The sequence below is a fragment of the Prionailurus bengalensis genome, chromosome D1 (assembly GCF_016509475.1).
Source record: "Prionailurus bengalensis isolate Pbe53 chromosome D1, Fcat_Pben_1.1_paternal_pri, whole genome shotgun sequence".
Classification (NCBI taxonomy): Eukaryota; Metazoa; Chordata; class Mammalia; order Carnivora; family Felidae; genus Prionailurus; species Prionailurus bengalensis.
In genome coordinates this window covers 96287887-96576244 of record NC_057346.1, presented here as the reverse complement: position 1 = coordinate 96576244, position 288358 = coordinate 96287887, and the positions used below count along the sequence as shown (strand labels likewise).

At 41.0% G+C, this 288358-nt stretch overlaps 2 protein-coding genes and 1 long non-coding RNA gene across 5 annotated transcripts; all 3 read right to left on the bottom strand.

Annotated features, from left to right (window-relative positions):
• Window positions 1-30137: 30137 nt before the first annotated feature.
• Window positions 30138-31265, bottom strand: LOC122483720. The gene is made up of 2 exons (XR_006297455.1): window positions 31012-31265; window positions 30138-30807 (listed from the first exon to the last, which is right to left on the bottom strand). It is a non-coding gene; the product is annotated as an uncharacterized LOC122483720 (long non-coding RNA).
• A 49422-nt stretch (window positions 31266-80687) lies between these two features.
• On the bottom strand, window positions 80688-209684 carry TTC17 (tetratricopeptide repeat domain 17). Of its 2 annotated transcripts, XM_043580995.1 has the most exons (25): window positions 209497-209684; window positions 186331-186420; window positions 178233-178402; window positions 177471-177582; window positions 177088-177219; window positions 174649-174758; window positions 173884-174028; window positions 173289-173428; window positions 171718-171878; window positions 169927-170039; window positions 167981-168127; window positions 165543-165658; window positions 165221-165386; window positions 163951-164028; window positions 163591-163815; window positions 152897-153083; window positions 132874-133044; window positions 121409-121668; window positions 120814-120967; window positions 113978-114098; window positions 111654-111813; window positions 110429-110512; window positions 85706-85825; window positions 83928-84071; window positions 80688-81855 (listed from the first exon to the last, which is right to left on the bottom strand). In XM_043580995.1, the coding sequence occupies exons 1-25, from the start codon at window positions 209653-209655 to the stop codon at window positions 81724-81726; spliced, it is 3597 nt and encodes a 1198-aa protein (XP_043436930.1). In that variant the 5' UTR covers window positions 209656-209684; the 3' UTR covers window positions 80688-81723. The 2 variants fall into 2 exon arrangements, with proteins under 2 accessions (XP_043436930.1, XP_043436931.1); XM_043580996.1 differs by lacking the exon at window positions 132874-133044.
• A 9880-nt stretch (window positions 209685-219564) lies between these two features.
• On the bottom strand, window positions 219565-246953 carry API5 (apoptosis inhibitor 5). 2 transcript variants are annotated; one of them, XM_043580993.1, is made up of 14 exons: window positions 246723-246953; window positions 239587-239748; window positions 238359-238452; window positions 237171-237236; window positions 236082-236233; window positions 234492-234698; window positions 233686-233790; window positions 232683-232772; window positions 231192-231373; window positions 229922-230015; window positions 228892-228948; window positions 226649-226725; window positions 226006-226142; window positions 219565-221702 (listed from the first exon to the last, which is right to left on the bottom strand). In XM_043580993.1, exons 1-14 carry the CDS (start codon window positions 246789-246791, stop codon window positions 221620-221622), a joined length of 1575 nt encoding a protein of 524 aa, XP_043436928.1. In that variant the 5' UTR covers window positions 246792-246953; the 3' UTR covers window positions 219565-221619. The 2 variants fall into 2 exon arrangements, with proteins under 2 accessions (XP_043436928.1, XP_043436929.1); XM_043580994.1 differs by having other exon boundaries at window positions 219565-221697; window positions 246723-246949.
• Between the last annotated feature and the right edge of the window lie 41405 nt (window positions 246954-288358).

Below are 288358 nucleotides of genomic sequence, written 5' to 3'. Positions count from 1 at the left end.
ATTTAAAAAAATAGTAACCTTGAAAATAGTGCTTATTATGTGCCAGGCACTGTTCTATGCACTTGGTACAGATTAATTCAAATCATCCTGATGCTTCTATGAGGTAGGTATTACAATTATTTCTATTTTGCAGATGGAGAAATGGAGGCATAAAGAGATTAGGCAACTTGCTAAAATTTTACAACTAATAATATAAAGCCAGGCAGAATTGAATCTGTCTATTAAAAAGTATTCTCTGGGTTCTAGAAATACTGAATGCAAAACTCACAACACCAAAATATAACACCAAGGATAAAGAAAACTTCTTAGACATTCAGTCAGAAAATGTAAATTACCTACAAGGAGAAATGATCACGCTGACAGCCGTCTCCACGATAATATTCAATGCCAGAAAGATAATGGAGAAATAACTACGTAGTTCTTTAGAAATAAGGTGTAGCCCAAGAATAGTATGCTTATTCAAATATAAAGGTGATATATATAAAAGAACTCAGTGAAATGGTACCAATTAGTTATTTGGAGAGAAAAAAATGTTTGCAATGAAATCTAGCCAATTAAACAATAATAAATCCAAATAAAGAATTCAAGGATGGAGAAGCTATGGTAACAGATGATAACAAAAGGAACAAACCCTAGACAATAGCTATGAATTATGGCTATAGAAATGATACAAAACTTGAGGATGTACAAGCAATAATAAAATGACTAAATAACAATCACACGATAATGTAAATGACATACCAATAAAAATCAAAATGAGGTAAAAGGAGGCGGAAGGAAGAAATTGTGATTGCCCGGCAGGGAATAAATCAATACTGCCTAAAATGGAATCATTTAGGGTGAAAAATAATGGGGCAATATGTTAAGGTACTTCATAATCTCTTCTTAGCATTAGAAGGGAGATTTTAAGAAATGATATTTCCCATGATAAAGAAATGTTTATTTGAAGTTTAGTAATTTCTCCAATTTCTTTTCTTCTGTTTATCTAAGCAAAATTAAATGTAATAATTCTATTTGAAATAGTCATATGATCTCATTTTGTATGAGAGTAATAGTATCTTGAGTGTCTATCTCCCATGCATCCGTCCATCCATCCACCCATCCATCCATCTATCTATTGTCCTATTTATATGTGCTCAGGAAATCTTTAAAACCACAAACTATTTTAATGAAGCATAACCTATCTTTAAAAGCAAAAACAATAAAATGATTTTTATATAAAAGAAGAAAGTTATGATGATAGATTTGGGGAGCTGTCTGGGGTTTTTTAAATCTCCTCCTCTTTTATATATGAAAAAGCAAACAGAAAGAGATTATGTAGTAAGGGACACATAGGGGCTGTTGTGATCTTAGCCAACATCCATTCCACTCTGGTATTCTGATTTCCTATTAAGAATTTAAGCAGTGCTGAAAAGCATCAAAAAGGAAGTTTAAAAAAATCACACCAAGTCCTACCATCTAGAAATAACCATCATTACCATTAGGTGAGCATTATTCCACAGAATTTTATCCAGATATCCAGATGGAAGAATTAGTGCGTAGATAGTTGAGCAGATAGGAATAATATTATTAAAATGAAACAAGATTGTGTGTACTATTTACCAACAAAAAGATTCCGTTTAATTCCTAAACCAGTGATATCATCCAAAGTGATGCAAAAAATCAGACCCTGATCTTTCAACATCCAGTTTAGCGTCTATGTCCTCAAGTATACTTGCTTCACTAGACACATACACCGTCAGGCAGATAGATGTGTAGATGTGACATCACAGTCCCACCTCCACACACATACATAGGGCCTCCTCCCCTGATGACGACATCATCCTGAGGTCTGACTGAGTCTTGTCTACACCTGCAGAAGGGACTTCCCTTGCCTGACTTGTCACACCCCACGAAGGCACAATACAGAGACATCAGAGCTGAGAGCTGAGATGCAAACATGAGAAGTTTCGAGGGGAAGGGCAGTTGAAGCCAAGAGGACTAAGAAGCAGAGGGCTTGAGGACAATGATGTGGGTACAAAGGAACAGAGGCAGGCAGGCACAGAGTGCAAAAAGACAGAGCATGAAGGAAGAGAGCTTAGGGCGCGGGAGGAGACGTGAAGGAAAAGAAGGGCCTGGTTCCCACTTTGAGACCCACAGAAGGACACTGTCCCACCGGCACAGACCAGTATGAACAGAAGTGAGGGTGCAAGACAAGCAAGCCACCTTCACCGAGATTAAGTTCGGAGGGAAAAAAGACCCCGGATTAGGAAACCGATCCACAAGGAAACAGATGGTCAAAACCAAGATTAAAAAGAGCTTTTATCAGAAAGGTTTATATCTAAGACACCTGGAGCAAGATGGTGCATGGACACCAGACAGGTTAAGCGTCCTCATCCCGGGGGAGGAGGCACTACATTATCAAACGATGCAGTTTAAAAGGAGTGTAAGTGACCCAGAAGACCAGACACATGAGACACATAACATAACTCTGGCTGAAGACATTGGATATTTGGAAGCCATTCTTTCACCCAAACCACAATAAGCCTCTTCACCCCAGGAGGGACACTTCATAACACCACAACAGCAGCGTGCCCAATAATTTGACTGTGTCTTGGCAGGTGCTGACTGGTACTGGGTACCCTGAGTTCTACAGGGAAGCCTAAGGCCCGCACGGCTTCTCAGACCACCAGGCTCTGTGATCGCATGAATGGCGTCACCCTATTGAGTTTATATCAAGCACTCACAATGTCTTGACTTCCTTCGAAGTAATACAAGAAAGGCAGGTCTTTTCCTAATGACCCAAACTAATTTGAGCCACCTGCTTTCATTATCTTGCTCTTCCAGACCACCCTCTAATGTCATCACCAGACGTCAGGTCAACTCCCAAGCCTTCATGGCTTCTGTGATGCCCTTGGATATTTAGTACAAAGTCTTTTGCTTCAACATTCAATTCCCTCTATAATCTGGGCCTTAACCATCTCTGTAATGTCCTTTTCCTCCTTATTATTCCAGTCACCCAGTGCTCTCATCACAGCGTATTACCCAAAATTTCTAGAATACACCATGCACCCACCACTGGAGGCCTTTCCTGTGGAGTTCCCACAGCCCGACATGCCTTTATTCACTATCTGTCAAAATCCTACTCAACTTACAAGGCACAGCTCACATGTGCTGAACCCCTGAACTCCCGTCAGAATTATGCATTCCTTTCTTTCAGTGTCACGGCCATTTGTTTTGAGCTCTAGTTAAACTTAATATATTTTGCCTTGTATTAGTTGCTGTTTAAATCGGTCTTGATTTAAACCTGTCCTTACAGGTCGTGGGTGAATTTATTGAACATCTACTATGGATGCCAGGTGTCTTCATAGACATCATCTAATTTATCCTTCTGTTGCTAATACGTAGCAACATGCTTGCATGCTCACACGTTGGGTGTTCATAAATGTTTGTAGTATTATTCTATGAAGAGGCGGGGAATAGTTTGATTTCTGAGCTCGAGAAGGGAGGTCACTAAATTATCCTCCTTTGGGAGACTTAATGAAAAGAAATGAGAGAAATAGCTATGCTGATCAATTCTACTGGATGGCACAAAGATGGGATGAAAAATGCTTAGTTTTTGATAATCCTGTCTTTAAAAAAAAAAAATGCCCTAACCAGAAACACAACACCATCTATTTTTCTGCTTGTCTTTCTTTTCCCCACCCAGGAGCTCAGCATCATGTCCATATTCCACCCAGAGCCAGACCTCATTAGGCTTGCTGGTTGTAACCCTAGACTAGTCACTAATTCTTTGTGGACTTTAGGCAAGACAATGTCTCTCTCTCTGCCTCAGTTTCTCCTTGTGTAGCACGGACAGTTTGGGCTGGATGAGCTGAAGGGTGCTTATCAGTTCCATAAAATCCTGAAGTTCTGTGTTGAATGAGCATATACAAAATGACTTGGTAATGGACTCATTCTTCAGACCCACTCACAAACACCAAAATATGGAAGATTATGTAAACAGGGCAATAGATTTCTGTGTATGCGTATTTTGTGAGTGTTTTCTGTGCGCATTGTGGATGCGAGGTGGAAAGCTGTCAGTCCATGAAAGTACGTTTTCAAGGAATTTTAAAATTTATTCAGTGAATGTATGAATAGTAAAAACATTGCTTGGTTACCCCCCACTAGGGTTTAACCATTTTTGTTGTTGTTAGGAGATCACTAGGAAACTAATGAGGATTAACTGTATTTAAAATTTTATATACATTAATCTGAGGGGTGCCTGGGTGGCTCAGGTAGGCGTCTGACTTCGGATCAGGTCATGATCTCGCTGTTCCTGAGTTCGAGTCCCGCATAGGGCTGTGCTGACAGCTCATAGCCTGGAGCCCGCTTCCGAATCTGTGTCTCCCTTTCTCTCTCTCTGCCGCTCCCCTGTCCTCTCTCTCTCTCTCTCTCTCTCTCTCAAAAATAAACATTAAGAATTTAAAAAAAAAGTTTACATACATTAATCTGACAGTTGTGGATCACTTTAAAAATTTACAGACCTATAGAACACGATGACCAACATTAACAAGTTAAGTTCTCTTCATTTACATGTAACATCTGACTAATCATCCAGAAGGATCTGTTGAATAAATGAATGAATAAATCAACGGTGTTGCATCAACTTCTGCATGGGGAGAGGGAAGATGTGACAATTGATTTTAGTCAAATAATCAATGAAAACATATCACTCACTGCTTAATAAAAACCAGCTGATCTGGACTTGACTATTCTTTGTAAAATCATAAATTAGACTGGACTAAACCTCCTCTTAGACAGTGTGGGTAAAGAGATGCAGTTCATAAACAAGATGTGTGCCTATATACATAGCAACATAAACCTGAGGACCTTCCCCTTTTTAAAAAATTTTTTTTAATGTTTATTCATTTTTTGAGAGAGGGAGGGGCAGAGAGAGAGGGAGACACAGAATCTGAAGCAGGCTCCAGGCTCTGCGCTGTCAGCACAGAGCTTGATGTGGATCTCAAACCCGAGATCGTGACCTGAGCCGAAGTCAGACACTTAACCGACTGAGCCACCCAGGCGACCCGAGAACCTTCACCTTGATTCTGGAGGAGACCACCACAGATCTCTGCCTTCCCCCCTCCCCCGTCCTAAGGATACACAAAGTCCTTTGCCCCCTCTGTTGTCAGAGACAACCAAGAATAAACAGGGGCTTCAGCACTGCTGGGATCAAGGTCAGATTCACACCTTTTTTTTACATCAAATGTTTCCATGGTGCAGTTTGGATATTTCACCAACACGGTTTCACCCAAAGCTGCATAACGATAGGTCTCAAATGTACAAATACCACAGTGGTCCCAATAAAAATGCTCTGACTATATAGAAGGACTATTAATTTGCTGGAACTAAAAGGTCTTTGCCCTGTGAAGGAAAAAAAATCTTTAAAAATAAGAAAAAGAAAGAAAAGGGAGACAAAATATTTTTTTGATTGGACAATTTTTGGTGGGATTGGGCAGCATGATATGAAATTCTGAAGAGAAAGAAAATATCCAGAAAGAAAGGAGTAAAGAAAAACAAGTGACAAATGTACTCTATAGGGTAAAACATATTCTTAATGAAAACAGATGAGGAGCAGAAGGCTCTCCTAAAACAGAAAAATTCCACCTAAATGCAGTCAGTTCATTAAGCCTTGAGAAGGCCCCAACAAGCCAAAGCCAGCCTACAAAAAGGGGCACAGTTTTGAGGTCAGTGTAGTTGTATGAATACAAAATTTTTAAAAAGCAGTATAAAACTCCTTAAAAAAACAAAAACAAAAAGGAAAACCAAATTGGTTACTAAAATTTTGAGCAAAAAATTCAATACAATATATTTAAGATTCAACTTCCTCATATAATTTAATAGCCTTTCACTATATTGATTGCCTTCCTAAAATCAAATATGTATTTTATTTACTGAAAACTTCCCCCCAAAGAACATTTCCTCTAAATCTATGTTTTCAACATATTAATAAAATAGGTTCCACATTTTAGTTTGTTTTTATAGAAATTTTAGTTTGTTTTTATAGAAAGTTTTATAGAATATAGAAGCTCTATAGAAACTTTTTTTTCCTGAAAGATTCTTCCTCAAAATTGTATTTTTTTTAAATTTCAGGTATTTAAAAATGATTACTACTTTTTAAGGATTGTGTCATTATGGAGTAGTTAAGATTTTTAAATTTACCCATCTTTATGATTTGGAAGGCCCTTAATCCAATTATCAGGGTGAAGGATGAATTGACCTTTTCCCCTTACAATCCCTGTTTCTAGTTTGGAAAAAAGAAATCTCTTCCTGAGAATACTGATTTCTAAATTTACCAAAATATGAGGGGCAAATTTAACAGCAGTGAAATTTTAAATAAGCTTGAATATCAATTAAAAAATTCTTGTTGTGTATAAATTTTGTTATTTATGTATGTGCTCTCCTGCAAGGAGACAGTGTGGCATGAAGAATAGTCCTAGTCCTCTAAATAGTCCTAGTCCTCTAAATGTGATTTCCTATCATCAGAGTTTTCTTTCCTTTTTTTTATATTTTACTTTTTATTTTTTAAATTATACTGCTATACATATTCTTTTCTTTTTTGCTCACTGGTAATATTTTTAATAACAACATCAGTAACTAATGATGCTTACAGCACCATTGAAGGTTATAATTGTATTACCCATTGCTTTCCTTCTAAGGATCTCAAGGTAGTTTACTGAGAGAAAATAAAATCTGTTCTTTCTCTTTTTACAGGATTTAGAAATTTGACAATTGTATTTTTTTTTATTTTTATTTTTATTTTTTACTAATACTGATGCTAAACCATTTTAGGTAGTGCCTTTCCTATATCATTGTTGGGACTTCCCCCATGTTCAAGGTTGGAGATTAAAATTTTATTTACTCAAAGATGTTTTGATTCAGCATTGTCAGACAATGACAACTGCACAGCTCCATAATCAGTCTTTTTTAAGGAGGCAAAAAGGGTTCTAAGGTTTAATTCAGAGTTGAGAGTAACCTACTTTTTAAAAAAGACTATCTTATGTCAAAAATGATGTCAATATTTATCTTATTTATGTGGTAGAGTTCACTTTAATTTTAAATGAAACTTAGAGGAATTCATATCTTCTGGGATACTAGTCAGCCTGTCAGCATGAGACATTGTTTTAACATTAGGATACTTTTAGATACAAATGGCTAAGTTCAACCTTCTAAGTAAGAAAGATGTAATATCTCTGCTTATAATAGCATATTTGTGTGTGTCTGTATGTGTGTGTGCAAATACACATTTACAAAAAAAATACCATAATGAAATTAGTATGTGGACAGATGTTCGGTATACAATTTGGGGGGGGTTGATGGCATCACTGGGCTAAGATGTTGGAATAAACTTCCTATATCTTTCCTTATCCTGTCCTCTCGATGTCACGAATTAGCTGGTGACATTTTTCCCTCATCCTTTGAGGATCTTTAAGATCATAGTATCCCTTCCTTACTTTCGGTAAATGTATATTAGCCTCCAAGAGTGAATGGCATCGAAAATATAATTCTGACCCCCTTGAAGAGAAAGAATTAACAGGCATCAATTTCCCTTCCTGACTGACATAAACCTCCATTAAAAAAAAAAAAGTGCTGCTAGCCATATTTTTTCCCACAAGGGTGCATATTAACAGGCAACAGGAAGAATAGGAAAAAAACCAAAAAAACAAAACTTGTGTATATGGGAAGATGGCCCCCAGGCTGTGCCTGTCCACCCAAGAAAATGGCAGTGAGAAGGGGGTGAGTAATTACTCAAGAAATTTATTTTAATTACTTCAGGTCTCCTGTCTTTTTTACAGCAGACATAGCATATTTAAGTGCAACAGGTTGGTGGTCACAATGCAATGTATGAGAAACAATGAAAGACTTGTGAAATCTATGAAAAAATTTAATTTGGAGCAATTCTGTGGCCTGGGTTTTTATACTTTCTTTTTGGTATGTATGATTTCTTGAGTTATAATCACTTATGGAAAATTCCATAAATGTCATTTAATTCTCTAACATGACTCCCCAAACAACTGTCAGAATCTGCTACTTTAACTTCTTATAAGGCTCTCCTACATGTAAAAATAAAAACCACAACAAAAAATATTTTTGCCAAAAAGCAAAGCAGTAAATAACAGTCTCTATTTAGTGTCATGTATAATCCTTTTATAAGTATTATAAATAAAACAACCTATTCTGATGTGTTATATTAAGATCTATAAATTTTAAAATCTAGGAGCATATACAGAAAGGAAAAATAAAGATGAAATCATGCTAGTGCTAAAACATAAACTCTTACAATTTATGTTAGTAAAAAAAAAATCCTTTCAGTTTAAAATTGCATCTGGAAAAAATATTTTGATAACAATTATGTTTATAACTAAAAATTAACTCAAAAAGAGATCTTATTTTTAAATTAAGGAATGAATTTATGAATAGTAGAAGAATCATCACATATCCCTCTGGAAAGTTATATTTCCTTTGTGCCATATGAAAAATTAATGTTTTATGTTCATAAATAAAATATCTTCTTAGATATTTGAGCTCTGGTTAAATGATGATCTTCACTGGGGTAAACTGTCTTAAGTGTTGTACAAGTTGACTATACAGAAAACAAACAAACAAAAAGAAACATAAAATTTCACGTTAAATCATAGCTGAGAGGTAGCTCACTGAAAAGCAAGATCTTCCATTATAAGATGAAAAAAAATTGTATAGTTTATGTTTTTAAAGTCCCCCTTTTTTAAAAAAAGATTTTCCTTTCAGAATTCTAAAGCATCATTTAAAAAATGTTAAGAAGCTAATAGCTAATCCTCAAAAAAGCAATAAACTTGTATTTGTATTTTTAAAATATCACTTGTTATTTTGAGAGATAGCAACTGTTTTCATGACCACTTCATATTTAAATGAAAATATTTCTTGTGTAAAGCTATGTGAAACAGCTTTTTTCTAGATAAAGTCCCTAAAAGGTAATGTCAAGGGGGAAATGTCTATGAATTGGAGGATTTTCTAAGCCTGCAAATACATTAAAATATTAGATGAATGTTAACAGCTTTAAATGTTTTCTTAGCATTCTAATTTTAATTCTTTAACATTTTAATGACCCAATTTTAATCCAGGGAGCTGCCTATCAATAAAATTTTTTTCTTTCCTTTAAAAAATTTTATTATAAATGACTGCTTCTATGTTCCATTACTTACATATGTTTTTGGTTGTTGTTTTTTTTTTTTTAAAGAAAGTTAGGCATAAGGAAATTCACTAGAGGGAAACTATTTTCCTCTTTTATTTAAATATTATTTCATTGAATGTGGTGTTAAGGTTCAGAGGTGGTGGGAGTCTAAAGGATAAAGTTTGGAGGGCTATATCTAATTCATTCTTCCTTTAAAAATTAATTTATAGGCTGCCAATTTACTTCCTGCCTCATAATCAGCTGAGAATTATAGACTTTTTTTTTCTTGAGAATTATAGAATTCTCCAGATAATTTCACTTTGGTTCATCAAACCCCTACCTGTAGCAAGTATGTTTTCTGCTCTCTTTTTCTTTTCCCTGACCCAGTGTTCTTGCCAGAAATTCAAAGAGTAGAGAAGACCCCTTAATTTAAGAAAAAAAAAAAAATCACTCACTCCACCTTGAAACAAATAGTGAAAGTATTTCTTTACTTGATTTTTTTCAGATCTGGGCCTGAAAGATGAGTTGACCTGGACATCATAACTCCTTTACATGGTTCATCTAAGTTATTTGCTTGTCACGGTGTGAAAGGATCACTGTGATGTAAATCATTGCAGTTTGAATGAGCAGCTCTCCTTAGAGGCTGGGAAGCCCTGACTGAGCAAGTTCCCCTCTTCCTATCACTAATTTTCAACTCCAGATGAGTTCACAACATCTGGAATATCCTGGTATGATCAGGACGCTCTTTGACTCGAGACTCATCTCCTACCTCACGACAGTTGGTGACTTTATGTTTCTACTTCCTTATTCGTATTTCAACTTTTCCAACTGGTGCTGGACTATATCTTGTCCTGGGTCTGCAGGGCTCTCTGTCTTAGCAATAACAGTTAATATTGAGTATTTCCTACGTGCCTGAAGTACTAGACTGTCTGTTTACTGACATCTCATTTCACTGCCCCAACAACCTCATTATGAAATAGGTACTTTAATATCCCCATTTTCCAGATGAGGAAACTGACTTGGAGATACAAGTTGGTCAAGGGCATGCAGCTGAAAAGAGCCCAGCTAGGGAGTAAACCGAGGTCTCACTAGCACCAAGGCCCATGACTCTCAACCACTAGGTTTTGCTGCTTCTTCAAATCATGTCGCCTTTATCCTCCCCTTAAAAGGCTTCAAAGAAGAGATGCAGAGACTGCTTTTGGTTTATTCCTGAGATGTTTATTATGATTTTTTTTAAAGAAAGAGAAGATATGTCACTGAGTAGAAGCAATGGGTAGACTCTGAGTTGAAATGGGGAATCTGTGCATCAGGCTCCAGTTTTTATGAAAATTAAAATAGATTAAAAAAAACCAAAACCATCTTTTCCTTTCTCCTTGGAATGGCCTCCAGTGTGCTCCACAGGTTTGGGGGGCCTTGGCCCTTTTTTCTCTAGTGTTACCCAGAAATGTAGAGACCACATCATATTCTTCCTATCATCATGCCTGCAGTTTGCAGCCAAGACTTAAAAGAAATGCCTGATGGGATGCTAAGTGGATCACAGGAAGGAGAGTAAAGATCTTTTCTTTCAGGGGGTAAGTGGAGACAAAAAGAATTATAAGACAGTGAAAAGTGAAGTTCGAAGAAGGAAAGAATGAAGACAAAATATGTGTGAAACGGAAAGAGAAAACATCATGTATGACAGCAAACAGTGTTATCCAGCCCTGCCCTTCTGTTTCACTGTTTCCTCGGTGGGAATCACCTAAGCTCTGAAAATTTAGGACTAGATAGAAGCTGAAAGTCAAAGGTGAATGGCAAGCATTTGAAGTGAACTACTTGTCCCCCCATCAGAAAGTTAAAAAAAGAAGTATAAAGAGAATGATACGCAGAAACAATTGTGGTTAAATTCAATAGATTTTTTTTTTTAAGAACCCGAAAAGCCAGGAATTAAAGGGGAATGAATTTAAGGGGAATGAAACCACAAAGAGATAATCTTTGTGTAGGGATGCATGAAGTAGAGAAAAAGATTTTCCTATCAGCCCTTCTGATTTGTTCCCAGCTGGGTAATCCTGGGCACTGGCAGTCTGTGGGGCAAATGGACAGATGCTTCCAGAAAAGATTATCTTTCATCTGTCACTCAGGGAATAACTGTGTCTCTATGACTGCTGATTCTGTGATCTAAGCCTGATATGCCATTGCTATATGTGTCAAACAGAAAAAAAAATATTATTGTTATTAATTATAATAATAATAATACTAAAACAACAGCAATAATAGCTAACATTTATCAAACACAGACTAGGTACGAAGCACTTTCCGTGCATAAACTCCTCTAATCCTCACCTGACCCTTATGACTGGTATCATTATCCCCATTTCACAGATGAGGAAATTGAAAAATTGAAAACGACTGGCTTGTAAGGAGACGGATTTTTCTACACATTAGCCACAGCCATAGCGATCTGCTGCTTCCTTGCTCGAGTAGAAATTCACACAATTCTGCCCGTCCTCCCACAGTCTACCTCAAAGTCTTTCCAAGGTCAGATCCTAATCCGGGCAGTGGCTTACACTGGCTACGCCCCCTCGGCGTGTGGAGTAAGAGCCTCCACATCTCCCTGAAAGTGAAGTTCGCCTCAGTTTTGACCAGTACTACTGTCAGTAAACGGCTTTTGCCCTAAATGAAAAAAGCGAGGCCTTCGTCATCAGGAGGAAAAAGGCTGGGGGCCCTGAGCACAGGGAAGGAAGAGGCTGCGAAGCACGGCACCAGGATAAAACCTTTGCACACTGACCGCTGCATGTTGAGCCTTAGGGACTCCCAACTTCTCCTTCACCGAAGGCCTCAGCGGAACTGCCTGCGATAAATCCCCTTGCTGCGCTATGCGGAAGCCTGTCTACCATCCTACAATGGACTGTTCCTTTCCCTCGAAAGGCATCCCTGTCCTGTCCAGCTGGGATTTTCCCTGGTGGTCAAAAGTATTCAGACCTTACACTGTCCAGCTCCGGCACAAACCTCGCTTCCCTCCACCAACTCACCAGACTCTACCAAGAACACGTAGCCTAGAGGAAGGATTGTCTCTTCGAAATTCTACAGGTCCAGGCTAGGTTGGGTCATGAAACTTCTCATCTGCTTCTGTCCCTGGGCTCCATGCCTGCCTTGACTTTTGGTTACTCATTTTCTGTTCAACATTTATCTAGCCCTCTGTAGTATTGAGTAAGTTCCAAATATTTGTTCTCCAATAAAGGGGGGCCAAAAATCATGACAAAAATGCCACTGAGTGCTACTAGGAAAAAAAAAAAAAAAGAAGCACCTAAAAATCTACCTTTCACAACGTACCCTAAGCTTCAAACCTTCATATTGTAAAATGTAGGCCTCAGAGACTAATTAGACAAACCAATTTTAATTTCATGGAGCCTAGGGAGGTCATGAACCCTCTGGAACTGTATGTAAAATATCTGTGTTGTTTTTGTTTTCCTTTTCTATTCTTTTTTTAATGTTTATTTTATTTATTTTGAGACAGAGAGGGAGCATGAAGGGGAAAGGGCGAGGCAGAGGAGGCAGAGAGAGAGAGAGAGGGGGGAGAAAAAGAATCCCAAGCAGGCTCTGTGCTGACGTAGCTGGAACCAACTCGGGGCTCAATCTCAAGAACTGTGAAATTGCGACCTGAGCCAAAATCAAGGGTCAGATGCTTAACCGACTGAGCCATCCAGGGGCCCCATTTCCTTTTCTATTCTTGTTTTGTTTTGTTTCTTTTCTAGGAAGAAGTTTCTAGCTTCATTAGGTTATCCCAGGGAGAATGACTTATTTATATCTCCGATGCCTAGAATAAGGCCTGATAGATAGTAGGAACTCAGTAAACATTTGTTGAATAAATGAATGGATAAAGGATCTGAGCTCTGAAGCACCTAATTTTAAACATGGAGAAATTAAGACTTAGAAAGGATATAACTGTTTTTCTGTAAGGTCATGAATGTCAGTAGTCAGGACCAGACAGAATTAGCTGTTTCAACTCTTTCCACAGCTGGTCAGTCCTATTGTTTTGCTTTTTAACCTAGTTGTATCTTTCACCCCATTTCATTTTTCTTCCTCCCAAACCATTGCTTTTTAAGCAAAGAAATGCATCTCATTTCCTAGTTAGAACCTGCCAACCAGTAAGAACCAAGAGGGGAGAATGTGGCGGAGGGGACCAAACAGTGGGGAGAGTCTATGAAAAAGGCCACCAGAATGATTTATTTGTGGTGGCGCAAATAACATGGCTATGATTCCCATGTGATAAGGACATGATTACTACTATGGCATCGAAGTCGCTGTCATTGATGGAAATACGTAAGGCCGAAATAGTGGAGTCAGATCTGGAGGCTGGCAGTAAATCTTAAGCTTAAAACTGACCAGGCCAAGCAGCTGTCCTACAAGCAGGTGATCTGCAGCGTTCTAAAAGATGTCTGAAGGACAGGGATCAAATGATCCCCTGCTTGGTTTGAAAGCTCCTTTGGGGGTGGGGGGGGCAGTCTTCCTCACGTGTTAAGTGATTAGGAGATCCTGGGAAAATTCAAGTCAGGCCTTACTATCCTCCTAACAACTCAAAATCAAGCCCAGCAGGCAAGAAGGAAGAGATTCAAACTGCCACCCAGAGAGGAGAAATAAGGGAGAGGGGCCTAAGCCACACGGAGCTGCTTCATGCTGGAAGAATTTGTGAAAGAGACCAATACTTGAATTCTATGACACAGCAAATTTCTCGTGTTGACGACTTCCTCAGCAGACTGAGGCCAACATGGAGGCTCTGAAGTCCAGGCCATAACAGAAGAGAGAGAGGAGAGCCGTGCCTAACCGAGGGATACGTCCAGAATGCTAATCACCAGAAGAAGGAACTTTCAGTAAACTCTTCTTTGAACCCTGGCATCCTAAATGCAAGTCATTTTGGAGGGGAATCTGTTACAATGCCTTAGATTGTGTTTATTGATTATCTTATTATTTGGTAATGGTAGGAAATACTTAGTAAAAAGAAAGAACCCAGCTTAGACAATAAACAATCTGAGTTTGAGTTCCAGATGTGTGACCTTGGTAAAACCACTTAACCTCTCTGAACCTCAGTTTCTTGATTTATAAAATGAAGGTATCAGTCTATATATCCTTGACAGCTCTTTCTAACTTTTACATGCTATTTATTATATCTAAATTTGTGGTTCAACCTGTTGGCAGATTTCTTTCAAACATGATTAGAAGAGGTTAACCTTTCAGGCAAGACAATCCCTCCCCCTGTTATTCTCTTAGATTTCTCTACAATGCAACTGAAATACGAATTAAATGCCAACTAAAGGGGGGAAGAGGGAGATATTAACCTCTTGGAATGAACAACAATCCTATTGCTATAAACTTCAGATTCTTATACTAAAAACGGGAATTTAAGGAAGTTGGGTTCAGTGAATGATTTGAAGACCTTGCCCTCACTGTACAGGGTGGGATTATAGAGGAGTCCAGTCAGTCTATTTATTATTTGAGTTCCACTTTCAAAATGTAAACATTTCAAAAACTCATGTAGCAGTCACTTAATTAATACAGAAAATAGGTCTGTCCTATAATGATCTGAAGGTCTTCTGTGTCATGTGCTTCTGTTCTGCCATGAGCCCCAAGTTTCCCTCTAAGATTTCTGCCAGTTTCCTACATTTTGCTCACATAACATCCAAGGATTAGCCAGGTAGCTCACTTTCTCCCTTCCTTACAAATCTAACAGCTCTGGGCTTTCAAAATTCTCTGCCGAGCTCCAAATTGAATTTCCCAATAAGAAGGCACAGTAGGACTGTGAAGGTCAGAAAGGCAGCTAAACAAAAGCTCTGTAGCAAAGGATTTTGCTGGTTAATAGAATACGTAAATGTATTTAGAGTTGAATGCCTCACCCCTCAAAAAAAATCAATAACCTAAAACTTTTCCTACCTATCCTACGCTGAACTTTAGTTAAGGAGAAATAACTCAACATTTCGGTTGCCTCAGAGAAACTGAGCTCAGCAAATAACCTTTCCACTCGACACCTCCCCTGGGCCCCTGAGAGACCTTAAACAGCCCAGGAAGTGAGGGGTGGAGAGGGAACCACGTGCCCCACTGAGGAAGTCCTGCACTCCTCAGTACTGGGCGCCTCCAAATACCCAGGCCCAAGTCCAGCTAGTGGATAAAACAGGAAGGGGGCCTGTCTCAGAGGACAACGTGTCCTTCCTGACGACCTCCATGATGGGCGCCTCTCTTCGCCAAAGGCTAAGCCATTGAGGACAGTGCCCCAAGCACTGGATCCCTGATTTCCCTGTGTTGCATCACCAAGGGAAGAGCCTGTGTGGAGTCTCCTTGGTTTTACCCAGGCCAAGCGGCCATGGGCTGAGGTATCTTTGCACTCACCTGGGACTCCAGAGCTCATTGGTTCAGACTCTTCAGTTCCCGTGGCCTCTGAGATACCCTCCTTCAGTGGCCACCCCTTGTGCAGACCTCCAGTAGTCCAGACAGGTTCAACTACCTGAAAGGGTGAAAAAGATGGGTAGGGTTACTATGCTGGCTCAGGAGGAGAATGAGAGAGATTGGGGATGGGGATATTTCATAGGAAATCAAGGAGTGGATTGGCCGAAGGACAGAAAAAGGGCAGAGGGGCACATCTGGGCTAAGAGCTACACGGCAGGGATGCTGATGTCACAGGAGAGCTCTTCAGAGATACCCACAAAGCTTCCCTCCTGCTGCGTCCCAGTATGGGAAGTCTCTGGGACAGAGAAGAAGGTCTTGGTCTGAGATTGAAGCAAGTGTGCCCAGTACCTTTGACTCAATCTCAATCCCTTCCTTTGCCTCCAAACTAAGGCAAATAAGGCAGAAGGACTCAAGACCTGAGGTCTTGAAAAGAGATAGCTGGGGCAAAGGATCCAAAGGGAAGAAGCCTGGTTCTCACCATGGGTAAGGAAGTAGGGCAGGTGCATAGTAACCAAAAGGGGGCCTGCCGGTGACAGCTGGCAGAACCCTTTAGCCTGGCCCAGCCACTAGGGGGCAGATGGCTTGGGGCTGGGGAGGGGACTCTCCGGTGCCTTCACCCCTTCCTTAGCTCCAGAGACAACCTCTGGTCTTGATTTTCTAACACGGAGACTAAGCTACTTGTCTGGGCAGAGGAGCCAAGTTTCCCCAGGGACCTCTTGGGCACTTCCCACTCCCCAGGGAGAAACAGACTGGGGTGAGGAAGGGTCTCCAGCTGCTACCCCTTACCCCCTTCTCTATAGGTACTCCAGAGGTTGGCATCAGATGCAAGTGCCTGGAAGTGTCCATCAGGCCCCTGGCTTACTAGGTGACGTGGCATTTTTCAAGAGGGGTGTGCATTGGCAGTTTGAAGGTTGTAAGAGATTACCCCCCGCCCTTTGCCCTCCTTCCTCAGCAAAGGCAAAGTGGGGACAAAGGGGGAGATCAGCTCCAACCCGCCCCAGGCTGACGCAACTGCTTTGAGGAGGAAGGAAAGATGCACAAAGAGCCACAGATTTTCACTTATTGTGAAGGGAAAGGGGAAGGGGTCCTTTCCTCTGCTCCCGCCCGGACTGATAGCCCTCTCCGCAAGGACCGCCTCTCCCCGGCCCCATCCGAAGTGAGAGGCCCCCGGCCCCGGCCCGGGCGTGCAGCCGCCCCAGTAGCTGGGCTGCAGCAGCTTCCTCAAGGCAGCAACAGTTGTCTGGCTGAGGCGAGGCGAGGCGAGGACTCGCTCTGGCGCGCACGACGCCGGCTTCGGCTGGTGCTCCTGGGCTCTGGAGCCCCTGCCCCAAACCCAGCCTCCGGGGGAGAGGTGTGGGGACCAGGGACGCGGTAACCCTGAGCAGCCTGCGCTCTGCTCGCTCAACGTCTTCGGTGCAAGTTCACTTCTCTTAGGTCACTTTTCTCCCAATCTGGTGGAGGAGCAGGCTTTTGGGGGAGAGGAGGGCTTTCGGGCTGGGGAGATGGGGGGGATGTAGGAAGCAAAAGACAAAAGAGAAGCCCAAGGGACACAGGGGGAAGCTATTTTGAGTCTAACGTGGCTCTTACGCCTCTCCTTCCGCCGGAGCTATCGCTCCACAGACGGCCCCAGGTGAGAGGCAGGGAGGAAACCCCCCCAGGGGTTTTGCTTTTGCTCCATCTCCTTTGCAGATCTTCGAGACCCTTTTACTCTCTCAGAAAACGCCACCAGGGAGGGAAAATCTCCTTTATCTGGGGAGAGGGGCTCTCATTTAGCCCTAGAGGTTTGAGTCCTCGCCTTCCGTGCCTTCTCGGTGCCTTCTTGAAGGCTGAGCCATAAAAGACTGACTCTGTCCAGCTCTCTGGGGCTCCGTAGCCCTTTTCTTACTCGGCAGAGGGTAGAGTCTGGGTGCTCGGCTAACGGGGAGGGGAATGATGGTGGGCATTTAGTTTGCTGGAAGAACGGTGGCTGGGGTGCGGGGAGAATTCAGGCCCTCCCCGAAAACAGGAAGCTTCCTGGAGCTCGGGTCCTGGGCTTTCGTATTCCCAGACTCATCCTCTATCTGTGTCCATCGCTGTGGACGCCTGTGTATGTCTGTGTGTCCTTCTAGTCCTGTCCCTGAGGGCGTCTAGCACTGTTTCTAGCTGGCGAAGGGCACGGGGCGCCAAGCATGGTGAAGGCCTGATTCGTGCCACTTGTAACCGAAGCGGTAACGACTGCAAGGGGAGGAGGGGGACCCACAGACGATCCTCAGTCCTGCAGCTTTGCCTCCCTCCCCAGGACGGGGCGCCTGGAGAGGCCAGGACTGGGCTTCTGCTGCTACTGCTGAGCTCCTGAGTCGGGCACAACCACATCTCTCAAAAGCTCCTTCTCCGCGGGGGTTTCCCCAGCTTTCGCCTGTTTTACCCCCTTCCTTGCTACTTAGTTTTGAAAAAGATAAGATGGGGGAGACCCGAGGCTGCAAAACGCCTCAAATTAGGTTGGAAGTAGGTGCGGGGGGGAAGGTACTCCGGGGAGCGGGCGGTGCCTGCGTGTTTCCCTCTTTTTCGGAGCTCCCCAATTCACCACGTCTCGCCTCACCTCCAGGTCCCCCACGCTAGGACAGAGAATGCTGAGGGCCTCTCGCCCCTCCCTCCAGGGCTTCCCCACCCCTAGACTGCAGAGTTGGATCATTAGGGTCAAAAATGACCAGAACATGTCCTAAACTGATTCATATTCCAAGTACTGGCTTGGCCTTAAGATCGGATCCCTTTTTTTGCAGTGGGTGAATGGGGTTCCTCGGGGTGTGGGGCGGGGGGGTGGGGGAGACACAACTTCTGTAAACTTTTATTGTATTTTAGCTTCTTTCCACTTGGAAAACACACGCACACCGCCTGCTTCAATTCCCCCTGTGATACAAAGTCGATTTAAAAGTTGGGGGCGGGGGAGCCGCTCGGAGGACAGGCGGGTGACCAAAGCCTCAGGGAGCGCGGGAAGGACGAGAGGGAAAGGGTTGCTTCTTCCGTGGAAAACGGGGAAAGGGTTGGGAAAGGCTCGGACCGAGCCGCTTCGGGAAGGTGCGGGCTTCGGCTATCGCTGCTGGCTGCGGTCTTCTCGACGAGCGCGCCCTCCGCGAATGCTTTTTGGGGTAAGGGCTTCCGGCTATTGAGTTATGTACAGCAAGCCCAGACCGCAAAAAGATTCGCGAAGGGCAGAGTCTGCCGGCTTCTTCAGTCCGCCGCCGCCGCCGCCTTCAGCCCAGGATGTCTCCGAACCCCGGAGCCGAGCCCGCTGGGTCTCCCCAGCGCGCTCCATCGCGGCTCAGCCTTCCCACCCCGCGCACCGCCCGCCCCTCTGCCGCCCCTCCCCGCACCCCCCGACTCATCCTTGCATTTCTCCACACCGTCCGCGATCCCCCAACTCAGCCCGCACAGACGCGAGCGAGGTGTGTGGAGGACGAGAAGAGGAGCGTGGAGGGGAACCAGAGATCCCGGCGCCCTGCCTCCACCCCTCTTCCGTAGCCCCAGCACCCTGAGCCTCCCCTCCTATCTGGCCTATCACCCCCATTCCCCTCTCAGGGTTCCGCCAGCCCTGGCTGCAAGGTCGCGGATCTCTGAACAGGTACAGTTCGGATTTCCCCTGAACCCGCTCTTGTCCCTTCTAGTCCCCCAGCCGAGGCTCCAGCCGTGACTACAGGCGCTGCGTAAAGAGAAAAACTCCCCCAGAGCACTAAATAAATACAGACGAGGCCGCCAGCTCATTGGTGCGGACTAAAATCGTCACCCACCAATCAGGAAAGAGCTCACATTTTCCTTTTTTTTTTTTTTTTTTTTTCAGAAGGGGGAGGGAGGAAAAAAAATATTTCCATTTCTAATTATTCAACAAAATCCAGACTGGAACACGTTAAAATCTTGTTGTTGCAAAAAAAGCTGCCAGGACCCCTACCTCCATTCCAGTCCAAGTGAGGGGAAGCGTGCAAGATATTGAGCAAGGGAGGGTTCAAGACAGAGACCTCTCCCAATGGGACCCAAGCCAGAAGATTCAGACAGAAAACGACAGGCAGAGATGAACATAAAATAAACCCAAACTCCACGCTAGTCAACCTATTTCTAGAAAAATGAGAATGTCTCAATTCCCCCCCCCAAAGTTCTGAATGCTCAAGAGAAATGGTGAAGCTCCTCCCTCTGCACCCTCGCCCAAACCCGTCTAGATATTGGGTGTCTGATGGCCCACTCGTCTCAGGTGCCCTCTCATTGCTGCAGCCCCCCTTCCTCCCCATTCTGCAGATTGTTGAGGGTAACAACAAGGAGCGAGCCCCTCACTGATCGCCGGCTCCCACAACGACGGGAGATTCCAGCATCTTCAGGAGAAAAGAGAGGGGAGGGGAGAGGAAGGGAGGGGAGACTAGGGTGAAAGGAGGAGGGTGATCTTTCTTTCGCTCTCCCTCCTTCCCTCTCCCCTCTCTTCCTCTAGGCCCCCTCGGCCATCCCATCCATCCAAACTTTGAGGGTTGCCCTAATTCTTCCCAGTGCAGCGCCACCCTTCCCATATCCGCTCTTGCCCCCCCTCACCAACCACCCCATCAGTATCCAAGAAGGGTGTGGGCAAAAGAATGTTCTGACCACCTCCCTCTCCAACAGTAGTCCCCCAGTGGGGAAAAACTCAGTCAAGGTGGGATGCTGCAAACATTGCAAGAAAGTTGCCATATTTGTTCTCTGCCACCCTGAAATCGACGTGCGGGCGGGCGCGGGCGCACACACACTCCAGCTCAGCAAGCCAGAAGAAAACGTATCTAGACCAAGTAGTCACTGTCTCCGAGTGCCTGTCGGCCCACCCCCTCCACCCATCCATCACCCTCCGCAGAGCTGCGACCCTCCCACCCTCCCACGGCATCCCCTCGGCTAGGCTACCGACAGACGCACGCACACTCCCCCCGAGCGTCGGCGCGCCTGCCGCGCCAGAGGGGGCTCCACAGTCTGCGCCTGCCGCCGCTGCAGCGCGGGGCAACTGGGAAAAAAAAGTTCTGCTCAGCAGACCAGTGAGCCTACAGACCACCGGCCGACCAGTGTACCAACCCCCTCCTCCTTACCTCGGTCCGCAGGCCCCGAGAGCGCGCTGGTCCCGTCCGCACTGCAGCCAGCTTGAAGGAGTCCCTTTCCAACCGGCCCGCTCCCCTCCCGCCCCTCCCTGCCCCCAACGGGTGTTTGCCCAGCGGCAAAGCAGGCTGTTCCAGGTAAGTATATAAGTTACTGTACTGTGTGGGAGGGTCACGATCTTGGTAATTGCTGCTTTCCGAGCTTAACCCCTGCGTTCCTGCCTTCCTCCAACTTGTTGAGGACTCGTCGGGTAGCGGGAGAGCGAGCGAGCGCGCCGGAGAGCGCGCCGGCCGGGAGGGGGGGAGAGAGGTGCACCCGGCAGAGAGGGGAGAGCGAGACAGCGAGCGGCGGAGTTCAAATGCCCCCCTGGCAGCGGTTTTCATTGGATAGGTCTTCCCCCCACCCCACCCCCGTCTCCCCTGGCTTGGTCCCCCCCGCCTGCACCCCCCCCCCCCCGTCTCCCATGTAGGGGACGTCTCCAGGCAAAGTCACGATTCCTTCTCAGTTCGGAATGAACTGTGACTAGAGCCATGACGCAGCCAGCGCGCATTACTCACTTTTTGCAGTCACGACTTGGGAATCCGTGCTGGTTCCAACCAAAATTACACCGCTACCATTGAATTATTTAATAGGATCCAGTTCGGGGGTAAACTTATGCATTGTGCCAAGGGATGGAGGACGAGAGGTGGGGGGGGGGAATGAGGACAGGGGCATCTTCCTTCCCCCTTCTCGACTCTTGGACCACCCTTCCCCACCACCACTCCACGTGCTGCAAGTGTTTTATTGCGCTACTACCCCTCCCAGCCCGGCTGCTCCCCACCCCTCCACCCCGTCCCAACCATTTCCTTTGCAAATGTGGCAGAATTTGTAAACACAACCACGCAACTTTCGGGGCTGAGAGGGGCGAGGCTTGGGAAGGGAAACGAGTAGGTCTGGGTGAATGACGAGGAGGCCTAGGGGTGGGCCGAGAGGCTGCGAGCAGCTTTGGTTTGCGCTGAATTGTCAAGACAAAGTGTGGGATGCAGCGTTATTTGTGTTATTCTCCACAACATCAGTAACAGCCCTTGTTACTATTATGAGTTGACGAATACTCAGTTTCAGCCAGGGAATCTTTCCAGAGAGGGACTGCTTCTGAACTAAAAATAACTCGACCCACCCTCTTCCCCCCTCCCCAACCAGGGCTGCGCGTTGGGTGCCCTGCGTGGGGGTCAGGTCACTAAAGCCAGAGGCTCCTGCTGGATTAGAACGGGGTAGAGGGAGCAGAGAATACCTGGGCTCTCTTTATCTCTGTCCTGAAGACTGTCCCCCTCAGATACTTACCTCACAATCCTGAGTTTGTTTTTTTTAATTATATAGAAAATATCTCTGTATGCACACAAGCTTATTGCAGATCTGCAAGATTCATTTCTCCTGCCGTCCACAGCCCACCTTTGTGGGCCAGTTTGAGGATCCATTTTTATTATTCCTCGCGGAGGAGTTAATCAGTATGAATGTCTTTGTGTGCGCGTGATATTCATCCCCCTTCTGGCCTCTAATAACCTTCCTCCCTCCTCACCTGTCTGGCTACAGGTTTGGCCAAAGTGTCTGGGGCTGATTGCAATGAATCTCACTCCGGTTCGAGTCCATAACCCCAGGAAGTTGACGGTCTCTCCAGTAACATTTGGCAACTTGGAGAAGAATCGCCCCCTCCCAGTTTCCCTCGGAGCCGGTTTTCAGAAACCCTTTGGCTTTTGACTTTAAAGCGCCTCGCGTTGTTCCCAAGCCTGGATTCTCTGCGTATCGCACCAGCAACTCCTGTGCTTTGGTTTCTAATTCATTCATTCCACAACTCATTTGGGGCTCCTATGACTAGGACGCGAAGGAAGGGGGAATAGTAAGAAAAATGCCATAATGCACAGACACATCCTTACACACCTCACGGGAATTGCAGAATGTGGGAGCGTGGGGGCATGAAGTGGGAGGCGATGAGGGTCTGAATAAAGCAACCTATAGCCTCTTATTTTGAGAGTCACCATCACCGGAGAGAAATCTTTCAAACCCACTGGCGGGAAGGTGCCGGAGCCTGGGAATGGAGACCCAGATAGAGACTGGCCTCTGCGGAGAAAGCCGGCGAGCCACCGGCTTTCGGTTCCTGGAGCGCTGGGCCTTGGCTCATCCTGGAATCTAACACTTTGCTCCCCCCTCCTTTAAATTTTTTTTCCCTTTCCTTCCCACTCACCCCTCCTTTTCCCCAAAGCTCTCACCGAAGTCACGACTCTCCCCTTTGAACATCCTTAACCCCCTCCTCTCCGCCTCCCTCTCTGCATCCAGGGCGGGTCTATCTGCAGCTGGCGCCAACCCCGCCCCCTGGCGCTTGGAGCTGAACTCGCGGAGGACCAAGGAATTTTCAGCACCTGCCTTCTATGGACAGCTACCGCGCCCTGAGCCAGCCCGGGCCAGGGTCTCAGTCCTCGGGCTCTAGGAGGGCTCCAGGAACCGAACGAGTAAAGTTTGTCAAAGGAAGACAGATTTTCCCCTTTCTTTACCTCCCGACCCCATCCATGCAATTTTAATCTATATCGCATTGCCTCCATTAATCTCGCAGAGAGATGGTCCATTAAGTGGTATCTGGGCACCCTTTAAGACAGAGAAAACGGGGAGGGGAGGGGGGCAGTGGAGAGAACGGGGCTCAACAGCGCCGACCCATAAAGAGAAAGAGAGTTGCAGCAGCTATTGATTCAGAGATTCGTCAGGGTGATTCCCGGCTCTGCAAGAATTCCCCCTTTCAGTTCCTTTGCATGCAGCCCCAAATTCATTATGCACACTCACAGCTGTACCCCTCACCCTCCACTCAGTCCCACCCTCTTCTTCAGAAAGGGGTAGAAAGGCAGCCAGAAAAAGAACCCCAGAGCATGCACAAAGTAAGCCTGGGCTCATACTCACAGTCTGCGGCATGCACATGACATAATATTACTTACCCAAACGGGAACTCCTTAAGAGAAAAAGAGAAACATAGGGGGAGGGAAGAGAAAGTGGAGAGAGGGAGACAGGAGAGGAGAGGAAAAATCCAACAATTAATTTCCAGACATAGTTGGGGGGGGCAATGCGGTGATGTCCAGGTTTTCTTCCACCCGCGCTGGCTTTTTATCCAGTACAGCCCTCGGTCTATTTCTGGAACACGATCAAACCCTGATGCTATTTTTAGCAAGTACTGAAAAAACCTCCACACACAAAGGCATTTTGCTGGAACCTTAAGTCCGAAACATTAAATGTGCATTAAGCGCCCCCTCCCCACTTTTTTCTGCACCACCAGGCTCATTTGCGTTAGTGCAGGTGATGTTTTTTACAGCAGAAAAATACCCAAATATTATATTTTCCCTCCTTCCCATTAACTCCCGTCTGCCTCTGCCTGTTGCAAGCTCCTCGCAGTCTCCCCAGCAGAAGGCTTTGGAGTGGTTGTATTTTTTAGAGCTGCATGTCTCCATTGACCAGATTCCCTGCATGCTGGGGGTTGGGGTGGGGGAGAGGGGGCACTTAGGCCCCCTCCCCAGAAGACCTTCTCAAGAAAGCTCTAGAGTCTAACGCTATTCACGATGGAGATTCCCAAATGAGGGGGGGGGAATCTTCCGTACCCTTCCCACGTTTCCCACCCATGCTTTGCAAAATCGCGCTGTTTGCAATACAACGCCTTTGGAAATGTATATTTGTGTGTGTGTGTGTGTGTGTGTGTGTGTGTGTGTTTTGCGTTCTAGTAAATTCACTACGAGAGGGTTGGAGAAAATAGACTCATGAAGGCAGCGCGGAGCAGCCGCCTTGAGTCTCCTTTGCCAGCCTGCGTCAGTCATGAGCTACTGACGTCACGTGCAGATTCTCCTCTTTGGTGGGTCTGGTTCAGCCGAGAAGAGGCTTCTGCTCGGAGACAGCGCTTTGTGTTCGGTACAGCCACTGAGCAGACGAGGCAGCTGAGGCGGGCGCCACCCCAGGCTTGGGCTGGGCAGCTGCAGAGGAGGCTGCGGCCGCCGCGTCTGCTCTAGGCGTGCGGGGCCCCGCGGGCGTGCGGTTCAGGACAGCCCCCTCCCCAAATGCCCTCCGCCGCCCAGTGCAAAGTCGGATCAGCACTGACTCGGGCGAGCGTCCTTTCCCCGCCCTTTCGCAACTGGCCACTGTAGCAAAGACAGCTATGGCTATGACTCGGATTAATTCTGTGTGTGTGTCGGGCAGATAGCCCCGGCTCCTCGAGTGACGCAAGTAACAGATTCAACGGCTCCCGCTGTCTCCCCTGCTCCCCTCTTCTCCCTCCCTCCTTTCCCCTCTTCTGTTTCCTCTGCCCACGCATCCTGCTTGGTCTCCCACGGAATCAGTCAGCTACAGCTTCCCAGAGAGCAATAATCCGAGTTACAGACAGACAGACTCCCAGAGCACGAACAAATAAGCCTGCAGTTTAACGCGCGCACGCGCGCGCGCGCGCGCACACACACACACACACACACACTCCTTTGTAATTGGCCAGCAGCGTTTAGGGGCTCCCCTGAATGGGGGGAGGGAGAAGCTGATTCACAAATCCACAGGCCGCGGAGGAGTCACTGCTGGGGGAGAGGGGATCCCGAGAGGCAAGGGACAGGGCTCACTGCTCCGGCTTTTCCCTCTCCTCACCACGCAGAAAGGAAACCCACCTCTATAAATATAATGATGGCAGGGTGTTAGCGAATAAACTACTTTTGTTGAATGGTAGAGGAAGGAGAAAGTTCAACAGACTGCAAATGCTTAGTATCTAGCGACATTACCAGAACTTTTTAAGACTAGGTGAGGGTTTACCCTTTCTCCCTCTCAAAAACCTAGAGATCTCTTATTTTTTCTTCTTGAAGTAATATCCCTGAAAAATAGGCCCAGTGAATTAGTGCTATTTTTAAACAATTTGAATGGATCTTGCTTCATGAGGGTGACAGTGTGTGTGTGTGTGTGTGTGGGCACGTACATGCCTCAATGTGTTGTATCTGAATCTGAGTGTTTCAGCAGAAGACATTCCACACCTCAGGATGACAAAGGGTTTATTGATTTGCTGGACTGATGGATGTGGGAAGAATTGCCACAAATTGGAAGATCTGAACAAGATCGCACACACAGAGACCATCCTTCCCAAATCCACACAGCATCACAGTGGCACCTCACATAACCTCTGCCCAGAAAGGGTGGGGGACTGGAAACTGAGGCCTGGCTTGACGCACGGTTCATCTCTTTTATTAACCCTCATCCTCAACATTCCCTGACAATGGTTTTCCTTGATGCCAGTAAACAGTTTTCCAGAGGTTACCACTAAGATTTGGGGTGCAAGGCCTGGGAGTGATCTTTAATCAGTGTGATCTTTAATACCCTCTCATCTCCCTCTTCAGGCCCTCCTAGGCTTCACAGCTTGCCTCAGAGATTTTGATTTAAGCTTATGTCCTTCTTGTACCTTCAATTCCTGCCTGTGGCTTAAGTTTTGCCTACTAAGAGACAGAGGACGACAGCTCAGCATGGAGGACACCCTCTGGTAGCCCATCGGTAGCTGCTTATTTTTAGCCCCGTGAATGCATGTATGGATGTGTGTGAGAATGGGACTGCAGTGGGGAGGTGTGCAGTCAGAAGAAATACCAATGGGAGATAGGCGGCCCTGGGTTTTGCACCAAAGATGGCTTATCGCAGGGTATCACCAGATGTGGCCTAATGGACAGGAAGCTTCCCCATCATGTGGCAGCAGCATTTCAATGCAGTATTCTTGGATTAATGAAAATGTCAGGCTAAGGATGTTTCTGAAGGCACAGAGTAAGTATGTTTCTAATGATATGTGACTAGGTGTGTGTAAGCATAAATTCAGGTATAGGGGCACATTCACAGAAACCATATAGTTCCTATATATACTACATAAACTATATAGAGAAGAGACCATTTAGAGTAATGTGGCCTGCCTTCTGTGCTGGTTAGATGCTATTGTGTCTATGCTGAGATCAAGGCAGGTTCATTTGAGGTCACTGTGGGGGTCCCTTAACATATTCCAGCAAACCCTGTATCTAGCTCTAACAAATGAGGTAGAGCTGGAAATAGAATAAATGTGCTCTGCACCTCAAAACTCTGAGGGTCGCAGCCAAAATTACACTCATCTAACTCTAGTGGACTGATAGACTCAATGTCTCTGCTTCTCCCCCTGCCAGAAGAGGACATACTTCTGCCATGTCCCTGTTTTGCTACTGTAATCAAGCTGACTGGTCAGATTGCTGCTGCGGGGCTGGGGAGGGGGGTGGGGGGGCTGCCTAGGAAGCTCAGGAGAAACATTTGCAGAAAGTTAGTCCTTGGTAGCCAGCATCTCCATCTCTCCGACATGTCAGGTCTTTTGGTACATGATTGGCCTGGAGGTGGTGTCCTTGGCTTTCTGAGCTGTCTCACCATTCTTTGTTAAGTGCCATGGTGGCCAATTCCTGTCTGAGCATTCAAGCTAAGCACCTAGGGAATTAATAGACTGACATGGAACCTGTCCAAGATGAAAACCGCCTTCTGCACTGCCAATCCATCCCTGGGCCATCCCAAGCATGAAGAGGACTCGTTTCCCCTAACGCTCCCCCCGAGGGCCTGTGGGGGTAAGCTACTGTCACCAAGCCCTTGAGAAGAACTGAATCTCCTTTCTTTCAGGGTCACTGAAACCCAGGATGTCCGCCTGTGTCTCCTGTCTCCTCTCCAAGCACCAAGAAAAATGCCAGTAGGTAAAGTACTAGGTTTGGAGAAGGGAATAAAAAATGCAGCTCCCAGGAAGTCAACCAAAAGGGAGTGTATCAGGGAGTCCAGGAGAGAGATTCCTCTTTGCCTAAAGCCATCTCCTTTAGGGAGCAGAACTATTTTGGCTTAAATAAAGGATGGGATGGGAAAGAAACCAATAGTTTTTCAACACCTACCATGTGACAGACACTGTGCTGGGCACTTTTACATAAACAATCTCACATAATACTTAACGCAATTTTATGGGTGTCATAATAACAATGTTCCCTACCCCATTGGATTATTTGTGCAGAAATCACTCCAGGAATATTAGTTATTATGTTTCCTATTTTAAGGCTAAGGAAATGGATACCAGATAGCTTAAGTGACTTGTCCAAAAGTCTTAAAGTTTGAAGTTGGTAAAATTTGGGATCCAATCAAATTCATATCTGTGTAGCTTCAAGCCTCATGCCTATACCACTCCATCATGTTGCCTCTATTCAAATATCTGGTCTTTTATATTCCAGTTTTAGGGACCATCATGTAGAATTGCAGACATCTGGAACTTTCTCAGCAGTGGCCTGAATAATGAAACGGATTTATTCCTTCTAAGGAGCCCTTTGGCCAGTAGAACCACCCTCCTAACAGGCCATCTGCTTGCGAGAAGAACCCCCCTCCATCTTCTACCAAGGAAAGCACCAGGGGCAACTGGGTGGCTCAGTTGGTTAAGTGTCCGACCTCGGCTCAGGTCATGATCTCACAGTTTGTGAGTTCGAGCCCCGCGTCAGGCTCTGTGCTGACAGCTCAGAGCCTGGAGCCTGCTTCAGATTCTGTGTCTCCCTCTCTCTCTGCCCCTCCCCTGCTCATGCTTTCTCTGTGTCTCAAAAATAAATAAAACATTAAAAAAAAAAAACGAAAAGAAAGCACCAGCTGGCTCAGCCTCATCCCGAACTCAGGAGAACTATCCAAAGCCAGCCAGTGTGGAGTGGAGATACAGCGAACTTTACGTCCATTCAGGCTGCTATGCCTAGCCCTAGCCACGTTTACATTGGGTGGCACTAGGGAGGGGTTGAAAACCTCTTGTAAAAGTCTTCTGAAAATCTGTCTTAAGGTGGAAACAGCAGCAAATCTCCATTTGGGTTGGCTAGTCATCCAAGTCTTCTTTCACCCATTTAGAAACTGGCATCCCTGATCATATTCCAGATTCTGAAAACTTTAGAAACTAAGGCATTAGCACTATGGAGGGGATGAGCCACAACATACACAATACAAGCTATTCCATGATCCCATTCCCCTGTTAAATACATGTTTTCAACACTTACCCTGATCAAGAGGTACATTCGGTCTTGGGAAACACTTCTTAGAAGCCAACATATTTGGAGGTTTGAGGGTATATTTTTAAGGACCACTTGCATGCTGGAAGAAAATGACTAGAATTCCACCCCCTCTTTTTTTTCTTGTTGTTGCCACCAGCATTCAAGTCTCAACTACCTCCAAGTATTTGCAGTGTTCAGCTTCAGAACAATTAAGACAGTATCTGCTATTCGCATACCTTCACTATCAAGGAGCAAGCTCTTTTAAATGCCCTTCTCCCTCCCTATGCCACTCTGCTTGACACCTTGGAGAACCAGATGATAGGTTTCCCCATGCCTTGTCAGATGAAAGGCACATTTGGGAGAACAGGGACTTAGAGGGTCACTCAGGAATATCTAGAGTGGGTTTCATGGTGAGGATCTAAGCAAAGACAAGGAAGCCAGAGCAAGCACATGATAGGGGGCTGAAGCTAAAGGGGTAGGGTGGGTTGGGGCTTGGGATGCCAGCATGCTTTAGTTTAGCAGAGGCTATACAGAAAAGGATCAGAGCTTGAAAAACAAGGACCACAGGGAGAAAAGAACTATCTCAGGGTGCTTCAAGATGGCTGCCTGAGTGTGGTCTTAATCTCATGCTTGGTAGACAGTTGTCTACCCTACCTGAACTCAGTGGGCAAGGAGAGCTCAATCACGAGTTCATGTGGAAGGTCTGAATTGGCTAAACTTTTTATCTTTTCACCATTAAAAATGCCTTGAAACTAGCTGCTTGGATCACTATTAGGCCAACGGCAAAAAATGGGCCTCACATTCTTTAATTGGTAGTCCAATAAATATAGGCTATGGAACAGAGGAAGAATGGACTAACATATCTGCTGGATTGGCCAGTTTTTTGTACTTATTGACAAGGCTAGGAGTTGAATAACAAATTGGGTCTGGGTCTTGCCATGAGAAGAGAGATTTTCAGCTCACATGTGACAAATTTCCATTAGTTCTAGCTTACCACTCAAAAGTGGAAATAAAATGGCAGGGTAGGGGTGGGTGGGTAGAAAATACAATTTCTAGGGGTAGTGGGTTTTCCAAGAACCACACTTTTTGTAGTGATTGTTTTTGAGAAGGAGAACATTCACTGTGACTTCAACAAATTCTGATATGGTCAAACCTGGGATCTGTTTTATTTTGTAGAGGCGGAGATTAACATTGTGAGGCTGGACTAACATCTATGGCTGGACTGGGATCCCTGAAGGGCATTTGGGTCAATAGGAACTGATAGAAGATGAACCTTAGAGCCTAACAGGGTGACTCTGGCTCATGAATACTGGGCTTCTGAGATCGCTACAAATCACCCTAGACAGTGCTGGTAAATGTCACTTACCTCACCATCCAGGAACCTGTGGTTCAGAACCCATGAAGAAAAGCCTTGGGTTTCAAATGAAAATGTCTAGAGTGAAGCCATCACAATGTGGTAGAATGAAATGCAAATTTAATTGGAGGAAAAAAGTCTGGATGATTCCATCCTGTATTCAGGGGCAGTCCAATTCTGAGGATCCTTCTCTTTCTCTTCTTCCTACCTCCACATTCTTAATCAGTCCAAACAGTCATGAGTAAGCGCTTTCACTATATCTGACTGGGACTAAGGGATTTCTGGTCTTTCCATCTAGTTTTAATTACATCACACTCAGATACCTTGAGTATCTTCATTGAGTGTGACTGCTCTGGCAGAGTCTTGCAACTTCATTTTGGAAGAGGTAGGATGTACTGTGGTTTTCCTCACCTAGGGACTGAATGCTGGGCTGTTGGACATGAGGCAGGGGCTGTTGGGCATGAGGCAGGGGCTGTTGGGCATGAGGAAAGAGGGAAACCAATGTTAGCCATCTGGACATAACTCAGAGGGGAACTTGCCAAACAGAGAACAAAGCCACTGCCCATAAGACGGGCACCTTGGAGAAAGAGCTGAGTAGGTAGTGAATGGAGGAAGAATGGTGATCAGGAAGGGGTAATTATGGCAAGCGTTAATAGGAAGATGAATGTGAGCAGCAACATTGCAGAAAGCATGAGGCAAAGGATGAGGTGTGTCCTGGGTGTTTGAGGACTGCTCTGAAAACTCATCTGGTCTCCTCTTGATCGTTGGCGCTCCTACAACAAGCAAGAATGAAAGGGATATGGTGTCAGCAACCTATATTCCATCACTCACAGTTCTCTGTGAGCATGCAGTTCCAGACTCTCCCGTCCCTCCCTCAGTTATATTATTTTGCCTTCCTTGAGGGTGGTAGGGACACAATGTTGGTGGTAGGGCAGATGTTCAAGGCTACAGTTAGATAAAGGGATCCTCAGCCTTACCAGCAGACTGCCAAATATGAGTTCACTTCAAATTGGCAGGTCTGGACCAACTTATTCATCAAGAAGTCACATTTCTGGCAAAGTAGAGTCTGTGGTATTAACAGGTCGAACCAGAGAGACCTGCTTCCACTGGTAGCTGAGGGCCAGGAAGTTATGTCATGGACAAATACTTTTAACCCAGCTACTCCGTTTAGGACAGTGACAGCCCAATTGCTCAGAAGGTGCTGCAGAAAGCCTTGTATCTGTTGCGTTATTATCAGCAGATACCATTCTGATCCCATTATGACATCACTTTGCCTATAGGAGAAGGGGCAGCTCACAGGAAATCTTGAGGAGGGGTGGAGGAACTAGGTGACACCTGGTGTGGCTGATGTCCCATTATGGAGATTTAGAGACACAACAGAGAAATTGGAGATTAGCACCCAACCCAAAGAGGAATGGGAATCCTGTGATGTACCCATGTCTCAAATCCCCACAAAGAACCCATTTGGAAATGCTTTGAAATTCTTCTGCATTAAGTGAAAAAGTTTACATCTTTGCATGGTATAGGAGAGTTGAAATAATATTTCAGATTCTCTCAGGGACCTAGATAACCTTTGAAATGTGAGTTGGTTAGAGATCAACCTTGAAAAGATACGTGGCTGTGTAATTCCTAATTCCCAAATGACTCAATATCAAGAGTACTCGATTATGAACCAACCTGAAAAAGGGGAAAGGAATGACTCAGGCCAGAGTCTATATCTAAGGATCAAGGAGGTGGTTTCACAGTCTTTATTTGCTACAGTTAAAAAGCCCAATCTAGACCTCAGTTTCAACCGATGCCAACCAGAAAGTCAGAATTTAAGCTGTGAGTGAAGATTCTGGTCTTTGCTATTTGCTCCTAACCAAAATCTGGAACACATCACTCAATATCTTGAATTCCCAACTTATAAAATGAGTGTACTGCTATGTGCCCTATCCACCTCACAAGATTTTATTTTTAAAAACGTAGGTGTGAACATGTTCCACAAATTAAAAAAGGCCTCACCTCTGTAATGGAAATTCTTCTTAGTCACTGTGGTAGTTACTCTGCGTTCTTCAGTCTGAGCATCACAGTGAGAGCACAGATTGGGCAAGCATTGTCATGTAATCAGTTGTCTCATGGGCTGAATTTTTTACAAAGCAAGGTTGAAATGCTCTAGAACCCAGGAGGTTTATGGAGCAATCCCAGAGCCAGGTATAACCTACATATGTTTGGTGGTGAGAACAAGTTCCACACCCAATTTCACATCATCCCTTGGTGTTTCTTCTCTTGAGTTCTCACTCACGAGAATCCTAAAACAATGAGGGTCACTGAGGAAGTCTGCTAGGCTTTGGTGATGCCAGGAACTTAGTTAATGTTCCAGGTCATGGCTGTCTTGTTTGTAAAATCCTGCCACATGCAGTTGTGTATTAAATGAGATCATACAAGTAGGATGCCTAGCACTGTGTTGGCATCCAATAAATGTTAGATGAAATTATTAAGGAGGCAGAAGAGGCCAACCTCTGGAGTTTCATCTTCCTTGGTGCCTCAGGATACCTTATTTTCTCCCTGGTTTAAGGCACCAAGAAGCTCAGATGCCTCAAACTGATACCCACAGGGCAGGGCAAAATGACTGCTAAGGAATTTCTACCAAAGAGCCAGTAGAGGGAGCTCCCAGGTAAAACTGCTCTTCTCTAGTCCACTTTTGCTTCATTTCTCTGTAAAACAAATCTATGCTCAGAGGCCACAAACTTTTATTCTACCAGAGACCTTTTTACTTAGAGAAAACCAGATCACTCAGAAAAAGACCTAGATCCAATCCTGCTTTCAGAGAACCCAGGTGTTCTTGAACTTTAGAGACAGGTTGAGTCCCATGGCAAGGTTCAACTCTTGGGCTCCATTTGCAACTTGTAATAGAAAGGACAGTTCCTCTATGGGGGATGATCTGAGGTGATATGGGACTAAGACTTTGAAGCTAACCCTTCTTTGACCCTTGAAATTTTGAATGTGCTCTAGCTTTCCAGCCACCCTCTCCCGACAAATATCTGGATTCATAGTCACTGAAGGACCTTTTTTACAAACTTGTTATAAGGCAGTCATGGAGCCTGGCCACTGTTAAGCAGAACAGTGAAGGAAAGAGTCCTTGCCTGCTGTTAGGAGAAACAAAATGATGGACACGGCATGTGTTTAGGATAAAAGACCTAAAATGGCTGCCAAAGGGTAGCAAGATGGATTTTAGTGAGGATCTGAGTGGAGCTTTTTCCACAGTTCCTTTTCTGTTCAGATTGCTCAGGTCAACCAGGTGGCCTGCCATCAGGGCACAGACCTTTTCCTCACGCTTATTTTCTGGCTCACAGTTAATCAATGCAATAGTAGGAGCCCCAAGAGATAGTGGGAGATATTTCCAGTCTTTCTTACAATTAACATTTGCTCACAGCCTGATTTTGATTAGCAGTGGCCTCATTTCTTTTAGGGTACCCAAGGGGCTCTGTGCTTCACCTACTTACAGGATGATACATAGCTCAGGAGGAACCCAGAATAAGGTGAACACTTGCCATCCAGGAAGGTTAAAAATATATGAGAGCTCCTCTCCCTCCTGTTGGCATCACTATCGTTAATTTTGATAGTGTATCAAATTTGTTAAATTTGACAGTGTAATTTATTGAGTATTTAGTAATCTCAAGTACTGTGCTAATAGGTATGTACCATCCCATTCAATCCTTACAGCAACTAAGTGAAAAGGTTCCTATTACAATTTCCATTTTTAAGCTGAAAAGCTGGGACTCTGAGAGGCTAAATAACCTGCCCTAAGTCAAACAGCTGTTAAGTGTAGTAGCTGGTATACTGAGATACAGAGCAGCCCCTCTTTGAGCCCTAGCTGGGTTTTCCAGAACAGACATTAGTAGAGTTCCCTTCAGCATTATAAGTTTCCACAGGTAAGGGAAGCCTAGGCACACCTTAAGTCACAGGACTGATGGAAATACCTGGTGTTCCTTCTTATTCCATTATTTCATTACTATAGGGCAAGTGTGACCTATCTCAAGAGGAAAAACTACCACCAGGGTGAAGCAGTTCACCTCCTTCTCCCTCTCTAAGATAAACCTTTAGACACTGGACCTAACCATAGAGGGAAAAAAAAGGAGCTCATTACTCCTTGGCAAATGCATTGGACTTTTATATTTGGGATGAACTAAATGACTGAAAGCTGGGGACCTAGTCCAAGGATAGAATCCTTTAGGGCTCATGTCTATAAAGAAAAGACTCTTTGGGAACTGCCATTAAGAATAATCTACGGGAGAGGGATAGGATATGGATTTTATCAGCAGCTCTCAAACCACGACTCCATCTAGATCTGTAACTTTCCTGGGCTCTGTTTACCCAATTCTGGTTAAGGCTCATTGCTGGTTCCTTTGACATGGGGTCTTGAACTAGGTAGGGAAAGTACACGCTGTAGAGCTAATATCACAGGAAGTACTTTTCCTTAATCATAGATGACAAAGACTCTGCCTTCAGTCACCCCATAAGCTTAGCTGCTACTTCTCATCCTCCTCTTGAAGTCATCAGAGGGATGCTGTCCAGTGAGAAGGTAGGCTTCTGATGACAAGGAGGAGAAAAAATGAAGGAGCTACTGCCTTGAAGAGCCTGAGAACCACTGGCCACAGGAAGAAGAGAGGGTTCAGGCCCAGTCCTGTCTTGTCTTTTCCTTTAATCCCCTCATCTTCAGGGCTGACACCAAATGTTTTGACTCATGGAATAACTTGCTGCTGTGGGCCACCAGTATTAGTGAATATAGGTTCTAATTAGTTTAAAAGGATATGTTCAGTTGCAAATCAAAACACAACTTTGGTCTGTATTGTAACTCAGTAGAATTATTAATGTTTTGATTGGATCTCAGACTCATGCATATGAAGGTCTCATTATGATTAGGGATTTATGGTCTGGTTAAGTTCCAGGCCCCTAAAGGGATGCATCAAGCCCTCAGCAAGGACCATCTGCAACCTGCTTCATGTGCATCCTGCTTAGAGCCCTCCAGAGCCAAAGTAGTTATAGAGCATTTATGTTTTACTTGAAATCCCCTTCATATGCATAGCAGTCTTCCAAGAGGGACCTGAAAGGGTGGCATATTAAGGACAGAGATGCCTTAAGAATGGGGGAAACACTAATAACAACAGCAAGCATTTAACTGAGCACTTTTTATATACCATGCAATGTCCTAAGCACTTCTTATGTATTGATTGACTCATCATAACTCTGGGAGGGGGGTACTATTATTATTCCCATCTTATAGATGAAGAAACCTAGAGATTACTGAACTTTTCTGAGGCCTTTGAGGTATTTAAGTTGGAAAGATTTTTATCCTGATTTCTGCTCTGAGCCCCATGTTAGATTCTCACCTCTTAATGGAAAGATCTCCAAAGTGTTGGCAGGAGCTGGACATGAATGGGTCCCAGGTGAAAAGGAATCCAAAGTCAGTCTTGTGTTGTATTTGTTGTGAATAGTCTATGGAATGCCAGACACCATGGGGACTAATGGGCCCAGAGAAACCTGTTGCCTAAGGCCTGAGCAACCATTGAACCCTCCATACCAGGACCATAGAAGACTGGTAACAGTGACAACTACATTCAACTCATACATGCTCACTCTTCCAAACACCTTAGGGGCTCCTTAAGGACAAGAATTCAATTTGCTCTGAGCAACAGTCAGGATATTGCATAAAGTATGGAGCTGGTTGACTCTGACCCTTGCTTTAGAGATGAGGTCAAGAGGGGCCAAGTGAATCACCTAAGTTCACTATGTTAGGTCAGCAGAGCCTGGGCTAGAACCCACTTGACACCTGGTTCAACCCATCTATCTAATCACAGCGTCTCTGAATACTGGGGGGACAGGTAAGAGAATATAGTGGTTGCTGATGAGGGAGGCTACTAGTACTAGGAAAGAAAAGGAAGGTATTCCTTTAATCTGTGTGAGGGAAATAAAGCCTGGAGAAAGAGTCAGCTTGCCTCAGGTCACAGGCCAAGTTTGGAAATGAGCTCATCAATTTCTGTACCCAAATATTCAGCTCACCAGATTCCTTGAACATAATATAGATGGTAAAGCTTTTCATATCTGAGAGTTTATAAATAGTAGCTTAATGTAGAGTAGGAGAAATCCTTTTGCCTTGATGGAAATGACTAACAAAGGAGTGAAAGGGAGGGATAAAAGCTATTTTGCTATTCCTTTTTTTAAACATCACCTCCCCAAATGATTTGTTTTCTAAGTCTGTGTGAATATAGAAAAGTAAGTAGAAGCAAATAACCCTTGTAGTGAATTGGGATCCTAACTCCTGCCCAAGACTGAGGCTAGGTGGAGGCCACTCCTTGGAAATCAGATCTTCCCAAGATCAGTGGTTTTTAACACCCAAGATATGGGTATTAAGGGTAAATCCTATAGGTCTGATACCCTTGAACCCTAATGTAATCATCCCACAAGCTTCCAGTAGGATGAACTGCCACAAAAGCCTGGCCTCCTCACTAAATATTACCAAGTCTTTAGAACTAAAAATCTGGACTTTAATTGATGGAACTTCTTTTCCAACTGATATATCCACACCAATTAACATGCTCACATAAACTCATGGGTGAAAGGATTCCTGATAGAATGGGACACAGGACAGATAATTTTGGAACAGGGAAAGGAAACTTGTGGTGGATTATTGGTCAAGCAAGGGCTTTATAAGTTCCTAAGAACTTAGGGTTGGCAAGGGTCTTACCAAAGGAAGAATGTGAGTTGCTAAAGGCCTCTTTCACCTTCTGAACTATGAGTGCCATGATGGCTCTCAGGATCCATCTCTTCATTATCTCTGGATCTTCAGAGCCTACTATATGGCCTGCTAATCTAGTGGACTCTCCATAAATTTTTGTTGCGTTCCCAATTTGTCATGAGGCCAGAAGGACTGGGTAAGGGATTACTTTCTTCTGTTCTCCACTAGGGAATGAAGTCATTGAAACTCTAGATCTAGATGAGGAGTAGACAGTCGTACTTGCCTCCAAGGAATCCCTGAGAGACTCTTACAATGTCCAAGGAGGACTTGGAACATTTGCCCCAGTGGAAAGGAGGAGACTCAAGCCTAGCCTCCGGGCTCCAGTGAGTCAAACACAGATTATCTTCTCACATTTATACTCATGAGATCCAGACTTGTGCAAAGTACAGACTGAGTCCATTTCTCCCTACTTGGATGCCTCTCTCTCAGGACTGGGAGCTACTGGGAAAAAAGAGCTTATGGGCCCTGAGCTGGAGTGAAAGGTCCAGGAAAGTTTCCCAGGCCTGTTCCTGGCTTGGCAGGGTCAATGGAGAACATCCTTTGGCTATCAGAGTGTAAGGTAGCGGGGAGATAGAAGAGGAGTCCCAGTGTATATGGAAAGGTCTCAGAACAGCCCTGCTATCTTCAGAAAATAAAGAATCTACCCAGGAAAGGCAGGCATATGGTAGAAATGCCACCCCACAACATACCATAAGAAGATTCTCCCACTACTTCTCTGATGTTTCCTTGGCTCCATCAGTGGTCAGAAGTATGTTAATAAAAATAATAGTATCGGGGTGCCTGGGTGGCGCAGTCGGTTAAGCGTCCGACTTCAGCCAGGTCATGATCTCGCGGTCCGCGAGTTCGAGCCCCGCGTCGGGCTCTGGGCTGATGGCTCAGAGCCTGGAGCCTGTTTCCGATTCTGTGTCTCCCTCTCTCTCTGCCCCTCCCCCGTTCATGCTCTGTCTCTCTCTGTCCCAAAAATAAATAAACGTTGAAAAAAAATTTTTAAATAATAGTATCAAATACTTGGTATATTCCAAGCACTGTGCCAAGTCCTTTACAAATAACTCAATACATCATCATCATTAGTCTTTGAGGTAGGTACTATTATTACTCTAATTTTAAGTGTCAAGAAACCAAGGCTTAGAGAGTTTAAATAACTTGTCATAACTCACATAACCAACCAAATACAGGAGCCAAGATTTGAACCCGGGTCTGTTTGGCTGCAAACCCTGAATTATCCACCATTATACTGTATTCAGGAAACTGTTTTGAGTCCAGCCAATCAGAGACCTATGTCGACCTCTATTGCTAATTGAGATGGGAAAGAGGAAAGCATGATTTAAAAATTTTTAAACATCTGCCTATGTGCACACACACACACAGGTGCAACACATGTGTCACATATGTAGAATATTCTAAAGTGCTTTTGGATAAGCCATCTAATTTCTCATTTCATTCTTAATGGGGTAGGTATTATAATGTGAATACTCCTACTGTTCAGGTGAGGAAAGCAGGTCACAAAGAAGCTAAGTAATTTGTCTAAGATCATATATCTCCTTGGCTCCTTGAATCTATGTGATTTGAGGCCAAATCCATGGCTCTTTTTTTTTTTAATTTTTAATGTTTATTTTAGAGAGGGAGAGAATACAAAACGGAGGGGCAGAGAGAGAGGGGGATAGAGGATCTGAAGCAGGCTCTGTGCTGACAGCAGAGAGCCCCATGTGGGGCTTGAACTCATGAACTGTGAGATCATGACCTGAGCAGAAGTCAGATGCTTAACTGACTGAACCACCCAGGCGCCCCCCAAATCCATGGCTCTTTCAACTATAGCATATTGCCACAATAATAAGCCCTACCAGAGTCAGCTAGCATTTATTAAACATCCACCACAGGTCAAGCACTGTGCTAACCTCATTCACAAGCAGTAAGTAATTATTTATCAATTGGTCTTCCAGTCTACTAACTGGGCTGTTGCAGCAGCAGCCTCCAAGTCCAGTAAAGGTTATATAAAAGAATAAGAGTAATTCCTTTCCCTCTTTTCTCTTGGTACTCTTAGTAGCTTAGTCTAAGTTAAATGTTTCACAAAAGGGTGTTCTGTCACCTAAAGAACCAGGCAAGGAAGAAAAACTAGATTAAAGCTGAAAACACAATTCTCAAAGTCCCTGAACCAATGATGGAGGGTCAATAGTGTCTTAATTCTGTAGGTTGGATGCATTTTTAATGCCATCTGATTTCCACCCTAGTCCACCTCACATTTCTGAGGTCCCCTCTAGCTTTGCTCCTTAGAGGGTAAGGAGTAAGGAGGCAACGGATGAAGGAAAGGAAAATTCCCTTCCCGTTGGGGTCCATCAGAATATAGGACTGTCTTTCTCTTGACTTTTTGAGCCTTAAGTCCGACTTCTTCTATATCAACATCAATTGAACTTACTGCCAAAGTCATTTTTGAGAACATGTCATTAATTAAGTAATTAGCACAATTATTCATGAAGCAAGCTAAGTTTTATTTTATTCATTTGTAGGTGGCGAAACCTAAGTATATATGAGGCAGAAGTTCTGCTTGATGGAGCCAAGCTTGGAAGTGGTGGGTAGGGACTGGATGGATACTTCCTTTCCAGGCCTGGGCTCTAACCCAAGGCTTCAGCAGACCCAGAAGCGACCAGCAGATGACTTTTAACACCGTCATCAGGAAGTGGTGGACTTTTCACAGAGTGGGACTTGGTTAGAAGAAAACCCCAATGGATAAAAAATGGAGGCCGCTGAATTTTTGTGCTGCAGTAGGATTATTGGCTTGATGAGAGAAGATGAGCAACAGTGTTCTCAGTCTGGGATCTGGGTTACTTCTAGCCTCCTCCTGCTGTGCAACTTCATGGGTGTGCAACTTGTGTAGTCACACATAGCCCTGTGCTCAGAAGGGCCTCATGCTTGGTTTAATACTCTGATGTTACTGTCTTGAAATTCATAATAATTTTGCCTTTGGACTTGTGTAAGTAAAGTCTGTTGGACAGTGGAGAATGTGTCAGAAGAGAAGATCTGTGCCACGGATGTGCTCACCATTCCTTGCTGCCCCATGGGTTGGTACTCCCCCAAGAGTACAAAACTCCAGTGGGAGCTCAACGAGACTCAAAGCAAGTGAAAGGTAAGTCTGTGAGTAAATGGGGGATTGACAGTACCAAGAGGTAGTGCTATTTGAACCAGAACTTGCTTCAAATGCAGAAAGAAGGCAGTGGGGTTCTTTGAAATACTAATGAACAAGGAACCCTATTGTACAGTTTCTTATTCTCATTCCTTCCCTGTATTTGCCAACCATCTATGCTGAAAATGATGATATAGGAGGAAAGGGAAGCATAGGACAGCTAATAGTTCTTTTTCCTTTCAGTCCTTCCTTATCATTAAGCTGAAGCCAGAGAGAGCTGGGAGAATGTTTGCATATAAAAAGTGAAACAAAACTAGTTGAGTACATTTTGTTCCATGTTTCCCTTGCTCAGGTAAGAACAAAATACCTATGCACGTATGACCCATGAAATGTGAATTGTGTAATTTTGGTGATTCTGCAAATGAATGAAATGCTCTTGTACAGCATTGAACAATATAAAGATGGGTGGTAAAATTCATGCTAATAATTTGAAATTTTTATTTTTATTTAGCACATGAAACATCAAATAAAAAACATCATGACAAGTTGAGAGAAACACTCAAGGAAAAAAGTTTTACATTTTAGTATCTCTAACAGCACTTTTTTCCTACTTTTTGAACAAGGAGCCCCTCCATTTTTGTTTCATGCTGGGCCTTACAAATTATGTAGTTGGTCCTGTTCCTACCCTTATTTTTCTTTTGAGAAACAAAGGTGAAGCACCCAGGCTCAGATGAAGGGGAAAGGTGGACTTCCTTCTTCTCCTAAGTGGATAGACATCTGCTTGTGGTAATGCTCTCCAGCGTCGCGTGAAGGGGGAACTGACACTCCTGAATGAGTATGAGGAAACCCAAGACAAATTCAGGTTCACCACATACACTCAGGGATGTCAGATCCACCCCTAAACCAGGTGGGACAGAAGATGAAGAAGGTCCGCTCTTTTGTGGGTTGCCTGTGAGCTCAAATGTGGAGAGAGCTCTGCATAAGTGCACATACTTATGCATCATTGTGGTCTTGGCGCGCATATGTGCATGTACTTTGCGCATATATACTTGCATGTGATGTGTGCTTGAGCACCTGGGAGAACTTGAGAGAAGTGGTCTTTACATGGATCTTGGGGGAGTGGCTGACAGACATGAAACACTGTTAAGGCTAGGGTGAAAATGGTGTCCTTCTGGAACTTGGTCCTCAGGAGATCACAGCAGAGTAGAGAGTGATACTGATGAGTCTGGGGGGGCTATGGAGGACATGTGGCTATATTCCTAGGACCAGACTTTTCTTTTTAAAAAATTTTTTTAATGTTTATTTATTTTTGAGAGAGAGAGAGAGAGAGAGAGCGAGCAGGGGAGAGGCAGAAAGAGAGGGAGACACAGAATCCAAAGCAGGCTCCAGGCTCTGAGCTGTCAGCACAGAGACCAACATGGGGCTCGAACCCATGAACTGTGAGATCATGACTTGAGCTGAAGTCAGACGCTTAACTGACTGAGCCACCCAGGCGCCCAGACCAGATTTTTCTTATAACCACTCTCCTCTCCCTCTATATTGAGGGGACAAACACCTGTTGACTTAGGTATAGAACAGAAACAGTTTCCTTCTGAGAGGAGTGACAGTTTCCCTTCCAAGGCTAGGAAAGCCTACCCCTCCTCCACCCCTGGACAAAAACTGAGGGGGCAGTTCCCTGACCTGGGACTTCAAGTGATGCGGACACTGGATGTCGGGCATGCTGGCCTGGTTTTACTCCACACCAGCAAATCCATAAGGATGGACAACGCTTCACACTAAGAGCAGGCTTAGTCCGGACTGTGCCCACATCTCACTTCCAGTTCTGTTTCTATGTCTGTACTCATTGCCTTCGGGTTATTCTAGCTTGGAGAGCTAGAATATTCTCTGCCTTGCTGTGACAACAGATGTTGCTGATTCTAACTTCCAAGCACCCCCCTCAAATCTCCCAACCCCCAAACCTGCTGAAAGAGATTCACTTCTCATGTGAATTTGGTAACCCAGCACCCGCTCCCCCCCACCCCCCGCCATCCCCTCCCAAGTCAAAAAGATACTAACTCACTGCTTCAGAATCACATCCTCATCCTGGTGGTCTTCACTACTACTAGCCCAGCCCCGTCCAGAGAACCATGGCCTGTTACCTTCCCCATATTTCCAAGTGCATTTTAACTTCACGTTCAAATGGTGCCCCCACGTCTATATTTAAAGGCCGTGTGTGGGGGGTATTCCCTCCTCTAGAGACTTGTATTCCACCTCCTGGAGTGGCTGCTCTTCAGAGTGGAGGTGATTCAGCTTTCCTAGAAGATCATTTGCAGGGAAAAAAAAATACAGTACTACTGCTGAGAGTGCTGCCTGCTTCCCTAGATTGAAAAAAAACAAACCCTGCTCTCAGACACATGGACTTCCCACTGACGAGGTCCAGCCAGCACCAGGCACTGAATTTTCACATTAAACATAAAGCTCAGTATCAACGGTATGGGGGCAGCAAAAGGGGTAACCTTCTTTCCAGCCTTTTCAACTCTCTGGAGGATTTGAACTCTGGCCCCCAAGGTCAAATGGCTGATGTTCAAAAGTACCCCCTCTCTGGCGCTCCACCTCTCTTCCCCAAGCTCCTTCCTAACAAAGAATGACTCTCTTTGCTACACACAATAAAGCCCTGGTGGATTTACCCAGATTAGAGAACCCCTTGAAGTCTCTGTCAAAACTAATCTTCTCAGGAGAAACACTTGTTGATAACCACCTTGCTTTGCGTGGCAGCAGGGAAACCAGGGCCCCGCTGGAAAAGCTGGCCTCTGCCCTCGCCATCTCCACCAGGCACCAGGCACCACACAGCCCCTGACCTCACGGAACACTGCCTCCCCCCGCCGTCACATATGCCCTGCAAGCCCCTGTCCCCTTGCAGCTTTTCCACTCCAAACTGGACCCCTCTTCGGATCAGGTTCCCAAAGCAAGGAGGCCAACTCTGCAGCTTCCCAGGCTGTGAGAGACCCTGGCCGGGCGCCAGCCTTTCCCTCCTCTGCCGCCCCCGCGATATAACCCTCCACCCTGCTGAGTTCAGCCTCCCTTGTCTTCTTGCTGCAAAGTTTGCCAGGCGCCTTTTCAGGCGGTTTTCCTCTACACAACCAGCCCTAAGAAATCATGCATAAAGATTTCCCTCTACAGGTGGTTGTGAGCTGTAGCAGTTTTTGCTTTTGCAATGGAAGTGTGTGTGTGTGTGTGCGTGTGTGTGTGTCTGTGTGTCTGTGTGTTTAATTTCATTTTACCCACTAATAGGGTTTTTTAAAAATTATTTTGATTGTACCCACAAAGGGTTAGCATTTCCTCCAAATCCCAAGAAGAGAGAAGATTAAATTCTCTGTGCAAGAAATGTTACCACTACCATCACCACCACCATGCTCTGACTCTTTATCTCCCCACACTCCCCACTTTGCTCTGACTTCATGAAGCCTTTTTGCAACTAAATTTTCATGTGCAAAATAATTACAAGAATGAAGACACTTAGTGAATGAGAACCAATCCAAAATATGACAGAGTGGAGGAAGCACTTGCCCACTACAGAATCCCCCCTCCAAAAAAACATCAGGGTGGGGGGAGGCGAGGCAGCATCCTCCCCCCAGCTTAACACCACAGGATCATCTTCCAACTGGCATGACTCCTGCACAAATCACACACACACCACCACGGAAAGCCTGCTTAAGAAGTCTAGGCAATTTGTACAAATATAATTGTTCAGTGAAAAAGACAGTAATCATGGCCAGTCACACAGATCTACTCCTCCAAACATCCACCAACTGACATCATAAACTTTGCAAAAGCCAAACACAAGACAGTGCACGGTATAACCTACCTTGGCGAGCTCCTTCACTTTTTGTGCAAATGTTTCCCCTCCACACGCTTTACATAGATTTCTAGGGAAATTTGGAAGGACTGGTGAGGGGGTGGGAGAGGTGAGGGAATGAGGGTAATATAAATAAGGAAGCATTTTAAATGCACCACGCAAAAAGCTCGGGATTTCACGTTATGTGTCTGCACTCTTCCCGGAGCAAAGCAAAACAGTTCGCGTTCAGTGCCAGACTTGGAGGGAGAGGGAGAAGAGAGAGGGAGGGGGAGACAGGGAGGGGGAGAGAAGGAGAGAAGAGAGGGAGGTGGAGAGAAAGAAGGAGAGGGGGAAGGCTGAAGGAGAGAGAAGAAGAGAAAGAGGAAATGAGAGAGGGATAGAGGGAGATGCGAGGGGAGGTGAGCGAGGAGGGAGGGGGAGAGAGAAAAAGAGAAGAAAGGAGGGGGAGAGCCAGAGGAAAGGAGAGAGAGGAGGCAGCCCCCCTCCCACGTTCCCACCCCCACACATTCAGGCACCTCCTGAGTAACTGATCAGAGCAAAGAACTCATCACCCACGTTCAAAAAGCCCGTTTGAGGACTAAGTCCCCATGCATACACTCTCGGGATCTATTTATAGACAGACCCTAATAATATGCATTGCATTCTGAACGTAAATGTGTGTGCACGGATTACATACAGTTCCTTTGACAGGTATGATTTTTTTTTTTTTTTTTTTTTTTTTGGCACTGCAGTGCGGTCTGATTGTATCTCTTTGGATTTTCTTCTTTCCTTTTTTGCATCAGGAAAACATGCATCAATTTTGAAGGTGTTGGGGGGGAGTGGTGGGGGTCTCAATGCTAATAAAACCCTGTCTTTTTTCCCCCTGCAAAGCTGGGATATTTGCAGAGTTGGGGCTGTTTGAAAAGGCTCCAGCTCTGGCTCGGTGTAGCACGCCCAGTTCCAGCAGTGTGTGCTATTGACCTGCATTGACGTCAGTGCGTCATTAGGTCTCCCTTAGAAACACTGACTTTCAAAAATAGTATCAAATTAATTCAGTTGGAGCCTGGTGAAGAAAGGCTACTAGCTGGAATCAGCCATAAAACTCCAGAATTTTCAGCCCTAGATCTATCTCTTCTTCTTTTTCTAGGAGCCAAACAGAAATCAGATTGTATGGAAAATGCCATTGATGGGATTTTTTTTCCCTTAAGAAAAGGGACCAAATTAGATTGCAAAACCCAGAACTGCTTTTTTTTTTTCTTTCCCTTCTTTTTTCTGATCTAAAAATAACCCTTTGCTTGAGCTGACTGCGGTATCTTTTGTGTTGCAGCTCTCTGTTTTTAGCAGTGTGATCCCAGTGAAGGGTAGAACTCAAGTACAGATATTGATCTATTGTTATTTGCAAAGCCAGGAATTAATTTTAATAAAACAGGTGTGCCTTTTGGTGGCAGTGGGTAATAGAGAAGAAGGGGCACCATGGGAGAGATTTATGCCATTCACACTTTTCCGTTTCATTTTTTCAATTCATCTTTTTAAGATATAATTCCCACCCCACGTGTCTCACGTGGCCTCTGACCAGCACATGCAACCCCCATTCATACAAACACAAAGCACCAGCGCATTCACACTTAGCAGAGACAGTACATTCATAAGCAAAGGCTGTGCGATGTTCCTTCCTCTCATGGCTGCTTGGCAGAAGAGGCATAGTAACCCACCAAAATAGGATTAGGTTTAATCTGGGGGATTTAAGTATGCAATCTGATAATTATCTTGTATTGTTAAAATCTGCATTTATTAGACTTTTATGGGGAGCCCCTTCACATAGCTAACAGTAGTTTTCATCCATCTATTTTACAAGCATACATTTTTATACATACCTATGAATTATATACATGAATATAAAGGGTGCCCTCCAATGGAAGCAAGATAGATGCTATATAGTGACTCTCAAAGCTTTGGCGGGGCGGGGGGGGGGGGGTGGATATTAGATTATTCTATTTCCAGAGGAGGCAGTTCTGTAGAGTTTTCATTCCCCATACTTCTTGCTCCCCGACCTTCTCTCTCTGACCCACTCTCCCCAAATGTGCTGTACTTGTGTCTCTCTGTGATAAAAGAATTTGGTTTCTCTGACCCATTCAGTCTTTGGCCTCTGCAGAGACTGTTAATGAGGGGACTAATTAGGGCCATTGTGTACAAGGGCCCTCTCAGGAGGCCACTTGGATGACAAGGGATGTGGGGGGCCTTGGGTGGAGGAGAAGGAGTGCCCAAGATATATTTAAATCATCTGACTTAAAATTAAGTGGGCCTTAAAATCTTTTTTGATACATCTACGATGTCAAGTTTCCATTTCACAATTACCCGATCATCTATGTTTATCACGATTTCCTAATAGAATGCGGACCTTCCTTTCAATCCCTGAAGTCTAGCTGAGAGAGCGAGAAGGGGGTAACATGTTTTCGACCTCAAGGTTTTCAGACAAGGACAGAATATGCATAATTCTACCATGCTGGGCTGGTAGGTCAGGGAAGTGGAGGTCAGAGAAGAATCATACCCCCAGCTATTACTCATCTGCCCCTTGCTCAGCCCCAAGGAGGAGCACTGTGGGCAAGTCAGGAGGCTGTGGGGCTAGAGTTGATCTAAGGACAATTTCCGGTGTTTGGAGGAAACTTCAACTGGTAACAGACTGACCACATGGTTTCCCTTGTCTTTCCCTGCCTTTCTTTCCTGAGGATTAAGGGAAGACAAGGCAATTGTCAATGGTTTATGCTGCCACAGCAGCAGCAGCAAAAGGGAGGTGCTCTGAGCAAATTGAGTGTTCCCCCTCTCCCCTAACCCAGCACTTACAGACTGAGGTATAGACACTGATTGGTGGATGCTTCCAGACTGCCAAGCACCTGCAAACCACTATCCCAGCTTGCAAGGGCTCCCATACACACTTCATCTCAAATGCATTCATTCACAGAAACATACAGTCATTCATGCACCTGCACACAACCATATTCATTCATATTTTAGCCACAACTGCAGCCACACATTTGCCTGCAAAGGCTGGGCAAGTGTACACAGAAAGAACATCCCTTTATAAGACTGCATTCTACTCCTCCCCTCTTACACACACACACACACACACACACACACACACACACACACACACCAGTTTACTTGCTGGTTCCTTCTCCCAGAGATGGGATTCAACTCTGAAGTGTGCAAAATCCTGGCAGGAATAAATTTCCACCACTCAGATAGTGGCATCTCTAGCCTGTATAAAGACCTACTGACCTCGTCCATGATTAAGTCATGGATGAGATGCCCAAGTGCTGGCAGAGCTGCAAATGCCTAGGTGGATGAGGGGGGCCAGTCCTTTTCCTGGCCTGGTTTTTCTCCCTTGGCAGCCCAACGAATACAATGAGGGCCAAGGGAGGGGCTTGCAACATGTCCCAAGACTGCACAGTGCCCCAGTTGGCTGGGTCAGTTCTTGTCCTTTGGGAAGAGGTAAGCATTATGGAGAGCTGTCAAGCACTGCTGGAGCCAAGACTCGGCGTTTCGAGGCACTGGAGATTCTCGTTGGTCCAAGAACAGGGAGCTGGGGATGCTCATTTGCCTTCCCCCCAGAACCACTCTGCACTCTCTCCACTCTGTTCTGTGCCCTGCTACGAGGTTGACCTCTATGGACTACATTAACAGACTCTTGATCTCTGGCTCAGCCAATGGGGGTCCCTGGCATGGAAACTGAGGACAGGAAGGGAACACAGCAGGGTATTTAGTCCCTTATCTCCCTCTTATGGGTTCTCTGTGGCTATGTCCTACTACTAAAAGCCACAGCTCCTGTCAGCTACAGTTATACAGTTACAGCTCTAAGTTGCGTGCGTGCGTGTGTGTGTGTGTGTGTGTGTGTATGCATGGATGCATCTAGACCAGAGATTCTTAGACTAAGGGTGTAGAACTCTTCAGCAGCACAAAAGTTCCAAATACATATACCTCATTGGCTCCTACTTGGTCATCTACCAGAATTCTCAGTAAGTAGTGTTTGTTGTATATGCATAAAACAAGGTGAGCTTTTTCAGTGAAATATACAAAATTAAAAGACTAGATGCTGCTGGAGATACTGCAGGGGAGTCCTTAAGGAGAGCCCTGAAAGTGGACCACCTGGTTAACTGTGGCTCTGTGATCATGGCCAAGTTACTTAATTTCTCTAAGCCTCAGTTTACCCTCTGTAAAATGGGAATCATAATAATAGCACCCCACTCTTGGAGTTGTTACAAAGAGTGTATGAAATAATCTATGTGAAAATGTGTAATATAGTACCTGGTTTAATGCACAGTAAATACAGCTATTTAACTACTAAGAGTATAATCATGCATTCTACAAGTGGCCATCTATGGGGTATCTAGAACTTACAAAGTTTTCGAATCAGGGCCAGCAATAAGATATTCATTTTATACCATGACACAAAGACATACAGACAGACACATACACACACATACACCCACACATGCACATGCACAAACTGAAAGATATTTGGCCTTACAGCTTGTAGTGCACTTTGATATTTCATTTGCTCTATTTCATCAAAAAAAAAAAGTGCAGGTCACAACCAATTAAGGGGAAACAGTAATCTAGTGGACCTTCCAGGGATCTATGTAATGAGGACATCCTTGAAGGTGACAGAATAAATAAAGACCATTTCCTGCTATCTTCTAAATGGGTGTAGCCACATGAATGGGAAAACATCAGTTGGAGAAACTGTACAGAATGTGAAATTCACTCAAAGAGTATTTGAGTGATCTTATGTGTAAGAAACTAGGAGACAGGGAAGGGGATCCAAATGTACAAAACATGATGCTTGTACTCAAGGACCTTCTGGTTGAGTAACAATGATTAATTCATTTAACAAACTGAGCACCTACTGTGTGTGAGAAAGCTTTGTTCTGCATCAGTGAACAAGACAGAAATTCCTGACCCCCTGAAGCTTATCTTCTTATGATAGTGACAATAAACAAATAAATAACCAAATAAACATAATAAGGCTCAGACAGTGGTAATGAATCTTAAGTAAAAAGCAAGGAAATGCAAGAGTGACTGGTAGGAAAGCCTATTCTAGATAAAATGGTCAGGGAACACTTCCCTAAGGAGAAAGTATTTGACCAGAGACATGAAGCGAGGGAGTGAGCCGTGTAAATTCTAAGAGAAATACACTCCATCAAAATGGCCAACAAAAATAAAGGCTCTGAGGCAGAAATTCCAGAAACAGGAAGAAAGCCAGGGTGGCTAGACCTTAGTGAGCATGTGAGATAGATGGGGCCAGATGACACAGGGTCCTAAAATGTCAAGCTAAATCTTGACTTACATCTGAATGTGCTGGTAAACCATTGCAGGGGTTTGAGCAGGAAAGTCACACGATCTGATTTATGTTGTAAAAGGATCGCTCTTGCTGCTGTGTGGAGAACTGACTGGAAAGGCCAAAAGGGAAGCAATGGGACTAGTCAGGAGGCTAACTCAGCTGTCCAGACAAGAGCTGACAGCAGCCAGGACAAGGCCAACAGGGATGGAGGTGGTGAGAAGTGGCTGGATTAGCAGTACCCCCTTTGAAAGTTGATGCCTCTACATAACTGTAATACAACGTAGAACGTGAGGTGCCAAGATAGAGTACACGATGTTGTGGGAACTCAGATGAAAATTACATCTGGCTGTGGGATGAGCTGGCACTTGAGCTGTGTCTTCAAGGATGAGTGGGCAGAAATGGTGAGGGAGGAGAGGACATTCCAAAGAAAGGGAAAGCTTACGAGTGAAAGCACCACAGAGGGAAAACAGAAGGCAGAATTACCAGGAGTAATTCTCTGGATTATGGTGGGCACGAAAGGGTGGATAGGAGGCAGGGCTGAACAGACAGGTTTGGGAGAAATCATAAAGGGCCCAGGTTGCCATGATAGAGTTTGGCAATGGAAAGCCAATGCACATTCTTAAGGAGGGTTTTATATGATCAGGGCTGAGATTTAGAGAATACTGCACAACCAGAGGGCTTCAGGGCAACCTGGAAGCTTCTGCTTTGGGTCTTGGTAGATTCATTTATTCAGGAGATCTCTGACCTTCTCTGATCCTTTTATTCCAGACAAATGAGCCTTCTCCATAACCAATGGGCTGGCCACAACCAACCCTTCCCCCTTGTCTTTGTTCGTGTTGTTCTCAGCACCTAGGGTGTCTTCCCTGGCTCCTGTTCATTTATTCAAATCCTCCCCATTCTTCTCTGGCTCCTTGGCCTCTATTGCTCTCTCCCTTCTACCCAAGCACTTGTCTACACCACTCATGTGGGCTTTTAACCTCATATACCCACTTGCATTTCCTTAAGTATGTATTTCAAGAATGTAGGACTTCCCTATGAGATAGGAATTCCTTTTGGTCACAGAACTTACCTGGCACTCCCTTTGTTTTCTCCAGTGTCTGGCACTCAATAGCTATTTAAATATACTGACCACCCTCATAGCTAATAAAGTGAGTGTTGAGAGCCAAGTAGCCTCCCAAAGAGCCAAGGGTAGAAAGGCAGTTGTCCATATACATGGCTATCAAGACATACAAACCAAGGGGACCCATCCCCCAGCTCACCACACTGGAAATGACCACACTAAGAACTGGACACTTAGGGTTCGCCTTCCACAGAACAACTGTCCCGGGGGAAGTACCCTTGCTCTAGGGAATATGAGACACGTTCTAGAGAATACCCATGCCCGTGATTTCCCACAGGAAGACGGGGAAGTGGGCCTGAGTCAGGTTCAGTGTCCTCCCCTCGCCACACCCCTGCCCCTTCCACCAGCACTTAGTATTTGGTGGGCAGGTGGCTTTTCTGGCTCCTGGCTCCCAGGCTCCATGCCACACCATGCATGGCTTTTCATGGAGCCGGTTTACTTACCTTAGGGGCTTCTACTCCGGAGTGTTTTCCCCCTTGGTAGTGGCCTTCCCCACTTCACCAGCCATTGGAAATAGCAACCAGTGAGACACAAGTTTCAGGACAGCAACAGGGCCGTGTGAACTCTCTCAGCACCTGACACCTTGCAGGAACACGGGTCACTTAAGGACACACTGCAAAGGCACAGATGATGGGTTTCCTTCTCTGTTGCTGTGGACACTCAAATTGGTGTTTGGCCTGTCCTTGGCCTCCATTGCTCACTGGCTCTTCCCAGATGCTCCATCTGTCATTTCCCGGAGAGGGGTTGGGGGCCCTGGGGAATCAGCGAGGTCATCAACCACGTAAGAATGGAGAGGTCAGATTCTTTTTCATGGCTTGAACTTGGTGTTGGCCCAGGCTCCAATAAGTCCGGGAACCTGACCCAACTGGGCACAGTCTGGTGGTCTTGACCCACCCAAGCGGATTTGCCAGGTTGTTGGCGCACTACTGGACATTAAAGAGGTCTGTGGGAATCCCCCTCATTTCAAAACCTTTTCTGTCTCCCCTCCCCCCCCCCCAGCAAGCCAAACTTAGGCTTAAGTTGAGAACCGGCTTTTCACTTGGGGAAGAGTCCCACCTGAAACTCAGGGGCAGATGACAGGGGTGGGTAGGGAAGGGGTTTCAGAGAGTTCAAGCTTCCTTCCCACACCCAGGCCACTACTGGGCTTAGCACTCCCAGCCCCCAACTCCCAGGCAGTGAGGGGGGGTTGCCAAGGTCGTGGCGGGGGTGGCTATCGCGCGCAGACTTTCCTTGCGGCCTCCCCTGGGCCGCCCGCCTCCGCCGCCGCCACCTCGGCCTCCCTCCCACGCGTGGAAGCCGAGCGGCGGCGGAGGTGGCTGCCGGGCTGGGCCTGCCGGTCACGCGGGCGGCACGCGGCCCTGCGCCGCGGGCACGTGAGGGGGCGGGGCCTGCGCCCAGGATCCCCTCTCGCGGCTGCTTGCGTAGGAGCCGGGCGCCCGCCCGCGCGCGCGCGCGCGCGCGCTCCCTCCCCGCGCCGCCCCGCCCGGCGTCGCCGTCGCCACCGCCCCCGCGCCGCTGCGCGCGCCGCCTCCGCCCGGAGATCTCCCGCGCGGGGGCGGGCTGCGGAGTCCGGGGAGTGGGAGCCGGCGAGGAGAAGGAAGGGGGGAGGCGCGCGGGCTGGAGGGGCGGGTGCCCGCGGCTGTGCGACGCCCTCCGCCCCAGGAAGCCCCCTCCCCCAACCCTCTGAAGACTTTCCCGGACAATCCAGGGATTTTGTAGATTTGGGGCGAGGAGAAGCCGGGCTTCTGGATAGACTTGTGGGCTGGAGGAGGCGAGGGGTGCAGTGAGATGCGAGAACCCCTCCTTTTCCCCCCTTCCACCCACGCGCCCTCCCGGCGCTGATGATGTCCTGGCCGCTCTGCTGCTCTGGCTTGGCTCGTGACTCTGCTTCGTGCTGGCAGAAGTCCACGGCGTGCACTTGGGGGTGGGGGCGGGGGCGGGAGGGGGTGTCTCCTAGCGTTCCCTTTTAAGGGCCCACCCTGCGGCCTGCCAAACATCCCACTTACCTGCCCCCGCCCCCAAAGACCGTGGCCTCACACACCAGGTCATTCCCAAGCCCAGCCCCTGTGTCCCCATCCACTCCACAGGACCGTCTTTTGTCTCTATATTGCACCTCGTTGCCCCTCCTCAAGGGCAGAGAAGGCAGCCATCTCTTCTGGGCCCTCAACCCCCCACTTCCGGTATCCACCTGGGTGCAGGCCGTGGAGGGGAGTGGGGCGACACACAAGACTCTCCATGCAGCCCCTTCGAGGTACACCCTTTTGGAACAGAGCAGTGGAAAAACAAACAGGAACTCTGCAGGGGGAGAGGGAGCCAAAACCTCCACCTTTCCCACCCTCCACGTCTTGGTTCCTGAGCACGTGTGTCCACCCCCAGGGTAAATATTGTGGTTTGGTTCCGCTCAGCACCCAGAAGATGCACTCGCTGCCCCTGGTAACTGGGCAGCAAGGCCTTGCTCAGGGCACTCTTCTGGTGCAGTGCTTCTGACGCAGGGTCCAAGATAAGGCGGTGTGTGTTGGACACAGAGAGGGAGAGTGGGAGGAAATAAATACCATGAAAAGCAAGAGGTACTCAGAAATCAGAGTTGCTGCCCTCTGGTTGGCAACATCCTGCACTGGAGAGTGTGGGCCCCTCTTCCGAGGAAGGGACTGTGTGAAAACTGTGTTGCCCTCTCCTAGTCCGAGGTTGACTCTGGATGCAGCCCTGAGAGACAGGGCTTCCAAGTGGCAGTTGCCCGGGTTGAAGTTTCACGAGAGGCAACAGGGCTGGGCTGATCTGGGCCTTGAGAATTCCAGGTTCCAGGGATAGCCACTATCTTAACAGCTTGACCTGGATAAGCTCTTTAAAAATGCCTTGCAGACAAGCTTTATCAGCCCCTAAAGAAGTCTGAGCAGATGGCTCAGTTTTCCCTGGGCCTCCTGTGCCATAGCCTACTAGATGTTTGAATATGGTTGCCTGTAACATTGGAAACTTGAGGACATCCTTCAGAAAGCCTGACACACTCCAGGCTGCATTCCTCAGATTTCCTGTTAATTCTGGTTAGTATAGCAATTTATTCTTTGATTTGAGTTCATTTTGTCACCTGATATCTATCTGCTGGAAGGTGGGGATTTATGTGCAAAGCGCCTCAGGAGAGGGCCACACTGTTTGGGGAGGAAAGTACAGCATAGGTCTTAGGATCCTTTGGCCATTTATTTATTCATTCATATTTTTTGAGGGCTCACTGTGTTCTATGTGTAGGGGAGGAAAATTTTTTCCTTACTCTTTAAGGTTCTTCTTCCTAGTCTAAGAATCAAATTGACCTGAGACAGATGAACAGGAGAAAATCAAATTTTCTTTTGTACAGACAGGGAATCCACACATACACGAGATTCCAAAGACAGATGAAATGGGGTATATGTGTCATCTTGAGCTAAGAAGGGGGTTGGGGTCTGGAACTTCAAAGGAAGGAATGCAATTCACAAGGAGGTAAAAAAAGAGTAAATGTTTGGTAAGCAAATGATTGCTGGGCCCTTCAGAAACAATGGTACATAGACAGTACTTTGGTCAAACAGACATTGCTGGATTCTTCCCTGTCTGATACACCTAGTTCATATTATAATATAGTTATCTACGGCAATACCTGTATTCTTAGAGCAGGGTCTTTGCCTATATTCTTTTAGGCAGTTGGGGAAGGTCAAAGTTTCTTCCTGAGTCTTTTGGGCCTTAATTATTTGCAGCTTGAAATAATCTGCATGCCAAAGTGGCACATTTTGGAGCAGCCTACCTTTCACCCCTACACATGCCTTGTGCAAAGCACTGGGGAAACCTAGTTTAAATGACGGGAGCTCTGATGGTGGGGAGTTTTAGGTCCACTGGAAAGACAGTGAATGATTATGCCACAGTGAGGTCATTAATACAACTGGATTGCTCATGAGGTGCAATAAGGGAAGAAATTGCTAAAATCTGCTCTGGGGAATGTATCAGTCAGCTTGAGCTACATTATCCTGTAGTAACCAGTTACTGCAACATTTTAAGTAGCTAAAACAGTCAAGGTCCACCAGAGATCTGTTAGATCTGCTTCATGCTCTCTCCATGTGGAACCAAAGGTAAAGGTGTGGTCCCTATGTGGGACTGGCTGATCTCAATGGCAGAGGGAAAATAAATATGGCAGAGCCAAGTAATGGCTCCTGCTCCAAAGTGTCATATCTTCACTCACGCTTCATTGGCCAGAGCAAGTCATGTGACTAAGTTGGCAATAAATGGAGCAAGAAATATAATCTTTCCACACAGGCCATTGGGGAGGGGCACTGAATATATTGACCAATTATACAATGTACCATAGCCTCTCAGAGTTGGTGATACTTTGGCTGATTGCAAAAGCAAATTAGAACTGGAGCAGGTGGGCAGACAAGGCAGGGGACAATATTCTGCAACTTCATGGGCCACAGTCATAGAGTTATAAAACTTCCTGGTACATTCAGGACAAGCCAGTCACCTCCCATTCAGCAACTTTTCCTCCCACATCTGCAGAATGTAGGGCAGTATTCTTCATCTATCCTCCCTTCCCATGTGTGAATCTCTTTTTAGGGGCTTGCCCCCAGCTCTGTTTCAAGGATTGTCATCGGAGAAGGATGCTGATTGCTGTACACCTTCCCAGGAGAAAATAAACCCAAATTACCCCAAAAGACTCTTGTTTTCCATAAATACTGGAAAACAGACAAAATGTTCAGCACATTGCCGTGTGGTTCCTGAGACCTTAGAGACTGGACAGTGGTGGGTCTGGACATTTATGTATGGGGGCTGGGGGCTACCAGAATGGCCACTGTAGATGTCAAGTCTTCTAAGATTTCAGTCTTTGTTTATGGAATACAGTTTCAGGAGATGTCTCTAGATGGTTCTGATGGCCACCTGGATCTCAGCAACCTAGCCTTTCTTTCCTGGTGAGCTTGGTCAATAAAGGCCTCATTCCCACCCTCTTCTATTACTTCCTATTCTGTTTTAGGTGTTAAAAGAGGACACCTTTTGGCTAAGATGCCTAGGTGTCAAACATCCCCTCAAATGCTGTTATGCAAGAGTAAATATGTGTTATTGATTCTTGAACTATTAATGAAGCCTTGTGTAGTGGTTAGACCTTGGCTTAGGACTGGCATGCTATTAGCTCCACCTATATTCCTTTGGCCACAATAGGTTTTGAGGCCAAGTCCAACATCAGTGGGGCAAAGAAATACACTGAAAAAAAATCCAGCGTTTCACAGTGTTGCAAAAAGTGAGATCAGCAATAGGATTAAGGCTACTCCAAATTTCCAAAATTCCACCTGTATGGCCCATGTTCGTATGAACGTGCATGAAAATATTCTGCTGAGAAAATCACATACCAAGTGTTTTCCTTCTTTCTAACTTCCCTTTCCCTTGGCCCCAGCCTTCAGGCTTTCTCCAGATCTTTCTACAACTATCTGTGATTCATTTCATCTCTTTTTGAGACTGTGAGGGCTGACCCAAGAGCTATGGCTGGTGGGTATCCACATGTGCCCACATGTCTGTAATGTTGCAGAAGGCATTTTTGCTGTGTGCAGAAGATTGGATAAGAGGAGATTACTTCTTGAACCCTTTCTCATTCTAAAATACTCTGATTTTGGGTATCCTATGTTAATTTCTGACCTATGTAGTTGATTTTTGGACACAGGATTTGATCTGTGAATCTTAGGTTTCTTTGTTTCCAGTGTCCAGTAGGCTGATACACTGAGAGAACCACTGTTCTGTCTGCCTTGTGGGAAACCATGAGGAATAGAAATTGGAAGAATGTAAGTTTCTCAGCATCCACAATTTGTTTATAATGTCTCCCTTTGCCTATGGACAGCTTCAGGTGGAAGAATGATTCCAGAAACATTAGTCTCCCCATCCTTTCTTTAAAAATATAGGGGTGCCTGGGTGTCAGCTGAGTGTCTGACTTCAGCTTAGGTCATGATCTTGAGGCTCATGGATTTGAGCCCTGCGTTGGGCTCCGTTCTGACAGCTCAGAGCCTGGAGCCTGCTTCGGATTCTGTGTCTCCTCTCTCTCTGCCCCTCCCCTGCTCACTCTCTCTCTCTCTCTCTTTCAAAAAAAAGAAATAAACATTAAAAATTTTTGTTTAAATAAATTTAAAATATATATTTATCTAAGAAAGAAAGCACGACTTTATATTCTCTATTCCAGGAGCTCGAAGCCCTCAACACCCAGGAAGTTCTATTTAGTATATAACTTTTTTTCTCCATGGTTAAGGCCATCCTTTCTCCTTTCTCATCTTTTGCATCTTTGCATATGGTGGAATCCATCTCTAATGTTGGTTTTATGGAGACTTGTTCATTTTGTGGTTCTGGTAGAAAGAACTGGCATTGTTTTCTCTTATTTCATATCAACAAAGTATCACTGAGTGAGTGTGATCATCCCCATAAGCACTTGTAGTATCCTGAACATTTCCTTTGGAACCAGACTGTCTGTTCCAGTTCTGGTTCTGCTACTTACTAGGTATGTGACCTAGGACAACTTATTCAGCCCCTGTTGTCCATAGTCTCCTTGTATGTAAAATGTGACTATAATACTAACTCTCTCACAGAGTACTCCAAAGGGATAAATGAGTTCATACGTGCAAGGAGCTTAAAATAGTATCTGGCACATATATGCTCAATAAGTGTTGTCTATTATTATCCTTACTTAGAGATGTAAGACTTAGCCATTGTCCTCGAAGAACCCAGACTCCATTGAGGAAAATGGCACTGACCACACTGGGGTATAGCTGTTCTCTAGGCTAAGATGGTGAGGGGATACAAACGGCTTAGGAATACAGGGAGAAAAAGTTACAAGGAGGTAGATTTTTATTTAAGACAAGGTATTCCTAACAATTAGAATTTATCAAAAAATTAGTTAAATAATGAGCTCCTCTGTCATAAGAAGCATTCAGGCAAATCCTGAATACCCATCCAGATGGATGGATAGTATATGAGATTCTCGTAGAATTTGAAGAACAGGCTTTGCAAATGGTTAGTCCATGGGCTGGATCTCACCTGCAAAGGTGTTCTGTTTGGGCTGCAATGAATTATTTTAAAAGCTAAATGAGTTGCCAACAGATTAGGAGATTTCTGTTAATCTAGATTTTTGACCTTTTTGGGTTTTTGCAGAGTTGGAAGATCTGGCAACACTGAGTCTACAATCCTGCATGTCAGTAATGGAGCTAAGCTGTGGCTGCTCCCTTAAAATAGAGCCCATTTTACAAATAGGTATGTCTTATACATTTTTCTAGGACATCTTCTCTCATTTATGGGACTCACTTGGCTCCTGTGTATTTTTTTTTTTTTTGAGAGAGAGAGAGTACAAGTGGGAGAGGGACAGAGGGAGAGAGAAAAGTCTTAAGAGCCCAACTCAGGGCTTGATCTCATGACCATGAGATCATGAGCTGCACTGAAATCAAGAGTTGGATGAATGCTTAACCACTGAGCCACCCAGGAGCCCCAGGTCCTGTGTATGTTTGAATTTACAACATCTATGGCAGAAGGTTTACACAGTGGGTGGGAGGCTAGATCAAGTGATACCACCTTTAGGATGGCCTGATCCCACATGAACTCCTTGCTAATTCTAAGAGCTTGTACTTGTATTCTAGGACACAGATCTGACCCTTAGCACAGCACCATTCATTAAGCAGGCTCTGCACACCTACTCCTTGCTAAGCCCTGTGATTCATACTAGGAGCTCTAAAATACTAAACTATACTTCAAGGGGTCCTATATTAAATACTGAAAGGAAAACATTTGTTTCCTTTATTCACTATTCACTGAATACTTCCTACACCAAATGTGTGTGTGTGTGTGTGTGTGTGTGTGTGTGTGTGTGGCGGGGGTTCCCCAGCAAGCAATTCTTCAACTTTCCAGACACCAGCTGGGTATCCCACAATACACCTCGGTTCTGACACTGACTCTTGTAGTTAGCACTGATCCCACAGGTGAAGGGCTGAGTCCCATAAGACCACCCCACCCCCCATTTTCAAAGGGCAATTGCATGTCCAGGTTGTCACGTGTGTTATGATCTTCCAGCTATAAATCAGAAGTTCCCACATCCCTTTCCTTATGTTTGATAACTTGCTAGAATGGCTCACAAAGCTCAGGAAAACAGTATACTTACTAGATAATTGGTTTGTTATAGAAGGATAGATGATGTAGAAGAGCCGGGTGAAGGAGCTGCACAAGGCAAGGTATGTAGCCGTGCTGCCCTTCAGCACCTCCATGTGGTCAGCAACCCGGAAGCTCCTGGACCCCATACTTTGGGGATTTTTATGGCGGCTTCATTACAGGGGCATGGTGGATTAAATCGTTGACCACAGGTGATTAACTCCAACTCCAGTCTCTCCAAACTCTCTTGAAGTCAGGTCAGGGGCTGGAAGTCCCAACCTTTGGAATATAAGGTTGGTCCCCCTGGCAACCAGTCCTCCACCAGAGGGACTTTCCCAAAGTCATCTCATTAACAAGCTCAGGTGTGGTTAAAGGGGCCTATTGTGAATAAAGACATTCCTTTTACATTTGTTCTTTTATCACTTAGGAAATTCCAGGGGTTTTAGGAGCTCTGTGCCAAAACTTCAAATCTATATCTCTTAACATAAATCACACTATCACACATATATTTGAATTTTTGTAAAATACACATAGCAAAATTTATCATTTTAACCACTTTTAAGTGTACAATTCAGTTACATTAAGAACATTTACAATGTTGTGCAACCATCACCACTATCCATTTCCAAAACTTTTTCATCCCAAACTCTTCACCCATTAATTTTTAACGTTTATTTATTTGTGTGTGTGTGTGTGTGTGTGTGAGAGAGAGAGAGAGAGAGAGAGAGAGAGATTGCAAGCTGGGGAGGGGCACAGGGAGAGGGAGACACAGAATCTGAAGCAGGCTCCAGGCTCTGAGCTGTCAGCACAGAGCCCGATGTGGGGCTCAGACCCACGAACTGCGAGATCATGACTTGAGCCGGAGTCAGAGTGAGCCACCCAGGCGGCCCAACTCTTTACTCATTAAACAATAACTCTGCATTCCTCCCTCCCCCTCAGCCCCTGATGCCCTCCGTGCTACTTTCTGTTTCTATGAATTTTTTATTCCAGGAACTTCACATAAGACAAACCATATACGCTGTCCTTTTGTGTTGGACTTGCTTCATTTAGCATAATGTCTTCAGGGTTCATCCATGTTGTGGCATTTAGCAGGATTGTATTCCTTTCTATAGCTAAATAATATGTAATTGTACCGGTATACATTTTGTTTATCCATTCATGTGTTGATGGACACTTGGGTTACTCCCAGCTTTTGGCTACCATGGATGACACCACTATGAACATTGGTGCAGCAGTGTCTGTTGGAATCCCTGCTTTCAATTCTTTGGGGGTGTCTACGATCCTGTTATATTTTAATTCCAATTAAACAGTAAACGTCCAGCTCTTTCTTCTCATTGTTCCATAAGGCAATGAAGAAATAGGTACTTCCGTTTTACAGATGCAGAAACTGAGCAGGAGCTCAGGACTGGGAACTAGAACAGAAGCTCCCTCCCTGGTGTGTAGCCTTTCACACTAGACTAACATCCCCCAGGACAAGGGCTGTGTCTGTTAATCACTGATGTATCCCCAGGACAAGGGAATAGGATGCAGCCAATGTGTTTTGAAAGAATAAATGAATCTTTTTTGTGCTTTTCCCACTAACAAAGTCTCTAGAAGTTCCCCGTGTCTAGGACGTGTACTCTTCTCCTTTCCCTGATCTCCCTATGAAGACACTCCCCCATCCCAGGGACTTGGACAAAAAAGCTTGTCCCCATCCATGTCTCAAATGATGACAACTTCAGCTTCAGTGCAGCCGGAGAAAGGTGGCTTTCCAGAGTGCTCTGTCCACAGTTCCAGGAGTGCAACTTTGCCTCCATCCCGCCTGTGGCTTCATTTGAGCCCCACCCCTGAGTCCGCTGCAATGCTGGGCTCAACTGGGTCCTGGCTGGTGTAGGAAACCCACTGGGGGTGCCTCTGGCATGGGCGGGGTGGGGGTGGGGGTTGGACGCCTTAGAGCCCGGTTTTGTCAGAGGTTTTCCAGGCTGCTGCATGATTGCGGGTCCTCCTATCCCACAGTGCGCTCTTGGGATTCGGGACCGTCAGCCTAAATTCCCTTTTGTTTAAAAATGGAGACAAATGCCATCTTAATGGGGTGATAAGCAAGCTGCTCTCGGTAAACGGCTTGGGCGGCTTGGCATTTGCCTTATAAAATGGGGGCTCCAAAAGGATTCCCCGCTCCCTCCACCTTGGAGGAGCCTGGCCTCTGGCTCCCGAGGGGGAGGTAAGGGGTGTGGCTTACATCATCTGGGGTCCTTTGTCCACTGCTTCATGCCTACAGCACAACAAAAGCTGTCCTTAACCGCACAAAGACGGGAGGCACGGGGCGCCCCTGACTGTCTCTCGTTAAAGGAGGAGGCTGTGTAAGAAAGGAGGCAGGTGTTGGTGAGAAGCACGCGCAAGGCATCCATTTCAGGCCCCCAGAGCAGTCTGGCCTGGGGTTCAGTGTCACCAGGGATATTTCTTGGACTCTTTAGTGTAGGAGGGAGGCGCCGAGACAAAAGGTTTGGTGGGGACCGGGGTGCGGGTGGGGGATGGGGTGGAGATGAGCTTGTGTAGGTTTGGCAAAATGTAGAGAACTGAATGCATCTATGTATAGCCAGACTGGAGCGCCCCCCCCTCCCCCGCCCCTCCGCCCCTCCGCCCCTCCGCCCCTCCGCCCCTCCGCCCCTCCGCCCCTCTGCCCCTCCCCTTCAGCTGGGAGGGGGCGGAGCGGCCCCCTACCCACCCCCACCCCCGCCCCGTCCCCGCGCAGCAGAGGGTTAACCCCTCCCGGCTCCCGAGGACCTCGGACCGGCTCGGGTCCGCGGTTGGGATAGAGAGCTGTTATACCCTTGTTATTTTTCCTCACGTTTTTGCTTTTCATTGTGTTTGGATTTCGGGATTTGGCTTTTTCTTTTGAACGTTTAAAATATTTAGAGGGAGAAAAAAAATTCATCGCAGTGAAAGGATGGGAAGCGCCGCAGGACGGGGTTGAGGGGGGTTAGGGATTGGGGAGGAGCCATCGGGAGTCCTGGGTCAGAGGAAGGGCACGCCACTGAGCCCCAAAGACCGACACTTGGGCAGAGGGGCTTCCAGCTTTGAAGACCCATCTTCCACTCGTCTGCTATGACAGCTGTGATTAATAGGGTCCCTCATCCCGTCCCATGGGCGCTCCTCCCACCTCCCAGACACATCCTCGGTACAGCAGTCCGAGCCTCTGCTGGGCTGGGAGGCAAGGTGATCCCTCGGTTGAGTCCGGCATCCTTACCTTTCCTCGTCTGCTGACCCAGTGGGGAAGGGCATGAGGGAGAAGGACACAATCTCCCTGAAAGGGAAGGAAAAGAAAATGGAGATCAGGTTCCAGAAGTGAGGGAAGAAGTGGCATGGGTTACTCAATAACACTTTAGAGCTTCTTAGATGACATTTATAAGATATTTATAAAAGGAAATGTTAGAACTTGGGTAGGGAGGGCATATTCAGCCTACAGCTCTTTGGACCAGAACTTTCTGAAGTCAGCAGGCTTCATGTCAGAGCTATTAGTCTGAGGCAAAAGGTGCTGAGCACTAAGGTCAGGTGAGAGGAAGATAAGGTGGCCTGGGTGTGGCACCATGGAGCCGGAAATTGAGACAGAAATGAGGAGGCAGAGCTATTAAGCTCCAGGATCCCAGGGATGAAAAGAATGCATGAAGGTATTATCTGGAGGGACCTTGCTCCCCAGAGCAAGAATTGTGTTGGCCCACATGCTTGAGATGGAGGCATCCGGTCAGTTTGTACACTTCAGGCCCTAGAGAGATGACTAGGGAATGGAAAATAGCTACTTCCCAATGGAACCTTGTACCTTGGAAGCCCTGGAAAGCTGCAGAAATTGAAAGGGGTGAGAAGGGGGCTCAAAAGGCAGGACCAAAAAACATTTGCATCTCTCTTGCTCTGGCATGTAGTAGCTCTGATAGAGAAAACAAGCCATGGGAAATGGTGAGCTAGTGTTAAAAGTCAGAACTGGATTTCCTGAACTAAGATTTACATGATAAGAATGGACTTTTTACCCAGGACAGAGTACATCTAAATGTGATCATGACAATGGTGCTTGGTGGGAAAATCTGCCACCTGGTGAACATAACTTCAAACTGAAATTTGAGGGGCACTTGATGGCTCAGTTGGTTAAGTGTCAGACTCTTGGTTTTGGCTCAGGTCATGATCTCATGGTTTGTGAGTTCAAGCCTCACCTTGGGCTCCACGCTGACAGTATGCAGTGACAGCTTGCTTGAGGTTCTCTCTCTCTACTACCCCCCGCCAAGAAATAAATAAACTTTAAAAAAAAAAACTGAAACTTTAGGGAAAGAGGGAGGTAAAATATCCATCTGTAATGAAAACTGGATATTGTGGAGAATAAGCTTGGCATCAGTGAAAAACAGAAAAGCAAAGAAGTCCTCAGTTAAGTAATGATGTTTACATGGTCTCAGAGGTAGGCTTCTATTAGGTTCAGCCAAACAAGAGTCAACCAAGGGGAGTGTGTCAACTATACTTCAGTGCTTCCATTAAAAAAAAAAAAAAGAGTCAACCAGCAGGAGACTGGAAAGTGGGAGGAGAGTGGAGTTGGGATATTTATTTTGTGACTCCATGCACTGGTTACATCCCTCTCTAATGATCACAGCTCTTGTTAGGTGGCAATTTTCAGATTCTGGTATCTACCCCTCCCTTTGCTCTTCTGGAGCTTGGAATGGTAACAGGTACCCACTGTTGCTAACTCCATTCTTTGCTGGTTTCCCTTAACCCTGCCCTTACCATTTAACCAGCCTCTTTATCAAACTCTCAATTGCCCCATCTGAGAGCGCCAGCCACTTCCTATGGGGACCCTGGCCAGTGTAATAGTCTAATAAGTGACATAAAGTTGAAATTGTGATGTGATGTTATTATAAGCTCAAAGCCATCACCAAGATTTGGATGAGGCTTAGGATATGAATTCTATGGTGGTAGGAATGTCCTTCATCCAAATAAATTTGTCTCATTGAAATGGACCAAGGAGTAGGACTCAGTTCATTCATTTAAAGAAATTTTTGTTGAGTATCTACTCTATGCCATTGACCACATTAGGGACTGGGGAGTCAGTGGTGGGCAAAACAGACAAATGTCCAGTTCTTGTGGTGTTTTCAGTGTAGTGGAAGAGAAAGACATTAATCACATAGCCATAAATATAAACATATAGGTAGAAACTATGACAAATCCTTGGCAAGATAATTCAAGTTTCTTTGAGAGCATCTAATAGGAGGCTAATACAGGGTAACCTCCTTTGGGGAACTGACACTAAGCTTAGCCAGGCAAAGGGCAAGAAAGGGGGAGAAAAGCACTGTAAGTAGAGGAAGGAACATGTTCAAAATCCTGAGGCCAGAAAGGTTTTACAGATGTTCAGTAAATCTAGGAGAGACCTCTATAGCAAGTTGAAATTGGCTTTAAATGCAATGGGGAAGCATTAGAGAGTTTTGAGCAAGAGAGTAGCATGATTTGATGTCATAAAAGCTTGGTGGTAGTACCAAGGGGAGCACAGGTGAGAGGAAAGGATGATCAGGTGATGTTGCTGTGGGATGTCCTGACTACTAGTTTGGCTGACAGTCTTGTGATACTTTCCTTGTCTAGAGAATTCTGAATCTAGCATGGGGGCAAGATGCAAACTGGGCTCATGGGCACAACCATTGGATGCCCTGTTCTGTCATAAACATTGCAGTGGATTACATTCTTGACCTGATTTTCTCTTTCAGAAAGATGAGAAAGCAATGAGGGGAGCTTTTACTTGGGACCTAATTCTGACCCACAAGGCAGAACTTGTTGGTAAGGTGGAAGTATCTGGAGGAAAGGGGGAAGTTCTTGAAAGAGACATGTGATTTTAGTGTGTGTGTGTGTGTGTGTGTGTGTGAAAGAGAGAGAGAGAGAGATAGTAAGAGAGACAGATATGCTAGAAAAGCAAACCTTCAGAAAGAAAACAACTTATGGCTAGAGATTCAAAGAAATAAAGGCTTAAAAGGCACAGGAAATTCTACTGCATGAGTTTTCTGGGGTTTCCATAATGAAGTACCACAGACTGGTGGCTTAAGTGAAAGAAATTAATTATCTCACAGTTCTGAGGTCAGAAGCTCAAAATCAAGGGGTGAGCTGTGAGGGAGAATCTGACCCAGGCCTCCCTGCTTGGCTTGTGGATGGCCATCTTCTGCCTGTGTCTCTTCATGCTGTCTTCCTTCTATTCACATCAGTCTCTGTGTCCAAATTTTCCTTTTTTTTTTTTTTTTAATAAGGACACTAGTCCTATTAGATTAGGGCCCACCCCGGTGACCTTATTTCAACCTGAATATTTCTGTAAAGACCCTCTCTCCAAATAAGGTCACATTCAGAAGTTGTGAGTGTTAGGATTCCAACATATCTATTTTTAGGGGACACAATCCAATCCACAACAATTACCCGATAAAATTCAAGCAGAAATTAAACTAATTCATCTATCAAACATGACTTGGGAGCTTATTCTGTCCCAGGCACACTGCTAAGTATGGTTTTGCTCCCAAGGGAACACTTGGGCTTGTGGTAGGATACTGGCATGTGAAAACATATCAGACAGGTTAGCAAGTCCTATGACAAATGTATTTATATCCCTGATGTATGATATATGATATATATGATACAGTTTAATGTAAAATTAGAGGTAAGCACAGCGTATACAAAGCACAGTAAAAAGGATGGTTGGGAAAAGTTTCTTGGAAGAGGTGACATGAGCTGAGTCACCAAGGATGACAAATAAGTGGCCCAGGTGAAGTGCAAGGTGGTTCCACACAGAGAGGAATGCATGGAGTGAGTGAATGCAGCATGTTCATGGGGGTGGGAGCATAGCTTCAGGGTCAGTGGAGGGAGATGAGGTTAGAGAAGTCAGATAATGAAGGGTCTTAGGTCTAGGATAAAGAATGTGAACTTTATCCTGAAAACTGTGCAAGTGTGTGGGGACACCATCTAGGGGATTTAAGGAAGGGAGTGATATGATTAGATTTGGCTTTTGTGTGGAGAATGGATTGAAGCAGCTGTGAAGGAGTTGGAAGACTAGTGAGTGAGCAGAAGCAGAAATGAGACAGCGAGAGCAAGTGAGAGAGAGGGAGGGAGGAAGAGAGAGAGAGAGAGAGAGAGAGAGAGAGAGAGAGATTACACAGGGCTGGACCAGGGCAGTAGTGATGGAGAGGAGAGAAACCATCACACAGAGCACTAGGGGTAGAATTCAAATCTGTTAGTGACAACTTAATTGTGAAGGACAAGGGACAAGGGAATTTAGGATGATTCCTGGATGTCTGATTTGAGGGTCTGAGTGGACTGTGGTGCCCCTCGTAGGACAGGGAATTTAGGAGGAAGAATGGATGTTGGGGAAGATTAGTTCTGTTTTGGACATGTTGAGATTGAAATGTCTGTGAGACAGGTAGAAATATGGAGTAGAAAGTTACTGTATACACAATGGAAGTCAGGAGAGAGGTCTGGGTTCAAGGTATATTCCTGGGAATTGTCAGTAGTTGAAGTCATGCACTAGGATGGAATGCACTAGAATGGAAAGAAATGTAGGGCTCAGGGACAAAAACTTTTGGAAAAGAGCATTCCACATGTCCATAAAATGAGGAGCCCCCAAAGGAGATTGTGAAAGACCAACCAGATGATCCTGGAGAAAAGTGCAATGAACGTGTCCTCACAATATCATAGAGGAGAAAGTTAAGATTGGCAGATGCCCCTGAGAGATCAGGGAGGAAAACAAATGAAAAGGATCCACTGGATTAGGCTATTTGGTGACCATTGGTTACTTCACTGAGGTTAATTTCAGTGGAATGAGGACAATGAAGGCTAAGTGGCTTGGAGAGGAGTGAACAAAAGGGGAGAAAGTGGAGATGAATAGTGTAGATAATTCTCTTAGAAAGCTTGGCAGTGAAGGGAGGGAGACCTTAGCTAGAGGGTCATGGGAGACTGGGAGTTGTTGGGGGTTCTTCTCCACGAGAAAGGCTTGGCAGTGTCTACCATGAATGAACAGAGTAACAAGAGCGACAGGTCAAAGGTACAGGAGGGAAGAAGATTTCTGGAGATGAAAAGGATGGAATTCACAGAAAAAGCAAATGGGTTATCCTTGTAGGAAAGACATCATGAAGGTATGGTGGGTCCAGGAACCATAGAAGGATAGGCAGGAAGTTGAGAAATTCCTCAATAATATTGTCTATGTTTTTCTCCCCTCAAATGTAAGAGGTGATTCACCTCTGGGGAATGAAATGGGAAGTGGTTGGATAGTAGAGATGAAAACTGATGAGGGGAAGAAAAACTTGAAAAGGGGGCATATAAAAAAAGATGGGGGGATCATATCAGTCAGAGTGCAGCTGCAGCTAACAAAATCCATTGCAGCTCACTTAAGGAGAAAGGGATTTCATAACGTGAATTTGGTGCTTACAAAATCACAGGAGGGACTGGGAGGCCAAACCCTAATTTGAGACTCCAGGAATGAACCCCAGGCTTCTCATCACTGACCTTCCAGAGAACTTGCCACCTCTACAGCAGTCAAGAACTTGAGGAGTCTGGAAGCCACTGCTACAATGTTGAATCAAGAAACACGCTCTTCAGCTGGGATAAAGGAATCAGGAAGTTGAGACTGAAACTTTGGTTACAAACTCCACATTCACTGAATGTTTCTCATTGACAGGACCCGTGTCATGCTCTAAACTAGTGAAAGCGATTCTGGGAAGTTTTTGGGTTTTCATTCTCAGCAGTCTAGGAGTGCACACCTTTATTCCCACTCTTAAATTCTAATAAAAAAAAAAAACAGCAACAGCATCATGCTCCTACCCAATATAACCATCCCTTCATACAAACAATCCACTCATCCATCCATCTTTTTTTGTTAAAATCAGACTTATGCCGAATATACAATTACAGATTTTGACAAAGCTGATTAGTAGCCACAGACTTTCATCCTTGAATAATAGATAATTGCCAAGAATCTCCCATTCAATCTTGAATATAGAAACAGCCTAGTAGCTATTTACCTCGCCATGTTTTAAGGCAGGGCACTAAAATTTACAATGCTGTTTTACACATACAACTTCATTTGATTATCACATCATTTGGTGAACTGGACATACATAGGGGCTACTGTTTTCATTTTATAGTTGAGATAAAAGTCTCACTCTATAAATGCATTCTATAAATTTTAGCTATATCTATATTAATTGCAAAATCCTTTAGTATCCAAATGTATTTATAGCCCATCAAAGAGAAAGAGTTTGTGTATTACGCTCAGTAATGCTACTTGCATGATAAACAATACAGGTTATGTGTCAATTTCGTCCCATTGGACAGTGCGCTCATCTGTTTAGAAGAGACGGTAAGCAATTACCTTAGCCTAGTTAATAATTTTCTTTTTTTCAGCTTTACTGAGGTATAGGTGAGAAATGAGAATTGTATATGGTTAACGTGTTCGACTTGATGTTTTGACATATGAATGCATTATAAAATGATCACCACAATCAAGTTAATTAACATATCCATCACCTCACATAGCTATAATTTTCTTCTTTCTTTTTTGTGAGAACACTTCAGATATGCTCTCTTAGCTGATTTCAGATACCCAATATAATATTGTTAAGTACAGTCACCATGCTGTACTTTACATCTCCAGAACTTATTTATCCTGTATGATTGAAACTTTGTACCCTTTGACCGACATCTTCCTATTCCCCCGACCCCTGGCTCCTGGCAACCACCACTCTACTCTCTGCTTCTATTATTTTGACTGTGTTTTTTTTTAATGTTTATTTATTTATTTTGAGAGAGAGAAGGGGGGAGGGACACACAGAGAGAGAATCCCAAGCAGGCTCCATGCTGTCAGTAAGTACAGAGCTTGACTCAGGGCTTGATCCCACGAACAGGAGATCGTGACCTGAGCCAAAATCAAGGGCCAGATGCTTAACTGACTGAGCCACCCAGGCACCCCCGATTTGGACTATGTTAGATTCCACATATAATTGAAATCACACGGTATTTATCTTTCTTGTGTTTGCCTTATTTCACTTAGCACAATGCCCTCCAGGTCTATCCATATTGTCATAGATAGCAGGATTTTCTTCTTTTTATGGCTGATTAATATTCCATTGTGTGTACTGGATTTCCTTAACCATTCATTTCTTGTCATTTAGGTTGTTTCCATAAATTAGCCATTGTGAAAAATATGTGTTCACCTTGCATCCATCCATCCATCCATCCATCTATCCATCCACCTTTCTGACCATAGTAGACATCAGAAGTTGGGCTGATATGATACAGTAAGTAGACCAAATCCAGAATGGCAGCTGAAATTGAAATGACAGTCTTATTTCTGTAACATAATCTGCCATCATTCTCCAACTCCAAGATACATCTGCTCAAGCCAAACAGGTAAGTTAAATGAAGATATGATAGGGGCCACAGGTAGTTTGCTGATAAACTGGTTTCCAGAAAAGAAAAAAAAAAAAGAAAGCCTGATTTGTAATGTTTCCCAATTTCTCTGGTTTGAATAGTCCCAACATGGCCAATTTTAAGCTACCAAAGTAACGTCACTGAAGATGCAGTTGGGAGGTAATGTTAACAATCAGAACAATTGTTATGAATAAATGAGAATAATGTCAACAGTTCTTGTGGGCTTGCACGAAGTGATTCTAGCACACCACTGGGTCACCAACCTTGCATTTTTTTTAAGTGTTCTGTGGTGGCACTATTCTCTGTGATTCTCCTAGAAATGTGGCATTGGTTTTGATTTACTCTATTGTTAGGGAGAAGGCTGGCAGGAGTTCTCACTTAGTCCTTCCTATCATGTCAGTCTGTATCTGCCATAGGTCAGGCAGGAGATTTTGTGTATATCTGATTTTATATATATATATATATATATATATATATATATATACGTATAAATATATATATACATATATATGTATAAATAATATATATACTTATGTATATATACATATAAACAAATAAATATATGTGTGTGTGTATATATATATGTGTGTACATATGTGTATGTATATATATACATATATTCCAACTATACATTCAGGACCTGAAGAAACAACCACAGGGTAGATATGAATCTACTGGGCCCACTATGAACTAGTTTGGGCCCAAACTCCATTTATTTCCTGACTTCCATTAATGCTCACTCAACCCATGACCCGGGATTAAGATTAGCTCAGAGCCAGTAATAAATCCTGAAGAGTCTGGTATTTCTCTTTTCCCAGTGCACACCCACTGTACTTAATGACCACAGAAAAATTGGGAGGGAGATGGACAATATAAATTTGCAACGTCATATGGTACAGAGTACGTTTTTCTATTCTCTTGACTTAGGTTGGGAATTTAGTGAAAATCTAAGACTTGCTGATGTCCTGAGATTTTGGCTTGTCAGAACTCTAGTTTGTTTGTCTTTTAACTCTACAGATCAAGTAGGATGTGAATGCAATGCCTCATGTATTTTACCCCTTGGCACCCATGATTAATTGGCCACCACCAAAGATCCCTATGTGTCAGTCTGTTCTGACTGTCACCCTGGCCCTGCTGCCTTCTGTGTCCACTTTGCTTCTGGTCACTAAGTGTCAGTGAATTGCCAATGCTGGGATCTCACTCTTCCCATTAAAGCTCAGGGACACGTTTCAATGGCAGTATCTTCCGTCAACATCCCCAGCATGTGGTGCCCTGCAACAGTAACACTATCTCCTTAGCAACATGTTTCTCACCGTCTTGGGAAAGGGAGGGTCCTTTGGTCCCCCTCAGGGGATATAAAGCACGGATAAGGCAGTCGCGGATGGCAAACCTGCTTCCACGTGTCTATCTCCCTAAGTCCTTGGATTTCTTCTCCACTGTACCTAGAACAACGTTGGCATGTCGGTTTCATCGAGTACAGGCTTCAGTTTACCAAGTGAAGTAACACTGGAACTTTTACCACGTTCTTGAGCTGGCACACCAGCCTCAGAATCTCTGGTAACTCAGCTGGATTTACAACTACATTCTTTTCTCCCTACTCTAGCATGGGTGGAACCCATTCTTATGAATATTCCTCAGGTTTTCATTGATATGTAAATTTGCACATTTGGGCATTTAAGCGTCTATTAGACTCACCTTTATAATTGGCTCCTTGGGCACACGGAGATTGTCTTTCCCATGGCTCTGGGGGCAGGTGAGGCTATGGGTAAGGGATAGTCATAGAGTCTTCAAGCAAGGCAGGCCCAGTCTCCTTAGGCAAGGTAGCAGGGGCTGTTTCTACTGGTGAGAGAAGCCTGGTGGAGTCATGGGATTCAGGGTCTTCAGACTGAACTAGGTTCTCCTAAATATCACTATTCTAAATTTTTAGACTCTGGTCTTTCCTAATCATTGTCCTAAGCTCCAGGTGTGGTTTTACCTCTGTCTGGCTGACGTGCGGTGTGGATAGAGCATCAGTTTGAGCTCAGAGGGTCTGTGACTCAGTGACTTAGAACATGAGAAATGCCATTGAGGTCAGCTGGTCTTTCCCAGTGCCTGGACTCTCCTGATGGAGCTCTCATCCCACAAATGGTGATGGGCTGTTTTACCTGTCTGCCTCTCTCACCAGAGAGAGGTGTTTTTCTTATGTCCCCAGTGCCCAGCAAGGTGCCTGGCATATGGAAGTCCTCAGGACTTATTTACTGAATGAATGTACAAATGAAACAATAAAGGAGGGAATCAAGAGTTGTCTTCCAGGTTGTTGCCCTTAATACTCTGAGCAGTTACCCTGAATATGTCCCTTCATCCGTCCATCCATTCATCGCATACTTATTAAGCAGCTACTTTGTGCAAGACACCTGGCCCTTAACATCCTTGTAATGGCTTGCTTTTAGTCAATAATAAATCAGCTTACTGTGCACAGGGTAGTCAAGATACTGTCAGTGGTAGGGAGAATATAATCTGTTCTTGACTTTAAAGCAGTGATATTGGAGCCGGGCAGAACTGAGATTGAATCCTGCCTCTGACAATATTTTAGGAACCTTGGGTAATTTACCTTTTTGAGTAAGAGTTTTTCCTTCTGCAAAGTGGTTTTAATAATATTTAACTTGCAGGATGGTTCTGAGTCAGTTTCAGTGAATGTTGTTGAATGAATGAGATGGAATGAAGGAAGGAAGGAGGGAGGGAGGGAGGGATGGAAGAAAGGGAGGGAGGGAGGAAGGAAGGGAGGATGGAAGGAAAGAAGGAAGGAAGGAAGGAAGGAAGGAAGGAAGGAAGGAGGGATTATCGTCCCACTTAGGCTGGGTGGGCCACAGCCTGGCTCCTCTCAGTCCATGTGCTGCCTGAAAATTCAGATGGGTAAGAGAAAGCCTAAGCCTCAAGTTTTGCTTAACCAAACAAAAATGGAACAAACTGGGTGAAAAAGCAGAGAGGTAGTGAAATCCTCTCCCAAAATGAACCCTGAGCCAGCAGCAGGGGCCCTTGGGCAGGTGACCCAAGAGTCAGACTAACTGCTCCCTCCACTGCTCAATATCCGACCACCCAACCCATCCCCTCCCTGCAGGGATGTGGGCCATGCGATGTTGGCATGGTGACCAGTCAGCCTGTCTCCCCCTCCTCTGCATCCTGACGACAAAGAGGCCCTGAGGAGTAGAATGGGGGCACTGCAGGCTCCACTGGCTTAAGAATGGTAGGGAGAGCAGGGTCCAGAAACTGAGGGGGCCTGCCTGCTAAACTCCAGCAGCAGGAACAATGGAGCCGTTGCCCTGGCAACCAGGGGAGGCCTCTCCCTGGGGCTCAAAGCTGAGTCTGGGAAGAGGTGTCCTAAGAAAGGGACGTTGGGAACAGAGGAGGGGAGTGCCTGTTCTCAGAGCTGTCTGTACCCCCAGGAAGGGGCAGGGGCCCCTCTCCAGAAAGATGATCGGATTCTCTGTGGACCATTCTCCAGAGCCTCAGAGGGAGACCGGGTGAGAGCAGTGTCCAGCGTGCAGAGCGGAGATGATGCTGAGTGGGTGGGGGACGCTTCACTGCAGCATCTGATGAGGACTCTCCCCTGATGCCCACCTTTCCACTTCTCAGGCCTCCTGATGGCTGCTTTCGGGGCAGGGACCATTGAACCAGGGCCCAGGGTCAGTGGCACCAACTTGGGTCTGTCCTGAAAACTCTGGGGTGTGTGTGCATGCTGTCGGTGCAGGTGAAGAGTGTGCCCTTGCGGTGGGAGGGAAAGGACCACGTTCTCCAAGGCTGAAGGCAGACCCCTGCCCTGAGAGGTCCCAAGGATGTGTAAAGGCATTAGCTTCCGGAGCAAGACAGTTCTGGCTTCAGATCCAGCTCCATCACTCACCAGTGGCACACCCCCACCCGACGAAATGGTTTTGTGGGAGGCCGGGTTTCCCCAACTGTAAGGCAGGAATGATACTGGCCTTGGTATGTTGGTATTGGATGGAGGAGACGGCCCCTGGGATGCATAGTGAGGGCACAGAGTGGCTCAGTGTGGGTGAGCTTCCCATCCCTTTCTGCCCTCAGCCACTCGTTTCTCCCTCCACGCACCTGTGGCTTGGAACCCTGGAGGGATCGATGGCCTCAGCTCTACACAAAGTACTGAGGTACCCCAGCAACACAAACACATCCCCATTCTCCCTGACTGGCTGCCCTGTTCTTATTAGCCTCCTGAGGAGCACAGTCTGTGAGGGTTCTGGGCAGGACGTAACCCTGTCGTGGTGAACGGAGTTGTCTTTGAGAATGGCTAGTTACAAGTGCACCTGGCCTTTCTGAATTTTCTCCTTTTCCCCTTTGAACGTGGGTTGCTTTTGCCGTAAAGAAAACGTTAAAAGGAGATGAAACATACCTTATAAAAGGCCTGAGCACTTAGAGGCACGGGAAGTGGCCTTGCCAGGCCCTGAATGTGTCCTGGGCCTAATGCCCATAGCACTTGCCTGAAGAGAAGCAGGTGGCTGGCTGAGGGGGAACCTGCCTCAGCTGGTGGCCACCTGAACAAGAGACCCCAGAGCGGAGGCCTTGTAGCGCCATGCCCTATCCCCCTCCGCAGTCAGCACCCAACACGACCCGGGAGCCTGCGTGGGTGTTGGAGGATGAAGTCGGGAGTCACGATGCCAGCCTGTCCTTTCAGAACAAATGGGGCCCTCTTGTGGCCACTAGGCCTCATGGCAGCCGCTTCCCACCCCTGTGCCCTCGCTGCACTCAGGTGCCTGAAGGGAGGGGCACCAAGGATTCTGGACTTGGTCTGGCCTGGCTCTCAGGTCCCAAAGTCAAGTTCATCCTGGCCTGGCTCCCCGAGTCGAACTGGAGCAGCAAGGCTTTTCCTTACTTCTTCCCAAGCGAGAAGCTTGTGGAGGCTGAAACTCACTCCTTCTGAGAGGAGCCAGAGATGGGGGGTGGGGGGTGCTGAGCGGACAAGCTGGCTGCAGCTGTCTGTCTCAGATCAAAGCAGATTGGACAAGCAGTTCACATACTGATTCTGGAGAATCTGTTATGTCATAGTCCTGGGCTGCGCTTGTGGGGTGTGTGGGCAGAAATGAAGGAACTAAGAAAAACACACTTGTAGCTCTGTAATGCCCTAACCCTAGTTAGTGTGTTCATTCCAGACAGAAGTTACCTGGGAGACTGGGAGCAGCCTCAGGAAGGTCCACGGGCCCCTCAAATTATATGTAAAATATGGGCTTATGAGCCTTTTCCTGGAGAGGGTCCAGAGCTTTCATCAGCTTCTCAAAGGATGTCCAGGAACAAGAACCACAGCTAAAGTCAATGAGACCAGAACTTTCTCATCCAATGCTGTACGGGCCCCTTCAAAATAGTCACGCTGTCGGGAGGTAGACGTGCTCAAATGATACTGTCTGCTTCCTTCTGGGGTTCCTTTAGGCTGTCCTCGGGGACAGCTTTACAACTATGAAAGAGGCTCATTCCTCCCTGACCACATCTGGCTTTTGTCCCCAGAATGACCCAGTTGATCACCCACTTCAGTCACTGGCTCTGGATCCAAATGACTGTCAGCTCTTTCCAAAAATGCTACCTACCTTAACAAGGCAAAGATCTGTCACCCTCAAGAGTATTCAAGTGAACATGACAGAAGCACTACTGCATGAGTTCCTGAAACTTCCTTCCAAACGCAGAATGGGAAAAGAGTGTGTGAAGCTATATAGTCTACTGAGGTGACTACTTTGGAGGGTCTGCTAGGTCAGTAAAAACTTGGCAATGTGACTCTGTAATGATGGATTGTAAGCATAACAGATTAATTAGCAATACCCAGAAGGTGAGACAAAGGGCCAAAGAATGTGTAGAGGCAGTCAGAGAATGGAAAAGTTGTGGTGGCCATCATTCATACAGCATTCAAGAGAAATTTACTGGGGTGCCTGGGCGGCTCAGTTGGTTAAGCGTCCGACTCTTTGTTTCAGCTCAGGTCATGATCTCACAAAGTTTGTGGGGTCGAGTCCCGAGTCAGGCTCTGTGCTGACAGTCAGGAGCCTGATTAGGATTCTCTTTCTCCTTCTCTCTCTGGCCCTCTCCCCACTAGTGCACTCTCTCTGTCTCTCTCAAAATAAATAAATAAACATTAAAAAAAGAGATATTTATCAATGTCCACTCTGGACCCTAGGTGAATAAGATAAGCGCTCCCTGTAGATAAAGGAGATAGACCCTGCTAGTGTCACATGTGCTAATATCCACTGTTCAGGGATACAAAAGCCCTTTATTAGCGATTTCAGTAACTTTTCCCTTGTATAGATATCTGGAAGGACCGGCACTGCTCATAAAGGAAATTCACTCACCGTGCAATAAATATTACTGAGCACCTACCATCTATCATGTTCAAAGTGCTACGGCAAGTAAAGTCTCTTAAAAAGCTTGATGTCTAGTAGAGGAGATGATAGAAATATAAATACAGAGAAGGGAGAATGTGATTAAAGTGTCACAGCAGAGATCAGACAAGGGGCTAGGAAGGGCGAGACTTAGAAGGCTGTGGTTGATTATGTGAATGGCCTCCATCCCTTTTTTCTCCCTGTGCCCATGCCCATTGCCATGTGACTTTGCAGCACTCTCTCACTGAATGCCCGGTTGTAATTCCCATCCCTGCACAATGGATATTAGCACACGTGACACAGCAGGTACCTGAAAGTGCTCACATGACTGGGCTTGTTCTCTAGTGCTTCTGCCATTGCCACAAGAAGAATATTCTGGGCTAGCTCACTGGTCCCAGGAAGAGCCTCTGCAATTGGGAAAGGCAAGCAGAACCCATGTTCCAAGGACAGGGGAGTGGGTGAGGAGCCTCAGAGTGCCTGGATCCAGTTCCTGGGTCAATTGGTGGTCACCTCTTTTGGATGACATTCCCTAACACTAGGGAGTGAATTTGTAATTGCATCCCATTCTACCTCATAAACGTGAATGTTGGCAGGCAGATTGCTTAGACACTACTCCCTTCACCTCCCTTCTGCCTTTTCATCCTTTATAGCCAGCCGCTGGGATCTCCCTGGATTGTGAACATCTCTGCACTTGGAATGCCATGTAGTCTGCCCCTTAGTTACCAAGTTTGGTCCTCAGAAGCTCAGCCTGGTGTCCAGCTGCCACCTGCAGGATTTGGAGAGTAATGGGCAGAAGTTGGCCTGGTCCTTTTTCCCTGGGGCCCCTAGTCCTCACTAGCCTTACCTGACTATAGAGAAAATGGCTGCTGAGAATGACTCTGGACACATTCTCAAAGCTCTTGGAGATGCCTTAATGGAGAAGCCCCAGGCTCCCATCCGCCATTTTAATGAAGCTAACGTGGTAAGGGTCTGGCCAGGCCTTATTTCCAAAAGGGCCTGAGCTTGTTTTCACATGGTAAGGAGTACTTCCCAAAGGAGCTGGACGTTTTCGGAGTAGCTGGGCTTTCTGTAATAGGCCCCTGCAGAGATTTTGGGGTTGAAGGCCATGGCGTAACTCTGGAGAAGGTAAATTCTAGACAAAGTCAGAGTGTGCTCTGAAGCTAGTGGGTCTGAATGTCTTTTTCCATTTGAGCCCTTATGAAGAATATAATTCATGTTTATCAGTATCCCCAGGGGAATGTTCCAGATTTCTTGGGGGAAAGGTCATATGTGGTATAGAACTGGCCTTTCCAAACTTCCAGTCATGAAAGCACATGGGGCACACACTCTGGAATCCCCTACTCTCAACTTCAACACACAATTTTAAATACTGAGCTAATGTAAAGTCAAGAAAGAGAAATCACCACGTGCCAGCAATGGTGTGGGAACTCACTGCAACAATCCACAAGGCCTGAGAATCACTATGGGCTGAGGAACTGTGGTCATAGGCTCCACACAGGGACAGGAATCAGGACTCATGGACAACTGAGAGATGTAAATGGGTCTGCATAAGGCCAGGAGCCAGGGATGAGACTTTTTTGTCCAGTAGGTAAAATATTGGGACCCTCAGTCTCCTGCCTTTGGGAAGGTGGGGCCCTAATTCACTCTCCATGCAGTGCAGAAACCCCACAGAAAGTAACATACAAACATGTTTGACCTTGTAGAGATCCCAGGAGAGACCACCTCAAAAACTTCCTTCATAGGGAGGCATCCAGCTCCACTAATGAATTAATTCACTCAACAGTTTTCTCTGGATGCCTACTGTGTACCAGGGACTAGAGGCACATCAGGGTACAAAACAGATAAAAACTTCGCAGTTAGAGCTTCCTTTTAGGTTGGGAGTGACAATAAATATGCTGGTAGACTCAATGATGATTCGTTATGGAGAGAAGTAAACAGGCAAGGGGGTTAGGACACTGTGATGGTGGGTGCCATAATGTAAAATCTCATGATCAGGGAAGCCCCACAGAGGTGGTGAGGAGGTAAGCCAAGTGGGTTTTGGGGAGGAGCATTTCAACGTTTTTATTTATTTTTGGGACAGAGAGAGACAGAGCATGAACAGGGGAGGGGCAGAGAGAGAGGGAGACACAGAATCGGAAACAGGCTCCAGGCTCTGAGCCATCAGCCCAGAGCCCGACGCAGGGCTCGAACTCACGGACCACGAGATCGTGACCTGGCTGAAGTCGGACGCTTAACCGACTGCGCCACCCAGGCGCCCCTGGGGAGGAGCATTTCAGATAAAGCCAACAGCAAATGCAGATGTCCTGAGGCAGGAGCAGGCGGGAAGTTTCAAAACACAGTCAGTAGGCTAGTTTGGCTGAAAAGGAGGAAGATACTAGCCCTTTGTCTGATATGTCATTTGCAAATATCTTTTCCCATTCCGTTGGTTGCCTTTTAGTGTTGTTGATTGTTCCCTTTACAGTGCAGAAGCTTTTTATCTTCATGAGGTCCCAATAGTTCATTTTTGCTTTTAATTCCCTTGCCTTTGGGGATGTGTCAAGTAAGAAATTGCAGTGGCTGAGGTCAGAGAGGTTTTTTCCTGCTTTCTCCTCTAGGGTTTTGATGGTTTCCTGTCTCACACTCAGGTCCTTTATTCATTTTGAGGTTTTTTTTTTTTTTTTTTTTTTTTTTTTTTTTTGTGAATGGTGTAAGAAAGTGGTCTAGTTTCATCCTTCTGCAGGTTGCTGTCCAGTTCTCCCAGCACCATTTGTTAAAGAGACTTGTTTCCATTGGATATGCTTTCCTGCTTTGTCAAAGATTAGTTGGCCATACTTTTGTGGGTCTAATTCTGGGATTTCTATTCTATTCCATTGGTCTACGTGTCTGTTTTTGAAGGGCTAGTATCCAAAATCTATAAAGAACTCACCAAACTCCACACCCCCCACACAAAAAAATCCGGTGAAGTAATGGGCAGAAAACATGAATAGACACTTCTCCAAAGAAGACATTCAGATGGCCAACAGGCACATGAAAAGATGCTCAACGTCGTTCCTCATCAGGGAAATACAAATCAAAACCACACTCAGATACCACCTCATGCCAGTCAGAGTGGCTAAAATGCACAAATCAGGAGACTATAGATGCTGGTGAGGATGTGGAGAAATGGGAACCCTCTTGCACTGTTGGTGGGAATGCAAACTGGTGCAGCCACTCTGGAAAACAGTGTGGAGGTTCCTCAAAAAATTAAAAATAGAACTACCCTATGACCCAGCAGTAGCACTGCTAGGAATTTACCCAAGGGATACAGGAGTGCTGATGCATAGGGGCACGTGTACCCCAATGTTTATAGGAGCACTTTCAACAATAGCCAAATTATGGAAAGAGCCCAAATGTCCATCAACTGATGAATGGATAAAGAAATGTGGTTTATGTACACAATGGTATACTACATGGCAATGAGAAAGAATGAAATACGGCCTTTTGTAGCAACGTGGATGGAACTGGAGAGTGAAATAAGTGAAATAAGTCATACAAAGAAAGATACCATATGTTTTCACTTTTATGTGGATCCTGAGAAACTTAACAGAAGACCATGGGGGGGGGGGAAGGAACAAAAAAAGGTTAGAGAGGGAGGGAGGCAAAACATGAGAGACTCTTAAAAACTGAGAACTGAGGGTTGATGGGGGGTGGGAGGGAGTGGAGTATGGGTGGTGGGTATTGAGGAGGGCATGGGTTGGGATGTTGTATGGAAACCAATTTGATGATAAATTTCATATTAAAAAAAGTTTTTTCAACGTTTATTTGTGGGACAGAGAGAGACAGAGCATGAACGGGGGAGGGGCAGAGAGAGAGGGAGACACAGAATCGGAAACAGGCTCCAGGCTCTGAGCCATCAGCCCAGAGCCTGACGCGGGGCTCGAACTCACGGACTGCGAGATCGTGACCTGGCTGAGGTCGGACGCTTAACCGACTGCGCCACCCAGGCGCCCCTAAATTTCATATTTAAAAAAAAAAGGAAGAGGGAGAATAATAGATAAAGCCCAAGAGGTGAGCCAGTGTGTGTGTGTGTGTGTGTGTGTGTGTGTGTGTATGTGTGTGTGTGTGTTTTGGTAAGGCTTTATATGTCCTTTCAAGTCACTAGTTTTAAGGAGAAATGACACGATCTGACTTCTGTTTCAACAGGTGTCAGGATTACTCTAGGATTTTTGTTTGTTTGTTTGTTTTGACTTGATTAATTGGAAGCAGGAAACTCAGATGGGAAGACCAAAGTTAGACAAGACTCCTTGGGAAGGATAAGGAATTCAGTTTTGGACCACGTGAAAATATGGAGTAGACAGTTGGACAAATGAGTTTAGGGCTAATAGGCATCTATCCATGCCTGAGGTATGAATGTGGAAGTCATAAGCACAGAGACAGAATCCGAAACCATGTAACTGGATGAGATCACTAAGGATGGGAAAGAACACAGAGGGGAGCAGAGATGTAAACACTGAGGACCAGGGAATTCAAGCATTATGGGGTCAACAGTCCACATGCCCAACAAACAGAATTCATTCCTGATGAACAAGAAATCATGGTGCGATTTGAAAAGAATACTGAAAATGTTCAAGTCGTTAAAACAAAGACTAGCATCCACCAAACAAGGAGAGATCATGAAACATGAGCAAGCAGATATGATAAAAAGAGCCACCCAGAAATCCTAAGAGTGAAAAATATCATTATTGCAATAAAAATCTCAATGGGTAAACAGTAGACTAGACACAGCTGACGAGTTAGTGGATTGGAAGACAGAATCGAAGAAACCCACCGGAGTGAAAAACAGAAAGATCAAAATTTCTTCGGGTGGCATTTCTATTAAATACTCTCAAGCTCCTCACCTTCCAGCTAGGAATCGCTGTTGGAAGCAGTTTTTTTTTTTTTTTTTTTTTAAGTTTGTTTATTTCAGAAAATGAGTGAGTGGGGGAGGGGCAGAGAGAGGAGAGAATCCTAAACAGGCTCCATGCTGTCAGCACAGAGCCTGACATGGGGCTCGAACTCATGAACCGTGAGATCATGACCTGAGCCAAAACCAAGAGTCGTACACTTAACCGACTGAGGCCCCAGGCTCCCCAAGCAGCCACCAAGCTTTTGGATCAGGGTCCAGAAATGGAACAAAACGCTTTAACGTGAAGGAAAAATCATTTATTTCTAGAACTAGGAGATTTGGTGGCAGGCCTGAAGACCTCTGCCAACAAGAAGAGCTAACGTCCACTGGCTGCGTAGTGTGTGCCCGCCCACGACATGACCCTCACCAAGGTTCTCCATGACGCTTACATGGATGAACTTCAGGATCAGTGCTCACCCTGCGGGGATGTGACTTTGTGACTTAGATTATTCTTCCTTTCCCGGGAAGGTCAATTATATACCCAACTCTGAACACTTGCTGATTGTGCATCTTTGCCGGTCAAATGTATCATGCTGATAAGTTCATCAGCCATACAATCTAGTGATGGATTATTTCTCTCCTCACTTTGCTGTTGTGGAAAGAAAGATAAAGATGACCCAGGACTTGAGAGGATCAGATCCAGAGTTATCATTGGCTTCAGAGCTGTCCACGTTAGTCTGGTTTTGAAGAAAAAACACGCTACAGACCTATTTTGCTCATAAACAACTTTTATTTTTGTTCTCAGTATGTGCCCTTGAAGATTCCAAAATGTCTGGAGTTTCTGACTCTCCTGGGACCAGAGGGAAGAGCACTGTATGGAAATACTCAACCTTGGTGCGTCGCTTTCTCCTGAGGAGCTAAGTCTGAAGGCCTCAGAGAGAGGGAGCACACACTCACACCTTATTCCAAGGCGGGTAACACAGTGAACAAAGAATTAGTAAAACATAGACTCGGTCTGTAGAGGGCTTCAAATATACATATTCTATATATATAAACCTGTTATATAGGATTTCAACTTATTGGTTTCCTTGTGATTTGTAAGTAAAGTACAAATGATATAGATGGTGTACACGGCTGATTTCCCCTTCTCAGCCCCCCTCCCTCCCCAACATAAATAACATCACAAAGGTCAGGTGATCCTAAGAGTTTCTGTTGTTGTAAATATTTTGTCTTAAAAATCATTTCCCCTTCCTCCCCTGCAAACTACCTCTGAGAGTTCGTAACATAGCAGCATGGAACGGACGTGACCGAGGACAGCAGGGATCTAATGGGGAGAGCGCACAACGTTGCTTCTCACTGGCACCAGATGGGCTTTTGCATTTCCACCGACAACAGAGGCTACGACAGGAAGCAGAGAATGTGCAACGCGGTTTCATCCTCCGCCCAAGAGAGAGGAGGAGGCTGGCTGGACCACTGAAGAAAGCCCTAAAGGCATCGAGGTTTTGGAGACAGAGCGCAGCTCCAGAAACGTCTTGGCTCAGTATTTACACGGTATCTTTCGGTTGAATTTTCCTTTTGAGAAATCTGTGTTGCGGAGGTTGGCTGGGGGAAAGAAGGAACTTAAAAACAAAACAAAACCAATTCCCACATATGTAAAAGTCCTGTTTTAAGTCTTACTCAGTTATTCTCACACACGTCATTAAAAGTAGATACTGACAATGATTGGTTTCTTTTCTTATTTTTTTTTTTTAAGAGCATGAAGGGAGAGAGAGAGAGAAAGAGAGAAAGAGAGAGAGGAGGGATGCATTAGGGAGAGCGCCGTCCCTTCTTCAGCATTAAGTGACACTGGATAGTCTGGATTCGGTTCTTGGCCGGAACAAACTCAGGCTGCAGCTTCAGTGTCGATTCATACCACACCAGTGCTTTTTCAAACTCTTCCTGTGAGAGGCAAAGGGACAGACGTGAGAGGGATACCCAGCTAAATATGTGTCATCACTGGTTTCTTCTCGAGAAGCGCCTCTGTGCCAGTCGCAATCCTGCTGTATTTTCTCAATAGGTCTACATCTCTGAGGAAAACTCCGAGGTCTGGAAGGAAATAACTACCTCCACCCCCAAGGTACAATATCACAAAGAAAATGAAGGCAGAACCCAAGAGCCAAAATGGAAGGGGAGATCACCTTTACAAAAGTCTGACCCAACACTGGGAGGCATCCTGGAGGTAACAGTGAGAGCCATCATTCCTGAGTACCTGCCCTGTGCTGGGCCCTGTGCCGGCTGCTTTACAAAATCCCTCCATTTAATCCTCACAGAAACTTCTAGAACTATGCCTGGCAAATGCTCCTTATGCATCTGCCTGAAGTTTTGTTACTACAGCTAGAGAGATGGAAGTAAAGTCAGGTATCTCAAAGTCAGGTATTGTAGATTTTCAAACAGTTTTTTGTTCTCTCTAGTGTTTAAAAATACAAACATTGTTTGGAAATGATCACGGCCATTTTGAAGGCATTAATCTTTTACGTAGACCAACACTCTCAAAGAAGAGCCCAAACCAACTGGTTGAATGACGCCTCCTAGGCAAGTGAGAGGCAGAATTTCTCATTCACAGTAGCAAATTTCACATTTACTGGGGACAAAAATAGATTCTTTGATTTTAAGAAGCAGAGAGGGAAATCTGCACATTCAGCAATACCTACCTGGCCAAATTATACTTGCCGCCTTTCAAGTCAAGGATGACACATAAAACTTAGAGCTTTAAGCTGCTTATTCTATTAGCCTTTACTGAGAATACCTTGGGTATTGCCCCATGTGAGACACCCAGCTTTAGATGCAAGTGCAAGGCATGATCCTAATGTTAAATTCAGCTATGACAGCTTCTAGAGGACCCCTGGGATTTTAAGTTCTGAAATTGGTCCTTGTTTCTGACCAGAACAAGGGTTCCGGATGATGGCTTTGGTATTTTCTCGGTAAATGGGATCCCATGTAACCAGTGGCACTCCAGCATTCATTAAACATTTGAAGAGACCTGGTATGTGCCAAACACTGTGAAGTGCTAGGAACGGAAAGATGAAGAGGAGTCTCTTCTCCAAGGAGCTCCTCGTCTAGGGGGAGAGACGGACACTTAAAAAAGATTATAAAACAAGGTGAAAATGTGGCAAGAAAAACATGCACAGGGCATCATGAGTGCAATGACAGGTACCTAGCCCAACCTGAAGGCAAGAGAATACGAGTGTTTATGTCCATGTGAGCATTAGGTAAGTTTTTCTGGCTCCAGAAAACTCTGACACTATTGTTAGTGTTAAATTCATGTGGAGGAGCTACACAGTACAAGTACTTAGGTGAGTTTCATGTACTATATTTTTATCTTATTTTTAAAAATGCTTATCTATTTATTTTGAGAGAGAGAGAGAGAGAGAGAGAGAGAGAGAGAGGGAGAGAGAACAGGGGAGGGGCAGACAGAGAGAATCCCAAGCAAGTTCCATGCTGTCAGTATAGAGCCTGATGAGGGGCTTGAACTCATGAACCATGAGATCCATGACCTGAGCCGAAATCAAAGAGTCAAAGGCTTAGTTGACTGAGCCACCTGGGAGCCCCTTATGTACTGTATTTTTTTTTAATTTTTCAAATGTTTTTATTTATTTTTGAGACAGAGAGAGACAGAGCATGAGCAGGGGAGGGGCAGAGAGAGAGGGAGACACAGAATCCGAAGCAAGCTCCAGGCTCTGAGCTGTCAGCACAGATCCCGACGCGGGGCTCGAACCCACGGACTGTGAGATCATGACCTGAGCTGAAGTCGTATGCTCAAGCGACTGAGCCACCCAGGTGCCCCTATGTACTGTCTTTTTAATGCACAAACCCTTTAGCCATAAAATATACCTTTGGTGGACCTAGCAATTTCAGACACAAAATGTACAGGAAACTGGAGGACACTGATAGTCAAGGAAGTTTTGCAATCAAAGGTGTGCCCGGGAGAGAGGGGCAGAGTCGGTGTGCTCTGCCCCCACTACCAATCTCACCATTGCCACGTAGACGTTGCCCAGAGTGAAGTGGTTCACAGCAAAGTGCGGCGCAATCTCTACTGCCATGGTGGCTACTATGACAGCGTCGTTCCAGAGCTTGGCATTGTGCAAGATATTAGCCAGGCTAATCAGGGGCACATCCTGGGAACAGAAGGAGAATGGCGAGAAGGGAAAGATACTGGTTTTTGAGCTTTCATTCTTAGTTGTTCATAAATAATGCAGTAGGTTTTTCCTGGTCAATGACTGAGTAATGCAACTGAAACTGCTGGTCTTCTATTTGCTACTGGCCTGTGATAGATAAGGCGATTGCTCGAGAATATAAACCAACGCATTACTTCTTTCATTAGGAAAGTCTAGCCTCAAAACACAAAGCAGAAATGTCAACTGAGTAAACAATCTGCTTAGTGAAGTTGGTGGTTTACGTTCTGGTATAGGCTCCCATCTTGTTGCAGATTGGTAATAAATGGCTCATGGACTGACACCTGTCCATAGACCACACACTCTGAGTCATGCTGTCACAGAGTCAAAGTGCCTTCTGCAAGGTCCACAGCATCATCTGCTTGGAGCAGGGGCTGGTGAACTTTGGCCTACAGGCCAAATCTAGCTGGCTGCCTGTTTTTGTAAGGTTTTATTGGAATGTAACCATTCCCATTCTTTTACGTATTTCTGTGGCTGTTTTATGCTACCATGGCAGAACCGAGTGGCAAGAACAGAGCCTGTCTGACCTACGTAGCCTAAATTTCTTAGCGTGTGGCCCTTTACAGAAAACATTCTCTGACCCATGACCTAGAGTGCTGGCCCTTGCTGCTGTCTAGCAGTACAGAGCACAGGATGATAGGCTGAACAAGTAGTGACATTTTTATCATCACAAATATTTATGTCCTTTAAATGTGTTACCCAAGCGACTACCACCTGAATCACACAGTCTGGAGTTCTATAGGAGATACAGAAGACACAGGAAAGGAGGACCCCTCTGTCCTTACTGGACACTCGCAGAGTGCAGGGCATTACGTGAGGCCACAGAGGTCTCATAACCTGCCCAAGGTCACAAAGCTAGCAAGGGGCCCGGCTGCATTTGGAACTCAACAGTGCCTAAAAGGAAAGGTGAGCTCCTGCCACCACTCATGAAGACATGAGCCATGTCATCAGGAAGTAGGAGATGTGGAGATTAATGCAGAACTCAGCACATGTGGACACAAATGTGCTGTTAAAAAGCTGAACATTCTCAGTCATCATAACTACAACTGGCATTTTTGAAAAGACTGATGTTACACTGAGTTAGCAGGGCTTTTTGAAGTTTTCGTTTTTGTGGAAAAGGTGAAGTCAGATGAAGACCAGGAACTGGCCGATATATAAGAAGAGATGGAAACTGCTTCAGTTTCTGTGTCTGGAAGCAAGCTTAAGTCAGCAGTCTAAGCAAAACAAGTGTAACAGGCTTCCAGGCCTCTGGGGATGAGCTAAACCCAGAACGACTTGCAGGGTGACAGGCTGCCTAGGCCAGTATGTTTTATGCCAGGTGGCTCTGAATAGAAAGAAACACCTTCCAGTGATCCTGAAGACCTTCCCCCAAGTCCCCATTTGCTGAGGCAGGAAGGCATGGTGGTGGGTATAACGTCCAGGCTTGTGGTAGCATAAGTGGGGTCATAGGTTCTTCCAGCCTATGCTATTTTGCCACTTTCTTACTGGCTAAGAGTGAGGACGGCTAGTTGAAACCTCAGAATAAACAATGGAAAGGACCAAGAGACAGAAATTCACACCTTCTGAGTCCCACTCACCTTCATCTGGTGTGGAGCATAGTGGAGGGCCTGGCGGAGGCAGTCAATTGCCTTCTTTCCTTGGCCTTTTACTCTCCAGTAGAGGGCTGCCATGCTGGAAAGGACCCAGGATGTCTGGTTCTACAAAGGAATGGTCAGTTGAAGCTGGTGTCTCTTAAACATACGAATTTACCACCAAGACTCAGAACAGTAACATGCATTCATGACCACTAAGTACTTACTAGGTGCTGGAGGCAGCCACACATGTGCATCCTCAGTAACCCTAACAGCAATCCTACGAGCTTGATACTGATATTACAGCCTTTTATAGATAAGAAAACTATGACTCAAAGAGATTGTCTTGTCCCAATCCGCTCAACTATTAAATAGCAGAACTATGTTTCATGCCCATGATCTTTTAGAATTAAATTTACTTAAGTTTTTGAACTTAAGTAACTCATTTACATGTTTCAAAGACCAGAAGGTATGCAAAGTTATACAGTGAAAAGTCTCCTTCCCATTCATGTCTCTATTGTATACAAGTAAACAGTATTTTTAGTTTCCTATGTAACTTTCCAGGGTTTCTTTATGCTTTATATAAGCAAATATGAATACAGGCTGATACTCCCATCTTTTCATATGAGGTCACGTATTACTTATATAAAAGGTAACATTCACTTGCACTTTGTTTTCTTCACTAAACAATACACCTTGGAGTTCTCGCCACATCAGTGTATGGAAAGCCTCCTCGTTCTTTTATTATCAGCTGCATTATTATTCATTGTATGGATGTTCCATTATTTATTTAACTAGATTCTTATGAATGAATACTCCTCTCTCCCCCAATTTTTTACTATTACAAACATCACTGAAAAAATAACCTTAGGTATAGTTTTGCATTTGTGCCCGTGAATTTGTAGGATACATTTCCAGATGTGGACAAGGGAATACACATGTCATTTTGATAGATACCATCACACTGCCCTCCATAGGACTGTAACAATTCCTCACCAGAAATACATGTGTCCCTGTTTTGTTATAGCCTCACCACAGTCTGTTATTAAACTTTTGGACTCTTTGAGAGGTAAAGAATGTGGTTTAAATCTGCATTTCCCTTCTTATGAATGGAACTGACCATCCTTTCATGTTTGACAGCCCTTTGTATTTCCTTTCTGTGAAGTAGCTGCTCTTATATTTTGTTAAGAGGTCTTTATCTTCTCTATTTGAAAAAGCTCTTTATTTAGTAGAGAGATTAGTTCCCTGCCTATGATATGAATTACAGATACATTCTCTCAGTTTTCTGAAGTCCACTTTTGGACCTATGGTGCTTTTTGTGATATAGATTTTGATTTCTGCGTTGCTCAGCTTATTAATTTGGATGGTCTCTGGATTTTCAGTTGTTGCTGAGAAGGCCTCAGATTATCAATAAATTTTACCATGTTTTTTTCCCCAGAACTTTTATAGTTTTATTTTTCACATTAAAATTTTTTTTTAATGTTTATTTATTTTTGAGACAGAGACAGAGAGAGAGAGAGCGAGCAGGGGAGGGGCAGAGAAAAGGAGACAGAATCTGAAGCAGGCTCCAGGCTCTGAGCCGTCAGCAAAGAGCCTGACCTAGGGCTTATACTCACAAACCCTGAGATCATGGCCTGAGCCAAAGTCGGATGCTTAACCGACTGAGCTACCCAGGTGCCCCTTATTTTTCACATTTAAATCTTTGATCCATTTGAAATTTAACTTGGTGTTAAAGAAAAGATATGGCTCCAATTTTATTTTTTTCCAGATGGCTACTAAGTTGTCCCAATAATATTTAATGAATAATTCATCCCTCCTCCCACACCAAGATGCTACCTCTACCATACACAAAATTTCAGTACTTAATTTAGGTCTCATTTTGGATTTTCCTTTTGATGGATGGACTCTCAGCCACTACAGATGAAGCAATCAGAAAACTTACCCTCCTTTCTACTTTCTTTCTTTCTTTCTTCCAGTCTAATTTTTTGGTAATTTTATCATTCTTCATTGTCAGGGCATATAGTATTTATATTCTGTTCTATCACTCCATTTCCCACTTTTGTTTTCCAATTGGTTCTGCAGTTAAATATATTCATTGATCATTGACATTACTTTTGTGTGGCTTCCCCAATCATCTTGTGGTTGGCTGAGGTTCAGCCCAATACTGTTGATGGGAACAATATTCTTTGCAATTTTTGTTATGGGCTGAATCGTGCTCCACCAAAATTCATGTTGAAATCTCAACCTTTCGTACCTCAAAATATAACTGTATTTGGACAGAAGGTCTTTAAGGAGGTAATTAAGTTAAAATGAGGCCGTCAGTGTGAGGCCTTAATCCAACACCACTGGGTTTCTATGAAGGATTTATAGAAGAGGAAGAGATACATCAGGGTCGTGTGCACAGGGGGATGACCCTGTGGGGGCTGGTGAGAGGCTAGCCATCTGAAGTCAAGGGGGGAGGCCTCAGAGGAAACCGACCCTGTCAGCACCTGGATCCTGGACCTGTGGCCTCCAGGAATGTGAGAAAACACATTTCAACTGTTTAAGGCACCCAGTCTGTGGTGCTTTGTTACGGTAGCCCTAGCAAGTTAATATAATCATATGTGTTCAAAACTTTCTGTCTGCAGCCTTCATACCTGAAGGACAGCTGGTTGGATACAAAACCATGGCTCCTTCTTTCCTTGAATAATGTGTTGGCATTCCTCCATTGCTACTTGGCTTGGATGACTGCTGCAGAGAAATCTGAAGCTGCCTGATTTATTCTCCCCTCAGTGATTTGATCCTGTTGACTGGCTCCTCGAAAGGATTCTTTTTTTAAAACTAAAATGATCTTTGTTTAATGCCAATATTTCACACATACAAAAGAACATATTTATATAATTACATGTATACATAGTAATCATATAAAAATATATACTTATGCTATAAAGCATAAAATAATGAATATCCCAGAAGCTACCACCCTAGTGAAGAATGAACTTGCATCTACCTGTGTGTGCCTTCCCTGTTCCATCCTCTTGCCTTTTCTTCAGAGGCACACACTATCCTAAATGCTGGGTCTGTTATTCCATTGCTGTTTTAAACACTGTCCCATCACTCACACACACACACACACACACACACACACACACACGCTTCAACAATATTTAATACTTAGTGTGCTTCTTCTTGTGCATTATAACAGTGGTATAATACTGTAAGGAGTCTTCTGGGACTTGAAGTTTCTACTCGACACTATTTCTAAAATTCATCCATGTTGTGTATAGCTTGTAGCTCATTCAACAGCTTTGCTGCATGGTTAAATGTCCACTAGGTGAATATACTAGAATGTATTTATCCATTTTCTGTAGATGAGGGCTCTGAGTTACTTCCTGTTTTTACTTTTCCTGTTGCAAATAAAAGTGCAGAATTTCTCCAGTGTAGAGTAGATATCCAGGAGTAGGATTGTTGGTTCACAAGATATGCAAATGTCCAACATAACATGAGAATGTGAAAGTGTTCCCTAAAGGTGTTATACGATCTATAATCCATCAGCAATGTTTAAGAGTGCTTTTTGCTTTATATCCTTTCTAATTCTTGGTATCATCGGTGGGGGTAAAATAGCATCTTACTGTGGTCTTAGTTTGCATTTACTGATCATTAGTGAGACTAAAAATTGTTTCTTGGTGTTTATTGGCCGTACACATCTTTTTTTCAGTGAAATGTCTGTTAATATCTTTTATATATCTTTCTATTTTATTATTTATCTTTCTCATCAATTTATTTATATGTTCTGCATATCAGTCCTTGTAGGTTGAATATGTTATACATTTTTTCTCTCTTCTAATTTAAAAAATGTCTTCAATTTACAAAAATGTAAACTTTAAAAATAGTTGAACTTATTCATATTTTCTCTTCTAGTTTGTGCTTTTGTATCTTAAGAAATCATCTTATATTCCAAGGCCAGAAAGATCACCTCCTACATTTTACTCTAATTAAAAAAAATTTTTTTTAATGTTTATTTATTTTTGACAGAGCACAAGTGGGGAAGGGGCAGAGCGCGAGGGAGACAGAATCTAAAGCAGGCTCCAGGCTCCGAGCTGTCAGCACAGAGCCCAACATGGGGATTGAACCCACAAACCGTGAGATCATGACCTGAGCCGAAGTCGGATGCCCAACCGACTGAGCCACTCAGGCGCCCCTCAGGTGCCCCATTTTACTCTAAATTTTAAAGTTCTGTCCTTGATACTCATGGGATTCCTTTGTTAAGTGATGAGGTGAGGATGGAATTAGCTCAGCACTGCGCAGCACAGCTTCCTGCAAAACCCCCTCTTTCCCTATTGATCCTCCACGGTCCCATGTATGTCAGAGTCGGCTTCTGGGCTTTCTATTTAGTTCCTCCTGGTCATTATTTCTGTTTATCCTTGAGCACATGGCATTAGGTCTTGCTTTATAATTTTTCATAAAGGTGAGGCAATTCTCACACCCTAATTTTTTTGAGTGTCATGTCTATTCCTTTACCCTTCCATATAAATATAAAGGTCTGCTTTTCAAGTGTCATAAGAAAAAAAAAGCTTGTTATTTTGATTATAACAGCATTGACTCTATAAATCAAACTGGGGAAAAGTGACATGTTTATGATGTGTGTTGTCTTATCCATGAACATTATATATCTCTCTGCTTATTTAGGTCTTTTAAAATGCCTTTCAATAAAGTTTTATCACTTTGTGCAGACAAGGCATACAAATTTTTGTTAGATTTACTACTGGGAGGTTTATATTTTTGTAACAATGGAAATACATTCTGAAAATTATGTTTTCTAATACTTTGTGCTGCTATATAGAAATGCAGTTTTTTTATCGACTTTATAGGCAGCCATCTTGACAAAAATGCTGTTATTTCTTTAAAAAATTTTTTTAATGCTTATTTATTATTGAGAGACAGAGAGAGACAGAGCATGAGCATGGGAGGGGCAGGGAGGGGGAAGACACAGGCACAGCTGTCAGCACAGAGCTTGATGCGGGGCTCGAACTCACAAACCGCGAGATCATGACCTGAGCCGAAGTTGGAGGCTTAACCAACTGAGCCACCCAGGCACCCCAAAAATGCTGTTAGTTCTAAAAATTTGTCTGTAGCTTCTTCTGGGTTTGCTATGTAGATAATCACATCATTTCTCAATAAGATTTTGTGTTTTTTCTTCCTAATATTTATGCCACTAATTTCTTTTTCTTGATTTACTGTACTTGCTAGGACTTTTTAAATTTTTTTAATGTTTATTTATTTTTGAGAGAGGGAGAGAGGGAGATATAGAATTTGAAGCAGGCTTCAGGATCTGAGCTCTCAGCACAGAGCTGGATGTAGGGCTTGAACTCACGAACCGCGGGATCAGGACCCGAGCTGAAGTCAGATGTTTAACTGACTAAGCCATCCAGGTGCCCCACTAGGACTTTTGATACAAGTTTGAAAAAACAGTGGTGATGGTGGGCATTCTCTTTTCTGATTTCAAAGAATTATTTTAAATATTTCCCCCATTAAGATTCATCTTTGCTGTAGATATTTTGTTGATTCTTCTCATCAGATTAAGGAAGTCCTGGTCTATTCTTAATTTGCATTAGCTTTACATCATGGATGGTATTGCAGAAATGCAATCTAGTGAAATAATTTCATAATTCTTTAATTTGGTTGATGAAATACAAGGTTTGCCTAAAGTTAGACCAGTTTTGTATTTCTGGGGTAAACCCAACTTGATCAATGTGCACCTTGTTAAAGAAAAACATACGCAATTGGATTTAGTCTGTTAATATTTGGCTTATGGTTTTGATACCTATGTTTATAAGTGACCTTAGTGTATTACTTTTCTTTTGCATAATGTCTTTGCCTAGTTTTGCTTTCAAGATTACAGTAGTCTCATCTCAAGGAATTGGGAAATTGTTCCCTTTTCTGCTGTCCAGAAGAGTCTGTTTATATTGAGATAGTGTAATTCTCAAAAGTTTGGTAGAATTCACATATAAAATCAACAGAGACCTTGCTGTGTTCTTTGTGAGAAGATTTTTTAAAGACACCGCTTTCATTTGAGTTATAATACCCAAATCAATTTGGGTAATTACATTTTTCTAGAAATTTGTCTTCTTTACAATTGTTTTCAAATTTGTTGGCATACAATTGGTAATTGTATCACTGTCTTATCTTTTTAGCTGTAGCTATGCTTCCCTTTTACCTCAATCTTGGTTATTTATGCTTTATTTTTTCTTGATTAATTTTGCCCGAACAGTGCTTCAAAGAAACAACTTTTGGACTGTTGATTTCTATTTCATTGATTTATGCACCTAATAATAGAACTTAAAAATGCTTACATAATCACTAAATTCTACTCCTGAAATCATTATTACCCTACATGTTAACTTGCATTTAAATAAAAACTTAAAAATACATAAATTAAAAAAAAAAAAGCATACCATGGATACCAAATAGCCATTGATACACACACACACACACACACACACACACACACACACACACACAAAGCTTAAATCAAAAGAAGTCTAAGTTGGATGTTTTAGTAAAAATATAGGACGCTTATAGCTTAGTACTGAGGGTAAATCAGTATATTTCTTATATAGTAAGATATGGGTAAGACCTTACTATGGGTAAGATAGCATATTTTGAGAACTTGGTACTTTAAAAAATTTTTTAAATGTATTATTATTATTATTTTTTAATTTACGTCCTAGTTAGCATATAGCGCAATAATGATTTCAGGAGTAGAATCCAGTGATTCATCTCCTACATAGAATACCCCATGCTCATCCCAACAAGTGTTCTTCTTAATGCCCCTTGCCTGTTTAGCCCTTCCCCCGACCTGCAACCCTTCCAGCTACCCTCAGTTTGTTCTCTATATTTTAAGTCTCTTATGTTTTGTCCCCCTCCCTGTTTTTATATTATTTTTGCTTCCCTTCCCTTATGTTCATCTGTTTTGCATCTTAAATTCCACATATGAGTGAAGTCATGATATTTGTCTTTCTCTCACTAATTTTGCTTAGCATAATACACTCTAGTTCCATCCACATTGTTGCAAATGACAGGATTTCATTCTTCTTGATTGCCAAGTAATACTCTATTGTATATATATACCACATCTTCTTTATCCATTCATCCATCAATGGACATTTGGGCTCTTTCCATACTTTGGCTACTATTGATAGTGCTGCTGTAAACACTGGGGTGCATGTGCCCCTTCGAAACAGCACACCTGTGTCCCTTGGATAAATACCTAGTAGTCCAGGGGCGCCTGGGTGGCGCAGTCGGTTGAGCGTCCGACTTCAGCCTGGTCACGATCTCGCAGTCCGTGAGTTCGAGCCCCGCGTCGGGCTCTGGGCTGATGGCTCAGAGCCTGGAGCCTGTTTCCGATTCTGTGTCTCCCTCTCTCTCTGCCCCTCCCCCGTTCATGCTCTGTCTCTCTCTGTCCCAAAAATAAATAAACATTGAAAAAAAAAATTAAAAAAAAAAAAATACCTAGTAGTCCAATTGCTGGGTCGTAGGGTAGTTCTATTTTTACTTTTTTGAGGAACCTCCATACTGTTTTCCAGAGTGGCTGTACCAGTTTGCATTCCCACCAGCAGTGCAAAAGAGATCCTCTTTCTTCACATCCTCACCAACATCTGTCATTGCTGCCTGAGTTGTTAGTCATTCTGATAGATGTGAGGTGGTATCTCAGTGAAGTTTTGATTTGTATTTCCCTGATGATGAGTGAAGTTGAGCACTTGTTCATGTGTCTGTTAGCCATCTGGATGTCTTCTTTGGAAAAGTATCTATTCATGTCTTTTGCCCATTTCTTCACTGGATTATTTTTTTGGGTGTTGAGTTTGAGAAGTTCTTTATAGATTTTGGATACTAACCCTTTATCTGATATGTCATTTGCAAATATATTCTCCCATTCCATAAGTTGCCTTTTAGTTCTGCTGATTGTTTCCTTTGCCGTGCAGAAGCTTTTTTTATTTATCTTGATGAGGTCCCACTAGTTCATTTTTGCTTTTGTTTCCCTTGCCTACAGAGACATGTTGAGTAAGAAGTTGCTGCAGCTGAAGTCAAAGAGGTTTTTGCCTGCTTTCACCTCTAGGACTTTGATGGCTTCCTGTATTGTGTTTAGGTCTTTCATCTATTTTGAGTTTATTTTTGTGTGTGGTGCAAGACAGTGATCCAGGTTCATTCTTCTGCATGTCACTGTCCAGTTTTCCCAACATCATTTGCTGAAGAGACGGTCTTTTTTCCATTGTATATTCTTTCTTGCTCTGTCAAAAATTAGTTGGCCATATGTTTGTGGGTCCATTACTGGGTTCTCTATTCTGTTCCACTGATCTATGTGCCTGTTTTTGTGCCAGTACCATACTGTATTGATGATTACAGCTTAGTAATACAGCTTAAAGTCTGAAACTGTGATGCCTCCAGCTTTAGTTTGCTTTTTCAGGATTGCTTTGGCTATTCAGGGTCTTATGCTGGTTCCATACAAAGTTTAGGATTGTTTGTTCTAGCTCTGTGAAGAATGCTGGTGTTATTTTGATAGAGATTGCATTGAATATGTAGATTGCTTTGGGTAGTATCACCATTTTAAAAGCATTTGTTCTTCCAATCCATGAGCATGGAATATTTTCCCACTTTTTGTGCCTTATTCAATTTCTAATAAGCTTCCCATACTTTTTCAGTGTATAGATTTTTCACCTCTTTGGCTAGGTTTATTCATAGGTATTTTATGGTTTTTGGTGCACTTGTAAATAGGATCAATTCCTTGATTTCTCTTTCTGATGTTTCATTATTGGTTGAGAGAAATGCAACTGACTTCTGTACATTGATTTTTATATCCTGCAACTTTGCTGAATTCACGGATCAGTTCTAGCAGGTTTTTTGGTGGATCTTTTGGGTTTTCCATCGAGAGTATCATGTCATTTGCAGAGTGAAAGTTTGACTTCCTCCTTGCTGATTTGGATGCCTTTTATTTCTTTGTGTTGTCTGATTACTGAGGTTAGGACTTCTACTACTATGTTGAATAACAATGAGACCTCGGTTCTACAAGGTCGATAAATCAACAGCTGATTCTGATAGCAAATAGTGAGTCATGTAAACACTCTGTGCAGTTCTGCTTTCACAATAATAAATAAATGTGAGAGTGCAACAAAAAGGATGGAGCTAGAGTATACTGTGCTAAGCAAAATAAGAAAGAGAAAGACAAATACCATATGATTTCAATCGTATGTGGAATTTCAGAAACAAAACAAAAGAGCAAAGGGAAAAGAAAAGAGGGAGAGAAGCAAATCAAGAAATAGACTCTGAACTATAGAGACAAAGTGATGGTTACCAGAGGGGAGGTGGGTGGGAAGATGGGGAAAATAGGTGTTGAGTATTAAGGAGGGCACTTGTTGCAATGAGCTCTAGGTGATGCATGCAAGTGTTGAATCACTACGTTGTACACCTGAAAATAATACTATCTTATAAGTTAACTAGCTGGAATTTAAATAAAAACTTAAAAAAAAAAGAACTTGAAAATGCAAGAATCAAAAACTGAGAGAAGACAAATTCAGAATTATAGTTGTAGATTTCAACATGCTTCTCAATAACTGATAGAAGAATTACACAAAAAGATCAGTAAAGATAAAGAAGACACAAACAATATTATCAAACAACTTGACCTAAATGACATTTCTAGCATACTCTAACAGTAGTATTCTTTTCTGATGCACATGGAACATTTACCAAGAGATCATATTCTGGGTCATACAACAAATCTGAATAAGTTAAAAAGAATTTAAGTCATACAAACTATGTTCATTTACTGCAATGGGATTAAATTAGAAATCAATTAAAGAAAGAGATCTGGAAAATGCCCAATAGTTGGAAACCCAAAGAACATACTAACTTACAGATCAGAGAAGAAATTAGGAGGAAAATTATAAACTATGTAAAACTGAATGAAAATGAAATATGACAAAATTTGTGATGTGCAGCTAAAGCAGACACCTACATTAGAAAAGCAAGGGCTCAAACCAATAACCTAAGCTTCCACATCAAGAAACTAAAAAAAACCCAGCAAATTAAATCCTAAGCAAGCAGAAGACAGGAAATAATACAGAACAGACATCAATGAAAGAGAAAATAAAAAACAAAAGAGAAAAATCAATGGCTCCAAAACCTTGAGTTCTTGGTTCTTTGAGAAGATCAATAAAATTGATAAATTTCTAGTCAGTCTGATCAGGAAAAAAAAAAAAAAAAGGGAAAAGACACTAAGTACCAATATCAGAATTAAGAGAAGTATGTTACTACAGATCCCACAGATACTAAGAAAATGAGAAAAAAATATTACGAACATCTATATGCCCATAAATTCAACTTAGATGAAGTGGAAAAATTTCTTTAAGGACACAACTAATAAAACTCACTCAAGAGATAATTGAATACTTTTACTAAACAGATTGAATTTGTTAGAAATCTCTCACAAATAATCCTGGCCAAGATGGTTTCACTGCTGAATTCTATCAAATATTTAAGGAAGAAATAATAGCACTTCTCTATAAACTGTTCTGGAAAAATGAGGTGAAGGGAGCACTTCCCAATTCATTATACAAAGTCATTATTAACCTAAGAACAAAATTAAACAAAGTATTATAAGCAAAGAAAACCACAGATTAACACACTTCATGAATATAGATTCTGACACTGATGGGCTCATCAACAGTGGAGAAAGGTATTTATGCTGGTATTTGTCAATTTCTTTCAGTAGAGCAATCTTTTTTTGCTTTATGTATTTTGAGGTTATTGGGTATGCTAAGTTTAGAATTGCTATTATCTTTCTGGTGAACTAAATCTTTTATCATTACATAGTCATTTCCTCTGCCCCTAATAATTTTTTGTTTTGAAATATGTTTTTTTCAGGTAATTAATGTATCTACTCACTTTTGATTAGTATGTATCTGGTATATATTTTCCCATTTTTTCCAACATTTATGTTTTAGGTATGGCTCTTATTAAAACATGTAGCTCCTTTAAAGATTTCCAATTTGACATTATTGTGACTTCCATTACAGATTTTAAGATTGTTTACTTCTTGGATTCTATTGGTTCTTTTCAATTTTTTTGTTGCTCTTGTTCTGATTCTTTTTTTTTTTTTTTTTTCAACGTTTATTTATTTTTGGGACAGAGAGAGACAGAGCATGAACGGGGGAGGGGCAGAGAGAGAGGGAGACACAGAATCGGAAACAGGCTCCAGGCTCTGAGCCATCAGCCCACAGCCTGACGCGGGGCTCGAACTCACGGACCGCGAGATCGTGACCTGGCTGAAGTCGGACGCTTAACCGACTGCGCCACCAGGCGCCCCTTGTTCTGATTCTTTATTGCGCCTTTTCTCCTCCATTTTGTCATTTCTTGCATAAGGTTTTCTTTTTTTTTTTTTTTTTTGGTCCTCCCCTTTCTACCTTCATAATTGTATCCTCACAGGTTTGGGATTTGTGCATTCTTTTTAATAGTTAACCATAAATCTTCACTCTATTTAACTTAAAGTCCAAGCAATATATTAACTCACTCCTCAACATTAAGAGAGCCTTTGAACACCTTGACTCTGGTTACTCCACCTTCAAATGTATGTTCTGTTTTGTCCAGTATTTTAGTTTAGTCATTTCTCTTAAAATCCCACAAATTATCCTTTTCTATAGACAGTGTCTGTCTGGGTTTGCATGCCTACATCATTTTATTTGCTTAGCAAATCTTTTGCCTGAGACAATCCTTCTTTGGCTTTCATACAGAGAAGTTCCCTGAGGTAGGACTCTTGGTAGTAAACTATTACCAGTTTTTTATTTTGAAATACCTTTCTTATTCTATCACTGTAAGGCACACAATTCTAGGGGGGCACAGTATCCTTTCAAAACTATCATCTGGGGGCGCCTGGGTGGCTCAGTCGGTTCAGTATCTGACTCTTGATTTTGGCTCAGGTGATGATCTCACGGCTTGTGAGTTCAAGCCCTGTGTCAGGCTCTATGCTGGTGGTGTAGAGTCTACTTAGGATTCCCTCTTCCTCTCTGTCTGCCCCTCTCCCTCACACTCTTTCTCTCTCAAAATAAATACACAAACTTAAAAAAAAAACCTATCATCTGGCTTAGAATGTTGCTATGACAGGCTGTCATTTGAAACATCATTCCTCTGTATGGCAGATATCTCTGTCTAAATTGTTCTTCACTGATGTATCCCAAGCACTTAAAAAGTATTTGGCACACAGTGGGACTTTACTACATATTTTTTGAATGAATAAATTCATGCACGCATGCTGTGATACATATGAGGTGATCAGATGTAAATGCCAAATTTTATAGCCTGCTTTGTGGTACTGTGACTGGAACTCTGCAAACCATATTTCTCCTTTGCTAGAAGCTTGTTAGGTTCTGCAGATGTGCACACTGGGAAATTGGCAGGCAAGAGGGAGAAAGGACTTTTTTCTTCCTGTTTGCGTGTTGCTCCCGTCAGTGTCATTTTAGCAGCAGCAGCACTTTGCACTTGAAGACCCAGCCTCACTACACCCCTTCACAGTTGGGCTGTGCTCCCTCTTCAGAAGCAGAAGCTCCACTTGCCAGAATTCCTGTGAACTCCTAGATTTTGGAAAACCTCACTGTCTCCCTGGGAGCCAGGCCCAGCAGTTGGTATCTCTGGCTTACCCCAGGAGGTGTTTCCTTTTTTCTTTTTCACCCTTCCACAAAAACGTAATCAATTCTCTAAATTAAATTGGCTCTTCTGAAATACCTAATGTCGTTTCCAGTTTCCTGACAGTACCCTGACTGAAATACATTTTTTAAAGATGATCTTTGCCTTTGCTGTTTTACTATATATAATGTAGCTGTGCATGGATGTCTTTTATTTAGCCAGCTTGGAATACAGCATTATTTCCTGAATCTGCTGATTCACTCATCTTCCTGTCTCTGTAATATTTTAGGTAATTTTTTACACAAAGCTTGCAATTCACTGGTTATTTAATGGTATCTAATTCACTCACTTGAGTATTTGACCTAAATAAGTATATTTTTAGTTTAGGGTTTTTTTTTTTCAACTTATACAAACTCATTTCTGATACAATGTTTGCTCCCATTATGAGATAACATTCTTAAAAGTTTTTTTTTTAAGGTTTATTAATTTATTTTGAGAGAGAAAGAAGCACAAGCAGGGGAGGGACAGAGAGAGGAGAGAAGGAATACCAAGGGGACGCTGCACCGTAAGTGTGGAGCCTGACACGGGGTTCAAAACTCATGAACCCCGAGATCGTGACCTGAGCTGAAGGTGGACGCTTACTGACTAAGCCACCCAGGTGCCCCTAAATGTTTTATAATGAAAAATTTCAAATAAAATACAATGTAGAACTTCCATGCACTCGCCTATCAGCCAGCTTCAACGCTTATCAACTCACGGCCACTCTTTATTTCATCTAAACCCTCATCCATATTAATTCGAAGGAAATCCCTGACTTCATATAACTTCATCAGTAAATTTTCCAGTGTGTACCTCTTAAAAACCACGTTTAAAATATAAGATTAATAAAGTTCACCTAAAATAATGAAAATTATTTTTTAAGATCATCAGCATGCAGCTTGTACTCCTATTTCCCCTGGTTGTCTTACAAAAGTGCGTTTTGCTTTTATAGTTTGAATCATAATCTAAATAAAGTCCATATGTTGCAACTGGTTAATGTGTTCGTTAAATCTCTTTTGATCTCTAGGGTTCATCTTCATCTAATTTTTAAAATTTTTGAAGAAGAAGTAGGGTTATTTATCCTGTAGTTTCCCACTGACTGGACTCTGCTGATTGTATCCTCAAGGACCCATTTAACATGCTCCTTTGTCTCCTGTATTTCCCAGTAGTTGGCAGTTAGAGGCTTGACTGGATTCAGATTTGAGTTACTGGGGAGGGAATGGGGGCAAAACATTTCACAGGTGGTAACATGAACTTCCAATTCTACCCACATACCGCCTATTTGTGAATTGAGTAGCCAGTGATGTTCACTGCCATAAATTAATTAGGAGCAGCAAAACTGTAATATTCTAATTTTATCAACTCTAGTTTACTAGTTAGAATATTCCTATAAAAAGACTTTTTCTCATCAATTAATCATTTAGCCCAAAGTACAGTTCACTTAGAAGGGAAGGAAATATGCTTATTACTTTCTTTTTACTTTAAAAAAACAAGCTGTTCCCATGCATCGTCTAAGACAAAATCCTCCTGGTGAATTCAGGAGTTTAGATATAGTTTAATAAACGTGATGTGTCTCATCTACTGCAGTTGCTTTGTTGATTTTTGCTGCTCAAAGTACTGCGTTCCATCTTTGGCCAACAGGAGATACACATTCCAGCTGGTTCTGAGTTCTTCGGACACAACCTTTGTTGACTATGGGAGCTTCTTTGGTTTCCCTGACTTGGTAGAAGCCATTTCTCCAAGGAATTCTGGTTCCTTTTAGTAGAAAATGGTATCTAAAGATCAATATGTAGGTACAAAGTGTGCTTACTACTACTGGGTTACTCAATGATATTAGTCTTTTCAGCAAATAAAGTTAGGAAATGTGCAAATATACAAAAAAGTCTTGCTAGTATTTCTAATTCACGACTACAGATGTTTACTTAACATGACTACAGATGTTCACACTTTTATGTCCTTCCCCCAAACCCAAGCTCCAGTTCTCAACATCACCAACAAAACTACTCATTTATCTTGCATTGCATACACCTACAATCTCAGGACAATATCAATATTATTAACAAATGTATTACTGAAAACGGAATAAAGTTTTCTTTTGTGTTTAGGGTAAATCCCATTAGGGAGATAGTCAAATAATGGGTCTTTTAAAGTCACTTGGGATAGTTTCTCTTGATGTGGTTATACTAGCAATTGAATACATAGTGGGGCTCACTTAATTTTACTTTTAATTAGGAATTGCCTTATTAAAATCTGTTTTGTAATTATACAAAATATTTGTTTCCAAAGTCATATTGAAAAGACAAGGTAGATTCAAGGAAATCTAGCTTCATGCTCAGTCTTTCCTATCCTATTTCCACCTTCCTTCTATGGAAAACCATTGAAAAGTATTTTTAAAAGTTACTCTTCCATTTTAAAATATCTGCATACATCACCCACCTCACCATTACTTAAAAAGCAAAATAGTAATTGAAGATACGATTTTTTCCATTTTTTTTTTCTTTTTCACTGCCTATATCCCGGAGATTATTTCACAGAGATTTAACAGAAATTGTCTTTGGGGCACCTGGGTGCCTCAGTCGGTTAAGCATCTGACTCTTGATTCTGGCGCAGGTCATAATCTCACAGTTGTGAGATCGAGCCCCACATTGGACTCCATGCTGAGTATGGAGCTTACTTAAGATTCTCTCTCCCTCTGCCCCTTCCTGCTTTGCATGCATACACGTGTTCTTCCTTGAAAGAAAGAAAGAAAGAAAGAAAGAAAGAAAGAAAGAAAGAAAGAAAGAAAGAAAGAAAAGAAAGGAAGGAAGGAAGAAAGAAATTGTCTTCATTATTTTTGACAGCTGTAGAAGACTCCATTGTGTGGATGTTCACACCCAATAAACATCCACAGAGGACTTTTTATTCATTCAGTCTCCTTCTGCTGGGCATTTGGGTTGTTGCCAGTCTGCTATTACAAATGAGGCTATAATCAAGAGCCTTATCATAGGCATTTTTGTATACATTTTTTTTGCCAGTGTACTTTTAGAAAAGATTCCCAAAAGCTGGCTACATAAGTAAATGAATGTATAATTTTGCTAGATACAATTTGTCTCTCCATAAAGGTTATTCCATTTTGCATTTCCACCAGCAATGTATGCATGGCCATACCAATTTCCCCACAGTCTCACTGAGTCTATCAAACTTCTGGATTTCTGCCAATGTCATGGCAAGAAATATCTCACTGTAGTTTTAACTTGTTCTTTTTTCTTTTTTTGAGACAGAAACATAGATCATTGATTTTCAGTCTTTTTTAATTTTTTAACTAATATATCCATTTAAGGGCTATAAATTTCCCTCAAGCACTGCTTTAGCTGCATCCCACAAGTTTTGATATGCTTTGTTACCATTCATTTCAAAACATTTTCTAATTTTGCTTGGGCTTTCTTCATTGACCCATGGGTTATGTAAAGGTGTACTGCTTAATGTCACCAAAATAGCTGAGGATTTTCCATCTATTCTTTTATTTGTTTGTTTTTTTAGTTTATACTGAGAGAGAGGGAGAGAGAGAGAGAGAGAGAGAGAGAGAGAGAGAGAGAAAGAGAGAGGGCAAAGAGAGATAGAATCCCAGGCGGGCTCTACACCATCAGTGCAGTGCCTGATGTGGGGTTTGACCCACAAACTATGAGATTATGACCTGAGCTGAAACCAAAGAGTTAAATGGACATTTGACCAACTGAGCCACCCAGGTGCCCCTGATCTTTATTTTTTTTAACTTAATTCAATTATGTTTAGAAAATATGCTCTAAATTATTTCAATATTTTAAATTTTAATTGAGGCTTAATTTATAACTCAGCTTATGACCAACATGGTAAATGATCCATATGCATTTTTTAAAAATTTATTTTAAGTAGGCTCCATCCCAATGTGGGGCTGAAACTCATGAACCTGAGATCAAGAGTCTCATTCTATACCAACTAAGCCAACCAGGTGCCTGGTCCACATGCATTTTTTAAAATGAGAATTCTGGGGTGCCTGGGTGGCTCAGTTGGTTAAGTGTCTGCCTCTTGATTTTGGCTCAGGTCATGATCTCACAGTTTGTGAGCTTAAGCCCTGCATTGGGTTCTGCGCTGACAGTGTAGAGCCTGCTTGGGATTCTCTCTCTCTCTCTCTGTCTCTCTCTCTCTCTATATATATATATATATCTCCCTCTCTCTCTCTCTCTCTCTTTATGCCTCTCCCCCAGTCTCCTTCTCTCTCTCAAAATAAGTATTTAAAAAAATGAGAATTCTGTCACAATTTAATGTAAATTAAATATAAATATATACATATATTATATATATTATACTGCCTCAGATTTGTTTATTAAATAAATTATATAAATATAATGGGTCAAATTTGTTTATTAGCAAGATGGTCTATATTTTTAATTTTTTTGTCTGCTCAGTTCTACCACCTACTGAGAGGAAGGTTGAAGTCTGTTATGATTGTAGACTCATCTGTTTCTCCATTTAGATCTGCCAGTGTTTAATGCTTATCTTATATAACTTGAAATTATGCTACTGGTTACACATACAGTTTTCTATATTCCTAGTGGACTGACCACTTTATCATTATGAATTGCTTTTATCTGTAGCAATGATTCTTGCCTTAAATTCCACATTGTCTGATGATAGTGTAGTTATACCAGCATTTTTTGTGTAGTGTTTGTATATCTTTTTTCCATCTTTCAATTTCAACCATTTCATATATTAAAGCATATTACTTATTAAAAAATAAAATAAAAAATATTTAAAAAGTGTGCTACTTGTGAATAGCACATAATTGCGTTCAATATTTTAACCCAGTTTGATGTTAGTACTCTAGTTGGAATACGTAGTCCTTTTGTACTTACCATGATTACTGACACACCGGGCTTATCTTTATCACTTTACTATTTATATTTTATTTTATGCATTTTTACATTTTACATATTATAGATTTCTATTTTATATTCCTTTTGTCGTCCTTTCTTGCTTCTTCATTGATCAAATGTTTTTTAATGTTCCATTTTTCCTTAACTATATATTCTTTAACTGTTCTTTTAACAATTAGCCTAAAAATTGCAATATGCATCTTGAATTACTCCAGACTAAAAATATAAATTCTTACTTTAATTTTACTACTTTCCTGATAATGCTAAAACCTAACACCCTGCCCATGTGTATTCATGGGAAACTAATCTCATGTTAACCTTTTAGCTGTGTTCCCCTGGACACCTAATAAAGGTACAATGCCAGCCATGTTACCAGGCAACATGGTTATGGCAAAGATGACCTGACTAAACTGCAGCAGACTGGGAGGACTATGACCTTTCCTGAGTGTGTTGTTTCTTGTCCCTTGTGGGAACTCTTGGACTCTAGGCACACAAGACTATTGCAAAAGATACTGATTCCTATGTGCAACTTGAGAGTTCTAAGCCAGAGTTGTTCCCATATTCACTCATGTGGTCTTAATCCTTTATCCCTGAGCTATCACCTAGGGGAAGGGGCAGATAACTGTCCCCGAGACTGCTGCCAGAAAGCTATGGGGACTCGGAAAAACACACAAAGAGCTGCACTGCTGGCTTACTGGGTTTCCTATTCTGCCCTCCTGAGTGAAGGCAAGACCGTAAGTGCCCTATTGAGTTGTGTGGGCATAAAATATTTATCTAACTGGCTCTAAATCCCCTGGCAGTGGGTACTGCAGAATGGACTTTCATATCCTTGGTTCAATATGGCCAAGGCACTGTGACATAAAAGAATGTCCAGGGAGATGCAGATGAAACTGAGATGAAACTGAAGCCTCAGTGGGGGCCAACTTTCCCAGAGTCTGATGGCAAAAAACTGATATTGTGAGGGGTGCCTGGGTGGCTCAGTCGGTTAAGCGTCTGACTCCTGATCTGAGCTCAGGTCTTGATCTCAGTGAGTTCAAGCCCTGTGTGGAGCCCACTTAAGAAAAGAAAAAAAAAATTGACATTGTGTGATAGGGGATAAATCTTTCCCTTGTGGGACTAGATAAAAGCTGGAGACAAACTTATGCTGACAGAAACTGCCCACCCCTCCCCTTCCCACTGTCCATGAAATGGAACTGAACAGAAGCACAGCTGCAAGTGGGCTGGCTGGCAAGAATGACACTGTCTTGGGGTAGTTGATGCAGCTAGGTGAAACTAGGCATTGATACCTGGCAGGGGGTGGGAAGGAGATACGAGCTTGATTCCGTGTTTGTGACTGGGGCTGCACTAGACATGAGGGTGGAGCAGTGGGGTTGGCCCTTCTCCATAGATCTAATCAGCATGACATGGCGCCCACAGGCCCCTAGCTGGGGAAGCAGGGGACATAAGTGGGAGAACTACTCTGCCCCAGGGCACAAGTCAGGAAGGGCTATGTGGCAACCTGGCACACAAACTGGCTGCACTGGCAATGGCAGCTGCGTGGTGCACATCTGGGGTGGCAGAGGCTTCTGAGTATCACAGTGGGAGCGACCTCGGCTACAACCTGGGGCAGTGTTCCGAGAGTTGTGACAGTGCATACAGATTCAATCCTAAAATGGGGACTGACCTATGTCATCTGCTAACACTCAGTGATAACTAATGGCAATGTAAACTAACTCCCTAAGGGGACGAGTATAGATGGGCTTTTGAAGAAATAACAAAGGATAATGACTATTCTAAAAGTTAAAGCAAAGAGGATATGGAGATGCTTGTTCTTCTGTGAATGATAAATAGAAAAGGGGCATTCTGCTTTGTCATCGCTGCCATTTTCTAAGGCAGTGGTTTCAAAATGTGATATTCATACCAGGAGTATCACCCAGGAGCTTTCTAGAAATGTACATCCTCAGGCGATCCTAGTCCCACTAAATCAGGAAGCTCAGCAATGAGGTGATTCTAATGTACCCTAAAGTCTGAGAGTTATTTTATTTAAGTTAGTAACTCAAGGTCATGGACGTTGGTCTGTGAGCCCACAATGGAAGTGGTTACTAGATCAACCTTCTAGCTCTATTTCCCTGAAAACCTAATAAAGGGGGAATGTTAGCCATTACCAGGCAAGATAGCTTTTAGTAAAAATGACCTCAGTTGGTAAATTGTATGTGGACTAGGAGGACTGGAAATAAACTATAAACACCTCATGGAAAGCCAGTTTGGAGCTTCCGAGTGCCATGGTTCTTATAAATAGCTATGGCCTTTCCAGGACTCTGTGTTCAAAGGGCTATCACAAAAGATACTGGTTTTCATATGGAATTTGGGACATCTAAGCCAGGATAATTCCCACAATACATCATTTGACTTGTTCCCTTGCATCTGAACTGTCACCTGGCAGGAAAGGGTGGTGGGCAGAGAATGGTCCCTGGCCTAAGGGAGGGCTCACTCTGGAGGTACACGACTAACACTGTTATAGTTTCTTATCAGAAGATACTACTGTTATTATTTTGTACAGTCATACCCATTTGTATTTAATATTTACACTTTCTCTTGCTCTTTGTTCTTTCCTGTTTGCATCTGGGATAGTTTTCTTTCTGCCTGAAGAAATTCCTTTAGTGAGTTTTAGTGCAAGTCTGTTGGTAACGTACATCTCTTAGTTTCTGGTGGTCTAAAATCTTTATTTAATCTTCATTTTTTTTAAAAAAAAATTTTTTTTTCAACGTTTATTTATTTTTTTTGGGACAGAGAGAGACAGAGCATGAACGGGGGAGGGGCAGAGAGAGAGGGAGACACAGAATCGGAAACAGGCTCCAGGCCCTGAACCATCAGCCCAGAGCCTGACGCGGGGCTCGAACTCACGGACCACGAGATCGTGACCTGGCTGAAGTTGGACACTTAACCGACTGCGCCACCCAGGCGCCCCTAACCTTCATTTTTAAAAATAGATTTTATTTACATAGAGAGAAATGCTCAGATCTTAAGTAAAACGTTCATTTTTGACTACTAAACACAGAGAAAATTTCCAACACTACAGAAAGTCCTTTCAAGCTGCTTCTCAGTCATCCCCTTCCCCCACAAAGCCACCACTGATCTTATTTTTATCACCATAGGTGAGTTTTGCCTGTTCTAGAATTTCATATAGTTGGGATCATACACTATGCACTTTTTTGTGTCCAATTTCTTTTATTAGCATAAAATGAATTTGAGATTCATCAATATGGATGTTGGATCTTTCTTGATGAATCCATTAGTATAATTAATATCCACTGTGTAAATACACCATTGTTCATCCATTCTATTGGTTGGCACATCATTGTTTTTTGGCTGTTATGAATAAATCTGCTGTGAATATTTTTTAACAAGCATTTTGTGGACATATACATTCATGTTTCTTTAATAAACATCTAGTGGTAAAGTTCCTGGATCATATATGTTTAACTTTTTAATAGACTACCAAATGATCTTGAAAATGACTGTACTATGTTATATTCCAATGAGCAACATAAGAGAGTTCTGGTTGCTCTATACCATCTTCAACATTTGTCATTACTGATCTTTTTCATTTTAGGCCTTTCTTTTCTAAATGTTTATTTACTTTTGAGAGAGAGAGAGAGAGAGAAACAGAGTGCAAGTGGAGGAGGGGCAGAGAGAGAAGGAGACACAGAATCCGAAGCAGGCTCCAGGCTGTCAGCACAGAGCCCGATGCAGGGCTCAAACTCACAAACCACGAGATCATGACCTGAGCTGAAGTCAGGTGCCTGACCAACTGAGCCACCCAGGCGTCCCTCATTTTAGGCCTTCTAATGCTAGTAGTGCTTCCTGCTTCAAACTTGATTTTTTTCTTTTCATTTAAAACCCCCAAAATTTTTTTAAAGTTTTAGTTTTTGAGAGAGAGAGAGAGAGAGAGAGAGAGAGAGAGAGAGAGAGAGAGAGGCAGTGTGCGAGTAGGGCAGGTACAGAGAGAGAGGGAGACACAGAATCCAAAGCTCTAGGCTGTGAGCTGTGAGCACAGAGCCCAATGTGGGGCTCAAACTCACAAAGGCAAGATAATGACCTGAGCTGAAGTTGGATGTTCAACCAACTGAGCCGCCAAGGCTCCCCATACTATTTTTTCTGATAAGAGGGCAGCTATATCACCTGTCTTTTAGCTTTTTTTTTTTTTGTTTACATGGTATATTATTTTCCATCTTTACACTTCAACACTTTTGTACCTAATATTTAAAGTGCTTCTCTTATAAGCTGTATATAGCTGGATTAAAAAAAACCATTCCATACTAAATGCTCAAATTATATAATCTTTTTTGCTTAACTACGGATATACTTGGGTCTATACTTACTATTTTACCATTTGTGTCTACTTTTATGTGCCTCTCCTTTTCTGACTTTCTATAGATTAATCAAATGTTTTCTATTATTCTATTTCCCATCTATTAAATCACATTTCCAAACCACTGTTAGTAGTTAGCCTAGAGCCTAAAACTGCATTCTTACTTATCACAGACCAATGCAAATTATTACTTTTAGTAGTTGGCTGATACCAATTAAGCCTTAGAACATTTAAACTCCATTTCCATCGCTCCCATAATTTGTTATTGTTACCATGGATTTTAGTTATATAGAAAAGTAAAGCGCCTCAGGGTTTTGGGGTTATTATTTTGTACAGCTACCGGTTATTATTTTGTGCAGCTACCGTCCTGGTGTTCTTCCTTCCTTCTTGCATGTCGATATTTCTAACTGGGATATTTTCCTGAGAACTTTCTTTAATTATTATTTCAGTGCAGGCCCACTGGTGCCAAATTCTCTGAGTTTTTGTCTCTTCCGTTTCTTCCTTAATATCGGAAGGATGTTTTTGCTGGTATAAAATTCAAGGCTTGCAGTTTTTTCCTTCTAGTTTTAAACATGTTGTTACACTGGCTTCTGGATTCTACCATCCCTGGGGAGATGCTGTCAGTCTCGTTGCTCCTCTGGAGGGACCCATGGTGCTTTAAAGGCAGGCTGTGCGCTCTCTGTCACTGCTAGCAGAGGGAGGACGTTCCCCTGCCTTTGATTTTGAGCAGGCCCTACAGCTGCTTGGAAAGAAGTGGTGCCACAGCAGTTCTGTTTCCCTGCACAGGCTCTAAGAGGCCTGTGTGCGTCTGCTCTCAGCCTTGTGGAGTGCTGAGCCCCCTTGCAAAAAGGCCCATCTACCCAGCTGGAGAGACTGTGCCCCAGCTATTCCAACCACTCCAGCTGATGGATCAGACACATGAGTAGAACCTTCTGGTGGCCAGCCCCAGATGAGTCTCCACATGTCTTGCAGTTGCATGAACGACTCCAAGTGAGACCAGAAGAAATACCCAGCTGAGTCCAGCTCAGACTACACAATCATGAGCAAATAAGTTTTGTTTAAAGCCAGTAGATTTTGGGGTGGTCTCTGAGGTAGAAATGGGTAACTGAAATAGTGTCTGGTATCCAGAATGGAGTGTTGCCATAACAGAAACTCAGAGCCTATGGCGTTAGCTCTGGGAATGGGTTGAGTACGTCTGCTTGGCGCAGCAGTGAGACTGGACAAGCATGGAGGCCATCGCTGTTGGAGGCTGGAGAAGGGGCAGGCTCATCTACTGGCAAAACAAATGGTGAGCCTGTTTCTTGGAATATAAATAAAATACCTCACAGAGTTGTGGATCTGGCTAGGAAGACTTCCAAGAATAATACTGAAAAGGACAAAGAGTTTTTGAAAAATCCTCTATAGTAAGATATTAAAAGAGAGAACTTAAACAAGAAACAGTACAGTTTTCAAGCAGAATTTAGAAAAAAATGCTTTCATGCTGGGACTTGCAGGGTTAGAAAATGAAACTTTCTCAATTGCCAGCTTCTCCAATCAGCATGAGGTTTTAAAGAACCTAAAAAAAATAAATAATTAAAAATCCAGAATGTTACCAGTGAAACTATGGCCTCAGGGTCAAGCTCAAATCAAAAGCATGGCAGTAGGACCCTTTGTTACTCCTGCCTCAGAAGGATGCTAAGTCTAGATGTAAGCCTCAGAGGACTCTCTCGGACAAAAGGCGTCTAGAAGTCTTAAGAGTATTTATGTCCTGGGCTCATATTCAAGGTCGACAGGAACTTCTTGAAGAGATTTGAAGTGTGGGTTCTGTGTGATGGAGTGACTTACAATGTGAAGGTCTACAAAGTTGTTTTAAAGGCGTTGCGCCAGTCTGGACTAAAAGGGAGAAGGATGGGGGGAAGCAAGCCGACAGTGCTCTTCGGCTGCAAACAGAGGCCTTCCTTATGGAAAAGGACACACTGCTCAGAGAGAAGGGTCAAGAGCTGAGAAAGAGATTAGGGAACCAAACCCAGAAAACCAAAATGGGTCATCATCAAGGAATATTCCTTGTAATGCATGTAATCAGGGGAACTGGTGACATACGGCCAGGTGGGTTTCAGAATCGAGAGGGAACAGCGACTGCAATGCCTTTCCCATTTCCTCTCTTTAAAACTGACGCGATTGCCCTATTCCTACCCTACTTCAGTGTCATGCCGGAAGCGGGGTTGATTCTCTCAATCACTGTACTACCACTTTAACATTATATGGAGAGACACCTAACCACAAAGTAATTGATTTTAATTAAAAAAAAAAACTCCTCTTCACATAAATATCACACAGAAACAGATGAATGGTCTTAGAAACTCTGTTATATATTCTGCAGGCTCTACAAAAATATAGTTTTGCAGATATTTTGTTTCATGATTTCAAGAGAAGAAGATATTTAAAGTTGTGTTTCCCATCCACAATCTGGAATGCCAAATATTCTTCACCACCAGAAGAACACCTGACTTCTATCATCTACCGAGATTCCATGGCTCCCAGTACCACCACCTCTATGTACCCGTGCTGGAGTAAAGGAGACAAAACGGATAAGGTAGGCTTCACCACAGAAGGTAAGCAAAGCAGCAAAAAAGAGTACCAACCAAGTGATGGAAAAAGTAATGGAAACATTCAGTGTGGGATTATTTCACGTTGTCCCTTTAGCTGGTAAGTGCTGGGTAACTAACAGAAGAGGTTAGAGCCACTTGGTGACAAATAATCTAGGAAAGTTAGAAGGTGAGCAGCAGTTTCCAGCTTCCCTACAGGGTGACTTACCTTTTCCAAAACTTTGGCAATTCGGGTGCCGATTTGTTCAAGCGATTGCTGTGGATATTGGTCTTTGCCAAGATTTTGCAATACCTGGTGTAGGGGAAAATGGCAGGTTACAGCAGTGAAAAGGAGCAGGATCTAGGTGATACTGTTGATGCTGAGTTGGGCACTACAGCACGAAACCAAACTGTTGCTCTGGGGTACACGCTGCGGCCCTGCTGGTAAGGCATTTTATGGAAGACATGTGTAAACCACTGTACTGTTCCTTATTCCCCTCCCACTTAACAGAAACTACAGATATATACAGCACATTCATTACAGCAATGCTGGAAGACAGTAAATAAAGAAAAAAACTGTCTATAATTCTGTCACCCAGGGGCAACCACTGTTAGTATCTTTTTTAAAAAAATTTTTAAAAATATTTTTATTTATTTTTGAGACAGCAAGAGATAGAGCATGAGCAGGGGAGGGGCAGAGAGAGAGGGAGACACAGAATCTGAAGCAGGCTCCAGGCTCGGAGCTGTCAGCATAGAGCCCGACATGGGGCTTGAACTCACAAGCCATGAGATCATGACCTGAGCTGAAGTCGGATGCCCAACCGACTGAGCCACCCAGGTGCCCCTTAATATCTTTATATGTATCTTTCAGATATTTTTCTGAAATAACATGTGTATGCACATATTACATCTCTCGCAGAATATAGGGTCATACTGTACATTGCCATCCACATTGTCACATAGTCTGGAGATTCCTTCATGCCAGTAAACGTATTTCTACATTTTTCTTGGCAGCTCCACTGTATACTATATCTATATAACATTTCTTTAACAAATCCTCTATTCTTGGACATTTGTGCTATGTTTCTCCAATTTCTCTTCTTGGTGTGTACTGTTTGCTAGGTATATGATGGCTGTACTAGCCTTCCTTTCCTTCTTGAGAATGCCAGCAGGAGAATAAGCTGACCTTAACATTTCTTACAAAAGCCTCTCTCTGGTGGCAAGCAGAATGTTTCCTACCTCAAAGAATAAATCAGAATTAATGTCTCCTGGTCATTAAAAAAAAGGTATTAGCTCAATTCCAGGGCCTGAAAGAAATCAGGCGTGGCCTAAAGCCACCCAGATGACAGCTGGCTAAAAAAAGGCAAAAAAATATGGCCTGGCCACTGAGTTTTCTGCTATCATAATTGTGGGGCCAAAAACTACAGATGGGCTGAAGAGAGCGGAGCACTCACCTCTGTTAACTGGCTCTCACCCGTGTAGTGCAGGCTGGCCCGGTTGGAGACCCCCTGCAAGTGGTCCAGGGTGTGCATGCTCGTAGGAAGATTGCCATTGCAAAGAGGCTCCATCGCTGGCTGCTGTATTGGAGTGGCAAAGTCTATGTGTTCTGTGATGCTGAAAAAGGGAGATTACCACATTAGCCAGGGAAAATCTGAGTGGGTGGGGAGCAAGAGTATTAATCAGCTGACTGTAACTTCAATGTGTTACCCGGACTTTCTGGAACCACAGAATCTCAGACTGAAGAGACCTCAGAAGTCTGATCTCTCATTTTACAGGTGCAAGGACTTCAGTGCTCGGCAATAGGAGCAGTGTTGGAATCTGAGTCCTAAACTCCGTTGATTTCCTGATCTACTCAAGCTGTGTCCTTTCTATGGACCATAGCGTCTGGTTTGGTCACCGCCATTGACCACTTTTTCTCCTGGGGAAGTTTTAAACCAGACAGGTTTTATTCTGGGATTTCTTTTTTCAGGATATAGACAGCGACAATTGCCCGCAAGTGGTTCCTTTTATTTTCTCTTTATGCACAGAAGCATATCCCACAGAAAAAGTTACCTAAAGTTCAGATAGTAAATTTTACACAGATACAACTGTTCAATGTATAAATGCACAAGATGTACCTCCCTTTGTAGTCCCAAAGTGGTCATTTTCCTAACAGGCTAAATGTTATATGTTATCATGTATATGCTGATATGGCAAGTTGGCATTCCCAAATTTTATTTCTAGCTATTTAAAAGGTTTAATACATATTAGGCAAACACTCATTCATTATTTATTCAGGGTCTACTACATGTCACACATCAGAGCTATAATAATTGACAAGACATACCCAATCCCTGTTGTTATGGTGTTTGTGGTCTCACGAGTGACTGAATTATTACAGATGTTACAGAAGATGAAAACATGGTACAATGTCAGTATGCAACAGGGGGTTATATATTTCTTCTCTGCTGATGGAGGAAGGAGCTGGTTAGTGCAAGATTCCCTGAGGAAGATTTAAGTCAAGACCAGGAGGATGAGTGTGAACGAATCATGCAGGAAGAAGGTGGTGAGAACATCACCACATGCAAAGGGACACCATGTGTGAAGGGCCTGACAAGAGGGAGGGTGGAGTTGAGGATGGAAAGACATGTAGCAGCAGATCACCAAGGGCTTTGCAAAGAATGGTAAAGAGCAATAAGAAGTTACTAGAGCATTTTAAGAATTATTTGACTTGTCTTTGAGGAAGGATTCTGTAGATTACCGTAGAGAGAAGAGGCTGAACAGAGTCAAGAGTGAATAAAGCCCAAAGACCAGCTAGTAGGCTACTGAGTGAATCCAAGTGGAGATGACAGTGATCTCGTTTAAAGGGGCAGCAATGGAGATAGAGAAAAGCTGATGGCTTTGAAAAATACTCAGAAGGTGAAAGTGGTAAGAATGGGTAATAGACTGGATCCGAGGGTGAAGGGAGAGGAATGGTTAAGGATGACTCCCAGGTTTCTGGCTTAAGCACTGCTGGAGCTATTTACTAAGAATAAGAAACAGAAAACACACAGAACAATGGTTTTTTGCAAGGAGAGTGGACAAGAAAATTATGAGTTTGGTTTTCTTAAGCTTGTGGTGTCTCAGAGGTATCTAGGCAGAGGGGATAGGTAGACAACTGGGTAAATTCCTATGGATTGAGGAATGTGAAGAAAAATTGGGTCTGGATATTCCAATTCAAGAGCGGTCAATATATTGGTGGTGACAGAAGTTCTGTGAGTACGTCAGTCTGACCAGGAGAGATTCTAAGAAAAGAAGGCTTAGAGGCAAATGTTGGGGAACTCCAACACTTAAACGGTAGGAAAAGGGACAGCAAAAGAGAATGAGCATTCAAGGAGGCAAAAGCAGTTATCAGAGAGGCAGCCTTGTTCAGCTTGTGTCTTGGTAGGTGTTTGTAAATCTGGATGTGCTCTGGCTCCCTCTTTAAGTGCATTATGTCAGTGAGAGAACACAGGGTTTTCTATAAAAGAGGGATCCAGTCTTCAACTCAACCTAAGTAAGTCATAAAAACTTCTGGGGGGCTTACAAAGTACGGATGAAGGCACTAAGAAGAGAGGGCATGTTCACTGTCTCAGCAAAATGGGCTGAGTCCATCTGTGGCCTGTGGTCAGCAACAGTGCTCCTCAGAACCACCAACCCTAAAAAGGACTACTCTTCAAATAGTTGCTGACAAAGAAGGGCACCCCTGTAGTCAACTGAGGCTCAGTGGGTTCACTGGTACACAAACGCACTGAAGGATGAAGCAGTTTAAGATACTCACTCAATGTTTTTTGAAGAAACCGCGAGCCAGGTGCTCACGATGGCAGTCAGCTCTACCCAGCGGAGTTTGAGGCACTCGTCCGGGCTGGGCCATCCCAGACTCTGGTAGTCACGCTTTTTCCCTAGAAGGAAAGCATGGCATCACTTGACACAACTAGAATCAAACAGAACCCACAGTGTCTTCTGCCCGGTGATTACTTCACCCCGGCTGGTGTCATTGGAGGTGCCAGTCATTCTTTTAGAGAATGAAAATCTTGTCACGCACGGCAAAGGGACTATAAAGATCAAGTGAGTTAAATCTTTTTCTCAAAGACAGGTGACGAAGTTAAAATAAACGAGTCCTTCACTGGATTTAAGACTAATCAACATGAGATAAGAGCTAAGAATACATTTCACCAAATTTCAGTTTTACTCCTCTACATTTTTATTTTATAAAGACAACTACAACTTAGGAGAAGTATTCATCGCTAAAGCCGGGTTTCTCCATCTGGCACTACTGACACTGTAGGCTGGACAGAGCTCTGCTGGGGGCTGTCCTGTGCACTGGAGGATGTTTAGCACCACCCCTGGCTTCTACTCTATAAAGCCCAGTAGCACCCTCCCCAACATGTGACAATGAAAATGTCTCTGGGGACTGGCAAATGACCCTTGGGAAGACAAAATCACTCTTGGTAGAGAACCACAGTTGTAAAGAACAGCAGCAGATGGAGAATAATGCGATGATGAGAAGTTATCATTTATTTCCAGAGCACTTACTATGTGTTCAGGCCCTGTGCTAAGTGCTCTACATCCACAACCTGCTAAGGCAGGTTTCAGTCCTCATTTCTCAGATGAGAAAATGGAGGCACAGAGAGATCAAGTGACTTGCCCAAGGTGACCAGGCTAGTAGATGGCAGAGCTAGGATCCAGATCCAGGTCTGCTTGAGTCTAACATGTATGCTCCCAATCACCATGCTATTTATTTATTTATTTATTTATTTATTTATATTATTTATTTCTTTATGAAATATAATTTATTGTCAAATTGGTTTCTATACAACACCCAGTGCTCATCCCAACAGGTGCCCTCCTCAATGTCCATCACCCACTTTCCTCTCTCCCCCACCCCCCATCAACCCGCAGTTTGTTTTCAGTATTTAAGAGTCTCTTATGGTTTGCCTCCCTCCCTCTCTATAATTTTTTTTTCTCCTCATGGTCTTCGGTTAACTTTCTCCAGATGTGAGAAAGTGACTTATTTCACTTAGCATAATACCCTCCAATCCCATCCACATTTCTGCAAATGGCATGATTTCACTCTTTCTCACTGTCAAGTAGTATTCCACTGTATATATAAACCACATCTTCTTTATCCATTCATCAAGTGATGGACATTTAGGCTCTTTCCATAATTTGGCTATTGTTGAAAGTGCTCCTATAAACATTGGGGTTCACGTGCCCCTATGCATCAGCACTCCTGTATCCCTTGGGTAAATTCCTAGCAGTGCTATTGCTGGGTCATAGGGTAGTTCTATTTTTAATTTTTTGAGGAACCTCCACACTGTTTTCCAGAGCGGCTGCACCAGTTTGCATTTCCACTAACAGTGCAAGAGAGTTCCAGTTTCTCCACATCCTCACCAACATCTATAGTTTCCTGATTTGTTCGTTTTAGCCACTCTGACCGGTGTGATACCGGCATTCTTCTCAAAGCTAGAACAAACAATCCTAAAATTTGTATGGAACCAAAAAGACCCTGAATAGCCAAAGTAGTATTGAAGAAGAAGACCAAAGCAGGAGGCATCACAATCCCAAACTTCAGCCTCTACTACAAAGCTGTAATCATCAAGACAGTATGGTCTTGGCACAAAAACAGACACATAGACCAATGGAATGGAATAGAGACCCCAGAACTGGACCCACAAATGTATGGGTAACTAATCTTTGACAAAGCAGGAAACAGTATCCAATGGAAAAAAGACAGTCTCTTTAACAAATGGTGCTGGGAGAACTGGACAGCAACATGCAGAAGAATGAAACTAGACCACTTTGTTACACCATTCACAAAAATAAACTCAAGATGGATGAAGGGCCTGAATGTGAGACAGGAAACCATCAAAACCCTAGAGGAGAAAGCAGGAAAAAACCACTCTGACCTCAGCTGCAGCGATTTCTTACTTGACACATCTCTAAAGGCAAGGGAATTAAAAGCAAAATGAACTATTGGGACCTCATCAAGATAAAAACCTTCTGCACTACAAAGGAAACAATCAACAAAACTAAAAGGCAACCAACGGAATGGGAAGAGATATTTGCAAATGACATATCGGACAAAGGGCTAGTATCCAAAATCTACAAAGAACTCACTAAACTCCACATCCAAAAAACAAATAATCCAGTGAAGAAATGGGCAGAAGACATGAATAGACACTTTTCTAAAGAAGACATCCACATGGCCAACAGACACATGAAAAGATGCTCAACATCACTCCTCATCAGGGAAATACAAATCAAAACCACACTGAGATATCACCATGCCATTTAAAGCTATACTGAGCTTTTAAGATTTTATTTTTGTTTATTTATTTTTGAGAGAGAGAGAAACAGAGACAGGGAGCTTGCGAGCAGGGGAGGAGAGAGGGAGACACAGAATCTGAAGCAGGCTCCAGGCTCTGAGCTGGAGCACAGAGCCTGATGTGGGGCTTGAACCCACAAACCATGAAATCAAGACCTGAGTTAAAGTCGGACGCTTAACTGACTGAGCCACCCAGGCGCCCCTATACTGAGCTTTCAAAGCTCTGTTAATGGATACCCTTCACAGGTACTTTGTGTGTGCAGAATCTGTACTTAGACTGACGAGCCAAGAAAAGAAGAGAACTAAGTCTTGTTGGGGAAGGGGTCTTCTGGAGGAATTACAATCAAATGAATGGACAGGAAGGAGAACTTTGGTTCTATATAACTTTTTTTATAATGTAGGAATTTACCAACAACGGAATACTGTTTGAGGTGTAGGCAGGGCTTTAGATTTAAATAAAACAGAAAAGAATAGTTTGGAAGAATTTCAAATGAACCCTGTTTAAATGAATAACTGAAATAATTAAACCATAAATTTCACAATAAAGCTTATTTTTCTTTTATGGTTAAGAAATTCACTTGAAAAATATTATTGAGCATCTATCACAAGGGACTGGGAACCATGTTGAGACACCAGGGGTACAGAGGGGAATAGTACAGAAGGTGCCTGTCCTTGAGTTCACAGTCTAGCAAGGAAGGTAAACAGAAACAAATCCTTAGGGTACAACAGGTGAGAGCAACTAATTGTGCACAAGTACCAAGGAATGGATGGCATGTGAGTCTGAAGTTTATGGATGAGTGATATTTTAGTACTGCTGAGGTGGCAGAAGGGCATTCCAGGCAGAGGGAACAGCACGTGCAAAGGCAAGTGGTAAAATAAGAGCATGGTTAGTTTACAAAAATAACAGCATGAAGGGTAGAGAGAGGCTGGCTTATACAGGGTCCTGTACACCACACTAAGAAGTTTGGACTTTATTCTGTAGGCAATGAGGAGCCTCTGAGCCCACATCTCTCCATCTGGTTCACAGAAATATCCTAAGAGGCTCTGTTAAATGTGCTGCTGAAATCTAGTTACACTGTGTTTATAGCACCTCCCTGGTCTTCCAGTCTAGTAACCCTCGCCAAAAAAAGGAAATGAAATTAGTTACGCATTATTAGTTTTACTAGTTCTTAGTAAATCTACAGTGGTCCTTATTGATCTCCACTTTTCCCCATGGGCTCACAAACTGTTTTATAATTTGCTTTAGAACTCTGTCAGGATTTATCGTGAAGCTTATCTCTTGGTAGCGAGGAGAATCCGTATTTATTTGGAAACTGGGATAATGAACCTCTCTAGATGTCTGGCATCTCTTCCAAGCTTTAGAACTTTTCACGTTAGTGACACTAAGTAGTTCCATGATGTCATTTGCAAGTACATTCAATGTACTACCTGGGCCTACACACTTGAATCCATTTAAAACTGCTTAAGTGTTTTCCCAGCATCTCAACCATATTGAACTTTAAAGTTTCATTTTTACAGGAAATTTTTAGTTTTTTGTTTGTACAAGTAACATAGGCTTATTATAAAATATTTAGAAAATGGAAAAGCGTGTAGAAGAAAATAAAAAATCACCCATATCCCTATCAGCACCCAGAGATCATCACTCACAACATTTTGGTGTATTTATTCTCTCTTATACTTATTTCTATGTACTTGCTTATTTTAGCTTCTTTCATCAAACCCATGAGGTCATAAACTGTAATGTGTACATTATTTTATATGGTTTAAGAAACAGAAACACGGGGTGCCTGGGTGGCTCAGTCAGTTAAACGTCCGACGTTGGCTCAGGTCATGATCTCGCAGTTCATGAGCCCAAGCCCCACATCGGGTTCTGTGCTGATAGCTTGCAGCCTGGAGCCTGCTTTGGATTCTGTGCCTCCCTCTCTCTCTCTGCTCCTCCCCCACTCGCACACGGTCTCTCTCTCTTTCTCAAAAATAAACATTAAAAAAAAAAAAGGGAGAAACACTGCCAATTATTTAAAATATCAATTGTAAGATACATCTCAATTGCAGAGATACAGAAATGTGAACAAGTGTAGTCAAAGTATAGTATATTTACTATTTTACAAAAATTAAAGTATTCTCTACGCTATTTAATAAACTGCTTTTGTTCACTTACTAAATCACAAACATCCTGGCTGCACAGTACATAGCATCGGCATGCTGTAATTTATTTAGGCAATTAACATTTAGCTTGTTTACAATTTTTTATTATGATAAGCAACTCAGGTCAATCTTTGTACTTCTGTCTTTGGCACCTGTAAGATGATTTACCTGGGATACATTACTGGAAGTAAAATTGTTGGTATATTTTTAAATTTTCTGATACCTATGGCCAAATGATCCCCAAATTCATTTCATTAAGTCTGTGTATTGCACATTTAAAGACAGTGTGATAAACAAAGATGGAATGTTGCTGTTTGTTTGCACATCTTTGATTGCTAGTGAGGATGAACATTTTCCAACATGTTCACTTGCCAACTTATGTGTGTATATTTGGTGAACAATCTATATATTTGCACATCTTATAGAAATGCTGTATTTTTCATACTGATTTGTAATTGCCCTTTAAATGATATTGATATCCTTTGCTTATCACATATTATGTAAAAGATATACAAATATTCTGCAAAAATAATTTGTTTCAGTCCTTTGCCCTTATATTTTATGGTGTTTTCTGGTGCCAGAATTATTTTTTCTTTTTCTCTCTGCCTTAGAAAGTTCTTTTACACCTGAAAGTATATATTCGCCTAAATTTTCTACTATTTTTTGTAAAAAAATTTTTTAAATGTATTTTTGTGAGACAGAGAGAGAGCGAGCGAGGAAAGGACAGGGAGAGAGTTAGACACATAATCCGACACAGGCTCCAGGCTCTGAGCTGTCAGCACAGAGTCCAACGTGGGACTTGAACTCATGAAACTATGAGATCATGATCTGAGCTGAAGTCGGATGCTTAACCGAGTGAGCCACCCAGGTGTCCCCTCCTTTTTTATTCCCTAAATTTTCTACTTTTATGATTTCATTACATTTACTATATAACTGATTGAAATTTTCACTTCCATAATGATGTTTTACATTTTGAACACCCTTTTCTTGTTACAGAGGACAGACCTAGTAGAGGAAGTGTTGCTTTCTTTCTGTAACCTGTTAACACATACTGTCATCCTTAAACAGTAAAGCTACTGCATGTTTTCAACTCCAGTCATGACAAGATGTCCTTTTTGGGCCCTTAGTATTTTTCACAAGTAACAGTTCACTCTGGAATATAGCCAACATGATCTCATTCTTTATATTTTATTATGTGCCCTCTGCTTTCAGTTGGTAAGTACACCAAATTAAATAAGACATGTTTTCATGAAGTTACCTTGGATTTTGATGTCTAAGACAGTGACAATGTCCTTAAAAAATTTTTTTTTAAAAGGACATTTGATCACCACTATTTCATTGCTGGAAAAGAAAGTCAAGTGGACCCATGGCAATGGGCCTGAACCTGGGGTTCAGAGATGCACTTCAGGACAATTATGAACCCTAAAAGTATATGACAAATTTTGATATATATGCATTTTTCCTGGGAGTGGCTCCAAAGCATTTATCCAATACTTAAAAGAGATATCAGACACACAAAAAGATTAAATGTTTAAATAAATATTCATCGAGCCTTATGTGGCCAGTTCATTTATAGCACTTTACACATATAACTCCTATAGTCCTCACAACCACTCTGTAAGATAGATGTGATCATTATCCCCATATTAAACTAGACTATCAAGAATCAATAGGATACTTAAGCTCAAGATGATAAGAATATAAGCCCAACAGGGACGCCTGGGTGGCTCAGTCAGTTAAGCGTCTGACTTTGGGTCAGGTCATGATCTTGCAGTCCGTGAGTTCAAGCCCTGCATGGGGCTCTGTGCTGACAGCTCAGAGCCTGGAGCCTGCTTCAGATTCTGTATCTCCCTCTCTCTCTGCCCTTGTCCCACTTATGCTCTGTCTCTGTCTCTCTCTCTCTCAAAAATAATAAACAAACATTAAAAAAATAAAAAACAAAAAGAATATAAGCCCAATAGCCAATGGGTAAAAAAATCAAGTAAATGTCAAAACAAACTTTTTATACCAACGTCTGGTTTCTTGTTCACTTAGCCCCATTACCTTCTCATCTGATCTCCTTCAAGTCACAAACGCATTCTCAGTGAGAACTGACACAGTGAAATCTGAAAAAAGAAACTGGCATACTGTACATTCAAATTTACCTTGTGGCCCAGGAGATGCTACCTTTGGGCCAGTGATCTCCAGATTTGATTGGTAACAATGCACATTTTCTGCTTGATTTGGTTCTACCTTTTTGCCAGGGGTTTTCTTCTGCTCTCCTTTGGGTTTCTTTACACGTTTGACCTGGAATGTGATCTGGAAAATGGAAACAAGTTGGGGACAAATTAGAGCAATTATCAAATACTGGTGGCTTTAAGAGTAACCAGTCCTGTGCTAGAGAGGATTCTCTCCTGTTTAATTCTTAAAGGTATAAATGAAAAATGTTTAGTAAAATAAACAAAATAACTTAGCCCTGAAGGGCATATAAAGGAAACTGAGAATTAAGATGCCTGAACTGGGCAGTTCCAAGTCTGCAGGCTTTGAGTGCAGCTCAACACCCTTGCACTCCCTCTGCCTCCTGAAAGAGTTGGCAATACAGAAGTACTGCGAAATGCTTCTTGCAGCATGATGCCAGTGTGAAGGCTGACTGGAGAGTGGAATAAAGCAGTGCCACACCCCAAGAGCTTCATCACACTTTGCAAACCCCTACCAAGACCTGGGGTACAGTTTGGTCTGAATGGAGTTGGCAAACCTCACCCATTCTGTTGCTTCATCATCTTCACTTCTGCAGTCTCCATAGCAAGAGCTTCTGGCCACTCCATCCTGGGGACCCTTCTTCAGTACGCGTATCCCCTGCAAGTCTAGACGCCGCCCTTTCATCTCCAGTGCTCCCCCAAAGCCTTCCAGAGGCCATGCCTGTTGAAATTCGTCCACCAGAGCCAGTATCTCTTCAGACATTTTTGTTTCATCTGAATTCTCCATCTCATCAGAACCATTGCTCTCCTCAACCACTGTACCTGAAATTCAAGTGCCCACATGTTATTAAAAATTAGATAGTACTCACTAAAGTACTTGAATGACTCCAACCTCGCTTTTTGAGAAGTTTTGGTCCTGCCTAGAGGAACTTCTATAGCCCACCCTCATAATAAAAATACCATTCATCATCTTCAAAATTCATAATAAAACACCATCTTTGTTGTGTAGCTTTGTCAAAAGACTGGATGAAAACAACAGCAGCAGCAAGACGCCAGAGAGGCATAGAATATGTCACTAGTGAGCATGAGGATGGCTATTTTATATACGTATTTAAAAAAAAAAAAAAGACCAACTTGCTTTAGATATAAGACACAGATGGCAAAGATGAAGTTTGTTATGATGTTATTTATTGAATAGGTGGGATTATTGAAGCTTTATTCAAATAGCATATGAAATATCATAGATGTATATCCAGGCCATACAGTCTAATTGCCTTAACTGAATGATGATTTAATGGGAAATTATCCTAATTCCACATTTCAGAGTCCCATTTTCACTAATGGCTATGTATAAGAAATAATAATAAACTAGTGTAATTTTTTTTTTTTGTAAAATGGTTATCAAGACATTATTTGTTATGTTGCTCAAGTTTCTTACGTAAAGACTTCCATGGATGCTCCCCAGTGCAATGGCCTAGAAAACTTCTCTCTCCAGAGAAGTCAGTGTGTCCACTGTTCTACATTAAAGGTTACACAACCCTATAGGTTCCCCTCTGTACCTAGATAACTAGAAAGCTCAGGGCAAAAATTCATCTGAGTTTCTTAACACAATGCTTTCCTTTTGTAATAAAATAAGTAAACCTTAGTATTTAACTTTTGTTATTTTGAATTAATGGCTGATTCTTATATTGTGTGCTCCATGAAAGCCATTTCCATTCCTTTCTGGAAAAAGATAGGGTACAAAAACAAATAAAACGGAATGCCTCCTTTTGTAAGGTCACCGGACGACCTGAGAGCTTGGGGTTGATTGCTTACAAAATGCCAGTCTATGTTATTCTGGTTAAGTTACCCCAATAACCTTAGGTGGTAATTCTGGCTTGTTCAGTGATTTAGAACATGGTATTAATAAGGCCAAGGTCAGGAATCTCATATCCATATTGACCAGACCTATACCCATAGTGAGTAACCAACATGAGAAATGTATAGTATTAGTCTCTGAGGAGGCGTGGGGTGAGAAAGATGTCTGACCACAAGGCTAAAAGCAATGTAAAGCTTTGAGCCCTACTCACATGAGGTCTGCAGTGTCAACCTTGACTCTGGTGGCATCTCTATCTTCCATCCCACTTTCTATTCCGGAAAGTAGGAAGGTCTGTTGTCAGGCTGGGAATCCCACTAGAAATCTGTTATTCTTTCTTGAAAAAGTTTACCGCTTCTCCATTTAACAAGTGACTTGGAAATATACTGCTCTCCTTTCAGGTAAGTGTCTTTTAGGTTTTCTGAACCAATCTGCTGGTTTTTATTGCTTATTATTATCATTATTATTAATGAAGTTCTGAAAAAAGCATGAAGTAAAATAGGGGTTTGTAAAAGCATTTTCTTTGGGATATTCAGATAAAAATGGTTGGTAACTTGTCTAAATTATGTAGCAAGTAGTATAAATGTAGGATTGACAAAGAGTTCTACTTTTCAGTTTCTATCTTGTTTGCTACTATATCCTGAATGTCCAACATTGTACCTGACACTTAATAGGTGCGGTTGTAGGATGAACGAATGGAATTCAGGAATAATTTGGTTTGTGAGGTTCTTGAGGATCTGCTGCTCCTACTTTTGTCTTGCCCTGCTGGCAATTAAAGACTTTTTAAAGTCTAAGGTTTACCTTGTCATGGGTTAAAAGCAGGCGCCATGTCTCTAACAGAGTCTGGCATACTATATGATTTACAAATTTCTCAGTAGCTAACTCAGAAAAGCAGTTGGACAGGGTTATTGTAGGGACCCTAAAAAGCAACTTAATTAGAAGAATGGCCTGCCGTCTGACTTGTAGCAACAGAATTCTAAGTATTCCTCACGTTATTTTAGCTTCCTCTCCTTCCTTCTCCTATGGCTATCATGGGATTCCTTGTACCTGGTCCTGAGACAGGAAAGGGTTTTTGATAGATTTGGCTGCAGCCAAGAGTATGGGCTTAAAGAAAAGTGGCTTCTGGCCAAAGGTAGACTGCAGGTAACTAATTCCCCAGTGTATAGTTAGAGCTGCATAGGGATGCTGTGTTTGGAAGCCTTATTTCCATTTCCATTATTTCCACTACTGCTATTTAGAAAGCATTCTAAATAAATGAAGTTGTTCAGTTGCAAAGAGCTCTGCAAGCCCAGGTCCAAAGGCTAATGCTCCCCTACGCCCATACCATACGGTAATATCTATCATTATTAAAAAGTTCTTAGAGAAAGGGCCTTTCATTGATGGAGATCAGTATTCCAGTCAAGAGAGACTATGGAACTTGCTGCAGGCTTTCCCTGCTGGCAGCCATTAATCCTTTTCAAAGGCTGCAGGGGTTGGGGTAGTTGCAATTCCTAAAGAACAGTGCTAAATAAAGGTGAGGAATGGGGAGATCAAAATGTGCTATGAGTTTTAAACAATAAATCAATCTTTATTTATTTAGAGCCTACTATGTGCCTATTTCCATGCTATGAGATAGAGAATCTGACTCTGAGGTATTAAATACAGTTGAACAACATGGGGATTAGGAGTGCTGATCCCTGCACAGTCGAAAATCCACATATAACTTTTGACTCTCCAAAAACTTAACTACAAATAGTCTACTGCTGACCGGAAGGAAGCCTTACTGATAACATAAACAGTTGATTAACATGTATTTTGTATGTTATGGGTGTCATATACTATATTCTTATAATAAAGTAAGCTAAAAATGTTATTAAGAACATAATAAGGGAAAAAATACATTTACAGTACTATATTGTATTTATTGAAAAGAAAATCTGTGTGTAAGTGGATGTATGCAGTTCAAAGCTGTGTTGTTCAAGGATCAACTGTATAATCAATTTGGAGACACAAAACTACATACATTAAACAATCAGAGAGCAATTACATTTAAATATTTTTTTTTCCAGAGGAAAAGCATAATTGAATGTGGTCACAACATGCTTCTTAGAGGAAGGCAGGCTAGTGAGGCGGGATTTAGACAGAGAGAGGCCTGGGGAGGGCACTCCCCAGAGGGAGGAGCATATGAATATATATACTCTCACACCCGTATGTACAAATACTGCAGGTGTAAGGAAGAACATATGTGAAGGCATTACTACTTTCACAAGAATTAGAACAAAGAATGTATACAGATGATCTCAGCAAACAAGATACTTAGGGAAGGTAGGTGAATACTGAGGATATCTGGGAAAGTTGGGAGCAAGACTAAGCGTAAAGGGAGCTTCTTGTTTGTCTAGCAGAAGAATAACAAGATGAGAGCCATAGTGTTTGTGAAGGTTAGAATGGTAAATCACTTGGCATAACTGGGGGTGGAGAAGGAAGACAGAGGACAAAGAGACCAATTAGAAAGGTATTTCAACAATCTATATACAAAGTTATTTAAAGGGAAACTGGCTTAGGGTGAGGTTTGTAAAAGGGGAATTAAAACAATTTTTTTCAATGTTTATTTTTTGAGAGAGAGAGAGAGAGAGACAGACAGACAGACAGACAGAACCTGAAGCAGGCTCCAGGCTCTGACCTGTCAGCACAGAGCCCGATGCAGGACTTGAACTCATAAACCGTGAGATCATAACCTGAGCCTAAGTCAGACACTTAGCAGACTAAGCCACCTAGGTACCCCTGTAAAAGGGAAAAGTTAAAAAGGGAGGGGAAAGAGATACTTCATATTTTAGTGGAGAAAAATGGAATTTGGTGGTTAAATGGATATCATAACAAAGAATAGCATAAGTTCAAAGATGATTTCAGGATTTCAAAGCCTAATGTGAAATAATGATATTTTTTTACTATGTGAAGTTTCTAAAAAAAATTATTACTTATTTATTTTGAGAGAGAGAGAGCATAAGCGGGGGGGGGGGGGGGGGGGCAAGAGAAAGGGAGAGAGAGAATCCCAAGCAGGTTCTATATTGTTGGTGCAAAGCCCGACACAAGGCTCTATCTCACGAATCTGCAAGATCATGACCTGAGCCAAAAACCAATAGTCTGACTCTCAACTGACTAAGCCATCCAGGCGCTCCTACTATATGAAGTTTTAGAATCTGTGAAAACGTAAACAATGCTGTTTACAAAGACTATGGAATTAGGAAAGGGCAACAGGATACAACACGTTGGGATTTCAGACACTTACTAATAAATTCATTTAAGCATTTGTTGCTTGCGTCCAAAAATGTGCTGAGAGCTCGGAATATAACATCTCATGTAGCTTATGGTCTAGGTTAGAATGGATGGAGGAGCATAGCTCCAGGCATTGTCTAATAAGCAGCTGGAAATACAGAATGCAGGTCTGGAGAGAGGTCTGGACTATAGTGGGATCTCAGAACGTTTTAAATTATACTTGAAAGTAAGAATAAAAAATAAATATTAGGATTTCTGCTTATGGGACAGATGGTATGTTATAAACTGAAAACAGAGAAACTGAGATCAATATCTCTATTATTTTCTTTACCTTCTTTAACATGTACCATTTTCATATTGGAAAAAGGAGAATAAATATTATGAAGTGAGGAGACTGCAAGCACCCACAGTGAGGCTCAGATGAGTTCATGTTTTCTCACTTGAGAAATCCTATCTCAGAATATTAGGAAAATTTAGAGTTGAGTTTGAGCCATGTCAGGTAATCTGTTAAGAATCACAGGGACTAGCAGAAGTGTTGAGAGATGGAGAGAAGCATATGTAGTCCTGAATTTAAAAGGAAAAAAAAAATCTGATAAAAAGAAAAAGAACGAGAAGGGGGGGAGGAGGGGAGAGGGAGGGAAAGAGGAGGGGGAGGAAGAAGAGGAAGAGGAGAAAGAGGAAAAGGAGGTGGAAGGAGAAGAAAAAGAAGTCCAGCATAATCTTGCAATGCTCCAGATACACCTGGAGATTCAAGGTTACGTGTGAGCGCCTCAGTTTAAGAGATTTTCAAAGCAGAGCACATTCACAGAAAAGCGACTTGGTGAGAGTACCCAAAATCATATTAAATGAAAGACTAAAGAAACCAAAGGTGATCCCATCAAAGGAACAGTAGCTGATATACTGCACACAAAAAAATCAAGCTTGAAAAATATTTTGCTAGAAAGATTTTTTTTTTTAAGTTTTGGAGAGATTACTTTGAGAGTGGTAAGGTACTAAAAGCCCTAACAGGAGCTGTTCAAGGAAATGAGGACATTTAGCTGAAAACAAAAACATGGAGGGGCAGGGTAGGTAGGAAAAGAATCATCTTTAAATGTGATATTGATGAGACACAAGACTGACTTTGTGAGCTTCAGGACCAGAGATGAGAAGCCACATTTTAGCTCAATATTAGGAAAGACTTTCGAACAACCAGAAAATGGAATGGGCTGCCAAGGGGAGACTGAGCTCCCTTTGACTGGAGCAGAAGCTGAAGCCCTACAATGAATCATTGAGAGGGAGTGGGACATCAGAAGAGGAGTAAAAGAAAGTGACTGTATTGGGTGAGAAACAGTATTAATAATCTTGGAAGGGAGATTCATTTCAAGAAGAGTTTTAGGGAGCAGAGGATGAAAAGGTAAGTTCTACATTCAAAACAGAACAGATTGACAGTACACAGAGGTAAAGATCACACATTGAAAGAGATTATCAGCAACAAAAAAGTCCCTCCTTCAAAATCTGACTCAAAACATCTCTTCTAGAAAATCTTGCATGATTAACACCAACAGGCTGGAGTACTAGACTGTGGTTTCTGAAGCCACCCAGGGCACATTCTACCTTTGAAAATGATACCAGAGGGGTGCCTGGGTGGCGCAGTCGGTTAAGCGTCCGACTTTAGCCAGGTCACGATCTCGCGGTCCGTGAGTTCGAGCCCCGCGTCAGGCTCTGGGCTGATGGCTCAGAGCCTGGAGCCTGCTTCCGATTCTGTGTCTCCCTCTCTCTGCCCCTCCCCCGTTCATGCTCTGTCTCTCTCTGTCCAAAAATAAATAAACATTGAAAAAAAAAATTTAAAAAAATAAAAAAGAAAATGATACCAGAGAGAAACACATCCCTCTGTTTCACAAAATAAGAAGAGTATACTGTGGAATTAGACACATTTGTCTTTAAATAAGGACTCCACCACCATAAGACCTTGGGCAATTCTGTCTTGAGTTCTAGAATTTTCTTTAAAAGGCAGTGATCTGGGGGCGCCTGGGTGGCTCAGCTGGTTGAACATCTGACTCTTGATTTCGGCTCAGGTCATGATCTCTGGGTTCATGAGATTGAGCCCTGCGTCCAGCTCTACACCGACAGCACAGAGCCGGCTTGGGATTCTCTCTCCCCCTCTCTCACTGCCCCTCCCCTGCTCATACTCTCTCTCTCAATCTCTCTCAAAATAAATGAATACACTTAAAAAAAAAAAAGGCAGTGATCTGCTTCTGAAGTCATAGTGTAAAGCTGCAGACTACCTTAAGATTTAATGCATAAACAATGGCGTAATACTTAAACCCAGTAATCACAAAGCACAAAAGGTTTAAATGAAATCACTCAGACTCGGTAGGTAAGAAAATGATTCACTTCTGAGAAGACGACACCAAGTCATCAGTTTTGATTTGCACCAATGATGTTCTTCCTTCTTTGAGCGGGGTCAGTATAGCAAGAGAAAACTAGGAATTTCAAGAGGATACCTCAGAAAAGCATATAATCTTTCCTGGAACAACTCTTGTGCAAATGCCAGGGCTCCCTTTAACTGCACAGATGTTTTCTGAGCAGATACTGTGTATAAGTACTTGTGAGGACTGTGGCTCACAAGCAGCCTCTAACAGATGCAATAGAGTCATACCTATGTGTACAAAAGTGAACGTTTACTGACTTCCAACTGTGTACCGGGCACTAAAATAAATGTTTCCCTGTTATTTCATTTAAATACTAATCACTTGAGGCATTTTTTTTGTTTAGTTTTAAATTAAAGAGGTAAGGGAAGCTCAAAGATAAGTAACTTGCCCAAGATTTATCAACTAGTTGGTGGTGGAGAAAGGACATGGTAGCATTATTTCCAACTACAAAACCTATGTTCTTCCTTTTACAGGCTAAGGTTTATGGGGAGGAATTTTGTACTAGATGATGAAGTATTAAAGCAGTGGTTTCCAAATGTTAATCAGTGACACAGTTTGTACCAATCCTTAGTAAAATGAGAAACAGAAAAAGGGTACGTACATAGAGTTATAACACACACATACACACACACACACACACACACACACACACACACACACACACACCCATCCAGACACAAGTTTTTGTTGTAAGGTTGCCAACTGTCCATTTTTGAAAAAGACTGACCTTTATTCTGAGATCGTCTTTGTTACTTTTTGACATTAAAATTTTATTCTATAAAATAATGGTAACAGCACACGCTAGTTTTCTTTAAAAATGACCTCACCAACTGAAAAATAAGTTCTAATGCACCAACCCCCGATTTCTGAGACCCACAGGCAAATGTATGGGATCAGAAGACCCGAGGATGATCTTGGGCAAGGGACTCACCTTCTCTGAGTTTCAATTTTCTCATCTATAAGATGGGCTTGATAATAATACCTATTTCACATGGTTAATACATAATTCGTAAGTCTGCCAATTATAGATCTGTGCTGCCAAAGCGAGCACATAAATTTTGTAAATTATAAAGTATCACAGAAAGGCAGTCATTTTCATACGTTTATGGTTACTTATGTTTATAATAAATTTATTTGTACTTCTTTAAATTTTCCTCCAAAAACAGAATTTTCAAAAATTCTTTAACGTCTATGGTTGGCTTTTTATTACAACACACTACTTGCATTAAAAAATGGGAGTTTTTCTCACTCTGCTAACCACATTATAAGAAGCCTGCTGGCATGAATATACTAACATACCACGAATGAAGTCCCAGTGGACTTGTTAGTATCTAGGGAAAAGAAGAAGGTACTCCCAGAATTTAGACATATAGCAAAGAAAAGTTAGTACCTGAGAGTGAAACTAGTAAGAGTCATCATCACACTATGGATTGAATTAGCAATCTGAAAAGGAATCCACCCTAAGAGATAGTCTGCCTGATGTTGAAGGGACGTGGAAAAGCTCCCATCTCAGCCAGGGCAACCATACTGCCTTTCCAGGACAGGGATGGGACAACTCCATGGGGAACATGAGACTAAAGAAACTTAGGCACTAGGTTATAATCTGTCTCAAGCAATGATGTACTACCCAGAAAATGGGGAGACAAACAGTAAGGTTCTGGTTGGGTTTTATTCTAAATTATCCTAGGAAAAAAGACTAATTTGGTAGTCATGAGTATTCTGGTCACTAGGGAGCTATATTATATTGGAATAGGAACAGTTTGTATAAATTGAATAAAATACCCCTTAACATCACTCAGTTTCATTTCTGGTGATTCTGAGTTTATCAAGCAACTTCATGATGTCCATTTGGTTATGTGGGTACCTGATGCCAGAAGGAGACATGAGGCTGTCAGGCACCAGAGAGGAGTAGCTCCCTTGTAAATTAACAAAACAACTACCCAGTTTAAGAATCCACCTCTTTTGAATTGGTAAATAGAAATTTGGTTCCTTAAAGCCCAATGATTTCTGACAGAACTGATGCAATTAATTTTCTAAATCTGCAAAGGGGAAGGTCACGACTTCTCTTTTAAGGTCAAGCTTGCTTCTTGTATACATCCTTTATATATATACACACATATGTATATATATATATATACACAAATATACACATATGTATATATATGTGTGTGTGTGTGTGTATGTGTGTGTGTGTGTGTGTGTGTGTATATATATATATATATAAAAAATACCACTTATAAGGAAACACAGATTTTGTAATTGCTAAATATGTTAATCCAACCTACACAGGAAGGCAAATGCCACATCTCACTACTTGAATATATTTATTGTACACAGAAATAACAGTAATATAGGACATGACATATAAGAATTTCATAGTCTGATGGGAGATAAGACACACAGCATCGTATTGTATGAAATGTACCCTGAAAAAAAAGTGGGAACAAGACAGCACATGGAGCAGCTAAGTGCTTGGAGACCCTTGTGAATGCTTCACCGAAGAGGTGACATTTAAGCTGGATCTTGGAGATGCACAACAGTCATCCATATAAAGCAAAAAATACACAGGGGCCATTCCCAGCCTGTGCAGACATGGAGACTCAAAAGCATGGCATGTGAGGGAAATGGTAAAAGGACTGTACATCCTGCTATGTAGAATACTAGTAGATGGTAATCTTGAAGACAAAACTAAGGACCAAACTGCTTCCTATCCCTCACTATGGTACCTGGACTCTTCCTATAGGTAATAGAGAACCACTGAAAATTTTAAACACAGGCAACTTACCTGATCAGATCTTTTTTTTTTTTTAATGTTTTATTTATTTTTAAGACAGAGAGACAGAGCATGAGTGGGGAGGGGCAGAGAGAGAGGGGGACACAGAATCTAAAGCAGGCTCCAGGCTCTGAGCTGTCAGCACAGAGCCCAAAGCAGGGCTCAAACTCATGAACTGTGGGGCGCCTGGGTGGCGCAGTCGGTTAAGCATCCGACTTCAACCAGGTCATGATCTCGCGGTCCGTGAGTTTGAGCCCCACGTCAGGCTCTGGGCTGATGGCTCAGAGCCTGGAGCCTGTTTCCGATTCTGTGTCTCCCGCTCTCTCTCTGCCCCTCCCCCGTTCATGCTCTGTCTCTCTCTGTCCCCAAAATAAATAAACGTTGAAAAAAAAAACTCACGAACTGTGAGATCATGACCTGAGCCGGAGTTGGACACTTAACCAACTGAGCCACCCAGGTGTCCCAATCAGCTCTTATTTTAGAAACAACTCTTTGGACGCACAATACATTGGTAACAGGAACTGCTTCTGCTTTTTAAATACTGTACCATTTACATGTATTATCTCTCTCCTACACACACACACACACACACACACACACACACACACACTCCATACACAGACTAAAGTAAAGGACTAGATACTGGGAACTCAATTATGAAGCTATTGCAATAGCCCAAGCAGAAATGAAAAAAGTCTGAATTCAGGCAGTGGCAGGAAGAATAGATGAAGAGACAAACAGATGCAACAGGTCTTGGATACAGTGGTGACTGGTGAGTTGTGATGCCATTAACAGACAACAGGGATATAGGAATTAGATGCAGTTCAAGAAATAGGATGAAAATGAGAACAAGCTCAATTTTGGATATATGAAATTTGAAGTGCCTATTGTACATCTAGATAGAGACCACTAAAAAAGTGGAACTAAGATCTAGAGTTGTAGAGAATGTCCTAGCTGAAAATACAGAGTTGGAGTCACTGATATATTCCGAAGTATCTGAGACACCAGATACAAGAGATACAAGAGATAACACAGAGGGATAAGAAGAGGGATAAGAAAAAAAGGCCAAGGTTGAGATCCTGTGTAACCTAACAAATAAGGGGTAAAGAAATTAAGTGAAATAAGTGAAAGAAATTGCAGATGTCCTGAGGACAGGAAGAGAGCCAAGAGCAACTGATACCCCAGAAGCCAAGAGGAAAAGGAAGAGAGTTTCAAGGAGTGGGGAGCTGTGCATAGATCCAAATGCAGCAAAGTGGTTAAGCAGGATGAGTACTAAAAAGTCATTCAATTTGGCAATTATGCATTGACTGATAATGTTAAGAACTGTTCAGTATAGCATAGCTCAAAATGTGGCCACAGAATTTTAGGAGAGGCCCTGGTATGTCTATTATTCCAAATCTTTAAATGTTATTGGGTTAGTGTAAATACAAGTGATCTTGCTTTTTTTCAATGACTTACTCAGTAGACTACTGATATTAAGAAGAAAGAACTGGTATATAAATGAAGCAAGTTTGTTCTAGCAAAACACAACACTGAGGTGGAAGGAAAAAGAAGTATGAAGAGCTTTTTTACATGATAAAAACTTCAACCTCACCACCTGTGGGTCACCTCATAATTCTACAATATAATGAGTGGCTATTAAAAGAAGGAAACTACTGAGAGTAGAGAAAAGCCTAAACTCGAAGCTTGAGAGTTGATTTTATCCCAGAAGCACAGCTCAGGTCAAATCAACTTACTTTCAAGTCTAAGGGCATCTGAGTCCCTCCCTGAATTCTCAACAGAGAGTACAGGGTCCTCCTCTGTTCCTGTCTCAGAGGGCTCTTCTTCAGCAGCATCCAGTGACTGTGAGTTGTCAAAATATTTCTGTTTGTCATGGCTGTTGTCCAGGGTTTTCTCATGACAATTACCTCAATGACAAGAGACACAAAGACAGCACATTAGAAACATCTCTCTTAGGTAGTCCCATGGCTCAAGGTCTTCAAGTATCAGGAAGAACAAAAAGATGATAGTGTCAGTTCTTCTCCAGCAGAACACACAAAAATCCGTGAGCTGGCACCCTGAGCCAGGTCATGATTGCGACTCAAGATCGTTTTACCTGCAAGGCTATTGTAAGAACCAAGTATTTGGGGGATAAAAAGTTACGACAACAAAGATCACATCCCAAAGATCTCATTCCATTTATAATGAATAACTTAGAAACATTTCTTTGCAAGTCAAAAACATCACAAAAAAGTAGTTTTCCTTCTATTTGCTTTTCAAAGGCGAGAAATGACAGATTAGTACCCGGATAAGTCTGGAAGTAGATGAACTATACCACAGAAATAATACCGTTCTTGCATTACAGCTTAAAATGAAAGATATATCAAAAGGCAACAGATTATAAATTAAAAACAAAGGACTTAAAGAGGGATGGTGGTGGCAGAGAATCCATGTTCAAGACTGTAATATCACAAAGATGCTGATTTTTCTTTTGGAAAACAAATTCTGGTCGTGTAAAGATTTACTTTAGTGTAAAATGTCACATCTTGAATGCAATCATAGCACTCTCTGATACTGTCTGAAATGTATAGTGAGTCTGACTTCTTACTACAATTTTGCCAGTAAGTTGAAGAGCTCTGACCCTATTAGGGGCTGTGTGTTTATACGGATAAAGAGCAACCATCCTGCTCTGCCTGATGGTCATTCTCTAGGGAATCTATTACGAGGTTGTTGTGTCTGATGTGGCAGTGATCAGGCTATCTGAATAGGACTCCACTTCCTCTCTTATGTTTGATGGGCACTGTCCCTAAAGATATATGTTCAGTGGAAGCCTGCAACTTTCTTCTCACAGGACAAGTCTTCGGGTAAGAGTATCTAAGTAACTTCCCTCCTTTACCAGAACATTCAAACATACTCTAAAGGTTTGCTTTTCTTTTTCTAAAGGTTTATTTTTAATAGAACACTGTCTCAAAGAGATGTATGTATCCAATTAAGCTCTCTCTGCAGCAATGGAAGTACAGTCTCTTTCTGGATTTGAAGACTCCCTTTTAGATTCCATAATTTAGGAAAGCACCTCTCACGCCTTTTCTGTTGTGCCAAAAAAGCATAATGGACTCAAAACCTTTCCCAACCTACTGAGTTTGGAGTAAAGGGTCTGCATGCCTAAGGAGTCTCTTCCATTTTCCAACTCTACACTATCACACATTTGAGGCTACCATATTTAACAAGGTCATGTCAGAAACCAATTTTTTTTGTTTCAGAGGAGCTTTAGCTTTCCAGAAACTTGCAAGCAACTTGGGAAGCCAGTAAATAGAAGACAACGAACAATAATGAGGCAGCATGGTGTGCAACATAAGTGCTTCAGAGAATAGACTTGGAGCAGGCAGAACTTGAATTTTGAAGAATAGATAGGACTTAAAGGGGGAAATACAAGGAGAGCCAATATCTGTTGAATGTTTTGTATGTTTTCTCCTAATTACCCTCAAAAATGCCTTGTGAAATATTAACTTTTATTTTGAAGATAAGGAAACTGAGTCTCAGTGAAATCAAACAACTTGTCTATGGTCAAATAGTAAGTGACTGGTAGATCTAAGATTTTAATCAGTTCTCTCTTAGTAGAAAGCTTCCTGGCTCTCTACCAGCCAATGCTACCTCTTTAGCAGAAAAGAGAAGGTGGCATTCTATGCAGTGAATAATGATGCGTTAAGCAAAGCAACAGGAACAGGAATTCTCATTTGTGTTTGGGAGGCGATGAGAAGTACAATTTGAGAGGTGGAAGGTGTTGGGTATGTGTGTGTGTGTGCCCATGTAAGGCTGATAGGAAAGATGCTATGATCAATGATAGTCACTTTTTTCCTCCAAATTCTCCTGTGAGAGGACAGAGGTAGTGGATTTGTCTCCACTTGTGTCTTCACCATCTAGTATGTGCAGATTAGATATGGGGAGGTGAAGCATAAGAGCATTAAAATAAAGAAATGACACCAAACAACTGTACACACCCAACTGACTACAATTTACTATGAAGAACGTCATGCTTCTTAGAGACAACTCTTAATTGGGATATAAATAAGCATGACTATTAAAAACAGACAGAAAACGATGACAGTGATGCTGATAATTTTAAAACATGTCATTCCTAGTGTACATTCTCTGCTTTCAGCTTCGGTGAATTTGCCTCTAAAGCATTTTTCACCTTGACACAGGTTAAGTAAAACACTGTTACAAAAACAAAGGACAAACCTTTAACACTGGAACCCAGCGAAATTCTGTGTTTTCTGCAGTTGACTTCCTCCTCTAACCTTTGCATCTCTTATTTTTCTCTCCCACTCTCTTCCCATTATAAAAATTTAATTGGTTTCATCTTTTTAAATGTCTGCAATATTTAAAAATGCCTCATAGGTAATTTATAAGATATGATGTGCATGAATCTAAAATTAGTCCTCCTGCATGACCTCAAACCCAGACAACCTCTTGAAGCGAGCCTTGTGCATTCTAAGAATGTCTTGTCCTCCAATTCAAGAAATTGGGGCCAATATCTGAGGGAGAGAGAGAGAGGGCTGAAGAGGGGATCGGGGAGAACTGGGAATAAAAAGGCAGAATAAGAAGTTTATGTTATAATATTTGTTGGAAGTAGTCAGAATCAAAATGATCAAGTAAAAACTAAATGCTTTAAGGTTAGAGCTGTTAATATTAATTTTCTTAGGCTGACAGTTAAAAGCAGGGTGGCTCAGTGTTCTGGTGCGATTTACATAATTATCTAGGCTAATAATACAAAGTCAAATTGCCTGTTTTTTAAATTGTTCCTTCCAGTTGTCTGAAGGAGAACTGAAGCATTTTGGAAAGAAGGAAAGCTTCGATTCGTTGGGCTGGTATAGGTCTGCCCTAGCTCAAAGGGGAACTGAAGAAAAAGTTGCCCACAGGGGAAAATGTCACCTGTCTTCCTAGCAGAGGTGGACATGATGTCCTCATTAAAGAAACACAAGAAAATATTGGAGAAGGAAAAATGGAAAGATACCTAAGAAGGAACACGTCATCTTCCGTGCATAGGACTATTATTTTTTGCTGAGGCAAAAATGAGGAGATTGTGTAGCTTAAACTAACCTTGAGAGGTAGGATTTCTTTTTCTTTCTTTCTTTTTCTTTTTTTTTAAGGAACTGCATGATTTAAAGAAAGTGTTTTAGATAACAAGGTCCCAGGTGAAAATGGAAATCCTTTTCTGCGCTTAATGCTCTATCCTTGCTTACAAAGTGTTTAGCATCTAATTCAAATCTTGGCAGTTTGGTTTTTCTTGGAAGTGGATGAGTACAAGGCAATACTAAGGAAGCACAAAACTCCAAGTAGGGTATTTCTGTTTCTAGAACTGCTAGGCGATCTCAAACATGTCAACATTCTTTTCTGCGGTTAGAGGGTCACCTGTATAAACTGGATTATTAATATTAACCTACCCTACAAGGGTGTTCTGGACAACAAATATTTAATAGGTCTTGTCAAAGTATAAGTCTCCAAAGGCAAAGGCACAACTTATCCAGTGGTTAAAAAGGTTTTCAGAGTAAACTAAGTTCTCAGGAACTCTTATCATTAGTAAAGCTAAGGAAATCTATTTTTCTCATAATTCTATTTACAAAGGTCTCAGAAGAATATTTTCTAGAGTTAGGTAGCCACTGACTTCTTAAAAAGACTCCTTACCTTCTGAATCTCATAAGTTGTCAGGAGATTCCTGGTTGGGTACCTTAGGATCCTTCAGGATGAGTTATAATAAAGAAATGCCACAAATAATTGAAAGGCAGCAGAACTTTGGAAGAGCCACATAACTAGAGCTAGTCAAATAGAACTAACAAAGGCTCATGTAATTCTCTTAGCCTTAGACCATAGTGGGTAAGAGCACAGACTGCAGCCGGACTGAGTTCCGATCCTATTTCTACTACTTTCTAGCTGTATAAAGCAGGGCATGTTACTTTTATTCTTTTTGTGTATTAGTTTCTTCATCTGCAAACTGAGTTTCATAATAGTGTCTACTTCACTAAGTTGTTGAGATTGAAATATAAGAAGTGAGACCATGGCCTAGCACATGGTAAGCTATTATTGTTGGCTCTCCAAAAAGCTGCAAAGGAATAAATTATCCCAATGTCATCTCTTTCACCACGGCCTTTTAGCTACAGCCTAACTCAGAATCTCTGGTATGAACAACTGGCCCGAGAAGTTATCAGGGTATCTGCCTAATTTCAACTGCCAACATATGTGCACGTGTGTGTGTGTGCACACGTGTGTGTAGGAGATGCTGAAGGTAGGCAGAGTTGATTTCTACTGGGCTTTTAGAAGAAGACAGCAATTAATCCAGATTACACTGCTTGGCATATCTGAATCCCAAAATATTTAGTACATTTAGACATTTGCCTCAGTCTGCTCTGTGCTCTCTGAATTCATGGCCTTACAGTATGAGAACAGACTGTAGATCCTATGTTCTGTTCAATCAAAGCTTACCACCTCTCTGCTGCTCCACAGCTTGTGTTAGGTTGTGACACCTTAAAGGTTTGCTCTACTTGCCCCAAATTGTTCTTGTTCTAATGTACTTTCTTTTCCCCCGTACAAGTAAGTGTAATACTTCTATGCTTCCTATTATATACAATGAGTTTCTAAGACATAAATAAACTGATTTCTAATGGGAACTAGAATTTGACTTTGAATTTGACGTTGCTGAACACAAAGTAACAGATGTTAGAAAAATGGCCTTTGTGAATAATGGAATATTCTAAAGATATTCCTACCATCCCTGTTCTAATAGGGTTATATTATACTCTAAAGGCGCCTTTCTTGTGCCTATAGGAAAAGGTACCTTATAGGAGGCATTCTGGTGTATACCACTAAATGTAAGGTACCTGGGTGGAAAATACAGGTAACACTGTCCTCTTAACAGATACGAGTGACTTTTTATAATATTTGTCTTTCTCCTTACCTTCCTACTCAACTGCACTCAAATTATGCAGCTTTGTAGCCATTTTTTTCTGTATATATGTAATTTAGAGACACACTGTGAATGTTTTATTATAATTTTAGCTGCCTCATAATTTCATGATATTTCCCTACTAATCTTTTAGAAAAGGTAGTAAGATAAATCATGAGGTGAACAGAAGTATATCTTTAAGTTGCTCACCACTGCTATGCAAAATTACTTTAAAATATTAGCAGGAAACATTAACTGTGGGTGGTAGGTGGGGCTTGGCACCACACAGAGTTAATAGGTATATTTGATGAAGAAAGAAACCTTTCTGGGAACAGGTACCTTTATGATTTCCACCTCCAGAAGTTGTGACAGAGGTCCTGTAGACCTGGTTCAAAAAGGAACATTCCGCAGTATAAATTCAAATCCAGCCTTAGCTGCAGCCTTTTGTATGAACTTGAGGAAATTAACTTACTTCTCTGTGTCTAGATTCTTTTTTAAATTTTTTTTTTCAACGTTTATTTATTTTTGGGACAGAGAGAGACAGAGCATGAACAGGGGAGGGGCAGAGAGAGAGGGAGACACAGAATCGGAAACAGGCTCCAGGCTCCGAGCCATCAGCCCAGAGCCTGACGCGGGGCTCGAACTCACGGACCGCGAGATCGTGACCTGGCTGAAGTCGGACGCTTAACCGACTGCGCCACCCAGGCGCCCCTCTGTGTCTAGATTCTTTATCTGAAATGAGAGGATTCCTGGGAAACTGCCTTAGTGAAACCACTGTGAACAGGAGCACTCAGAGCTCCTGGGTCTGGGTGAGACCTAGCTTGCTGATGACCACATCTAAGAGATGGGTGAGACTGCCTCACCTCCTTTGCCCTCCGCTGCCCTCTCCTTAGAAAAACACAAGAGAAATCATTTCAACAGAAGTATCGGCTCCTTATACTTGCTCTCATTCAGTAATTACTGCCAAATGAATTCTTTGCAGGAGGTTTAAAGTAATGGTTATGTACGGACTGACCTTAAAAGTGCAATGCCAGATAGAAAACAGACCATATTAAAGACTTGAAATCAGCAATTTCAGAATTACATAGGCATTCCCTCCTGGTGAGGTGAATGAGTCAGAAGGAAGTTTAAAAAAGAAAAACTAAGAGGGGGCGCCTGGGTGGCTCAGTGGGTTAAGTGTCTGACTTTGGCTCAGGTCGTGATCTCATGATTCGCGAGTCTGAGCCCTGCTTTTGGCTCTGGGTTGACAGCTCGGGAGCCTGGAGCCTGCCTCAGATTCTATGTCTCCTTCTCTCATTCTGCACCTCCCCCGCCCTTGCCTTCTCTCTCTCTCTCTCAAAAATAAAACATAAAAGAAAAAAAGACTAAGAAAGAAACCTCTGTGACCTCAAATACAGGTGTGTGTGCGTGTGTGCGTGTGTGTGTGTTTTCCTTTTACTATATATTACAGAGTTGAACTCTCACCTGGGGACCACTTGGTCTACATATGGCAGGGCAATCTGCTTTGTCTAGGGATTGAAATGCACTGGTTTCTGTAGACTTATGCTCCCTGCCTCCATTTACAGGAGAAAAAGGGAGAGCTGGGTGTAAATCTGGCCTGTCTTCCCATGTGGCCTTAAGTGACTGTGGCATGGAGGGCAAAGTCAGGGCCAGTTGACACACAGACACCATGACCTGCAGTCTGTGGAAGAAATGACACCAGTGATGGAATCCAAACTCTCAGCAGCTACTGTTTCCTCTAGAAATGTGAAAGATCACATTTGACCTCCAGACAAGGGACTTTAAACATTCACCAGAAGTTTACTACAAAATATTTTCCCATGCAGAAAGTATACTGAAGAAGAAAGAAAATTAACTGCCAAAGCTCTAGCAGTAGTAATAGTAGTAGGAGTAGCAGCAGCAGCACTCCTCTCTGGTTTACCTCAGGAGAGCAAAATTTGTTTCAAGCAAGTATGCTGGGGAAATAAGCCCAACAGATTTTCTCAGACGTAGTGATTTACCCATAAATGATAGTTTTCCAATGAGGGTCAACAAGGACACCTGTTTGCAACTTTCATTAAAAACAGTGCATGCAGGGGCTGAGAGAATGCAGGCTGTAAGATGTATCAGCTTCTCCTGGACAAGACAGACAATATAATTCCTTCCATCTTCTCCCTCCTCTGGTGTGGGGGCTGCAGACCTGAAAAGCAGATCTATATTTATATGTGTGTATTGAGTGAAGGTTTGGTGTAAAGCATTCTGGGTAAACAGTGGGTGGACACAAGTTAAATTACTCTTTATTACTAGGTATTCTCAGTAGTTCAAACTTGAAATATCACTAGCTAATTTGTCAAGTACATTCTATGAGCTAAACAGTGGAAGGAGGGTGTAGAATGCATGGTGGGCCAGAGTATGAAAATGAAAAAAGGATTGGTCCCTGCTCCCAATGAGCTGAAGAAGTCTTGTAGGTGAGCACTGTCTTGTACACAACTGTGATGGCAAGACACAGGAGCTGAAGGAGAGGAACAGGGAGAATGATCGGTTACAGATTACTTATAATTAAGGAATCAGGTAAAGCATATGGTAGGATTGGGCTCTGAAGGGAGGGTAGGATTAGGATTTTTGTGGAGGGAAAGCTGCAAAAAACATGAGCAAACACATGGATCCAGGAAAGCAGGATGTGGGTAGTAAAGAAAACAGGCTATCCACAGTATCATCACCATATATTACAGTTTGTTACAATTTTCACTGCCTTTGCCAAAGGAAGAATGATATTAGTTTTTATGTGGTCAGAGAGTTTAAATTCAGCACATCTATTTGAGTTAACCATACAGTTGAGTTGGTCTTACCCAAGTCTTAATGCTTAGAATAAGCCTACAAACAGGAGACAGGGGGAAGGACTTAGATTTCCTAGCTACCCACAACTTGGGGGTTTATCATTTGCCTCTCTTTTCTCCTGCTGCAAGTGAATGGTCACCTGGTGATGTCGAGGAAAGGAATCTAGTGGGGAAAATCAATAGACCTTAACTCTAGTCCTCTTCCTCGAGCTATTAATGGAGCCACAGACATATGCTTGGTGGGGAAGGGACCTACCATCAGAAGCACTTGTTGGGCATTATCAAGCTTGCCTTTTTCCTACTGCAAGTGTATTATGCTAGGTCAAAGCTAATAAGATCTCAAAGGCTACCTGGTCTTTTTTATTTCTCAGATTAAGTGAATTATCCAGATGTATTTAAATGAGAACCCAAGACCCTAGTATTTCCAGAATCGATAAGGGTTGGAACCTAGTAATAGCTCATATGGCTCAGATATGAAAAGAGTGTTAACAATTGTCCTTTTCATTGGCATGGGTACTGAGTATGATATTTAAACCAAGGTTTTGTTTTATTTTTAAAGGATACTTAAGTCCCTCTACCACACAACATTTTGAGTAAGGCCTTATGGATTTCAGAAACAAAGTTCCCTAGATGACTGACTTCACTTCAAGTGATGTGATGACTGACTTCACTTCAAGGTTCACTTCCCTAGATGCAAACCTCACTTCATATGTATGGAATTAAAACAAGCAGTCTGATTTGAGCATCTATGTAAGTACATATAGCCAGTGCACTAAATCAAGTAAAAAAGCTAAGAGAAATAAATGGTGGCATTATACTGTTTCCTTTTGTTTTATGTCACCAAATGCAAGTCAGTTACCTGGAGGCATGCACTTCGGTGGCCACTTTGCTCCTGAAAACATCACTTCTAAGACCTTACTGTCTCCCAACTTTTAGCATTTATGCTTTTTAGGCAGTCAGAGAAGTGGTGAATTGTTTGTTGCTGTTGTTGTTGTTGTTGTTGTTGTTGTTCATGTTAGGTTTTTCCCTAGCTATATTTCACACTGTCAAGGGAAACATGACTATGTTATTATAGGTGCAGCAGGAAGCAGAACATTTGATCAACAGTGGGTACTCTATCAATTGCTACTGACTTCCAGCCCTTTTTCCTGAAATTTGATATGCTTGTTATTTTTTATAATAATCACTTTGGATATCTGTGATCTGACTGGATTATTAAGCAATGCCTGGTAGCCAAAGAGGTTTAAATTGCTTTGAGGTCAGCAAATTTAGGCTTAGTTGTTATAAAAAGCAACTAAGTGAGAAAAAACAAATCCAAAGCTGTGCTCTTTTCAGCAGCTATGAAATTTGATTTAAATTTCTCCTACATTTTCAAGATAAACCACCAAATAAACCTTGGTGGTTAAGAAAAAGTAACAGATTACTGAAATGTTCTTGGTCAAAGAGCACAGTAATTTAGTAGGAAGAACATTTGACTACTAGTAATAACAACACTGAAATAAAAAAAGGGGGAAAAAGCCCCAAGCTAGCATTCCACATTCACAGATATATGCCACGTATTCTCAGTTATGCACGTTAAAACTAATGTTCTGTTCTAGTGATTATCAGGCTCAACTGCTTTATTTCAATCAGGCCATGAAACTGAGTAGAACTCATTCAATGATCATATTTGTAAAAGGGTTTAAAGACTCAGTGCTCACTGTGTTAAACAAAAATTTCAAAACTGGGAGTTCATTTCAACTAGTTGGCTCACAGTGCACTAAAGAACTTACCTAGGCACAAATCACTTAAAAAAAAAAGAGCTCGTTCTACCAATGTAGAATGGGCTTCGTGTGTGTGTGTGTGTGTGTGTGTGTGTGTGTGTATGCGTGTGTGTGTGCATGTGTGTATGCGTGTGTATGAGTTCTGCAATTAGAATAATCTTTTTGAACGGGGAAGAGTCATGCAAAGCCTTGTTAAAAAAAATGGCAAAACTTAACATAAGTCAAAATATCTCTGAAAGCATCGGCAACAATGAATAGAAGTTGAAGATTTAAAAAGGGAGAGGGGCACATAGGTGGTTCAGTCAGTTAAGCATCAAACTGTTGATTTTGGCTCAGGTCATGATCTCCCATCAGTTCATGAGATTGAGCCCTACATTGGGCTCTGCACTGACAGCACAGGGCCTGCTTGGGATTCTCTCTCTCCCTCTGCTCCACCCCCGTTCATGCTCTCTCTCTCTCTCAAAATAAATAAACATAAAAATAAATAAATAAATAAATAAATAAATAAATAAATAAAAGGGCAACAGCCAATGAACTTGCCTAACTCACTACACACAAAGTCCATACAACTAGAGTTAGCCACCTGCAGTTCCTTTCAGGAGGCTGATGTACGACTGCAGTGACAAACCATATTAAAAGTATCTTGTTGAATAGTTAATGAGAGCTAGATAAAACAGACCCCATCTTTTAAAAAAAATTTTTTTTAATGTTTATTTGTTTTGGGGAGACAGAGAGAGATGGAGCATGAGCAGGGGAGAGACAGAGAGAGAGGGAGACACAGAATTCAAAGTAGGCTCCAGGCTCTGAGCTGCCAGCACAGAGCCCGACACAGGGCTCGACCCCGTGAACCGCGAGATCATGACCTGAGCCAAAGTCAGATGTTTAACTGACCAAGCCACCCAGGTGCCCCATAAACAGACCCCACCTTGTTCACCCTTCACAGTTTCTTGTTGGTGTACAATCACTTTGTCTACAGTGCTATGAGTGTAGGGAATCACAGTAGGCTCCTGATGCAGAATAGAGCCTACATACAAAGAAAGATGTCTAAACATAACTTTCCAACCCTATCTGTAGATAAGTGATCACGAAATATGATTGATGATGCCATCCAGTAGGTATCCTCATACTACCTTCAGAGCAGAAAGGAAGCAGAACTGTGATTTAAACTTAGTTTAGTGCCTAAAAACATAACTGACTTCCTTTTGGAGACTCAAGATAGTAACCCTAATACTGGTGAGGACCATTTGCATACCTTAAGTGTTAAGCTCTGTAATTCCGAGAGACTATAAATTTATTTTTAGATTAATGAAGAAAAGTATTCCATAACTGAGTAACAACAACATCCAGTGCCATCGCATCCTAGAGGACTTCAAGAAGTGCTACTGAAATGTCTATAGTGACAGTCACTTGCTACCCTTGGTCTCAGTCCATCTGGAGCATCACAGCCAAGACTATAGTGATACAGTTGCAACAGTCCATTGACAGAGAATAAAACTACTTGCTCTTGTGTACTAGATCCTGAGGCTTAGAATATCCTCCTGATAAATATCCTCTTTCTTCACTCACCAAATTTTCTATTTTATTTCAAACATAGTGACATTTTCATATTTCTAAAAGGTGAGTTAAAAAAAAATCTTCCTTATTTGTATCCTATCATTAATATGTTTCTTGGTATCATTATCTATTTGCTTTAAAGATATTTTAGTCACTGAATGACAGCTGAAACATGAGCTTTAGTTTAGAAACTATGCCAATAGCTTCAAAAGTAGTTCAACTACACATACAGAGCTCATTTTAACACTTCTGTTATCCTAAGATTTATTCTTGTTGTTTTAGTGTAGGTATCTCCCCATTTTACAGAAAATACTTTTGATAAAATGAAGTCACCAATGACTTTCTACACTGTTAAAGCCAGAGCGTCCACATTGTTCATTTGCCAACTACAGTCATGATTTTCCTGTAGGTACCACTATGATTATTTACGTGACGTTCTCCTTTAAATGGCTTCGCTGGTTAATCTTACATTATGTTAAAAGGGTAAGTTAGTACCACTTTTCATAAATCACAGGTTTGATGTGCTAGTGATATATTAATGCCCATTAGAATTAACCATAAACATTAAAATTATTAAAAAATGTTAACCTAAGTACCACTTGAAAGCTTACGCACCTCTCGTGATATCTGTACCATACTTTGGGAACCAATACGGAACAGGGTACTATTGATTTCTTCTTCTCAAACCCTCTGTTCTTCTGACCTTCAGGACCTAGCTTCCCCTTGGTTTCCCAATACCATTCTATTCCTTCACTGGCTCTGCTCCTTAAATACTAGTATTTTCTAAGATTCCATTCTGGTCTTTTCTTCTCACCTTGCATATTCTCTCTGAGGGAGCCAGAGGCATCTCCAAATGAACAGGTCTATCACAACTTATTTTCCAGCCTTACATCAATGCATAAATTATGTCTTTCCCATATTCTCTCTCTTAATTAATGATACTGACATTTAGGCAGTTACCAAAGTTAGAAATCTCCCTGTCAACTCACATCCTGAGTCTGCTGTTTTCACCCTTTCCTGTCTCAACATTGTCTCCAACACCCTCTGCCTCTCTTCACTCTGATCTCACAACTAGCCTCTCGTTTCACTGAGAAGTAATCAAAAGTCCCACTTCGATACCTATATATTGTCCCTGTTCCTATCTAAAGACCATTCCTACCCTACATTTGTGCCTTGGATTCCACCCCCCTCCCTGCCATCTATTCAAGAACTTTGCTTCTACAGTTAGTTTCTCTTTTTTGCATCTTTAATTTCTCCTTTTTTACTAGATCAGTCCTATGCAAACATACTGCAAATTTTTCTATTTTTAGAACAAAATCCAAACCAAATTTATCTTTAATCCCACATCCCTCTCTAACTACCACCCCATTTTTCTGCTCCTCAGTACAGTGAAACTCTTTGGAAGAGTTGCTAGCCATCTCCACTTCCTCACCTCCTTCACAACCCATTTCATACAAACTTTTAGAAACTGCCAGCGACTTCCAGGTTCCTAAATCCAACGACTTATTTGCTGTCCTCATCCAACTCAGCCTCTTAGGATGCAACCGTGTGGTGCAGCAATAATGATACAATCTATCACTTCTCAAAACACTTTCTTTGTTTCTGGGACAAAATACTTGCCTGATATTCCTACTGTCTAGCTGGCTGTTTCCTTATTGTCCTTTCTCTTCTCAACCTCTTAATGTGTACTAGAATGCCCTAGTAATTAATTGCTGACCTACTTTCCTTTTTGTACTAAACACTGAGGTGACTTCGTCCATGCTCAAGACTTAAAAAACCACTCATAAGCCCATGGCTCACAGATTAGCATCTCTAGCCTGGGCCTCTTCCCTGACCATCATGACACTCATATATCTAATTGCCTGCCTAATACTTGCATTTAAACATTTAATAAGCAACGCAAACTTAACATTCACAAAACCAAACTTATTTTTCTCCCTAAACCTGCTCCTTCTCAGATTTTACTATCTTATTAAACAGCACCAATGGTGATTACAAATCTTATTAAAAATAGCACCAGTTGCTTAGGTCCCAAATTTAGGAGTTATCCATGACCTCTCTGTCCTTCATTTCCTACCCTGCCTCTGGTGGTGTCTTATTAGTTCTATCTTCAAAAATGTATCCCCAATACAATGACGGCTTCTCACCTTCTCCTCCCATCTCACCTGGCTGGTTCAAGCCAATATTCTCTTTCACCTATATTTTTGCAACAGTATCCTAATGGGTCTCCCGGTTTCTGCCCTTACCTTACTACAATCTATTTCCGATAGAGCAGCCAGAGGAAAACTGTTGATATGTAAATCAGATCGTTCTTCTTTTCTGCTCAAAATCTTCCAAATGATACATCTTTTCTCTTAGAGTAAGAGCCCAAATTATTAGAATGGTCTGCAAGGCAGTAAAGATATGGCTCTTTCCTCCTCCCACTCATCTCAGCTTTCATCTCTTACAAGCGAGTGCAACCACAGAGGCCTTCTTGCTGTTCCTTGCAAAAGCTGTTAGAACAACTATTCTCTCTGCCTGACATGCTCTTATGCCGTATGCCTGCATGGCCTAAATCCTTACCTCCTTCAAGTCTTTGCTCAACTGGCACTTCCTCAGTGGGGCCTCTTTAAACACAGTTTGAATCTCACCCAACCTCTTAATCTATTTTCCCCTTAGCACTATCTTCTCACATACTAAATACTTTATTATATTTATCATCTGCTCTCTGTTTCTCTTCACTAAAACGAAGCTCCATAAAACAGAATTTTTCTTCTGTTTGGCTTCCAGTTCCTAGACTAATGCCTGGCACATGAGAGGTATTAGTTGAATGGATGAATAACTAAGCCACACTCCGTTTCCTTTTGTTAAAAGAAAACATTCTGATGCTTTAGAAGGCTATATCCACCATTAAATTTCATTTTTCCTTAAATATTATTTGGCCAGACTAACAATCTGTAATAACTGGAGGATAGTTGTGGAAGATCGTAAGCAGGGACCAATAGGCTCATTCCTCAAAAGAAAAGTAATGCTTTTTTGCATGTAGAAAGTTCACATCAAAAAACCAAAAAGTATTAAAATATGTATACACATATTCAATGTCTTTTGGAGGCTGAAGTGTAAAACCACTGGTTATCAGAATTTGACCTACTGTCCTAAGTTCTTATGAAAACCCAAGGTAACCATTTTGTTCATGACAGCTAAATGCTGGGAATCCCAAAAGATAAATATTACCTACTGAGATAATAATGCAAGTACAGCCACCATATCTGTGTGCAACCCAAGGCCACGTGGCAATCTAATCATGCAAAATTCGGAAAAGACAAAGGTGCTAAGCTGAAAGGGACCGTTTCAGGTGTGCTTTTAGGGTTAGGACTGCCCCATAATCTAGTTCAGATTCAGATTTTATACAGGGATGTAGGTATCTCTTTTGAGTGATGACATAAAAAGTATGGTGAATATACCATTTTCATAAAAATGTCTCAGGAATTTATAAATATGAATTATTTCAATCACAGCAGTGGGATAAATTATACTTGTTGGAGTAAGAGAACTGTGCACAGGAACTACACTGGCCTTGGAAGGCAGAGGACTCAGATTTCAGTCTTAGCTCTACCACTGAGTGACACTTGAACTGAGTAACCCATGATCTTTGCTTCTAGATTCATAAAAAGAGGACTCTTCTTATTCCCCCTCTACCACATAGATATTTGTCAAAGGATTATTTGTTAACCACATAATTAAAGCCCTTTTTAATAAAGAAATACAAAATCTAGACAGATTACATTATCAAGAGTTACATTTGGCTCTGTGGCACAATATGCTCGAAATTTTAGGATTTTGAGACCTGTAGTAAATTAACCAAAGTTTTAATTCTTCTTACAGGAATAAATGGAGGGAAGCTAACTAGTAGCATATTCAAAAAGGTATAAAAAACTGGATCTTTATGAATGTATCTTTTTTTTTTTTTTTTTTAAGCCAACATCTTCATTAACTTTTAGGAAGAATGTCATAAAACAAAAGTCCCTAACTGCAGGTAGCATATGCTGGATAGTCCACAGGAGGGCAGCAAAGTCCAAGATTTCTTTTTCTTCAAAATCTGAACTCCAGGTAAGATTGCTTTAAGCTACAAGTTATAAATCTACAGAAATTTAGGTTGAAGAACACAGATTAAAACCATAGGTAATGAAACTAATTATAAAAGGAGCTATGATTTAGGTAAATAGATAACTATAAATACAGAAACATTGTGATGATGACACAGGATAATCCTTCTGCACACTGCAATAGATATTAAGGCTCATGTACATGATTTGGAAATTATTTTATTATTTTTGTCTGTAGGTGAAGGCTTTCAAATACATATTAAAGAAAGACATGCATAAAATTCTAAGCATACCTAGACGTTAAGTCTGAGTTCTACGTATAACGTTTACCCATCATTTCTAAAGATCTGGGTCAATATTTTTAAATGGACATGTGTCTCAGTGAATTAAGACAAGACCAGAGAAATCCTGGGTTAGGTGCTTAATTTTATTCAGCAAATATCAATGCCAGTGTCAGTGGCATACCTGTAGGCATCTGATGTAAATGAAGTCTAATAAATATGATCTACAATTGGTCTTACGTTTTCTAATAAAAGTAAAATAATACTGGATGAAATATACTAAAAATAAAATAAAACCATGCATATCAGAGACATAATAATAAAACAATCTAGACTGCTTAAGTAGAAAATATCTTCACTACATGTAGCTTTTTGATTTGCAAATTAGTGAAGTTGAAGGAAATAGCATTTAGAAAATACTATGGAGTAATGAATGCTTGGAAAATCCACTACATGTATTTCTGGACTTCTCTTCAGATTTAATATTTAATTATTCTGTTTAGATGGTTATTGAAACTTATTTTCCATTTTTAGTCCTTACAGAAGATAATCATTATTACTTCATGAGGTTTCATTCTCTGTGAGACCTTTATTTTTTCCAATTAAAAAGAAAAGTCCTTTTGTTTAATGTTGAGCACTGAAAAGAACTTACTTATACTCAAAAGTACTGGAAGTTTATTTAACAGATTCCATTTTACTTTAAAAAGGGCCAAGTATGTTGTTATTTAAGAATGGGCTTGCTGAAGAGGCACACTCAGTTCTACTTACTCAGTTCTACGTTTAAATCAGATTGTAAAATAACAAACCAATAAAATATGGTAAAAGAGTATGTATTTCAAAACTGCCAAGATAAATGCTTAATCAAAACTGAAAGCACTAGCTTCTCTTGTAACAGTCAACTCGAGTGCAGACAATGTATAAAGCAATCTATTAAGTTTTCCTTCCCAGCATTCTTGAAATTGGGGTGGTAATATAAAACTACCTATAAAAGACAAGAATTTATTAAATGCTATTCAAAGGAGGGAGTGAAAGAGAGAGAGGGAGAGAGAGGGAGAGAGAGAGAGAGAGAGAGAGAGATGATGTCAAGCACTTTCTATATAAGAACATACACACCTAATACACGGCAGTCAATAAAATGATTTCCAGATTAATAAAAGTTTGGGAAAAATGTCAGATAAGTAATTAAGCACTGATATATCCTTCACAAGTCGAAAACTTTTGTAAGCATAGTGATTATGTATTTTTTAAACTGAACTAATTGGTACTGACAGGTACCAGAATACAATACCTGTGCAGACATACCAAGAAACATAAACTGAAAATCTGTGTGAAAAATTCCATGATTACATATTGAAAGCAATAAAATACTTACTCACGTTAACACACTGCCTACAATTTTACCATTAAGTTCATACTACCCAAGAGATTATACTATATTATAGCTGCTATAAAAATAGTTACCAATATGTATTTGTAAAGAAAATAATTTGTCAAAGAATAACAGTGGCCAGAAACAGTATTTAAGATAGGTTTTCTAAGAGTTTAACAATTTTTGGTCTTGAAAAGCTTATCTCAGAGTTTTTAAAAATGGTAGCTTTCAAACAGACCTTCCTAAGAGAATGACTTAGGCTGGGGAAGGGGTGGGGAAGGGCAGCTTAAGTTCTTCTCTAATAAAAACCAATATGAATTCCTTGATTATTATATGGAAAAAGAATCATAAGCTTTGTTGGTATCTTGAAAACTTCATATCGTCATAATAAAAATCTCAGACAGATAACATGGCAGACAAGTAAAGAGAACTTACGAAGCTTATTTCAATATTGCAAAAAAGAAAAAGCCAAAGGTAGACAATCATGTGAAGGTACAGAAATGCTAATCGTTATTCAGAGGTTTTTCTCTATTTTTCATCAACCATTTAGTAAAGCTCAGAGATAGTTACAGGAGGAGAAACTGTTTGGGTTTTCAAATATAAGAAATTCATGGTATCTGTAAGAGATATTTGTTTCTATGAAGTTTCAGCCTTTCAAAGCTGGAACTCAGCAAAGCATTACTTGTTACTGTGGAAACAAGTAATGCAAAAACACTGTCAAAAAAAAAAATCAATACTGAATGAAGTCAGTATTATCCATGAGGTTTTAAACTTAGAAAATGCTATAGCATACATTTAATCAGGGGTACCACTATTTACGGAGGTGTTACTAGATGGCAGATTCTCTTCTAAGATAACTAATCACAATGTAACAGGGGCTAAACTAAAAAAAAAAATTGTTTTTATTAGTGAGCTCTCTCTGAAAGAACTTTTATTGTATTGGATCTAGTAACATTTGTGGGATATCTGGACTACTAAATACTATGATACTACAACTTTGTAGATTTGTTTCAGTTTATTAGTTTTCTGGGCTAGTTGAAGTTATACTCTGGGAAAAAACCTCCAGACAATGGAATTTCCTTTCTTGACATGAGTGACATAAAATAATAATAAATTTCAACAAACTAAAATCCTAAGCAAAAGCATGTAAAACTACTACTAAGGAAAAGGCTTTTTAGAAAAGGGGGCACTATATACCTACAAAATTCTTCTTTCTGATAACAAAGAAGTCAAGAGAGGCAAGGGAGATGATAGCAGGGGAAAAAAGAGAGAGAGAGAGACTATTAGTAAAAGCAGCTCACTGAAAAAAGTGAAATTCTGTTTTCAAGGCTGTTGTTAGTAATCTAAGGAATTTAAAAGTCCACGACATGTTTTCTATGATTAAGTAAGACCCGTAAGATCCATTAAGGTCTGAATATTCTGTATTTATTATGAATTTCTCATGGCTCACTTTTACCCAACACCTATTATGTGATAAGGGTCTTATTTACTCCTACCAACAAGTCTATGAGACAGATCTTGCCTTTCATTTTACACATGAGGACACAAGTTTCTTTGCTGGGATGAGAAACATGGTAATGGAAGAGTTAGGGCTCACACACGAATCTGTAGGACTCTGGCACGGGTCCCTCCGCTGCTGCACCGTCAACACTGTCTTAGGCCTTCAGCCTTCGTGCAAGAACTCCAGTTTACACCGTGCTCAGTACTGAGCCACAGCTGAGCTATGGAGTTACGGAGCTGCGGGATTTTTGGTTTCTTCACTAAAAAACTGGCTTCTAAAAAGAGAGGTTAGACTAGGAGAGAGCCAAAGCATGAGAGACTCTTAAAAAATGAGAACAAGCTGAGGGCTGATGGGGGGTGGGAGGGAGGGGAGGGTGGGTGATGGGTATTGAGGAGGGCACCTGTTGGGATGAGCACTGGGTGTTGTATGGAAACCAATCTGACAATAAATTTCATATATTTAAAAAATAAATAAATAAATAAAATAAAAAAGCAACCAGATTAAAAATAAATACATAAAAATAAAAAACTGGCTTCTGATACTTAAAAATGTAAATACAACTTACTGCCTATCATTTCATTAAAATCCTAAGGCAGTCTTGTACAGGTGAATCTGGAAAACCAGTTTGAAGTGCTAAATCTACCGGTAAATTGTTGATGTCTTTTAGATAAATCACTTAACCAAGTGAGCACTAGGGATTTTTTTTTTTCCTTAGGTGAAGGTGATGGACTGATAGCCCTCTGCTTGAATATTATGATCTAATTTCCACATTGACAAAGCACCTACTGTGTGTTCTACAACAGTGAGGTTCTGAGGATCCATATGTATATAAACCTCACCCCTCATAATTCAAGTCAAACTCTTTTTTCTTGAAGTCAAAGTTAAATAAGTAAACATAATCGAACTCCTAGGGAGTTCTAACTAATGAATTTACAGTAGTTCAGATATTAACTCAAACCATTACCCAGGTGGACACACTTATGCACATGCATATATTTTGGTGGCTGTGTGAGAAAGGGGAAGAATGCAAGAAGATACCAATTAATGTCACGTGACTGCTTTAGAGGTGCAGTCAAGATCTGGATCACTTTCCCTGGAAGGCAAGGGGGTGTATTTCAGTGAAAGAAGACAGAAAAACCACTTAAATTGTATTGCAGATTGTCTTTATGGACAGAAAATGTACCCTTTACCATTAATATCGATCATTAAAAAAATCATAGATTTTGTGGAGAGAAGTCTATCAATTTTAGTCAAATATACTTTAGCTGGCCTTTCTCATCTAGGGTTCTGGGAATTACCCCAAGGCTCTATATAGTAAGGAATGAATTAACTTCTTTCCTATGTATACAGAATATACTAGTTACATAAAATCCTTGGGAAAAACCGAGAAAATCATTTTGTGTTCTGCTGATCAGAATAGGAACCCTGGTTGTGTTCATCATTTTGTCGGCCCTTAATATAAGCTGCTTACCACTGCAAACAGAAGAGGTGATGTTGTACAGAAAAGGATAAAACTGCATACAGCGAATCAGCTTCAGGCTGTTTTCACATTCTGGGCATTTGGTAGTTAATTTCAAAGCCTGTCTAAAGGCCTCAAGTGCCCCACTGATATTCTTCAGAGCAAGGTAAGCATTTCCCAGGCTCAAAAAGGTCAGGGGCTGAAAAGACAAAAAAAAAAAAATTTTTTAAATGTTAGTGAATTAATATTTTCTGAGAGTTATAAAACTTTCACAGTATATGTCTTTTAGCTTCTTTTAGGTTATCCCATAAAAGTTAATGGCTAACTACCTATTTTAATTACACCAGTCAAATCTACACTGTAACAAATGTAAATTTATTTTTTTACCTTTTTACTACGATAAAAAATACATAGTGTAATATATACTAGTCTTAAGTGTACAGTTCAATGAATTTTTATATGCATATATATCCCTGTAACCAGCATTCATCTCAAGATATAAAACATTTAGAATGTTTCTAATACCTCAAAAGATTCCCTTGGGAAGGGGCACCTGGGTGGCTCAGTCGGTTAAGCATCCATCTCGATTTCAGCTCAGGTCATGATCTCGCAGTTTGTGAGTTCAAGCCCCGTGTGATAGTGCTGACAGTGTGGAGCCTTGTTTGGGATTCTTTCTCCCTCCTTCTCTCTCTGCCCATCCCCCCCTCAAAATAAATAAATAAACTTAAGATAAAAAAGATTCCCTTAGGCAACCCAACCCTAATCCTAGAGGTAACTACTGTCCCTAATCCTAGAGGTAACTACTGTGGTGATGTTCTATCACCATAGATTAGCTCTGCCTGTTCTTAAACTTCATATAAATGGAATCAAACAGCATATTCCCCTTTTATGTGTATATAATCTTGTACCCTTTTGTAGATTCTTTCAGTCAGTACAATATCTAAGGCTTAAGAAACGGAGTGTTTTTTGGGTTATCAGTTTATTTTTTTAAAAAATTGATATGCAATATTTACCATGTGAATATACATAGTTTGCTTATCCCTTCTCCTTCTGATAAGATTTGGATTGTTTCCAATTTGGGGCCATTATGAATAAAGCTACTATGAACATTCTTGCAACTATCTTTTGACAGACGTATGTACTAATTTTCCTTGGCTATATACTTTGCAGTGGGTCTTAAGGTAGGCATATATTTAGTTTTATGGGCTACAAACAGTTTTCTAAAGCAGACGTACAAATTTACATTCCTACCGGCAAGTAGGAGAATTTACTGACTTGGTATTGTCCCAGTCTTTTAAATTTAGCTGGTTTAGTGAGATGATAAAGTATCCTCTCAATGTGGTTTTTAACTTGTATCAGTAATGATGTTGAATATTTTTTCATGTGCTTATTGGTCATTTGAATTTCCTCATTTCTGAAGTGCCTGTTGTTTTCCCTATTAAAAAAAAGTAGGCTGTGGTTTCTTCGTAATTTGAAAGAGTTCTTTATATGTGCACTAGATATGAGTCCTTCATTGGAAATATTTATTGCAAGTATCTTCTCCCAATTTGGGGTTTACCTTTTTATTCTCTTACTGGTATCTCTGATAAACAGGACTTCTTAATTTTAATGAAGTTCAATTTTCGCATATATGCATATATATAAAATATTTACATATTTATAAAAATATGTATTTTACAGTTTGTGCTTCTTTTTTCAGTTAGTGCTTTTAAAAATCTTTGCCTACTGTAACATCATGAAGACCTTCTTTTATGTTTTCATTAAGAAGCTTTATTGTTTCATCTTTCACATTTTGGTGCATGATCCACTTCAATTTAATTCTGTGTACAAAGTGAGAGAGGAGTCAAGGTTCATTCCTTTTTCCATAGGGATATCCAAGTAAGTATTCCAGCACTACTTACTGGAAAACCAAAAGGTGCCCCCATCCCCCTAAACTACTAGTGTGCCTTTGTCATATGTCAGGTGACCATATATGTAGGGGCCTATTTCAAATTTTTTTTTTTTAATTTTTTTTTTTTTTTCAACATTTATTTATTTTTGGGACAGAGAGAGACAGAGCATGAACGGGGGAGGGGCAGAGAGAGAGGGAGACACAGAATCGGAAACAGGCTCCAGGCTCTGAGCCATCAACCCAGAGCCCGACGCGGGGCTCGAACTCACGGACCGCGAGATCGTGACCTGGCTGAAGTCGGACGCTTAACCGACTGCGCCACCCAGGCGCCCCTATTTCAAATTTTTTAATGTGTTCCATTGACATATTTGAGTATCCTTGGGCCAATACCATACTGACTTAATTACGGCAAGTCTTGAAATCTAGTCATAGAAGTCTTCCAACTCTGTTTTTTCTCCCCCTCACTCACAAATATTTTGGCTATTCTAGATCCATTTCTGCATAGATTTTAGAATCAACTTATCCATTTACGCATACATATGCATTAAGTGCCAGGAGCTTGGGATTGAATTTATAAATCAATCTGGAGAGATTTTACATCTTAACAATACTGAATCTTCCCATCCATGAACATAGTGTCTCTTTCCACTTATTTAGGGCTTCTTTTTCTTAGTAATGTTTTACAATCCGGTATAGAAACCTTATACATCTTCCCTTTGAATTTATTTCTAGATATATGATATTTTGATGCTATTATAAATAGTTTTTGTATTCTATTTTTCAAATGTTTGTTGTTACTGTTTTCATAAGCAACCCAAAGTATTCGGTTTAGGTCATTTCAGTTGAAATACACCTAATGCCAGGTAATTTGTATTTGCTTGTGCACAAACCATTTATTCTACACTTATTTTATCATTAAAAATATTTTAAAGGATCTAAGAATGTTTTGTTCTCAAGTTGTGCAATATACCCCTATGAAAAGCAATACCTATGATTTATACAACTACTTGCTTTTGATTCAGGCTGTTAAGGTCATCCAAAATGTCTCACTATAACCAAGCCAAGATGTATAAAATATCCCAGATTACAGAGGTATAATCAAAGTAGCTCTCAGATTACGTTTAAAATCTTACTTAATGGTTCATACCCAGATACAAACTCAAATTTAGACTTAGATTTCAAAGTGTCTTCATATTTTTACATAGGGAAACAAATGTCTATTCCTATGACCAGAATGATGGTTGTGCAAATATCTTACACTGAGATAAACTAATTACCATTTTGTAAAAAAAAAAAAAAAAAAAAGAATTTTCATCATTTCATCTAGAAAATAATTACTGAGTGTTTACTAATGTTTTAGACATTGTTTTGGACACTGGGGATACAGCAGAAAATAAGAAACATAAGGCACTGCCTTAGAAGACCTAATAGTCAAGTGTCACGAAACCATGAGGGTATCACGCAAGTATGAGAAAAATGTGATGGAGAAGAGCACAGCAGGGAAGAGACATTAAGTAGACCACAGTGGGGTGTGGAGTGCCATTTTTAATAGAGTAGTAAGGGAAAGACTTACTGAGAAGTTAGTATTTTAAAGGATTTTAAGGAGATGAAGCAAGCTCTCAAGAATCTTGGTGGAGTATTCCAGAGAGAATATAAAGTATAAAGGCACTGAGGTGGGAGCATGCCTAGTATGCTCAAGGAACTGCAGACAGGCCAAGTAGTTAAAACAGAATGAGCAAAGGAATGATTTCATGGGGATGAGGTCAGAAAAGTAATAAGGTCATGTAGGATCTTCTACACTATTATAAATTCTCGTCTTTTACTATGAGTTATATGGAGTGCCACTGCAGAGAGCTGAACAGACAAAATGACAACATCTGACTTTTTATAAGGATTCACTGGTTGCTGTATTGTGAAGAGACTGTAAGGGGACAAAGGCCAAAAGCAAAGACACTGTTAGGAGGCTAATGAAATAATCCAGATAAAAGATAATGGTGGTTTGGATCAGACAGCCTGGCAATGGAGATGATGATAAATAGTGAAATATTTTGAAAATATTAGCAAGGTTAATTACCCTGAGAGAGAAAAAGGTATGAAGGACGGCTCCAAGCTTTTGTCCTGAGCTACAGGCTTTACTGTTTCCTGAAATGGGAAAGACTGAGCAGTAAAGATTGGAACGATGTTAAGGAGCTTAGTTTGGGCCTTTAGTTTTAAAGTGTGTTTTAGACATCCACATGGAGATGTCAAGTAAGCTGTCGGATAAAGAAGTCTGCAGTTCGGAGCAAAGGTGATAGGTGATTCAATGGGAAATGATAGAGTTATCAAGATATGGTGCTAGAACAACTGGATATCTATGTGATATGAACTCTGATGAATGAACTTTGATCTCTACCTCCCAGTACAAAAAAAAAAAATTTAACTTGAAATGGATTACAAACCTAAATGTAAAACCTAAAGCTACAAATCGTCTTGAAGACAACATAGGGAAATATTTTAGCATATTGTAGAGTTAACTGTTTATTTATTTATAATTTTTTTTTTTTTAGCATTTATTCAGTTTTGAAAGATGAAGAGACAAAGCATGAGCAGAAGTGGGGCAGAGAGAGAGGGAGACATAGGATCCGAAGCAGGCTCCAGACTCTGAGCTGTCAGCACAGAGCCTGACATGGGGCTTGAACTCATAGACCGAGAGATCATGACCTGAGCTGAAGCCGGACACTTAACCAACTGAGCCACCCAGGTGCCCCGAGAGTCAACTATTTGAAGACAAGTAATAGCAAAACTAAAATAGAACTACTTGTTTTCACACATCTTGTGAAAACACCTTAAATCTAATAATAAAAATCAAAAGAAAATGAGCAAAATGCATACACAACTTTTACTTTAAAAATATAATTGGGGCACCTGTGTGGCATCTCTTTTTTATTATTTTATTTTTATTATTTTTGAGAGAGAGACAGAGCGTGAGCAGAAGAGGGGCAGAGAGAGAGGGAGACAGAATTCGAAGCAGGCTCCAGGCTCTGAGCTGTCAGCACAGAGCCCGATGACGTGGGGTTTGAACTCATGAACCTTGTGAATGTGACCTGAACCAAAGTGGGATGCTTAACCAACTGAGCCACTCATGTGCCCCAAGTGTCTGACTTTTGATTTCTGCTAGGGTCATGATCTCACGGTTTGTGGGTCCAGGCCCTACATGGGGTTCTACACTGACAATGCAGAGCCTGCTTGGGATTCTCTCTCTCTCCCTCTCTCTCTGTCGCTACCCTGCTCATGCTGTCTCTCTTCTCTCTCAAAATCAAGAAATAAACTTAAAAAAAACTAAAAAAAAAAAAAAAAAAGGAAGAAGAAAAGTATCTAAAAAAAATACAATTAAAGGGGTGCCTGGCTGACTCAGTGGAGCATGCGACTCTTGATCTCAGGGTTGTAGGTTAGAGCCCCACACTGACTGTAGAGATTACTTAAAAAACATAAAATCTTTAGGAAACAACAAAAACAAAAATACAATTAAAGGATAAAGAAATTTATGTTACAAAATAGAAGTGAAATTGTTTAAAGTAAACTTGTTTTACAAATGTTTACTCAGAGGCAATACATGCGAAAGAGCATGAGTTCTGTGGCTAATCTCCCTGAGTTCAAATCCAAGCTCTGTGACTTCTGGTAAATCCTTTTGAGTTTATCTATCAAATGGGTAAATCGTACATACAGGGTTGTTGTTGAGGATTAAATGAGTTATCACATGTCAATTGATCGTTATGGTGCCTGGCTCTAATAAGCAATCAATTAAAAGTTACCAGTTAATTCATGTGCCCAATTCGGTGAAGATACACTGGAAATGAATATTTTCTGACCTTGATTATGGCAATATATATTGGCCCAAATCTTTTGGTAGATGTTTGGCATTTTGTATCAAAGCCATCATAACATTCATTCTCTCATTGACTTAGTAATTCCACTGCTAGCAATCTTTCCTAAGAAAATTATCTGGAATACAGAAAAGGCCTTATGCAGAAAATTATTATTGATAACAGCTACGCACTGTGGAACCTAAATATCCAACAAGTGAGGAGTAAGCTGTGATATATAAATTCATATAGAGTCATTATTGATGGCTAATAAAAACTGTCTGGTACTAAAACTTTTTTATATAATATTCTTTAACGATCACCAGTACAATAGTGTTGCAACACTATGAAATATTTGGTTAGAAGAAATACAGGAATTATTTCCAAATGTTGACATTTGGGGGTGGGGTGCTGATTAAGGTATATTTCTGTGATATCTACTCTGATCCACTGATTTATCTTTTTATTATTACTGTAGTACCACAACTAATTTCTAAGGGAGCTCTTTTTTCTTTAGAAGAATACTGATTGCCTTAGCTGGTGGCAGTAGAAAGCGAAACAAGTATTGGGGGAATACAACTGTGTTAGCCTTCCTTTGGGTGCCCAATCATCACATCCCTTTTATATAGCATCTGTTCTCACTGTACCTGCACCTGGCACACAGCAAACATTTGATAAATATTTGCTATACTTTTTTGGCACTTGGCCTGTTGTATACTATAGCAATTGTAAATCTTCACTTAAAATCCACTTGTGAATTTGTATATTTAAAAGGAAATTCTTAACAGGCAATACTTTCTTCTCATACTCAAAAAAAAATTAGTTCTAATAATACCACAGATAAACTTAAACCACTCAGGCACATTTCTTCTAAAAGTTTCTTTGGATATAAAATTTACAAAGAGTTAAACACTGGGTATAAAAGCAGTTTAACTATGTATTTATTATAACTGTATTTTATCAAACGAAGATGTCATCAATTGTAACATGCATCCTTATTTCAGAGATGTTAAAATATGGAAAAAGAAGTGGTATCTTAGAAACTATGAACAAAAGTAACTAACTGCACAGGAGTGATTAACTCCATGGCCTGCATGTGGAAAGTTCAGGGCATGAATATCATCCATTTACCTATTCTTATCAATACAACCTTTAAACTGTGGTCTGGCTTAGTTGGTAAAAAGACATCTATAAATTAAAGTTGTAAAACAGTATAACATTAAGCAGCATGCATGCTGTGATGAGAAGGATAAAAAAAGAACCAGATGTTTCAGATTGACAAAAAAGTAGCAGTATATCTTTAGTAGCTATATCATTCTTTAAGAAAATTTTTTTTTTTTGGGGCGCCTGGGTGGCGCAGTCGGTTAAGCGTCCGACTTCAGCCAGGTCACGATCTCCCGGTCCGGGAGTTCGAGCCCCGCGTCAGGCTCTGGGCTGATGGCCCAGAGCCTGGAGCCTGTTTCCGATTCTGTGTCTCCCTCTCTCTCTGCCCCTCCCCCGTTCATGCTCTGTCTCTCTCTGTCCCAAAAATAAATAAACGTTGAAAAAAATAAAAAATAAAAAAAATTTTTTTTAATGTTTATTTATTTTTGAAGGCAAGAAAGACAGAGCATGAGTGGGGGAGGGACAGAGAGAGAGAGGGAGACACAGAATCCTAAGCAGGCTTTAGGCTCTGAGCTGTCAGCACAGAGCTCCACGTTGGGCTTGAACTCATGAACGGTGAGATCATGACCTAAGCAGAAGTTGGATGCTTAGCTGAGTCACCAGGCGCCCCAGTAGCTAGATCATTCTTATTTAAACATCAGTTCTTACAAGTAAATTAACCACGTAATTATAAATTTCAGTCATTTAAAATAAATCACACACACACACACACACACACACACAAGACAACTATAGGCCAAGATCTCTGACGAACATAGATACAAAAAATACCAGCAAACTCAATCCAACAATACATTAAAAAAGTCACTCACCACAATCAAGTGAGATTTATTTCTGGGATGCAAGGGTGGTTCAGTATTTGCAAGTCAATCAATATGATACATCACATCAGTGAGAAAGAATAAAAACCATACGATCAATAAACATAGAAAAAGCATTTGACAAGGTATAATATCCATTGACAATCAGAGCCCTCAACAAAGTAGGTTTAGAGGGAACATACCTCAACATAATAAAGGCCATATATGAAAAACCCACAGGAAACATAATACTCAATGGGAAAAATCAGAGCTTCCTCTCTAATGTTAGGAACAAGATGAGGATGTCCACTCTCACCACTTTTACTCAACATAGTACTAGCTGCTCTAGCCATAGCAGCCAGACAACAAAAAGAAATAAAAGGCATCCAAACTAGTATGGAAGAAGTAAAACTTTCACTATCTGCAGATGATGTGATACCATATATAGAAAAGTCTAGCTAACTAATTTGGATGTAAATTAAAAAATAAAATAAAATAAAAAGTCTAAAGTCTCCACCAAGAAACAACTAGAACTGATAAATGAATTCAGTAAAGTTGTAGTATACAAAATCAATGTGCAGAAATCTGTTGCACTTCTATACACTATAATGAACCAGCAGAAAGAGAAATTAAGCAAGCAACCCCATTTACAGTTGCATCGAAAATAATAAGATACTTAGGAATAAACCTAACTGAAGAAGTGAAAGACCTGTACTCTGAAAACTATAAAACACTGAAGGGAGAAACTGAAGATGACAAAAAGAAATGGAAAGACATTCCATAGTTATGAATTGGTACAACAAATATTATTAAGATGTCTATGCTACTCAAAGCAATCTACCCATTTAATGCAATCCTTATCAAAACACCAACAGCATTTTTCGCAGAATTAGAAAAATCCTAAGATTAATATGTAACCACAAAAGACCCCAAATGGCCAGAGCAATTTTGAAAAAGCAAAGCAAAGCTAGAGGAATCACAATTCTGGACTTCAAATTATATTATGAAGCTGTACTAATCCAAACAGTATGGTATTGGCACAAAAAGAGATACACAACGGAACAGGATAGAAAACCCAGGAATAAACCCACAATTGTATGGTCAATTAATATTTGACAAAGCAGGGAAGAATATCCAATATTTCTTCAACAAATGGTATTGGGAAAACTGGTCAGGTATATGCAAAATAATAAAATTGGACCACCTTCTAAATCATACAGAAAAATAAACTCAAAATGGATTAAAGACCTAAATGTGAGACCTGAAACCATAAAACTCCTAGAAGAGAGCACAGGCAGCAATTTCCCTGACACCTGCCATAGCAACATTTTTCTAGATATGTCTCTGAGGCAAGGGAAATAAAAGCAAAGATAAACTATTGGGACTACTTCAAAATAAAAAGTTTCTGCACAGTGAAGGAAACAATTAACAAAACAATTAACAAACAATTAACATATTTGCAAATGACATATCTGGTAAAGGGTTAGTATTCAAAATATATAAAGAACTGATACAACTCAACACCCAAAAAACAAATAATCCAGTTAAAAAATGGGCAGAAGACATCAACAGACATTTCTCCAAAGAAGACATCCAGATGGGCAACAGACACATGAAAAGATATTCAACCTCACTCATCATCAGGGAAATGCAAATCAAAACCACAATGAGGTATCACCTCACACTTATCAGAATGGCTAAAATGAAAAACACAAGAAACATCAAGTGTTGGCAAGGATGTGGAGAAAAGGAACCCTTGTACACTGTTGGTGGGAATGCAAACTGGTGCAACCACTGTGGAAAATAGTAAATTCCTTAAAACATTAAAAAAACAAAAACCAAAAAAAACCCCTTACCCTATGATCCAGTAATCACACTACTGGATATTTATCCAAAGAATAAAAAAAACACTAATTCAAAGGGATTCAAAGGGGTATATGAACCCCTATGTTGATGTTTACAATAGCCAAGATATGGAAGCAGCCCAAATATCCATTGATTGATGAATGGACAAAGAAAATGAGGTGTATATACACAATGAAATATTAACCAGTCATAAGAAAGGGTGAAATCTTGCCATTTGCAATGAGATGGATGAAGACAGAGAATATAATGCTAAGTGAAATAAGACAGAGAAAGACAAATACCATATGATTTAACTCAAATGTAAAATTTAAGGAACAGGCAAAAGAAAAAAAAAGAGAGAGAGAGAGAGAGACAAACCGAGAAACAGACTCTTAACTATAGAGAAAAACCTGATGGTTACCAGAAGGGAGGTGGGCAGGGGGATGATGGGTGAAATAGATGATGGGGATTAAGGAGCATACTTGAGGGGCGTCTGGGTGACTCGGTTGAGCACCTGACTCTGGATTTTGGCTCAGGTCATGATCTCACAGTTAGGGAGATGGAACCCTGCATGGGGCTCTGCACTGACAGCATGGAGCCTGAGATTCTCTCCCTCTCTCTGCCCCTCCCTTGTGCTCTCACAAGTATGCATGTGCTCTCCCCCACTCCCCAATCTCTCTGCCCCATGCTCGCCTGTGCTCGCTCATGCTCTCACACTCTCTCTCAAAATAAGTAAACATTAAAAAAAAAAAAGGAATGCACTTGTGATGAACACTGGTGATGTATGGAATTGTTGAATCACTACATTGTACAGCTAATATAACACTGCATGTTAACTTCATTGGAATTAAAATTAAGAAAAAAGAAATTAAATACATCTAAAATATATCAGGGATATATTGCTGTAATGGCAAGATACAGAAAAATATAATTAGCATGATTCTACATTTGTACAAAATAAAACAAATCAATACAAAAAAATAAATGAATACATCAGAAATAAAATGAAACAAAATCTGTTTTATGTCATCTCAAAATATGCAAATTCTGCTCTGAAAAATATGCGAGATTTTTTTTTTATGCCCTCCCCAGAAAAATACAAATTGTGCTCTGAATTTGAGCTACCACGACACAGTACATGGAGCTACAAACATAAAACCTCACCTCAGAGCTATTGATGGCCAAAGCTTGAAGTAGCAGCTTAGTGGCATCAAGATGGAGGCCATAGTGAATCAAAAGGTTGGCCAAGTTCACAAGAGGAATGTCCTGGTACTGAAGTGGAGCCAAATTCAAAGCCCTCTGAAGACAAGCAATAGCAAAAGTGCTGTTTCCTACTGCTCTCCAGTAGAGTCCAGCTTCATTGAGTATCAGCCAGACAGGAGCATTTGGCTGAAAAAACCCAAAATACCTCAGTTAATGCAAGAATATAGTACTTGTTCTGACAGATTTTTAGTGCATGCAGTTTAACTTTTAATTACAATTACTAAGCATTTAAATTTCAGATGTCTAAAGTAGGTGACTTACCTTATTAATAGCATGAAATAAGAAAGACCCAATTTCTTCTTCTGGGATAGTATAGTTATTAATACGGGAAAGCAAAATCTGAAAACATCAAAAGGAAGACTGACTCAATTGAAAATAACAGGGAAGACATTTGAAAGAATTCTACAGATAGCAGTCTTGACTTGAGCTCCTCAGGAACAGCTAATTTGAATAGATATTTATAAACATATATATAGATACACACACACACACACACACACATATATATATACACACATACATATATAAAAACATGAGGTCATCAGCATACCAACAGGTGTTGACCTGCTTATATGAATACCCTAGTTTAACTAAAACATGTTAAAAGATGTATACCACATACATTATTAAGGTGATATACCATACCCCATTAAAGTCAACATAAGTGTCCAAAATCAAAAATTTTTCAAAAGACAATAGCATCTAATACTTGATACAATAAAAAATCTTCTATCTTTTCTAGTGGGAAAAGCACTGGATCTCAATTGCTCTATGGTCCTGTAACATCTGTGCAACTGTGAGCAACTCCACGGTAGGGATCATGGTCTATTTACCTTTCCTAGTATTCCAAACAGTGCCTGGCACATAATGTTTTCTGCCTCAGTAAATGTTTGTTGACTGTAAGTAGTAACTGTTCAGTTTTAAAATTGACTTTTTAAAAAGGTTATTGTGATGGTGTGTTTTCTCTGCCAAAAAAGTAATTTTTTCATTTGTATCTATGGAATGGTATGGTATCGAATGTAGAATTTATATTCAGTAATAAAACATTCCTAGTTATACATTAACTAGTAGGAATTAAAGAACAAAGCTTAACAGAACTTCTCTATAATGTCTTTAAGGTAGCTGTAATTCATACAAACTTCTAAGGACCTCATATAAGGCCAGAGCAGGTTGATAAGGCCAGAAAGAGAATCTTCAAGCTTTCAATTTATATAAATTCCTGGAGGCTTGACCACTAAATTTAAGTGGTCAAAATGGCCTCCAGTAGATGAGCTTCATTTAACTAAACAGAGTTCTGTGTTGCTCATCTTTGTAGCACTCTTAGAGAGAGTGCTTATGTGGTCTGTGTAAACAGCAGCCCTGAAGCACCTTCAACGGCATGATTGTCTTAATGATTTCACCAATTCCGTAACTCTATCTCTAGTTTTAAAAACTTTTAAGTTCAACAACTACCAATTTTTTGTTCTGCCTAAGAGGCTTGTGAAGTCACCCAGTATGGACGGCAATAAACACCAGCCTAAGTGAGCCTTACTTTTCGTGCATGGTCATCTGGCATTTTGGCTTTCAGATCCATGCGGACCTCTAATTCTTTGACTAAGTAGGACAGAGTCTGGCTTTTTCTGAAGTCAGTTATGGAACAGTCAGGGGTTTGGGCCTCTTCTTCAGAAGAATAATCATCACTGTTGAGTTCGTGGATCCTGGCACAAGAAAAAGGAACAAGATTCATATTTTCAAAGTTTGGGTGATTTCAAGATAAAGACTTAACCTTTCAAGTCCAAGGATGGTGCTCTCAAAGAACTGCCAGATGACAATCATGCAGAATCAAGTGCTTTGCCAAATCCATCAGCACTTGCCTGAGTCCTTTGTTTTCCGGAGGCAGAAAATACGTTGGCAATTCCCCACCAATAGGGACTCTCGGATAACTTTCTACACAATCTGCTCTTTTAGGCCACAGAATATGCTGTTTGTCCTAATGAAGAGAGAAAGTTCTCATAAATTTCTTTGGATTCAGTATTTCAACAGGCTAAATAAACTTTCAAAAGAACATAAATATACTAGGATAGTTTAAACAATTTAGTATTTTTTTTTTTAATTTTTTTTTCAACGTTTTTTATTTATTTTTGGGACAGAGAGAAACAGAGCATGAACGGGGGAAGGGCAGAGAGAGAGGGAGACACAGAATCGGAAACAGGCTCCAGGCTCCGAGCCATCAGCCCAGAGCCTGATGCGGGGCTCAAACTCACGGACCGCGAGATCGTGACCTGGCTGAAGTCGGATGCTTAACCGACTGCGCCACCCAGGCGCCCCACAATTTAGTATTTTAAGATAATCGTAGACACAGTGGTAGACTGTAAAATTCTTTATATTGAAGAGTGTTGGTCTTAAGACTGGTTCAGGGTTGGGCTAAGTCAGCTGAGCCCGATGAGATACAAGGAGAGGCTTGCTTGGGGCTTCTGGGAAAGAAAAGCCAGTCTAAGTCTCTTAGCCACATAGGAGCAAAGAACATGTTACTCCAGTTGCTGCTGGCTGTCACCTCATGACCATGAGGAAGACAAGCTTTAGGATGAAACCAATACTATGGATGGTAAATTGAAAGGGAAAGAAATGGGTAATTGATGATATCACTGGGCTGAACCAACCAAAGTTTGCTCTAATCCATGGACGTCCTATAATATGAGGCATATTTTCTTTTAAGCCAATTTGAAGTAGAGTTTATGATTTGTAACTGAAAGCATATATAAGCTTATAAAACTGGCACAGAAAACTACTTCCCCTGAACTAAGACCTTTTCTTTGCCAATGCCAAAGTTTAACAATTTTTTGATTTGTAAAATGTTCATTTTTCTAAATATAAATAACATACATCAGAGGCTTACTAAACTTATATCTGTTTTTTTTAATGTTTATTTATTTTTCAGAGAGAGTGAGCGCACAAGTGGGGGAGGGGGCAGAGACAGAGGGGGACAGAGGATCTGCAGGCTCTGTGCTCAAACTCATGAACCTTGAGATCATGACCTGAGCTGAAGTCCAATGCTTAACTGAGTCACCAGGCATCCCACTAAACTTAAGTCTTGAAGCTATGAAACTCTGGAGAATTTGTATTACATATAACTAAATCTAAGTGGTCATATTAATTGCTAGAACAAAAACCTGATTAAATTCGGAAAATTTAATAGTGAATAAAAAATATATGGTATCTGTCCTCAGATTATTTATTTCTTAGCTAGCTTAGAAAGACACTTATTGACTTATTACCTATATCATCTGGCAGAATGTAAGCTCCAGCAAAGAGCTTGTGTACTGTATTCATAGTCCCAACCTGACACACAGTTGGGAGCTTGATACAAGAATGCTGATTAAAAACTGAAATACAGGGGCACCAGGGTGGCTCAGTCAGTTGAGCATCCCACTCTTGATTTCGGCTCAGGTCATAATCCCAGGGTCATGGGATTGAGTCCTGCATTGGCCTCTGCACTGAGCACGGAGCTTGCTTAAGATTCTCTCTCTCTCTCTCTCTCTCTCTCTCTCTCTCTCTCTCTCTCCCCCCCTCCCTCCCTCCCTCCCTCTGTCTCTCTCCCTTTCTACCTCTCTCCCATGCTCATGCTGTCTCTCTCTCCCTAAAAAATAAAAAAAAATTTTTTTAAAGTGAAATACAGTTGACTCTTGAATAACAGGTTTGAACTATGTAGGTCTATTTACACGTGGATTTTTTTTGATAAATGCAGCGCAAGTATTAAAACTGTATTTTCTCTTCCTCATGACTTTCTTAATAATCTTTTTTCTCTCACTTACTTTATTGTAAGAATATAGTATATAATACTTACAACAAAAAATACATGTTAATCTACTGTTTATGTTGTCAGTACGGCTTCAGTCAACAGTAGACTGTCAGTACTTAAGTTGTGGGGGAATCAAAAGTTATACACAGATTTTTGACTGCATGGGGGTTTGGCCCCTTTAGCCCCCATGTTGTTTGAGGGTCAACTGTATATGTGAGCATATACTTAGGTCAAATTTAGAAACTTTCTAGGGTTGGTAATTATACTCAGAGCCCAAAGTTTTAAACTAAAATCAGGGTGTCTATATGCCCCATTTGATTGGAAGAAGACCTCAAGACATACCCTGTGTCTTGCTAAACTGCTACCTAGCAGAATGGCTTCTGTTTAATAGAAGTTTAATAAGTGTTTGTGGAACTAAGCCGAACAGTGATAGGGACCATATTAATCAATGAAGGTGAGGGTCACAGCTTTAAAAAAATCTTGTCTGAGAAAACTCCTTTATCATTCTCTTACCCTATATGCATCAGAATCCCTGCCCCAGATCCAGAGAATGGAATGGGCTACAGGAGAAGACTTGACCAAATCACTGATATCACTCTGATTTGCCTGAACATCAAAATTCACAGACATCATACTGGAGGTTGATGAATCCTCGCCAAACTAGAAAATGAAAAGAACAGTTCAATCAAATTGGAAGCAGGAAAGAAGTTGTGACTAAGATTTAACCTAACCCAAAATATTAGTGAATACTCAAACCCAGTAGGAAATCTGAAAGCAGGTTAGTATCAAAGCAATCAGATGTTTATATTTTCAGAACTAGGTCCCAACACCATTCTCTTAGAAAATGCATAGTTAGCGATTCTCAATCAACTATGCCCTTGGGATATGAGGAAAATGGCATGGATTCTTTACTTCTCTTCTTTATTGTCCCATTACTTCCTTTTCATGATTTAGTCTCTTTTAGGTTTAATGATGAGCTTATTATCTAGAGGTTTGGCTCATTATTCCCCTCCCCTACCTAGACTAAAATGATTGCTACTCTATAAAATTCGTGTGCTGTGGTAGAAACAACGGAACTTAAAAAAGGGCTCAAGAGTTTAATATAGCCATGATTTAGGCATTATAACTATTACACAATCAACTCCAAATATAAATACAGTCTTCCTCCAAACCAAGGTAAATCAATGTTTGATATTCTTACAGGATACCACAGCTTCTGTTTATTTCTAAAACCTTGTTAGATAAGAAAATGGGACCAGTATGGGAGGGAGTAGAAAAGAATGGATTCTTTCACTATATAGTGGAGATGTAACCTATGGATATATAAGACTGAACGCTACACTGATACAGGGGAGTCTTCCAATGGTATGTCCCCAAAGTTACCTGGGTTTTAGTCTATTTCATTTATAAATATTCCCTTTTTTCCCCTTAAAATAATGCTTGGATTCAAGGCTGGGAGCTATAATCTCAGAGGTGTAAGTCTTATCGTCCTTTGAGAATAAAACCTGGGATACTGCTAGCACCTACTTGACAAATCACAGGAAGCTTGTGGTCCCTATACTACTTCTCCCCTAAATGGCCTCTTAATTTTTGCTTCTTTTTTTCAATGAGGTCTGGAGTTTTTCAGATTAAAGTGTATTAATTCTTCACAGTTTGTCTTCCCCTAGAAGCTGTTTTAATCTTTTAATTATTTAACTGCTTCTCTCTGGAAATTCCTAGATCTATGATTAAAGACATGATAAGATTTTGATAGGATAAAATAACGTGTTACTTTATTCCCAACATCCTTGTGGATGATACTTGGAACTCTGGTTGTGTTTGCTATCTATAACAGCACCAATTAGATGCTATTTGGAGTCATTATAATTATGTATTATTTTTTCCCAATTAGATAGGCTAGGATTGTATGTGTGTGTATGACTACACATATATGTATGCATATAAGTACACATATACGTATGGATATACATAGAATCAGAAACAGAAAGAGAAAACACACATGCATGTAGAAATACGGCTTAATAAAAATTTTCTATTGATAATGGTCATTTTGTTAAAGTTTTTAGTTGAAGCAACATAACTGGACTGATGACTTCAGGAAAGACCACAGCTACTCTTTCCCAAATTTTAAATTACTAGTATTACTCCAATAAGTTAAACGGGGGAGATGAAGGCTTTGAGTTAAATACTAATAACAATCCAATGAAGCTCTCATGGTAAAGGAGAAAAGAAATAAAGACACACGAATAGACATTACAGCTAGTACTTGGGGGATTTGGAAATGTCATGCATGAAGCAAATGAGTATTATCTATAAAATCTGACTTCATAAACATACTCAAACCTTAAATTATTCACAAATTTTCAGGATCGAATATACAAGGAATCAAGCGTCAGGGGAAGCAATATTACTCTTAGATATGCAAAGTTATAAGAACTAGAAGAGACCAAGAAAAAGACCTGAACATAGTCCACATTTTCAAAAATGTCTCCACGATGGTAGCGCACAGGTTGGTCCCACTGGCAGTGTAAACTATGCTGCTGGTTGACCAGCCGGCATATCTGATGATTTCCTGGAATAAGAAAGGAAATTACCATTGTGGAGAAAGATCAGCAATGCCAACATGGTTTCCTCAGTCTAAGGCATTTGGTGTCAGTGCCTGGTAGAGTACCTACACAGGGTGTGCTTACACAGGGAAACTAATGGTTAACTAAATTAAATCATTCTAAAGAAGGGTGTTTCTCCACCTGTAAAAACAAAGGGGCTAAATCACCAAAGTATCTTGTGGCAATTACATTCTATGGCTGTAAAATCATTAATTACACTGTTTTAAGGGACTTTTGCCATCTCTCTGGAGACAGTCTGCTTTATCTACTTCATATTTTTGTTTTAAATTTATATGTTTAAGAGCTCTGGTTGTATTGCAGTACAGAGCAAGCAGTAAATAACCCCAAGGACTGAACATACTCCTTACATGCAAAAAAGCAAAGAAAACTTGTTAGATGGACTGTATAATGGACTTTAAATGGTCACAGCTAAGGTTTAAAGATTAAGAGGCCTCCCAGATCAATATATTTATCAAGGGAGAAGTATATAATGTAAGGGATTCTATTAATTTATTCTTTGGTGTCTAGCTGTTAGATCTACTCCCAATGGGTTTTATCAGAAATGAGACATTCTGGATATAACCAAGTCACTGATATCCTGTCAACCCAAGTGCCCTTAAGACAGTGGATCTATTGGGTCATGGGCTTTAAGAAGTTTTTGTTTTGTGTTTCAAATAACTCTTATTTTTTTAAGTTTGTTTGTTTGTTTGTTTGTTTGTTTATTTATTTAGAGACACCATGCATTCGGACACACGCAGGCATGAGCGTTCATGGGGGAGGGGCAGGGCAGAGAGAGATAGGGGGAGAGAGAATCCCAAGCAGGCTCCACACAGTTAGTACAGAGCCTGATGAGGGACTCAAAATCACAAACCCTGAGATCATGACCTGAGCCGAAATCAAGAGTTGGATGCTCAACCGACTGAACCACCTAGGTGCCCCTGGACTCTAAGAAGTTTTAACAAAATCTATATGCCCTCTTCCCAGGGGAAAAAAAAAAAAAATTGTGCACACACACATTACTGCATATAACTTTGGGGAGGATTTAGAACCTCCTGAAACTAACCAGGTTAAGAATTCATGCTTGAGACAAATACCAGTCTAAAATCTTTTAAAATAAAATACTTGTTTTTAAGGGAGCAAGAAAATAAGAGTTAGTTTGTGTTGGCTGGAGTGTGTGGATGCTTTGTTTCTAGGGTGTGTCTGGCTTGTGTTTACTTGATATATGGCCCGGGCCACATTACTCAGTGTTTTCAGACCAGCAGCAACAGGCATCCAATAGGAGGAGCTTGTTAGAAATACAGAATCTTCAGTCCTACCTCAGACCTATTGATCAGAACCTGCATTTCAAAAAGATCTCCAAGAGACTGGCATGCACTTGGCCAAACAACTGTTGTTAAGACTTCTAGGATCTAAAAAATTTTTTACAATAAAACGTGCGTTTTAAAAAAGCTAGAGACCAGCTTTTTTGGAAACCAGCTCCCCAGGTCTGTTGGTATACCCACTATGAGGACTCACTTTTAAGACTGAGGGGAGTCGTAAATCACAACTTTATACTACTTTAAGGCTACACAAAAGTTATGAACGTAGAACATGCTAGAAGTGAACTTCCTAACCTGTCTTCAATGATTTGGAATCAATACTTACCTAATTGTGCCTCTTTTGCCATCTGTGTCTCATGGATGATATTTCTTAAGATTTGCTCCTCCTGAATCAGCTTATGTTTCTCTAGGATCTCCTGCTGTCTCAAGTAGTGGTCATGCTGTTTTTGGTATTCTTTCAACTCATTCAGTGTTCGCTGGAGGGATCTTAACATTTTCAACACCAGGAAAAAGTTATAGAGCTTTAAAATTGAATTTTTAAACACACTTACTGCATAGATTTTGTGGTCATCAGCAATGATTACTATTTTCTTAAAAAAAATTTTTTTTCCTTTTAACCTACAACCACTGTACCACAAGTTCAAAATAATGGGGTAAAATAAACCTGTCGTTTGTTAACTTGTTGGTAAAAAAGATGGATGCAAAATTCTTCCCCTTAAGTACAACTATCCTGACTTTACATGGTGTGTTGGGATGGTTCAGGTACCCAAAAGATATAAAACAATATACTATAACATTTTACATCTCAACAACTATTTGCCTCCACAAAGTGTGTGTTAGTTCCACTGACATTCAAAGCCTCCTTACCATCTTTTCTTTTGATTCTGCGTAAAGACAAGGTTAACAGAAAAGGCCAACAGTACCTAGCCCTTGAACTCTAGCTCCCTGGGTTTGTGATTTTGGGAAAAACCATAGAAGCCTGGCTTAGAAAGGAATATTTTCTACCACCTGGTATCAATAGATCAGCTGCCTGATTATTTTTAGCCATAAAATCCTTTCTACCCATTACATTGTAACATACGGAGATTTAGGAGCTGTACAGACTGTGCTTACACAGAGAACCAATTCACTCAGCCAGGACAAGTTCTGATCAGGTGTAACAGAAGTCAGGTATAAACAAGTAAGTGGTCATTCCTTCCTTTTCACCACATTATGCTTTAAATTGACTGGGAAATAACCAAATACAGTAATCTAAGGAGTTCCAAATGTCCATTTAGTTCTCTGATAATCAAAGTAGCCTCAATGTTCTCTTTCATAAGAGAAGAACAATTCACTTTGAGTTATGTGAAGTTTCCTAACTGGCCCTACTATTTATGGAATCAAATACATTTTTTAAATTAAGCATACTGCAAGGGCCAACTACAACAGAATTTCATTACTGTACAATTTATAGAAATCTGATTAAAATATGCACCAAATAATGTTTCTCAACATCACTTAACTAACTTAACAATAACCCAACAAGGCAGCTAAAGGGGAGAAAGATCAAATATAGCACATGCAAGTGATTTTACTGACAATGCATTCTATGGAAATGAAAACATAATAGAGTTAGTGTTCAAGAGCACCCCAATCCATCTGACTTCATAAAAGCAATCGATGGTCAGAAGTGTAAAGATCTAAAATGACAGAATTTACGGCAAAGATTCTCTAGTTCCTGGAATCCATGCTATTAAAGACTCCTCTGAATTGTGCTGAGCTTCCTACACCTAGAGAAAAGGGACAGGACTAGCAGTAATGAAGAGGTTTTTCTTAGTTCTAATGAACAAATTAACACTGACATCACCCTACACAGGTCTAACTTAGGGCTTCAGGGAAATTGTCTTTTCCAATTACCTATGCTGAGCTTCCAATTTCTGCTCGAGTTTTTGCTGACACAGGACAGCATGCTTCCTCTTTATAGCTTGCTCAAACCCAGGTTTGGCTTGCAAAGCATGGTCATAACAGAGCACTGAGTGGTTATACTCCCCCAGCATCTGAAGAGACAAAAACACACACACACACACACACACACAAGGAAAAACGTCAGCCACGGCCTGGCTGGATCTGTCCAAATCTCCTAATGATTTATGAGCTCACACTTACATCTTACTCTACAGTGAACGTTATTTTTGATCAGTGACTAAATCTACAACATAAGATATGGTATAAGATAACTAGAAAGTATAACTAGCTTAAGAGGTGCACTCTGCAGGAATTTAATATTACTATCAATTTAATTATTTTTCTTTTTTGTCAAGAGGCTAAGACAATTATGATACATTATTGTGTTGAGGTTTTTCATCCTAATTTCTTCATTTCCATTCCCTTTTTCTTGTTCAGACCAAAAGAGGAAGGAAAAAAGGTAATTTTTAACTGGAAATAAATTATTTAAAAAAGAAAGGAAAAGAGCAACTGGTTTGGCTCATGAAAACAAAAACGTTGTATTTACTGCGTATATGTTTCCCAAAGTATAATAGCTGGTGAAGAAGTCACTGTCATCCAGAGCTGCATGGACCACAACAGCAGCATCTGCAGAGAAGTGAGCTCTGTGCAGAACATTTGCCAAGTTGACCAGGGCAATGTCTTTATTGTGCCTAAAAGAGAAGAAGAGGCGTAATTAGACGTTAGGAAAGAAGCATGTGCTCTATATGATTACATAACTACTTGACAAGGGAAAATTACATCTGAAGTTATTGAACTTAACTTTGAGTATACCAATAGATGGAGAAAATAAGAAAATCATATTGTTTCATTTTTACATAACTGATGGCGCTTATTCAATCTGATAGCTACAAATTTTGCCACAAAAATAAGGTCTTGCAGACATTTTATGATTTTAAAATATATTTAGGGCTTATTATTTGTTTTGAGAAAAATTTAATTCATGCTAATTCCTCCAGGCAAGTTTCTTATATTCAAGTCTCAAGTGAATCAGAGCGTGTCTATATTATATATTTTTTCCTTAATGGAAATTAGAAGAACATTATTAAACTTTGCATTTTGAACTCTGAACAAATAATGTATTTGAACCTTGAGCTTTTTGACACTGGTCTTTTTTTTTTTTTTTGTGATGGGACTAAATTCTTTGAACAGGGATAGAGGAGAGTGTTAAGTACAAAAGAATGCTTCTTCATACTGTTTTCTTATGCATTGTTTCTTTAACAGTCCTGAGTTATGTGGAGACTCAGGCAGTCCAGAAAGGGAGAAACCTTACCTGGAAGAGAAGTGAAGTGCTCGCATGGCACATTCCACTACCTGATATGGCTCATTCTTTATTCTCCAGTAAAATGAAGCCATGTTATACAGTACCCATGAGGAAGAATTCTAGAGATGAAACAAATAAAATGACAATCAAACACAACTCGACACACTTTCTTCGACTTAGAATGTTCAAAGTGAGCACCTTTACTATTCTGTCTCTTCTGAAACTTCATATGAAGAAGAACATAACATTACAGCAGTGATAAAGCAGGGGACAAAGGACAAATAAACTACACCTGCCAAAAAAGCCTCCTGATCATCATCAGGAGCAAAGTGCATTAAGGTGTCATCTCCACAGAGAGACTATTCAACTCCAAATTATCACTCCAAGGGGTGAATTATGCTGAAAGCCCGCCAACCGGCCCCAACTTGTTGGTTCCTATTTCAGGATTTCAGAAGTTAGGACCTAACCTACTTAGAAATGCCAGTTGTTCTAATGTGAAATTCCTGAAGTTAACAAATTTAATATCTGAATGAAGGTACATATGTAAGCAAATGACAAGCTTATGCTTTTGTAAAAGATGAATTTTTTTTTAAAGATTTTTTATTTTCAAGTAATGTCTACACCCAATGCGGGGCTTGAACCCACAGTCACAAGATCAAGAGTCACATGCTTTACCAATTGAGCCAGCCAGGTGCCCCTTTTATTTCGTTCTTTAGTCATGTGTGTTCACAATGTAATGCAAACCAATACTGCTAAAAAATTATGTCTTCAGTACAGAGTAATAAGTGGATCAGTTACTGAAGTTAAACAGAAATTCCGATTCCTTCTGTGGCTTGGATTTTCGTCTCATAACATATCCTAAATTTAAACCACACAGAGGTCAAAATACTATACTGGACCACTACAAACAATTCAGTGTAAATAAGTTTAAGCCCATGTAAAGAAAATTCAAACTCAGCAGTGCAAAACTGTCAAATTAAGTTTTTTAAAACAGTCATAAAGTTTAAGATAAACAGAAACATACATATGACACCCATTGTTTAATATCTTTAATATATAAAGAGGTCCTAAGAAATCTAAAAAGAAAGACAAAAATGCATGAGAAAATGGGCCAAAAACATGAACAGACAATTCAGAAATAGGAAACAATGGCTAATAATCAAAGAATAGAAATAAAAGAGACAGAAATTTTCCTTTTACAAATTGGCACAGATTAAATAGAATGCCAACATTCACGGTTGGCTACACTGTATAATAACTTCAGATATTAACTGTAGAAAAGTTAGGTACGTACAGCATTTCTGAGGGACAGTATGACAACATTTATATAAAGGGCCTTAAAAATATGATTACACTTTGATGCCCAAAATTCCACTATTAAAAATTTATTTTATGAAAATAAGTGTTTTAACTATAAAGGTGCATAAAAATAAAGATCCAGAAGATTTTATTATAAAACACTAATTAACTGAGGTTTTTTTCATTCTCTTTTATAGACTTTTATAAACTCTGAATTTTTTTATAATGACAAATTGTTTTCTTTTAAAAATAGTTATTTAAAAAGTAGTTGTTTTGGGGCGCCTGGGTGGCGCAGTCGGTTAAGCGTCCGACTTCAGCCAGGTCACGATCTCGCGGTCCGTGAGTTCGAGCCCCGCGTCGGGCTCTGGGCTGATGGCTCGGAGCCTGGAGCCTGTTTCCGATTCTGTGTCTCCCTCTCTCTCTGCCCCTCCCCCATTCATGCTCTGTCTCGCTCTGTCCCAAAAATAAATTAAAAACGTTGAAAGAAAAAAATTAAAAAAAAAAAAAAAAAGTAGTTGTTTTTGCGGTGCCTGTGTGGCTCAGTCAGTTAAGCACCTTAAGTCATGATATCCCATCTCATGAGTTCGAGCCCTGCATCTGGCTCTGTGCTGACAGCTCAGAGCCAAGAGCCTGCTTCAGATTCTGTGTCTCCATCTCTGCCCCTCCCCAGCTCACGCGCTCTCTCTCTAAAATAAATACACATTAAAAAAAATTTTTTTTAAGTAGTTATTTTGGGGGTGCTTAGTCTCTCTTCCCCTTGCCCGCTTGCATGCACTCTCTCTCTCTAAGTAAATAAAAAACATTAAAAAAAAAATCTTTAAAATAAAAAAAAATCACTCTCTAGACAAAAACAATCTAGGCAGGTTATTTTCTGAGAACAAAAGACCTTCTGTGAGCACAGTCTCTGGCTTTTTCTTTTTTTCTTTTTTAATTTTTTAAAACATTTTTATTTATTTTTGAGCGGGGGAAGGGCAGAGAGAGACGGAGACACAAAATCCGAAGCAGGCTCCAGGCTTCGAGCTGTCAGCACAGAAACTGACGCGGGGCTCGAACCCACAAACTATGAGATCATGACCTGAGCCGAAGTCGGACGCTCAACTGACTGAGCCACCCAGGCGCCCCTGACTCTTTCAATCACTGATGACTTACCTTCTGTAGGCCTTCATGAATGAGGTGGCCTATGTCATCTATACTTCTTCCTAGTCGTTTAGATAAATATGTGAAGATTGGATCTTCTTTAGGTAATAGAGGTGCAGAAAGATTAACTCTCTCTTGTACACCCTGAAGAAAAGAAGAAAAAAAGTGAAAAAAACTAAAACAAAACAGAAAAAGGAGATCATAAGACAAAAGCTCACAAGTAACTCAGTATCTTAATGCATTTATTTTAAAGGCATATTAAGAAATAGGAGATATTTGTAAAATTATAAAGCTGTTTGAAAGAGGAGGAGAAGAAATATAAAGACTATTTACAAGCAAGAGAGTAAATTACAGAAAAAAATGTAGAAAACAAGATCCTAAATCTCTCTACTTACTCGCAGGTGCTGAAAAGCATGTATACTATATGGAAGTTCTAGAATTTTGGTACAATCAGGTTGCTCAGGGTCTGGAGGGACAGGAGATTCTGTGTCGATATAATCTTCAGGGCTAAAATTAAGAAGCCGGGAGCAATGAATGAATGAAAGGTGAAAAAATGTCTAATTTTCCCCTAATGGAACCATATTTTCATAGCATCTCTACTTTACAACCAATATTAGTCAACATTCAACCTTATTCACATTGCTACTGCTGGAGTCAATATTTTGAGAGTTCAACTTAAAGGAGATAATTCGAGAGTTAGAAAATAGTAGGTGTATCAAAGAATGTTAAGATCATGGGACTGTTTTAAAAGCTTTTTACAATTCTTCCTAGAAATATTAAACCACTTTACACTTCTATTGACAGCCTCTCTACATTTTTACCAGTTACTGATTTTTAAATATTTTTTTCCAGTTTGATAGGTGAAAACAATTTAAATGGTTTAATTTGTACTTATTTGATCCTTACTGAGAAATATGTTTTCCACATGTTTATGGACCATTTGTATTTCTTTTGCTATAAACTGTTCAATCTTCTACTGTAGTATTCAACATTTTAAGTCAATCTTTAAGAATTCTACATGTGAGTTATTTTGAAATTTCCAATTTCAATAAACTCATTCGTGATTGAAGCTTATTCTCATTAGATACTTTACTGATTTGAGAAAATTCTGTTCGGGAACACGTTAATTTTATTTTTGGAGAGAGATTTTCTTTTACCTGATGTCTTTGCTTTCCAAAGTTATGTATGTGCCATCATAGAGATCCAGGTCTCCTAAGGGCACCTTGGCTTTGATGCAGTCTGGATCTTCTTTATTATGTCTCTGTTCCAGTCCTGTATCTCTGTCCTCATTCTCTTCTATGTGAATTTTTTGAGCAACTAATTGCTTCTGTTGAGAAGACAATAAGAACATAATGAATTTTTCTGTTATTTCAGTCTAGATACCACATAAGAGGAGAATTTAATGTGTTGAAGTTAGAATCCTCTATACAGACAAGGATTCTGAGCACACTAGTGCCCCCTTATCTGCAGAAGTATGTTCTAAGATTCCCAGTGGATACCCCAAACTGTGAACAGTACCAACCCTATATATGTTATGTTTTTTCCCATACATATATACCTATAATAAAGTTTAATGTATAAATTAAGCACAGTAACAGATAACAATAACTAATAATAAAATGCAAGTTATAACAACATACTGTAATAAAAGTTATGTGAACGTAGTCTCTCAAAGTATCTTCTTGTAGTGTATTCATCCTCATGATAATGTGAGATAATAAAATGCCTACATGGTAAGATGAAGTGAGGTGAACAACGTACGCACTGTGACACAGTGTTAGACTATTAGTGACCTTCTGACGATAGGTCAGAAGGAGGATCATCTGCTTCTGGACCACAGTTAATTCATGGGTAACTGAAACCACAGAAAGTAAAACTGTGGATAAAGGGGGATTAATTAGTTGACAACTAAATAAGCATCTCTAAACAGGTATTCATGGACAGAAAGTAACAGAAAATGACATTCACACTAATGGCACCTGAATACCTCCATAATATATCTGACCACCTATGAAACTGCATCTATTGGAGTGCTGGCTGGCTCAGTTGGTAGAGTGTACAGCTCTTGATCTCAGGGATGGGAGTTCAAGCCCCACACTGGGTGTGGAGTCTACTTTAAAATAAAAACTCGGGGCACCTGGATGGCTCAGTCCGTTAAGCATCTGACTTCGGCTCAGGTCACGATCTTAGAGTTCATGAATTCCAGCCCCGCGTCGGGCGCTCTGCTGACAGCGTAGAGCCTGGAGCCTGCTTCGGATTCTGTGTCTCCTCTCTCTCTGCCCCTCCCCCACTCATACTCTGTCTCTCTCAAAAATAAATAAAAAAAATAATGGGTATGAAATGTTTTAATTATTGGAGTAGACTGTATTACTATTAATGAACTTGTGGCCTTACAAAGGACTCCTTACAAAGGACTCTACACCATTGTTCTGCTGGACTCATATGTGGCCAGTATGACTATTTTGACAAATGTAACATGAGAGGTGCCATTAAATCCTCTGGAGGGAAGCATTTTTACAGCCAGTGTATGTTCTTTTCCCTCAGGTACTGAGAACAGCAATATTCCAGACAGTAGCTGTTCTGCCATCTTGAGTTCTGGCTTTTGGACCAGAGTGACATTTAAAATGATCTTATTGTTTTAAACCATTAAGATTACTGGGATGTTACTAAATGATGTTTCCACTTACTCCCTCCCCACTCTCCTCCTGTAGGTAAACTATACTATACTGCCCTATGACTTCAAGCTTGGCCATGTGACTTGATCTGGACAATGGAACGTGAGTAGAATTTTTTTTTTTTTTTACTTTTTTTATTTTAAGAGAGAGAGACAGCATGAGTGAGGGCAGAGAGAGAGGGAGAGAATCTCAACTAGGTTCTGCACTGTTAGAGCAGAGCCCAACATGGGGCTCAGATCATGAAATGAGCTGAAATCAAGAGTTAGATACTCAACCGACTAAGCCATCCAGGTGCCCCGAAATGATGTCACTTCTAAGTAGAAAGTTTATTTTTTTTTTTTATGTTTCTTTTTTTTTTTTTCTGAAATTTATTGACAAATTGGTTTCCATACAACACCCAGTGCTCATCCCAAAAGGTGCCCTCCTCAATACCCATCACCCACCCTCCCCTCCCTCCCACCCCCCATCAACCCTCAGTTTGTTCTCAGTTTTTAACAGTCTCTTATGCTTTGGCTCTCTCCCATTCTAACCTCTTTTTTTTTTTTTTCCTTCTCCTCCCCCATGGGTTCCTGTTAAGTTTCTCAGGATCCACATAAGAGTGAAACCATATGGTATCTGTCTTTCTCTGTATGGCTTATTTCACTTAGCATCACACTCTCCAGTTCCATCCACGTTGCTACAAAAGGCCATATTTCATTTTTTCTCATTGCCACGTAATATTCCATTGTGTATATAAACCACAATTTCTTTATCCATTCATCAGTTGATGGACATTTAGGCTCTTTCCATAATTTGGCTATTGTTGAGAGTGCTGCTATGAACATTGGGGTACAAGTGGCCCTATGCATCAGTGCTCCTGTATCCCTTGGATAAATTCCTAGCAGTGCTATTGCTGGGTCATAGGGTAGGTCTATTTTTAATTTTCTGAGGAACCTCCACACTGCTTTCCAGAGCGGCTGCACCAATTTGCATTCCCACCAACAGTGCAAGAGGGTTCCCGTTTCTCCACATCCTCTCCAGCATCTATAGGCTCCTGATTTGTTCATTTTGGCCACTCTGACTGGCGTGAGGTGATACCTGAGTGTGGTTTTGATTTGTATTTCCCTGATAAGGAGCGACGCTGAACATCTTTTCATGTGCCTGTTGGCCATCCGGATGTCTTCTTTAGAGAAGTGTCTATTCATGTTTTCTGCCCATTTCTTCACTGGGTTATTTGTTTTTCGGGTGTGGAGTTTGGTGAGCTCTTTATAGATTTTGGATACTAGCCCTTTGTCCGATATGTCATTTGCGAATATCTTTTCCCATTCCGTTGGTTGCCTTTTAGTTTTGTTGGTTGTTTCCTTTGCTGTGCAGAAGCTTTTTATCTTCATAAGGTCCCAGTAATTTACTTTTGCTTTTAATTCCCTTGCCTTTGGGGATGTGTCAAGTAAGAGATTGCTACGGCTGAGGTCAGAGAGGTCTTTTCCTGCTTTCTCCTCTAAGGTTTTGATGGTTTCCTGTCTCACATTTAGGTCCTTTATCCATTTTGAGTTTATTTTTGTGAATGGTGTGAGAAAGTGGTCTAGTTTCAACCTTCTGCATGTTGCTGTCCAGTTCTCCCAGCACCATTTGTTAAAGAGGCTGTCTTTTTTCCATTGGATGTTCTTTCCTGCTTTGTCAAAGATGAGTTGGCCATACGTTTGTGGGTCTAGTTCTGGGGTTTCTATTCTATTCCATTGGTCTATGTGTCTGTTTTGGTGCCAATACCATGCTGTCTTGATGATGACAGCTTTGTAGTAGAGGCTAAAGTCTGGGATTGTGATGCCTCCTGCTTTGGTCTTCTTCTTCAAAATTCCTTTGGCTATTCGGGGCCTTTTGTGGTTCCATATGAATTTTAGGATTGCTTGTTCTAGTTTCGAGAAGAATGCTGGTGCAATTTTGATTGGGATTGCATTGAATGTGTAGATAGCTTTGGGTAGTATTGACATTTTGACAATATTTATTTTTCCAATCCATGAGCAGGGAATGTCTTTCCATTTCTTTAAATCTTCTTCAATTTCCTTCAGAAGCTTTCTATAGTTTTCAGCATACAGATCCTTTACATCTTTGGTTAGATTTATTCCTAGGTATTTTATGCTTCTTGGTGCAATTGTGAATGGGATCCGTTTCTTTATTTGTCTTTCTGTTGCTTCATTGTTAGTGTATAAGAATGCAACTGATTTCTGTACATTGATTTTGTATCCTGCAACTTTGCTGAAGTCCTGTATCAGTTCTAGCAGACTTTTGGTGGAGTCTATCGGATTTTCCATGTATAATATCATGTCATCTGCAAAAAGCGAAAGCTTGACTTCATCTTTGCCAATTTGGATGCCTTTGATTTCCTTTTGTTGTCTGATTGCTGATGCTAGAACTTCCAGCACTATGTTAAACAGCAGCGGTGAGAGTGGGCATCCTTGTCGTGTTCCTGATCTCAGGGAAAAAGCTTTCAGTTTTTCCCCGTTGAGGATGATGTTAGCTGTGGGCTTTTCATAAATGGCTTTTATGATCTTTAAGTATGTTCCTTCTATCCCGTAAGTAGAAAGTTTAAACAGGCTTGTATATTTGGTTAGTCTTCCTTGAGCCTCCACCTTCCTCTGTGAAACAGCACTGAGATTTTTGGGACTGTTTGTTGCCAATGCAAAAGTTGACACACATTGCAAAATTTAGACTATCTTAACTAATGCAATCCTTAATGTGATTAAACATATTTTCAAATATTTATGAGATATTTTGTAGCTTGATTGAGTCTGCCTATTTTTCCCTAGTGATTCTTCACTGATTTATAGACATTTGTGAAGAGTGATTCTGTAAACTCATTCTTCAGTTATTCTCCCAGCTTATAACTTATGTTTTAATTTTGTTCATGGTGTCACTTGCGAGACAATTTTAAGATGGACAAAACTATCAATTAATTTTCTTAATTGTGATTTGTGTTATTTAAGGAGCCCTTCTTTATCCCAATGTCATAAACATATTAATATATTCTTAAGTTTTAAAGCTTTACTTTTTCACATTTAGTGCTATTGTCTGAACATTTGTGTCCCTTCCACCCTTAAAAATTTATATGTTGAAATCATAACCCCTGAAAATGGTATTAGGATGTGGAGCTTTTCAGAGGTGCTTAGGTCATGAGGTTGCTGTCCATGGAAAATAGAATTTTGCACTAATATTCATGTGGTAGCAAAACCTGATGAAAAGCCATTTTATACTTTTTATCCTCTTGGTGTGAATATTCACACATTTCGCTAAAGAAATATTAATGTCTTTGAATATGGAGTTTGGGACCAGAACCTGCTGGCAGTACAATGTAATACTAGATATCTGTACCTATAACAGTTCTAAAAGAAAAAAAAAAAAGTAAAAAGCTGTATTCTAAGCATATATAGCCCTGGTGATTTCAGATGAGGGACGGTGAATTTGTATAAATACTGCCATCACAGCTTTTTTCTGCTTAGTATTTACATAGTGAAAACTTTTTCCATCCATTTATCACCACACTGGCTTTGTGTTAGGTGTATTTCTTACACGTCCCATACAGCTGGACTAAGTAAGAAATCCAATCTGATAGTCTGAGTTTCAATCAGCAAGTTTAATCTGATATATTTACTGTGATTGCTGATCTATCTGAATTTATTTTAAACATGTTATTTTGGATTTTCTGTTAAATTTTTTTTTTTTTTAAGATTATTGAAGTATAGCTGACACAAAATGTTGTATTAGTTTCAGGTATGTTTATCATTCTTTTTCTTTGCTGCTGTTTTCTCTTTTCCTGCCTGTCATGTGCTTGTCAACACTTTCTATGTTCCCTCCTCTCCTCCTGTATTTTCTCTTAACTTGTAGGTTTGGAAACTACAGATTGCAGTTCCATTATTTTAGTCCTTGCCTCTACTTTATTTTTGGTTAAGTTTTTCATCAGTAAATATTTTAATGTATTTCTGAAAGATACTCCTTAAATACAGTTTGTTTGGGTGCCCGGGTGGCTCAGTTGGTTGAGTGTCTGACTCCTGATTTCGGTTCAGGTCATGATCCCAATGCTGTGGGATTAAGCCCCACATCATGCTCCATGCTGGGCACGGAGCCTGCTTAAGATTTTCTCTCCCTCTCCCGCTGCCGTTCCTTTGCTCCTGCTCTCTCTCTCTGGAACACACACACACACACACACACACACACACACACACACTCAGGCACACACACAAAACACACAAAAAAATCTCTTTAAAAAAAAAAGGGAGGGTGCCTGGATGGCTCAGTGGGTTATATCCAAGTCTTGGTTTCCGCTCAGGTCATGATCCTGGGGTGGTGGGATTAAGCCCTCCTTTGAGCTCTGCGCTGGGTGTGGAGGCTGCTTAAGATTCTCTCTCCCCACCCCCTCCACTCTGCTCCTTCCCCTGCTCGTGCTCTCTCTCTCAAATAAAAAATAAATAAAACAAAGAACTTAAAATAAATAAATAAATAAATAAATAAATAAATAAATAAATAAATAAAAATACAGTTTGTTTGAATCAAAATCCAATGAGACCCACACACTGCAATGGCTGATTTGTCTATAAATCTGTTAATCTACTGGTAATTCCTCCAGTTCCCCTCCCCACCTTTTTTAATCTTTATAATTTGTTTAAAAAGATGGGTCATTTGTCCTGCAAAGCTTGCCACTCTATACGATTTTGTTGACTGCATCTCCTAGGTTCATTTCACGTGTCCCTTTCTTTATCTTGTACGTTTCCTAAATATTGACAGCAGGATCCAGGGGTTCTTAACTTTTTTGTGTCATAGACTTCTTTGGCAGGCTGATGAAATCTGCAGACTCCCTTCTCAGAATGATCTTTTAAATACATAAAAAATATAGAATGGCAAAGGAAATGTCATTGATAACAAATGACACTGGAAAATACAGTGGTTTGATTGAATTCCTATTTCTTTTGGCAAGACTACTTGAAAGGTAGCAAGACTCTTAATTTTTAGTATGTATGCCCGTAAGTTTTCCAACAGGATTTTGTTACTTTCACCTTCTCATAAACAGGACAGAAGAGTCTAACAAGCCTTAACTAATCACTGAACATACCTCAACACAACTACATATTAATTTAATCTAGTTTTACCTTTCAAAGCACAAAAAAATAATTAAATAAGGTTAGCCACTTCTTCATTAGTATTTTTACTCATCATTGTATATCCTACGCGTGTCTACTGGGTGTACTTTTCTTTGTGCTGAAGTACGTCTTTAATTTTCTTTAAAGTGAGAGTCTGGTAAATAAACTCTGTATGTCAGAAAACATCTTTGCTTTACCCTCACTCTTGATGATGGTTTAAAAGAACATCAAATTCTAGTTTGACTGGTTTTCCCCTTAGCACTTTGAGGTTATTCCTCCACTGTCCTCTGGCACCTTAAGAAGTTCATTTAGTTGTCACTACTTTGTAGAAAAATGATATTGTTTAGTGTCATGGCTTTAAGTCTACATTTCAGTGAATAACAAATTTTCATCTCCAGCCTGTACCTTAATCAAAAACTGATGGAGTCAACATTTTTCATTTTTGTTTTCATTGACATGATGAATGGCATTTTCCCCCTTCACATACTCTAAGTCTCCTTCTCTTTATATCATACTGCCTCTTAAAAAAAAGAATGGAAATAAACATATACAATGTGTATATGCATTTGAAAATAAGAACTATTTTCTGCACCGATGCACTTTTTGAACACTGTGTTTTAAAAAAAAAAACATATAAAGCTTCCAAGCACGAAGCTGTATAAATATACCTACTGTCTTATTCCCAGTTTTCCAAATAATTAATATTGTGTGTAATTAAGCAGAATCAGTTTATGGAAATCAAATGATAGAAACAAAAAGGTCAGATTTTATTAGCACCAATAGGTTTCAAGTTTTCAAGGTGCAAAGTGATTAACGCTTTCATCTCATTGTAAGAACACATAATAACAAGACCTTAGTTTTCCCTACTTGGAAATTAATAAAAATTACATTTTTATAGAGTATTGAAACCATTTTTCCTTTTTGTATTTTACCCAAACTCTCCTTCTAAGCATATGTATAGAGACTGTTCCTTTTCATACTTGATGGAAAAACTTATACATGGAAACCCTGAATAAGGACAGGAGTCAAGAATCAAGCAAAACCCAAGTTAGTCTGTTTCTCTTACTATTGCTTAAATGTCCTCTAATTAGATGTTATTTTTAAAATCAGGATTTAAAGGTACTATATTCAGGGTGCCAAGGTGGCTCAGGCAGTTAAGCATCGGACTGGACTTCGGCTCAGGTCATGATCTCATGGTTTGTGGGTTTGAGCCCCACATCAGGCTAGGTGCTGACAGCTCAGAGCCTGGAGACTGCTTCGAATTCTGTCTCTTTCTCTGCCCCTCCCCAGCTCATGGTCTGTCTCTGTCTCTCAAAAATAAATAAAATGTTTTTAAAAAAGTTAAAAATGAAAGTAATATATTCCTATAAAACTGAGAAGAATTGAGCTTAAGAAATAATTCGCTCTCATTTTTCTTTGAATACAATAGCTCCCCATGAAATCAGCTGCATATCACATGCCCATTGCCTCACCTCCAATTCTTTGAGGTAGTTAACGGTTGTTTCTTGTCTCATTAATATGACTAAGTCATGGGGATGCTTCAAGTTCATCGGCGAATCCACCTGCAAGCAAGTAAGTGATAAATAAAGCTCAGATTTCATTAACATTTGTTTGGATTCATATAAAGTTCCCTTTAATATGCTTTAAATTACTGTTCAACTACCACTATAATCAGTGTTAGGTGCTTACTAAAACCCAAGGACTATTTCAAAAGTGATCGCACATAAATTTCAGCAAAGAGAATATCATGTTCAATAGCTGTCCCTTGAATTCCAACTTGAAAGACTAAGCTTTTGAAGTGAGTATTCTAACTTGGTCAGTCATAGAAGAAATATGCGAGAAGAGAAGTATTTGGCAATGAGTGATAAAGTAAATTGCTTAAAAGATAATTCATGCTTGTAACAATAAAAAAGGAATTGTCTTGTCTTGACAGAATATTCCATATCTGAACAGGTTTGGAGTGATAAAAGGAAAACACTAAAAGCACCTATTTTTGAAGGCTATTTGTAGAATCCATAAATCAAAGTTAATATAAAACAATCTTGAGATCTCTTATTTACAGCTCATGTTCTCTGGATCATAAACAAGTGACCATGTGGTTGAAGATGTAGGAAAAATGAGCCCTCCTATGCTAAAAGGAGGCTTATAAATTTGTTCTGGTTGAATGGAGGGTCATTTGACAACATGTATCAAAATGTTAAAAGTGCCTATCTTTTGATCTGGCAATATTAACTCTAGGAAAACTATCCTACAGACGTTATTAAGCAAATAGGCAAAAATATACACAAGGATAAAAAATATATATATACACACACAACGAAGCTCACCACAACACTTTAAGCTGCCAAAAAAATTAGACACAACCTAAGCCCACCAATAAGAGAATGGGGAAATCCACAGTCGAAAATAGGATACAAAAAGACTAGACATACTGTCATGGGAGCATGTTCACAATGTATAATTAACTAAAAATAAAGAATATGTATACTACGATATTTTTAAGAAATTACGTGCATATATTTTTATAAATGTATACATGTTTCTACATGCACAAAACCAAATAAGTTTACAGTGGTTTCTTTTGGGAAGTGGGATTAAGAAGAGAGGCACACTCTCTTTATTTATATTTGTACATTTTAAAACTGTTTATCATGTACACATATTACATTTATAATAAAGAAAAAAAACCACACACACACACACACACACACACACACACACACACACGGTTTTTGAATTCCAGAAAAATCTGACAGCGTTCTTGGTGCCTAAGGGATAAGATAAAGTTCCTGCTATCACATGGTGCTAGACTGGAGTTATCAAATTATATACAAGCTCTTCAGGAAGTTCCACTTTCAGAAAAAACTATCTTTTTGTAATCTTTAAGAAACTGGTATCAGCTCAACTAATTGAATTTAGAGCTAGCTTTTTAAGTGCAGAAGGTAGACTTACATAGATCTTGATGAATACAACGGCCTATTAAAAAAGATTTTAGGGGTGCCTGGGTGGCTCAGTTGGTTAAGTGTCCAACTCTTGATCTCAGCTCAGCTCATGATCTAACAGCTCATGAGATCGAGCCCCACATCGGGTTCTACACCAACATTGGACAACGTGGAGCCTGCTTGGGATTTTCTCTCTCTCCCTTTCTGCCTCTACCCAACTCTCTCTCTCTCTCTCTCTCTCTCTCTCTCAAAATAAATAAATATACAAACAAACAATCTAAAAAATATTTTAAAAGAAGAAATAAGAACAACATGAAATAGGGGTGCCTGGGTGGCTCAGTTGGTTAAGGGTCTGACTCTTGATTTCGGCTCAGGTCATGATCTCACTGTTTTGTGGGTTCAAGCCCCACATCGGGCTCTGCGCTGATCCTGCAGAGCATGCTTGGGATTCTCAACCTCTCTCTTTCTCTCTGGCCTTCCCCTGCTAGTGATCTCTCTACTCTCTCAAAATAAATAAGTAAATTTTAAAAAATTAAAAAAAAAACAACATGAAATAAAGTTGGATGCTTGCTTTAATAATATGCATTAAATTGGACAATGTTAAGTGACTACAGATAAAACTCATCTGCCCTTGCTCATTCTATCATTTCAGAGGTGCCAGAGGAAAAACAGATGCTAGTCCAGAATAACTTCCCTTGTAATTATCTGGATGTATAATTATTATTGTATCATTATGGATAATCATTGCCCATGGTCTTGCTTTTAAGATGAGATTCATTCACTGCTTCCCCTGGCCTTTCCACTATATTGGAATTTATATCAGAACTGCACTCTGTACTTAAAAGGCACTAAAAATATAATAGCAAGTCCTATAGTACTTGACCACCTGAGACGTAAATCTCCTCTATCAATCAAAGCTAACAAAAGCCTGCAAGCAAAACGTTAGGTTTATCTCAATAAGACATAGAAAATTTTGCTTCTCTTTAGAAGTATTTGAACATATTCCCAACAGTCAAATGCATATAGGGCAGGGAAAGCTACTATATAATGGATTGAATATGGACTGATTTAACTCCCAAGGCCCATCAACCTTTTTTAATGACATTGTGATATATTATTTGTGATACATTATAGGACACCAAAATTTTTACAGAAGAAAATGTAAAAGCTATAGCCAGTGGTCAGAGTGCAAAAGAGCTTTACATAAGGAGGCCAGAGAAAATCTGCTTACTTTGCTACTTCATCCAGACTTCAAGAGGTAGCTATTTAGTACATGACTGTATCGGTATTTTTAAAGAGGTTTTTAGAAAAAGACAAGAAAACAAAACCAAAAACAGGGCAAGGGGGAGGAATGCGGGAGTAAGATGTTCCCATTCCAAAATACCTAAACGTTCTGGTCACCTGGAGAACTGCTGGAGGAACAAAAGAATGAAGACTTACACTGAAGAAAGACTGAAAGCACAATCTTAGTTTCAGATTAAAAAGATACTAGCTAATCAGGGCTTTATCATATTTGTATAGCAAGGGTTTGGCCAACGTTCCTTTGTAAGGAAGTACTTTTCATTTCCTGAAGTTTCATTAAGTTCAACACAGATACAACAGCTAGAGGAGACACAAAGATAAAATTATCACAGAAGGAAGGGAGTGCACTGACAGCTGTGCTTCCCCTCTGGACACGGCAGCAAATGGCATGGCTCTTTGCCAGATAAGGGCTGGTTGCAGATTTATGCCTGGCGTATATTTTTATTGAGGTAACTTCAAGTTCTTAAAATTTAAGGCTTTATAATATCTTTGACAAATGCTAATCAGCTTGAATTTCTCTCCTTTCAAACGCCTCTCCTCCTCAGGTTACAAGAGTATGTTTGTAAAGGTACAACATCCACTCAGCCAATAAACGTTTCTTAAGCCTCGGTAAACCAGGCCCACCATGTCAATATGGGAAACCTACGTACTCCAATTTTATTCACAATCTGAATGCCTTCAAAATCTTTAGCATTTAGAAGAGGCTGCTATCAGCCCAGGAGCAAAAGGTGACAGGAATTAGAGAGGTAGGTTAAAAAGGACATGACTCATATGTAAGATCTCAAAGCACCTTGTGGCTTTTTCACAAGGGATAAGCAACCCTACAAAATTCCATTACTTCACAGCATAATAAATGATGCTTGTAATGACTTGAATCATAAAGAAAAGGGAATTATTTTCAAGTTTGTTCTACTTAAGATGGTTAAAAAAGTGTGAAATATCTTTTACAGCAAAGTTTATACTGCAAGGAAAAACTGACCAAATATTTGGAAATTAGCTAAACGGACTTCTATTATACAGAATGATTCATTCTCTAAGAGTTCTCAATTCAATTTTATTTTCCTTTGAATACAATATATTATATAAGTACATGTGTCCAATTATATAGAACAGCAGTAAATATCTGACTCATATCAAGTTCATTTTCATATATTTCATTTGCTGCTGGTCTCTCTAACCGAGATATTGTTAATAACTACCTCTCTAATCTGGAACCCTACCTCAGTAAATTCACAGGGTCACGAAGGGAAATGTCACTATATAAGGATAATTACTTCACTGCCAAATCTATAAAAGGTGACTATTTTAAACTTAAAATAACCATTTGAAGGGTATAAACATTTTTGAGTTCTACAAAAGCAAGAGAGAGGCAATCACTTTCCACTGGTCCTTTATGACAGGAAATTGAATACTTCTATATTACAATATTAATTCCAGCCCTCATATGCAACTTATTCTCCACATATGCTAAACATTCTTACCTATTATTTTTAATGGTATTCAAATGAGTACATGAGAGCAGCATTACTGAAATCTTTTTTTTTAAATTTTTTTAAATCTTTATTTTTGAGAGAGAGAGAGACACACACACACAGAGTGAGAGTGGGGGAGAGGCAGTAACAGAGGGAAACAAAGAATCTGAAACAGGCTCCAGGCTCTGAGCTGTCAGCACAGAGCCCGACAAGGGGCTCGAACCCACGAACTGTGAGACCATGACCTGAGCCAAAGTTGGACACTTAACCAACTGAGCCACCCAGATGCTCCATGCTATACCCATTTTTAAAAATTTCCCCTTGTGCTTGCTTCGGCAGCACATATACTAAAATTAAAAAATTTCCCCTTAATTAGAAACTAGGGATGGAATATTTTAAATTTTGTATTCAAAATTTTAGATTATTTATTGAGACAATATGATGGAAAACATAAATAAAGATCTTCAAAGCAATGAAGATTTTACTGCTACCTGAAGTGATCCCATTTTGTGGGTATTTACAATGTTTGCTATCTAGTATCTGGAATCCCCTTCTTATGGCTAAAGCACCTGCCCTGCTTAGCTGGAAGCATCCTTCCCCTACGTGGGAAGTCCTGATCAGTAGATCCCTTTCCCTTGGTCATGGTAATCTTTGAGAAGGGACATTAACCAACTGGTCAGCTGGCACTAAAGAGACTCTAATCCAGAACTTTTTGTTTGAGCTACGGGGACCAGCCGTCTTGTATTCACAGGGAGCCTGAGAATGGGGTTAAGGAAGCAAAGAAATGAAGACAGAGAGCAAACTATTGTGGTTATACTGTTTTATCAGCCCTGGATCAAACTGTATCTGCAGCACTTAGACTCTGTCCAAATATTCCATAAAAATTTTCTACAGAAGTCTTGATGCTATTTCCAAACATCTGCCAAAATTTCTTCTAAACCCTCTGCCTAGGGCCTCTTCTTACCCTAGTGGCTCTTTTCAGATCTTCTGTCCCTTTGCACATGCTAATTCTCCTACTTGGAACACACTTCTATCCTGATGCTTTTGCTGAAGGCCAAATGACTGGGCTCAAATGACATTTCTTTTGTGAAGCCATTCCTCTCTTGAGCTCCCATAGTACTTTTTACACACTCCTTTAATAGTGCTTATTACATTGTTTAATTATTGTATCTCTGTCTCTCCAGAAAAAAAATTTTTGTATTCCTTGTTCTACCTCCAGTAGTTCATATGCTTTCAGGAACATGTCAAGCACTTAATATGCTGCTGGTTGTTTGATGAAGTTGTCTGACGTCACATTTGGTAGAATATCCATCTCCACCAAGACTATCATTCATTGATGACTACCTGTACAGGAGGTAAAGTGGCTAGGCCTCAAAGGATCGTGAAAAGTTAAGTCCTTCACAGGTCTAGGCCTCAAGGGATCGTGAAAAGTAAGTCCTTCACAGGTCTATGACTAGCTGTGCAACCTTAAGCAAATCACCTTCTCTGCATGGGCTTCCATTTCCTCATCTATAAGCTGAGGGGACCCAGCCTGATGACTTTTAAAGTTCCATATGTTCTTCATATCCAACCCCCATAAAAGATTTAACACTATCGTGAAAGTGTCACATTTTTATCAGTCTCAGGTGCCACGGAAGGAATCTAACATTCAAATGAATGAAATGATCATTCTTTCAATTTGCCGGTATAAATTTGTACTTGCTCTAGGTAGGGACTCTTTCCAAAGCTGCAGCTGAAAGCATTTTTTAAACTGTCAATTTGTCAAATTAAACCAAGGTTCCAATTAGCAGTGGCTATTTATTTCTGAGCAGTTAAGTTGTTCACTGTGTCACAGGCAAAATTAGCTCTCCCTGTCCTTATGCCACTTAATTCTAACAAAGTTCAACTGGAAAAGAAATTTTTCTTTGATCATAAGCTAAATAAACAAACACATTATGGACAATATTAAAAAAATTAAAATTACTTGAAAAGTCTGCTGTCAGACCTAGTTAATTATGTCAGAATAACTTCTCTGCATATGTATACACACACACTGCTATGTAGATAAAACATTTTTACAAAAACGGGATCATATTTACTATACTGCATCCTTCCCTTCCCCACTGTTTCCTAAATTTTATCAGCTTGTTTTCTCAGGAATTACAGATCTATGCCATCATATTTAGTGGGTAATATTACATTAAAGTTATTTATCCAGGTTACTGCTAATTAAAATTTGGGCTTTTAGTTCTTCTCCCTTTTTAATGGTATTGAGATGAATATCCTTACACTTAAATTTTTTTTATTGCTGCTTACTTATTTTTTTCCTACAAAAGAATTGCTAGGTTAAAGGGACTACACTTTTTTTTTTTTTTTTTTAATTTTTTTTTTCAACGTTTATTTATTTTTGGGACAGAGAGAGACAGAGCATGAACGGGGGAGGGGCAGAGAGAGAGGGAGACACAGAATCGGAAACAGGCTCCAGGGTCTGAGCCATCAGCCCAGAGCCCGACGCGGGGCTTGAACTCACGGACCGCGAGATCGTGACCTGGCTGAAGTCGGACGCTTAACCGACTGCGCCACCCAGGCGCCCCGAGGGACTACACTTTTAAATTTATATTTTTTGCTGGCTTTTTTCCAGAATAGCTGAATCAACTTTAATTCCTACCAACAGTCATTGAGTTTTTCCACACTCTTAAGAGAACAAAGTGAAAAGAGTGAACACATTTTAATCTCTTTGTTCGCCACATGTGTTTCTTCTTTTGTGTGCTTATAAAAAATCTTCCTCATTGCGTCTCTTTAAACCCACCGATACTTTACAACACAATGTTATGAATGGTGGTTTCCAGTTGGTGAGACTCAACATGATTATCTTCTTGGTTTTGTTTTCTGACTTTTTCTACAGCAAACATATATTACTTATGTTTATAAAATATATCTCTCTTTTTAAGTACTACCTACAGGTCTTGTTAAAGTGAAACCTCAGAATGTTATGTGATGTGTATTTTTAAACAAAAAATGAGTTGTGATGACAACTTAGGTCTGAGGAACAACCCTGTCGCTTTTCCTTATATATTCATAGAGAAAAAAGTTCCTCTCCCAGATGTGGGGCCAGTCAAAACACTTCTAAAAGGTAACATCTTTTGTATTTTTTATTTGTTACCTTAGTCTCCTCAGATTTTTATCCTTATCTCAAATCTAATTCACTACCATTTTCAAATGACTGACCAAAGAACCCTCACCTTTGTGACCCCTGGCAGGTGAATACAGGGGCAAGCAAGATGAGTGGATAGGGATGGAATGAGGGAGGCAGAAGTCTGTTGCCTGACTTTGCATGTAATTCTTTCTTTAGGATTCAAGTCTGACCATCATGGACCTGGACTTTCCTCCAGGTCGAGAGAAGTGCAAATTCACAAACAAAGTACCAGTCCAGCCTCAGCTCTGGAAAGGGACTTTCATGGGCTCCTGACTATAATAATTTTCAAAACTTTAATAGAGAAGCAGATCTTTCACTGGAAACATTTAATTGTTTCAGATCAATAAAACACTATTATTATGAACTGTCAGGACCTGGAAATATTCTTGTTAAAGAAGACTTTTTTTTTTTTTTTTTTTTTTGCCATTAGTGTACTTGTACAATATGGTATTTTAATGTTTTAAAACATGGACTTCAATTTTGTAGGATATCAGGTTATTGAAACTAAATATAAACTACTGAAGCTAAATATAAACTTTAAATAAACAAAAATACTGAATCTTGACCATTGCATGAATTTTTGTGGCTTCGTATCTCTATTTCCTAAAGTTTTACTCTCTATTAGATTTACATTCCCATGTTCACAGTTCTTGGAAGACAAAGTCGTAAATGCTTAAACACACAGAAAACAATCTAGGTATCTGAAGTATATTATATAGCTATAGTCTAGATTTGACCATGTGCAGTGTTGCAGCCAATTTTATGAGAGCAATCATATCAAACAAGCACCATTTTCCAAAGTGATAAATAAGCAAGTTAATAACCATTTTCAACATAAACAACAAATGAACAACTTCTTATACATGCGTGCTACCAGGCTACACGTTCTGATTTGTATCACCAGGAAATATACAAATAACATAATGAATAAAGTAGACAATTTACAACTTTACAAGGAAAGAAAATGAAATGCTGGATCGGGACACGAGAGTCACGGATATTTCTCATTTGCATATTTATGATATTTTTGTAAACACATACAGAACAATGCATATGCATATTTATGATATTTTTGTAAACACATACAGAACAATGTCGCTGTGCAATTAGAGCTATTTTATATGTAACTCAGAAGTGACTCTCATTCCAGCAGCTAATATTTATTGAGCATGGAATAATGGCCCCCAAAGATGGTCATGTCCTAATCCCCAGAACCTGTGACTAGTTAGGTTATGTGGCAAAGGGAAATTAAAGTAGCTGATGGAGTTAAGGTTGCTATTCAGATTTAATTAATTTAATTAAAACTTTAATTAAGACAGAATATAACCTGGATTATCCACGTGGGCCTAATGTAATCACAAGGGTCCTTAAAAGTGGAATAGGGAGGTCAAAGAGAGAGATGCTGCTAAGAAAGGTCAGAGAAATGCAATGTTGCTGGCTTTCTGATACAATGAAAGGGGGCCAAGAAGCAAGGAATGTGGGTGGCCTCTGAAAACTAGAAAGAGGTAAGGAAATGGACTCTCTCCTAATATCTCCAGGAAGATGTGCAGCATTACTGTCCCCTTGATTTTAGCCCCAGCGCAACATGGGTTGAATTGCTAACCTACACAACTGTAAGGTGATAAATCTCTGTTGTTTTAAGACATAAACTGTGGTAATTTTTTACAGCAGCAAACAGAAAACGAATATAAGCACCCGCTAAGTTCCAGACACAATGCCAGGCTTAAAGGTGATAAATACAATATATGTAAGCATAAAAATTCTTAGTTGGGTGCTACAGACTGAACTGTCTCCCCAAAAATTTTACGTTGAAGCTGTAACCTCCAATGTCATGGTAATTGGAGAGTAGCCCTTTGGAGGGTAATTTGGTTTAGATGAGATCATGAGGTTGGGGCCTTATGACGGGATTGGTGCCCTTATAAGAGGAGACACTGAAAGCTTTCTTTCTCTTTCTCTCTGCCACCTGAGGACACAGCAAGAATGCAGCGGGTCTGCAAGCCAGAAACAGAGCTTTCACCAGAACCTGATCACTCTGGCACTCTGACCTTAGACTTCTGGCCTCCAAAACTGTGAGAAAAACTTCGGTGCTTAAGTCACTCAGTTTATAGGATTTTGTTATTGAGGTTTGTTAATCAAATATTGGAAAAGGGACACGGAAATGAGTGCCAGAAATTGAACCTTAATTTTTATCATTACTCAGGTGACGGCAACTCAACAGCCAGGAAATAACTTCGCTATTTCACGCTAGAAATCACTGCTGTACTACACCATTGAATAAAGCTCAACTTTATTACTCATCAAACAGTAGTAGTATTAACTCTGGGTGGGGGGGGGGGGTCAGCTTGACTAATTTCTTTTACTGCAATCCCAACAAGTGTGAAGTAAGCGTTAATGACAAAGGTTTAATTTTTCTATGAAGATAACCAAACCAAACTGAAAGTTCCTTTTTGTTCATACTTCCACTGACAGCCGTAACACTGTTTCGCTAAGGGCAATGGATGGGATAAGGGCTGTCTGACTAGAAGCGGATTATATAAACAAAGATTTGACATATATCCCAAACACTGTTGGGCATTTTAAACACTCCTGATGCAATCCTTTAAAAGGACGACTCAGCAATAAGAAAATTAAATATGCATTCTTCAAACAGGTAAGTTCCACTTCAAAGAATTCTTACAGATCTACTCAATATGCTCACAGGAGCATGTGAAGACACATGAATGGGCACACACTCTCACAGCAGTAAAAGCCTGGAAACAATCTAAATGCCTGTCATTAGGGAACTGGTTAAATAAATTACAGAATAGCCATACAATCAAATACTATGCAATTTTAAGGGCAAAGAGAGTAGCTTTTCATTTCTGACAGATGTCTAACTCTATTAATAAAAAGTAGTGGTGAGACAAAATGTTTCCAGTTGTGTTTTTTTAAATTTTTTTTTATCATTTATTTATTTTTGAGACAGAGAGAGACAGAGCATGAACGGGGGACAGGCAGAGAGAGAGGGAGACACAGAATCGGAAGCAGGCTCCAGGCTCTGAGCCATCAGCCCAGAGCCCGACGCGGGGCTCGAACTCACAGACCGTGAGATCATGACCTGAGCCGAAGTCGGACGCTCAACCGACTGAGCCACCCAGGCACCCCCAGTTGTGTTTTTTAAAAATCCACATGAGGGTTTGCAAATGCATGGGAACTGTTTGGAAGAATACACAAATAATTCTGTGATTACTTCCAGGAAGAACGATGAGTGGTTATGAAACTTTCACTTTTCATTTTATGTCCTACTAAGTAGCTTGAAAATATTTTTTTGAACAATGATCACGTATTTTATACTTTCAAATTCAATTATAGCATGCCTGGGTGGCTCAGTCAGTAGAGTATCTGACTCTTGATCTCAGGGTCCTGAGTTCAGCTCCCACATTGGGCATGGAACCCACTTAAAAAAAATCAAATTCAATTTAAAAATAGAGAAAATATTGATGTTTTATATACAAAACAACAGAAATATTTTTCTTTATATTGGTAGTAATGTTTAGCAGTACAGAGAACAGTTTAGAATGGGATCTAAGCTGGAACTTATACACAGCCACTCCCTACCTGCATGGCCTTGGGCAAGGAGTTTAACCACACTCGGCCTAAATTTCTTTATTTAATTGAGATATCAATACCCACATCTTACTGGGTCTATATGACCATAAAATGAGAAATGAATATTGAAAACACTTGGTAAAGTGCTCAGTGGAATTGACATTAAATTTTTATTGCTATAAAAGCTACCTGCTGACATTATCCTAAATTAGAGTCCCTTCCATGTATGACTATAAAATGCAAACTCTGTGAAGGCAGGGACAATCTCAATCACAGCTGTATTCCACGTACCTAACACAGAAAGGATTCCAATATGTGTTTAACGAGCAAACTAAGCCTGTCAAATGTAATGGCACACAAAAAGCTCTCAGCAAATATTTGCTCAAATAAAACGTTCCCAACTCCATTTGACCATTTTGGGCATGTACCACTCTCTAAAGCTTTACTAAAGATTAACTATCCATCTCATCTCCTGACCAAGCAATTAGACTAAAAGAGGAAAGGGCAGATCATGAGGGCACAAGGTGAGGAGGGTTCTCCTGCTGGTCACCTGATTTTAATTTAAATAGCTAAGTGCCTCAGAGGGTAAGTGAAGAATGAGGTGAGATGTTAGTAATAAAAATACATAAATGAATTCTTTTCAAAAGTTAGACTCATGAAGTAGTTACTGCTGACTAAATAAATATGGGAGACACAATCTGATCTGGCTAGTGTGAATTCCTGGTAGTAGGCCTCGAAAGCAAACATATACTTTAGCTTATTTAAAAGTGTCATGACGGTATAGATTTTTAACAAATGTTTCTTTTGTGTATGTTAAATGTCTGAACGTTAAGGACTTACCTAAATTTGTATAGTAATCAATTAATTTCAGTAATGTCTCAATTTCAAAGTTCTTTGAGCATATCATTTAAGGTATGTTGAAGAGATAGTATTTCCAAACAGCCAATCGGAATGTAGGTTATCTGAGACACCATTTTACAACTCTGGTTCAGAGATACTACATTCTTAGAGAAGTCTTGGTTTATCTAGAGCTTTTATTGTTAGTAGGGAGAACGCATAAATTGGCTTGCCCCCTTTAAAGTAAATGCACTGCGCTTTCTCCAGACTACTAAAACGATGGTGGCCCTTCACTGTGCTAATATGCAAGAGCTTTTACAAGTGTAAGCAACTGCCTGAACACATACATGCAGGTACCCTCCCTTTCTCTTTCGTATGCAATACTTCCGAGTGTGTACGATGTGTCAGGGACCATTTTTGGCATGGGGGTTACCTCACTGAATATAACAAAGGTCAACGAAAAAGTTAATGTTCTTGTAGGAAGACCAGTAATACATTACAATAGAGTAATAGGTGCTATGAAGAAAACTAAAGCAAAGTAAGAAGACAGAATGATGGAAGGAGATGCTGTTTTAGATAGTGTGGTCAGAAGATAGGTGACATGTGAACAGATTTGAAAGAGAGCCATGAGAATGTCTGCAGACATTTTTCAAGCAACAGAAGGACCAAGAACAAAGTTGGTTCTCTCAAGACCCACCCCAAAGGCCAGTATGGCCGAATCACAGAATACAAGAAGGAAAGTGGTATTTGCGGTAGAGAGGTGGCCAGGGGCCAGGTCCCAGATCTTACAAGGGCCTGCCTTATAGGCCATGGTACAAAGTCCAAAATTTTTTTCTTAAAACTATGATGGGAAACCACTGAAGGTTTTCTGATGCTCTTTGGATCTCTTCCCCCTACAACCCTTAAAAGAGTGACACGACCAGACTTATGATCTTTAAAAGTGTAGAGAATACCCAAAAAACAAATAATCCAGTGAAGAAATGGGCTGAAGACATGAATAGACACTTTTCTAAAGAAGACATCCAGATGGCCAACAGGCACATAAAAAGATGCTCAACGTCACTCCTCATCAGGGAAATACAAATCAAAACCACACTGAGATACCACCTCACGCCAGTCAGAGCGGCTAAAATGAACAAATCAGGAGACTATAGATGCTGGAGAGGATGTGGAGAAACGGGAACCCTCTTGCACTGTTGATGGGAATGCAAACTGGTGCAGCCGCTCTAGAAAACAGTGTGGAGGTTCCTCAAAAAATTAAAAATAGAACTACCCCATGACCCAGCAATAGCACTGCTAGGAATTTACCCAAGGGATACAGGAGTGCTGATGCATAGGGGCACTTGTACCCCAATGTTTATAGCAGCACTTTCAGCAATAGCCAAATTATGGAAAGAACCTAAATGCCCATTAACTGATGAATGGATAAAGAAGATGTGGTTTATATATACAATGGAATACTACTTGGCAATGAGAAAGAATGAAATCTGGCCATTTGCAGCACTGTGGATGGAACTGAAGAGTGTTATGCTAAGTGAAATAAATCAGGTAGAGAAAGACAGATACCATATGTTTTCACTCATATGCGGACCCTGAGAAACTCAACAGAAGACCATGGGGGAGGAGAAGGGGGAAAAAAAAAGTTACAGAGAGGGAGGAGGCAAATCATAAGAGACTCTTAAATACTGAGAATAAACTGAGGGTTGGTGGGGGGGGGGCAGGGGAAAGTGGGTGATGGGCATTGAGGAGGGCACCTGTTGGGATGAGCACTGGGTGTTGTATGGAAACCAATTTGACAATAAATTTCACGTAAAAAAAAAAGTGTGGCGAATAGACTCTATGGGGCAAAAGTAGAAGCAAGGACACTGGTCAGGAGGCTACTGTGCATAGGTTTAAAAGGGAGTTGAAGACCACTGGACTAGGGCTGTAGAAGTAGAGGTGGAAAGACATGGCTTGATGCAAGAGACATTTTGGAAGTAAAGCTGACAGGTTATAGATAGATTAGGTATGCGACACAAGAGTCGAGGAAGATTCTGGACCTGAGCAATCTGGTTAACCAGTGTGGTGGGGTGGGAAATAAAGAGTTCAGTTTAGGACATGATGTATTTGTGATGTCTGTAAGACAGCTTAGTGGAGATGTTGAGTGGGCAATTGGATACAAGAGTCTGGAGTTGAGGGAGAGACTGCAGATATGATTTAAGAGAATCCTCAGAATAGATGTCCTATTTTATGCCATGACAGGGCATAAGACCATCTGATGAGCACATCAGTATTTAAGACTCATTAAGAAAAGAGGAATTCAGCAGAAGAGAATGAGAAGTCATGGTGAGGGATTTAGAGGGAAAGCCAGGAGTGAATGTCCTGGAAGCCATGGAGGAAAACAGTTCGGTAAGGTCAGAGGACAAGTGCTGGCTGGGGAGCAAAGAGGGTGAGAGAGACAACTTCAAGCTGAGCACCAAATTTGGCAATAAGGCAGGCTCTGGTATATTTTGACAAGACTCGTGGGGATGAAGGACTGACTGGAGTGGCTTGAAGAGACCTATACAAAGAGAGGGAAGAGAGGGACACCTGGGTGGCTCAGTCAGTTAAGCGTCCAACTCTTGCTTTCCAACTCTTGGTTTCAGCTCAAGTCATCTCACAGTTCGTGAGTTTGAGCCCCACACTGGGCTCTGTGCTGGCAGCATGGAGCCTGCTTGGGATTCTCTGTCACTCTCTCTCTCTCTGCCTCTTCCCTTCTCACGCTGTGTCTGTCTCTCTCAAACAAATAAACAAACTTAAAAAAAAGGGGGGGGGAAGCCCATGAGCACAATTTTCAAGAAGTGCCTGGCTGTACAACATGCAGAAGAATGAAACTAGACCACTTTATTATACCATACACAAAAATAAACTCAAAATGGATGAAGGACCTGAATGTGAGACAGGAAACCATCAAAACCCTAGAGGAGAAAGCAGGAAAAAAACCTCTCTGACCTCAGCTGCAGCAATTTCTTACTTGACACATCTCCAAAGGCAAGGGAATTATCGGCAAAAATGAACTATGGGACCTCATCAAGATAAAAAGCTTCTGCACTGCAAAGGAAACAATCAACAAAACAATCAACTGGAATGGGAAAAGATATTTGCAAATGACATATCAAATAAAGGGCTAGCATCTAAAATCTATAAAGAACTCACCAAACTCCACACCTGAAAAACAAATAATGCAGTGAAGAAATGGGCAGAAGACATGAATAGACACTTTTCTAAGGAAGATATCCAGATGGCCAACAAGCACATGAAAAGATGCTCAACGTCATTCCTCATCATGGAAATACAAATCAAAACCACACTGAGATACAGAGAGGGAGGGAGGCAAACCCTAAGAGACACTTAAGGACTGAGAACAAACTAAGGGTAGATGGGGGGTGGGGGAGAGGGGAAAGTGGGTGATGGGCAGGGAGGAGGGCGCTTCTTGGGATGAGCACTGGGTGTTGTATGGAAACCAACTTGACAATAAATTATATTATGTTAAAAAATAAAACAAAGAAAAAAAAACCAAATGAAGTGCCTGGCTGTAAAGAGCCACCCTACAGAATTCCCCTTGCTTTTGCCATCACAGAGTCTCACGGAGATGCAGGTAGGGCTCACACATGCCCCTACACACTGGAGCGCAAAGCTGTTCTCATTTTTGACCTGACCTGCTGGCAAGCCCTCCTATTCCTCACTGTCAGAGTCCCTTCTGTCCATTTCCACCCAAGCTGCTTCTAAATTGCAACAACTGCCAAACCCCACAGCTGACCCTAATCCCCCCTCAACAATGCAGCTGCCATTTCTCATCCATCTTGCCTCTGCCCTTCCTGATGATTTTTCTTGTTTTTTCTTCCTTGTCTCTTGTCACTTCTCCATACTTCTCAGTGCCTGAAAAATAAAGCTGACCTTTTAGATGTAACATCAGTGACAAAGAGGATGATTTCCTTTGCATACACAACCTGACCAGAGAAGACAGGCCAACAGTGATCTCTGAGTAAGGCTCTTCTCATGTGCATATAGCACCTTATCTGAAGGCCCAATGGCTGACTCACTGATGGGTTATTCGGAGCTTTAAAGATCTTCCAGGAGGGGCACCTGGGTGGCTCAGTCGGTTGAGTGTCCGACTTTGGCTCAGGTCATGATCTCACAGTTTGTGAGTTCAAGCCCTGCGTCGGGCTCGGGCTCTGTGCTGACAACTCAGAGCCTGGAGACTGCTTCAGATTCTATGTCTCCCTCTCTCTGCCCCTTCCCTGCTCATGCTCTCTCTCTGTCTCTCAAATATGAATAAGTGTTAATAAATAAAGATCTTCCAGGAGTCTGAGGCCTCCTGTAGGTTAGCTTCCAAAATGACTATCACATTAGTAAGCAGTGTGAGGCTTCATTCGGACAGTGGTAAATTCCTGAGAGGCAGGAACCAGTTTTCATACTTCCTTATGTCATCCATTCAATAGATACTATTGCAGCCTATGGGATTTAGCATGAGAGATGCAGGAGGTGCAGAGAAAATGGGTATGGCTTCTCCCTTCATGGGGCATGTAGGAGTCTAGTAGGGTATTTACATTAGTAAATGGACACAATATGGCATGGTAAATGCCTTCATAAGGGAATACCAGACACTATAAAAGCACATAGAAAGAACAGCTTGTTTAAATTTGGGCATTAGAAGCTTCCCTGTGTAAGTGATGTTTAAGTTGTGAAGAGTACTGAGTTAGCCAGATTAGGACAGTCAGCATTTCAGGGAAAGAACATGTGCAAAGGCCCAGAAGCAAGTGAGAACAGAGCACATCTGAGGGCACTGACCAAAGTTAAATATGGCCAAGTGTTATGTGTGTGTATTCTGGGGGTGAAAGTGGGGCACTGAAGAATGAACAAAGATAAGCTAGAGAGAAGGAGGGGCCAGACCACAAGACACATTAAAGAAAGACCATGTCCTGGGATATGCACCAAACGATTTAAAGGCAATTTTCCTTGAGAAGTGAGAATGGGGAGAGGTGGGAAGACTTCACTTTATTATTTTAAATACCCCCATAATGTTAGACATTTACTTTTCAGAATGCCATGCATTCCTTCTGTAATTCAGATTTTTAATTAAACAAAACAAAAGTTTTATTTATTTTTACTTTAGAGCGATTGAGAGCATACACACAAAGGAGAGGGGGCAGAGAGGAAGAGAGAGGGAAGGACAGACAGAGAATCAAGCAGGCTCTATGCTCAGCACAAAGCTGGATGCAGGGCTCGATCCCACGACTCTAGGATCATGACCTGAGCTGAGATCAAGAGTTAGATGCTCAACCAACTGAGCCCCAGGTGCCCCAAAACACCCAGGTGCCCCAAAACAAAGAAAGTTTTAAAAGCTGAGTCTAACTGCACTGGGGAGAATGGGTTGGAAGCAGGACAAGACCAGAGAAAGGAGAGCAGTTAGAAAGCTGTGGCAAGAATCAGGTGGCCTGAACTGGAGTCACAGCAGTGACTATGGGAAGAAGATATAATTAGGAAGTAAAATGGAAAGATTTTGGTAAAGAATATAGGAAACAACTAGATTTCTGACATGGGCAAATGGGTGGATGGTGAATGGTGGGGTCTTTCGTTCAGTTTGGGAAAACAGGGCATGACACAGGTTTAGGTAGGGTAAAAATGAGTTTAGATTTGATCATATTAAGCCTGAAGTACCTAGAGGACATTCACATGGAATTCAAAGCTTATTAGAGGTCCTCAATCTATAACCCTGGAGGAAAAAATCTGACTTACAAAAAGAAATGCGGCTATTCTCAGCACATACGTGGTAACTTAAGTCCTGAGAAAAGATAGGATTGCCCAGGTATATGTAAAGAGTAAAAAGAGAAGGCTGAAACAGAAGCTGGAGGTAAAGCAATATATAAAGTTGAACTTCTCAGAATGATCTGTGATCCATCTGTATCATGATCTCCTGAGGGGTTTGGTAAAAATGTGGAATTCTTGGCTTTACTAGTTCAGATACTTTAGTGGCCTAGGAACCTGTATTTTAAGCAAGTACCCCAGATTATTTTTGTGTAAGGTAAAGTTTGAGAACCACTGATCTAGAAGATGAGTGGAGGAAGAAGAGCTGGAGAAAAGAAAAGAAAAAAAAAAAAAGGTTAAGAAGGAGCTGTACTCTGCTCACCCCCAATGAAAAATGAGAATTTTGTGTCACGGTAGCCATTGGAAAACAGCATATCCATCAAAGCACAGTGGGCTGGTGAAAAATAAGCTGTCAGTAAATACTTGTTTAATAAGTAATTGGGAAAAGTATTTAAAGTTATAATTTACCTCTGTATACTTATAAGCTATTACCTACTCTATAGTATAAACAAAGTTAACCCCTGGGAATTTATAAGATAATAAAATAGTAGGAAGTGGAAAAAAAAAGGATTGAGTGAGAATCACTTTGATGTCAACGTCTAGGACAAATTACAAAGGCTTAGCAGGTACCTAGCAAGTTAGTGAAGAAACAACCATGACCTCTCAGATCCAAGTAAATTCCTGAAGTATATAAACACAGAAGCAAAGCTCTATGATAAAAAGATGGGCTCAGTGTTGAAAAGCACTGAAATAAACCTGTCAGCTTCATAGTATCATCCAGATGCCCTCTCCCAGATTAACCAATTACTTAATACCCAAATCAAGCCACTCCTTCACTTATAAGCTATTAAAGACCAATAGATAAAGATTTAGTCTGTTTGTCCAACTAAACCTGACAGCTCTTGCTCAGGTCATAGTTGCTGAAATATTACTGCTTATCAAACACTTCTTATGCCAAAGTTGCTAGGTTTCAGATCGTCAGCTTTGTCAGAAACTTCATTTGTTCTAAGCAGTTAAAAGGATCTGTACTTTAAAGACATTTGCTTGATAGAAGGCAAAATGATGAAATAACCCCCAAATTAAATCACACCTATTTTTGACGCTTCTCCACCCACCCCCAATTTAAAGTCATCACAAAACATTCTGCAGAGGTAAAGCAAACTGGAAAAGAGAAGACTTTTACTTCATTATTCCCATTTTTTACTTTTCTTTCTATTTCTTCATTGGTAGGTATTATGAAAGGGGGGGGGAAGCACTACAAACTTACTGAGTACAAAGTGCTCACTTGCATGTTACTGCAGATTTTTACTCACTGCTATCACTAAATGCCACTCATCAGTTATGTGACTGTGGGTGACTTTCTCTCCTATGAGTTGTACCATATACACTTTAAGAATTTTTTCCTAGTCTAAAGTACTATTGTTCTAAGATTTGAGAAGGAAACAGTTGGTAGCTAAGAAATATTATAATGTTATGAGAGTTGATAACAATTATACTCTTCATTTACTTAAAGTTTTAGACCTCCACTTATGAAGACAGAATATCCAGGGGCCATGAACCCCAGTGCTAGAAGTACAACTTCTTTTTTTTTTTTTTGTTAAGTAGGCTTCATACATGGAGACCAATGTGGGGCTTGAAGTCATGACCCTGAGATCATGACCTAAGCTGAAGTCAAGAGTCGACTGAGACACCTGGGTGCCCCTTTCCCCTCCCCCACCTATTTTTAGAAGTACAACTTCTTGATTTAATAAGTCTAAGACAAACTGGTAACATTTCAGGAGTTCATTTGTTAGATGGTAATTCAGAACATGGAATATTGGTTTTTCCACAGTAATGATGTGATACATTATGGTTAGGCTCTTAGGCTAATTCACAAAATTGAATTTAATCTTCAAGTGACTCTCCAGACAATTTTGACAAAAACAGAAAAATAAATATTGCCATACTAGGAAAAAAAAAAAAAGAGAGGCACCTGGGTGGCTCAGTCAAACACCCAACTTCGGCTCAGGTCATGATCTTGCAGTTTGTGAGTTTGAGCCCCATGTCAGGCTCTGTGGTGACAGCTCAGAGCCTGGAGCCTGCTTTGGATTCTGTGTCTCCCTCTCTCTCTGCCCCTTCCATGCTCTCGCGTGCATGCACTCTCTCTCTCAAAAATAAATGTTAAAAAAATTTTTTTAAAAAAAGGAAATGAAAAAAACCACAAATTTATCTCAAAGCCTATTCTTCACAGTGAAGTCAACCAAAGGATCCATTGACCTGATTACTCTGTAGATGCTCCAAGTAATGAGATTTTAACAGCCCACTCCTTAAGTCCATGGACCCCAAGCACTCTTGCTTAAATAAAGAAAAATTTTCAGGTACAGGGGACACAAGGGGATCAGAAGTATGCCAAAGCCCAAAGCTGGGAGAAAAGCATAAAGGTGAAGAGAAGAGGAGCACCTCTTCTTAACTATCCCAGTTGCAGTGGGAAAGGAACTCAGACTCTAGAACATTCTCTTCACATCCCAGCTAAGGATTCCCTGAGCAATGCTCCTGGAATTTAGTGGCAGCTCAGTAAACATGGAACCTAAAAACATATAAGGTATGCTTCCCAGCTGAGACAGGGATTGTGGAAAGGAATGATTCCCTAACATGCCATGCTGAGAGCTCACCACTTGCTCCTGCCAGAAGTGACCACAGTTCTGACTGGGAGGACCCTGCCTGGAAGAATGGCTGCCTCCTTGCTGTGACTGAAGCCCCATTTCAACCCCTTTTCAGGGCTAGGTCTTCCAATGTATTTGTGTGTTCACAAGTTTGTAGTTGTAACTTGTGGGTGTCTATCTTTATCATTTGCTAAGGCTTGAAATAGAAAAACCAAACAACTGTTCTCTTCTCCTGGGAAGAACTGCTTACTGTACTTACAATTTTACAGTGATGGAAAATATCCCTATGTAAGTCTGTATATGGGGCAATTCAGATTTTTAATTCATAAGTACTTCTCCACGTTCACTATGGAAAACAATGACCTATCTAATTTGGACAAGTTTAAATATCAGGCAGAGTTTCAAAAGGTATTTGCCACGCTAATATTCTAAAGTTGCCATTTCAGTTTACCCTTAGCCCTCTCCCTGATATTAGACCACTTTAAAACTAAAATCACACTTCTGCTCTCGTTTAGATATTATAACCAAAAACAAGTAGCAAGGAATATGGTATGTCAGTTAGGACACAATATATATGTATTAAGCTTTTAATTAATTGTTGCTGAACATATGAATAGATCTGCAGTACACCCAAATCCATATACTAAAGGGATCTTTCAGTTCTTTAATAAGCATATGCAAATGTGATAATTCATCACAATCTAAATTGAGTTTTGGATTCTGCCCGCATTTGAAATATTGCCAGGAAGGAAAGCATAGGTAATATACCCAGCTATCCGAGTGGCACTGAGAAGATGATCATGTATTCAACTCTCTTACTTTACTTATAAATGTTGCTTTTCCTTCAGATTAAATCCAACTTTCCTTCCCTAGCCTCTTCTTGCTATGCTGAAGACACCAGCTTCGTGTCTTCTGGTATAAAATTTTGTGGTTGTATGAACTTAACATTGTAAATGTTATGTAGCAAAGTATTGGACAAATTCACTGAAAGACAACTGTTAAAAGCTGATAGTAAAGAAATCTTGCTTTCCTAACCTTAAGCCTAACTACTTACTGCAGGAGTGACTTGGCAAATTTCCAAAAGACTGTTCAAATTTCTCCCTTTCTGAGGCAAGTTACAGAAACCTCTACCTTTCCCCCACTGAAACATAAGTATCCAATGTGCAAAAAAGAAAGAATTTGGGGTTTTTTTGTTGTTAAAAAAACAAATCAGGTTCTACTTTCACATTGCAATGTTCAGCAAATAATGCATTTCTACCAGCTTTCACTTTTCAGATGGGCTACTTCCTAGGCTGAGAGGCAGGACACCAAAATGGGAAGGAGAAGTCAATGTCATAGTGTATAAATAGCTGTGGCCAAAAACAATATTGCAGAAGAGCCAATAGGAGATGGGCTCCCCAAATTGCGGCAGGAGTGACTTAATTCCATGTATCCCTTCATGAGGGCCTCAAGGAAAATTATCATCAGGAAATAAAAGGGGGTGGGGGTAGCAGCCAGGACTCCCATAAGATTTCTGATCTTTTGTGAAAGAAATAAACTTGCAGTGCTTTCTAGAGTTTCTGAAATGCACACCTATCTTTTAAATCTCAAATGGTATGGCCATGAAAAGGAAATCTTTTCCAATGTAAGTTGGTATAGAGAAAAAGAGTGCCCAATAAGAAGTTAGTCTTTTTCCAGACATACTTAAAAACCAATGAACAATACCAACGCCGATTTTACATTGTTTTACTCACTCGTTACACGAGGTAAACTTTGCCATCACAAGGCAAATCTAAACGAGAACCCCACTTCATACAAAAATAAACCTAAACCTTGCACTGTGTTCCTATCATCATTCATGACACACAATCGAAAGGTCCGTAATTTCACACGACGACGGTTAATACACTTGAGATCAAGGGGCCAGACTGCATGGGGCACACAATCCACTTCCTAAATGTTTGCTGGACTTTTCAGGATTGCTCTCAAGTGTTGGAAGTCATTAAGTTTACCAAGATTCTGCAGCCGAGCACACGCACGTACTGTTTAGGGATCAGCGGCATTCACAAAATGTAGGCAATCATAAAGTTATGTAAGAAAAGCAGTCCCTCCTCCGAGGAATTAGTTCGGACGGACACACAAGAATCCAGGAAATCGCATATCCTCCTTGCGGGGCCGGGTTACAGGAACTAGGTAAAGAAACAATGCAAAGTACACTGGGAAACGAGGGCAGTCACAGCCGAAAAGATGCAGGCAACGCCACCAGAGGCATCTTCAAGCATTCCTTCGGAAGGAAGGTGTATGTTGTCCCTAAAGAGCCCCTGTTGACCTGGGTAACGGTACAAGCTGAAACCACCTCGTCCCGACACGAATTCCAGCACTGGAAGAGGAGACTGGGGTAGGAAGCATTAGATGACCCACTGCCTAGGGGTGCCGAAGCTGTCACCGCCCTGGGACTCGCGCACAGCCGGGCGCTGCCACCTGCTTTCTACTTCTTCAGGGAGGGCTGGTGACGCGTGGTGGGCCCGAGAGAAACCAGAGGCAAGGATAATGAATCTGCGGTTTCTAAAGCCCAAGCACAACAAGATGTCCCCAGAGTCCGACCCCCACAGCCGGGCGACTCTTCCCACGCGGCACGCTGCCCCAGGGGTGGAAGGCTGAGAACTTGCAGGCGTCTGAGGCGAGGGCCAGAGAACAAATGGGGAGGGGGGCGACGCCGGGTCTCAGCGTCGGGGTCGCTCGGGCCCTAGCGCCCGGACCGTGGGAAGGTAGGCTGGGGGCGGGGCCGCGTGGAGCCAAATAGCCAGGGGCCGGACCTGGGAATCCCCCGGGGCGAGGGCGGGCGCGGGCGGAGAGGGACGCCTATGGCCGCTACCTGCTGCTGGATCTTCCCGTCCTCCGTGACGACCCAGTGCGTGGTGGCGAAGGCCCCTCGAGCCGCCACACTCAGCAAGGCGGAAAGACTGAGGAGCCAGCCTGGGCCGGAGCAAGGCGGCAGCTCGCACCGGCCGCGGACCCCTACTGCCGCCGCCATCTTGCCCCCCCGGCCCGGCTGCTCACACCGGAAGCGGAAGCGGGCCCCCGCCGCCCGCCATCTTGGGGAGGTCGGCGCTGGAGGAGGTGGAGCCCAGGGGGCGCTGCCCGCTGACGACCGGCTTTTTCAGCCTCGGTTTGGGCTACCGGGGCAGCCGGGTTTGGCTTTAGGTCGGAGACCGCGTTTTTGTTATTGTTTTCCTGTACGCGATACGATCTCGTGGGGTGGGAACCAGAGGGAGATAAAAGTAGTGTTCTAGGTGGAGCCTAAATTGAAATAACAGGATTCAGAGAATGCGTACAGAGTGTGTATGTCTGTGTGTATATATTGATCTATATTCTTAATAAAATCTTGGTTTTCGCTTTATTTCATTTTAATTCCTGGTTGTGCAATATAGTTGGGAAATAAAAGGTATGCTTTGAAAACGCCTAAGGGAAGAGATGGATTCTCTTTTATTCAAGTCTCTTAACAGTAGAAGCTTCAGAGTTGGACTGGTTGTCAGTCAAGGGCAGCGCTGTTCAGTATAAGTATGTAAGCCTCGAGCCACATACAAATTTTTAAACAAAGACAGTGAAATAACACATTTTATTTAACCCATTATATGTAATATAGTATTAGTTCAATATGAAATCTGTACAAGTTACTGAGATATTTTTTGTACTTAGTCGTGGGAATAGGTGTGTATTTTAGATTTAGAGCTCAGGTAATTTCAGGCTAGCGAGATTTCGGGGCTTAAGAGCCATTATGTGGGTAGTGGCTACCTCAGGTCTAGGCTGGAAGTCTAGATCTGGAGACCCAAACAGCATTGACATCACCTGGCAGTTTATTAGAAATGCACATTCTTGGCTCTTCCACCCCTCCCTATCAGATTCTACCTTTCAGCAAGAGTCCCAGGGCACTGGTATGTACCTTAAGAAGCACTTCCCTCTAGTGAACCAACGTGGGGCCAAGCGACTAGCCTGCCTTCTCGCTTCTAGTTAGATATGTTGTTTAGGTATTTCAGGGCTGCCTTCTAGCTTTGTAGGTTCATTAAGCTTTTGGTTTTCTCTTTGGGAAAAGGAGGGTGAGAATTTTGCCTGACCACTTCCCTACTTTGGCATATTGCTGGAAAACAAAAATAATTGCCAAGTGTTTAAATATAACTTCATACTATGGAAGCAATGACCACAGCATTGGTTTTTAGTTCCTTCTGAAAGTAGGTTTTCTTAGAGGATTGCAGTAATGAACATGCATCTCCCTAAAAATCTGTGGCTTATCTGCTTTTTTGTCTAGTACTCTGCTAGACAGTGGGTATGGAGATCTGACCACTGAGCAATGTGCAAGCTAGTGGAATATTGGCAGGTTAACAATTGAAATACAGGATGTATTATTCCTGAGTATTCCTGTGTGTGTGTGTGTGTGTGTGTGTGTGTGTGTGTGTGTCTACTACATATTCTTTATCTCTTTATCTGTTCATCTATCCATGGACATTCGGGTTGCTTTTGTATCTTGGCTGTTGTAAATAATACAGCAATAGAACATAAGGGTACATATATCTTTTCAAATTTGTGTTTTTGTTTTCTTTGGATAATTTCCCAGTAGTGAAATTACTGGATTGTATGCTATTTCTATTTTTAATTTTTTGAGGAACTTCCATGTGTGGATGCACCAATTTACATTCCCAACAACAGTGCACAAGTGTTCCTTTTGCTCCACATCCTTGCCAACACTTGTTGTCTTTTTGATTCTAGTCATTCTGACAGGTGTAATGTAATATCTCATTGTAGTTTTGATTTACATTTCCCTGATGATAATTAGTAATGTTGAGCATCTTTTTATGTGTCTGTTGGTCATCTGTATGTCTTTTTGGAAGAAAAATGTCTATTCAAGTCCTCTGCTCATTTTATTTTTTTTTATTTATTTTTATTTTTAAAATTTTTTTTTTCAACGTTAATTTATTTTTGGGACAGAGAGAGACAGAGCATGAACGGGGGAGGGGCAGAGAGAGAGGGAGACACAGAATCGGAAACTGGCTCCAGGCTCTGAGCCATCAGCCCAGAGCCTGACGCGGGGCTCGAACTCCCCGACCGCGAGATCGTGACCTGGCTGAAGTCGGACGCTTAACTGACTGCGCCACCCAGGCGCCCCCCTCTGCTCATTTTAAAATCAGATTATTTATTTTGGGGTTTTCTGGTGTTGAGTTGTGTAAGTTATTTGTATATTTTGGCTATTCATGCCTTATCAGATATATCACTTGCAAATATCTTCTCTCATTCAGGCTGCCTTTTCATTTTGTTGATGGTTCCTTTACTGTGCACAATTTTTTTTTTGTTTTTGTTTTTTGGGTTTTTTTTTTTTTTTTTGGTGCAATCCCAGTACTTTATTTTTGCTTTATTTCCCTTGCCTTAGGAGACGTATCTCGAAAAATATTGATAAGACCAATGTCCAAGAAATTACTGCCTATATTTTCTTCTAGGAGTTTTATAGTTTTAGGTCTTATATTTAGGTTTTTAATCCATTCTGAGTTTGTTTCTATGTAGGAAGGTGGTCCAGGGGCACCTGGGTGGCTCAGTTGGTTAAGCGTCTGCCTTCAGCTCAGGTTATGATCTCATGGTTTGTGAGTTCGAGCCCCATGCACTGACAGTGCAGATCCTGCTTGGAATTTTCTCTCTCTCTCTCTCCCCCACTAGCACTTGCTCTTGCTGTGTCTAACTAACTAACTAACTAACTAACTAACTAACTAACACTCCAGTTTCATTCTTTTGCATGTAGCTGTCCAGTTTTCCCAGCACCATTTATTGAAGAGACTGTACTTTCCCCATTGTATATTCTTGCTTTGTTGTAGATTACTTGACCAGATAAGCATGGGTTTGTTTCTGGGCTCTCTGTTCTATTCTGTTGATCTATATGTCTATTTTTGTGCTAGTGTCATATGGTTTTAATTACTGCAGCTTTGTAGTATATCTTGAAATTTGGGGTTGTGATACCTCCAGTTTTGTTCTTCTTTCTCAAGATTTCTTTGGCTACTTGAGGTCTTCTGTGGTTCCACATAAATTTTAGTATTAATTGTTTTAGTTCTGTGAAAAAGATTGTTGGTGTTTTGATAGGGATTGCATTGAATCTGTAGATTGCTTTGGGTAGTATGGACATTTTAACAATATTTGTTCTTCCAGTCCCTAAGCATGGAATATCTTGCCATTTGTTTGTGTCATTTTCAATTTCTTTCATCAGTGTTTTATAGTTTTTAGAGTAAGGTCTTTCACTTCCTTGATTAAGTTTATTCCTTGGTATTTTATTCTTTTTGGAGCAATTGTAAAATGGAATTGTTTTCTTAATATCTCTTCCTGCTATTTAATTATTAGCAATTGAAATACAATTGATTTTTTATGTATCCTGCAACTTTACTGACTTCATTTTTTACTTCTAATAGTTTTTTGGTGGAGTCCTTAGGGTTTCCTATGTATAGTATCATGTCATCTGCAAATAGTGACAGTTTAACTTCTTCCTTAACAATTTGGATGCATTTATTTTTTTTTGTCTGAGTGCTGTGGCTAGGACTTCCAGTACTATGTTGAATAAAAGTGGTGAGAGCGGATATCCTTGTTCTTGTTCCTGATCATAGAGGAAAAGCTCTCAGTTTTTCACCATTGAATATGATGTTAGCTGTGGATTTTTCATATATGGCTGTTACTATGTTGAGGTATGTTCCCTCTAAATCCACCTTGTTGAGAGTTATCATGAATAGATGTTAAATTTTGTCAAATGCTTTTTCTGTATTTATTGAGGTGTCATATGATTTTTATCCTTTCTTTTGTCATTGTGGTGTATCACATTGATTGATGTGCAAATATTGAACCATCCTTGCATCCCTGGAATAAATGCCACTTGACCAAGGTGAATGATTCTTTTAATGTATTTTTGAATGCAGCTTGCATTTTGTTGAGGATTTTTGCATCTATGTTCCCCAGAGATAACTTGCCTGTATGTTTGTTTTGGTAGTACTCTGTAAATTTTGAACAGCTAAACTTGTGAGTAATTCTTTGTTCAATTAATTATACATTCTTAGCATACGATAGCAGGAAGCATTTCCTGTACAAATATATTTTTATCTTCCAAAAACCTTGGTTAGTTTGACTTTTATTTATTATCTCTATAGAATTTTTGAAGCCAGGAATTGGACAGTGATAAAATGAACTTTCTGGATCATTTCCTCCTTTGGGCCATTTCAACTGAAAGTTGCAGAGAATCTCCATACTGTTTATTCCTTAGAGAAAATATAAGATATAAATATACCTGAGAGAATTAACATTCTGGTTTAAATTCTGTTAATTGATTATCTTTTTCTTCATGGAAAACCAACTTAAATTGTAGTGGCTTAAATGTTTAACTTTAAAACATGATTTATTATATTTCATAGTTTGTTGGCTAGACTCATCTAGGTGTTTCTTCTCCTGCTTGGCTGGGGTCACTCATAAGGCTGCACTCAGCTGGGACCTCAGCTGGGGCTGTCCCAGAATGACTCCACATACATATCTAGTGCTTTAGCTGGAGTGGCTGAAATGGCTAGGAGTGGCTGGGTTGTCTCTCAGGATAGTTACAGAGGCTTCTGACATGGTGGCCAGGCTCCTTGAGGGCCAGACCCAGAACTGGGAAGTGTCTCTTCTGCATTCTACTGGTCAGAGAAGGGAATAAGGGTAGCTCAGATTCGAAGGGAAAAGGAAATAGACTCATCTTGATAAGTGAAGCATTATGTTCAAGCAGATATGGAAGGAATTATTGGCAGCTTACTCTGCATACAGTTAATTCCTTTAGAGGGATTTTGAATTGATAGAAGTTGAAAAGGTGGATAGGGAGGGAGGCTAGTTATGGCAGGGAGGGCTGTGGAGGTATATCTTTCCAACAGCTATATGCAAAGTGAACACAGTTTACAAAGGGAAGGCAGAGAGTACCTAAATATAGTAATTTCATTTAGAAATAGTTTGCCAAATAGATCAAGCAGTCTGAAGCATGAGGACTACTATGGATGAGACCAAATGTCTAGTCAGCCAAGGATTCTAATTCACAGAGACACCAGGGCTGCTCTGAGGATAGCATAATGGTCAGCCCCAAAAGAATTTTCCAGATACAGACCTCCCAGACATTAATTTATCAAAAGCCTTACAGCTGTTAACATATTTGGGGAGGACAGTTTCTGTGGAGTAACTGTATTGTCTATTCACTGTGAGTAGCTAAAGGTCATACCTGTCCCCACCCCCAGTTTTTACTACCACATACACTCAAATTTCAATATCCTCATTTTTTAAAATTTATTTTTATTTTAATTTACATCCAAGTTAGTTACCATATAGTGCAAAAATGATTCCAGGAGTAGAATCCAGTGACTCATCCCCTATATATAATACCCAGTGCTCATCCCAACAAGTGTCCTCCTTAATGCCCCTTGCCCATTTAGTCCATCCCCCCACCCCAAACCCCTCCAGCACCCTCAGCTTATTTTCTGTATTTAACAGTCTCTTATGTTTTGTCCCCCTCCCTGTTTTTATATTATTTTTGCTACCTTTCCTTTATGTTCATCTGTCTTGTATCTTAAATTCCACATATGAGTGAAGTCATGATATTTGTCTTTCTCTAATTTCGCTTAGCATGTAATACACTCTGGTTCCATCCATGTTGTTGCAGATGGCAAGATTTCATTCTTTTTGATCACTGATTAGTATGTGTGTGTATGTGTGTGTACACACACACACATACACACACATACATCATCCCTGATGATGAGCGATGTTGAGCATTTTTTCATGTGTCTGTTAGTGTCTATTCGTGTCTTTTGCCCATTTCTTCACTGGATTATTTGTTTTTTGGGGAGTTGAGCTTGATAAATTCTTTATACATTTTGGATACTAACCCTTTATCTGATATGTCATTTGCAAATATCTTCTCCCATTTCATAGGTTGCCTTTTAGTTTTGCTGATTGTTTCCTTTGCTGTGCAGAAGCTTTTATCTTGATGAAGTCACAATAGTTCACTTTTGCTTTTGTTTCCCTGGCCTCCAGAAACATGTTGAGTAAGACACTTACTGCAGTCGAGGTCAAAGAGGTTTTTGCCTGCTTTCTCCTCGAGGATTTTGATGGCTTCCTGTCTTACGTCTAGGTCTTTCATCCATTTTGAGTTTATTTTTGTGTATGGTGTAAGAAAGTGGGCCAGGTTCATTCTTCTGCATGTCACGGTCTAGTTTTCCCACCATTTGCTGAAGAGACTGTCTTTATTCCACTGGATATTCTTTCCTGCTTTGTCAAAGATTAGTTGGTCATACGTTTATGGGGCCATTTCTCGGTTTTCTATTCTGTTCCATTGATCTGAGTGTCTGTTTTTGTGCCAGTACCATACTGTCTTTTTTTTATTTTTTATTTTTTTTATTTTTTTTTCAATGTTTTTTATTTATTTTTGGGACAGAGAGAGAGCACGAACGGGGAAGGGGCAGAGAGAGAGGGAGACACAGAATCGGAAACTGGCTCCAGGCTCTGAGCCATCAGCCCAGAGCCCGACGCGGGGCTCGAACTCACGGACCGCGAGATCGTGACCTGGCTGAAGTCGGACGCTTAACCGACTGCGCCACCCAGGCGCCCCAGTACCATACTGTCTTGATTACAGCTTTGTAATACAGCTTGAGGTCCAGAATTGTGATGCTTGCAGCTTTGGTTTTCTTTTTCAGGATTGCTTTTGGCTATTTGAGGTTTTTCTGGTTCCATACAATTAATACCCTCATTTTATGATGAAACTCAAGTTCATTCTATTAAAACCTTTTGTGAGTTTGGGCTTTTTGATCTTATCACTTTATAGAAAGTTAAATTTTAGTTTTTCCTCATTGGAATACCATTTCCTCATTTTTTATTTGTTCTCTGTTCCTTTTCTGATAAATTTCTTGAGGAATACTAACTGGAGCTGCATCTAGTATTCTGTGTATCTAGGCCTTATCTCAGATTTTTTTAAATGTTTATTTATTTTTAGAGAGAGAGACAGAGCACAAACAGGGGAGGGGCAGAGTGAGGGAGACACAGAATCTGAAGCAGGCTCCAGGCTCTGAGTTGTTGGCACAGAGCCTGACACGGGGCTCAAACCCATGAACTGTGAGATCGTGACCTTGGCCAAAGTTGGATGGCTCAGCCGACTGAGCCACTCAGGCGCCCCTGAAATCTTGTTTCTATTATCAACTCTCTATGACCAGAATTTTACTTAATTTTTTTACTTCTTTTTTTTTTTAATTTTTTTTTTTTCAACATTTTTTATTTATTTTTGGGACAGAGAGAGACAGAGCATGAACGGGGGAGGGGCAGAGAGAGAGGGAGACACAGAATCGGAAACAGGCTCCAGGCTCTGAGCCATCAGCCCAGAGCCTGACGCGGGGCTCGAACTCGCGGACCGCGAGATCGTGACCTGGCTGAAGTCGGACGCTTAACCGACTGCGCCACCCAGGCGCCCCATGGATTTTTTTTACTTCTGATTGCATTAGTTTTACCTAATAAATGTACAACTTTTAGGAATCAATCTACAATTTCTTAGGTTTTTTGATAAATTAGATTTCATTGGTCTAAGTTTTAGTTTCCATCACACTTGCTAGAATTGAATCTCATTTTTTCCCACCTGACCAGAACTGCTTTGAGTTCCTCCTATAGTTTCTAACACGGGAGAAGATAGTGTGCTTAGGGAGCACACAGGTGCATGGTCCTGTACACACCTTGGGAGGAAAGGCTTCCGAAGCAGAATGGAATCTAGTGGGGTCTGAAGGATGAATCCATTAGCTGGATGAATAGGGGTGGAGTGGGGGTGGGTAACAATGATTTTCTTGACCGGGGAAACATGCCTCAGTATCAGAAAGAGCACGGTGCCCTCTGAGTCACTGAAAGCAGTTCATTATCATAGATGAGGAATTTAGGAGCCCAGGGATTGAAACTAGGAACCTAAAAGCTTTGGGATAGCACCCCAACCCACTTTTTTGTTTTTAGCACAGCCTGGCGTTCTTAAAGCCAAGTGTTCTGCGGTTTTTGTTGCCTCCATCTCAAATGCTTTTCCTTGAGATCTTCACTAGCCTGGCTCCAAATCATCATCCAGGTGTTGGCTCAAATTAATTCTTTACAGACTTTTCCTAACCATTCTTTCCATGTTAGCTCTTACACATTGTCACATTAGAATGCTTCAGCATTTTCATACTACTCCTCTCTGAAATCAGCCTATTTATCAGGCTCTGTGTACTAGAATGTGAACTCCCAGCAGTTTGCCTCTCTTGTTCATCACTATGTTCCAGAGCCTGAAACACTGCCTTTGACTCTTTATCGAAAGCTTACCATGTGCCAAGCACTGTTTTAGGTAGTTGTGATTATCAGTGAGCAAAATGCAAAAATCTTTCCCTTTGTGGCATTTTAGCCACATTCCATTCTATCAGGAGAAGACAGAGTAAACAACATGCAAGTAAACTATACAGTATGGTAGAAGTTGGCAAATGCTCTAAAGAACATGCAGCAGGGTTAAGTGGGATTTCGAGTCTTGGCAGGATAGAAAAGGGGCATTGCAATATATCATGTTCCTTGAGAAGGTGATCTTTTGAGGATTTGAAGGAGATGGAATTAGACAAGCAGATAGAAGGGAAAGAGTAGCTAGTGCAAAAATCCTAAGGCAGGTGTGTCTGCCTAGGCTGCAGGAAGCCAGGTGACTGGGGCAGAGTGATGGAGAGGAAGGACAGCAGCTGAGGTCAGGGATGAAAAGCCATGGCATTTTTAAAATTTGTATTCTGAAATGAGCCACTGAACAGCTTCAAGTAGGAGTGGATCTCTGCTGTCATGTTTAGAACAGGCTGTCAAGAATCCAGTGTAAGAGCAGGGAGATCAGTTAGAAGGCTACCATGAAACTCCAGGCAAGAAATGATGGACAAAGAAATTTGGCAGTCCTCAGCATGTAGGTGGTACTAAAGCTACAGGACTGGCTGTGATCATCAAGGGAATTTAGATATCTCGTTCTGATCCATTTAAATTTTGGCTTTAAAACACTCCTAACAGGGGCGTCTGGGTGGCTCAGGCGGTTAAGTGGCCGACTTCGGCTCAGGTCATGATCTCATGGTTTGTGAGTTAAAGCCCCGTGTCAGGCTCTGTGCTGATTGCTTGGAGCATGGAGACTGCTTCTGTTTCTGTGTCTCCCTCTCTCTCTGCCCCTCCCCCATTTGCGCTCTGTCTCTCTCTGCCTTTCAAAAATGAATAAATGTTAAAAAATAAATAAATAAATAAAAATAAAACACTCCTAACCATTCTACTTCAGGAAGACTTTTACTAAAGGCTGGCCGTCAAATGAAGACATTCTGACTTACTTTACATATTAACTTGAAGATGGTAATTAGTTATTTCACAATGTTTTGGCAAGTATGTATTTGCTGTTTTGCTTCAATAAAAATAACCAAATCCTTTCTTTTCAGAAGTATATGAGTTCTTTTTTTTTTTTTTTTTAAATTTTTTTTTTTTTTTTAACGTTTATTTATTTTTGGGACAGAGAGAGACAGAGCATGAATGGGGGAGGGGCAGAGAGAGAGGGAGACACAGAATTGGAAACAGGCTCCAGGCTCTGAGCCATCAGCCCAGAGCCTGACGCGGGGCTCGAACTCCCGGACCGCGAGATCGTGACCTGGCTGAAGTCGGACGCTTAACCGGCTGCGCCACCCAGGCGCCCCAGAAGTATATGAGTTCTTAAACATAAACCTCAAAGGATGAAAATTAAAGATACCTTGCAAGACTGAACTCCTTGAAGGCAGAGCCAACTTGTCCATCTTTGTATTTTCAGTCTAACACACTGCTTGGCAGTATTGATTGCTTGGCAAAATAAAAGCAATCAATAATGGATATCCAGGAATCTTAAGTTACATAATCATAACACATCAAGACACAAAACAAAATTACAAAAGGAAATTTATTTCAAAAGCATAAGGGAACATTTACATTTGAACAGGGTGATAACAGGTGTCTTGCAAAAGAAAAAAATTCATGGCATGAAGTTTTTCATTCAATTTCTGAAGCAAAAATAACCTAAGTTGTGCACTATTGCCTTAGGAAAGGTAAGGGAACAATGAGGTGGCAAAGGAAGGAACATAATCAACTCGGTGTCAAACTTGAGAAAGTAAAGTTATTTCTGCTGAGCTTTGAGTTTACAAATATGCTTTAAAAAAGAAAAAGAGGAAAAGTTACACTTAATGTTCAAATTTATATAGCTGTAGTCCCAATAGTTTCTGTACTTGAAATGGCTTTAGGCCACTGGCTGATGCCTCTGAGGTCCAGACTATCTGGTCACAGTTTTCAAATGCAATTCCTTGTTCCTATGTCTGTTCAGATTCCAAGGGAGCTTAGGTTCAGCTCAGAGTCTTTTGGAATGTTTTAGAGATTATTGCCACCACTCCATAGTCAAGCTGACCAACTTCTTTTGCTCACTTGTATCATTCTAGTCTTTAAAAAAAATATTTTTCCCATAAACATGTGCAGTAATTCTAACAAAGGGGCTTTGCTTTTTCCCCAATGTAGAGGTAACAATAATGAAGACACCTGCACTGGAATCACAAACTATTCCTCAAAAAATATGTCAAACTACTAGAAAATGTCATTCAGGCATTGAATCTGAATAGCAAACTTGGGGGAGGGAAGATTAACTGTGGAACAAAAATATATGAAACATTCAAATGCAGAGCAAAGGGCCTATGCTACTAAAAATGCCCATGACATTAAACACTCCACAAACCCCCCGTCTGTTGTTTTAACCTAAAGATTCTATTAGCTAACTTATACAATAATTTTGATTAATAACCTGAGAAGTTAAAATCTTGAAAGTGGCAAAAGCAAACCGAGAGAGCATCCCTTACTTATTGGTACACCATGTTTTCAAGTCACTTTTCCTGGGTTGCCCTGGTTATTAAATCCCCCAATTCTAAATTATTCTATCTCATCCTGTAGAAACCTATATGTACATCTGATTCAATATTTTGGCTGTATTTCTCCAGCAGGGATCTCCAAATTTATCTTTGAAAATGCAGCCTTTGTTTATTTTTAGTTTTAAATAACAATAATCATGTAAGTGCAACTGACTCAAAATCCCTCACTACTGGGAGGAAAACCTAGGTAACAAGTTAATAATGGATTCATTCTTAAAAGGATCATCACCGTGTCAAAGACTACCCGTTCCAGGAATTTTAAAAAATGATTTATGTTGCGTAGTCAAGTTTCACAGCATGTGTGTATATATATATATACACACACACACACACATATGCTGATGTATGTATGTATATTATACATACACATTTCTATTCAAATAGTAAGATCCCATAGTCAAAAGTTAGTATCGCAACATATGGAGAAGAGTTAAGTAAGCAGTGCAAAGTAACTTACTTCCTCCTAAAAATGTAATGTCATTTTTACATTTTAAGAAAGCTGTTAAGTATTTTGCTTTTGTAACACTAGGTAGGAAATGCCTAGCAGCTTTATTTAAAAAACAATGAAAATAAAATGTTAAGATTGACCATTATTCTTCTCCATATATTGGGCAAAAGAAAAAAAAAAGACAGAGGGTAGAGGAAATCCGTAAACTTTCAACTGATCATCTTTACCAGTTACCAGAAATGGACTGAATTTCATTACATTTTAGACTCGAATAGCTTTCAGTAACAAATTACCAAGATGTTAAAAGTAAAAGATTCACAATATGAATTTTGAGTAATAATGATATTGCAAAAACAAGTCAAGATTGTGAACAAAGCATCCAAAAATATCACTGTGGTTTTTACCTTGGACACAACCATGGTCTGTTACAAAAGTAGATCATACATACAAAGGTATAAAGAACATTAAGTTTTTAGCTGAAGGCAGCAGTCCTTTTAAAGGGACATCCCCGGCAATCCAATGAGTAGTAGAATTTAAGTATATTAAGCTCATGACAATGCTGAAGAATGTGATGTCTTATTCAGTAGAGTCTTCCCCGACTACGATTTCCTCGTGCTCCCCAACCTCGGCCACCTCTACTTCCCCTGAAGGCTCCTCTCTGCTCTACGAAAAAGCGAACAAGGGTTTAGGTCTTGCTCAGGACTTCATGGTACAGCAAATGCAGAAGAAATGTAGCTCGTAGCTCTGCGTGTAGCAGCAGAGTCTATAAAAGCAGCGCTGGTATTCTGCTCGTCTACAAATTCAATGTGTACATAAACCAGAGCAACATACATACTAATGCACGATGGCAAGGTGCCAAATCTATCCAAAGTAGGTACTCAGTTAAATGTACCCAAAAACTAGATATTTCAAAGTGATAACGTTGTAACTACATTTCTTAGTTATTGGTGTGCCTATCACTACTGAAGATAATTAAACTATTAAAAAATTCTATACTTAATATGGAATTAACAAAAATGCCACTGGCCTTCAAAAGCTAGTGCCATGAGTGCAAACAAAATAGCTTAAATTATCAATGATCAATTTTGACAAATTAACCTAGACTGAAAAATGTACCTTTGAAATGCAGTGAACAGGCAATTTGTTTTGGTTGCGGTATTTCAAGCACCTGGACTCACAAAAATGCTGATATAAATGCCAACAGCTTTTCTCACTACTTTATCAGCTAACATGAGCTGCCCAAAAGGTGATCTGTATACAGTATTCAGATTATTAATGTAAATTAAGCTTATCTTTTGCTAAAAAATCAAGTCACTTTGTCATATAGTAGAATGAGTCTTTGATTCATTGGTTAGTCTCTTTTATAGTTCCAGAGAAATATTCCTTAAAGGAATCCTCTAGTGAAGAAAACTGATTGAAGTTATCAGCAAGGTTGGACTTTAGATTATACATAAATGAGTCATGAGTCTCAAACTTCTAATTCCAGAAATCAAATCTCTTCACTGAACCTTCAAACTTCCTCACTGCAGCAGTCTTGTTAGGAGCAATGAAAACCACCAGGTGTTGCCATTTTGGATCCATAATGTTGGATGGATGCTTGAAAAATTCCTATTAAGTCTATACTGCAATCTTTTTTTTTTTTTTTTTTTTTTTTGCTATTAAGGCTAGAAATATAGATACCTTATTTGGGTAATGTTTTGATTTTGATGTCTTTTTTTTCCTCCAGCAACTCTCTAAGTTAGAAAACTAACTGGATCATTCCCCAGCTTAGCCAACATTTACATGTGTAATAGCATGGAATCTGTTTCAAAGTCATCTTTCCTGCCCCAACACATTTTTCTGAGCTGATCAGTTTGAAAGCCATTTAAATGAAACCACCATGTTGGTTATTCCCTGAACATACTGAGAAAATCAGAGGTGGTCTGGGGGTAAGACTCTCCCAGAAATGCAACGAGTGCATCAGGTTGTATAGCAACCCTTATGTATGCTGTAACTCCAGCATTTCTAAGACTTGGCCTCATCTATGCAGATGTAGGCACATTTTCCCCCTATTGTGCTCATTATAAAACCTTCATTTCTCAGTTAATTTAACAACACACTTAAGAAATTATCTTCATAGGTATCATTATTCCGTGTAAACTGACTACTAAAACTCACCCTTTCAACTGTTTTTCAATCAATTTTAATGTGCAGAACTAGGTTACTTGCCCTCTATTATTCAGCCGTATCTAATGAGGATATTACATACATTGTATGAAGATATTGTTTGACGTGGTTATCTTGTCTATACTATTTCTTTTTGACCTGCAATGGATGTAGGCATTTCTACACAGTTCAGTCTCCAAAAAAAAAAAAAAAAAAAGTTTTTTTTTTTTGAAGAGCTTTATCCTGAGGCACCATTCTGCATTTGCATGATTTCTTAAGTGGTTTCAAGCTTACATTACTAACTTAAAAAAACCACTGCTCCCAGCTACAATTATGATTTAAAAGTTATTTTTACATTCTAAAAATGTAAAATATGCAGGACACAAGTCACAAAATATATCATGCTTAGTACTTCTAGGTTACGGAGCAAATATGTGCAGGAGGGAAAAACAAACATGGGCAGGTGTTTATAAATAATTTGATTAAAAAATGCACCAAGAAGTTGAATTGAGTTAATGTTTATAAAGCAAATAAGAGACCTTGGTTAGTAAAGAGATAAACTTGGATAAGGAAAAAAATGGCTACATATTCCTGCCTGGACTCAAAGAACAACTGCAATTCTGGTTCCTCTTCTATGATGAGCAAGTTCAGGCCTATCACAGCCTATTTCTTTCAATGTAATAAGGTAATAAGTATTAATACTACTTGGTTCTCTAATAACCAAAAGGAGTCAATTTCCTAACCCCTCAGCATACATGACTTAAAAAAAAAAAAAAAGCCATCTAACCAGCCTTTCGAAAAATAAAACAAGAGTGTGGCTGACACAGGAAAGTGGAATTATGGTGGTTAACAAACTATGTATCAAAAGGCATTAAGAAAATAAAACATGTTCTCCCCTCCAATTCTGAGGCAACAGTGACATCCCAGAAAAAAAAAAATACAACATGCTTCTTTTTTCAGTTCCCTAAGGGAAGGACATAAAAAAGGTGGGAAAAAACTTGAGGTAGATAGGCCCACCAAATCTCATCTGTAGTATCAAGACCTGTTTTCAATGGAATGGGTGAAAGAAAGCCAGGAAAACTCTTGAAATTGCTACTATGAGAATACCTATAACCTGTTAACATTCAACTCTTGAAATCTAAAATGCTAGCAGAACTTTGGCTACTACTTTCCAAAAAAAGATGAGAGTTTAGTTTCTTTGTAGTTCTGTTTATGACCAGCCCCCAACGACAAGGTTGACCCCTTTAGGAACATTCAGGGGCTGTAATAGCAGACACAAAACACAAATAACAGGAATGCTTGTTTTGCCCATATTACTCTGAGGACTATGGTACAACTGAGGTTGTAAGTGACTCAGATAGTTTTCACACTGATAGTGAAAAAAAAAATCATAATCTAAGGCTTCGCATTTTTCACATCTCTTTTCCACATGCATTATGTCATCTGATTCTCCCCATCAAACAGGCAGTGAGTTTCACAGGGCAGAATCCTCAAAGCAACTCAAGAGTAACTTGCCCAAGTGAAAAGGAATACAATTCTCTATGTATTGCCGTAGCTCTTGATTACTTTAAGTCAAATGAAGATAGTATCTGAGTTAACAGTGGATTTTAAGAATAATTCTGAAAGACACCACAAATCATACAAACAATAGAAGACGATCTTTGTTGCAATGAAGTAACAGAATCCTTTCCATTTACAAAATGTCTGCATAAATATTCTTGAGGGTATTTTCCCCCTCTTGTTTGAAGTTTTTAAGAGCTGTTATCCCTATTTTTCAAGTAAGAGAAGAGGCTAAGAGATGCACATTTACGTAGTAAGAGTTCAGTGATCTTTCCTATGCTAAATTTGCCGGAGTCTGACAAATAGAAGGGTTCATTTCACAGTCTAAAAAAAATCACCTTTCCGTAAGCTGTTTGCTCAGGTATTAAAGGAATTTAGCTACTGTGGGAAGACTTTAATGTCAGAATTATCTCACCTTGGAAACAATTATAGAGTTACATGTTTCAGAATGTACTTTTTAAAAGATAATTACTGCAGAATTAATTCTGACTGGTAAATAAGACCAATCCTAACTACATTTGGTTGCCAGTATTATTAAGATTTGTCTTCTTAAACAAGATTAAGGAGGTGACTCAGTGATGTTTTCATCCATTCTTCTTTGAAAGGATCTATGAGGATACAAGTCAATATGGAACAAACTGCTCTTCTTCCACAGCACTGGGAGAGAACGGACTAGAGGGAAGCTCTCCTGGCACCAGTGGCTAAAGTTAACAGGGAGACTGCACCCTGGGCAGTGGGGAGAGACCGCAATGGGACACATCTTCCTTGCCGGTGATACATTAACATCTGACTCCACTACTAGGACTTCTTTCATAGTAGTTAAGAAGATGGGAAGGACAAGCAGTAGGCACATAAGGTCCAAGAAGGATCATTAATATCATCATATCTGCTAGAAGCTGTATCTACCCTTGAGGGAGAATGCACAGAATGTCTTGCCCTGAAGTTACAATAGGGAAAACGAGGAACGGATGGTTCATGTCAACTTCCTTTTTTTTGGTTCCCTCCTCTGAATACAAGAGGAATATTTTTCTTTTCCAAGTTCTTAGTGTTGTATGCTTAATTCAGTAAGTCTACAAGAGAGAGTTATAAAGGAATGGGGTAGCTCGTTTCCCCAGTAGCTCTAGTTCCCCAAGCTAACTCAGAAAAGTCACTGGAAAGAGCCATTATATATATTACTATATACAATTAATAAGTAAAACCAAGTACAACACAATTTCTGCCTAACTTCTCATATTACTTGTACCCAAACGGAAACGCTCACCATAATTAAAGTTGCTCAAATTGCTGCTATATTTCCCACTAGGAGGATTATAAATCTGCCTGGCATCCCTTTTTGGTCCTGCTGGAGATTTCTTCGGTGGTGAACCAGAAGTTGTATCTTCATTGGCTCTCTTCTGCCTGTAACAGTAAGAAGGGCAATAAAAAAAATTCTATTACCAGAGACCATTAATACACATGTAATTTAGCATATTGGTCAAAAGACATCCTAAAGATGATAGTCACATCAGAAAAAGGGATATAATGTTCTGATGTCATCAAATTAACTGTGCCTTAATTATGCAACAATGGCAAAAGGCATTTACAAGGCTTTAAAATAATCTGGAATATGTAGCTTCAAGAACTATAGAGGCAAGGGACTCAGTTTATAAAACTTGTCAGAAGTCTCGTTATGCCACAGGAGTACAGAGAAGCCTGAACATTCCAACAATGTATTCCACCAGTTTATACTGCAATCAGACTTTATATTTTAAGTCATGCTTCTAATTGTCATATTTTAACATCTTACTAAGATTGTTTAATAAGGTACCATTTTGTACAATAAATATAATATCCAAAGTCAGAGATTTTCATATTTATAAATCATAAATATTAGAACACTCAAATCTCTTTTAAATATATCTTACCCAATTTCCACCTTCTGTACAGGTTTCCAGGATAATGTTACTGTGCTTTTATAAGAAGGAGGAATGTGGAAGAGATCCTGAAAAGACAAAATGAGACAAGATTTGTAACATATTTGGTGGTGAGGGTAAGTAACGTGGAGACATCTTAAAGACACAACTGAGGAGAGGAAACTTTAATCTATCCTTCTTGCTCACCTAAAAAAAGCTGCAACAGAAAAAGTAAACAATTTTTTAAAATTCCATCTATTACACTTCATTAATGTTATTTTGTGTACATCACTTCAGAAACTGTAGCTAAGTCTTTTCTAAATGATTATTTTGAGTTCTAGAATAAAATGTATCAACTCTAATAAACAAAGTAAATAAATAAGCACTTCTTTTGCACAGAGGCAGTCACCAAGGTGCTTTCACGGAAAAAAATGGTACAGCCTGCATTTGCTTTTGCAGACTTTTAAACAGTTCAAAATTAGAACAAAACTAAAGGCCTGGCTAATCATGTTTTTCTTCTTAAATATCTCCAAATTACCAATGAAGGAAAAACCCCCAAGATTTAAATACGAAATTATCAATATGTAATAATGCAAATGTTTGCTGAATTTAAATGTTAAAGCAATCCAGAACTGAAATAATCTAACCTCATGATACCCTCATGTAACTTGGATACATTTCTAAATATATTTATTCTTAGTATTTTACCTAACATTTCTTATCAGCTTTACTCTGATTTTTACGTGTCAAAATCATTTTTTAATTTATTTTTTACCTACCTGTTTTATATGTAGGTAAAATATGGTAAAAGTAAACTGACTTACTTCCATAGTTAAATATACTACAAAAGACCACATCTTACTATATAAACCTTAAATCCACCATGCCAGGTAAATGTAAGGAATTAGTCCATGTAAAGTCCTTTGAATCAAAAATGCCTGAGACTTCTAGCTGGACTGATTTAGCATAAGAAAGGGATTTTGCTGTAATCCGTAAGAGAAAATGGATGTTGGCTGAATCTATCCGTGGTCATCATTTCACCATACAGGTCTACCAACCATACTGTATACCTTAAACTTACACAGAGATGTATATAAATTATCTCTCAAAAGCCTCACATTTAATATATGAATTCACTATTTGAAATTATTATTTGTATTTAAGGTTCGAAATAAGTGGTGGCTGTTATAAAAATTTCCTTAGGAGATGAGAGTGTTGACACCATGATACTCATCCTTCAATGTCTCCCTGTTGCTTTCTCTGAAAAGTTTCCCTCTCCTCTGATAAAAAAGTATTTATTTCATGAGACCTTTACCAGATTGGTGTTAAGGTATACCACTAGTCTTAATTTGTTACTGTCAGGTTTGTGCTCTGTTAACGAATATTTCTTTTTCCCAGCTGGCGAACAAGAAAATTAACTTGTAGGAACAAATGATGGTTACTTTGCTGTGATTCTTTTTTTTTCTCAGGTTGTCTTTTGTTTAGGTTTATGGATGCTTGGGGAGGGTAAATAGGACTGAAGGGTATTTATGGCTTAATGGTAAGGTACACCTTAGTCTACAGTACAGACAGCTCTCAATTTATTACATAGATAAGTTAACAGAAAAGAACCATAGGGAAACATCTCAGGTGCCACACAGACTTGTCCATGCTTAGAATAAGCAAAGCAGAATTTTACTGGCCATGTGAAAGGACACAATATTAAGACCACCAGAACTTAAGTCAGTGAAGTTTCTAAATCTAAATGTATTTGCTCTAATGCTTTGGGCCAGAGAAAATCTGCACGTCTCCCTCTGCAGTATTTTCCGCAGTAGCTTTTAAATAAAACGATGTATGACTTTATAATAGTTATAGAAATGTCACTTGGTATTGTAAAAAGCGTAAAGTTTTAAAAGGCCAAATATCGGGGCGCCTGGGTGGCGCAGTCGGTTAAGTGTCCGACTTCAGCCAGGTCACGATCTCGCGGTCCGTGAGTTCGAGCCCCGCATCAGGCTCTGGGCTGATGGCTCAGAGCCTGGAGCCTGTTTCCAATTCTGTGTCTCCCTCTCTCTCTGCCCCTCCCCCGTTCATGCTCTGTCTCTCTCTGTCCCCCCAAAAAATAAAAAATGTTGAAAAAAATAAATAAATAAAAGGCCAAATATCTAGAATACAATGGCATTTCCCTTTAACAGTACCATAATAGACCTAAAGACACATGGATAAAACCTCTTGCACTAGCTTTCTAGTGGAGGACTGGGTAAGAAAGGAAGACTTACCTTGATTAAAACATTGATATTATTGGTTATTTTCAATGCAACAACTTTAATCTTGTTCTGCAAAAGGAAACAAAATTAAAGTGCCAATAACTTTCATGATGCATATTCCATTCCCATATAGAACTAGAGCAATTCTCTTTCAGAATCATTTCTTCTCATTCCTGTTTTTTTTAAATCTAAACCAGCGCAGAGATGGCAAAGAAAGCAAATAATCTATATATTCCCTTTATAGGTTAGAACACTGAAGTGTTTTCTACCATTTATCCGAAAAAAATGAGTGAGGGACAGGTCATATGTGCATAGGAGTTGTTTTAAAAATCATCAGTTTAAGTTAGATGAAGACATAATGAAAACTTAAAATATTTCATTAGGATTGGGGTGAAGATTTATCAAAATAGGTGAAATCAGAGAAATCCAAAAATCCCCGCCACATACACATACAGTCTGGGGCAGAACTGGCAATTTAATCTTTTTTTCAATGTAAATTGATATTTGGTTATCAAAAAGGTAAAATTTTAAATATCACAAATGTCAATCAAATATTTGAACAAAATGTGCTAATGAGACCCTAGCAAAAGACTGGTATGTATCTAAGTTTGGTAGCACTGTTCACAAACTTGGAAACGTTCAACAAAACATTTCAACAAGGATAAAAATATGAAAATATAACTTAGTAAATAACTGAATCTGCAGACAATCTTCTAACATGGGATCTTCAACACAGACTTGTATTACCTGTTACATTTCAACATATGAATTGAGTCTGAATTTTTTTTTTTTTTAGAGAGCGTGTGTGCCTGTGTGTGTGTGCGCGCGCGTGCGCGCATGCAGGGCAGAGGGGAGAGAGACAGGATCTTAAGCAGAGCCTAACGCGAGGCTCAATCCCACGACCCTGGGATCATGACCGGAGCCAAAATAGAGTCAGATGCTCAACCGACTAGGCCACCCAGGTGCCCCTGAGCCTGAATTTGTAATACACTCTGGCTATTATAAAAAAATTTCCTTATAAGATGTGATCCACTCTTCTTACCTCTTCTGTTTTTAAGGCTTCGCCTGTTTTACCCTGCAGAGCCAAGCGAAGTTGTCTGATATAAACCTGCAGACCCCGGGCAAAGTACTGCAGCCTAAATAAAGAAGTACTGGTTAATTAGCAAATCACAATTTCAACTTTGTTTTTAAACTCATAGAATCTTACACTATAGCTAATTTTTAAGTTATCAATACATGATCCCGATACATAAATAAGTGAAATAAAAGCAGTCCTCCTTTATCAAAAATGGTAATAAATCCACACTCAACCTGGCAAGAATAAGATTTGTAGCACTGTGCTCTTTATGTTACCTGCAAGGCATGGTCAGTGAACCATTCAGGAGCATGGATTAGGATCAGGTGGCCTGGGTTCTACTCTTTCACTGGCCAACTGAAGGTCAAGTGACCTTAGACAAATCACTTAATCTCTATGTTTTTATCTGCCAACAAGGGACAGGGTTTGACCTGTTTACACCTCAAGGTCCAGTTAAAAGTATAACAAAACTGCAGATCTGAGAATTTATTACAAACTCATGTAAATCTCAAAGGGTCCTAAGTAACTCCCTTTTCAAGTTTGTTCCCAAATACATGGAGAGAGGCAGTACGTAGCCCCACCTGCTGACTTCTAGGAACTCCACTTAACAACTTGGCATTATTTAATTTTTGGAGTAATTTCTTAACATGCTGCTGCTTCTCAAATGCTTCACCAAGTACTAAACCTCTGCCTTACCCAAGAGTAGAGGACAGTAACAGATGACACAGTGGACAAGCATTTCAAATTTTAAGATGTGAAGCTGTTAATAAAATGATTCAATACAAAGTGTCTTCATGATAATCACTTATGATTTCTCCAGTGGTGCTCCTCCAGAACACTCTAAGACATCAACAATAGCAGCTCCAGGTTATGGGGTACCCGCATGTGCCAAGGTTTCCATTCACTGTCTAATATTCCCACAACTCCACAAGGCAGGTGCTTTATCATTTAATGTAACTGCTGAGGAAAATGTGGGCAGTTAGAGACTGGGAATCTGCTGGGGATCATAAAGCAAGTAAGGAGACCTAGAGTCCGTTTTAGAAAAAGTTCTTTCCTCCTACGTGGATATGTTATGCCACCGGTTTGTATACATTCCTGTTTTGTGGATCTTCCATTTTGTTCTACTGGGGTAAAGCAGGGTGGAGAGAGAACTCTTGTAAAACAAAAACAAAACCAAGGGAGTGTCAAGATAGCTATCATTTTTGCCAGGGATTGGACCACTTCAATCATACATCACCTAATTTTGAAATCTTTGAGCTTTTCTGCATTCAATTTGGCTGTTAAGAAATCTGGAAGTTTTCGGCCCAACTGGTGGAAGCTGTACAACAAACACTCCACATAACTGAACTGTAGCTTGGGTTCTTCATTACCAGCATTCTCCCCGTTTTCTGCTTCTTCTGGAGGGAGAGGCATGTATTCCTAAGAGATGGAAATACAAAGATGTTTGCAATCTACTGGAAATGCTCTAATTATTAACATATAATGAGGTAAATGAAGGGCATGCTTTTAGGCATGAAGCATTAAAAACTGCCAAGATCAAAAATTTAGGTTAAGATGTCCCTTTTACCGTTTAGATCAATGATCCAGCTTGTCAACTCTCCATGTTAACCTGTCATAGCTGCACCCTTTTAAGGCATGAAGTGTTAAAAACTGCCAACATCAGAAATTTAGGTAATATATCCCTTTTACCTATTAGATCAATGATCCAGCCTGTCAACTCTCCATGTTAACCTGTCATAGCTGCTGCTGTTACTGCTGACAATGAACTAGCTAACATTTATTAGGCACTTATGCTAATGAAGGAATTGAAATTCTGAGAGCTTAGATAATTTTTCTATGATGAAATAGTCAGCTGAAGAGTCAGGATTCAATCTAAGTTTGCCACTGAAAATTGATATATTTTTTAAAAGTTATTTATTTATTTTGAGACAGAGAGAGCACAGGCAGGGGAGGGGCAAAGAGAGAGGAAGAATCCCAAGCAGGCTCCACAATGTCAGCACAGAGCCTGATGCAGGGCTCGAACTTAGGAATCGTGAGATCATGACCTGAGCTGAAATCGAGTTGGACACTCAACCGAGCCACCCAGGCACCTCACAAAATTGATGTTTTTAATCACTTTACTATGCTAATTCCAAAAATCTTTTCTGAACATTATCCCACACTGTTTGACTCTCACATTCCAAGTACTGCCAAAGACATTCAATATGAGTGCTATAACACCCCAGCAGGTGTTACAGGTCTGGAAGAGAGAGCACGGGATGTGGGATGAGTCCATTCATACTACAGGTCTGATGTTTATCACTCACTGTGTCAGTTACACAATTGCTCACATCCAACAAGAAAATCACTTGGTGATGCTGATAATGATTTTATCAGGTGGCCTATTTTCTCCACAATTATGACTTAAATGACCTTACTTCCTGGCTGCTAAAGCTACTTGGCCTTGGGCAGCAACCTGGATGGTGACCTGGAGCAAATGTGAAAAAATTTTGATAAAGGAGTAACAGAAAGACCTACTATATAAATCCTGTATTATCTTTTATGCAAAATATCAGCAACAGAAGAGATGTCAAAGATTTTCTTTTAAAAGTAGATTACGTGTGGCCTGAGCAACCAAAAAACACTTGCTAGAATTATTCTACCTAATCTGAATTTCAAAAGCTGATTCTCTAGAAATTACACCACACTATATACGGACTACTCCATAAAGAAAGAAAAAAGTTCTTACCAATAACTTGTCAAACAGTTTCCTTAAATTTGTTTCTAGTTTTTCCATGTCACCACAAAATGAACTCATCTCTGCCAATAGTTTCAATACCTAAAACACACAATTCACTGCTATGAGTATTATTTTTTTTGAATGGGCAAGGGCTGTAAAGTAAGAATGATTCTAGATAACTTTTAAGGCTGCTTTCTGTTACAGCTTAATATTGTACTATGAAGAAACACCTAGGAAGAACTCTTAACAGCAAAGAATTACTTATGAATATTTAGAGTGGGCTCTGTTTGCTATGAAATTTAGTCTCTGGACACTAACTCAAAGCACTGGTAGTTGCCACTATTCTTGGGGTCCACCTGTCTTGTACTCCATCTCAGTCTAATAAGCCAAACCCAGGACATCTGAAGCAAATGATAGTGTCAGTACACAGTAGGACTGTTCTCTAGCCTAAAAACCTAAGAGGAGAATGGCATATACATTTCCATTATTTCAGCTTAATTCAACAAGTATCAAGTACCTTTCAGAATCAGACTCCACAACAGATTCTGGGGATATAGAGATGCATCAGTTAAATGTGGAGAGATAAATAAATGTAAATGTTATATGTGTTATGGGGAAAAAAATATGAATGTACATTACAGTTGAGATACAAAGGAGAGAGCTGTCAATTATATTGGAGAAGGGATAAAAGATATTTTGTGTTAGTCTGTTTAAATCTGGCTCTATCGATTATAGATACAGAGAGGAGCAATCATGAATTAAATACCTTATTTAAAAGTATTAAGGCTACAAAGATAGAGAGTATCATGAACATTATAGGCAATGCTTTCCCAATGCAGCCAACTTTCATTAAATCCATAAAGCATTCCTAAGTGATTAATCCTGGTATAGATTACTAGCTAGCCATCACAACTTTACTCTCTTAGAAATCAGATCTCGAAGTTAGTGGTTTATATTTATGTTAGAATATGAGAATGTCTTTTCAGTACTAACAGCAGACATTTTCTCCTACCTCCAACTGTATATCCAGGCCCTCCACTGGGGTAGTCAAGGAACCGAGGTTAGGGAGAACCTGCTCACAGAAATAAGTCACAAACCTTGTGGAATGCACATTTTTCTGCAAAAATACAAAGAACATGGAGTTGTCAAAGAAAGGGGGGAATATTCCTTCAAATGTAATAACAGAATGTCATTCAACAAATGCTGAGCACCACAGCATCAAGCAGTGTAGTTACAACATAGCGCATACCCCAGAACACTCCAGGAATAACTTTGTGACAATACACACCTCGTTACCAAGTCATCTGGAGCACTGGGACATCTGCAGACTTTCAAACTCTTCCTTAATGCTCAGATCAAATTTTAGGGGATATTTTACTGTTGAATTTCAGACTGTACATTTTGCAAAAAAGGAAGAGTCCTTTAAATTGTGTTTTTCAAACTACTCTATGCACATCCTAGAAGACTCATGCGCAGAGAAGCACAAAGCCAGAGATAAAGAGATATTTACCTATAACAACAATCTGTTACAAAATTTAAGAAAAAAAAAAAAGCTAAATTACTAAACCAAATGGTTTAGAAACTCAGCCAAACCATAAACTATGATGCAAAATGCTCTCGACCTTTAAAAAGTCTCTAAGCAAGACTTTAAAGAAATTTCTGGCTGTTCGGGGCTCTCATCAACCCCACCCAGTAAATATTCACTCCACTGTTACTACTTATATGCAAAGGTTTGAGGAGAACCCTCAAGTGAGAATCCATACAAATATACGCTAATAGAGTAATCAAAATACCAACTATGTAAAACAAAGAGCTCACAGAGAAGAGGGGTACTGCCTGCCGAGTGCACTGTAAGAGCCTGTCCACACAGTCAGGATCGGAGGGATTGAAGGTTTGTTCCAGGTCAGCCTGTTCAGCCACCAACTCTACGAGTTGCTGCCTTCCACTCACTGTCTGTAAGCTTTTTAAGCCAGATAGTATCTTCATAAACAGGACAAATTCTTCACCAGTAACATCTTCTAAGACCTGCAAAGAGACAATTCAGAATAACAGTATTGTTATCACTTGAATGGGAAAGAAAGATCAATACTGAAACTGTAGCAAATTTATTTCAGTTACTAAAGTTGGATTGCTAATATTTCTGAAATACTGATGAGAGGACAGCTTCTAGCTTCAGTCAAATTTAGCTTTAGAATACATCATGCATTCTCAACAGGGCACAACACTGTCTCCAGAGGGGCAAAATGTGGTTCTCGGAAAATTTTTCTTCTTTATGTATGAAGCACAGATATACAAACAGTGCATAAATAGATATAGTATATCTGTGGCATTAATATTTCATAGGAGAATAGCTAAGAAAAGAATATCTAAAAAGGCTCTTCACCAGGGCAGGGGGTGGGGTGGTAAGAGGGAAAAAAACCCCTGAAAATTCTATAGTCAGCTGTCAAATCAGATTCAGTTTCCTGAATTTAAAAGCAGCTTGGCGCACCTGGCTGGCTCAGCCAGTAGAGCATGCGACTCTTGATCTTGGGGTTGTAAGTTTGAGCCCCATTCTGGCTGTAGAGATTACTTAAAAAAATAAAATCTTTAAAAATAAATAAATAAAAGCAGCTCGCTCACATTAATATGGCAACTGTATACAAAATCTGAGACCATGCAAGTCTCGAGTGCTCCATATGAGTGGGTCTAAGTCTTTATGTTCACTGACTGAAGAAACAAGCAATCCTTACATACTCCACCAGATTACTAGCTGGAACAGATACTGATATTCCCAGCTGGAGAGCTGCTCCTTTCGCTCTCACTCAAGAAATCTCATCAGTAAGCAAGGGAGTGGTGGTGTTAGAGAAAAATTTGAATTTTCCTCAACATATATATAAAAATAATGATCTCCAAACTTTGGCACTTTATGAGTGCAAAGTTAGCTGTGACACATCTTGTGAATCTTAGCATCTCTAACTATGCTAGACGCTGGGAGCACAAATAAACATGGTCTCCTGAGCTTACAGTGTCATGGGGTAAGATGAGAAAACAGGCACTTCAATGTGTTTCACTTTCATTTTGAAATGATCCAGAACACTAGAGGAGAATATCCTAAAATTGGGGAGGGGGTAAAAATCAGGTAAAATTTCCTGAAAGAAATTACTTGTACAGAGTCCTGAAGAATGCATAAATTTTGAGGATACCCCATGAAAGATTTAAATGTGATCACATCCCTTTAAATCAATATGCCAATTCATCATTACTGGTGACCAAAGTGCAAAATACAATATAAGAAAAGCTTGACATTCTTTAGTGGTTCTAATGGGATGTATCATTTTATACAAAAGCTACAGACATTAATGAATACTACAATTTGAAGTATATTCTTTTGCTTTACAGGAGTCCTGTTAAATGATGACTGAAGCTTACCTTTTTGGATTCAGTTAGTATAAGTTCCTCTACTTCCTTTGTTAAAACCTCATCTGGTAAAGTCTTAAGTTTTGTAGAAAGGAATTTGATTGCTCGTTCTCTAACAATGTCCTCTCCCTGAAGTATTTGGCTAAATAAGCCACCTAAAGTTCCTGCAAAACAAAATAGTTGTGTGTAGCAAATCAATTCTATATTGTAATGAAGTTTCTCTGTTTATCTCATTTAACAGTATTTATTTTCCAGTGAGTTAATAAGCATCCTGAATATGACTGTTTCTGGCTAAATTAGTTTGAAATTTCTATAGCCCCAACCGTAACAGTAATCAGATGCTTTGTTCATGGACTCAGAATCCGTTTAAGAATGACTTTCTTTTCTGGGGGCTCTTGAGTGGCTCAGTTGGTTGAGCATCCGACTTTGGCTCAGGTCATATACTCATGGTTCGTGGGTTCGAGCCCGGTGTCAGGCTCTGTGCTGACAGTTCAGAGCCTGAAGCCTGCTTCAGATCCTGTGTCTCCCTCTTTCTCTGGCCCTACTCGACTTGTGTGTACACTCTCTCTCTCTCTCTCTCAAAAATAAACATTAAAAAAAAAAAAAGTGACTTTTTAATCATTAATAATAAACCCAGGCATTTTGGAGAATTTCTTTAATGTGGCAAAGGGAATTTTCAACAAGTTTTTAAATTTTATGTATTAATTTATTTTTGAGAGAGAAAGAGAGGGAGAAAGAGAGAGAGAGAATCCCAAGCAGGCTCTGCACTGTCAACGAAGAGCCCGACATGAGGCTTGAACCCACAAACCATGAGATCAAGACCTGAGTCGAAGTCGGACAACTTAACTGCCTAAGACACCAAGCGCCCCTCCAACAGATTTCTAATGGAAAAGTCTGATGTGTTTTTGCAATTACTTCTGCTAGGTTTTTCACGTCACAAATATCTTGTGCTAAGCAGCTTTTTTAAAGAACACTCAGAACTTTTATGAAATAGATCTCTGGATGAATCTGATTTTATCCTTAATAAGGAATGCCACGCTCCCCAACTTTTTTTTTTTTTTTAACACATCAAGCACAATTCAGAACAAGTGGTGGGCTTACCTTTTGCATCCATCTTAAATATACTTAACAGGGCATTGTTCACTAAGTTAAATTCCGCAGAATCATCTGGATGGAGAAAAAATAGTACAATGTATAAAAGGAATGAAAAATATTTGCTGCATTTTCAAACCTAAGATTCAACGTAGTTTCTCACAGATTACATTGAGAGGAGGCATATAACTAAGCATTCTTCTCAACTACCAAGAAAATACATCTTCCCTATAAAGGTAGAAAAACCTGATCTCACACCAGGAAAGCTTTTACATTAAGATAGTACAATTAAAAAGCTATAGGACACTGGGGCAAAAAACCACAATGCATCAAAATTCCCAAAAGAATCCAGTCACTATGTCTTTATGAACAGAATTAAAAACAAAACAACACCAGGAATTAGATAATCACAATAAGCTTCAAACTACTGAATAAAAAGAATTTTAATTTCTATCAAAAGTAGTACCTTCAGCCAAAAAGGAAAACAAAAAAGCTAAATTTCAAAGGGAAGTTACATTTATTTTTTTTTTTTTCTGAAATTTATTGACAAATTGGTTTCCATACAACACCCAGTGCTCATCCCAAAAGGTGCCCTCCTCAATACCCATCACCCACCCTCTCCTCCCTCCCACCCCCCATCAACCCTCAGTTTGTTCTCAGTTTTTAACAGTCTCTTATGCTTTGGCTCTCTCCCATTCTAACCTCTTTTTTTTTTTTTTTTCCTTCCCCTCCCCCATGGGTTCCTGTTAAGTTTCTCAGGATCCACATAAGAGTGAAACCATATGGTATCTGTCTTTCTCTGTATGGCTTATTTCACTTAGCATCACACTCTCCAGTTCCATCCACGTTGCTACAAAAGGCCATATTTCATTTTTTCTCATTGCCACGTAATATCCCATTGTGTATATAAACCACAATTTCTTTATCCATTCATCAGTTGATGGACATTTAGGCTCTTTCCATAATTTGGCTATTGTTGAGAGTGCTGCTATGAACATTGGGGTACAAGTGGCCCTATGCATCAGTGCTCCTGTATCCCTTGGATAAATTCCTAGCAGTGCTATTGCTGGGTCATAGGGTAGGTCTATTTTTAATTTTCTGAGGAACCTCCACACTGCTTTCCAGAGCGGCTGCACCAATTTGCATTCTCAAAGGGAAGTTACATTTAGATAAGAGGGTAATAATAAAATTTCTTACCTGTCTGCAGAAGTTGGGTTAGTATATCTGCCACTCTGGGAAGATTTTCTCCGGTGGCAAACTGAGGCAGCTCTTTAATTGCTTGCCGTCGAATCTGAATATGATTTCAAACAAAAAAATTAACCAAATACTATCATCAATAAAAACAACAACCCCAATCTTTAAAGAAAACTAAAACTGGAGAGAAACCATAATTAGGGGCATGAGTCACCAAAATATAAAACATGAGGCTTCTCGCAGTTTTAGAAATAATTTGCTCCAATTTAATATTCGAGCTTCACAGAATCACTAAAACAAAATGTGGTGAAAAGGGATGCTAAGTACAATTAACTGACTGGAGCAGACAGATCTGAGATCATAAACAACACTTTACACACTGATTACATGTTAACTGTTGCGTTTTTACTACCTTTGGGCATATACTGCAGTACCCTGGAGAGGCAAAGTCATATCCAGTACCTCTATTTACTTTAAAATTTCCCTATTGACTACTTAACACAACATTTGTGAATATATACTACGTACTTAATTCCAAATATGTGGTCTTGGCTTATTTATTACTTTAAGTTTTATTTGTATTTTTGGGGGGGGCATAGTTTAAAAAAAATGGAGGAGTTATATGTAGCAAATTGTGCATGGAATGTTGGCGATTCACTAACTGCATCTGAAAAGCCAGGAGGTAATAGTTGAAAGTTCTTAGGAATCTGTATCAGCAGCCAGATATGCTAATATAATTCCGTTCCAAGGAAAAACTATTTCTTCTTATTCTAGTAATCATATATAATTATTACACAGACCAATTATTTTTCTGCTATGCACCAGATATGGGGGTGTTGAAACTATACGATCTAATACTTAATATTTTAAATATCTAAGCAAGTATAAATTGATTAAAAACTAACATTAGTCTAATTTCATGTGCACAATGTATAACAATCTATGAAAAAATGTGAGCCACAACCCATTTTTACAGTGGATAACGATAAGCAAAACAAAATATTTCGTGATTCTACGCATTTTTCACAGTTGAAAGTTGGTAAAAGAGAGAAAACATTTTCTCACATGTAGGTTTAAGCCTCAGCATGGCATCACACCAAAACACACTGCAGGACTTCCTGGGCACTGATACCACCGCTACGTCAGTTCCATTAGCTACACATAGAAAGTGTCTGAGAACGGCAAGTAAGACATCTGAAAGCTCGCTGAAAAGCATCAATCATACACTTACTGATACGTCTTCATCCTCACAGAGGTCCAACTGTGCATTGATAGCAGAATCAGCCAATTCTGGAAAATGCTTAAAGAATTTCGGAATAAACTGAGCTGCTAATCTTTTTTCCTTTGTACCACCTTTCACACCATCTAGTATCACTTGATAGGCATCTTTATGCTGAAAGAAAGAATAAAACAGAACAATTTTTTAAAGATGGGAAGCTAAACAAACTTGTTCAAGTCTGCTTTATATTACTAAAATTTTACTCAGGCTAAAAAATTGGACTTATTTTTGCAGTTTTACTGCTTAAATTGGACACCTACTTTTCTAACATCTTCTTCCCTGCCCCCCCCCCCCCGCCCCACGCATTATTCATCAGTTGGGGAAGAGAGACGGACAACTTGAATTTTAAATAGAAAAAGCAAGTAAGTCTGTAGATGCATCAACTTCACTCTAGTGATTACTGACCCCAATCTTGTGACTGTATCATGGCTAAAAACTATAATGAATATTGTAGAATTCTCAAAGAATTGTGTTACATTTACATAATCATACTTATGTTTTCAATTAGCACCTTGGTGAATAGGGAGAGAATACAATCTTGAAAATTAAGCAGTAACAGAAAGGTTAGGAAGTTTTTTTTCCCCTAGTCTCATATTTTTATGATATGAAAACAGTAATTCATTCTAGATAGTCAATTTTGGATTAAGACAGATTCTAATGTCACATGTTTAACTTTTTACTACAACAATACACTCAAAGCTCATTTGTTTCCTTATTAAAAACAAAAAACCAAAAAGCTTCAGAAGCGCTCTCCCTCAGATACTCATCATTGAAGAGTCAACAAGTTCCCAATCCCCCTAACACACTTGCCTTCAAACCAGTTCTTTTATTAAATGACAGTGAACAAACTGGCAAATGAGAGTAATCAACACTGAGACTCTAGATACATCTTCTGTTTGGACATATGGGTAAAACTTCTAATTACTGCACAACAGTAAACATTATAGTAATGACACCTAATGTGTATATGGCATAGCGTTTACTCTGTTCACAGCAATGCTCGAAGTGCTTTAGATACCTCATGTCTTCAAAAGTAGAATAGCCAATAAACATCCAATAAACTTTAGTTTTATAGTAACTCTTTTTTATGGACAATACTACGTTAAAATAAATAAAGCAAAATACAAAGTTATTAAGGTACAGTAGAATGCCAAGGACTTTTAAAAGTGTTCTCATGTCAAAAGGCTATGGTCACGATTAAATCTTTTAAAGGTACAGGTTTTAATATATTCTACAAAAAATACTAGGTAACTTTAAAAGTTCATAAATTGCCACCTATCTAAAAAACATAAATTCTAAAAATTAGTTCTAAAAAACATAAAATTCCATCAAGTGATTGACAAATTTTAGTATCTTAAACATAACACCAACTCCTAAATAAGAAAAATTTCTCTGAATTAGGTTCGTTTCCTCATAAAATGCAGGAACAAAATCAGTCTTCAGGAGTTACTACTTCAAAAGTATATTACATACTTTTTATTGCAAAGGTTTGAAAAATTATGGCTAACTTCTCTACCATTCACATTCCTGTGGTTTGCCTCATGTCTTCTAGACAGACTTCATAAAATCAAAGTTTTAAACAGTTCTGACATCCTTACTTTTTACAGGGTATCACAGTCCAATTTCCTTTAACTCAGACAAAGCTTTACTTCTAAAGCCTTTTGAGGAAACTCCTTACATTGTCTGAAATTAAATGAAGAAACCTTACTTCAAACCATCCTTTTGTCAAGGAAAAAAACCATCTGGAATAGAATAAAAAGGAATCATTAGCGACATTTACTGAAAGCCTACCAGGTACTGAGAAATGCCTTGTGTGCATGCCTCACAGTAAACCCATGAGTGGGGTACTGTGGGTTACCACTATGCCTATTTTTCAGATGAGGAAACAAAGGCTCAGAAAGTGAAATAATTTGCCCAGAGCTTCATAGCTAGACAAGTAGCAGATCCAGACTTGAACACAGTTCTGACAGGCTCCAAAGTCAAGATCTGTGCCTAATATGAAGCTTCTTTAAGTTCTGAGATCTTAGTCAAGAAAGCAAGAGAGAAAGAAAGTTTGCCAGATTTAGGACCATCAAAGGCAAAATTTGAGTCCTAAATATAGGCTCCATACAGGCATGTTAACGGAGATGCAGCATCCCAAACAGAGAAAATTCTTTGGAAAGTTAAAATATTTTTACAAATTCAAATTAGAAATCAAATCTACCGGGGCGCCTGGTGGCTCAGTTGGTTAAGCAGCTGACTTCGGCTCAGGGGCAGAGAGAGAGGGAAACACAGAATCCAAAGCAGGCTCCAGGCTCTGAGCGGTCAGCACAGAGCCCGACGCGGGGCTCGAACTCATGGACTGTGAGATCACGACCTGAACTGAAGGCGGTCGCTTAACCGACTGAGCCACCCAGGCACCCCATATCAAATAATTTCTATAAACGTTACTAATAGACTTCAAACTCATTACCCTTTATGTAATACAAAATAAAATGTTCTACTGCCAGCTCTTTGTCTTTTAACTGTAGCATAGGGACAAGACTTTTTACAGAATCTCCCTAAAGTAGTTATTACTTCTGGTTTTCAAAGTAGGAACCACAACAGAAGTGATGTTCTCAGTGATCGCAGTGATTTAGTGACAGGTGGACTGTAACCATAATAAAGTATTCCAAGTACTACACTCCACGGCTTATTTTTTCTCTTCCACTACAACTGCATAGTTCTGCTAGATAACTGTGATACTAACAAGTTTTAATTGTAAATATTTGAATACATTCCTAAAACCATTTGTGGTTGCCTTTAATATATAATTTAAAAAAAGCAAACTACAATATTTTCAAGTAAAAATAAAAGGCTACAGTTAGACCCACATTCAGCATATACCTTCTAAAATAAAAAGTCTGTGATAGTGATTGTCAAAACGCAACCAATATATATATAAGTGATCAGTTACATGCCAGGTAAAGCCATGTTTGTTTGGGACCAGGATGCAGCTTCTAAGCAAGAAAGAATTATTTTAGAGAAGTTTATAGTTTCAACAAACGTATTTCTCAAGTATGACATAAAAATAAAATGGATATGCAAAGCTATATTATTACTTCTTCCTCAATGAATAAATCTAGTTTGTAACACAAAATTAACACTTTCTTATTGAAGTATAGTTGACATATAGATGTACAACACAGTGATTTGACAATTCTATGTATCACTCAATGCTCATGACAATAGGTGTAGTCACCATCTGTCATCACCCAACTTTTTACAGATTTTTGAAGGAGTATGAACTTGGTCTGTGTTTTTTAGCTTAATCATAGGAAAAAAAGGCACCAAAAGAGTGGTATTTCATGAAACAGAAGTCAATCAAGCTTATGCTTTTCCACTCTGAAGAGCCAGTGTACTCCCGTTTAAGAGAACAAAGGAGAAATCAGGGTTCAGGCATTATATGGATCTTATTAGCTTAGCCTAATCGCCCCAGTCCCTTCACAGATATTTGGTATTTTTTTTGACTTAAAAAAGTTTTTGACTACATAATACAAAACTAAATATCTACATTTAAAAATTAAGTAAATTCGGAAAAATTAGAAACAAATGTAAAATACTAATGGACAACACCTTACTTTATTATGGCCAGAGCACAGTGGAAAGGGGGTTAGGGAGGTAGAGGAACACTCAGCAGAGCAAGGAGACCTGAAGGAGTGGCAGAGTGGGGGGAAGGGAAGCTGAATAGCAGGTACAAAAAAGGAGGGAAATGTTTTCAGGTGTTAAATAATACATCACTTAGAATTTCTCACTTGAAGTTTGCTTATTAGAAAACACATGCTCATGGTTCACATATATGATGTGTGAGTGTATAAAGTTCTCACCTTCATTCCCAAGAGATAATCCTTGTAAACAGGTTTTTGTTTCATGTATATATACACACATAACAATAATTACATTTATATGTGATTGTAGGACATATATTAGTTGTATAATTATTAACTTTATTAATATAATTATATAGTTATATACAATTAGTTAGATCTGTTCTCTCTTTTAATGTATTTCTTCAACTTTAAAGAAAAAATGTCTACTGAAGTAGAAGGTACAGTGCAAGGAGAAAAAAAAAATAAAGACAACTTAACCCTTAACCTCAAGACTTTATAATTTAATAAGGGAATAAGAAAAGCCCTCACATGAAATAAAATACAAATATGAGGTACTATAAATGAATACACAGTGCCAAGGAGGTTCATCAAGAGAATAATCTGTTTGGAGAAAATTAGCTGAAAACCTCGGAGGACTTGTGTTTTTCCAGATGTATTCAGAGAGCATTACTCTCTGACAGTAGAGAAGAGGGTACGCCCCTCAGCGGCAGCAGCAAGAGCAACTATGGTTCTCAGCTCTTTGGCAAAGGATGAAAACGAACATAAATGTTAGAAGGAAGTTCTAGACTAAAAACTCATATATGGTCTCAGAAATGTCCACATAGGTACCTGCCAGGATACCTTAACCCTTGACTGTAAACCTAAGTTAACACGAAAGTCAGGATTTGCTACACTAAGAATGTAAAGACTTTCTCTCCTTAAAGAACTGTCAGTGGTGTTCCTTCCATTAAGTTGCCTCTTGCTTTTAGTTAAAATTCACATGCAGGGTCGTGAAACCCACTATCTTTTTTGGTGAGAAGTTTTAGGAATTTTCTCTAAAGGTTGAAGTTATTATACAGTAGAGCAGACTTAGTAGCCATTATGGTTCAGTCGAGCTTCAGTCCTTCCAGAATTCACTATTTGAGGCTGAGAAAATCCCTACACCTAATTATGCACAGGGCTTTTCGTCTCAAATAGCTGCCTGACAGCTGTCACTACAGTGTCATGAAGGCACTGAGCTCCCACTGTGCTAAGGAATCCTTCTAAAATTTTAGCACCTGGCACGGTGTTTTTGGTACATGGTAGGCACTGAAAAAATGTACTGAATAAATGAGACTGTGGGCCTTCATTAAAGTCTGCATGAAAAAAAAAAACAAACCCTCTTCTGTTTTTCACAAACTTCTGTCTCCTAAGCACTCTTCCTAAATTAAAAGCAGATTTTTACTTTGAGAAAGACATTTTTGACCTCTTGAGGGAGAACTCTCAATCTTACCTGGTATTTAAGACTACAGATGACATTAGGGGCGCCTGGGTGGCTCAGTTGGTTAAGGGTCTGACTCTTGATTTCAGTTCAGGTCATGACCTCACCGTTCCTGGGATCAAGCCACATGTCAGGTGATCAAGCCTGTGCTGTGAGCACAGAGCCTGCTTGGGATCCTATCTCTCTGCCCCTGGCCCCCACCTCCCCATGTGCTGTCTCTCAAAATAAATAAATATGTATATATATTTAAGAGATTAAAGATGGCATTAAGAGAAAAATGTGAGCAACTCTCAATCATTCATAGCGAATATATAAATTCCAGTTTGGCTTCTGTTTGCCCTAACATAGTAGATGGCAGTCAACTGTTTGCTACCAGCAAAGAATGAGGCTGGGGGAACGGGACTGGACTGTGTATATAGTTTCTAAGTTTCCCTAAAAAATTCCTGATATACCTCTTTGGGAGAGCAGCATCTACAAACTGAGAATCACTGTTGTAGGTTTTACCCCATCTCCTCTGCTGATCTGCAACAAAATCAGTTTTTGGGACAACAATTTGCTACAATCTCCCTCAACTCCGTCACAATGAATGAGAGTATCTTCACTACATCTTTCTAGGAACAACAAAATCAAAATATGACTGATCATAGTTTTCCCAATCTTGTCTTAACCAGTAGAAAATTTCTCGCTCAGTATTGACCTAACACCCACTCTATATTTGTCTACAACACACTGTTAGTATATTTCTCACTGACTGATGATGTCAAAATTTGCTACTGAAATGGAAATATGTACCGAAGGAAAATGATCTAGTACTTCAAACTGGTAAATTTACAATTCTAGATAAAGATTAACTAAGGTCCTGACAGCACAACTTTATTGTTGTTTAGCTCTAAAAAGATTTACCTGAATTACACATGTCCAGAAAAAGGGGCTGGGAGGGGCTGCCACAGCCTTGATAACGTTAGTAGACTATATACAGGATCTTCCACTTCTTACTCCATGGGATGGGTAAGCAGATGAATAACATTAAGTTCTAAGTACTGAAAAGATACGCATAGAATTTCTAACGACAATGACCAAGATTACTTCTGGGAGAGCCTGATTCTTTTCCTAAGAAAACACACACACAACCCCCAACTCCTTAAGTTCAATGTACTCCAGTACTTGAAAACTCACAAAGAAGCCTGCATAAAAATTCAACACTGCGGAAACTGTGTGTCTTGAGGCAAACACTGCGGAGAGCTCTTGCCAGACAACTCTATTTAAAGCTGCACTCTTCCCCGCCCCTCCCCACTGCCACTGCACGATTCTGTTATATTTTCTGTACTACACTTTTCAATGGGGGTGGGGGGTGGGGGTGGTGGCAGACCTTTCTTTCTTATTTATCGGTAGTCCCCCTCACTAAAGATACATTCCGGAGAGCACCAGTAACTTTCTGTCTTGTACCTCCAGCGCCCGGCACAGCACCTGGCGCTCAAAAATGTACTGAATAAACGAAATCGTAAGTCCTTGTTAAAATCTGGGTAAAAGGGCCCCTCTTCTGTTTTCACAAACTTCTGTCCGCTAAACACTCTTCCTAAATTAATAGCAAGTTTTTTGTTTGTTTGTTTGTTTTGCTTCGAGAAAGACATTTCTGACCTCTCGAGAACTCTCAATCTTAATCTTCTGACGGGCTGAAGTCCACCGCAAAGAAGAAAGACTTAAAGCAATATGCGGGGCAAGGCTCGGGACGACAATTAACGGGGGGCTGGCGAGGCTGAGTTAGGAAACGCCACGGTGAGAAAAGGCTGGTCAAGGGAGGCAGAGAAATAACCTGGGACCGGGACCCGCGCTCTCCCCGGCGAAGCGGGCGTCTACACTCCCAGTGGGGCCCACCGAGACGAAACAGCGGGCGCCGCTGGGAGTCCGCGGGAGGGCGAAGCAGGAGCCCCCGCCCGGCCCGGGGAGCGCCTTCGAGAGGCCGCGGAGCGCCGGGCCCTGCAGGCCTCTCGGGGACTTACCTGGCCAACTTGCTCCGTAGCGTCGGCTAGGATGCCATAGTTGCGATAAAGCTCTTCTACGGTCGGCATGGTGAGCGACAAGCCCAGGGCCCGCTCCTACTGTCGTCGTCGTCCCCGGCGCCACCGCCGCCTCTTAACTTCTCCAAGCCCGCGACCCGCACTATTACGCCTCCAGCTGCCGCCAGTGCCGCCGCCAGTCACCGCGCTCAGGGCGGCTCCGCCCCCAACGTTTACGTAAAGATCTGCGCGCCGGGAGCGGCCTTCATTGAGCGCCAATCACAGTCTGAGATTCTAGCGCCCTCTAACGCTTGGCGGTGCAAAAAGCGGCAATGATGATTAAATTAGCTCAGGCTCCTTTGAAGGATTGTGCCTGGCGAGGAGCTCTTGGTGGGGAACAGAGGAAAACACAAAGGTGCGTTTCTGTTCTTAAAAGATCTCCCATCATCCAGAAAATTGATCTTAAAGGGAGAAAAGTAGAATGAGGGATGGGAGAGCTTCAGGGTTGAAACATTAAACTATAATAGACAGTAAATTTCAAAGCCAGATCAATTTGTGCAGAATATACACAGCCAACGGTTACAAAACATTCCCTGGCTCTTTTACTCCGACTCAGATAAAGCATATCTAAAAGGAGGGGCGCCTGCGCCTGAGTGGCTCGGTCAGTTGAGCATCTGACTTCAGCTCAGGTGGTGATCTCATGGTTCATGAGTGCGAGCCCCACATCTGGCTCCGTCAGTGCAGAGCCTGCTTTTGATCCTCAGTCCCCCTCTTTCTCTCTGCCCCTCCCCTGCTCACGCTCTCTTTCTGAAAAGTGAATAGACATTAAGAAAAAAAAAAAAAAAGGATTATGGAGTAAAGGAGAGGAATTGGTGAGGTTTTGTTTTGTTTCTGGTAGAGGTGTACTTAGCAATGTGAGTAGCTTAGGGAAGTTGTTACCTCCTTCCCTGAAGCCTGGGTCTATTCTCAGGAGCCTGAGATGTGGTGCCTGTAGTTGGGAGACGCAAAAGAGCGGTGCCTGAGCATGCCTGAAAAAGTTTGAGTTTCCTGTGGCAGCAGAATGGAGGTGTCCATGTTGGGACCTACACACATTCCCAGATTTTGCTGGATGGAGGAAGGGGGTTGGAGTGATTTCCTTGTACCAACTGTGGGCCATAACAGAGAGAGATAATAGATCCATTCAAAGTCCTGCTCCAGGGGTCTTCTGCCTGAGGGTGAGAAAGCCCCATGACAAGAGTCAGGGGCGGCAGAAAGTAGGTGGTGATTGAGAACAGCTTAGCACCTCATGGGCGTCCCACAAAGTGGCCCATGTGGAAGACCTGGTCTCTACCAGGCCAGAGAATGTCTGGAGTACTGCACAATTCAAGATGTTTCTCATGTACTAATTTCTCCCCTCTTCTCACTCCCCCTTTGCCCAGGAGGGCTCAGAAACCACCTTCCCTTTAGTCAGGGATGAGAAGCAGAAGGGCAAGATAGGAAGGAGGCCCCATGTGGGACAGAGAAGATGTGATTGCAAATTAGACTTGGAGTTTGGGTTCACGTGTTGGAATGGACATTTTAATTTCTGAACTGAGGAGTATCTCTTAACTAAGAGTGAGAAGAAAAGTCATGGGTCTGCCAGAATTTCTTTCTAGGGCCAGAGATTACTCCACCTCAAAAATAAATTTTGAAGAGAATGGAAGACAATAATAAAATTATTGTCAAAAATAAATTTTGAAGAGAATGGAAGACAATAATAAAAGTGTATTTTGATGACGTCCTTCAAGTTAAGTATTCGCTGTAGTGTTGGGTATATGTGTAAAAGTAGAGAAAGGGGTCAGGGGCAGGAAGTGAGGCTATGCATGTTCATGTTTTGCTTTGGCTTCATGCTTTAATTCATTACAATTAGAATATGCTAATATATACATGATGTGTATTTCTATGTCTCTAGTTTTTTGCATATCTAAGATTTTAAACATAAAGCAAAAAAAAAAAAAAAAGAAAAGAAAAGAAAAAGAGATTCAATCAGTGGTCCTCTGCTTTAAAATATAGCTAATCATATAAGTTTCTTCAAACCTAATCTTATCTAACTTTCCTGGCAGTTTTATTAAGCACGATGTCTTTCCCTTCCCAGTGCAGCCTATTCACAAGACACAGTAATCAGGCTTGTGAGCTCTTCTTGGTTTCCTTATTCTTCTCTGACTCTCACTCTTGGAGAATGCTTTAAATCATTTTGTATTTTCCCCTATTTCCAGCTAGTCCCCTGAGCTAAGGCCTGGGATTGGCCCTAATGAAGAAAATGTTGATGATAATGGTGGTGATGATACTAACAGTCATTCTAATAATAGCCAACATATACCGAGCAATTACAAGGTTCTAAGCACTTTACATGAACTGATTGACAAAAGCCCTATGAGCTAGGAAATAATATCATCTCCGTTTACAAAGGGGCAAACTGAGACACTGAGATGTGAACTAAGTCGCCCAATGTCCCTGAAGTTGGTAAAGGGCTGAGTTGAGCTTTGGGCCTTGGTGGCCGAATTCCAAAGCCCATGCTCTTTACATGGAAGTATATTGCATGGGGTGCCTGGGTGGCTCAGTCGGTTAAGTATCCATCTGACTTCGGCTCAGGTCATGATCTCGCAGTCTGTGAATTCGAGCCCCGCTTCTGGCCCTGTGCTGACAGCTCAGAGCCTGGAGCCTGTTTCAGATTCTGTGTCTCCCTCTCTCTCTGCCCCTCCCCCATTCATGCTCTGTCTCTCTCTGTCTCAAAAATAAACATTAAAAAAAAAAAAGAAAGTATATTGCCACTCATTGCCACTCATCCCCAAACACTCTCCCTCCCCCACCCCACTATATTCAACCAATCAGAAGTCTCAACTCTACACCTGAAATCTGTCACAGATTTATCTCTTTCTGACCATTTCTTTTTTTTTAATGTTAGTTTATTTATTTTGAGAGAGAGAGAGCTCGTGAGAGAGAGGCAGAGAGAGAGGGAGACTGAGAATCCCAAGGAGCCTCCATGCTGTCAGTGCAGAGCCGGACATGGGGCTTGAACTCACGCACTGTGAGATCATGACCTGAGCCAGAACTGAAAGTCAGACACTCAACCCGCTGAGCCACCCAGGCACCCCTCTCACCATTCCTTCTGCCCAAGTTCAGGCCCCATCACCTCACATTCAAGTTTAGAAGCACAGCTTCCTAAAAGATTTCCTTGTCTCCAGTCTCAGTTGACTCTGCTTACTGAGTATCTTTTCATAATTTTAAGTTTTGTCCTTTAAACAAGGTAATATAAGAATAGGGTACTGTCATACTACATTCAAATACTACAAAAATATTTCACATGAAAACCGGAAGTTCCTCTTCACATCTCTCTTCTCCAGAGAAAATTATGGCTCCCAGTATGGTTTATATTCTTATATACCTTTGTGTATAACACATAGCTCTAAATATATATATATATGTAAATAGTAATACATTGCAAATTTTGTTCTGTGCCTTGTTTTAGTTATTTAACATATGTTCTGTAGATCTTTCCATGAGAGTAGCACCTAGTATTGATGTACCATAGTTTATTTATCTATTTCTTTGGGGGAATCTAGGCTGTTTCCCAGTTTTCATTACTATAAACTCTCCTAAATGGGTGATTTTTATTTCTTTCTTTATGCTTTTCTATCATGTCCAGCTTTTCTAAAATGAGTTTTGTAATTTTACATATACTCTCTCTCTTTGCCATGGGATCTGTAAGTGGGTTCAGAGGTCATTTTGTTGAACTCCCTCTCTTCTTACAAAGGCAAAATAAGTCCCAGAAAAGAGAATTGAATTGGCTCAGCTTAGGTGACATATCTGCTTTGGTCCAATCGGTTAAGACCAAGAATGCAACGTCATACAAAGGAAACACAGTTTCCAGGGGCCCATATGTACAGATGGAGGAGGTTGGGATTTTTCCCAGAGAAGGGAGAGGTGAGGAGGGTGCTGATTTCCTTTTGGGGGACTTGCAATGGCATCCTCTATCAATGGGAATGTTTACAGGCCATCTGGATTCCATTCTATCAAGCTGAGCGCTTGAATAGAGGTTGTGTTTTTTCGGCTTACTGTTCTGCAAGTATTTATCGAACGCCTCTTATGAGCCAGTACTGTTTTAGAATGCAACCAAGTCAAGCAGGCAGGAAGCTTACATTCTGGTAGAGGGAGAGAAATGATAAACAAAACACATAAATAAAATGCATTTGGTTTACAACAAAGCAATAACATCAATGTACAGCACAACCAGCCAAGGGAAGGTTTTCATAGGCTGACACTGTGGCATGTGACTGATGACACAGTCTGAAATTAGCCTTAGAGGGACGCAAAGAGATGTGGACAGTTGTCTGATTTAACACTTCGCCTGCAAATTTGCGGTGAACATCTCTTTCCTTTTATTGTTCCTCTACAACACTCAATTCTTTCCAGCCTGTATTGCAGTTGTTTGCATACACTACCATGAGACAATAAAGCTTGGAACTATTTATTATTGGGCAGTAAATGTTAAATAACTGAAGGAATGGGCTAAGGAATAAACAAATGAATTCAAACTTTTCTGACCAGTTTATTATAGTATGGCAAGTGCGCCTACATATTTCTTGGCAGTAGGAGTTTTTTACTTTGTTTTTATTTTCATTATTTTATTTTATTTTTAGGAAAACCGTTCGCTCTTTCTGCTTACCTACCCCTTCCCTCATCTACCTACCTAACAATCAGCGCATTTGCTCTAGTGAGATGTGACATTGCCAGTGCTGTGACTATGTTTGAATCTCTTTATTCTGTAATTTTGCGGTTGGGTGTAATTCTCTATTAAATATATGTTGAAAGGCTTAAAGAACCGCCCCCCTCCCCTGCTATTACTTTATACGCCTTGTACTTTGGATCTGTCTGAGAGCCTACATTCTGAGAGCTTTTATTTTAATCCAATTTCCATCTCCAAGGAGGTCTTTTTAATTCTCGCAGAAAAAAGGATCATGGTTCCCTCGAAATATCAGAGAAAGATTAGGGTCTAGCGAGGTCTTAATTGAACTCATGATGATAATAATAGCAAATATCCATTGAGTGTTTACTGCGTGCTTAATAGCGTGTGTGCTACAGTAATAGTGAAACCTTATGGAGTGGCTGCTATCTGCCAGACTTCATTCTAAATGCTTTACATGCTTTAACTTACAGCAACATTATTTAAGGCAGCTTCCAGCATTATCCTCATTTAAGAGGCGCAGAAACCAATGCGCAGAGAGGTTAAATACCTGAGCAGGGTCACATAGATGGTGAGTAGGAGTTTTGAGGTTTATATCCAGACATTCTGGCTCTGATAGCTGTACCCCTAACTACGACACCTAACTGCCTCTTGGTTAAATGTGTTTATTTCTTGGATGTGTTAAGGTATGTCTGGAGTCTTACAGTTCTTTATCAAAGCACATCTTCCTAATCCAGTTTGGGCCCTGTCAGGGAAGATTTGCATACTTATTAGTAAAATCTACTTTATAAGGTTGTTGTCAAGATTAAATGCAATGATAGAGGTCAGTGCCTAGCACAGTGCCAGGCCAACAGGATGTACCCAGTCAATGTTAGCCCCCTTCCCTTGTACCATTTTAAGATCTCTTCATTTATGTTTCAAGAGTGGATGATCCTTGGTCACTGCAAGTTGCTCTCTGGAGGTCAATTTGCTCCCTGTGATTATATTCCCAATATTAGAAACAAGTGTGTATTAGTTTCCTGTGACTGTGATAATAAATGACCATAAACTTGGTGGCTTAAAATAATACACAAGGCTTTCTGTTGTTTATCAAACCTCTCCTGTGTGTCCCTTATAAGGCACTTGTTATGGGATTTAGGGCCCACCCAGATAATCCAGGGTTATCTCATCTTGAGATCCTTAACTTCATTACATCTACGAAGACCCTCTTTTCCAAATAAAGTCACATGCACAGGTTCTGGGGATTAGAAAGTGGGCATACCATTTTGGGAACCACCATTCGACCCACTATAAGGGGTTAAGAACAGATGCCTGGGAGTCAGACAGCCCTGGTTCTGGCTGGGCTGCTTGCTCGATGAGTAAGAGATGCTTGTATTTATTTATTTTTATTTGAGGGAGAGAGAGAAAGACAGAGAGAACACACATGGGGGAGGGGGCAGAGGGAGAGAGAGAATCTCAAGCAGGCTTCATAGTCAGCATGGAGCACGACATGGAGCTTGATCCCATGACCATAGATTATGACCTGAGCTGAAATCAAGAGTCAGATGTTCAGGGCACCTGGGTGGCTCAGTAAGTTAAGCATTCAACTCTTGGTTTTGACTCATGTCATGATCTCATGGCTTTTGAGTTCAAGCCCTGTGCTGAGAGTGTGGAGCCTGTTTGGGATCCTCTCTCTTCCTCTTTCTCTGCCCCTCCCCCATTAGCTATCAAAATAAGTAAATAAACTTAAAAAAAAAAAGAGTTGGATGCTCAACTGACTGAGCCACCCAGGTGCCTGAATGCATAAGAGATTCTTTAAAAAATTTTTTTGTTAATGTTTATTTGTTTTTGGGAGAGAGAGAGACAGAAAGAGACAGAGAGAGACAGAGCATGAGCACGGGAGGGGCAGAGAGACAGAGGGAGATACAATCCGAAGCAGGCTCCAGGCTCTGAGCTGTCAGCACAGAGCCGGATGAAGGACTTGAACCCATGAACTGGGGGATCATGACCTGAGCTGAAGTCAGATGCTTAACCAACTGAGCCACCCAGGCACCTCCAATATGTAGGGGATTCTTAAAATGATAGTCAATAAAGGTGTTTTTTCTTCCTGTAAGTCATGGGTCAGTGGTTCTTTTTCTGTCTGTCCTCATGTTGAGAGGATGACAACCAAAGGTGACTTCCTTTTCCTAGAACTGTGGTGAGCTTGTATTAGTCAGAATTCTCCAGAGAAACAGGAACAGTAGAATATGTACACATAGAAAGAGATGTGTTATAAGGAATTGGCTCATGTGGTTACAGAGGCTGGCAAGCCCAACTCTGCAGTGTTGCCTGGCAGACGGAGGCTCGGGAGAGCTAACAGTGCAGCTCCAGTCCTGAAGCAGTCTGCTGGAGAAATTTTTTCTTACTTGAGGTAGGATTTTTTTTTTTTTTTTACTTCTGTTCAGGACTTTAACTGATTAGATGAGGCCCATCCATATTGTGGAGGGCAATCTACCTTATTCTGTTGATTACAATGTTAATCTCATTCAAAAACACCCCTGCAGATACACCCAGAAAAAAGTTTGACTAAATAAATATCTGGGCACCTCTTGACTCAGTCAAGTTGACATGTGAAATTAACCATCACAGGACTTACCCAGTTGATTATGCAAACATTAGTTGAGGACCCATTGTGTCACAAAGCCCAGGAACTCAGACTGGGTTCCTAAGCACTAACCAAGAGGGAGATAACAGCCAGAGGAAAACGTTGGGTTCTTTACCTGGAAAAAAGTTCTGGATGGGCAATCTGCTGAGGGTCAACTCACTTCCTTCCACTGTCTGCCATCCATTGTAGGCCCAGATGTTGCCCAATATGATCCCTGCTATAGAAGGGCAATTGAGAAGGAGACACCAAAAGGGGTTAACTGCCCTGGATAGGAAACTGGACAGAGGGGACCAATAACATTTCTACCCCTGTGAGTTTCAGCAAGTTACTAAGCTGTTCCAAAACTCAGTGTTCTCATCTTGAAATGGGAATAATAATTATTCCACATCAGAGGGTTGCTGTGAGGTTAAAATGAAAGCATATTGCCCAGAACCTGTCACATAAAGACAGCCTAATAATAATAATGCTAATAATAACTGGTACCATATTTTGAGTGTTTCTCCGTAACGTGCCCCCGGGCATTCCACTCCTAAATGAAGGTGTTGAGGCTTAAGTTAAGTAAGACCAAGAGAGGTTAATGGCAGAAGTTTTTATTATTAAATCTTCTTGGCCAATCACTCAGTTAATTGTACTGCCTCAGCCTTCTTTTTCTATCTTCAGGTAAGAGGAATTCCTACATTAATGTGTTGTGAAGACTGAAAAGACGAAAAAGTACTGTGAGGATGAACAACTTGTTTTATTTTAAGGAATTTCAGCCTATGCTTAAGTTGTTAACAGCTGGCTCTACCTATTTTATACTTTTGAAAAAGCCTTCCATTTGAACCCTTTGTGTTGCAAAGTGCTAAAAGCTCTGGAAATTTGCTCTAGATTTCTTAAATGTGGAGTTTGTGAAAACAATTGAGAATTTTTCCCTATGCTAAAGAAAGTTCATTTTGTCTGAAGTATGGCACCTTCTTCAAAAGACTTTGTATGCACTTTATACAGTACGAAATGTTTCATAAATAGAGTCCACTCTTTTTTTTTTGAGTTAAAAATTTTTTTTCATTTGAATATAGATGACATTAGTTACATAAGGTTCCATTAGTTTCAGGAGTATGACATAGTGATTCGACATCTTTATACCATTGTATTCTCATCACAAGTGTAGCTGTCATCTGTCTGTCATCACATGGTGCTATTACAGTATCATTGACTATATTCCCTATGCTGTGTCCTTTATTCCCGTGACTAATTTGTTCCATAACTGGAAGCCTACATCTCCTGCTCCCTTTTTGCCCATTTTACTTATCCCCTTCCCCCTTCCCATTGGGAATCAACAGGTTGTTCTCTGAAGTTATAGATGTGATTCTGCTTTTTGTTTGTTTTGTTTTTTAGATTGCACACATTAGTGAAATCATGTAGTATTTGCCTTGCTCAGTCTGACTTATTTCAGTAAGCATACTACCCTCTAGATCCATCCATGTTGTCACAAATGGCAAGATCTCATCCTTTATTATGGCTGAGTAATATTCAATTTTATATATGAAATATATACAAATACCATATACTTAGGTTGCTTCCATATCTTGGCTACTGTAAACAACACTGCAATAAACAAAATGGTGCATATATGTTTTCTTCTTTAGAAAAAAAGTTTGTGTGTGTGTGTGTGTGTGAGAGAGAGAGAGAGAGAGAGAGAGAGAGGGATGGAATCCAAAGCAGGCTCCAGGCTCTGAGCTGTCAGTGCTGAATAAAATGTGGGGCTCGAACCCATGAACCTGAGCTGAAGTCAGAAGCTCAACTGACTGAGCCACCCAGGTGCCCCTATTTTTCTTTTTTTTTAAAGTTTATTTATTTATTTTGAGATAGAGTGCCAGTCGGGGAGGGGCAGAGAGAAAGGGAGAGAGAATCCCAAGCAGGCTCCATGCTGTCAGCCCAGAGCATGATGTGGGTGGGGCTTAATCTCATGAACCACAAGATTATGACCTGAGCTGAAATCAAGAGTCAGACACTTAACTAACTAAGCCACCCAGGTACCCTGCATATATCTTTTCTAATTAGTGTTTCATTTTCTCTGGGTAAATACCCAGTAGTGGAATTATTGGATCATATGGCATTTTATTCTTGATCATTAGGACATTTAACAGTTTGTGAATTAACCGTGATAAAGGTGTAGTGGAGCCTGGGGCTGATCCCACCTTCCTAGCTTGGATTGATTGTTAGCCCTGTGGGGTCTCAGAGGATGGAGAGCATGTGGAAGAGGGAAGGAGAGTAGCTGAGATGACGCAGCAAGTGCTTTTCATAATAATGGTAGTGACAATGACAAAAGTGACACCTCACATATTAAGTATTTTCTCTATGCTTTATGCTGAGTGCTTTCCACGTGGGATCTCCCTTTTTCCCTCCTGGTTTGTGAAGTATAGGCTTAATTCTGTGCCATATCAGAGAAATCAGGAGGTTACATGAATTTCCAAGTTTACTCACCTGGATTGATGACAGAAGTGAGATTCAAGCTCAGATCCATGTGACTTCAGAACCTAAGTTCTTAGATTCTGCAGTCTTGTGTCTTCCCCACCTTTTGCCATTGCAGCAACCGACTGAAGCTGATGAGAAAAACTCTTCCCTCCATTTGCTTTCCCTTCATGGAGAATGAGCAGATTCTGTGCTTCTCTATTTCCTCCATGTTCTCCATTCATTAATCAAAACAGGCCTACTATGTGCAAAGAGATGAAGGGAGGAAAACAATACATAAATTAAAAACACAAATAAAAATTGCCACAGATTGTGACAGGTGCTGTGATATAGAATGACATAGGCAGATATCATGCTTGGGGATAGTCCCGATGAAGACAAAACATTTGTCTTAAGATCTACAGGAGAAGGGGCCAGTCGTTTGGAGAGTGGTCCAGAAGGGGGAGCTATTTGCATGCCGACTTTAACTTTTCAGTGTCTCAGTTTCTTTGTAAAATGAGGATAACAATAGTTCTGAACTTAAAGGTAATATTATGAGGATTTAAACAGCTCAGTGTAAAATGATTACATCCTTGCCTGACATGTGGTGAGCACTTCGTGTTAGCTATTGTTGCTGAAGTGCTGGGAGTTCTTTGGATTCCTGGAGGCTTGTATTTTTACTGTATGGCCCTCTCTGCCTCTAGTCTGTGTGTAGTGATGGGCTGGGCTGTCTATCCTTCCCTGTGTCAGCCTGTGTCTTGAAACTCAGCCCTTCACTGGCTTTCACAAAAACAGACAAACAAAAACCCACAAGCAAACAAATGAACAATAAACAAAAGCATACTAATAAGTGATAAGAACCATTCCATTCTTATGAAGCATTCATAGAGATTTAAAGTCCACCTTATTGAAGACTTGGAGATCACAAGGAGGGGTGACATTAGCACTCAGAGTTCCATCATCTTATAAGTTACTGCTTTCCTTCCTTTCCTGTATCTCACTCTCTAGAGCAAAAGAGTTTCTTTCCCCATCTCATGCATAGATGTTTAGCTTATCTTTTGTTGCTTGAGCGTCTAATAAATTCTCCTCCTGTGCACCAACAGCACATTAGGAATATGTTTCCCAAAGAGAAAGAGAGGCGGTGCTATTATTAAGAAGCCTGGTTTTGTTAGGGGAGGTCTTATTATGTTGTAACAACAAACATCTCTGGGATTTCCCTGGCTTAAAACAGGAAAGACGGATTGGTTGCCCGTACAATGTCTTTTGTGGGTTTGGGTAACTTTTTATTTGAGTGTAGATGACACCCAGTGTTAGGTTAGTTTCAGGTGTACAACATCGTGATTCAAGATCTCTGTGTGTTACGCTCACCACACGTGTAGCTACCATCTGTCACCATGCAACACTATTCCAGTATCATTGCCTATATCGCCTATGATGTAGGTTTGGATGACTTTTTAGGGTGTTCAGCCTGCATATGATGATGGTTCAGTGTTTCACTCTTTCTATCTATATGTGCTGTCAAAAGTCGCCGCAGCAGGATAAGAGTGTGGTGGAATTGAGCCCTGGCAATTTAATACTTCCACCCAGAAGGGACAGTCACTTCCTCTCATATTTCATTGGCTAGAGCAAGTTACATGGCTATATCTAACCACAAGGAGCAGAGAAGTACAAACTTTGCTTGTGCCCCAAAGCAGATATTGGCAAACCGCGTTCGTGTTTGGTGAAAAATTGATCTTGACTTCATTACCTTAAGACCAAGTGAGGGGGAGGTAGAACAGGATGAGAATCTAGAACTCTGGCCATCCAGTCTGGGATCCTTCCCTCTGGAGATGGCACTACCATAAGGGAAACTAAACCCCTATCAAGAGCTTGTGTTCTGAGATCAATACGACCCAGGCTATACCTCATGGAAGCAAGCGGAGAAACTCACACTTCACTCGCCTTACCTGTGGTTTCATTTCACAAACTGGACACAGTAAAGGTATAATTATTTTGAGTTCCTTTTGAGGGGGGGCATTTTATCTACACTGAACTGAATATTCATAGGGTACATTAAATTGCTTCCATGCTGTATAAAACATAAAAGCTCAATATATCTTCACTCCATGAGAATCAACACAAGTTTGGCTTTTGTGAAAAATATATCAGCAACTGACTCCGAGACAAATTGTCAGGCACATGCAATCACTCAGATCAGGCTTGGCAAATGGTAGGGGCCTATTAAATCTTTGTTGAATGAGTGGGTGAATAAACTCTATCCTCCAGCCAGCCCTACTGCACTTATTTCTTTGACAAAAAATATTGAATGCCAATGTGATACATGATTACCTTGGTGGCTCCCAAGGAACATGCCTTCCAGTATTTACACCCTGGGTAATGACCTTCCACATTAACCCTGGGCTTGCTCACGTGACTTGCTGTGTCTGAAGGAATACCAACGGGCACGAGGCGAGCAGAACAGAGGTTTGATAAGCACTTATGCACCAGGGCTAGTTCCACCAGCACATGGGGGGATGTAGTCCAGCCTTCTTCAGGCTGAAGGACCACAGTCAGAGAAAAGCTCAGTTATCATGGCTGTGTCAGCTGAGCCCAACCCCCAGCTCACCCTGGAGCTGAATGATGTTGCCTGAGTGAGCCCAGGACAGCAGCAGCAGAATGACACAAAGCATAGAATTGTGAGATGTAGAAAATTATTATGGTAGGTTAGTAGTCAGCAAACCTTTCCTGGAAAGGGCCAGATAGTAAGTAGTTTAGGATTTCATACAATTTCTGGCACAATGGCTCAACTCTGCCTTTACAGTGCGAAAGCAGCCACAGAAAATATATAATCAAAGAGATGTGGCTGTCTTCCACGAAAACTTTATTTTCAAAAACATGTGGCAAGCTGAATTTGGCCGTGGACTATGGTTTACTGGCCCTGTTTTGGCCACTCAGTTTGGGACAGTTTGTTTTGCTGCAGTAAATAACGGAAACAACCCCCCCTGCCCCCCATACTCTTCTCCTTCTTCCAGGTGTCCTTGTTCCTGGGAACATTCCACTGCTATGACTTCATTCCTGATGGCTCCGTGGGGTGGAATGCCCTCATTTCTCAGGCCTGGACCTTGGAAAATTAGAAAGTCAGCAAGCTGTGTTTTTAGCTTCCCTGTTGAAAGGTTTCTAAGAGGGCTAAAAAGAAATGGTTGTGGAAGGTGCCGGCTCCTAAGTTCCAAATGAGTGGAGCAGACTCTCTCCCTGCCCCGGGCCCCCAAGGCCCCATCAAGTCTGAGCAAAACGACTTCAAGCTGAATCAGAGGCAGCTGAAGATAATATAATAGAAGTGTCCTAGCCTCATAGTCTCCTCTTGTCATTAGAAAGACTCAGCTGTCCCCTTAAAATGGTGGCTTCTGACCCACAATCCACACATTGCTCAGAAGCCCTCAGATTTCCTGGAATTTCTGCTAGAATTCCTAGAACTCTAAGTAATGGTTTTCAAAAATCAGAATTATTGCATAACGAAGGGTTAACCATCAAGGAAATAGAAAAGCTGTCCTGTTATTATTTCAGTGCTAGTTGGCAGTGTATCTGGCATTTAAGAGTGCTGATTCTGGAGTCAAGCTGCCCAGAAGCAAATCCTGCCTCCCATCCATTTAATAACTACATGACCTTGGGCAAATCATTTAATACTCTAAGCCCAAGTTAACTCGGTTATAAAATGGTGATAATAATAGCATTTACCTTTATGATTTTTGTGATGATTAAATGACATAATCCATGTAAAATATTTACCACAGTGCCTGGTACGTACTAAATATTCAGTAAATTGTAGCTACTATAATTATTAACTCACTGTCAGTCAATTCAACAGCGTTTCTGCATTCTGTAAATTTTTGTGGAATATTTATATTATTTTCTGAAGAGTTCTTACCTCTCTAACTCAGTTATTTGCCTAAAAATTTGGGGACTATGTAACTCAGTAATAATTAATTTCAATTTAAGGGGGAAGTGAGTTTGAGGTATTAGGTATTCTTTTAATGTCCCAGTTTTCTTCATTCTTGCCCAATGAAGTGGTGAGAGACAAGTACCCTTGTCTCCATCCTTGTTCCATATCCTCAGTTTACATGTCTGGAAGGAAGAGGCAGGGGCATGAGGAGTATAAGAAATAACTAACATTTAAGTGTTGCAGGCAAATCCCCAAGAAGCGTACTGAGAAGATTTACATGACACAAGTTCACTGGAAAGTGTTCCCTGGCTCCACAGCTGTGGGGACAGGAGGAAACAAGAGCACATAGAGGGAGAAGTTGGGGTGTGGTTCAGCTGCAACAAAGGTCTGGGGCATCCGACCAATTGACTGTCACTGGGTGGGGGCCACCCCCAGTAAGGGGTGTGACTTTGGGCAAGGCTGCCATCTTTGGTTGAGAACATATTTCAGGGGCTATTCGGCTGTCGCCACTCTGTGCTTAAGGATTTGGGGGTGATCTGGGTCTACAACACATCAATATCTACAACATACAGCTTCTATTGTGTGCCAGGCATACTGCTACGGACTGTCATGTACGTCACTTCATTCAAACCTCACAACAAACCTATAGAATAACAAATGAAGACTGCTGTGATACGTGTATGTCAAGCTTTTAGTTCATGTAATGTTCTTAGCAGCTCATCAGGGCTGCAATTATTTGTTGCATCTGGTGGAAGAGAAAGTTCAGAAGAGAAAATTGGAAGTTCAGAAAAGCCACGTTGGTGCTCAGTACACGAACCCAGCTCTGTTTCCTATCAGAGCCGATGCCCATCCCACTGGGAAGTACCGATCCATTTTCCAGAGTAGGAACTTGATGTGTAGTGAGATTAAGTGACTTTCCTGAAGTTCAGAGCTAGTTGAGGGCAGAGTTGGGGCTTGAACTCAGGTCTGTGGGGTGCTCTTTCCCAGGCAGGATGCTGCTTTGCAGGAATGAGGAAGTTGTACATCGGGAAAAAGGAGCAAGACCACGACATTGTGGGACAGAGAAGGCAGCTGAGATGCAGCTTAACTTCTGAACTCTGTTAACTTCATCCCTGATGCTGCAAGTGCTTTCAGAAGCTTCCTGACAGCCACAGTTCATGGGTTTTGAGCATTTCACTATGGGGGCCCAGAAGGCTTTAGCAAACTCTCTGTTTTGCTTTGCTTTCCCCCCACCCCCTCCACTCCTGTATCAGTCCCTAGGACATGGCCACGACTTTCAGAAGGTGGTGGGGAGAGGCTAGAAGATCTTACCTGGGAATAGGAAGTTAGAAATGAAGTCTGGTGCCTTTGGCTTGACTGTTTGCTGTGCTGGCTGTTAGTTGGAGACCACTAGATGGCGCTCACCCTCTATTCTTGAGGCTCCTGCTGCTAGGGGGGCTGATGGCCTCTTTCCCTTCTTTCCTCTGTCCTGTATTAACAGTATTAATACCTACCAGTTATTGAGAAGTTACTGTGTGCCCAGGAAGTTACTATGCCAAGTTCTTTACATAAATTATCTCATTATCCTTACCACAACCCTTTAAAAAAGGTATTGTTATCCCTAATTTACAAATGAGGATAAGCAATTTCCCCAGTTACAAGCTAGTGCTGGCTGGGCAAACCAGCTATTTAGATCAGGTTGTCTGGCTTAGAGCTTTGACCTCCACATTCTACTGGCTCCCCGATCATTATGTAATAATGACAACTGAGTGCTTACTGTGTGCCAGATAGTGTGCTAAGTGATTTGTAAAGTTTGCTTCATTTAAAACCCATAATGTTCTCTCTCTCTCTCTCTCTCTCACACACACACATACACACACACATACACACACAAGTAAATATGTGAGGTGATGGATGTGTTAATTACCTTTATAGGGACAATCCTTTCACAATACATATGTACACAAATGATCACATTGTACACTTTCAATGTCTTGTCAATTATAACTCAGTTTAAAAGAACTCATAAGACCCGGTAACATAAGCAGTACTATTCTCCTTCATTTGAAAAATGAGATGGTGAAAACTCCACACCCAAAAACCAAATAACCCAGTGAAGAAATGGGCAGAAAACATGAATAGACACTTCTCTAAAGAAGACATCCGGGGGCGCCTGGGTGGCGCAGTCGGTTAAGCGTCCGACTTCAGCCAGGTCACGATCTCGCGGTCCCGGAGTTCGAGCCCCGCGTCGGGCTCTGGGCTGATGGCTCAGAGCCTGGAGCCTGTTTCCGATTCTGTGTCTCCCTCTCTCTCTCTGCCCCTCCCCCGTTCATGCTCTGTCTCTCTCTGTCCCAAAAATAAATAAACGTTCAAAAAAAAAAATTAAAAAAAAAAAGAAGACATCCAGATGGCCAACAAGCACATGAAAAGATGTTCAGCGTCGCTCCTTATCAGGGAAATACAAATCAAAACCACACTCAGGTATCACCTCACGCCAGTCAGAGTGGCCAAAATGAACAAATCAGGAGACTATAGATGCTGGAGAGGATGTGGAGAAACGGGAACACTCTTGCACTGTTGGTGGGAATGCAAATTGGTGCAGCCGCTCTGGAAAGCAGTGTGGAGGTTCCTCAGAAAATTAAAAATAGACCTACCCTATGACCCAGCAATAGCACTGCTAGGAATTTATCCAAGGGATACAGGAGCACTGATGCATAGGGCCACTTGTACCCCAATGTTCATAGCAGCACTCTCAACAATAGCCAAATTATGGAAAGAGCCTAAATGTCCATCAACTGATGAATGGATAAAGAAATTGTGGTTCATATACACAATGGAATATTATGTGGCAATGAGAAAAAATGAAATATGGCCTTTTGTAGCAACGTGGATGGAACTGGAGAGTGTGATGCTAAGTGAAATAAGCCATACAGAGTAAGACAGATACCATATGGTTTCACTCTTATGTGGATCCTGAGAAACTTAACAGGAACCCATGGGGGAGGGGAAGGAAAAAAAAAAAAAGAGGTTAGAATGGGAGAGAGCCAAAGCATAAGAGACTGTTAAAAACTGAGAACAAACTGAGGGTTGATGGGGTGTGGGAGGGAGGAGAGGGTGGGTGATGGGTATTGAGGAGGGCACCTTTTAGGATGAGCACTGGGTGTTGTATGGAAACCAATTTGTCAATAAATTTCATAAAAAAAAATGAGATGGTGAAAGACAAATATCATATGATCTGACTTATATGTGAAATCTAAGAAATAAAGTTCATACCTACAGATAACAGATTGGTGACTGTCAGAGGCAGGGGTTAGAGGGTGAGGCAAAATAGGTGAAGCGTTGTTTTCAAAAGGTACAAACTTCCAGTTATAAAATAAATAAGTCCTGGAGACATATAACACGTACAACGTGGTGACTGTAGTTAATAATACTGTATTGCATATTTGAAAGTTGCTAAGAGAGTGGATCTTAAATGTTCTCATCACGAGAAAAAAATGTGTCACCATGTATGGTGACAGATGTTAAGTAGAATTATTGTGGTGATCATTTCTCAATGTATACATATATATATATTTTTACTGAAGTAGAGTTGACACCCAATGTTACATTAGTTTCAGGTGTACAACATTGTGATTTGACAAGTCCACACATCATGCTCTGCAGGTACCATCTGTCACTATACAATGCTGTTGCAATGCCATTGACTATTAAGTATTGATTTATTATGTTGTACAGCTGAAACAAATGTAATGTTGTATATCAATTATACCTCACTAAAAACAATAAAACCGAGAAGACTGAGGGATAGGGATAGAAAGGCTAAAGAGTTGCCAAGTTACAGTTACTAGAATTCAGATTTCCTAGGCTGTGAATCCCGAGAAGGTTTGCCCTCTGATGGATCACAAAAAATGAGAATATTGGATGACTGGATTCCAGAGTCACCCCAGGATTCTCTGTGTATGTACCTTCTGCCTCTTCTTGGTGGCCTTACCCTTCTGGAGGCAGCCCAAGGTCTGAGTCGAATTCGTGTTCAAATCTTGGCTCCAGTGTTTACTAGCTCTGTTTGACTTCTCTCCAGTATGACTTCTCTCAGTTTTTGCTGCCTTGGTTGTAAGCATGCAGACATTATTGTCATAGTACTGTCACATTTCTGTAGGTTCACAGTCCAGGCAGGGAAGAGGCATGCAAGAAATGGCGCCCCCTTCTACTCCCTCTCAGAATCCCCATGGCTTAAGAAGGCCCAGGAGGAGCATTGGGCACAACTTAAGTATTAAGTCAGAGGCCATTTAAGATTTATGTCCTCTTTTCTGGAGATGCTGAGAGAAGCAATTATTTAATTCATTTATTTGTACATTAGTTCAGTGTCTCTCTCCTCTTCTAGACCAGCATCTGCCAATAGAACTTTTTGCAATGATGGAAATGTACTATATCCATACTGTCCAATATGGTAGCCAAGAGTCACTTGTAGTTTTTGAGTACTTGAAATGTGACTAGTGAAACTGAGGAATTAAAATTTAAATTTTATTTGATTTTAATTACTTTAAATTGAAACAGCCACATTTAGTTATTGGCTGTCTTATTAGGCAACAGAGCTCTAGATGGTTCAGTGTTCACTGCTGCATCCTCAGAGCCTGGCATAGCATGTGCCCTTGGAAAGGGCTGGATAAATATGTTTCAAATGAATGAATGCACCAGTGGGCCTATGCATATAGGAAGTCTTGGGGTCTGGGCTAGCCAGAGGTTTGGTGAGTGCCATCTTCAGGAAAGAGAGGAAAAGAGACAATTAGATTTGCAGGCATCGTCTAAGAGAGGGAGTCAGAATCTGAAACAAAAGACATTGGACTGTGTCTGGAGTAATGTAGAAAAATAAGGAACACTTGTCACTATCCTAACTTGTTGCATTTTACTTTTTTTCCCCAGTGGTTAGGAATCAGCTCTCAAATTGGGAAGGAAACTGGGCTTTATGGCAAGGACCCCAAAGAATGGAGGAGCTGGAGAGATTGTATCACTCATTACACAAAGGAGAGAGAACCCAGGAGGTAGACCAGGAGGCAGGAACATGGCAGGGCTCTTGGGCTTATATTGGAGGGAAGGGAACAGAGATGTCACCCTAGGAAGTTAACAGTCTGTAGACTCAATTAGGCCACCAGGCATAAACTCAGTTACATTCATAATCCTTACCTTTGAGTTAAAATCAGAGAACTGAGATCTTTCCATTTTCCCATGGAGTCTCTCTGCCCTAAGGCTCCAGCTCTCTCTCTCTCTCTTTCCTATGGACCTGGTGTAAATAATTCTTCTCCTCCTCCTTCCTACCATCATCATCATCATCATCATCATCATCATCATCATGATTCATTGAGCATATACTGAAACCCAGGGTCTAAATGAATTACATAATTTAATCCTTCAACAGAACTCTGAGGGAGATGATCCTAGCTAGGTGACATTTACTGAGCATTTATTATATGCCAAGTATTCTAACTCTTTAAGTATTCGTAACCTCTCCACTCTACATGGGTAGGTACAATTATCATTACCATCAGCATCACTCAATTTACAAATGAGGATGCTGTGAATAGAGGGGCTGAAAAACTTGCCCAAGACTTATACAGCTAGTAAGCAGCAAAGCCAAAGTTTAAATCCCGGGCAACCGGGCTCTAGAAATTATATCACGCTGTCAGGTTCTGAGAGTTACCATGTATGTATTAACTCTCAATCTTCATAATAACTCTATGAGATGGAGATAATTATCATGCCCATTTTATAGGTGAGGAAACTGAGGTTTAACAAGGTTAGGTAGCTTGTCCCCAATCACACAAGTAGTTAGGGCTGGAGCCAGGATTTGAATTCAGGAGGTTGGACTTCAGTGGTCATACTCAAAAACCACTAGGGTTGAAATACTGGGTTGAATCGTGTCCCCCCCATCTCCCATTCATGTCCTTCTCAGAACCTCAAAATGTGATCTTATTTGGAAATAAGTTGTGGCAGATGTAATTGGTTAAGATGAAGTTATACTAGAGTAGTATGGGCCCTCAATCTGGTGTGACTGCTGTCCTTATAAGTAAGAAAAGGAGAAGAGACACACAGATGCACAGGGAAGATGGTCATGCGAAGGTGGAGGCACACATTGGAGTGACAGATCTGTGAGCAAAGGTATGCCAACAGTTGCCTGCAAAACCAGGAGCTAGCAAAGAGTGGAGAAGGATTCTCCCTACAGTTTCAGAGGGAGCATGGTCCTGCTGGTGCCTTGATTTCAGACCTCTAGGCTCCAGAACTTGGAGAAAACAAATTTCTGTTGTTTAAGCCATCCAGGTTATGGTACTTTGTTATGACTACCCTAGGAAACTAATACAGTGGAGTATGCATTCTAGGATAGAGAAAGAATGGATGATTCGGTGGCTAGCTAATCAGCACAAAGGAGCCTAAACTTTGAAGTCTTTCTAAGAACAAAGGTTGAGGATGTGTTTTGTGGATGATGGGGGAACAGGCAGGAGAATAGAAGAAGCAGCCTGTCTCTTTAATGACTGAGTGTTTCTCACACAATCAGGAAGGCTGAGTGCCAGTTGGCCCTGTGCCTGACTTTAGCTTACCTGTTAAGGTTTTCAGCCTCTGTAGGCAAATAGACCTGGTTTACGTCCAGTCTCCTATTAATACTGGTGATTTTAAATAAATTCAACTTCCCCAAGCCTCAGTTTCTGCCTCTGCATAAGTGGTGGTAACAATACTCTTTAACTTGAAGGCTATTGTGAGGATTGAGATAATATAAATAATGCCCCTGGATGCACATATTAAGCCCTCCCTGAATTATGGCTGTTATTCTTCTGGGACCTGGCAAAGAGACTGAGGAAACAGTCCTCAGTCCTACATGGTTTATGCTGCAGGGTTGAACTCAGGGATCAGAGGGTTGAACCTACAGTCTCCAAGGTCTTTTGCAGTTCTACAATACACCCCTCTTTTTGGCCCTTTTCAGATCAGATGTGAGAACTGGAATCAATGAAATATTTTGCTATACTCTTTTCTTTCTTAATCCAGTAGGTGGCAATAAACCTCCATCATTGTTCTTTATCCAGCATTTACTCCACATCCCTAGTACAGGCTGCGTTGTGGAAGGGGCCATTGGGAGTGGTTGAAACAATCCAGACTTCGGGGCCTCCCTTGGGAAGCATTAAGCACCCCTCAGGGCACAAATAGGCCTTCATCTTCACCCCAGAGGGACTTCTCTAGAGCTTTTCTGGTGATTTTTATCCCCAATACAGCAAGTACACATACAAAATTTATATTTGTAACAAAAGACCTTCTATCTTGTTAACAGAAAGAGGGTAAATTATCTTCCAGCAGACTGGAAGTCCTAATGGTTAAGCGGTGAACCCCACCTGACTGGCAAATCTCATGGTATTTTGCAAGGCATCTTCCTATCTCCATGAATTTTGGATGCACACCATGGGCACCCCCTGGAAGCTTCTTAGAAATGCAGAATGTCAGGCCTCATCCCAGACCTGGTGAATCAGAATCTGCATTAAAAAAATTTTTTTTTAAAGTTTATTTATTTTTGAGAGAGAGACAGAGTGTGAACAGGGGAGGGGTGGAGAGAGAAGGAGGCACAGAATCCGAAGCAGACTCCAGGCTCTGAGCTGTCAGCACAGAGCCCGATGCTGGGCTCAAACTGAGGAACAGTAAGATCATGACCTGAGCCACTCAGGCACCCCCAGAATCTGCATTTTAACAAGCAATGCAGGTAACTCTACACTCATTCAAGTTTGAGAAGAAAAGGATTCCTCTTGCCAGCCCATAATTAGTTCTCTTTAATTTGGGGGAGAATAATTAGCTAGCATTGTCATCATGTGTCATATTTACAAAGAGGGTTATTACTCCCAAAGGACATTTATATGTATCGTCCTATTTGATTGCTTTACTTTTCCAACAGTACTTCAGCTGAACCCCACGTACAGCTGAGGGAAGGAGTCCGGGCGGTGCCCGTGTATCCACGAGTAGAACCGAGATAAGACGGGAGCTCAGGTGTCCCGAGCCCACGGTGATTGGATTTCAAGGCACCACCCGTTCCGCCTTATCTGCGGTTTCGCTTTCTGCAGATTCCATTCCCTGGGGTCAAAGGGCAGTCCAGAAGCACGTGGTCCTCCTTCTGACCAATCATCAGAAGGTTAATAGCAGCCTAACACCGCGTCACAGGCCACATCCTTCCCCTTACTGCTCATCACGTAGACCTTTTTTCATCTTACAGCATCCCAAGAAGGGTGAGTATGTGAGATAAAATATTGGGAGGGGCGCCTGGGTGGCTCGGTCGGTTAAGCGGGCCGACTTCAGCTCAGGCCATGATCTTGCGGTTCACGGGTTCGAGTACCGCTGTGCTGACAGCTCAGAGCTTGGAGCTTCTGATTCTGTCTCCATCTCTCTGCCCCTCCCCCACTCACGCTCGCTCTCTCTCTCTCTCTCTCTCTCTCTCTCAAAAATAAATAAAACACATTGAGGAAGGCACCTGTTGGGATGAGCACTGGGTGTTGTATGGAAAACAATTTGACAACAAATTGTATGTTAAAAAAATACAAATAAATAAATAAAACATTAAAAAAAGATATTGGGAGAGAGAGAGACCACACTCATATAAGTTTTATTACAGTATAGTTGACCCTTGAACAACACGAATTTGAACTGCCTGGGTCCACATGCAGGCAATTTTATTTTATTTTTTTATAAGTACAGTACCGTAAATGTATGTTCTCTTCCTTATAATTTTCTTAACATTTTCTTTTCTGTAGCTTGCTTTATTATAAGAATATAGTATATAATACAGAAAACATGCAGAATATGTGCTAAGTGACTGTGTTACCAGTAAGGCTTCTGGTCAACAGTAGGCTATTTATTACTGGTTAGGTTTTGGAGTGTTCAAAAGTTATACGTGGATTTTCCACTGTGCAGGGATTGGCACCCCTAACCCCCATGTTTTTCAAGAGTCAACTGTATATTGTCATAGTTGTCCTATTTTTGTATTAGTCATTGTTTTTCATCCCTTACTGTGACTAATTTATAAGTTAAAAGTTATCATAGGTATGTACATATAGGAAAAAAACATGGTCTACATACGGTTGGATACATCTGCGGTTTTAGGCATCTGCTGGGGGTCTTGGAATGTATCTTCCACGGATAAGGAAAGGATTACTGTAATAGAAATAAGAGCTAATGTTCGGTCCTCACCATGTATCAGATCATGTGCTTTATTAAATGTATTATCTCATGAAATCCTCCTGGTGATTCTAGGAGAAGGTACTATCATTGTCACCATTCACAAATGAATAACCGAAGAGCAGAGAGGTCAGTGCACTGGCCCACGGTCGTGCCCCTGCTAAATGCATGACTGATCTGGAATTGTAACACAAACCAGTATGACTCCAAGCTGGAGAGCTTAAATACTATAGCTTAATTTCTCGAGGGTTGTGTAAATTCCTTGTATATACATCATTTAAAAACAGTTGCTTGTACTTATAATGTACTCTTGAGTAAATCATTTTTTGAGCTAAAATTAGTAATTATATCAGGACAGTTTCTTCCCCAATGTTTGCTTTCTTTTCTTTGTATCTGTATTAGTTTCCGGGGTGGCCACAGGGTCCACAAAGCAGAAGGCTTAAAACAACAGGAATGCATTCTTTCCTAGTTCTGGAGGCTCAAAGTATAAAATCAAGGCATCCTCAGGGCCATACTCCCTCTGAAACCTGCCAGGGAGAATTCATCACGTTTTCCCCACTTCTGGTGGTTTGCCGGTAATCCTTGGCATTCCTTGGCTGCACATTTCCAATGTCTGCCTCTGTCTTCACTTAGCATTCTTTCCACATGTGTCTGTATTTTCTCTTCTTACAAGGGCATCAGTCATTTTGGATAAAGGGCCCACCCTACTCTAGTATGATCTCATCTTAACTAATTTCATCTGCAATGCTCCCTTATCCATTCTAAGGTTACATTCTAAGGCACTGGGGGGTTAGGACTTCAACATCTTTTTCTTGCGGGGTGGGGGGGGATGTAATTCATTCTATAACAGCATCTCGTAAGATAGAATAGTGGCTAGGCATGTGGGTTCCAGAATTAAAGTGCCAGCGTTCAAATCCTGGCTCTGTCATATAAGCTGGGTGACTTAAAGCAAGTTACTTAGAGTAACTGAGCCTCCCCTTTCTCCTCTGTAAGTCAGAAGACTCTCCTAGGAGATTGTCATGAATCAATACACCTAAAGCACCCACCTAGAATGATATTATAGTAGAAACTATTGTTCTTCCTGGATCCCTTTGCCAGCTGGTGCACCCATTCTCATCCATTGTTAACAGCTTACACCAGTGGTCTTCTATGGAGAATTCTCCTTGGCTTTAGGAACCGCCTTGTTGGAGATGCCTGGGACGTTGATCTCTCCTCCCTGGGTTGCTGACCAAGGCTAGACTTTATCTGAGACTTTATCTCAGCTTTTTCCTAATGTTTACTCCCTTACCGGTCCTTCCGGAGAGCATGGCCTTAATGTGTCCTATGCATCTGAAGTCCTGCCTCAGGTTTTGCTTCTAGGGGACCCTATTTGACATGAGTGCCCATGTATTGGATTGATGTTGTTATCATTTTCAAGGAGCCAGGAATTAATCTCCCAGTCCTCCTGCCTTTTCCTTGATTTGGTACTGCAATTAGGTCTTATTTTTCCTGCCATTAATCTTGTCAAGAATGTCCAAGTTTTTCCCATACACATTGACTGTTCCTGGACTGGGACCATCTTGGCCACACCCAGGGGAAACTGCTCCTTCATTGCTACTGGACATCTCTCAGAGTGTATGCAGACCTGGAATGCTTCACTCTGCCTCCACTCTGGGCTGCTACAGGCTCTTTTTGCTTTCATGGTGACAGCCCATGTCTCCGTGCTTGTTACTCAGTCATTTGTATAGACAGCAAAGTCTGCTCTCTCACAGGATCAGGGATTAGTAACTGTTGTTCCATTAGCCTAACACAGTTCCACCTGCCTGTCTTCAGGTTGGTTGGGTACACCTTGGCCCCATCCCTGTTATTATCATCATAACTAGCTACACGTAGTGAAAGACCAAGGTATGATTGTGTGTGTGTGTATGTGTATAAAATAACATGAAAATTAATTGTAGCCCTCAAAAACTCTTTGAAATGCAGAGTGACACCCTCATTTTGTTACCAAGGTGCAGAAGGTCAGACAATTGGATCACTTATTTGTGGCCATGGCAATGGTTAAGTCAGTCTCTGAACCACAATGATCTGGTGGGGAAGCAAGTGTAACTCTCAAGTTCCTTATTGAAAGTACATTCTCTAAAGCACTCAGACCACAAACCACTGATTTTCTCCCTGTAATAGCACTTTTAATAGCTGGGGTCCTAGTCCCTGCCTGGCAAGGTGAATTGATATCTTAACTCCTTGAATCTTTCTTTTCCTTTTTTTCTCCAATCTGGGCTTATAATTTCCTCCTCTCTTTTTACTTTTATTTCATGCTTCTTTGAGCTACTGCATCGAACATCCCTGATCCACCCCCAAATTACTCAAGCCCCAGGCTTGCATATTCATGCATGTTATTCTCTCATTTCCTTGTGTCCCTAAGATTCCATCTTCTACTGCATTCCATTTTGTCACTCAAGTCCCAATTAATCACAACATTTACATTTCAGACCTACATTTAAATCAAGGCATATGTGATTTTTACTTGCCCCACACTTTGAGAAAGGGGTATAAAGATTATGTCATTTAACATAGTTTACCTATAATGATGCTTTGGGAAGATTTCATTAATTAAGCTCCCAAACAAAGCCTCCTTCCTTCTTCCTTGTAGCCCAATCATTCATTAGAATCATATTATTTTCAAATCATTGCTTAGTAGAAATCCATGGCAGATATCTGACTTTCTTAGGAAATCATGGGGGTCCTGTCCTATGAAATTGCATGGAAAAGGCTTTGTGAGTGAAAATATCCACGAATGAACTCACCTCTGAAAGCAGTTCCCAGGCAGGCATCCTTCCCTATTAGCCCTAGCCTCTATCCCCTTATATCACCCGGTGTCCTTGTGGGTGGTTGTCAGGCTCTTGATGATTTACGAAGGGTAAACATCTGATAACTGCAATTCAATGTAAATCAATTGCAAAGTGAAACTGGAAATACTGCAAAAGATGTAGGATTTCGTGAAGTCAATGGAATCGATGTTGGAAGGCTGTCTGAATCTCATGCATGCTGTTTGGCAAAACAGGACTGGAAAGAACCACGGAAAAACTGCAGTGGTTGGGGTACCTGGGTGACTCGTCTGAGCGTCCGACTTCAGCTCAGGTCATGATCTCAGGGTTTGTGGGTTAGGGGCCCGCGTTGGGCTCTGTGCTCATAGCTCGGAGCCTGGAGCCTGCTCTGATTCTGTGTCTTCCTCTCTGCCCCTCCCCTGTTTGCACTCTGTCTCTCTCTCTCTCTCTCAAAAATGTTAAAAAAAAAAAATTGAAGCCGGAGACAAAGGTAAGAATGCCTGAGGTTCTTCAAGAGAGAGTGCTTAGCATATCAAATGCTTAAGAGAGTCCCTTGGAAAACTGAGGACCACTTTGTGTTTTCCAAAAATGACTCTCTTTGCTCTTGTTGTGAAAGTTAAGCATGAAATCAAGAATACCCTATTGTGCAAGCATACGATTATGTGGGGAAAATCATGCAACAGGAATCAATACATGATTTATTATTTGCTATGGAATAATAAGGACCTCAATTTTGTTAGATATAAGCAAAAAATAAATCAAGTTTTATAACTTCAATTTTTTTTTTAATTTTTTTTTTTTCAACGTTTATTTATTTTTGGGACAGAGAGAGACAGAGCATGAACGGGGGAGGGGCAGAGAGAGAGAGACACAGAATCGGAAACAGGCTCCAGGCTCCAGGCCATCAGCCCAGAGCCCGACGCGGGGCTCGAACTCACAGACCTCGAGATCGTGACCTGGCTGAAGTCGGACGCTCAACCGACTGCGCCACCCAGGCGCCCCTATAACTTCAATTTTTTACAGAACGCCGCTGACAAACCTGTTTTTCACTATTTACTATGACAATTTGCTCTCCTTTTATAAACGTAGGTTCATTCCGTTCCTCCGTGGAGATCAAGGTCAATGGCCCTTGGAGTTTGGAGAACTTGCCCTCAGGGAGCTTCTGGTCTTATTGGGAGGCTTTCCTAACACACTGGGGACAGGACAGTGGTTAGTGGGAAGGTCCCCTTTGCCAGGTTGCAAGTACAGTTTAACTGTAGGAAGAAGGAGAGGGGAAAGGCAGGGGAAAGTGTCTTTCACTTGGCAGAATCTTTAGCCTGGCCCTGGCCTGGCTTTCTTTAGCTTCCAAGATGACTCCTTGTATACAAACCTTCCCACCCGCTGCTGTCAGTAACGTGTTTGACAAGACTCCTTTGTCAGCTTCCTGAAGGAACTCATGAAAAGCACACTGGGAATTGAGCAAAACACCGGGGCTCTAACTGCTCCTGAATGAGACAGAATTAGAAAATGGCTTCAAATTGAAAACTTAATTTTCAATTAGTGTACATTCAGGCAGGAGTGGGAGGGATTAAGGGATGGCAGCTTGTTTGGTTAACACGCTTTTTAGAAGGCATGCTTGCAAGCTATTAGTTAGCTTCCTCCTTCCTCCCCCTCCCACCACCCGAGTGCTCCTTGCTCTGTAATTTGGCAGCCGTTCTGCTCCGGGGACCCGCTGCGCACTGGGTCCCTGACTAACTCAGATGCAGATGGCAGCAGCGGCAGCCACAGGAAGTGGGATGCAGCCTGTCACCTCCGAGACTGGCTTGTGTGTGTCATCCTCGCTGTGAACCCTGCGAGGCTGCAGGTGAGCTTGTCACCTCTAAAGATGCCTGCCCTGTGATGGCTTTAAAAAGCACATTCAGAAAAAAGATTATTTTTTTTCCTCTCTCTCCAACATATTTTATCATAATATGAGTCTCTCCCCTGGGCAACCGGTATAACTTTAACATTTGGGATTTGTGATGAAGAGTGGAGCTGAGAGGCACCTGGGTGGATCAGTCAGTTAGGTGTCTGACTCTTGATTTCAGCTTGGGTCATGATCTCACGGCTCATGAGTTCAAGCCCGCACCTGGCCCTGCACTGCCAGTGCAGAACCTGCTAGGGATTCTCTCTTCCTCTCTTTCTCTCTCTCAAAATAAACAAACATTTTTAAAAAAGAGTGGAGCTGAAGGTGGCCGAAGGGATGACATTGGGTGTAGGAGCTGGAAGGGGCTGCCCACTGGGGACGTGGATGGCTTTATTTGCCCCTATTACCTTCCTTCCTGTCTTTAAATGTAGTTCTCATCCTCTTCTCTCCCTTCTCTCTTTTCCCAGTCAGAAATAATTTCACCGGGCTTAGAGTGTTCCAGCAACCGTAGCCGGTTCCCCTTGGTTAGCCCTGTTTTCTCCCAGCACTTTGCTACCTGTGAAGAGTTCACTGTGGACTCAGTGTCTCCAAAGTGCTGCCTCAGTTCACGTGTGAGCGCTTTGAATACGGTGTGTTTACAGGCACGGGAACTGGAAATCATTAATTCAGTCAGCAGAGCAATAACTTCATTAGGAACTTCCTTCTGTCATTAGCAGGCTCGAGAAAATACGCCACAGTGACTGAGCATGCCATCTCAGACACGGCAGGCAAGGCTGCTATCAGCTTGGTAGGCACTTTTTATCTGATCATCTAGCTTCCAGTTCTTCTCCGATACAGCAAAGCTGGCAGCAGTGGATGGAAGGAAGCGCTCCATGCTTACAACAGACATGGCCACTGGCTCTGCAGATCTGTTGCTAGGTAGGGTTTTCCTGACTTCTTCCCTGACCTTGGCTCACATCCCAGCCCTGAGCTCCTGGTGACATCTGCTCCCCACAGATTGGCTTGAACAAATTCCAAGTGCCTTTACTTAAGGGTCTCTCTGTCAGTGAGTGTAACCCTAGGCTAATTCCTGCAACCCTTTCTCAAATGGACCAGTGTCTTCAGCCACCATTGGTGCAATCCTCCCCAAGGTTAAACTGCTCTTCAGAGAAATGATCACCACACACTGTTTCTTCATTAGTCTTACCGCACCAACGAACAACTGTTGTTAATCCTCTTTCTCAGCTTTCCTAGCTGTAACCTTCCAGTCAGCTTCCAAGAAGTGTTGGACTTCACTGAAGAAAGGTTGAGAGCGGGGAAATTTAGTGGCTCAAATGATAACATAAGCTTCCAGACTACCAAAAGGAGAATGGGAAGAAGTTTTGAAAAACAACTTCTGCTAGACAAACACTAGTAAATCCTGACAGTTTAGATGCAATTAATTTAGAGAAACAAAACTGAAAACTAGGATTTAGGGGTTTGGATGGGTCTTAGAAATCTTGTAATCCAACCCTCTTATTTTGTAAATGGGAAGTTCTCACTTAAAAAGGCTAACAGGTCTATACCTAGGTAATGGTAGAGAAAGGTCTCCAAAGCCTGCGACTCTTCCTGTTTCTTGCTTTATTCACTATACCACACAACCCGTCTCTTCTTTCCCTTTGTGAAGGAAATTGCAAAGGTTTTTGGTGAGGGTGTCAAAGCTCAGCTACTTGCGATTTTTAAAGATGCCAATATGCTTTTTCCCAGGATTTAGGGGCATATCAGAGCTCTTTTGGATGCAAGAGACAGAATTACAACTTGTCAGGAAGGAAAGTTCATTAGCCCATGGAATCTAAGGGAGATTGGCTCACCAGGTCTTAGAAATCTGGGATATGGGGAGGACTAGAAGAAGGACCAGAACATCACTAGCTCTTTCACTGCTTTTCATGGTGTCTCCTGCATTTTTTCCCACTGGAGACTGCTTCTTTTTCCTCTTTTTTTTTTTTTTTCCTCCACATGGAAGGGAACCTTTGTTACCAATAGCTCTGTTTTGTGTCTTATAGCTCTTACTTTTGGACAGGACATAATCACACAATCTCTGACCTCAGTCATTAGAAGGGTGCCTGATTGGGGTGATGGGAGAGTCAGATGACCTCTCTTGAGCCAATCAGCTGTAGCCAGTGGATAAGGTACTATTATTGACCCTGCTTAGGTCAGGGCCTGATCCAGGACCAAATATTAGTGGTTGTGGGGTCGGGATCTGGAAGAATGTGGCTATTCTTATATAAACCTCATGGTTAGAGCTTTTATGTGGGGAGGATGGGCAGGGAATAACATTCCCACCAGGAAGCCAGTGCTATGTAGGTGAAATGATAGCAATCTCACTATCAGGGATCACCCAGTCTCCTCTTATGTAATGAATTCTATTTCATGTGGATCTTCCCCTCAATGTTCATTCTGAGATGACATGAAACAAATTTCTGTTTTTTTCAGTATTTCCAACCTCCTTTCAAAATACAAGGCAATAGAAGTTGACAAAAATATAAGGCAAAAAGAAAAATTCCAGTTGAAAGCATCTCATTGGACTGGTCAAATTTCAAAGGGAGAAGCATAAATATATATACCCTACTACAGCCTGATTAATCCAATCCTTGAATTTAAAAATAATAATATACTCTTGTGATGCCTGCGCGGCTCAGTCGGTTAAGCGTCTGACTTCAGCTCAGGTTGTGATCTTGTGGTTTGTGGGTTCAAGCCCTGCATCAGGCTCTGTGCTGACAGCTCAGAGCCTGGAGCCCGCTTCAGATTCTGTGTCTCCTTCTCTCTCTGCCCCTCCCCTGCCTGTACTCTGTCTCTCTGTCTCTCAAAAATAAACAAACACTTACAAAATTAAAAAAATATATTCTTTACTGCTGAGTTTGTTCATCATTTGTGCATATTACCACCCAGTTATGGCTATAAGCCCCCTATGCAAGGGGATGTTCTGGTTCCAGTGATTATTTTATCCCATTCATCAAAGAATACACAATTTGATCAGCAGTCAATAGAATAATAATCATAGTAACATCAACACTTGGTGCTTACAAGGTGCCAGCGACTGTTAGTTTTATATGTTTTAATATACATGATCCTCATAACAACCCTAGGAGTTCAGTACAGTTAGTATATCTCTTTGGCAGGTGGAGATGTATAGTAACACAGATGAGTTAAGTCGCTTACCCAAGGTCACACGGCTAGAAATTGGCAGAGTTGAGATTTATGGGTTTGTGGTATGTCCATTAATGTGTCATGCTGTCCCACCTCTTATGTGGCCAGAAACTATTATGGGATTTATGAGGTTTTGGAAAAATTGTTCTACTTCCTCAAATACTTTACCTGCTTGTTGAATAATGACTGACTGATTTAATTCAAGGTATCTGTTTTACCACAAAAAAGTGGAAATAATCCTGGACCAATATCCTATTAGTTTTGATTGGTAAATCACCCTCAAGTTCAATTAACATTTCATAAGTGCATGCTATGTGCTCTAACTCATTTACTCGCTACATGAGTACCAGGAGGTAGGTGGCATAATCTCTATTTTACAGGTGAGGAAACTAAAACTTAGTTAGGTCACATGATTGCCAAAGGCACACGGAGATAAGGTGGGCAAGCTGGGACTGAACTAGGCCTGCCTCCCAATGAGTTAGGTGCTTGCTGTAATCCTTGTCAGTGAAATGACTCTATCAGATGTTTGCCAGTTGGCAGAGCTGATTTTAAATTTTTTTTTTTTTCAACGTTTATTTATTTTTGGGACAGAGAGAGACAGAGCATGAACGGGGGAGGGGCAGAGAGAGAGGGAGACACAGAATTGGAAGCAGGCTCCAGGCTCTGAGCCATCAGCCCAGAGCCTGACGCGGGGCTCGAACTCACGGACCGCGAGATCGTGACCTGGCTGAAGTCGGACGCTTAACCGACTGCACCACCCAGGCACCCCTGGCAGAGCTGATTTTAATACAGAAGGAAGGTAGAAGGTTGCATCACTTTGTGTCCTTGCAGGAAGAGAAGGAGGATCCCTGGAAGGGTCTGAGGGGACTGGTGTAGGAAGAAACAAAAGGGCAGATGTGATAGGCTATCCTAGGAAGTACCAGTTCTCTCGTTTCGCTGCCCAGAGAGAAGGGAAACATTTACTTAGCTAACAATTTTTGGAAGGCTCTGGCAATTAGGGTGTTAATATTCTGTGTAGTCACAATTATGCTGTAACTACCAATTATGGGAAAACTCATCATTTTACTGTAATGTAATTACATTAAATAGCACCAGTCATGTCAGTGCAAAGACTGGGGCAGCCTCTAATTATCCAGTGCACCCAGACACCTCAGCCTGGATCAGGAATAATTGGTGTAATGCAGTTTTGCCTTTCAGGGCTGGCCCCAGTTTTCCTCGGAAAAGCTTTCCTTGTTTTCTGATCCTCTCTTGTGCGTGTCTGATTTCGCTGTGTTTGTGAGCTGGAAGCAGATGAGATGTTAACGTCCCCAATCTAGGTGATCTAGGTGTGACTTACTATTTCCCTATCCCAGAAAGGACCGGGGAGGAAGTTTCTCTTATAAGTGGTGAGACCTCTGAGGGCCAGGACTATTTTCATTCTTTTCTTCTCTTGCCATTGCATAGGACAGAGAATGAGAATAGTTAGCACATCCTGAGTGTCTCCCTTATGCCAGGGACTGTGCTAAGCACTTTGCATATGTTTTATTTCATTTTTCCCCCCAAATTTTTATTTAAATTCTAGTTAGTTAACATATAGCGTAATATTGGTTTCAGGAGTAGAATTTAGCCATTCGTCACTTACATGTAATAGTGCTCATCTCAACAAGTGTCCTCCTTGGTACCCGTTATGTATGTTTTATTAATTCTCAAGACAGCTCTGTAAAGGAGATATTAAAATCCCCATTTAATGAAAGAGAAATCTAAAGATGGGAGATGAAGCACTTGCCCCAAACCAAAGAACTAGCAAGTAGTAGAACCAGCTTCATTCTTTTGCCAAAGCCTGTGCTCTTTCCACTCTTTCCTGTAGGTGGCTAATATCAGTTGGAGTTGGAGCTAGGCTACATGTATTTGCATGTGAGGGTGGTCCTTCCTAGTCTATTTCGTCAACTTTTTCAGAACTAGATCTCTAGTTTGGGTAATTTCTAAAACCTCTTTTTTCTTTCCTACATGATAATCTAAACCCAATTCTTTTCAGTATTTGGAGAGGGCCTTCCAGTGTGTGTGTGTGTGTGTGTGTGTGTGTGTGTGTGTGTGTGTAATGTATACATTTAAAAAAGGTCAATCAATTATGAAGTTGATCTGAATGAATATCCTCAGGGAAGACTGAGGTCTTTGAAGGAAAAACTTAACTACTATGAGGTAAAGAGACCCCAAGGTATGATAAAGCTAAAAATGGTCTTATTTTATTTTTAAGACATTTTTATGTTTATTTGTGTGTGTGTGTGTGTGTGTGAGAGAGAGAGAGAGAGAGAGACAGAGACAGAGAGACAGAGAGGGAGACAGAGCATGAGCAGGGGAGGGGCAGAGAGAGAGGGAGACACAGAATCTGAAACAGGCTCCAGGCTCTGAGGTGTCAGCACAGAGCCCGACGCAGGGCTTGAACTCACGGAGTGTGAGATCATGACCTGAGCTGAAGTCGGATGCTCAACCAACTGAGCCACCCAGGTGCCCCCAAAATGGTCTTATTTAAAAAAAATATCTTTGCTGTTTGGATTTGACAGTGATCTGATTTAAAAATTAGGGGAGTGTGACAGATGTTGTGATTTGTATTCACATATAAAATAGTTTTCTCAAGTGATGTGGAGGCCCTGCTGAGTTTTCAAGTTATAATAGCTGGGATTACTTTGTTGTATTATATTGGTTTTGGTCATCCTTGATCGATTTTTTTCTCACCCTAGAGGCAGCAGAGGCAAAATAGGCACCCCCATTTCGGAGATGGAGACACTGGAATAGAGGGGATGATGAAAAAACAGATTCACCTTGAGAGGCATCAGCACAGGTCACTGACGTGAACCGAGGCCCTGAGAGCCCAGCCTGATGGATTTTAGTTCACCTTTAACAGAAACAGATAGTATTACTGTGGAGGTCAGCAACTGACATGTACCAGCTGTGGGATTTGGAGCTTCCTGCTGACTGATGGGCTTCACCTTTCCAAATGAATTTTCTTTGCTTATGTTAAGTCTCCTCAGAGACGCTTTTATTGGTGTCTGTGGAGTCAAAGAAGCTTGGCTTTTCTGTTTGGACATTATAATAGTGAAACCGCAGCAGGGCTTCTTAATTAATATCTAGGAGAGAGAGCTGTTATTTGGAAAAACCCTCAAGTGATTTCACAGACAGGGTAAATCTGGATGCCCCTTTCACCAGGCAAAGCTGAGGAGGATGGGCAAGGCTGGAACATAGAGGGGAGAGCACCGAGGAAAATCCCAAGTGTAAAAGGGACCCCAATGGGAATGCTCCCAGCATTGCTGTGGACCCTGAAATAATCACATATCTAGAGAATGGCCTGGAATTTTCAGGATTAACAGAATTTCCTCTATATTTTGAGCTGAATTCAAATTTTTTAAATCTCCTTTTCATCCTAAAATTAAGCAATGCTTCTGATAAAATTCAAACAGTTGCAGGGGATATAAAATAAAAGTAAAAGACTTCCTCCTGGGGTGCCTGGGTGGCTCAGTCAGTTAAGCATCCAACCATTGATCTTGGCTGGGGTCATCACCTCATGGTTCATGAGATCGAGCCCTGCATTGGGCCCTGCACGGACAGTGCAGAGCCTGCTTGGGATTCTCTGTCTCTGTCTTTGTCTCTCTCTCTCTGTGCCATCCACACATACACTCTCTCAAAATAGATAAATAAACTTTAAAAGAAAAAGTGTGTCTGATGTAAAGGTAGCTTATTAAGAAAAAAGCAAGACTTCCTTCTTACCCCTTAACTGTCCATCGTACCCTTTAGGACTAACAACTGTGAACAATTTCTTGTGTTACTGATCCAAGATCACTTTAAATAAAAGCAAGCATATATTTATGTGTGCATAAGTCATGCTTGTCCTCTATTTCCACAGCTTGTTTTTTATTCTTCATTCAATACTACATGTTGGTCATTGTTCTATATCATAAACTATAGATTTACCTTGATTTTCCCAAACTGGACAACATTCTCAAAATTTCCCCAAAGCACCTCATAGGCTAGCAGAGGTCCTCATTTCTGAGACAAATACATTTGACTCTAGAACAGTAATGCAACTTATTGTATCTTATGCAAGGATGCAATACCATTTACTTTAGGAGAAATAGAGTTCCAGTGTTGTGCACACTTTCTCATCCAGTCTTCCTTATGACTGATGGTTTCATTTGATACTTAATTGTGTAGGATTAGGGCTACAACACGTGATCCTGGGTAGGTCAAATAGTTGAGTGTGGCTGACAGAGAGGTCTCTTGGGGCAGGGGTATTCTTTATTTTTTTGTGGTTTGGTAATCAACTTTCTGGAGCTAATGATGTTCCTGCCTTTGTGAAGCAATTTGTCTTAGTTGGGATGAGCCTACAGGTAAGTTGGAGCTTGACCTGCGTATCTGTCACCGCCCATTTCTCCTCGTATCCCCCACTCTGCTTCAGAGCTACTAGCCCTTAGGCTCATGTCACAAGAAAGCTGTTCAGCTGGAGACTGTTTACTATAACAGCTCTTGAAATGTTACTCTACTTTTTGAACACTGATTCTTGTTTTTGGTATAATGACTCTTTTTTTTAAATCTTAAAACACACTAACAAATGCTATATGGAGTGATATTCCAGCATTACAGGCAAAGATGTACCATTTTATTGTTTCAACTGATATATTATTCTTTTTTAAAGGTTTATTTATTTATTTTGAGAAAGAGAGAGTGAATTAACACAAGACAGAGAGAGAGAGAGAGAGAGAGAGAGAGAGAGAGAGAGAGAGAATTCCAAGCAGGCCCTGCCTGCAACGTCAGCACAGAACCCAGTGCAGGGTTCAAATCCACAAACTGTGAGACCATGACCTGAGCCAAAACCAAGAGTCAGATGCTTAACTGACTGAGCTTCCCAGGCATCCCTCAAATGATTTATTATTCTGTGTAAATTGTTTGGATATCATTGGTCAGAATGAAATATTTTCAATTTTTTTCCATTGAAATGAATAAAGGTATTGTTTTATTTAGTGATTCTTCATGTAGTGCAGGATCTTCAGGAGTGAATTGGAATCATTAAATAAGGGGTGGGTATGATGGATCATGGCCTGTTGAGGTCAGGGAGCCTGGTTTTTTATTTTTATGTCAAAGGTACTGTGTACAAGTATGTAGCTGTAGTCTTCAGTAAAAGTCTGTAGGATGAATGAATACATCCTTTTTACAAAAGTGCAAAGGAGATGTTTTCAAATAGGCACTGCAGGGATTGTGCAGCGTAATCTCTCCTTTACAAAATGGGTATGGCTTTTGGCAGTTCCTTATTTGAATTGGCCAAGAGCAATGGAGCAATCTTACTAAAAATGGAGGTTAGATATGCACATATTTACCTTGCACTGGAATGATTTCGTGTTGCTCCATGTTTTGCTCAGTCTTCTTGAGAAAGGCTGAGCACTGGGCACCTGGGTGAGTTACTCCATGAAGTAGGTAAAGAAGGGAATGTTGGAGAGGTTGTGCGGGAAGATTAGCAGAGGAAGCGCGAGCCGCTGGGCAGTAGCCATCAGGAGGGACCAATAAAGGTCATAGGGAGCAACCATTATGAAAAGCTAGAAATTTGTGGAGCAGGGGTGGAGTGGGCCCAGGGAAGATGGGAGCTGGTTCTGGGAGATTTCTAGGGAGAAGGGGGAGGTGGGGCCAGCAAGGATTAACTTGTGGAGATGTCAGGGGCTGGGGAAAGGCAGCTCCGCAGGAACTGGCAAGAAGGTCTGGGCTTTGGTTTTCCACTGGTTGAGAGAAGTGTAAGAGAGGCAAGTGTAAGAGAGGCAAGTAGAGACACAGATGGAGACGGGAAGAGAGACGGGAGATTCACAGAGACAGAGAGAGTGGGGACAGGGAGATGGGGAGGAAAAATGAGAATAAGCAAGAAATTTAAAACAGAAAACAACCAAGACTGAGAGAGACACAGTTGCTCTGCTGAGACAGAAACATGGGATGGAACCAGGAAGTACAGCATATTAAACACTTGTCTAATGAGTGGAAGCCCCACAAAATGCCACGTCCTAATGAGGAGCTTGCCCTTGTCCTCTAGCTGCCCATGGGTCCTTGGGTCTCCACACACTGTGGTCACACACTCTCATTCTCTAACTGACTGAATGCATTCTCCTCGGGCCGAAGAGACACAAGCCAAATAGAGGCACTCATAAGAGGTAACGAGGTGAGAAGTCAGGGAATAATCGAGGGCCTTGGTTATAACAGAGAAACACAACAGCAAAACATTTGCTCCTTGGATGGAGGTGACAGGAAGGCCACCATCTTGAAAATACCCCCAGAGTCTTGTGTGGTGATGCCTTCGTTCTTTTCTTCTTCTTCTTCTTCTTCTTTTTTTTTTTTTTTTTAAATCAAAATCCATCATTGAGACAGAGAAGTTCGTTCTTTCTGGGTATAGGCCAAGATGAGGACATTTCTGTCAAATTTTGAGAGTTCAGGTTCTTTCTTCTGCTTCAGGCTACTAACTGGCAGCCTTCTTTGCTACTCGATAAAATGACAAATCAGAAACAAGGTAAGCAGAGAAAATCTAGTGCTTTACTTCATTCAAATGTGGCAGGACCAAATGGGACACAGGAGACCCTGCTACTCCCAGGTTTGGTGAAGTATCCTGTCTCAGCTCTCCTGCTGGGGACCCCATGGGACTAGCCAAGAGCTTCTTCCATCCTAGCTGAGGATAGAGCAGCCCTGAGTCTGGGATCAGTGGCTCCAACCCACTCTCCAAGTGGTTATAAAGAAATGTGTCCACCATTGCCTCACCTCTTATATCAGAGGAAGAATGGTAGATGTTTGTAGGGATAAGCCATTTGTGGTTTTGTGAAAATGAGTACCTCAGATTTGAAAGCTATACCATTTACTTGTATTCCTAAATGTGGGTACAAACTGTTAGGTCTAATCTTTCAAGGTCAGCAGACCCTAAAAGACCACCAAACATGGGTAAACTGAAAATAAATATTTGCATTTTTGGCCTGAGAGTGGAAAAGGCTATTTTGTTTTCCATGGGCCAGAAATTAGCTAAAGAAAGAGGCCTTGTAGCCATTCACATTTTTGTATCTTCAATTTCCATTATCAATTAAAAGACAGTAAACTCTTACCCTGAATAGAAGTGCAATTAGATCCAATAATGAAATCATCAAGTACTATTGAGGTGGAACTTGGCAGTAATTAGTTTTTTGATACATAAATACAATTTCCAAATGCAATTTGTCCCTAAGCCCAGGCTGCTGATTCAATTCACTGTGTTTGCTATTACAAGGGAATGTGCGGTGAGGTATATTCCAATTCATCAAGGCTGTGTCTCTCCACAGAGAATGAATTGAGTTGCCTGACATCTGAAATTACTAGTTGGACATGGAGAGGAGGTGTTATGACTGTTCTGGGAACTGGGAGAGGAGGGTGTACCCCCGCCCCCCATTCTCATTGATATGAGAATCACTCATACAGGCTGATCCTCTCTGCCTATCCCCCTTTCCATATCTGTCTATTTCTCTTCTCTTTCCTTCTCTTCCTGACACCCCCCCCCCCATTCATTTATTTATGTCTTCACCCATTCAATATTTATTGAGGGTCTGCAGTACTATGTTACATGCTGGGATAGCATGTAAAGAAAGCGGATGCATTTCCTGCCCGCTAGGGACCGTTAATCCAGTATTCAACATTAAAGAGATACCTGTTTAGCTATAATTGTGGTAGCGCTATGAAGGGTCCCATGAGAGTGTAAAATGAGGTCTCTATTCTAGTCTCAGGTTCAAGGAACACTTCCCTGAGGAATGGACACTGCAGTTTGATCTGAAGTATGAACAGGACCATCCAGGCAGAGAGAAGTCTGGAAGAAAATCTAGTGCAGTAGAGAGATAGGGAAAATGCCGGTGAGGCAGGAACAAAGGCAGGAAGCAAGTAAGGGGGCAGGTGGATGAGATGAGACTGTGACAGCAAAGAGCTAGATCACTCAGGACCTGGTAGCCCTTGTTCAAGATTTTAGATTAGGAGTTATTTGAAAATTTTAAAAATATAGGAACAACGTGATCCTACTCTTTAGTTGCCAGGCTCCCCTCAAGCTCAATAATGATGTACCTCTTAATTTGGAAGCTCTATTTGATCACTCTTGAAGTCAGTTTCCGAGATTCCAGCTGGGAGGAAAGTATAGCGAACGGCAGACCCTGCACCAGTGATTTATGATGTCAGAATTTCAATGCTGTAGTGCTATGAAGCCCCAGCAATCATAATCAAAAATACTTCAGGCAAAGGTTAAAGATCCACGCTATGGATTCATCAGATGAGAAAAATACCAGCTTCTATATAAATGGATATATTTATAAAGTTTTGACAGAGGTATTTACTCCTTGATGCCTTCCTAACCCAAATCAACCTAAAAAATATTCAGATCGTTTTTATTTTCTTCCCTTAAGCCTTGGGCCATGGAGGGTCTTAGGACTGACTTTGGGTCCTTTCTACAAAATACCAGAGTGAAGTGTCTTTTGACCCAGTTTTCTAAATGAATGGAGACCATAACTTCAGTTGCCCCAGTGTGTTGGCTAGGAGAGGGTAGTCTGCTATAACCAAGAGATCTGACAGAGCAGTTAAAAGAACAAAAAAAGTCTATTCCTCCTTCATACAACATTCCTGATGTGAATAATTCAGGTCAGGGAGAAAGTTCTGCTTATCTTGGTCATTTGAAATCCCAAGCTTCTTGCAAGTCATTACTCCTTTACCCCCTGAGACATTGTCATCAGCTGCATAAATGATGCTAGGTTGTTGCTACATTGAGATTGCAGCTGATGAGAAGGTGGAAAAGGCCTCCCAGCACACATTCCCAGATACCTTAAGTGGCATACATCACTTCTGTTCACATTACATTGGTGAAAACTCAGTCCATGGCAAGAATTTAGTCACCCGTGCTACATATATCTGTAAGAAGAGACTGAGAAATAGAATCTACGTGGCTGGCTGCAGTTCTATTACTATGGAAGAATGGAGAGTAGATGGATAGTTAAGATTCTCCACCATACACATTGGAAAGGGCTCCAATTCTTTACATATCCCTACATCTATACCCTTTGCAATGAGACCTGGAAACTCCTCTCATCAAGAGATTGAGTCTGTTTTCCCATCCCTTGAATTTGGGCTGGTCTTGTGCTTTGCTTTAGTCAATAGAACAGAGAAGATGTGAAAGTGTGCTGATCCAAGCCTGGGCCTCAAGAGAGCTTGTGTGCCCTCCTGGACCCCTGCCTCCACAACCAAGGCTGTCCTTGACAAGTTCTGATATTTGGTTGATTCCCCAAATGTGTGAGAAACCAAAGCCAGGATCCACAGAGCTGCATACCCAGCCCATAGCTATCCATGGATACATTAGTGTGTCCAACTGGGGCCAAAAGGGCTACTCAGCTGACCAATAGACCCATGAGCAATAATAAATGCTTACCGTTTTTAGCCATTGGCTTTGGGTGGTTTGTTAGTTCAGCAAGAGATAACTAATACAGATTTAGCTATTTTCTTACCATCATTATGCAGCCTCTGGGATTGATTAGAAAAGAAAGATGGAAGACATGATACCAATACAAAAGGATGTTAAACTGGGAGTTCTGATTGGAGTAATGAGATAAGATAGCCTTCTGTCACCAAAATAGGTTGTGATATAGAGCAAACAGTAGAAAGTTCAAAGTAGAGGTCCTAGAAGATAATTTAGATATCACCAGATTGAGGGCATACAAGGATATTGAATAAAGATGGGAAAATAGTTTCTAAGGATTGTTTTCTTAGAGCATGTTCTCCAAAGTAGAGACTATAGTGGAGTGCCTGCTTCTAGGGCAGGAGACTTCAATGGGACCATTTGGAGAGCTAGATACGTGTTTTCCATGGTTGGAGGGCACACTGGATTAAAGTCTGCCTCAATCTTACCCAGCAAATTCAGAGTATGAGAGGTTAAGCAGTGAGTGCTTTGATAATGTAGTCTGGAAACTTGTTGTACTTTGTGACTGGCATATAATCTGGAAGTTTTAAAAGGAAAACCATGTAGGAGTGTCCACCCCATGGACTGAATGTGGACTTTGCATGCAAGAGAGCAGGTACAAGAGTCACCTTAGATCTAGCCAAAAAAAAGGGCCCCCTCAAGGGCAACTGTGCTTTGATGGAAAGGAAGCTGAAGTGGTTGCTGGATTCGTGGGATAGCACAGGGAGCATTTCAGAATGCTTGGATAGAGTATATTTGCCTAGATCAGTGGTTCTCAACCAGGGGTGATTTTGCTTTCCAGCAGACATTTAGCAATGTCTGGAGACATCCTTGTTTACAGCTGGGGGGAGATGCTACTGGCATTTAGGGTCCAGAGGGCAAGGAGGTTGCTAAACATAGTCTGATGCATAGAGAAGCTTTCCACAACAATGACTTATTCAGACCCAAATGTCAATAGTGCTAAGGTTGAGAGCTCTGGCTTAGATCAAGGTGATATTGGGGGTCTCTAAAGAATGAGTAAAAAGCACCTACAAGAGAAAGCCAGGTTTAAAGGCTCCAAGAGAACAGAACCATCTGAAGTACACATGACAGTCACGTGGAGGCATGCCTACCCTCCACTAACATCTCCCAGCTCCCCTGCTTCTACCCTCCACCTCCCAACCCTCCAGCACCACTGTGGGGAAGCCGGAAACCTTAATGATCAAGAAGAAATAGGTTGGAAGTGCAGTGTGGAGAAGGTGATAAGAAAGACCACAACCCAGGGGCGCCTGGGTGGTTCAGTCGGTTAAGCGTCCGACCTCGGCTCAGGTCATGATCTCGCGGTCTGTGAGTTCGAGCCCTGCATCAGGCTCTGTGCTGACAGCTCAGAGCCTGGAGCCTGTTTCAGATTCTGTGTCTCCCTCTCTCTCTGACCCTCCCTGTTCATGCTCTGTCTGTCTCTGTCTCAAAAATAAATAAACGTTAAAAAAAAAAAAAGACCACAACC

Bases quoted from the DNA above. Each gene is read 5' to 3' on its own strand.
- TTC17 (XM_043580995.1), bottom strand. From the start codon at position 209,655: ATGGCGGCGGCAGTAGGGGTCCGCGGCCGGTGCGAGCTGCCGCCTTGC. The intron at 177,583-178,232 runs GTAAAAGAAAAT...TCTTAATTTTAG, and splicing joins TTGGAAAGCAAAGACATCAG to CCCTGAAGATTATATCGACA. The intron at 171,879-173,288 runs GTAATTGGAAAA...GAAAATGTTAAG, and splicing joins AAATTGGAAGCTCAGCATAG to ATCCCTCCAGCGAACACTGA.
- API5 (XM_043580993.1), bottom strand. From the start codon at position 246,791: ATGCCGACCGTAGAAGAGCTTTATCGCAACTATGGCATCCTAGCCGAC. The intron at 226,143-226,648 runs GTAAGATATATT...TTACTGTTACAG, and splicing joins GTACAGAAGGTGGAAATTGG to GCAGAAGAGAGCCAATGAAG. The intron at 221,703-226,005 runs GTGAGCGTTTCC...GCTTTTTCGTAG, and splicing joins TTTGAGCAACTTTAATTATG to AGCAGAGAGGAGCCTTCAGG.